At 41.9% G+C, this 253,816-nt stretch overlaps 4 protein-coding genes, 1 long non-coding RNA gene and 1 pseudogene across 12 annotated transcripts; 4 read left to right on the top strand and 2 right to left on the bottom strand.

Moving 5' to 3' along the window:
- The first annotated feature begins 26,838 nt into the window (after window positions 1–26,838).
- c8h1orf210 (chromosome 8 C1orf210 homolog) lies at window positions 26,839–40,312 on the top strand. The gene is made up of 4 exons (XM_070553968.1): window positions 26,839–26,984; window positions 36,610–37,013; window positions 37,153–37,347; window positions 37,669–40,312. Exons 2-4 carry the CDS (start codon window positions 36,971–36,973, stop codon window positions 37,869–37,871), a joined length of 441 nt encoding a protein of 146 aa, XP_070410069.1. The 5' UTR covers window positions 26,839–26,984; window positions 36,610–36,970; the 3' UTR covers window positions 37,872–40,312.
- An 833-nt stretch (window positions 40,313–41,145) lies between these two features.
- Window positions 41,146–155,798, top strand: ap1m3 (adaptor related protein complex 1 subunit mu 3). Of its 4 annotated transcripts, none has more exons than XR_011521343.1 (12): window positions 41,146–41,966; window positions 63,895–64,051; window positions 64,602–64,669; window positions 66,510–66,640; window positions 82,650–82,797; window positions 84,130–84,256; window positions 91,866–92,008; window positions 94,588–94,659; window positions 94,906–95,064; window positions 97,960–98,008; window positions 98,093–98,218; window positions 99,346–99,421. XR_011521343.1 is itself a non-coding variant. In XM_054752093.2 (12 exons), exons 1-12 carry the CDS (start codon window positions 41,925–41,927, stop codon window positions 155,750–155,752), a joined length of 1,257 nt encoding a protein of 418 aa, XP_054608068.1. In that variant the 5' UTR covers window positions 41,149–41,924; the 3' UTR covers window positions 155,753–155,798. The 4 variants fall into 4 exon arrangements, 2 of the variants coding, with proteins under 2 accessions (XP_054608068.1, XP_015826499.1); XR_011521344.1 differs by having other exon boundaries at window positions 41,147–41,966; window positions 97,960–98,000; XM_054752093.2 differs by lacking the exon at window positions 97,960–98,008 and adding an exon at window positions 155,745–155,798 and having other exon boundaries at window positions 41,149–41,966.
- On the bottom strand, window positions 108,177–134,411 carry LOC107392935 (transmembrane protein 125). 5 transcript variants are annotated; one of them, XM_015971010.3, is made up of 5 exons: window positions 134,170–134,411; window positions 123,843–124,778; window positions 120,794–120,908; window positions 120,388–120,683; window positions 108,177–114,076 (listed from the first exon to the last, which is right to left on the bottom strand). In XM_015971010.3, exon 5 carries the CDS (start codon window positions 113,747–113,749, stop codon window positions 113,051–113,053), a length of 699 nt encoding a protein of 232 aa, XP_015826496.1. In that variant the 5' UTR covers window positions 113,750–114,076; window positions 120,388–120,683; window positions 120,794–120,908; window positions 123,843–124,778; window positions 134,170–134,411; the 3' UTR covers window positions 108,177–113,050. The 5 variants fall into 5 exon arrangements, with proteins under 5 accessions (XP_015826496.1, XP_054608071.1, XP_070410067.1 ...); XM_054752096.2 differs by lacking the exon at window positions 120,388–120,683; XM_070553966.1 differs by lacking the exons at window positions 120,388–120,683; window positions 120,794–120,908.
- On the top strand, window positions 121,744–123,336 carry LOC139071490 (uncharacterized; annotated as a pseudogene).
- An 11,630-nt stretch (window positions 155,799–167,428) lies between the features above and the next one.
- Window positions 167,429–174,023, top strand: ebna1bp2 (EBNA1 binding protein 2). Its single transcript, XM_015971008.3, has 9 exons — window positions 167,429–167,725; window positions 167,920–168,003; window positions 168,347–168,519; window positions 171,367–171,490; window positions 171,987–172,076; window positions 172,165–172,240; window positions 172,364–172,448; window positions 172,541–172,712; window positions 173,489–174,023. The coding sequence occupies exons 1-9, from the start codon at window positions 167,630–167,632 to the stop codon at window positions 173,534–173,536; spliced, it is 948 nt and encodes a 315-aa protein (XP_015826494.1). The 5' UTR covers window positions 167,429–167,629; the 3' UTR covers window positions 173,537–174,023.
- Window positions 174,024–202,731: 28,708 nt separating this feature from the next.
- On the bottom strand, window positions 202,732–203,371 carry LOC139071400 (uncharacterized). Its single transcript, XR_011521303.1, has 2 exons — window positions 203,125–203,371; window positions 202,732–202,989 (listed from the first exon to the last, which is right to left on the bottom strand). It is a non-coding gene; the product is annotated as an uncharacterized lncRNA (long non-coding RNA).
- Window positions 203,372–253,816: the final 50,445 nt, after the last annotated feature.

Below are 253,816 nucleotides of genomic sequence, written 5' to 3'. Positions count from 1 at the left end.
ATGATGGCAGGTGCTTTTAGCCAAGATCCATCGCCTTCTAGGTTGTAAGACGTTTAGCGTGAGCTCGAGGCTGAGGCCTTCCTTACAGCAAACAGGAGCACATGCTGCTACCGCTGATGGGTGCACCTGTCAATCAAATGGACACGCCCCTGACTATTGATAAGTTCAAGCTTGTAAATGGATGAGGTACACAAAAATGCGCCCCCACCCCAAAGTTGTAATAACTGTAAAATGGACCTATTAAACCTAAAATTCTGTTTAGAACTAGACTGTAAACATGTTTATTTCTGCTGTGAAGTTGGCTTTTTCAGCATGGGAGTCAATGGGAACGTGCTCCTTTCTAGATCCAGCCCCTAGTGGGTGAGGGGGGACTGCGTTTTTATTTTCTCTCTCTTCTGCGTGGCTTCACTTTTGGCTTGAGGAGTTTGCCCTTTGGTTAATGTGCAAAAACTATAATGGGTGAACCCAGACTAAAACTGTTATTAACAGTCTAATGTTATTATTTATTCTGGTCTATGTGGCCCCTATGACCAGGTACTGTAACTCGTGTGTAATTCAGATGAACTGGTTTGAGAGGGTTTTGTTGTCTGTGTGGTTTCTGTGAATCAGCTGAGAACAAGTCTTCATTTTCACACTAGTCTTCAGAATGCTGACTACAACATTGGCCAAAGTAAACAGTCTTTAAATTTGCAAGACATAAACAACTTTGCAAGCTTCTCTTTATTTACTGTTTTATTTTAAAGAAATTTCAATATCTTTTGGGAATAGATGACACAGTGCTCATAAAAATTAAATGCCAAAGCATGAAAATGTTGCACTCTGCAGACAGCTTGGTGGAGCCTGCATCAGAAGCCAAAAAGGAAAGACTTAAGGCCAGGTCAACACAGATGCTTCAGGTTTTGGCAACATGAAACCTGTTAAGAGCCAAAAGTACAGAAAAAAAAAGGTGTGAGTTCCTTGTGTGGGTCTGTACGTGAGCATGAAATCTGTATATATATAAATGTGTGTGTGTGTGTGTGGGGGGGGGGGGGGCAGAGGGGAGGGTGCTCCAAAAAGAAAAGAGCATTTTGGCCTTCTGCCAGCTGTAAATAAAATGTGTAATCTGTTTTTCCTACTTAACTACAGTGTGTGTGTGTGTGTGTGTGTGTGTGTGTGTGTGCGCGCGCGTGCGTGCGTGCGCGTGCGTGTGTGTAAAGGAAATGGTTCTTGCTGGGTGGACGTACAGGGTGGAGGCTCCTATATCGCAGCTCTAATAGTCTTTGTTGTTCTGTGATTATCAACTGTTTGTTATTGATATCATTTGCTTAATGGAGAGAGCAGATGAGGACATTGCCCTTTTCTGACCAGCTTCAAAAGCAAAGATTATTTTGTAAGGCAGACCACGTCAAATATGAAAATGTAGTATCTACTCCAAGCCAGACTTTCTTTAGATCATTTAAAATGGTTTTGATCAGAGTTACTCATCTTTGAGAAGATATTTAAAGGTGCAATGTGTAAGAATGACATCCTGTGGTCAAGTTTGGTTACTGCAACAAATGTTTTAGTCAAAAGTTACCTTCTCACTGTCATTCATGAACTTCATGGCTGTTGCCAGTCACGGATCAGCACCAGAAGATTTTAGATGATAAACAAAAACAAGTCATACACAGTGATTTGATAAGTAGATTGTTGTATCTGGACGACTCAATGAAGGAAGTAAAACGCCACGATTGACTCATTATTTACTTCACACATACATTTCACTGTAATATCCAGTTGTTGGTAATTGAAGAAGTAGCTTGAGAGATTTTTAGACTGATTTTCAGCTGATTGAAATAAAAAATAAACAAGTACTTTCAGACATTTGGAACTTACACTCCAGGACATGGTTGTCCAAAATATGGCCTGGGGCCAGATGTGGCCATCTGAGTGATTTTGTGCCACAACTAGTTTATCTTGAATGATTAATTTTGCCTCTCCACCGGGCTGTTGATGTAACTGTTTTATGTTCAGTTTTTACAAATATACCTAATTTCTGATCTGTTTTAAGGAGTACAAATATAAATGACCTTATGACAATGTATTAAATGCCTTGTATTAGATTCAGTCAAAGAAACCTAATTATTTTGGCTCGTGAGGACAATTAAATTGAATACTTTGGCCCTTGTCTTGAAAAGTTTGGACACCCTTGCATTAAGAATTGGATGCTGCAATTGGCTAGTCAGAAGATTATTCACCTCTACAGTTTACCATATCAGTCTATAATTGCCTTTCTATTTGTGATCACCTCTTACCATACCATTTTATTTGTTTGGCACAATTTTATACACAGCATGAGAGCTGACCAAAGTGTTTCACAGGTAACTACAGCAAATAAAAACACTAAAATACGGATATAAAAAAACAAACTCACAGATAAGATAACAATTTAAAACACAAGAAGAGATTAAAACACTAAAAGCACAGTTTAGACAATAAAACAGAGAAACTACCCCACATGTCAGATATTAAAAGCTAATCCATAAAAGTGGGTTTTCAAGTGAGACTTAAAAACTGCCAAAGGAGAGCCTGCCTTACAGTAATGGGCAGTGCATTCCACAGCTGGGGGGCAGAATGGAAACATGCTCGCTATGCCCTCGATTTATAGCACATTCGTGGAATACAGAGCAGGAGGTGATCAGCTGACTTCAACAAGCACGTGGGAACATTAGGTGTAAGAAGTTCTGACAGGTATGCTGGCGCTTCATCATGTAGTGTTTTGAAAACAAAATTCAGCAGCTTGAACTGTACACGGAATATGACAGGGAGGCAATGAAGACGTGCAAGGACCGGTGTGATGTGGCTACGTCTGTTTGTATTTGTTGGCAACCTAGCAGCTGCTTTCTGGACAAACTGTAGCTGATTTAAGACTGAGTTGGGAATGCCAGTGAGGAGCGCGTTTGCGTATCGGGAGGCAATAAATGCATGAATAACTGATTCCAAATGTCTCTGCTTCAGAATTGGCTTCAGACGAGCTAGACGGCGTAACTGGTAAAAACACAACCTCGTAACAGAATTTACCTGAGAAACCATCGAGAGTTCAGCATCTAATTTTACCCCAAGACTTGTTACACACCACATGTAGAGGTCAAAATATCAGTGGGACCTAGGTGATCAAAGATGATGGACTCAGTTTTTAGTTCATTTAATTTAAGAAAGTTAGCAGCTAACCAGTTCTTTATGTCTTTCGCACACGCCGAGACACGAGAGTCTGCATTTGTATCATTTAGTGCCACATAAATTTGGCAATCCTCAGCACAGATATGATAGCTGATACCATGCAAGCTAAAATGTTTGCCCAATGGCAGAAGGTATATTGAAAAAAGAAGTGGCCCAGGGACGGAGCCCTGTGGCACGCCCCAGGGCAGAGGACATGAGTTTGAGGTGCAGTCCCCAAGCTGGACAGTAATCGACCGATTTGACAGATAGGAGCGAAACCATTCCAGTGCAATGCCTGTCACCTCCAACCATGCCCCAAGCCGGTCCAACAAACTTCTTGTCAGAAGAGGCACTGGCTAGCTTCATAAACATGTTCAATTGTTGTTTTTTGTTCATTTTGCCAGAATGGGACATGGAAAACAAGCTTTGTGCACAAAGCACCATCAACTTGGCGCACGTTAATGTAATTGGGCACTGAAGACCATTTATATCCAAACAGAAGATCCTCTAAGTCGAGTCTATGAAATGCAATTGTCATCTATGCCTGTTTGGAATTTTAATTGTAATTATTTTATTTGTTTAATTTTGTGATATTAATGTTAATTTATGCTGTAAAATCGCTGCTGCCAGCTCTCCCTTGGAAAGACATTTAAAATCTCAATAAAGTGTGTTAACAGTTATATTCTTCACAAAGATGATCTAATGTAGGTGCACACCTACATTTTGTATTTTTTGTAAAAAATGTAAAAATCCCAAAAGCTTTCAAAATCATATTTAATTGAACTGGCGTAACTGAATGGATGATTAAACTGTGATTTTACTTTTCTCAGAAGCGGAGCGATGCATCACAAACTACCTGTGATCAGCTGATAGTATAGGAAAGCTGTCCAAAGGATCCCAAGCCATCACCAGCCACATGCTTCTGAGCATGTCTTGTTGTTTTTGTGATTTTGTTGTGGTTGTAGTGGAGGTGGTAGCAGTGTAGCTAGGGGTGTGAGACCGGCAGCAAACACGGGAGGTCTCGGAGAATTTGTGAGAAAGTTTGTATTAAATTCCCATTTCCCCCCATTGTGTGCTTAACCGGCTTGGCTCCACACGCACTGATCCTGCTGAGCCCTGGAAGCCTAAGCAAAGGGCTCACTCACTCCTTTTGTGGCCCCAGATCACCCCCCTCTCCTCTCATTTTAACCCAACTGCTGTTCCAGTCTCTTGACCCCTACCTGATCAAACTCCATGTTTTCTGATAAAAAGAAGATCATGCAGAAGGCTTGTGGTGCTATTGGCAGAAGTGTAGCTATTTGTTTGGAGTCATGATAAGATTAGTGTTTGCACCAAGCAAATGCAAGCGATGGCGAAAGAGATGACGACAGACAAAAAGTCAGATTCTGAGATAAAGCATGTGTGTAAAAATTATCAGCTGAATTAAAATGCCTCTATCACAGCGAGTCGGATTTCCCCAAAGATAAAAAGCCATGAATGCCTGTTAATTTTCTTGCTCTTGTTTTGATTACATTTTCACTATTAAGTGGTTTATCTGCCATCTGGGTTTCAAAGTGGGGTCTCTGACAGGACATGGTGAGGTGCTGACACGTCTTCAAAACAGCTCCACTTCTAAATTTTTCCACTCTTGATAAAGACTTTGTGCCTCAGAGCCCCAGTGTGTAAAAAATATTTGACTCCGTAGCGCCACACAGTTCAGAGTAGGCATTGCATCTACACTAGCCCACTTGCATCAAAAAGGCAATGTGAAAACTCCACACACCATCTTTCACCCATCTGCAAATTCTATTTACTGTTTTCGCTGCTTCTTGCAGTCAATGTCTCTCTCAAGTATTTTAGGCCGTGTCTTGTGATATGCGTAGAACGAGTCTCATCAGTCATTTGCAGCAGCTGTCTTCTAACTCCGGTGCTTCTTTCACACCTAAGGCTGGGAATATATGTGCATCTTAATGATGACTAGCCGTGTTTTAAATGGCCGCCTCGACTAACTTGCACTGATTCGTCTGCCGCGTCACTCGTCTCCCTCTCCCCCGTGGCCATACATGCTCCACCATGGTTAAAGGACTTCAATCTTTCAGACCAACAATCACATTTAATGAAAGAAGGGGGAAGCAACCCAAGGGGAAGGAGCAGAAATTCCACAAACCAACAAGGACCCCCCCCCCCCCCCCCGCACACACACACACACACATCCAACGTTTAGAGGGGGAACTTTCGTGTCAAAGCACAAACGCAAAACACAGAGCTTTAGATCTTGTATGTCCCTAAATGGTTACTATATTTCAAGATGGCACATGTCTATGGAGTGTTGACCACAGTTTATGTACATAAAAATGTAAAATTTCAAGCTATTAGGAATTGCTAGAATATAATTTGGTGAGAAATATTAATGAACATGAACGTGATGCAAAAAATTTGACATAAACAAGTAAAAACATTAAAGCTGTGGTGTGCAGTCTAAAAATTGCAAAGTAACAAACTTTTTTTTTTTATTTGACTGGCTTTTTTCTATAATGTAAAGTAGGCTAGGTCATGTTAATATTCCCCCCAAGTCTTTCCCCTGGCCTATACCACAAAAATAATCATTTTACTTGAGTCTTGAGCATTGACCATTACATTTGCATATCCACAAGAGAGAGCTGTCAATAAATGATAATGTGTCTCAGTTACACTGCGGGATGAGACACAATTAGCTTAGCACACCAACCTAGCTTGAATGCTAACTCCATCTGCCTTGAATTCATGCCAGTATACTTCAAGCTAGCTATGGAAGAGAAGTGAGGGGATTTATCTTTTGTGTATTTGAGCTCAGCGATCAGCGTAGCGTTCAACCTTACGCCACTTCAGACTATCATTTAAGCATAATAGCTGTGCATGTGCAGGGATGTGCTAGCATGCACAGTTTTAGATGTTTCCCAGCTTCAACACTGCTGATTTGATTAAAAAGAGTGATTAACAGCTCCTGCAGAAATTGATGAAGGGTGAGGAGTTGGAATGATCTAAGAAGCAAAACAACCATTTTGGTTCCTTCAAAGGTCTATTCAGTTCAGTCTATTCATATACAGTAGCACCAAATTACGACAAGAGTTGTCACAAGGCACTTCACAAAGTACACATTCCAGTTGAGTTCAGTTCATTATGCCAGCTATAGTTAAATGTTTCCTATACTGACTTGTTACTAAGTAAGCATGTAGCGACAGTGGAGAGGAAAACTCCCTTTTTTCCAGTTGGAATCAATAACAGAATTTACATAAAAAATCACAGCAGATTTTGACTGACGGACAGATGTGGATTGAATGCTTTCCAAACAACTGAAAACTAATGCAGCTGCAACCATGTATGGAGACATTCAACACTTTGGTCAAAGGAAACAAAGACAGAATTCTGTTCGGATCGACTGCAATCCAAAACTTAGTCACTCACGTTTCCTTTTCTCTGTCATATTTCCTGTCACTTTCCACTGTGTGCTTTCCCGCAGATCAAAGCTGTCCTTAAAGAAACCCTAAGAGGAAAATTCCTTCAACAGATGAACAGATAAGTAAAGAAAACAGATACATATACAGGGTCAAGGGGTGAGCAGGATGGGTAACGTTCCTGTAATACAGAAAGATTGTTTCAGAGATCTTATTCCCTTTTATTCAAACATGCTTGAAGATATATGTACACTCCAAATTCCCTCCCTTTGCAGTACACACTCACATGACCCTGTCCTTAGGCGGGGTAGAAATAAAATGAGTTACTGACAGATTTTAGGGCCTTGTGATTCAGGTTTTAGGTTTCCCTCCCATCCCTCCAGTTTCCTCCGGCTCCACCAGCATTTTCATTACAATTATAATCCAGTTACACAGACGTTAACTCCATGGTTAATGTCATGCCATAACTCAGCCTGACTTCAGCAGAGACAGTTTTAGCATTCACATCTGCTTTAAAATGTAAGCAGTGAACATAATGCTAACAATCTCAGAGGATATTAAGACATTTTAACATCAGTTGGATGTGAGTAACTATTTGCCACTCAAGAAGGAGAAACGGATTGCTGCATAACAGAGAAGATTACAAATTAACAATACAATGCAATGTCTTATTGTAAGTTTTCTAATCTTAGAATTCTACAAAACTTTCAAAAATATCAAATAAATGTGAGGTCTTCTTCTATCTCTGAGGTGTTCCACTAACCTTCATCACAATCTGTATGACAGAATGTTCCCACAAAGATCTTTTCACTAAACATAAGGCTTTGATTTCACCACATCTCAGTCCCATCCAGCCATGTTACTCCCATTTGATTGGACCCCAATAACGTCCCCATAATTATAAACTTGCAGCAACATATTTGTCTGTCCTCTAAACCTTCATTGAGCTTTCACATCCTTGTTCTTGTAGATTTTTATTCTAGTTAATTTTATCTCTTAAATAAAAGGAGTCTTATGAGAGGAAACCAGAGCACTTGAAGGAAACCTACACGTTCACGGGAAAAAAAAAAACAAAAATTTGGTACAGAAAGGTGAAAGTCAAGTTTTCAGCCTGCAATCTTCTTTTTGTCACACTGACTAAATGCAATAACAAATATCTTATAGTCTAAGTCGTTTTGGTTACTCTGAATGAAATGAATAAATTAAACAAGACCTTTAAATAAAAAACTATTTTATCTTAAAGGAACTATAAGTAAGAACTCTACAGTGAAAGAAGCCACAGCATCTTTGCTTTACTTTATTATTGGGTGAAGCAAGCTAAAGGCTAAAGTTGAGATAACAATGCTAACGCTGATTTAGAAGCAAATCATCAACTCTAAAAATATCTTACACTACTTTACCAATAATCAACCAATTGATATTACAGTGAAATGTGTGTTTGAAGTGAATAATGAGTCAGTATTGTCATTTTGTTTCCTTAAATGAGTTGTTCAGAACTATGTAGCCTTAAGAAATGAGTACATTTATATTAAATGATCAATAAGATGTGATATTCCATACAATATGAAACATCAATCTGATTGGTCTTTGAATGTTTAATCGGAATCTTTAGTTTCTTTGACTATTCAGGGACCACACACTTCATATTAATCCAGACTGAGTCAAGAATATTGTTCATAAAAATGATTTTAATTGTCTTTCCCTAAACTAAACGATTGTACATGACAAAGTATGAATGAAATGATGTTTTTAGGAAAGCCTTTCTTAAGGTTCTGAGAGAGCTTGTGGTGTCTGGGTTGTAAGATCAGTTTGGCTTTATGGTTTGATAAGCTAGAGATTTGTTTATAAAACCATCCGACGCAATTTGTGCCGGGTCTACGCACCCTGCCTGTGTGAAGGGATGCAGGGGGTCAAGAGGTCGAGAAGAGCACTGCCGATTGCGTGGACTTCTGGTACCGGAGCTTGTAGCCAGCTCCGAGTCAACCCGGCTAGTTGGGGTTATCTTCCAGGTGACGCAGGAAGCTGGAGTTGAGTTGACAAGTAATTAAAATTGTGCCCACATTTTCTAAGTTAACACACATCTCTTCGGTGGTGGACTGGTAATTGGGAGAAACAGGACATTTCCCGGTGGCCTGGCCGTTAAACTGGCCCGCTCAGTGATTGCTGGTCATGACGTGTGTAATATCTAAATGAGCAATCCATCATGCAGCTCATCAGGGTATCTGCTGTCCTGATGCTCGCTTTGTCGGGGTCTGGCAAAGCGCAGCAGAAACCCACCACCCCAGAGTGGCTACAGCACCACCGCACCTTTGGCCCCAGAGGCAAAATGGACCTAGACGGATCAGTAAAGGTGGAGCATAAAAGGAGAGATTGAAAAAGAAGAAAGCTCTGGCCACAGATGCATGTCCAGGCTGGCCTGTATGTGGTCATGTTGGGAGAACCGGTTTAACCCTCTGATGCAAGAATTATGAAATCTTCAACCATGACTTTTTAAACAATTTTTTTCATTCATCTTTAGGACTGAATGAAACAAATTTCAACAAATATTTTTTGTACCATTTTGTTAATTTACAAATACTTTATTACATGTCCATCTCAGTGGACAATGTGCATTCTGAACATGAAATAATGTGGCTTGACTTACTGAAGTCCAAATGGAGGCGCTCACATCCAGTAAAGTCTTCAACAGCTGTGCTTAATAGCAAAAATAAATAAATAACAATTTTGAGTACCTGTCCACTGTAGTGACCATTATGCATCAAAGGGTTAAGGTGGAGTGTTTGGGCCAGTTTAATTATCGCACAGCGTGCAATGCCGGGCACGTGGGGTGGGTTGGGGAGGGAGAAACGGCGGCTGTCAGGAACGGATCATGATGATCAGGTTCTTATGATATGATCATCAGACTCATCCTTTAGAGACAGAGAGCAGTGCTTTGGACCGGTACCAGCACCGCCGCCACTTCTAAATATAACCTTTCAGCACGTCAGTACTTTTTCTAGGGTACAGTGCATACCGGTGAATTTTCCAGGTATTCATTAGTCGAAATCTCAGAGATTTTTGAAAAGATATCTGTGTGTCCTCTAACATCAGTCATCCACAGTGTGGCACGATCTCCATGAAGCGCCGCATTTTGCACAAAAGGCGCATCACTGCCGCGAGGCGCGCCACGCATCACAGTCAGCTCAGGCAGAGGAGAGAAATTACAACCGTTTCCCCACACCGTACACATTCCCGCAATGACTGACAGCAGCATCAGCTGACCAGCCAGTGGTTAAACGCTCTGACCGGCAGGTAGATCCATGGAGGAGAAATGGTTTCTAAACAGAAATGTGGATCATGAGCAAACACAAGCCAAAAAAGGAGTGTGCTTCACTTGAAATTTTGTGGTCATAAACATCCAGTTGCTGCTGATCATGAGACAGATGAGATGATAATTCTGACCTGGACTGATCTGGATTAGATTTCACATCAGTCAATCTGAGACCATGGTCTTGATTCGGAAAAGGGTAGAATGCCTTCTCCGGGTCAGGGATGAGGTCCTGCCCCAAGTGGAGGAGTTTAAGTATCTGGGGGTCTTGTTCACGAGTGAGGGAAAACTGGAGTGTGAGATCGATAGGCGGATTGGTGATGCATCTGCAGTGATGCGGGCGTTGTACCGGTCTGTCGTGGTGAAGAAAGAGCTGAGTCAGAAGGCGGAGCTCTTGATTTACTGGTCGATCTACGTTCCTACCCTCACCTATGGTCATGAGCTTTGGGTAGTGACCGAAAGCACAAGATCGCGGATACAAGCGGCCCAAATGAGTTTTCTCCGAAGAGTGACTGGGCTCTCCCTTAGAGATAGGGTGAGAAGCTTGGTCATTTGGGAGGGGCTTCAGAGTAGACCCGCTGCTCCTCCACATCGAGAGGAGCCAGTTGAGGTGGCTCGGGCATCTGTTCAGGATGTCTCCTGGACGCCTCCCTGGTGAGGTTTTCCGGCACGTCCAACCAAGAGGAGACCTAAAGGTAGACCCAGGACATGCTGGAGGGACTATGTCTCTCATCTGGCCAGGGAACGCCTTGGGATTCCCCCAGAGGAGCTTGTCCAATTGGCTGGGGAGAGGGAAGACTGGACCTCTCGCCTTAGGCTACTGCCCCCGCGACCCGACTCCGGATAAGCGGATAAAAATGGATGGATGGATGGATGGATGGATAGTTAATTGATCATTTTGTGATTGTTAGAATAAATCTTCTGATGCTCCATAAACAAATTGAATCTTTCACCACAAAACCTTGCTGAAAGCTAAAATTTTTAAAAGGTCTGTTCGTGAGTGAATTTTGAGTATGTTTGTAACAAGATGGTGATTTTTCCCAACAACCAAAATATTTGAAGACATTTTGTCCTTAGATCTATTTTAATGTGTGTTTTAAATCATCTCCAGAGACACTGAGGCACACATGAACACGTTACAAAAGTGTGCTGTTCACCTCTTCCATGGTAGAAGGGAATAAAATGTAAGCTCAATAAAACAGAATTACAAACACCACCAAGGGTATTAGACTTCTATAATCTCAAATCCTCCCAAACTACTGTCTGAAGTATTTAAGACACTGTCCAAAATAGATGATAGAATAACAATCCCTATTGGAAAATGGGAGGTGGATCTATCAGTCAGCTTTGACCAGAACTTCTGGTCCCAAACTTGTTTGAAAACTTTTAAAATGATCAGACACCCCAATTTACAATTAATTCAGTACAAAATTCTACACAGAGTACACTATACAGGTCATTGGATGTTCAAGATGGGGTTTGTGTCGTCTGACACCTGTACACACTGCACAAACAACATTCCTGACAATTACATTCATGCACTGTGGTCCTGTCCACCTGTCCAGGAATTTTGGGGTAGAGTATGTGAGGATCTGTCACAGTGTCTGAAATGTCATACACAGTGTCTGAAATGTCATATCCCAACCTCCCCCTCTCTTTGTTTACTGGGAGACCTGGACGATGTCCTGATTGAAACATCTTTGGCTCACATGGTTCTGACTGCCATATGCATCGCTAAGAAAACTATCCTCTTGAATTGGAAAAATAGAGATACTTTTTGCATCAACCAGTATAGAAATCTTTTGTTAGGTCATATTCCACTTGATATAGCCTCTGCTTCCACTTCAGATCAATCTCTCTGGGCTCCTTTGATCAGTTCCATCACATAGAGATGACGGGGGACCATTGATATTGTCCTGCGGGATGATGTGGGTGATGGGGTGGAGGGTCTGAGTTTGGAGTGTCCGGACGTTCCCTGGAGGTGGGTTTACTGGGGGTGTCAGGGACTGGGGGGCTGTTGCACCCTCTGGAGGTGCTTGGGTTGCCTCGGGGGGTGGACTACTGGCGATTGTGAGTGGGGCCCCTTGGAGGTCTTGGCGGTGGCCATGGGTCACTGTCCGGCAGCTGCATTGCCCCTGGGTGGGTCTGGGTGGGGGCCTGGGGGTGGCCAGCCCCGTGTGGAGATCTGGGTGGGGCCTTGGGGGTCAGGTCCTGACATGTATGCTGCCGGGAAGAAGGCAGGAACATGCAGCAGTGCCTGGCTCGGGTTCAGGGGCCTCAGGTAGACCTTGGCTCCTCTGCTGTCCCATCACAGGGGAGGGGGAAGTCCAGGAGCGGGAGGACCCAATCTTACCTGGATGTCCTATGTCTTATATAATCTGGAAGTTGTGCAAATGCAGGGATGGGTGTAGATATTCTGCTGGGGTGGGGCTGGATTGGTGCCCTCGGACTCCGTGAGGGTATGTGATGCTTCTGCTTTGGGCCCTGGCAGGATGGGCTGGGGTATCCATGCCCTGGATGGCATTTTGACAACAGAGGTGCCTATTGGGGTCAGTTTTTCTACTACTTTTTATTAAACCTTTTCCAGTTCTTTTATGAAACCCTTTTTCCGGTTCTATTTTATCAATAGTCGTCTTCTCTAGAGGGGGAAGGAAGGAACACTTTTATGAGACTGGTGGTTAACATTGAGGACAGTGCTGTCTCTGAAAGGGTAGTAGTTTATTTTAAAGTATCCGCTGTAGGGGTTTGTTGGGGGAGGGGGGGGGGTACTAACTTCTGGGGGAGTGTGTATGAGCTTTAGTTAAAGGGAGCACTGGGTGTTTTTCTTTATATTATTGTCTTTTGTGTCGGGGTGGGAGGCTGCGGGCAGGCCTGTGGGCTTGCTGCCGATCTCTCCCGGGACTCTGCCTGCTGCTGGTTGTGGCCCCCCGGGGCGATCCTCTGCGCCTCTCGAGGGGGGCTTTTCTGGTTGCGGTCTTCCTAGGGTTCTTGTGCTCTGGGGCAGCTCCTGGATCTCTGGGACTTGGAGCTCCCGCCGTCTCCTGCACATCTTTAGGGGGCAGATCTGTGGCCCCTCACACTCTCTATTGGATGCTCCTTTAGAGAAACCTTACATAAACAAGCCAGTGTACACACACAGGTGCTCACATGGTGCTCTCATAAGTATGGACTTGGGCATGTTCAACACATGTCTTAAGGCTATGGTAGGCACTAAATGCACTGTGATTTATTATCGTGTGTTTGTTCAGTTAAGCAATGTTGATTATATATTTCTTCAGCAAGTTGACGCAGTGATAGCTTGATCTTGTTGTATTGTTGTTGTGTCCCATTTTTCTTTTTTTTTAGTTTTTTTTTCTTTCTTCTCTTTCTGCAAGTCTAGAAGCGGACTCTTGTTCGATATTACGGAATTACAGAATTAAAAAGCATTCCAAAACAATAACAATAAAGTCTTAAGTATCAGGCGTGACATTAAATGCAGATGCTTTGATGCTCCACCTGAGAGTAAATCTGTAAGGCTTGTCACCAGCATTCAGACATCAATTCTGTTTGCTTCTCAGCCAGACAGGACACGGAAAAAATAAAAGTCCCTGCTGACCCTGTGCAGGTAGATGAACTCTACCCACACTACCCACTAATGGTGTTATGGAAAGCCCAGGGAAGGAAGCCCTAATCATGACTGCATGGAGTCGGCTTGTAGGTCCACTGTACAAAAATGACAGCGATCCAGCAAATGATAACACTGGAGGATTATACAAGCCCTAGCTGACACAAACCAATGTTTAAAAGAATAATGAGCAATAATTTCTAAAAGAAGCTAAATGGCTTTGCTAATACTGTGTTGCTTTACAGCAAGAAGATCACAGGTTTGAATTTTGGCAGCAGCCTTCCTGTGTGGACTGCTTGCTCCATGCATTCATGGGTTTCTCACCAAAACATTTTACTGTCATAACATAAAACTTAGTTTATTCATTGCAAATGTCTCTAAAACTCAACAATAGATTCACATGTGTGGGTTTCATGTATTTAAGGTCCAATATGTTGTTTCCTGATTAACATCAGATAGAAGCAGTATATTAGATCTTTATCGTCTTAGTAGTTAACCTCAATCTGCTAGTGGTCAATAATGTTTCTTATCTGGCAATTCTCTTCTTTTAGGCAGGAAATAGTTTTAAATTTGATAACAAATTTCATAATACTCTTGTTTAAAAGGTATACAGTAGTGGGTTCAATATGTGCAACTTTATTTACTTTTTAAAATGTACCTTTGCTCTTATTTGTATTGCTATCATTGTTCATTTATTTGAATGTATATATTGGATTCTGTTCAGCACTTGGGGCATCAATCAATCAATCAATCAATCAATCAATCATCAATCAATCAATCAATCAATCAATCAACCACTTTTAGTATCACTTACAAACCAACCATCCAACCAACCAACTACTTTTAATATCATTACTCACCAACTTTCCCACCAACCAACCCAACCTGCTGCCTTTAGTATCACTTACAAACCAACCAACCAACCAACTACTTTTAATATCATTACTCACCAACTTTCCCACCAACCAACCCAACCTGCTGCCTTTAGTATCACTTACAAACCAACCAACCAGCCAACCAACCAACTACTTTTAATATCATTACTCACCAACTTTCCCACCAACCAACCCAACCTGCTGCCTTTAGTATCACTTACAAACCAACCAACCAACCAACCAACCAACCAACCAACTACTTTTAATATCATTACATACCAACCAACCAACTACTTTTAATATCACTTACATTTCAACTTTCCAACCAACCAACCCAACCTGCTACCTTTAGTATCACTTACATATCAATCAACCAACCAATCAACAAACCCAACCAACTAGTTTTTCAATATTATTACATACCAACCAACCAACCAAGCAACAACTACTTTTAATATCACTTACATTTCAACTTTCCAACCAACCAACCCAACCTGCTACCTACAGTATCATTTACATACCAATCAACCAACCAACCAACCAACCCACCACTTTTAATATCACTTACATACCAACCAATCAACCAACCAACCAACTACTTTTATTATCACTTACATACCAACCAATCAACTGACCAACCCAATCTGCTACTTTTACTATCACTTATATACAAACCTTCCAACCAACTATTTTTTGTTATCACTTACCAACCTGCTACTTTTAGTGTCACTTACATACCAACCAACCAATCAACAAACAAACCAACCAAACAACCAACCATTAAATGCAAGATTTAACACATTAATTACAACCACAAGTTTTAAAACATCCAGATAGAGCATTGGGATTAGAACCTTTATCAAAACCTGGATCCAGTCTAAAGGCAAATTCCTTGACTGTGTACAAACTTGGCCAATACAGGTAAATAAAGGCCAGTTTTAATATAACTTTTATATTGCTATGAAACTACACGGAGGAAAATCAGCCCTACTTGAAAGTGGGAATAAAGGAAGTTGTGGAAGGGGAGTGGTGCTGGATCTAGCCAACGTGTCTCTACAATCTTAAAGGCCTGTTACAGGAAGTTAAAAAACACCCTGAGAGTGTCAAGCAGAGAGGCAAGACTGTGATGGAATGCACTTAGAGTCACAAAGGTCCCAGAGAAAAAATAATAAACAATGATGTGGGATGATATGTTCAAATGATGGAGTGATTCTGAACATATATACTTCAGGTAAAAGTTTAACAAAGGAAAAGGATAGAGCGAGATGGATGAGCTGTTTTTTACTCATCCTCAATGTCCACAGGACTTGAGCCAGAGTCAGGAAGAGGTTCTGCTGCTGGAGGCTGATATGTGTGTGAAGGAAGTAGAGGGAACACAGGGGCAGGAATCATCCCACAGACCGGAAAAGGTCTGTGGAGGTGACGGTGGGGGTTGAAGTAGAGGGTGTCCGCTTCTGTCTGATAGCTTGTTCAAAAACACAGGCATGCATTCACATACACATAACCTCCGGTATACCCCATAGCTCTTCAGGCCAGAAGTTATTGTTCCCATCAGCTAGCTATAGGAGGAGGGACACAGAACTCCATAGCCTCTGGTGCAAAAGCATACGTGCACCTTAGGCTACTCAGGAAGATGGTGCACACACATTACCTGCAAAAGTGTTGCAATGAAAGCAATGGTGCCTTCTACATTCACAGTGTATTAGGAAATCCACCGGTGGTTGGCCTCATTAGCAGCGGGGAAATGTTTTGAGTTGACCTTGTGGTATTTTACAACAAAACATATTTTCATGTTTCTGACATGAAGATATTGAAAGCACATCTATGTTTTTAACTATCACACTCATGAATAAATAATAAATGGTAAAATAGTAAATGGCCTGTATTTGATATAGCGCCTTTTAGAGTCCTGGAATCCCTCAAGGCGCTTTACAACACAATCAGTCATTCACCCATTCACACACTGATGGGGATGAGCTACGATGTAGCCACAGCTGCCCTGGGGCGCACTGACAGAGGCGAGGCTGCCGAGCACTGGCGCCACCAGCAGGCAAGGTGGGTTAAGTGTCTTGCCCAAGGACACAACGACAGCGACAGACTGAGCGGGGCTCAAACCTGCAACCTTCCGATTACGGGGCGAGCACTTAACTACTGTGCCACCGTCGCCCAGTGCAAGCAGTTTAAAAAACGAATTTGTTTATGGGCAAATGTAAAAAAGAAAGAAATTGAATTAAATGCAACAAAAAATATAATAAAAGTTGCATATTTAATTCAGCTGATCTTAGCAGAGTCCCCATTTTTCTCTGGATTCAGTCTGTGCTGAGGATCATCAACAGAGTGGAAATCAACAACAGCTAGATCAATCCTGCATGGCTTAATATGAGGACAAGCTACAAGATTGTATTGCCAGTTGGGCAAAATCAGCAACAGTCTGATTTAGCTGGAGGCGGGCTGCATGAAAACTGTTGGTGCTTGAGGCGACCAGACCCTACTCAAACTCAGGTTTTATGTTTACCATTAACTCATTCACTGCCAATGATGACTAAGGTCGTCATTTGCATTTTTTTTACTGTATGGGCATCGGAACGAGCCCCCGCACTGTAAGAACAAACATCTCAGCTCTAAAACCGATCGTCATCCGCGTACGTCACATGTCACGTGATCATAAGGCAGAAAATCAATGTGTTAGGAGATCGTTTTGGGCCGCTGCTGTAAAAAAAAGTGAGGCACGAACCGGAAAAACTTCTGCCGATCACAATTCGACAATGGATTATGAAAGAACGGATAACGCTCGAAACACGCGGATTCTTCCTGATGTAAGAGGTGAGCCTCCGCTTTGTTTTGGTTGTTTTGGCGCCGACATCATCCTAGCGAACAACATTCTGTGACTCTTAAAAAAACAGTAAAAACTGTGAAAAATGCTGGCAGCAAAGGGCTTTACCGATCAGGAAATGGCTGGCAGCGAATGAGTAAAAGCTGTTGTCCTTATGAGGGTTTTATGCACAGGTCAGGGTGGCCTTTTATTGTGGGCAGTCTAAGGTACACCTGTACATTATTCATGCTGTCTAATCCGACACTTGATTTGCCACACTTGTGAGGTCAGATGGATTATCTTGGTGAAGGAAAAGTGCTCACTAACACAAAAGTAGACAGATTTCAGAACAAAATTTGAGTGGGTGTTTTGTGTATGTAGACACATTTTCATGTGTTTCAGTTCAGCTCATGAAAAGTGGGAGCAAAAACAAAAGTGTTCCATTTATATTTTTGTAGTGCAGTTTTAACCTGAAAAGGAAGCAAAAACACAGTTTTGGGCTGAATTATTTGATTTTAAATTAATTAAAATGTCTAAATAATTACTGCACATACAGCACTATTAAACACTTATACAGTTCATCAACAAAAAAGGGGATTTAGGTGTGACTTGCTCTTTAAATGTGTTAAAAGCAGTCTTTGGACACTAATGCATCAAACTGAATGTAAACTGTATGCATACTTTGCAGTTTGCGTTTAAAATAGATTTATTTAGCTGAGGGAAATAAATACATAAAAAATGAAAATGAGTGCACATCCACAGATCAATGTTAAACTCTAAAAAGGTGGAACTGTTTTTTTTTTTATTTTAGCAGCAGTGGCTCTTAAATCTTACTTCAGAGGATTCATACTGCAAAAGTACTCTTGGCTTTTTTGATTAACTTTTTGTTTATGCTGGATTTTGTTTCTGTGCAAAAAAAAAAAACACATTTGTGAGCCAGCACTGAACACTGAGCCAGACTCCAGCAGGTACAAATCTCATGCAAGAATATATTTAAAGTGATTTTCAAATGCTATCATTAAAAAATGTGCATCTAAATATAATTCTTGGTTGAATTGTTGGTACTCTCATTAGGGATGTGTCGGTCGCAGTAAGGACTGGACTCCGCCAGAGCCGCCCTTTGTCACCGGTTCTGTTCATAACCTTTATGGACAGAATTTCTAGGCGCAGCCGTGATGTGGAATGTGTCGAGTTTGGAGGCAGGAGAATCTCGTCTCTGCTTTTTGTGGATGATGTGGTCCTCCTAGCTTCATCCAACTCTGACATTCAGCTCTTGCTGGGTAGGTTCGCGGCCGAGTGTGAAGCGGCTGGGATGAGGATCAGCACCTCCAAATCTGAGACCATGGTTCTCGACCGGGAAATGGTGGCTAACCCTAACAACTGCTCTTCCAGATCGAAAGGAGTTAGTTGAGGCGGTTTGGGCATCTGGTCAGGATGCCTCCTGGACGCCTCCCTGGGTAGATGTTTCGGCCATGTCCTGCCGGCAGGAGGCCCCCGGGTCGACCCAAGACACGTTGGAGAGGTTACATCTCCAATCTGGTCCGGGAACGCCTTGGGGTCCTGCCGGAGGAGCTGGTGGAGGTGGCCAGGGAGAGGACGGTCTGGAGCTCCCTAGTTGGGATGCTGCCTCCGTGACCTGGACCCCAATAAGCGGAGGAAGATGAAGATTTTACATATAGTTTTGCATTATTTTGGTTATAAATGTACTCTACGCAACAGAACATCTGAGGAGCCACTTGGGAGCCGAAAGAGCCGGCTTTCCAAAAGGAGCCAGAATTCCCATCACTAACTCCTATAATGTAACACTCTATGAGAATTAGATGTCTTATGCAGCGAAAATGTCAACAGCATTCGTAGTTTAAATGCTGTACTTGTCCCTGCGCTCTCTCACTTTTCACTTTAATAGACTTACACCATCCATCTGTCATGTTGTGGGTAATGTACTTCACCCAGGACATGAAGAATCACACAAGAGGTAAGTAAAAAATACAAATGTTTTATTTTAAGGTGAACAGAAAAAAGAACTAGAACTAAGGGCGCTGCTTCTGTGAACAGGAACAGGATGGTACCGGAACCTATGAGGATAAAAACAGAAGGTAAGCGAGGCCAGAACCAGAGAACCAGGAGAACATGAGTCCGTAACTAAAAGTTCTTACGGTCCAAAACCAGGGTTAGAGCGGAGACGAACTGGAAGAGGTTGGAACTGGTGAGATGGTTCTGAGCGTGGGCAGGCAGGCAGGTGTGGAGAAAGGAGGCCAGAGGATCCTTGAGTGACGAGACGTGTGACAACTCCAGACAAGGTAGGTGGTGCAGAACAAGATACTAGAACAGGAGACACAAAACTTCATTAGATCAGGATCACAGGAACAAAGGCGGATTCAAGGCTAGATGCTACCCATGTGAGAGTATCAACTGGCACTGGGGGTTCTTCTTCTTCTTCTTGTCCGTTTAAATGGCGGGTGGCAACCATCATGAGGTGCATTACCGCCACCTACTGTGCAGGAGTGTGAGTTAGAGCGAGGAGAGAAAAAAAACTAAATTCTATGAAATACCTTAATTTTCCTAAGAAACTCTATCACCAGTTTATAAATGGATTTATTGCCATTCAACAACGTTCTCAAATCCCAAACACCATATCCTTTAGTTTTCAACCTATCTACAAATTCACCCCTAATTACTGTATAGTTACTACAAAAACACAAAACATGTTCTACCGTTTCCTGTTCTTTCCCACAATCACAAAAACCTGTTAGATGTTTACCCAACATATGCAAAGTGCCGTTTAATCCCGAATGTCCTAATGGCACTGGGGTTGAGTCACGCCACTCCTTAAATCCACTGCACCTCCAATTAGTGGAATTCCCAACAGCTGAGATGACTGCCGCGTCCTCCTGCAAACACAGAGCTGACACACCTCACCAGTAGATGGCAAACCGTGACATCATCAAAGCTCATAAATGTACACACAGCACCCATATTGACAGAAAAACACAGAATGTTAGAAATTTCTGCAGATTTTTAAAAAACAAAAAACTGAAATATCACACGGTCCTAAGTAGTCAGACCCTTTGCTCAGTATTTAGTAGAAGCACCCTTTTGAGCTAATACAGCCATGAGTCTTTTTGGTAAAGATGCAATACGTTTCTTACACCTGGGTTTGGGGATCCTCTTTCTTGAAGATCCTCTCCAGTTCTGCCAGGTTGGATGGTGAATGTTGATGGACAGCCATTTTTAGGTCTCTCCAGAGATTCTCAATCGTGTTTAAATCAGGTCTCTGGCTGGGCCATTCAAGAACAGTCAGAGTTGCAATGAAGCACTTTGTTATTTTAGCCGTGTGCTTAGGGTCATTCTCATGTTGGAAGGTACACCCAGTCTGAGGTCCTGAGCACTCAAGAGAAGGTTCGTGTTGAGGATATCCCTGTACTTGGCCGCATTCATTGTTCCCTCAATTGCAACCATTTGTCCTGTCGACGTAGCTAAAAAAGACCCCCACAGCATGATGCTGCCACTGCCATGCTTCACTGTGGGGACTGTACTGGACAAGAGATGAACAGTGCCTGTTTTTCTCCACTCATAACGCGTAGAATTAAGGTCAAGAAGTTCTATCTTGGTCTCATCGGACCAGAGAATCATACTTCTCACCATTTCAGGGTCCTTTGGGTGTCTATTAGCAAACTCCATGCGGGCTTTCATGTGTCTTGCACTGAGAAGAGGCTTCCAACGAGCCACTCTGCCATTAAGCCCTGACTGGTGGAGGGCTGCAGTGATGGTTGACTTTCTACAACTTTCTCTCATCTCCTGACTGCATCTCTGGAGCTCAGCCACAGTGATCTTTGGGTTCTTCCTTACATCTCTCACCAAGGCTCTTCTCCCCGAGTAGCTCAGTTTGGCCGGACGGCCTGCTCTAGGAAGGGTTCTGGTCGTCCCAAACGTCTTCCATTTAACAGTTACGAAGGCTGCTGTACTCTTAGGAACCTTAAAGGGACTTTATGGAGTTTTGAATTTTTATGCTTGCGATTGCCCCCTCAGGCCAAAAGCGTAACGGCAGCTTCAATAGTAGGCTCGTGCACAAGGCGCGCATGCTGTACGTGCACACTCCTTAATGAAAATAACAGCTGAGACAGTCCCGTATGTGTGTGTGTGTGTGTGTGTGTGTGTGTGTGTGTGTGTGTGTGTGTGCGTGCGTGCGTGTGTGTGTGTGTGTGTGTGTGTGTGTGTGTGTGTGTGTGTGTGTGTGTGTGTGCGTGTGTGTGTGTGTGTGTGTGTGTGTGTGTGTCCCGGAGGACAGAGGACAGGAGAACATGCAGCTAATTAATTAAATAATTTGGTTCTGTACCTTTCTCTTCAGCACAGCCGACAAAGGTTTAAGATGGGTCAGTCCTCCTGCATGTTCAGATCATTCCCTTCCCTTGCTTGAAAAATTGTTCCAAAATGAAAGTTGAACCCACATCTTTTTTATCTGTGAATTCAATGCCGTTCGGCGAGTCTCAAACAAAAATTTGGGCATCTTACTGTAAAATAAATATACCATTAATGTAAAAAAGAAACTCTAAATAAACTATGTTCACATCCAGAATCGAACCCGAGTTTTCTGCACAAGAGTCCAACGTCTTACTAGGTAAGCTATAGCACCAGTGACATCTTTTGTATCTGTAACATTTATATGCTTGATGACAGCTGAAACAACTTTCAAAGAACGGTTCGGAGCGAAAATGGCTATTTTGTTGCTAATTTGCAGGAAATATCTAGAAGAAAGTTCTACAGAAAGTAGCTAAGGTTCCTCAGAAATGTAACTAGGTTCATCACTAGGCGTTAGGAACAGCGACAAAGTCGCTGAGTTGGCACTACCTCTCTCTCTGCTGCTAAAGCTACGGATAGCAAATGCTACGGGCGATGCCTGAGCGTGAACACGCATGAAGCAGCCTGCTCGATCCGAGCAGCTTTCTTTTTCTGTGATTTTACAGAAAAACAGGCAATCAGAGTAAAAATGCCAGGGCTCATTCTACAGGACCAGGGCATTGCAGGAGAATGTAGGAAGAAGAAATTTATTATTTCTATACATGTTTTGGCTGTCAAACTTCTATAATGCCCCTTTAAGTGCAGCAGAGATTTTTTGTGACCTTGGCCAGATCTGTGCCTCGCCACAATTCTGTCTCTGAGCTCTTGTAACATTTCAGCTTGTCTTTTTTAATAACTGTGCAGAAATTTCTAAAATTCTGTTTTTTCTGTCAATATAGAGTCATGCCTGTACATTAATGAGAAAACAAACAAATTTAATTGATTTTATAATATAAAATAGTATAATATTGATCTCAATATCACAATGTAACCATAGAAACATTACATGTTGGTGTGTGTGTGTGTGTGTGTGTGTGTGTGTGTGTGTGTGTGTGTGTGTGTGTGTGTGTGTGTGTGTGTGTGTGTGTGTGTGTGTGTGTGTGTGTGTGTGTGTGTGTGTGTGTGTGTGTGTGTGTGTGTGTGTGTGTCTGCTCTGTCTTCTCGATCCCCAGTGAGTCATGGTGGATGGCTGCTTATGTTGAACCAGGATCGTCTGGAGGTTTCTTCTTGTTAAAAGAGAGTTTTCCTCTCCACTGTCGCTACATGCTTGCTTAGTATGAGGATTGCTGTAAAGACTCTGACACTAGTCAGTGACTTGATGCAACCTGCTGGGTTCCTCACGTAGGAAACTTTTTTCTGATTGGCTTAATGAACTGACATGGATTGGAATGTTTACGGTGTAAAGTGCCGTGAGACAACTCTTGTTGTGATTTGGCGCTATATAAATAAACTTGAATTGAATAAACTTGAATTGAATATAACAAAGATGAAAAAAAATTGATGAGAGCCTGAATACTTTCTGTACCCACTGTAAGGCGGAAACTAATTTATCCATTTTCTTCTGTGCATGTGCATCATTACAGCTGTAAGAGGAGGCAGGAGATCACTCAAACCAATACAGACTCAGTACTTTGGATGGGATAACCAGAGGGATGCATTACTTTACACATCTGAGCCTTTAAATCTTGTAGATCTTATGTGAAACTTCACCTTGGTGCCGGAATCGGGTCATTAAGGCTGCACAGAGGAAGATATAGGGAAGCAAATGTACAAAACTAATAACAAACATCCCCTTGAATATGTAAATTTGGCCCCCGGTGTCACATTAGGTGTGAGCACAACACAAGAACAAGATGTGAGCAAAAATACAGATGTTTTATTCATACTTTTAAAGATTTAAAGCAGATGTGTGGAAAATCTTTTGCATGTTATTCTGTTTCCTGACAGAGTTCACATATGGATTCACAAGCTCTGAAATATGTGAGCAATGTGAGGTCATCACCTTGTGAAACAGGGGTATTCAATTCCGGTCATCGAGGTCCAGTATCCAGCACGTTTTAGAGGTTTCTCTGATTCAACACACTTGATTCGCCTGTGCAGCAGCTCATCAGGCTCTGCAGAAGCCTGTTAATCACCTGCTGATTGAAATCAGGTGTGTTGAAACAGAGTTAAAACTAAAACATGCTGGACACCAGACCTCCAGGCCCGGAATTGAATACGCCTGTAAAACGAACACTTTGGTTTCCCTTTCTGCAACCGGCCTCCTGAGTGTTTTAGATTGTCTCCTCTGGATGCCTGATGGGCGGTCACAGGCTTGTTTGTCACTTAGCTTTTCCTCCTAAAGTGCAACTGCCCATTGTTACAAACACAACAGCACGCGCTGTTATTTCCTGTCTCTTAAAAAGGACCTTGCATGGTTTTCCCATCTTCTCCACAGAAAGAGCCATGACCTCAGCACTTCTCTTGTAGGAGAAACAGTAAACACCTCATGGATTCTGAAGTGGGAAATAAAACCTGTTTGACCCCAAAAAGTCTAATAAGCGCTATTTTAGCTGCTCAACCCTTTTAATGCTGATGTAGATAAACTAAAAACATCAGCAAATTGTCTGAACAAGCTTTAATAAAAGACACTTTAGCAATAATGCTGCATTAGAAAGTATTATCAAAATGAAAAGTTAAAGAACATTTACTTCATATATATAATTTGAACTTGCATAATTTAAATAATGGAACTTTCAGTTTAGTTCACATTATTTTCAAATATTTAAAGCTGCTATAATATTTTTATTTAGCTTTAAACAGGTTCTAGTTTTATTTTTAAAATTGGAAACTGTTCTTTGAGCCTTAAGAAATTTTGTTGGGGCTCAAAATGGTCCAGGAGTCCAGATAAATAGCCAATGAAAGGACAGGTTTGCCCTGCCCTCTTGGCCAGGACATGAGTATTAAATGAGCTATGTGGTGATTGGCCGGTTCACCTCAATGACTCTCTGATGCTACTTGAAGCTAGAAATGGTAAAAGGCCTGTATTTATTATAGCACATTCCAGAGTCCTCGAACCCCCCCAAAGCGCTTTCCAACACAATTAGTCATTCTTCCATTCATACACACATTCACACACTGGTGGTGATGAGCTACACTGTCGCCACAGCTGCCTTGGCGTGCACTATCAAAGGCGAGGCAACCGAGCACTGGTGCAACTCTTGCCCATGGACCCAACAGCAGCATTCCCTGCTAGGAGCCAGGATCTATCCTACAATCCTCCCATTACTGGACAACCCACTCTACCTCCTGAGCTCCTGCTGCCCTAACTCTGAAACTGTATAATGTAGATCTCTGGGATTGGGATCCTGTGGAACCCAACACAAAAGTTGCAGGAGCGGGTGATATTGAGGTTGTAGTGGGCGAGAGCTAGCCTAGAAATATAGACAGACTGTAGCAGTAGCAGGTCAGTCCAGCCATGCTCTATCGTGGCCTCAGAAGGTCTGCCATTGGCTCTGGCAGTTTTGTGTCCTGCCAATCATATTGCTCTATGTCTGTTAGGTGTACTTAGCCCCAAACAGCGATGGACCGCGTTTGTCGAACAGATGCCTCTGTCAATGCGCCCCAGTGCAGCTGTGGCTACATCAGGGGTGTCAAATATGCGGCCCGCGGGCCGGATCCGGCCCGCAAGCGGGTTGAATCCAGCCCGCGAGATGGTTGTGTAAACTTTATTTTCATACTTTACAATGTAGAGTGAAAATAAACTTATCTTTGTGAGCAAGTTTTCTCTGTAATGAGTATAAATAAAACAAAGCTGCGCTCAAGGCCCACACAAGAACTTGAATCACATCCTGAAGTTGGCCGCCACTCAGGATGTGACTTCTGATGTTGATGTGCTGGTGAAAGCTAAAAGATGTAAAGTAAAATGAGTCAAATATACTTTAAGTGCTGCATGAAACTGATCTAGCCATGTGATCTGTAAGCTCTTTGAATCACTAAGGAATGTTTTTTTATTTATTGATTTTTAATGTTTTTCAAATTTTCAAGTACACTTCAGGTGTTGTACTTGTACTATTTTGGATACACTGTCCTCAGGCTCCAGCCTTGTTTTATATTGATTGTATTAAAACAAAGAAAACAATCTGAAGTTGTTTTTAATTTACCGGTCCGGCCCACTTGGGACTAGATTTCCCTCAATGTGGCCCCTGAGCTAAAATGAGTTTGACACCCCTGGGCTGCATCGTAGCTCATCACCATCAGTGTGTGAACGTGTGTGTGAATGGATGAATGATACACTGTAGTGTAAAGCGCTTTGGAGTCCTTACTCTGAGAGGCGCTATACAAGTGCGGGTCATGCTAAAGAGCCAACCTGTTGGACAATGATTGGACATTGCAGAATCCACAGGCCTGTGATGTAGAGTTTGACTCTGAATCATTTGCCTGACACTCATCCGCTTGGTGAATAAATGAACCACTGTTCCCTGACGATCTAAAACTTCATGGTTCCACAAGCTTCCTACAAAACAAACAAATAAGTAAATACAGTTTAAAAAAATATTTCTTCATTAATCAGCTCTGCACAGCTACTGATGTTACAATAGATCTAAAATAATTAGTGACTTAACAGATAAGGCACATCTCATGCTGATTACAAGCAGCTGCTACCAGCCTTTCAGCTGCGGAAACCCCCTCCTGTGTCTTTCAGATGATGCTGACTTATCACTTTTTACATTCTCACCCCTGTTATTTGCTCCAGGACATGCAGCTGAAGCATCCTGGAACATAAAGATGGAGAGGGGTAAGAAGGATCTGGGAGGGAGTGAAATGTAAAGACACTGAGAGACCAGGAAGTGACCCCATTGTTTTCAGGGTCACCTGGCTTTTCCTTTCAGAGCCTCAGAGGTTTATTGGATCTCACATAAACAAATCTGCCCGTCACCAACCACTGTGTCTTGTCTGATTTCCTGCCTCGCGCTACACTGAGAAAGCTAAGTTTATACTTTAGATGGACAAAGTAAGGTGTGGCACCTGGAGGGTTACTGAACGACAAACTCACACATACCCGCCAGAAGAGAGAAATAATAAAGATGTCAAATATTAAGTGTTTTATGAATTGTTCATTTAAATTGGTAACTGTGTGTGCAGAACATTTGCAAACACAATTCAGACAGGCAGGCTACGGTGTTACTATTTATAGTTTTGAAGTCATATTTTACCTCTTCCTGGTTTGGCACAGCTGAGTGACACTGACTCTGACCAGGTCTGCTCCATGATTGGATAGAGAGGGGCAACGGGAGGAAGGAGGGTGCACACCTTGGTCACAAAGGTTACTCATTAACCTGTTGTTCAGCTGCAGAGCACTCAACCTTTGCACAAAGTTCCTCCATGTCACGAGTAAAACCAACAGGAATGGTTTAGGCTGAACACAGAAAGAAGGTGCATTCTGAGGCTGCAGGGATTTTCAGCATCAGGTGACCAGGTAAGACTTCAAAGGAGCATCGGGTCTTCTAAAACAGAGATAGCTGACAGTGTTGCCTGCAAATTAGAAAATAATTTCTCAAAGGAAGAATAGAAACTGCATCAGAAAACAAAATGTACACATTATGGCTCCACTTTGTTTTATTGGTGGGTTAAGCTAAAAAGTACTTTAGAGAAGAGTGTGAGGAAGTTCTGACTTTTATCGTAATATAAATTTGACTTTATCCATGGTTCTTTTTGTCCTAGAATGCAAATTGAAGTAAGTATTTAGAAGTGGGTTGGGATAAATGTTTCTGTTGCTGCCTGGTTTGCTGTTCTCAAACTTCCTCTTTGTGCTGAAACAAATCAACATACACTCTGTGTCCTAACAGAAACATATTTACACACAGTGTTGAAGGAGTTCAAGTTCCCTCATGAAAAGACACCCTGAGCACACACTACAATTAACTGACACATAGCAAAACAGACTTGGCTTATTTTTAACAAATGAATCAATTAAAGACACACAGTATTATCTCCTTCGGTTTTTGTTTTCATTTGCTTGATTTATATTATCTGTAGAATAAATGGCTTCGAGCAGCTGAACAGGAAAGTTATATTAGGTAGCATACGGAGTCAGTGTTAGATAGGTTGGAGATTATGGCAGAAAAGCTGCCAACTGCGGCTCAAAAATGAAAGATAACGTGATGTTTTAATTATTGTTTAATCAAATCCATTGTGTCCGACATTCTCCTGCGTTGCCAGCCGTGACTTTCACCGTTTTTCCAAAATGTAGATTGTGTTTTCCAGAATCAACTACCCGATCTTTAAAGGTGCAATATGTATAAAAGAAGTAAGAATGACATCTGTTGTTAAATTTGGTTACTAGAGGTAATTTTTCTAAGCAAAAGATTAAGCTCTCTCCCGTTCCCTGACTTTCATGACTGTTGCCATTTACAGATCAGCACCAGAAGTTTCTATTCTAGAAAACGAGTCATACACAGTAAGTTGATAAATGCATATCTGTTGCTAGGACCCTTGGGTGTTTTAGGATAGGGAACACTTACTACACTTATGGTAGTATGCCTCCGGAATTACAGGAAGTGTGGTTGTTATAGGGCAGCAGTAGCTCAGTTGATAAAGCAGGTTGCCTCATGATCGGAGGGTCATGGGTTCGATTCCAGCTCCCACCAGAGGCATTCTGCTGTTGTGTCCTTGGGCAAGACACTTCACCCTACTTGCCTGTGTTGGTGGCGGTCAGAGGGGCCGACGGCGCCAAATGGCAGCCCCGCCTCTGTCAGACCGCTCCAGGGCGGCTGTGGCTACGTAGTAGCTTACCATCACTGGCAGTGTGTGAATGTATGAGTTCACGCAAGCGTGGTTGAGAGTCCTAATAAAGCACTATATAAGTTTGATGATTATTATTTTTTTTGTTATTAGTTTGTTGTCTTGCTCTTTGCTTGCTGTTATAGTTCGACTCATAGAAGGAAGTAACATGCTACGATTGACTCATTATTCACTTCACATACACAATTCACTATAATATTGAGTTGTTGGTAATTGAAAAATGAGTTTTAGATATTTTTAGAGCCAACAATTTTTTTCTAATTCACTGTTAGCATTGTTAGTCCAGCGTTAGCCTCTAGCCTGCTTCAACCTTGAGTGAAACAAAAAGATGCCGTAGCGTCTTAAGGGTACAAGAAAAAACTTCTGGGTCGCTCCCGTTACTGGCTTCGGTTCATTAAACAACTCTGGAGGCTTTTCAATCAATTTCCCTCTGGGATTAATAAAGTATTTTTGAATAGAATTGAATTGAATTGAATTTTACTGGCTGGTGATGAGTTACAAATGCCTGAGCTGCTGCATTAACTTGGCACAAACTTGACAACTTCACAGGCTCACAGATTGTAAATTGTGACCATGTTTTATTTTATTTTGCTTTTTTAAAAAGAAAAACTCACAACCTCCAGCTCGCTGATAAAGAAACCTGCTTCAATGAATTCTTACATATTGCTCCTTTAAATAGTGTTGTCATGAATCACTCAATTTTTAACCATGCTGGTAATAATTGGGGCTTTAAAATTAGATACCACTAATGCGTAATGAATAAAAATAACAATATACACCCAAATTGAACTCAACAGTAAAAATGTATCTGTTCTCGCAATTCTCATTTTTTAGAAGTCTCTATTTAAAGTGGGACGTGTTTGAGTATTATTATCAGTCATATTTTGTACACTTGCCATAAAATATTTATTTAATATCCATGAAAATTTTGCACTAACCTTATGTTTTTTTAAGTACAGTTTTCATAACAAGATGGCTTTATTGTTGTCAAATCCTGATCATTGCCTAGAGTTTGTATGCCAAACATCGCTAACTAATGTGTCCAGGTTCATGCTGGTCCAAGGTTTTAATTTTTAATTTAAAACCTTGTTAATTTTAATTTACTTTATTTATTCAAAGGATAAAAGATTATGTTAAAGCTACAATGCAGGTGAGGTGTGTTTTTAATTGTTTTTAAATTTTTTGTGTTTACAGCTTTCCTGTAGCTTTTCTACACTGACATTACTTCAGCGCTGAAAATAAAAAAAAACATTTGAAACCGCCCCGTCTATGACCTTGCATTAAACAGGAAAAGATTTTATTTTTCTGAGGGCGTAGCTGTGATACTAAAAAAATGACACGATTTGAGTAAAATATATGCTTTATGTCGCTGCTCAATTAAATCTTTAGCCTGTTATCCATGATAAACAACAGCACAACCTGGCTCCTCCACATAGTTCAAAGCAAACCGAACTCCAGAACTTGGCAGAGGGATAAAAGAATGACATCACATGCTGCACTGTGATTTGTCTGCTTTGAAATCAATTAAAGAATTACTTATTATCTGAAAGGTATAAAATCTTTGTGCAAAAAAGATGTGTGGTGTGTCTTAAAATGATACACACTGTTAGCACTGATAGTGATGTCATGCACAAGTGACACATATTACGATCTCCCTCTGCAGCACAATCAGTTTTAAATAATAAAGCTGCTTGATTATTTAGTTGAAAGTTATTGTGCTGAATGCACAGATTATAGTTTGGATGTTTAATTCAGTTTAATAATGGATAAAACATTTTTCACCCTCCGGCCATCATTAGTGTCCAAAATCAGACGTTCAACTTAAAATTTGGGTCACTGGAACAAGATAAACGGCATTCTTACTTTAATAATGAGACTCAGTTGGAAATGAATGTAGAAGAAGATGTTGAGATTTACTCATTCAGTTTTACACGAAATAACAGTGAAGCATATACACACATATTTCTGTCCCCATTAGCTCCTCGCCCTGCTCGGCTTGGTGTGTGTGTGTTTTGTTCTGCTTTGCTTATGTGAAGACAGAACAGGAAGAGATAAAGGCAGCCCTGTCTGTGTGTTTACTGTTAACAGTGCAGGAGAGAATAGCAGGACAAGATGAAGGGGAAGGGGCCTAATGGCCAGCGTTGAACAGCCAGACCCTCTGTGAAGTGAAAAATCTCCTCAGCGGCAAGAATGACAGGAAGACATTTAGATGTCTTAAACTTGCCTGAGAATGCAACAAGAACATTTCAGGAATTAGAGAGAAATGAAGGAATCCAAGACTGAGAAGCCAACAGAGTGTTTACCAGCAACATGTGGGTAAAGTCCTTTTAATGAAGCTGAAGGACATTGGTTTTGTAGACCTTGGTTTCAGTTCAACTCCTCTCGGGGATATATTCACACATGAAAGTTGAAAGTTGAGATCAAATTTTTAATCTTGGGAGTAACTTTGTTTTTCATCCTTTAGGACATGCAGACCACTCTGGGAAACGTGTTTTTCTTTTGGGTTGTTCGTTTTCTTTTATGTTGATGCTGAAAAACTCACAGATAGCTGTAGATATGAAGGTGCTACTCACACTTGCACAGTAGGAAATTCATTTGGATTTTCAAAGATGATTCAAAGCTTTATTGTCAAATGCACAATAAAAGGACTACAAGGACTGTGAACTTGTTATGCTCACGATTGCCCCCTCAGGCCAAACGCGTAACTGCAGCTTCAATATTGAGCTCATGCATGAGGCGCATGCTGTACGTGCACACTCCTGAACGAAAACAACTGCTGAGTCAGTCCCGTACTTGATATGTGGTCCCCCCCTCAAGATCTGTTTCTTTTGCACCCAGCTGTGAGTTTGAACCATCCACTTGCAAAAAATGTGTGTCCTAACCCTTACCCCAACCATTACCCTAATCGTAACCCTGAAACAAACATAAAAATTGTTGTCGTCGTCTTCCTCCGCTTTTCTGGGTTCGGGTTGTGGGGGCAGCATCCCAACTAGGGAGCTCCAGACCGTCCTCTCCCCAGCCACCTCCACCAGCTCCTCCGGCAGGACCCCAAGGTGTTCCCAGACCAGATTGGAGATGTAACCTCTCCAACGTGTCCTGGGTCAACCCAGGATGAGAATCAGCACCTCCAAATCTGAGACCATGGTTCTCGACCGAAAAAGGGTGGCTTGCCAACTCCGGGTCGGGAGAGAGGTCCCACCTCAAGTGGAGGAGTTTAAGTATCTCGGGGTCTTGTTCACGAGTGAGGGTAGGAGGGATCGGGAGATCGACAGGCAGATTGGTTCGGCGTCTGCAGTGCTGCGGACGCTGAGCCGATCTGTTGTGGTGAAGAGGGAGCTGAGCCAGAAAGCCAGGCTCTCGATTTACCAGTCGATCTACGTCCCAATCCTCACCTATGGTCATGAGCTTTGGGTAATGACCGAAAGAACGAGATCGCGGATACAAGCGGCCGAAATGAGTTTCCTCCATAGGGTGGCCGGGCTCAGCCTTAGAGATAGGGTGAGGAGCTCGGACATTCGGGAGGGACTCGGAGTAGAACCGCTGCTCCTCCGGATCGAAAGGAGCCAGTTGAGGTGGTTTGGGCATCTGGTCAGGATGCCTCCTGGACGCCTCCCCGGGGAGGTGTTTCGGGCATGTCCTGCCAGCAGGAGGCCCCCGGGTCATAAAAATAGTGCTGCATTTAAAATTTTAAAAAATTATATTCATGCAAAACGTAATTTTTTTTTGTGCCTGGGCGGTTATGGTTAGGGTAAGGGTTAGGGTTTTTTCTTGTGACTGGGTCGTTTCCACATGCAGCTGAGTGCAAAAGAAACCGATCTCGGGGGGGGGGGGGGGGGGACACACATATTGACGTAATACCAGAACAATTTACAGGTTTAGACTGTTCTACACAATTGAAAAGAATTGGACAAACATTGTAGTCTGATGTCGATGCATTAGATAATCAGGTAAAAAAAAATGCCCTACTATGATATATGGAAAGCCCCCAGCTCGTTTTGAAAGCATCAACCCTTTTCCCCCAATTACTATTTTATTAGTAAAAATTATTATTCTGTATGATTAATATGGTCCAGATTGCTTTGATGTGTAAAATAAATTCTAAAAGTATAAAGTGACATAACTTAGACCTCCTGCTCTTCTCTTTCTCACATTTGTGCATTAACAGAATTTTCTTGAACAGCTGCTTTTCCCCCTCTCCACTTCTCCGTTGTGTTTTCTCTCCATCGTGATAATAACGGCGCACACTGGTGCAACAAGCAACTGGGAGTGGGTGTGCCATGATATAACCATCCGTGTGTCACTGAAGGAAATTCAGATGAGCCACAGAGCTATGTGTGTTAATGGGCCGGTGGTTCAAACTCCTGCTGACTTTATTGCAGAAAGGGCCAAAGTAGCTGTCGACTGCAGGTTGGCGCCAGCGCCATCTCTAGTGGAGGCTTTAATCAGCAGCAGGCGTAAATCAGCGGTCTCCAGCTCTACAGCTGTGCCTTTCTCGCCGTCCCGACCGAGAAAGGTTTACGATTGGCCAGTCCTCGTGCACATGCACAGATTATCATCCTCTTTCCTTGCTCCCGGAAAACTGGTTCAGAGCGCAAATGGTTTTTGTTGATGATTTGCAGGAAATATCTATAAGAAAGTTCTACAGAAAGTAACAAATGGTCTTCAGAAATGTCGCTAGATTTGTCGCTAGGCAACTTTTTGAAAAAAAAGTCATTGAGGGGGTCAAAAAGATGTTAGGAACGAGTTGGCAGCACTGCCTCTCGCTCTGCTGCTAAACTACAGATGGCAAATGCTATGGGCTATGCCTGAGCGTGAACGTGCATGACGACATCACACATAATGCTGCCTAGAGAGGCTCTTATGTGCAACAGTCAATTCAAAAATACTTTATTAATCCCAGAGGGAAATTGATCAAAGTGGTGAGGTGGTGCTCACTCCTCACCCCTGCCACATGGACCCAAGGGATAAACCATCAACCCTGCTCAATGGTCAACTTTCCTCGTGGGGTCACACCCATTAGCACAGTGGGAGGGTTAAACAAGTGCCTGCACACAAACACTGGTGTTCTCATAAATATGGAATCATGTGTTTTGACACATTGCCTTGGGATATGGTTGGCACCAAATACACCATGAATTAAACATTAACGTGTGCTTTTCAGTAAACATTCATACTGTTATAATAAAGAAGACCAGAGGCTAATGTATAGATAACAATGCCATCGGTGAACTAAAAGCAAATAGTCGGCTCTAAAGATATCTCAAGCTACTTTTTTCAATCACCAGCAACTCGGTATTGTAGTGAAATGTATTTATCTACTCACTATGCATGGCGTGTCATCTAGAATCTTCTGGCGCCGGTCTATAAATAGTAAGTGTTGCTCAAAGTTGACTGGCTCGATTCGATACATGACTGCAGTGCCAATTCTTACTTCAGGCACCATTAACAGTTAAACAGTGCAATATTAATATGCGTTTGAGAGTTACTGGTGGTGCTCCTCTCCCATACCACACAGTGATGCAGCTGTAGAGGCTGCTAAGGATTCTGGGTAAAAAAAAATTCTCAGCCTCCTCAGGAAACACAACCACAGTTTAGCCTTTTTCATCAAATCACCTACAGTGATCCAGTGTCCAGGTGAGGTCATCAATGTGGACCTCTACTCAAAACTTGAGCGAAAGACCAAATGTTTGCATTACTTTAAAAATGCTGTCCAATCACCTTCACTAAAACTTTGCTGGGGGGGGGGCGGGCTCCCAACTAGCTCCCATGTTATTCAAACCCTGTTAAGAATTAGAATTACCACTATTACTGACGTTTTTGAAAAATCTAACTAAGTTATTCAACATTTTATTTGAAACATTATCTGCAGATATTATTATTATTATGTCCCATTTTTTTTTTAGTTTGGGGGAATTAATTTGTAACCTTGTTTGCATAATAAATTAGAAATATTATATAGTTACAAACAAATAATTAAAAAACTCAAAAGATGTTTTAAGAAACTTTAATACTTATTTGAAACAAGTGTTGTGTTAAGCATTAAATGATTTTTGTTTGTGTGTGTGTTTGTGTGTGTGTGTGTGGGGGGGGGGGGGGGGGCACATACATTCATAAACATGAACCAATAAATATTGGCTTTAGCCACTTCTGGAACTCATTCCAACTAGAAAAGATTGAAAGATCTACATCACACTGAAAATTAGCGTTCATGGACTCATTTACACTTTGGGATGTTGTTGATTTAGCGTCAAGGAGAGAGTAGAGTGCATATTTGCTAGTAGAAGGTAACCGTTAGCATTAGCAACTCCACAACATGGCAGAACTCCTTTAGACTTGTGTTATTTGAAGTAAATCATCAACGTTGCAAAGCAAAGTGAGCGGTAGAGTTGTGTTGCTGTTAGCCAACCAGACGCAAGATGTCTGACACCAAAACCTGCCGTGTTCTGCTCCCCTCTCCACCAACTTACTTCTATTTCCTAAAAAAGGAGCACAAGAGCTTTTTTTACCTCTGAGACCAACTCACAAGGCTTTCATTTGTACTACAGACCACAGCAAATAAATATTTACTCAATTTATAAAAAGATTTATTCAAAATGTTGAAACAAGAAAATAAAATGGAAACTCTGGACAGGATCAATGGGGTTGAACCTTGATCTACTGGATTATTATGAGGAAATATCAGGATTAAGAGAATACAAATATAATTTGTATCAAAGTAAGTTAAATATTAAAGTGGATCATGAACAGAGTAATCCTGTCTGGCTGGACTTAGGCGCTTCATGTGTGTTACAGAGAGCTTCCCTGTTTGAGTGATGCAAATATGGAGCGAATATGGAAATAATTGCACAAAAAGGCCCTGTCTTTAGAAACACAAGCTACTGTAGACAGCAGGTTTTTATTTGCATTCAGAACAAGCCAACATCTTAACGCCAGCTCAAACTAAGCAGATGAAAGGAGTTGTCTAAGTTCACGTTGAGGTTGCCAAATCTGCACAAATCATAGTAATATTTTCTTCAGATGTGAAGCTACGCGTTATCTAACCTACAAAGTTATCTTGGCTGTGTCAGAGAGAAGAATGTGTGTTTTCAGCCGAACCTCTGACTGTCCCCATTTCCAGGCATTGTGCTGAACAAAAGGCAGATGTAAGAAACATTTCCAAATGCTTCAGTGTTTCTGCTGTTTTGGGGCCTTTCCCATCCACACTGCTTCAATTAGGCATTATGCAGAAACACTTTTATATTTGTTGTTGCAAAACAAATAACGCCTGCAGGCTTCCTTTTATTGCCCTTTGAGAATCACACAGTCTGTGATGAAGCGACACACGCAGTGGGATTCTTTCACATACAAACACATTGGCTATTAATATTTGCAGTGTTTTGTTACAGATGCTCCTAAGAAAAGGGATTTAAACAGACATGTGGGACTGCATGTTCGCGACACACTTTTCTCACACGTCCTCGATAACTTTTAGTCCAAGAGCTTCTTTCGCATGTCGGTCTTCATAATGGGAATGATTTAGGTCATTTGATTGTTCCGGAGTTGTTGTGAAATATGCGTTTGATGGCAGAAGAAATCCAAAGGAAAATCCAGAAATGACGCTGAGGGCAGGATCACCTCCATAAAATTTTGATAAGGTTGGCCAGATGGGGCCAAAAATTTTTTTGGGTTGCACACGTAATTGGTCCTTGTGGTAACTATGGGAGACTTTAGCCTGTGGTGATGCTCTGCATTGCTCTTTTATTCCATTATAGACTTATATATATATATATATATATATATATATATATATATATATATATATATATATATATATATATATATATATAACAGTATGTATCCAAAACACTTGACTCAAATTTTACAAACACAAACATTTTAAAATTTGTTTTGTTATTTTTTTGCTTTGTTTAATTTACCTGTTGCTGTGTTCACACAAAAAATATGGAAATAAATACGTTTTTTTTTAATGGTGAGAAGCAGAAACATGTATTTTTTTTATTCTGGTTATTTCTTTATTGATTAATTGTATAATTTTTATTGAGTTTAAAATTTGTCTTGAATAAATAAGATACATTTATCACATGAGTGAAAATTTATATCATTTAATAACACCGGCTTTTTGTGAGGGGGCCAGGAAATTTCTAGGGGTGGCCATGGCCATCCCTGGACACCCCTTGGGGGTGCCATTGGCTGAGGGGGGTTGGGTACCTGGGAGCTTTTTAAATGCTTCTTTTATTGTGATTTTGAGCTAAATAGAGAAAAAAAAATCAAAAGTTAATATTATCCTTCAATTCCTACAGGATCTTAAGTGAGTGCTTCAAAAGACTCAGAATTCAACTTAGGTCACCCTGCCACTCAACACCGCCCCCTAGTGGAGCTCCAAGAGGTTGAGCTCCCTTCAGGTCAACAGGAATCTGCCTCCCTCACCTGGGGAGATGCCCTCCCTGCAGCATCTCCTGCATGTCCTACTCAACTTTAAACGGCTGACAGTAAACTAAAACCAACTAAGCTGGTGAAACGAATGAAAAGCATCAAGGATCTCCTGGATCTTGTAGAAACAAAGTGATTTTTTGGGACGGACTTCCCCAACAGATGGGTTCTTGCTAAATTTAATGGTGCTAATAAAACTCAGCTCTCACCCAGAGAGACAGCAGTAAATAAATGGCAGTAAATGCAACAACCACAGCACCTGCAACAACAAACGGTGAGAATCAGACAAGTATATTTTTAATAATAAAACGTTGTAATTAAATCTATAATTAAACAGTTTTAATTCCAATCTAGTTTACAAATCAAGGCAACACTTAAACAGGGTGTGCTTTTCCTGTGATGCTTTCTGACAGACACGTTGGCAATCCATAATGAGAACTATCCCAGCCACAGCTGGGAGTTGTTGGTAGCGGTTCTGGTCTCAGCCATCGCCATCTCTCTTCTCATCGCCCTTCTGGCTAAAGGCCATGTGATCCGGCGCTACCTGGCTAGCTACAGGCACACACGGCTGCGAGAGATAGACCCCATTAGCCGGTGTGACTCAACAGGTTTGTTCTTCTATCAACAAATTTCTTGTATTTTTCTAAAATCATGCATAATTCACAATGTTTGCATTAAATGTATTTGCAGTCGTGTCAAAACTTAATTATAAAGGGCCATACAACAAAATAAACATGTAAATATTAGAATTATATTATTTCAAAGAAACACAAAAGGACTATAAATGTTTGTCTGTTTGTCCTAAAACAACAAGCACGAGAAGAAAATGACACTTTCGACCTTTGCCTGAGCAATCCAATCCATTTCCTAATGAAGCCTTATCCCAGATTAACCATACCTATTCCCATTTGTTTTTTGCCTGATTCCAGGCCTGGAAGTGGAGTTTAACATACGTGAAGCACGTGGAGTGAACCCTCACAGCCTTCCTCCAGTGAGCGAGGAAGATGATGACGGCTTCATCGAGGACAACTACATCCCAGCCAGTGAGAGGGCCCGAGCTGAGAGAGCAGCTCAGGACATGCACACAGACACAGACGACGAGATGGATGTGATTGAATTCAGCATCACTTAGCATCAACATCTCCTCACACACACCAGTTCCACTCCATTTTCATTATTTTCTTTTTTCAACTCGCGTTCTGATTAAAAACGTGCTGACCAGAAATTCATAATTGCACATAAAAAGGAAAAAGGGACTATATTAAAACAGAAATTGTGTTTGCGTGGGCTAAAGACCTTAATGACCTCCAAAATGATCAGTTTTGACTTATTATTAAGCACAGGGGCACTTCTACAAAAGTAATTCATCATGCCAGAGAAAACTGAGGGTTTGTTTGACATATTTGGAAAAACATCCGTCCATAAAATGCTCTGATTATTTTTCCTTATTCCTTTAAAGAGAAATGATAAGATTATTTTATTTTGAATGTTTGGAATCAGAAGCCTTTATTTCCTAACAATCAAATGACTTTTTGCATAATTTTGTTAACCATTTAACTCAGGGATGTCCAATCATTAAAATATTGTCCTTGCGAGACATAAAAATTAGATTTATGTATGTTTTTTACACAATGCAAAAAGTATTTCATGGTGACTTAATTTTATTAGTACCCCTCAAAGTTGCTCCAAGGTAATCATATTGGCACAAATCTGATACATAAAAATGTCAGGAAGTATAAGTCTACATGAACAGCCCGGAGAGACAAAAGTGATCTGGCGGGCCACACAAAATTACTCTGAGGGCCATAAAAGACCCCCTGGCCACACTTTGGACATGCTTGATTTAACTTAGAGATGTTTTACATTCTACCTGCTTCAAATACACCTAAAACAGTCAGTGGGAACTCTGACACAAGTCAGGTTTATTCCCCTGAGAGCAGTCCTAATCATAATATCCACCCCACCATCCTTAAAGGTCAACTTTACCCATATTTTTAATACATTTGCAGTAGTCTCTAGTAGAAATGAATGTCTTTTAAGTTGTTCTCTGGGAAAAAAAGCTCCGGTGCGCCCGTTTGAGGACGCAAAAGTCCGCCGGAGGAGAGAGTGGCAGAACACGGCTGGATTGTGAGTGTTATTTCCTAATATTTGGACAGCAATGTGACTCTATACTGACTCTGTTTACTTCGCAACCTTGATATTTTGTCTCCACAAACAACACAAGCATGAAGGAGTCCTGCAGTGTTGTGGAGATGCTAATGCTAACTGTTAGCTTCTGCTATTTGAGGGGTTCTCTGCTGTTTCCTGGATGCTAAACCAACAACAGCCTTCCCCGTCACAAGTCAAGATGTGTGAGTCCATGAACGTTAAGTGACAGTGTGAGGTAGATCCGTCAGGTTTTTTTTTAATCCTAGAGGTTAATGCAGAAGCTAAAGCAGGAGATAGGTGTAGGAGACTATTTTCATGTTCAGCCTGCGTGTTAAACTCAGAGTGACCGATTATAATCAGGAAGGATAATTTTGAAAAATCAGTGAAGTTGACCTGTTAACATGAATCCAAAATCCTTGTGTTAGCCTTGATTTTATGGTTTATCCCAGATTAACCATACCTATGTGCCAGTAGTCGTCGATAAAACCTTCCTCTGAAGCATCTTATAGCAAACAGCTGCTGCAGTTTAAGATGCTTATTAATTAAAATATGAATGTGAGTGTGTGAATGTGTGTGTGAATGGGTGAATGACTGATTGTGTTGCAAAGCTTCTTGAGGGGTTCCAGGAATCTAGAAGGCGCTATGTCAAATACAGGCCATTTACCAAAGTAAGCTGCAAACTTTTCAAAGGCTTTAAGAACCAAGACAAAGTTGTTAATTAATGGTGTTAGAAATAAATTACCTCTCAAACAACATCAGGATGTGGCTAAGTAAGTCCATTTCTGTTCATATCACACAGCAGCAAAGTTTACAGTAGCAGTAATATAAATCCCAGCTGCCTGTTTAGATTTTAAATTCCAATTTGCATAACCACATGTACTAGTTTAGCTTTCCTCTAATGCTAATGCAACGCCACACAGAAACATCTGCATAATTATTCAGGATATTAGTTATTTATGATAAAACTGCAGCACTGAATTTGCCAATTTACACTGATTCACTGTATCAGGTGCAAGTAATGAGATTTCAAGGTGGCTTCCATGCTAATTTTCTGTTATGAATAAGATTTAAACTGACCTGTCAGAAATGATTTCAGGGAAAATTGATTAAATGAGAAATTGTGAGGCATCTGGAGACCAATTTCTTTATTAATCAATCTGCTCTTGTCATCATTTTATTTGGTACATTTAAAAATAACTTGGTAAATAACTAAAAATCTTTTATTTTATACAACTGCAGCACTTTAACCAAAACATATAAACGACATTGACAACAATAAATGTTTATTTATAATTTAAAAATGACATTTTAAAAATGTTATGACTGTTACTGAATCAGAAGGTTTCTATGATTTTTTTTATAATTATGATCCTGTATATGAAATGATGTGACAGCTTTCAAAATAAAAAAGACTCTATCAGACTACTTTGTATAACCACTTGTCATCTGGGACTGGGAGGATTTAATTTGAACTATAACATGTAATAAGTTCCTCAAAAATGTGATGGTGAAAGTCTTTGAACAAAAAATTTAGATAGGCCTATTTGAACCACATGTCAATATGAAGTGACGTCACGTTTTGAGCTTCTGTGGGTCAATTTCCACATGATTAGAGATGTAATTTCTGGCTCTTTCCCGCCATTCAAAAATCACACCAGTTATATCTCCGGCTAAACTTCGTAACAGTGTCATAAAAACGGTAATGGTGTCTGACAGCGTGTCATGGGTTGAACCCTGGAGCGTTTCTGATCTTGCAGAGCACAAAGCTAATGAACGCAGTTTGACAGGTCTTCCTCCGGAAACACGCGCGTTAAGTTGGCATCAAAACCGGAACCGAAGCTTACTTCATTTCAAAACAAAAGTGTAACTAAGGCCATTGTGTCACACTTTCAAAAATGGAAATCGAAATGTATATCAACATATTTAATAACGTAGCTACCGAAAAAAAAATAAAATGCTAAAAGATAAAACAATAACATGCTCTTCCCCATTGCAGTGTTCAAATTAAATCAGAATTAATGTATAAGTGGCATGCATTTCATGAATGAAGTGAATGTTACTTATCTGCTTATACACACACACACACACACACACACACACACACACACACACACACACACACACACACACACACACACACACACACACATATATATATATATATATATATATATATATATATTCAAATTTAGGGATGTGTCCATAAAAAAATGGAAATTTCTAATAAAATATTGGCCCAGACAGGCAAAATGTTTCTTGATGTCACAAATGAAATAAGAGGTTACCTTCATCACACTACTTAGTAACAAATATAAATCCTAACAAGACAGTAAAATATATAAAAGCATGTTAAAACAATCATTTGTTTCATTTTTTGACTGAACAAGCCCAGTTTCAAATGAATTTTTAAACTTTTAAAGAATCAGTCTTTTGGTCCAAATGCAAATAAACTGTACCAGGTATATTTTGACCATTGGGAGTTATAGTTATCTAAATTTAGCTTCACTTTTGCAGCCAATTGATAAAATAATGTGATGTTTTCAAGACATCACCATTTACAACCTTTCTAATCTCTATTCAAAACTGAGTGACTAATGAATTGAGTGAATTACAGTTAAATGTTTGACAGAAACCAGTTTAGTATCTGAACAACACTAGTTTTCTCTAAATGTTTCACAAAAGAGAAACAAGAAATAAAAAGCGTCATGTAAAATATCAGCAAAAGAAATAATCATAGTTTTGCTGTGTATTTCACAACACTGGTGTTGTGCTTTGAATTTCATCCCTCCTGAAAGTTAGTGAGGGAATTCGATCACTCGACAACCGGAAGTGGTGTTTCCGTGATCACAGAGAGCTTGATGCTCCGGAAAAAGCAGCGAGTTACAGCGAAGCGACCGAAGCGAGTGGGAGCGGAGAGGAGACTAGAGCCGAGGAGGAGGATGAGAGCGACCCTTCACACTTGAATGGCCCATATCTCACCGTGTTCTCGGATATTTGCTAACCCGCATCTTGTTTTCGAGGGTTTTACTCCACCAGGATGTCGGCATCAGCGATATTTATCCTCGACCTGAAGGGAAAGGTAAGTTTATGACGACTTGTTGAGAGGAAGTTGACATTTTTGGACGAGACACCTGCCACACACGAAACTGTTTCAACTTACCAAAATAAATCTATATCATATTTGACTTTTTTGTGTTCAGTCACGTAACTACGTACATTTCCTCTTATGGTTGTATCTAAAAAGAAACTAGTCTCAAATGTTTAGCTAAATTAGCAACATTGAAACTGACTGGAGGAGAGACTCGACTTGTTAAACTCGTTTATGCTGAGTTCACACAGGAGGCTTGTTCTTGTGCAGCGATGCAGTCTTTATTCTACGTGTAGTAATTCGGTTTCAAACCACATTTTGTGGCGTAATTAAAGTCACCCAATAAACAAGTAAATAAATATTTGTCGGACAAATAAGAGATGTGTTTAAAAAGAAACAGTTTTGGTAATTCACAACTTTATGATTAATTAGGTCAGTAATTGAGCCGACAGTACTGGAAAAAAAACCCTACTGTTTCTCTTTATGTCGTGCATTAAATTAAAGTTCATAGAAAGGCACAGATTCTGGTTTTGGTGGCCGATACCAGTTTTCGTCTTTTGTACAGCTCTGCTGATGCTGCAGTACTGTGTTTCCCTTACATAGGCGTAGCCACGGCTCAAATGTCAGCGCCACGCCTACAAGATCCCAAGTTAATTATATATATATATATATATATATATATATATATATATATATATATATATATATTGCGCAGTTTCCCGAAGAAGCAGCGGGAACTACTCTGTTGTTGCTTGTCATCACAGCCGGCAGGCAGCAAGGAGGAGGAGGCAGGGCAAGGTGGTTACAGCATACATTACTGAGTTCAAATTAGAAAGGTAGCAGTGGATATAATGCTTTTTGGTTTTCATGTTTCAATAACATTAAGATAGATGAGTGTTGACGATCTTGGCAGGGTTTCCCCCAGTGCTCATTAGCCTGGCAGCCCGCCAGGTTTTCCTCTCCCCGCCAGGCTAAGCGCCACTTATTTATGTGAAATTGATTGTTTTGCATGTCTGACTTTAACCGCACCCAATACTGTATTACGGTGTGAGCGCAACAGCGACAACTTAAGATCGATGTGTGAACAGTGTGGGAGGTCGGATGTTTTCGATCTGAACCCTTAAAACCTCCAGCAGGCGACGCTGCACTATTGACGTGTAACCCCTCCTTTCCACCGGAGCCGTCAGCAGCAAGTTACTGCAGCAGCACGTCTTGCTTGCCTATGCTGCTGCTTGGCCCTTCCCACAAGACACGAAGCAGCAGGGGAGCAGCTGTCACCGACAGAGTACGAAGTCACGTGACATTAGCAAAATCACGCGTGACGTCGTCAGTAAACACAACAACAAGCAGGAGAAATTGGATTGGGTACTTCTCCACTTAAGTATTCAACCTTTCATTGTCCATTATGGAAAAACAAAGGAGACTGCTAACTAGGTGATAACTTTTTTTAAAAGTAAAGCAACCGGAAGGCAGTACGTTTCTTTATTCTGAAAATCTCGGGAAGCTTAGCTCCATTTCCGCGTCCGATTTCCTGTCTTTCCTTCCCCAAAAATGTCGAACATGACCCGTTTCAGTGGTGTAGTGCGTAGAAAATAGAACCGGTGCGTAAGGGCCGCAACATGCTGCTCCTGACACGTGGTCGACTCGAGCTGCTGATGGCTGCTGACGGCTGCTGACGGCTCCAGTGGAAAAGATTCTGTTGACCACAGCGGTTCCTATCAGCAGCTATGACGTGCTGCTGCAGTAACATGCTGCTGACGGCTCCGGTGGAAAGGAGGGATAAGCGCGTGGCGCTAACAACGTAGCGATGAGACATGTCTTGGAGAAAGCGTAAAAACACATTGGCCACTTCTTCTGAAGCGAAAAAATAAAACTTCTTCTTAAGTAGAGCACGACTTCGCCTTGTTCACCCTCTGCCGAGCCGGACTGAGCTCAATAACATTGACCCATTTCTAGTTCTATTTCGTCTAGTCTTAGCCCTTAAGCTAGCTGCTATTAGAAGGGTGATCTCAGCATCAGCCGATCATGAAGAGCTTAAATGTACACCCACCAATGGTGGGCACCCCTTTGGGTATATAAGTGGAGCGACTCCACTGTTCGCCTCTGCTATCTCTTCAAGCCAAGCTTAAGAGCTATCTTTAAAGAGCAATTATCCAAGAGCATTGTCCTACTCAGCGGCCATGTCCAATGACGTCAGGACCTGCCCGGCCTGCCAAATGGGCTGCATCTCCAGCGGCGACCTGCACGCCAAATGTGGGGTCTGTCTCGGGGCTCATCACACTGGCCTGGCCTTGACCCCCCAGGCCCCGTTTTGTGCCGCTCTGCCCATGGCTGAAAAGATCTGCCGGGTTGAGTACTTCACCCCCGCCGCCAACGAGGAATTTCCGGTGGCTGACACGTACTCGCTGGACAAGGCCTTGCAGTTCTTCATTGTCAGCCAGGAGCCGGCTGGCTCTAACCTACTGGACGATGACATTGACCGTGAGGAGTACGACGAGGCTGGTTGCCATAGCCCTTCTTCCCTCCTGGACAACATGGAGGTCGACGAGCCTCCCTCAGCAGGTTCCTCTGCTCCAGTGCCTTCTCGATCCTCCCTGCCAGCAGAGTACTGCTCCAGAAGTTACCTGCCATCATCTCTGTGGCTGCGGTCCGCAAGGGGCTAGGGTTGTCACGATAATAAAATTTCAAACTCGATTCGATACTGGAAAAATACTCGATACTCGATTTCGATACAATTTAAAAACACCAATTTATTGAACAAGTTTATTCAAAAAATAACATTCCTCAATTTATATTGCAAAAATTAAATGTTAAGAATTAAGTGTATAAAGTGCACAAACCTTTCAAGTATCAGCCTTTTTTAAAACGTGCATACAAAAACTGGCGAAAGTTAACACTTTAAATCATGAATTGTCTCACTATATATACACTATTTGCAGAGTGATGTTTTGCTGCTTAAACTCTGTTTAAGGTGCATTTTGCCATAAGATGTAATGCCATATGTTTTGTTCTGTACTTTTGAACAACTCTGTTGGTCAATAAAGGGAGAAAACGAATTTCTCCACAGTAGGACAAAGGTACATCTAATCTTAATAAAAACAGATTGGCGCACGACAGTGACGTCATTAATAGCACCGGTTAGATTAGACACGGCTAGTCTATTTACGCCTAGAAATCCCAGACCTGCTCCAAACGAACAGGGGAATCATGTTAATGATTCCTAACGAAACCTTTCGACATTGAGATGTTTTGGTGCAGATAATGTCTTATTTTGAGGCTGCACCATAGGTGCCCGTCCGCACCCGTTATATGGATATACACTGACGGCGATTCGCCAATGGATCTTAATACCCCGGGGAATCCAAGTAGCACCAAAGTTGTCAGCGTGAGTAAACAAACGTACTGCATGCTAGAAATGAAGTCCGGGTTGCAATAAACGGGAGTTTTCCTTTAAGCATATAAGCGTGAATATACAACTACGTGTCGGACTTGGTATGCTCTTTAAGTTGGGCTGTGAAGCGCCTCCCAAATTCGCCGTTGCCATTGTTAACAAAACTTGGATCGGAGACAACTCGCATGAGAAATTGCAATGTAGCCATGCGGCGTCTTCTTCTTCTGTTTGTCTGGGACACGGAGGCTGCTTTACGGCATCTGGCTGTCGTGCGTGTCGGTGTACTTGAAGAAGGTTGTGTATATGTGAGACTCCATAATATCAATACCACAGGGATGGAATATCTAATTTAGATACCACTTTTAGTATCGATTTATATCTAGGTATTGATTTTTTTGACAACACTACAAGGGGCTAGCCGTACCAGAACTGGCTCCACCTGAAGCAGATGATTTGGCGGGAATCTTTGGAGCTACACAAACATGCTGTCCAGACCCCATCTGGCCGTGCTTCCCTGCTGCCTTGAGCTGCTGGTCCGCCGCCTTCTCCGAGCCTGCTAAGCTCAAAGTGCCAATTTCCACATATGCACCCATAACCAAAGTCGAGGGCTTCTCCGACCAGGGCTGTCCAACCGTTCCTCCACTGGAGCCGGACCTGGCCTCGCTGTTTGGCGCCAAGAACCACCTCGCTGGCCAGCGAGCAGTTCCCACTTCTAAGTATCACCATCTGCTGGCGCGGCTCACCAATCGCGCACACCAGTGCGCCTTCCAGACCGGCGCTGCAGGAAATAACATCGCCCTTCATGCCTTTGGCGTCTCCAAAATGGTAGAAGAGCTCGACACTCCTGACAAGTCGAAAAACCATCATTACCAAAACAGCTGATGCCATTCTCAGTCTGTGTGCTGCTGTACTCACCGGTTCTGCTTGCATTGCTGCCTGGCAAACCCTTTTCCAGCGGGCCTTGTGGCTTAAGGCCCTGCCCTTCATTCCTGAACACCTGCACAGAGAATTGCTGGAAGGCCCCATCACCTCTGACACTCTGTTTGGTCCCCATCTTAGGAACGCCATCGAGAGGGCTCAGAAGATAGCTGAACTGTCAGCCACAGTGCGAGACCTGGTCCACCCCCAGTCCGCCTCTCACTCCGGCTGTTCCTCCAGAGGATGGGATGAATCTGGACGAACGGTGCGGAAACTTCAGATGCCCAGCTGCACCGCTCGCCCCATGGAGCCGGCCTCCCGCTTTGGTTCCACCTCAGCAGGACCAGAGAGTTGGTAACCAACAGTTTCGAAAGAGCCAGCAGGCGCCGTCTTGGCCATCTCAGTCACAAGAACCTCGCCGAAAGCAACCACAAAAATGACTCGTTGGGGGCAATGTGTGTGTTTCTGACTGTAATGTTAACTCTGTGAATGATGTTGGTTTTGAAATAAAACCCAAAAAACGTCACATTGAGAGCAAAATCCTACAGTACTCTGCAGTCCTCTGCAGAATCTTCTGCCGAATCCTCACACATGTTCCCCACACCAAGCGCTGCGACACACCTGCATGTTCACACAGTCAATCATATTACACGCCCACAACCAGCTGTAAGGGTGCGCTCCATTTGCGCACCGGCCCTAGCTTCCAGCCAGGCCCAACACATCCCGCTCCCCCCACAACGTAGGGTGGGATGGGATGTCATGGTGCTATAGCGACCACTCGCGGCATCACAGTGCGCGGCTCCATCTGCTGGCACTTTGTCGTCCCCGTGCATGGGCCCGGCTCCCACTCGTCCTTTATCTTTGGACACCACACTCTGCGGTGCGGATCAGCCTCTTCCAGCTGTTTCACACTTTCTCTTTCGAGCACAGCCCTTCATGGGTCGCTCCCAGTTCTCCTCTGGTGCGAGCGACAGCGGTAAGGGCGTGAACCCAGTCCTCAGATGTCGTTCACGTGAGCTCGAACACGCGTCCGCTGTTGGAACGTGCGCAAGAATGATGCTGCCTTTGTCACATGAGCAAATGGGTATCGGACACCATTCGTTACGGTCACATACTCCATTTTTAGTCTGCTCCTCCTCCCTTCAACGGGATCGTGGAGATGACATTCACGTCACAGGAACAATCTCAGGCCCTAGAGCTGGAGCTACTCCCGCTACTTCGTAGTACCGAAAAGTCGGGAGGAATGAGACCAATTCTCGAACTTCCCCTGCTCAACTGCTCCATAGCAGTGATGCATTTCCGCATGTTAACAATGAGGCAAGTCCTAGAATACGTGCGCTCCGAGGACTGTTTCACGTCTATAGACCTGCAAGACACATACTTCCACATCCCAGTAATTCCCAAACACTGGAAGTTCCTGCGCTTTTCATTCAAGGGAGTTCAATACCAGTTCAGTCGTCACCCTTTCGGGTACTCGCAGGTCCCACGCACCTTCTTCAAAACAGTGGAGTCACTCCACTTATATACCCACAGGGGTGCCCACCATTGGTGGGCGTACATTTAAGCACTTCATGATTGGCTGATGCGGAGATCACCCTTCCAATAGCAGCTAGCTTAAGGGCTGCGACTAGACTCATAGAATCTGGGGTTACAATACGTAACCAACGTTTGCATAGCCACTGGGTCGTTGGAGGTGCCCCGTGACTGCCTGATGGAAAATCAGCAGGTTTCATCAGACTCGTTAAGTTTCTTGTTTTTGCTGAGGACCCCATGTATTTTACCGCTCCCTCCCACAGTTTTCCCCTATTAAAATTTAAAATGATTCTGTATATTCAGTGTATCAAGAGAAAAGATTTCTGCCTCTGCCACCTGCAGCAGTAAATGTAGGGAAGACCGACTTGTCTTCCAATATAAAAAAAAAGAGGTGCATTCATCTGTGTATCGCCTTTTATCCGCATTAGTGATATTTTCAGCACCAGAACAATGAAGCAAAGAAACAGATTCCTGAGTTTATGTTAATAATTTTATTTATTAGGTTCATCTGATCTGTTCTATTTTTCTCTGAAATGAGATCAAATCAGTGCTTCTATTGGTTGTCTCCTCTCTGCACTAGAAATATGTACTTTATTATAATGTTCACTGTAATGCATCTTGATGTTCTTAAGAAATAAATTAAATAACAAATATTGGTCAATAATGCCAAATATGTAAATTTGTGTGTCAGTCATTTTTATACTGGCTTAAAAATACTTCATTAAGTCTACTAAGCAGGGGTATAGAACGTGTTTAAAAGGGCCAGCCCAGTAATGATCTTGGACCAAAATAAAGGGGGCAGAAAGTCAAATAAAGGGGGGCAGAAGGAGATGTTTTTCCAGACGCCAAGAAAAATTAAATGCCATGTAGGCTCAGTGAGAGATTTAGTCAATTTTCACTTCGTTTTTAAAAATGTTTCAGACCACCTGATATTTCAAGAAAGTTCCAGTTTGTCCAACAATTAAGATTCCTGAAGTCACTAGAAGGACAATGAAAAGAACTGCTGAATAACCTGATCTGCTTGACAACCAAACCCATCAGGGAGAGGGATCCATCAATCATGGTCTGGATGCCTGATTGTTCAGATTAAAGGTTTTATTTTTCTCTCTCTCACCAGCTATTTATCTCTGCCCTGGGGCAAGTTAGTAGTGCTGCTCCTTCAATCCCCACCCTGCCTCTGGCTACATTCTGATCAGACAAGGTTCTCTTGTTATGGTAAAGACGAATACGATTGTACAGTATAGCTGCAGTATTAAATGAAGGTGCACAACCAAGTTAGCATATTGAAAGTGGCACCATACATGCCTACAGCCAAGAGACGAGGACTCATTCAAGTGGTGCACATAAAAATGGACTACTTCAGCATTCAGAGACATGCTTGGGAACTCCAGGGTTCTGCAGAAGCTGGTTCCTGCACGTGTCCTTATCACTCCTCCATCAGGTCTGCCCCTTTCTGTCTTGACTCCTGCCCGCATATGGCTGGCTGCTAGAATGGACTGTACTCACTAAACCTAAATGTCAAGGTAATGATATCTGCATTGTATGCTCCCAGTTTCATAATAGTTTTTGTATTAACCCTTTAGGTGCCATAGTTCTTTCAGTAAAATATGAATTTTTTATATCACTATTTAAAGAGCTTGCAGCTTAAATCTGGTTAGAGATAGAGGAATATTGTAAATTATAAAAAACTTTAGTATGAGCCAAATTTTGTGATAGGAACAAATTCACTCACATTATTTGCATATTATGACATCATCAGGTGACAGCCAAATTGGATTGCATCACATTTGCAGATTTTTGTAACATTTTTTATGTTTTTGTCTTATTTTCTTAGTGTTGTTATTGTTTATGATACATATATACATATTCCTATGTAGACATATGTAACTATGTATGTATATATATAATATTTATTACTTTATTGCCATTTTGTTATGTTTCCTGCGTATCAATCAAGAACACTGTTTTTGGTGCTTCAGTGTCATGAACACATTTCACTCATCCCTTCTATGGTTTATTTTGTTTATTATATATATATATATATATATATATATATAAAATCCTCAATCTCAGGCTTTTCCACAAGCCCCATGCAGAACTGAATGGCAATGAACACTTTCATTTCTGGGACAGTTACATCGTACCAGTCATTATATCTGGAGCTAGATTTCAGTTCCTCCCTCTCTAAATACTGGTGAGCATATCGGTTAGTTTCAGTTGTGATGAGGGTCCAGAATTCCTCATCTAAAAAAACTGACAGAAAATCAATGTGTTCTGAATTTGACAGATCCCTATCTCCACAGTATCCAACTGGCTCATCAAAATGCCTGATCCACTTTGAAAACTGTTCCTCTTCTCCCAAACTAACCCAGCCATCATCATTATTATTGTCACTGAGGCTGTGTTGGGCCACCCCCTGCTAGCAGTGATTTTTTCCCCCCCCGTGGTTCCTCCCCCTCCTGCTGCAATTCCCGCAGTTGAATCACCCCCCACCCCCGGGGCTGAATCGATCACCGAATTGATCACCAGCGGAGTTTTCACCGGCCCATCACAGCAATGGCTGAGTAGTCAAACTGGCATTTGTAGGGTTAAAATCCTCAAAATAGTGGAAGTTTTTATATGTTTAAGCAGGACTGAAGTCATATTTATGTATACATTTTTATAGCCGTTTTTACCAGAAGATGTCTTTTTCTTCTAAAGACTCAAGTTTGTAGTAAATTCAAGTGAAGCCTGAGGGTTAAAGGCCATCTTTCATTTTAAACACATGTTGAAGTGCTTATTTAGTAATATGCTTAAACTTTATATTTTCACTGAATAAAGAAAGATATTTGAAAATAAAATGAGTTATTAATGATCCAACTCTGCTTACCTAGCTAATCTGGTTTAAAACAGCGCCTCTAGCTGGAAACCGGAAGTGATGCACACGGAGGAAAACATTTCCGACTCTACTAAGCAATGGATTCACAGCCGCAGGACGAGGCGTCAGAATTTGAACACGAATTTACAGTTATTTATAATACTGAAGGTGCACAGCCATACAGTTTTGAGCCAGCAGCAAGAGGGAATGAGAACAGGCAAAACAGAGGTAATTTAAATGTTGAAAGAAGAGCTATAGAAATGTGGGAACTTCAAAATGCACACAGACTTGGAAATGCTAACTGGTAAGAGCATGTTTTATTTTTTAAAGATATTTAGATAGAAAATGTCCTCTGACAGATTACATCAAATACCTAGCCACATAACAAAGAAATACTAAACTCAAATTAAAAATGGTTAATTTATACAAAGTTTGGGTCAAAGTTCTTCGTAGCCCTAGCACCCCTTTGTTAAATTAGCTTTTTTCATTAGTTGATATTACATTAACCTAGCCTGGTAAGCCATCCGTGTGAAAATATCCTTGTGATTCAGCAAAAAAGATTCTAGGCTGATGACATTATTCATAAATCCTCCGCAAACCTTTTCGTATACCGTATTTTCCACACCATAAGGCGCTATTAAAAACTGATCTTCCCCTGAACCGGCAGTGCGCCTTTTTAATACGTCGTCTTCCTCCACTTATCCGGGTCCGGGTCCGGGTCACGGAGGCAGCATCCCAACTAGGGAGCTCCAGACCGTCCTCTTCCCAGCCACCTCCACCAGCTCCTCCGGCAGGACCCCATGACGGTCCCGGACCAGATTGGAAATGTAACCTCTCCAGCGTGTCCTGGGTCGACCCGGGGGCCTTCTGCCAGCAGGACATGCCCGAAACACCTCCCCAGGGAGGCGTCCAGGAGGCATCCTGACCAGATGCCCAAACCACCTCAAATGACTCCTTTCGATCCGGAGGAGCAGCGATTCTACTCCGAGTCAAAGTCAAAGTCATTTATTGTCATTTCTACCACATGTGCAGGACATACAGAGAAACGTCCCGAATGTCCGAGCTCCTCACCCTATCTCTAAGGCTGAGCCCAGCCACCCTATGGAGGAAACTTGTTTCGGCCGCTTGTATCCACGATCTTGTTCTTTTGGTCATTACCCAAAGCTCTTGACCATAGGTGAGGGTTGGGACGTAGATCGACCGGTAAATCGAGAGCCTGGCTTTCTGGCTCAGCTCCCTCTTCACCACGACAGATCAGCTCAGCGTCCGCATCACTGCAGATGCCGAACCAATCCGCCTGTCGATCTCCCGATCCCTCCTACCCTCACTCGTGAACAAGACCCCAAGATACTTAAACTCCTCCACTTGAGGTAGGACCTCTCTCCCGACCCGGAGTTGGCAAGCCACCCTTTTCCGGTCGAGAACCATGGTCTCAGATTTGGAGGTGCTGATCCTCATCCCAGCTGCTTCACACTCGGCCGCGAACCTACCTAGCAAGAGCTGAAGGTCAGAGCTGGATGAAGCTAGGAGGACCAGCCGCAAAAAGCAGAGACGAGATTCTCCTGCCACCAACTCGACACACTCCACACCACGGCTGCACCTAGAAATTCTGTCCATAAAGGTAATGAACAGAACCGCTGACAAAGGGCAGCCCTGGCGGAGTCGAACCCTCACTGGGAACAGGCCCGACTTACTACCCACTATGCGGACCAAACTCACGTTCCTCTGGTAAAGGGACTGAATGGCCCTTAACAGAAAGCCACCCACCCCATACTCCTGGAGCATCCTCCACAGGGTGCCCTTGGGGACACGGTCATAAGCCTTCTCCAAATCCACAAAACACATGTGGATTGGTTGGGCAAACTCCCATGCCCCCTCCATCACCCTTGCAAGGGTATAGAGCTGGTCCACAGTTCCACGGCCAGGACGAAAACCACATTGCTCCTCCTCAATCTGAGATTCAACTATCGATCAGACCCTCCTCTCCAGTACCTTGGAGTAGACATTTCCAGGGAGGCTGAGGAGTGTGATCCCCCAATAGTTGGAACACACCCTCAGGTCACCCTTCTTAAAGATGGGGACTACCACCCCGGTCTGCTACTCCACAGGAACTGCCCCCGTCGGCCACGCAAGGTTGCAGAGACGTGTCAACCATGACAGCCCTACAAGAGCCATAGCCTTGAGATACCCAGGACGAATCTCATCCGCCCCCGGTGCTCCGCCGCTGTGTAGTTGTTTGACTACCTCAGCAACTTCTGTCCCCGAGATTGGACAGTCCATCCCCAGGTCTCCCGGCTCTGGTTCCTCCTCGGAATGCGCGTAGGTGGGATTGAGGAGCTCCTCAAAGTATTCCTTCCACCATCCGACTATAGCCCCAGTTGACATCAGCAGCTCCCCATCCCCACTGTAAACAGTGTGAGCGAGTTGCTGCCTCCCTCTCCTGAGGCGCCGGACAGTTTGCCAGAACCTCTTTGGAGCGATCGATAGTCTTTCTCCATGGCCTCACCAAACTCCTCCCATGCCTGAGATTTTGCCTCGGCAACTGCCACTGCTGCACCCCGCTTGGCTATCCGGTACCTGTCTGCTGCCTCCAAAGACCCACTGACCAGCCACACCCTGTAAGCATCCTTCTTCAGCCCGACGGCTCCCCGAACCTCTGGTGTCCACCAGCAGGTACGGGGGTTGCTACCACGACTGGCACCAGCCACCTTGCGACCACAGCTTGCAACAGCCGCCTCAACAATAGGAGTGGAACAAGGCCCACTCTGAGTCAATGTCCCCCACTGCTCTCAGGACACGGTCAAAGCTCTGCCAGAGGTGGGAGTTGAAGTCCGTCTTTATAGGTTCTTCTGCCAGGCGTTCCCAGCAGACCCTCACTATGTTTTTGGGTCTGCCAGGTCTACGCGGCATCTTCCCCTGCCATCTGATCCAACTCACCACCAGGTGGTGATCAGTTGACAGCTCCGCTCCTCTCCACTCAGGTGTCCAAAACATATGGCCGCAGGTCAGATGATATGACTACAAAGTCTATCATCGACCTGCGACCTAGGCTGCCCTGGTACCAAGTGTACCGATGGGCATCCTTATGTTCGAACATGGTGTTCGTTATGGCCAAAGTGCGGCTTGCACAGAAGTCCAATAATGAAACACCACTTGAGTTCAGATCAGGCGGGCCGTTCCTCCCAATCACACCTCTCCAAGTCATGCTGCCATTGCCCATGTGAGGATTGAAGTCCCCCAGCAGGACAATGGAGTCCCCTGGTGGAGCACTATCTAGCACTCGTCCCAGGAACTCCAAAAAGGGTGTGTACTCTGAACTGATATTTGGCCCATAAGCACAAATAACAGTCAGGACCCGTTCCCCGGGGTAAACCCCAACACACAGGCAGAGTCTTGGGGCTAACAAAAAGCCAACCCCAGCCCTCCGCCTCTCACCCAAAGCAACTCCAGCAAAGGAGAGTGTCCAACCCCTCTCAAGGACTTGGGTTCCAGAGCCAATGCTATGTGTCGAGGTGAGTCCGACTATATCTATTCGGTACCGCTCAACCTCTGCCACAAGCTCCCTCCTTTCCCGCCAGCGAGGTGACGTTCCATGTCCCAAAAACCAGTTTCCTTGTCCGGGGATCGGACCGCCAAGGCTCCCGCCTCGGTCTGCCACTGCACCAGACCCTTCATGTTCCTCCTGTGGGTGGTGGGTCCACAGTTGGATGAGCCCATGTATCCGGTTTGGGCTGGGCCCGGCCGGACCCCATGGGCGAAAGCAAGGACGTAATTTTCACTTTAGAAGTGGGTGGGACACGGGGGGGGGTGTGTATCCTTACAGTATGTTCTAATGGGAAACCGGCTTCAACGGTTGTTTTCCGCTTGGTCCTAGTGCTCAGCCAGTGTCAATTTAATATAGTGTAATATTATTTTTGGATGGTAAAAAGTGCAGGGGTCAAAACTTGACTTTGGAAAAAGTGGGGGGGGGACATGTCCCCCCTGCCCCCCCCCAAAATTACGTCCATGGGCGAAAGCCCGGCCACCAGGCGCTCGCTCACGGGCCCCAACCCCAGGCCTGGCTCCAGGGTGGGACCCTGGTAACCCTCCGGGCCGGGTACTCTGACTCCTTGATAGTTAATCCATGAAAGATCCTCTGAACCGTTCTTTGTCTCACCCTTCACCTAAGACCAGTTTGTCGTGGGAGACCCTACCAGGGGCACAAAGTGCCCCAGATAACATAGCTCCTCGGATCATTAGGGCACTCAAATTCCTCCACCACGATAAGGTGGCGGTTCAAGGAGGAGCCTTTTAATACGAATGCGCCTTTTATACATGTATTAAGGACATAAGTGAAGCCAGCCACTCCTGTGTCCGCAGGAAAAGAAAGAGCCGGCCCGTAGCACCGCCCACCCTTACCAAATAAAGGGTGACGCTGAGAAGCTAGAGTTGTTCCGCTCCTATTGCACTAAGAAGATGGCAGACAAAAACATCCGGCCCCAGCACATCACCAACGTGGACAAGGTCCTGCTTACCTTCGACATCCCTGTTTATCGGACCGTGGAGAAAATGAGCTGAAAATGGCTCGTGCTGCGTTGGCCACTGCCTCAGGTCGGGTCTCTCTCTCTCTCTCTCTCTCTCTCTCTCTCTCTCTCTCTCTCTCTCTCTCTCTCTCTCTCTCTCTCTCTCTCTCTCTCTCTCTCTCTCTCTCTCTCTCTCTCTCTCTCTCTCTCTCTCTCTCTCTCTCTCTCTCTCTCTCTCTCTCTCTCTCTCTCTCTCAATTCATGCAGTTAAATATTAATGTTCTGATTTTGTTGAAAAACTTGTTTTGTAATAGTTCCTTTACTGTTGTGATCAAAAACATTTAATCTCAATTCTGAGGCTGCTCTGTAAATAGTTTTCAAATAAACAATACACATAGCAACTTCTGATCAGTCCATATCAATTTCAGACTTAAAATAATGGATTGACTAAACTGGGGCGACGGTGGCACAGGAGTTAAGTGCTCGTCTCGCAATCGGAAGGTCGCAGGTTCGAGACCCGCTCAGTCTGTCGCTGTCGTTGTGTCCTTGGGCAAGACACTTAACCCACATTGCCTGCTGGTGGTGGTCGGAGGGACCGGTGGCGCCAGTGCTCGGCAGCCTCGCCTCTGTCACTGCGCCCCAGGGCAGCTGTGGTTACATTGTAGCTCATCACCACCAGTGTGTGAATGTGTGTGTGAATGGGTGAATGACTGATTGTGTTGTAAAGCGCCTTGGGGGGTTCCAGGACTCTAGAAGGCGCTATATCAAATACAGGCCATTTACCATTTACACCCACTTCCGGGTTAGGCCATGCCCACTCCAAGTACAGATACAGATAATTTAGATGGTTGAACAGATACAGATAGTGGTGTACTCACTCATCCCTACTATTTACAATATTTGTGGCATCTGTTCATGCTTTAATTAGCCATCCTCTCATGTACAACTTTGTTCCCTCACATCCTAAAGTCAGATTAATATTGGAATGACTAAGTGTGATTTGTTTTCCAAAGTGTTGATGGGTGATGCAATCCGACATCAGTGTCTCTGAGACTATCTCTGGCCCTGTTTGCCTTTGGGTCAGATGCTCCAGTGGGTGTTTTCTGGTTCCTATCTGCCTTTGTGAGAATGGATCTGAGCAGTGAGAATGGATCTTATTGATTACACACACACAAACACTCTCCGCCATTATTATGTGCAACCCCGGTGACAAATTACCTTTTAAGTAAAAATAATATTTTTAAGGACACCATTATTTGCTAAATCACATGCTAGAAGCTGTTAGTTGTCAGAGTATTAACCACCATAGTGGTTTTGATGGTAAATGCATTTTATTGGTGTTTATTTGCCTCCTCAGAGATTTTGTACTGGTTTAGACAATTTGTGTCAATTAGAGATCGACCAATATGGGTTTTTATTTAGCAGATACCAATATGTAGAGGTCATGGTCAGCTCCTGGCTGGTGTGTGCTGCTGATTTTTTGCCTTTTTCATGTGGGATATCTAGATTTTTTCCACCTTATTTTCTTGCTCAAATGTCACCAATAACAACCGTCAAAATTTCTGAACCTGAATCAGTTTTTGAACTATTAATTTAACCTTCTCTTAACTCTTAATTTTGTGCACTGCATAAAATCAAACATTTATGTCACAGTTTTTAGCTTATAGCGCTGGTGCTACAAAAGTAGGTTTTGTAGCACAGAACAGAATGATAAATGACCCACACTTGTACAGCACCTTTCAGAGTTAGAGGACTCCAAAGTGCTTTACACTACACTGTATCATTCATCCATTCACACACATTCACACACTGATGGTGATGAGCTACAATGTAGCCACAGCTGCCCTGGGCACACTGACAGAGGTGGGGCTTCCGAACACAGGCGCCACCGGTCCCTCCAACCGCCACTAGCAGGCATTGGAGGGTTAGGTATCTTGCCCAAGGACAACAGCAGAATTCTCTGCCGGGATCCGGGATTGAACCTGCAACCTTCTGATTACTGCACAACGTGCTCAACCTCCTGAGCTACTGCTGCCCTAAAAACTTGTAGCACCAGCATAAAAATTCTGTTACAATGTCTTAAAACCAAAGTAGTTCTTTTAATTAGGGAAACACTGACAACCACATTAGGGCTGCACAATATATCACAAATATATCGTTATCGCGATGTCAGCACGCGCAATATGTATATCGCAAAGAACAGATAAATATTGCAATGTATGGTGAGCTCAATTGTTTGCTACACATAATGCATTCTGTCAATCAAATGGAAGCATGTGTTTTTTTAACAAATCAAATAGAGCTCTTCACCCATTTGGCCAATTGGGTGGGTTCTCATAGGTTAGATGCCCGCCCGGACACTTAATTTTGATGGTTGGCTTTTCCCGGGATCCACTGATTGCTGTTTTTTGTTCATTTTCTTTTTCCCTTTCCTCACATCTTTAGCTTTTCTAATTTATTTGATATTTTTAATTTTTCAGTCATTTATTTGTTTGTTTTTGATTTTTTTGTTCACGAGTTAAGTTTTTAATTATCGCAAGTAATATCGTCATCGCAATATTAGTCACTTTTATCGCAGGTTTTTCTAACATCGTGCAGCCCTATTGTGCATATAATGAAAACACAATAACAAGAAAAAGCTTCAGATGTATTTGTCAGTTTAATTTCAAAAAGGACATTTTCATTCATTCAAACTGGTGTAAATTTGTTCAGTACATAAGGACTGCCTCAACAGCATAGACCTTTAAGAGTAGACCCTGCACCAATCGCTACTGTACATGGCAGCTGCATTTATAAAGTCTATGTTTAACGCTATGATTTCAGCCTCAGCTTTAGCTCTGTGGAGCCATGGAACTCTCGATCTGCGAGACGGCGCCTTTCATAAACCCGTTCACAAACGCCAGAATGAGCATGCTCACTTTAACATTCATCAAGCAAAATACGAGTGAGGTCAGTTCACGTTCACAAAAAAAGAATCAAGTTCACGAACAGTTGCTCAATGAGCTCATTTAGGCACAACACTGCCATGTTGTACTTATAAAGTTTTCCCTTCTCAGATGTACCTTGGTTTGGTTCAGGTTGTGTTTTTGCTTCTTTTTAGACAAAGCACTCATGATTTCCAGCTAACCAGCTATTAACCGTTAAGGGGCATCAACAACCGAATAAAGAATTTTTGGAAAATGCATCCCTAGAAGCTCCTAAAATAAAATGAGGGCTGTAGGTATCATTTGAAATATGTTATATTAGGTTAATAGACCTCCACCAGTCCTCATTAGGAATGTCACATAATTTTACCAGATAATGTTGTGACTTGCCTTGGAAATGACACGCTCAATGGATTTTAATGAGACCTCCATTTTGCTTTGGGACATGCATCATGCTTACTGTCTGTCTGAGGTGTTCTGTTTGATGTCTTCTGCCTCAGTTGAGTAATCAAATTCAGGGTTTTCTGTTTTTTGTGACACATTTGAGTGTACTTGACATGACAGTCGGATGTTTTGACTCTTCACTTATCCTGAAGTTTAAACAGCTGTGTTTATTACTGCAGCGGACGCAGTTGTAGTTGTCCTCTTTGATAAGGCAGGAAGTATACATTTTTCTGTATTGAAGAATCAACTGTAAAATTGGCCAAATAAAACACATCACCAGCTGGCTGTGTGACAAATGACAGCTGTGTGTATATTCATCGGTGTGGGGAACTAATGAAAAAGTCAAAGTAGAACTTATCAAATGTCATTAAAAAGTTTATTGGTTCAGTTTTAGTAGACAATCGAAGCCGAATCATGTATTTGGACCATTCTAAAAGGAAACCCGAGGAGGTAAAAAGGATGGGCAACATGGCAAAAATATCACTACATTTAATTTTTTGTACAGTTTTAACCATTTTTTAAAGCAAATTTACTGAACAATAGAACCAGACAATTTCATGTGTTCAAACAAAATCATATAAAAAGCTGCAACTAATAGCTAGCTATGCTAAAATGAGCTAGTAACACTAACATATTGCTACAGATGCCAATGTTAATAGACTGAGGCAAAAAAATAAATAAAATAAAAACATCATCACTGTTTAGGCGAGATGTCCAAATATCAGGAACTAAGATTTCAAATCTGATGTGGCATTCTGCTAATTCCTGAAACAAGCCCAAATGAGCTCCTTTCTCCTGAGTATGACTTTGAAAACCTAGTGGAGACCACTGCAAATGTATAGACTCTGTAAACTCTGGGCAGAGTGAGGTGAGTTTTCATGGATCCCAGCATAAGTAAAAAAAGCGCTCTGTGGTGCGGCAACAGTCAAACACAGCTGCACTTACCAACATTTGTCTTTTATTAGCATGGCCGTCAGAAAACTGAGCAACTAACCTGAAAAACAATTAAAGTTATCATTTGGGATGCACCAAAATGAAAATTCTTGGCTGAAACCGAAAATGAGGAAACCAAGGCCGAAAACTGAAACACTGAAAGAAGTTATGTCATTAATTAGAACCATAGCATTAGGACTGTAAAGTTAACCGTTTAAGTGCTGCAGTTGCAATATTGCATTTACAGGTTGACTATGGAACACGGACAATCTGGCGAACTCTGGTGTTCAGGGGTGGAATTGCAACAATAGGACTAATTTGCCATCCGCTGGGATGTTGGTTCACTGCTGACACGTTCCAGCACCATGTTCAGAGACACGTGGTACAGGATAAGGACTATGTTTTACTAATTAGTTTATTTTACAACATTATTTACCATTAGAACATCTTCTGGGATCAGAATCAGCTGCCTGACTTGTCAAGTCTGCCATTTAACACAGTCCCAACCTTGCCATGCTGCGCGGACTTTTTAGCACAATGGGGCCCTCTAGTGGCTCGTAGATGTAAACATAAACACAGTGTCATGCCTGACAGAATAAAAGTTTGATTATTTATCTTTTGAAATCTAGCTTTAAAATGAAAAACTTTACAGTGATTCTGCACACCTCTGAATGCCCCGTGGAGTTATTATTATTTTATTTATTTAGCTTTTCATTAAAATGTTCCATATTGTAACATTAACAAGCTACAGCCGCAATTATACTCCCTCAAAGTTATTACTTTACACCAGAAGCTACGCACAGATGCTTTTTTCACCATGTTCAGGACATGGTGGCTGTAGAAAGGATGGTATTAACACCGCTAATAGTCACGTAGAAGGAATGTAAAAGAATAAATAGAAGATATGGGCATATGCGGTGAGTCACATAATTGATATGAATATTCCAGTGATCGTAATAAAACAGCATTACTAAAAGGGGAAAAACTTAACTTTTGAGATCAGTACATATGTACTGTTTTTATAAATCAAAGAACAAGTTGTCACATACGGGGTGAAACCAACATGGGGTTCAACGGGGCTACCGCGATGGCCTGTTTCTGGAAAACAACCATTCCTTCCTGCTGAACTCCCCTTCAAAATAAAACTAACACATAACATTACTCTCGTATCAGCACTTCTTCAAACCGTTACCATAATAATAAAACCAAAAAATGCCGCAACACACCACATTTTTCTTTTTTTTTTTGTTTTTTCCTTTACCATTTAAATGTTGCTGCTAACTGTTTCAGTTTCTTTTTGACTGAATTGTTGCTACTTTGAGCATCATTTTGGTTAGATTCTTGTTCATCATTGACATGATCATCCTGAGAGTTTTAACTGAAAACAACTAGAGGTTTCTGGTTATCTTGAAGAGGTTTTGCCGCTCTTCCAAGAGGCTTCTTCAGTTCTAAACCATGAGTTGTCAGTAGAAGTTGTGGTCAGAAACAAACACACTGATTGTGCTGCTCGTCATTTGTTTTAATACAGGCCATTTAGGGTGATGTTATTGTCCCTTTTTTTCCCAGATCATGTATTCTGTAACACTCATTTTAACAACATAGAAAATCTATGGCCAATCCATGTGACTGGTATCAGTGATGAGTGGTTGAGATGTTTCCATTTAAACCCTTTATAGTAGAATAACTAACAAGTGGTGTCTGAATCTTCTGTTTAAATTGTTTAAAGAAATCGCTTTTGAAGGTTTTTCTGTTACAATTTGGTTTTTGGACTTTAAAGCACATCTGTGGACACATATTTTCTCCCCAGGGGCTGCTGCTGTAGCTGACTTTGAGACACCAGTTTCCATAAATCTCATTCTCCCTATCCGGTGACATTTGAACCATTCTCTCTGTGGTTTCCATCTTCCCTCGCGACACCTGAGCAGTGACCTGTCCAAATCCTCAGATTACTTAACTTTGCTGGAATGTTCTTTTTATGTCTTTATTTCCTCTTTTCTTTGTTGCATCTGCCCATTTGTGACCCCTGTGCACCAGACTGCTCTATTAAAAAAGACTGGAATTGTGTGTGTGTGTGTGTGTGAATGCGTGCGTGTGTGCGTGCACATGCATGTGTCATTTATATTCCTCAAGCTTAGAAACTCCTCTTTTCTGGAGTCTAGCAAGACCTCTGACTCACCTTGCTTTGTGAATGACACTACGTGTTTCTAACACAATTACAAATTTAGTGTTTTCTTGCAGCCAAATAAAATCTGAACAAAATAAAATAAAATAAAACCGTATAGATTGGTCAGTTGAACAGGGACATATTTGACCTCTTTTTAACAAGATGTGTCATCTAAGTACTGTATTGACCCAAATATAGGACGACCCCCTTTCCAAGACTAATTTTCAGGAAAAGACAAAAAAAAAAAAACATCACTTTTTAAATAGACAATGTTTTTTTTTAATTGAGAACAAATACTGAGAAAAAATACAATTTTTATACAAACTATCAGAACTTTGCTGACATGTGAAATCAAAAGTCAAATAAAGCTTTTATTCAGACGCCCTCTGCCTCGCTGTACCCACTTACTCTCATGCTGCTGCGGTGGCGCAGTACTTACCTAGTGGAGCAAATTCCAAAAAGAGACCTTGTCCATAGTTTGGCAGTTTTCTGGCTTTTAAAGTGAGGATGCTGAAGAAATGGCAATGTTTTGCAAATGCTGTCAAGCAAATGTGCTAGCAACTTGCTTCACCACCTTAGCCGAAAACAGGTCTTGGAGTACCAAGAAATGTTCTGTTTTATTTTGACTGCAGTCATTATCATTCGTTTTTTTTACTTAATGCCGCCTATTGGAAACCATATTTTGAAGGGGTTATGGACTTATCTGTGTCTGTACATGGGAAAAAACAACACGATACAGTACAGTCCATATGAGAGTGAAATGGTCTATAGGGAGTACGGCTGGACAATAATTCAATAGTTCAATATATCTATCGATATGGTGCGATGGATAAAAAAATGGTTCGATAAAACTTTGATTATAATAAAAAAAGGAAGCTTTTTAAAATCAATCAGGTAGCAGCTAGAGGCTGACTGATATGTTTATTTTTTAAGGCTAATGCCGATTTTTAAAGAATTTTGTTGCCTATGGCCGATATCTCAAGCCGATTATTAAGGCATGTATGTATATATGTGTGTGTGTGTATATATATATTATATATATATACATACACACACACACACATTTTATCTATATACTTTTTTCTATATTGTCCAGCCCTAATAGGGAGCCTAAGTCACGCCCATCTACTTTTGGACCATGGGTTCCCAGAAGATCGAAAAAGGGAATGCAAGTCAATGGGGCTATAAAAGCAATTTTCTAATCCCGTTTGTTATGTGCCTTGGATTTCACATATGATGTCTGTAAATTTTAAAGACACATTCTGATGACTAAAAAGTGCTTATTTTTGAAGGAGACCACTGAGTCCTCTGGTTTCAGGCTAGTAAGGGGAGAGTTCCAGAGTCTGGGGGCCACAACAGCAAATTATCTTTGGTCTTTAGCCTGGTGCTGCACAACCAGTAGGCTTTGGTCACTGGACCTCAGGGACCTGCTGGTGGTGTAGGGACTGAGAAGATCACCAATGTATGATGGTGCTTGTACATGTAAGGCCCTATAGACCAGAACCAGGATCTCCAAAGGAACTTTGAAGTTGACTGGCAGCCAGTGAAGCTGGAGGAGAAGCGGGGTGATGTGGGTGGTTGGCCCTCCTTTGTGGACCAATCACAGTGCTCTATTAGTTTGAAACCTCTATAGAAAGCTGTGATTGGCCAGCCAGAATGCTTCTTGGGGCCGCAGACGTTCAAATGGAGCGTTCTAGACCAAACTTTGCAAAACAAGAATTTGGTCTAGTTCACTAGGCTATCATTTATCTTCAACTACATTTACGTTGATTTTAGGCATTTTCCCTGTGTTTAGCTATGTTTAGACCATCTGGGGGAAGAGACGGTCCTGTTTTTTAAGAATTGAAATGAGAATATTAATATTAAATAATAACTCTTAGTTATTCTGAGCCTGAACTTTTACCCTGACAGCTTGCTCGGTGTGGGTTCATAGATCTGTCCTTGATAATCTCATGAACTAAGCCAAAGTCGGCTCCGATTCTTCTTTCTTGTTGTCATTCATCATTCATTATGAGATATCCATCAGTCCATTAAAGCTACAAAGAAAAGGTTCAAGCTCAAAACACAGTTTGCACATTTCTTTGGGAGAAGCGCTTGGGGGGGGGGGGGGGGGGTATGCTGTGGTTCCTGAAGCATCTTTTAAAAGTAGAGTGCAGGTTTGGTATCTCAGCCGAAGCTCTAAATCTTTAATGACTGAACGGTTCCTCTTTTAATATTCCCTCTCCACCTTCTTTCTTTGTGTGATTCGTTCAGGTTTTAATATGTCGTAACTACATGGGGAACATGGACATGAATGAGATCGACCACTTCATGCCCATCTTGATGAAGAGAGAGGAGGATGCAGAAATGACGCCGCTGGTCAGCCGTGGCTCAACGCACTTCCTGTGGATCAAACACAGCAACCTTTACTGTATCCTATCAGATGTTCTCAACCAGTTCATTATTTTAAAAATAGGATCTTTTGAATCTCCACGATGGCTCCTCTATAGTGTCATTTCCCAGTGTGATTAACAGTCCTACTTTCTAACAGCAATCCCTTCCCGCCAGTCTTTTGTGAATTTCTGATGTAAATTTAATTTCCATCTTCCTAAAACACATCTATAGGTGGCTCTTTGCTTCAGGTCTGTGCATCAACCAGCTTCTGACTTTTTCATGCAACATGAATCACAGTGAGTGAAGTGCTATGTACTGTAAAGTATATCTCCCCCCTTTTTGCTATTGCGAGATTGTGCAGTCAGACTTCTCAGCACATCATTAATTCAGCATCGTATTGCAGTTGTGAGTAACTGCTGTTCCCAGTACAGCCGAGCTGCCTTTTCTCTCCCTGTGGCCATGTTCCTAATTGCTTTTGAACCTGATGCATTTGGGTAAGTTTAGTTCTTGCGTGAACTTTATGTGTTCCCTGTTAATGTATAGGCTGGGTGTGTGTGCTGCTTATTTCTTAACAATTCTGACTTCAGTGGTGGCAATGACCAGGAAGAACGCCAATGCAGCACTTGTTTACTCCTTCCTTTATAAAATAGTACAGGTGAGTCTGATGTGTGAGATCCTATTTCAGCTCTTAAAGTGTAATTTTACATAGTTTCATTCATTCAAAGGGCTGAAGTGAGAGAAAGAAATGAACACATTCCACTGCCTTGTTGAACAATTTAAGGACGCAATTGAATTGTTATTTTTCTGGCAGATATTGGGATTTTCTTTAAATCACGCTTCAGCACATTTTTCACAATGTACAGTAACATATACAAACATGGCAGAAAATTAAATTGCACCATCAAAACATTAAAAGCTATTACTATAGTAACACATAATAACTAATAACTAGAATCAGAAGGGTTTTATTGACATATGCGCGAGAATCACAACATTAGGAAATTGCTGCGGTAGTTGGTGCAAGAAACAAATAAATAAGCAAAAGTTAGAATTAAAAAAATGAACACAATGAAATGATAATATAGGGAGACAATAATTAGAGAAGCAGCTGCTATATACAAGTCAGTGTAGGTACTGGTCAAAGCAGAACACTAGGGTCATGTGACTGGAGCAAGCAGCTAGAGTGGGCAGTTCTACGATTGACGTTCATGAGTTCAACCGCAGAGGGGAGGAAGCTGTTTTTGTGGCGGAAAGTTCTGGTCCGAATGGATTGGAGCCTCCTGCCAGAAAGGAGCGAGTCGAAGTGACTGTGTCCAGGGTGAGATGGGTCTGCTGTGATCCGACCTACAAAGGTAAGTGGTCTGCAGGTGTGTGTGCTTTGCCAAAGTTATTAATGCGCACCAGATGAAAAGCTGTAACGCGTGTTTGCGTACCTGAGATTTTGTAGGTGATAGACATTTTTTATAGATGTCTCTAGGGCTGTGGTGCGGTTTGGGTGTGCAACTTTGTAAAGGTGAGGTGCATCCGGTTGATTTGAAAATAAAACAAGCCACGTGAACATTTTTATCTTTTGTTCAAAACAGTGGTATCAGTGTTCATATGTGTTGTTGTACACTTGGTGAAGAAGCAAGCACCACTAAGCAATTACTTTGGTGTTCCTCCACCTCTAAAAAAACATCAGACGTTGTTTGAACTGCAAAAGAAACTCGCGTTTTCAGAAAAGTGGCTGCGGGAGGTTAGCTGGCTTCAGAAAATGCTGGGAAAATTCCACTTTGGTGGAATTAGCGCTTTCAACGTAGGTACTGAAAACTTCAGTCAGGGAGCAACAGGAGTCAAAACAGAGTGGAGAGCAGCAAACTGTGTCTAAAAGACAACCACAGCCATAAATAATGGCCATAATACAGGGGTACCCTATCCTGGTCCTGGAAGGCCACCATCCATCAGGTTTTAATCATTTCTCTGCTCCAGCACACCTGTTTCAATGGTCAAATCTTCTTTTCAGCTGGTAATCAAGCTCTGCAGAAATCTTTTAATAAAAACCTCTTAATATCAACTAAAACATGTTGGATAGTGATCATCCATGATCAGGATTGGGCCTCCTGCCATGGTAGAATCATAAAAATAAAAAAATAACCTGCGAAACGACCAAATGTGTATGATCATTACAGCCAGCAAAACACTCTGTCACCCCAGACATCAGGTTCCCACAACTTAAACCCTCCTGCCAGCATTTGTAGCTACTGCCCTAACACTTTAAAAACCTGGGTAAAACCCTGCATGTGTAAAATAGTTGATTTAGAAGATCCCTGGTCAGTCAAGAGCACTGCAAAAAAATAATAAAAAAAATAATAATAAAAACACAGCTTTGGCGATCATATGTCAGAAATCTCAGTTTCCATCAGAAAACAATAATCATTCTGCCTTGCTGTTCAGAGTCCTCATTAGAAATACTTGAGTAATATATTCAGTATGTATTTATCCATTTCTGTCTGTAGGTATTTAAAGAGTACTTTAAGGAGCTTGAGGAAGAGAGTATCCGTGACAACTTTGTGACCGTGTATGAGCTGATGGACGAAGTCATGGACTTCGGGTTCCCCCAGACTACTGAGAGCAAGATCCTACAAGAGTAAGGAAACGAACACACAACCCATGAAGTCCTGAGTCTAAAATGGATTGCTGTCTTGAGTGTGAGGAGACATGCACATACATGCATGATTTAGGTACGAGTGACTGCTTAGATGCAAAAGTGTTATCTGGTTAACGATGATGCTGTGTTAGCGGATATTCTCAGTTTCCTACCTCCAAGAACTTTGTGCTAAATCAGTCCAGTGATTTTCTTCCGTCTGTTGCTCCTGCAACTTTACATGATTAACTGTGAGGCCTGTATGTTTCAGGAGTGTTGATTCCACTAATATGAATCTGCTATGTGCAGCTCTAATAATGTCATGCTCTGTGAGTCACCTATAATCACATTATAAGATGACTAAATTGACTTTTGTATTCACTGAGCATGAATGTGAACATTGGAGCTGCTGCCATCATTAGGCAACTTTTTTTTTCCCCTCTACAACTTAAGCATGCATCCAAAGCAGGATAGTAAGCTAGGAGATTGTTTTCTTCACAGTAAGGTGACATTGTGTGATCTTTCAAGGCTTATTGTGACATAGTTTGTAATATTATGGAATAAATATTACAAACCATAATTAACCTTAATATAATATTAAGACCTCTTATGATGAATGATATAAATGGAAACCGTGTTCCCTTGCCCGGACGTGGGTCACCGGGCCCCCCCCCTCTGGAGCTAGGCCTGGAGGTGGGGCACGTTGGCGAGCGCCTGGTGGCCGGGCTTTCACCAATGGAGCCCGGCCGGCACAGCCCGAAGAGGATACGTGGGTCCCCCTTCCCATGGGCTCACCACTCGTGGGAGGGGCCAAAGGGGTTGGGTGCAGTGTGCGACGGGTGGTAGTCGAGGGCGGGGACCTTGGCGGTCTGATCCTCGGCTACAGAAGTGGGCTCTTGGCACATGGAATGTCACCTCTCTGGTGGGGAAGGAGCCTGAGTTGGTGTGTGAGGTTGAGCGGTTCCGACTACATATAGTCGGACTCACCTCAACGCATGGCTTTGGCTCTGGACCCAGTTTCCTTGAGAGGGGTTGGACTTTCTACCACTCTGGAGTTGCTCCCACTGAGAGGCGCCGAGCAGGGGTGGGCATACTAGTTGCCCCCATCTTGGTGCCTGTACGTTGGGGTTTACCCTACTGGACTGGCAGGCTGGGGTGGTGGTCCCCTTATTTAAAGAGGGGGACCGCAGGGTGTGTTCCAACTACAGGGGGATCACACTCCTGAGTCTTCCTGGTAAGGTCTATTCAGGGATTCTGGAGAGGAGGGTCCGTCGGATTGTTGAACCTCAGATTCAGGAGGAGCAATTTGGTTTTCGTCATGGCCGTGGAACACTGGACCAGCTCTATACCCTTAGGGGGATCCTGGAGGGTTCATGGGAATTTGCCCAACCAGTCTACATGTGTTTTGTGGATTTGGAGAAGGCATTTGACGGCGTCCCTCGGGGGGCCCTGTGGGGGGTATTCCGGGAGTATGGGGTACCAGGCCCTCTGATACGGGCTGTTAGGTCCCTCCCTGTATGACCGGTGTCAGAGCTTGGTCTGCATTGCCGGCAGTAAGTCGGGCTCGTTCCCAGTGAGAGTTGGACTCCGCCAAGGCTGCCCTTTGTCACCGATTCTGTTCATAACCTTTATGGACAGGATTTCTTGGCGCAGCAAAGGTGTGGAGGGCATCCGTGTTGGTGGCCTGAGGATCAGGTCTCTGCTTTTTGCAGATGATGTGGTCCTGTTGGCTTCATCAGAACGTGATCTTCAGCTTTCGCTGGAGTGGTTCGCAGCCGAGTGTGAAGCAGCTGGGATGAGAATCAGCTGCTCTAAATCTGAGACCATGGTCTTGATTCGGAAAAGGGTAGATTGCCTTCTCCGTGTCAGGGATGAGGTCCTGCCCCAAGTGGAGGAATTTAAGTATCTCGGGGTCTTGTTCACAAGTGAGGGAAAACTGGAGCATGAGATCGAAAGGTGGATTGGTGCTGCATCTGCAGTGATGCGGGCATTGTACCGGTCTGTTGTGGTGAAGAGAGAACTGAGTCAGAAGGCAAAGCTCTCGATTTACCGGTCGATCTACGTTCCTACCCTCACCTATGGTCATGAGATGGTCATGAGCTTTGGGTAGTGACCGAAAGAAAGAGATCGCGGATACAAGCGGCCGAAATGAGTTTTCTCCGAAGAGTGGCTGGGCTCTCCCTTAGAGATAGGGTGAGAATCTCGGTCATTTGGGAGGGGCTTGGAGTAGATTCGCTGCTCCTCCACATCGAGAGGAGCCAGTTGAGGTGGCTCAGGCATCTGGTCAGGATGCCCCCTGGTGAGGTTTTCCGGGCACGTCCAACTAGGGCTGGGGTAAACAATTATTTTTAAAACGATTATTCTGACTATTATTTTATCAAGTAGTCTACTATTCTAATGACTATTTAGATGATTAATCTAGTGATAATTTTTTTATTGCACAATTAATAAAAACAAGAAAATCTAAAATATATTCGTCCAAAAAATTGATAAATTGTTACTGTAAGAGAATAAACACTACAGACCTTCCATTTTGTATAACACTGCTTTTATTGTGTTGCGGTTGGTTATGTTCTGGTGACATGTAGAACTAGGGAGTGCAGGCTGCTGTCTGAGAGGTGGTTGGAGCCGGAGTGTCTCCATGCTGCTTTGTTTTGGTCACTTATGTGCATGAGGCAAGTGATGTTACGACTCTTCCTGGGGTGTTTGGCCCGTGTGCAAAAAGGAAGGGACAATAACACGGGATTTAAAAGTTAAAATGATGATCAGGTTTATTTACAACTACAAAAAAAAAACATAAATCTTTCCATCCACGGTTGGGAATAATAAAACTAATTCTGCCTGTGGGGAATTAAAACAAAAGTACAAATAACTAGGGATGTCCCACTGGGCCAAGATTACTGGGTTCTGGACCAAAATAAGGATCTCCAAAGGTCCAAACTTTAAACTGGGTGGTTAAACCAAACTCAAGTGATATTTTAAACTAAACCGAAAACCCACAACACTCTAAATGTAATAAAAGGGAAATCTATGCCACAAAACAAGATGAACTCTAAACCAAAACGTAACAGCTTATCCAAACGCAAGAAGCTGTTAGCGAAAATGCTAACAGTAGCTTTGCCAACGTTAAGTTCAAGTTACCAAGTTTAAATAAACCAAAAATACCCAGCAAACTGACCAGCACGGAGTAGAGACTGCTACCACCAAAACAGCTCTCCTAATGTCTGACAGAAGCTCCTTTATGAAGGGAGAAATGCTCCCGGTGATTTTCTACATCTGCGGTAGAGACGAAGCAGCGCATTTGACCCCGGAAATTGTTGTCCGTTGCCGGGAGATGAAGGCGGGCAAAACAAGAAAGGAATCTAGTAGCGGATGGACATTGTTCCGGGTCTTCGGTATTTGGCGGAGATGTTAGTGAAAGCGGAGAAGAGGGCGAACTAGAGGAAAAACAGGCAGATTCCTCCTCTATTTACAAACTTCTGGGGATGCAACAAGTGGGCGTGGTGCGTCGAATACCGGATCTGACGTCGACAAATTTTTAGAATCGAGCCATCGACGCTTCGCTACAGCTCTATGTTCAACGGGGAGGAGGTCTAAAGGTAGACCCAGGACACGGTGGAGGGACTATGTCTCTCACCTGGCCAGGGAACGCCTTGGGATTCCCCCGGAGGAGCTGGCCCAAGTGGCTGGGGAGAGGGAAGTCTGGGCCTCTCGCCTTAGGCTACTGCCCCCGCGCCTTGACTCCGGATAAGCGGATGGAAATGGATGGATGGATGGATAAATTCCCTCCCTGCTGCATCTTAAAGTACATTTTTTAGATGAGCGAAAAACAACAACTCACGCCAACTTTGTTAATTTACAATTCAGTGTATCACTGATATCAGTCAGTAAAATGCTTTAAGTGGTTACTTAACCCCCACGTATCTAGACAAATGTCAGAATTGTTTTCCCTGGACTTTAAACACCAGGCTGATGAGTGAACGGGGTTAACATTTCAAACCTCTTAAAAGCAATAATCAGTACACTCCAGTCTAATATTTATTCTAGCAGCATTTGCTAAGTGATGCCTGAATTATCCATCAGGGAAATTCTCAATCAACAGTCTTGGACAGCATCATGTAAGTAAGTGGCAGAGAGAGACTAAGATTAGGCTTGAAGGGCATATTTTTATATAGTAATTTCATTCAAGATATTGCAGCTGGGGAGTAAAGTTGGAAAGACTGTTGGAAGGTTTGTGTTTTAGATGAACACAGAACTGTTTAGGGTTGAACCCTCATCTCGTTTGTCTCGGCTTCCCTCTAGTCCACCATAAAATGGTCTCACTGTATTTGTGGTTCTCTTTGCTTTTCATTATCAGCTTAACAAACGTAGGGTTTGTTCATTTGTCTCTTGAGTTTAAATGGTTTAGTGTGCAAAAACTTCATTCATGTCTCATTTCTTTATATTTAGTTAGAAAATAATGCAGTCTTTGTAATTGGCAATTAACAAAACATTGCATGGTTTCCAAATGTCTTCCTGTTAAACGCCATCATTAGATGAAAAGAGGAGGAGGGCATTTTTTTCAAGAACGCAAGCGGTTCCAAGCGCTAATGTGTCATATCGGCAGGTGAGTGGCTGAGCCAGGTGGAGGTGCGGCTGCCTCACCTTGAGACCAGTGCAGTGCAGCCACGTAGTAATTTGCTGACAACGCCACGTTTGTCAGCTTAGCCATCAGCCGCAGCTGGTTCTGCATAAATGTGGAGCAGAGTTTTAACCTGAAGATGGAGATATAATTATGGTTTTGGGCTGAAATATTACATTTAAAGTAAGTTACACTAAACGACCACACTAATGATTACACGTGTGTACAGTACCATTAGACACTCGTCTATACAGGTTATTGGCTAATTGGCTGCTTTGGTGGATAGGATCATATTGCACTTTCGCTATTGTGTTTTTCTCTATTGGTGTAGTTAGCGTGTGTTTACAGCCTTTTCAATTGTTGCTTATTGGTAGTGTCCTGGATGTTTCTGGCCCTGCTAAGACAACGGTAACTGCAAATGGCAGACAAGGCATTTGGTTTGTGTCTTTACACAAAGACTTTTACTATGAAAAGTACAGATAAAAAGACACTTTGACCAATAAAGTAGTGTTAGGGATGTTTGATGTTCGTCTTAAAATGTAATATCAGAAAATATCGGTGTAGTTTTTTTTTACACTTTTAGTGACCCAACCTTTACATACCATATACATCAAACTCTTCAGCTTCATCTCTTTCTCAAAATGTTTAAAATATAACAGATCTCAGGTTTATTCTACAGTACACAACTTGTGAATAATTAGGAATTAGCCTTGTATAGAGAATCTGCTGTCCTTGGAGCACGTAGCTGATGGGGTTATGGTCTGGACTCTGTGGCCATTTTTGCCTAAACGTAAGATGTAAACACAACGGGAGTAGAGGAAACGGAAACTACGTCAATGATGGGTCTAAGGTGTAAGCGCTCACTCTGTCATGTTTTGCACTTACAATATAACAAAGATTGTTAGTAATGTAGGGAGGTAAATGTAGTGCTTTAAGAGCTTAATATGTTACCTTTACTTATGACCTGCTTGGTCTTTGAATGTTTAATCAGAGGATTCTAGGATTCTTTGCTTTTTCAGTGATCAAACACACTTTGTGCTACTTCAAGAAGAGAGTCAGGTTTATACAAAGTAAGAATTTATTTTCCAAACAATTAAAAACATGACAAGTTAACCAAGGCTACTGTGATGGATGAATCTAAGTGGATGGGATGTGATGTCTGATGACTATGCGTGAGTGTGAGGTTATCAGAAGACTTCAGTTCTGCGTGAAAAGAATTTGGCTTGCATTTAACTATGAAGTTCTTATCAAAAACACATCAGACGCGATCTGTCATGTCTACGTACCCCAAGTGGAGACTCTCTTTTGGATCCGAGATGTCAGGGGGTCGAGTGGCCCCAAAGTACCGAAGTCCATGGATTAACTGCAGTACGACCAGGTCAGTCCAGAGTCATCTCCAGGTCACAACAGTTGGAACTAGTTTGCATCTCGAATGGATTCTTAAGGAATCTTGCTGTGTCAGCTTTGTTCTGCAGGAGCTGTTTAGCTGTGTCAGCTGTAGGCAGCGTTTAGCTTGTGGAAAGCTTTGGGTTAAAGAGGGTTCGCTTTCGTGATGACCTGTCTGAAGCTTTCTCTATAACTGAGTGCTGAACCTCACAGGATGTTGGAAGCTGGAAGTTGAAGTGCTGAATCACTGTAAGTGATTCTGTTTTAATATTCTCTTATTATGATTACTTGACAAATCAGAATTGGCCATGTGAGAAGAGTTTTACCAACAACCTCAGAAATCTTTCAGATACAGGATGCTCTGATTTGTGGTGGTAAGAACATATCTATGTGTCATAAGTTTAACTTAACTTTAATTTATCACTCTAATGAACCTTGTCATATCCAACATTCATTTAATCATATATATATATATATATATATATATATATATATATATATATACATATGTCATTTCAAACTTTGGTAATTCAAGCACAGATTAATCAACCGTATTAATTTAAGCACAGATTAATCAAAACATTTCATTTATATTATAATTATTATAATTGCCAATAAACAAATGTTTATTTAATGATTATTCAACTCATGATTTGTAGGAGTTCATCTTTTGCCCTGTGAAGCAAGCGGATAGATAGGGCCACTGCTTGGCAGAGAAGACCTTGAGGAAGGAACATGATGCAGACAATACGTTATCATGTGTTCAGAGCTGCAGAGAGGCTCTGAACTCCAGCTGATGGAATGCTGGATCCGGCAGATTAAAGGCAACACATGTAGACTCGTCTCCATATGGCCAGATACTGAAGAGGTCAAACTGTACATGAAAACTGACCATTTGTGGACGTTACAGTAACACCGGTCTCACTTTGATTTATTTTCAAAACATAACACATTTTTACCTTTTCATCAATTATTAATTTGTACTGTTTATTAACTTATTAATCTAACTTTTTTCCCCATCATGAACTTTCATATGTGATGTTCGTGGCCTAAATTAGGGGGGACTCCGCATATCTGTTTATATTAGTATTGGGGGGAATAAGTTGGACGATATCGGTTAAAAAAAAGCCAATATCGAGCATCCCTAATTTTAATGGCTGTCTATTTTGAAAAGTAGTGGCAGCTGGTTACAAACCTGGTCTGGAGTGAAATTTTCTCCCTTTTTAAAAAGTATCATATTCACTGAGCAACCATGTAATTCTTGTTCTTTTTGAAAGTCACTCTGGCTTGCAAATGCATGCTGAATGTAAAAGATTTCATTAGCTGCAGAAAGGAAACAGACGTGAAAATGATCGTGTGTGTGTGTGTGTGTGTGTGTGTGTGTGTGTGTGTGTGTGTGTGTGTGTGTGTGTTTCTGAATAGTACTGATAATTACCAGTCTCCTTTTGGTATTTAAACACAATGACACCATCAGCTGGTGAGTTAAGACTCTCACTATGAAAAGCCTGCCTCTTCTCCTCTCCAAGGAGACACACAGTCAACATCTCTCTGCTGTGCTCATGAGCACAATCACACACACACACACACACACACACACACACACACACACACACACACACACACACACACACATCCCAACAGACTGCAGACGCACACATTCTGTGTCTCTGAGGCTTATTTCAGTTCTCTAACCTTTCCATGAACAAACTACTATGCTTACCTGGTGTGTGTGTGTGTGTGTGTGCGTGCGTGCGTGCGTGTGTGGTTACAAGATGTGCAGATTTCACATGCATAAAAAGTTTTGGGTTTGTAAAACTCTACATGTGGGACTCATATTAGTTTTAGCAGCAAATCACATCATCATAGGTCACTTTCATTTGTAAGGTTATGAACGTACAATTATACCAAAGCAAAACCAGACTTGTGTGTGTTTCTGCTAATGTTATGCTAATCTGTCAGTGTGGTGCCAAACTTGCTTCCAAACCCCTTCATTAGCATTTCTGAGCAGAATCAGGGCAAAACAGAGAAAGCAGCAAAGCAACAAAACAAGCCAACCCGCCGCCTTTCATCTCCCAGACTCTCCCACATGTCAGCAGGCAGTCGAGACCCTGTAGGTGGGAAGAAGTGGGACAGAAAACAAGGAAAAATCTCTTGTTCTAATCTGTCAGTCAATCTCAAACTCATTTGTTTTGCTCTTTGTTTTGTTCTCAACGTTGAATGAGTTGTACGTTTGATGTGAAAACAAGACTTTTCAGTCAATGTTTGTGTCGTCTGCTTCATCGGCAGGATCTTACTGCCTTCCTGGGTCATGACTCTCAGCGCATGTTCATACATTTGAGTCAGTTTGGAGCTCCTGCAGCTGATTTTCATTATGACTATGGTTCCAATGGCAACAGAGAGCCATCACGCAAATTCGCTTTTCATTTTGGCTTCACGGGTCTTTTCATTTGGGTGCAGCTCATTGTTTAGTGGCCCGGCAGCAACTTAATTGTTTTGTTTTGCTCTCACTGTTCAGAGAGTTATTGTTCGGGCAGCCGACCAGATGTTTCCTACAGAAGTACATGGAAATCAAAACAAAGCTATAAATTAACACAGTTTATAGACAAAATAAAGTTGATATAGTTGAATTGTTTATTGAGGTGTATTTTTTCATTTAATGTTTAATTTTTTTTTGTCCAAAGGAAAATAGAAAAAAGATCTAAATAAAATCTGAAAACATCTAAATTCTATACAAAGCCCATTAATGAAAAGGATCAGATGGAGGAATACAGCTACTTTTTACAGAATAATAAATATCATCAGAAAACATTTTTAACTAATAAAATGTAGTCATCTGCAAAGATAACAGACAGAACTTTATCCACACATCACACTTACAACTTCTACCATTCCAACTTTCAGCAACAATGATGAATAAACAAGCTCAACAGTTGTTGGTGGTGGTCCCCGGCTACGATGGGGATCGTGCGTTCTCCGTTCTGGCTCAACGCTCTGGAACGAGTTACCATCGAGTGTTAGTCAGGTGCCATCGCTTCTGGTTTTTAAGTTCCGCTTGAAGACTCATTTTTATGTGATGGCGTTAGCCTTGATCTTTTATTGTTTTTCATCTCGTTTAACAAGTTTTTTTTAAATAGTTTCCTATTTTTTTCAACTTTCAATGTTTTTATGATTGTTTTCATTTTTCATCTTTCTTTTAATAATCCACAACACTAGATTTGTCGCGTGCGTTGTGATTGTGTTCAGCATCTTGGTCTGCTGATGAGCTCGTGGAAGGTGCTTTATAAATAAATCAATACAAGTGATCTAACAACTTATTTACTCCCAGCATCATTCGAGAAGTGCGATACTGTGTTTTGCATAGCTTTAATCCTGGCAGTGGACAGACTCAACATCATATATGACCTCAGACAGTGAACGGAATAAATGAGAGTGAATTTCTAACCCTTGAGCCACCATCGCCACATGTGAAAGTGGCCTAGGTCAGATCTGATAATGTTGTATTTGTACCGTTACACTCATAAAACAAATCAAACATGGGTTGCATGTAGGCAAAAACTTGAATATGATGGGTTTTTTTTATTGCTGTGGGAATGTAGCATTAAAGTCACTATGTCACCATGATCTGAGTCACCCAGGGCACGGGAATCCTATAGGCTCAAAAAGGCAACTGGACTTCTACACTGTCAAGCATGTTTTCACCCAGATTCAAGAACATAAACACCGTGGACCATCAGCATTAGTTTCAGCCCCAGTATGTAAGCACGCAGCAAGCACCCACCCATGAGGTGGTTTCATTAGTACCACCTCCCCACCAGGACTGTCTTTAAAGTAAAATTCTAGCTTGGTAATTTGGTTCTTGTACTGGTTCCTGCAGTGTGAACATTTGGGGTTAACGAAAACTGCCCTGGTTCCTGGAAAATGTTTTTCCTCAGAGGCGTATATATATCTTTTTTTAAACCTGAAGATCTTTCTCAGTTCAAACGGGAAATGTAACAAGTGTTGGAACTGTAGGGAGAACTTTATTAATGGAAGCTAGTTTGGAAATCCAGCTCCTGATCCTCTCTCCTGAGGGTCTTCACAGCCTTTGTTGTCCTAGTCGTCATGCAAGTTTTTTTGGTCACACTCCTCTGGGTGTGTATCCCGCCTGGGGATCAGATTCAGAGCTGTATTGTAAATTTTAGAGTTGAAACTTCAGACCCCTTCCCCTCTCAGTGTTGGTTTTTCCTTCTTTTTTCCTCTGGTTTCTCTCTTTTCTTCCTCTTCTAAACCACTAATCTGCTGTCTGAAATGGGAACATCCTGTCCACAAACGAGTGTCCCTTGTCTAAAATCTGCATCACACTGCGTGCTCCCATAGAATTTTATCCTTTTTATTGTGAGAATATTTAGTGTTTAGAAACTGGCCCCTTTTACATGCGTTTATCTCTCTACCATCTGTGAAGTATGTTCAGTTTTCATCATAAGTTGCCATGGTGATTCACTTCAGAGATAAGCCAACCAGCTCTGACACTGAAAACTCAAGAGTTGAACCAAAAGATACCTCCCTAAGCCACTAAATCCTGCTTTATAGTGCAGGCCCCAGGTGAGTGAGTGAGTGAGTGAGTGAGTGAGTGAGTGAGTGAGTGAGTGAGTGAGTGAGTGAGAGAGAGAGATGCAGCGAGCGCCGTTTGAATCACTTTTCTCTCTTTTTTTTGCACATCAGTCAGCGTTTGAAATTAATGGAGTTTATTTCAATCAGATCAAAAGCATCTGCATCAAGTCCTACTGTGAATGTAAGCCAAGTCTCTTCTGTAAGGTTAGGTAAAGGGCAGCTGCACCGGTTCAGAAGGACTGAAGTACCACGTGTCTTAGTGCAATCTGCCCTGCTTGATGCACACGTTGCTAATTAGCTAAGTAAAAACACACGGGTTATGTTTGTGTTTACGTGATACGTAAACACTGACCTGAAATGAATCTTCGAATGATTTGAATGGTTTGATTCATTAAATTCCTCAAATCATTTTTTACTGATTGGAAGCTTCGTTAAATGTGCGCACTAAGTCTGAACACATGTTACTGGCGCACTATGTGGTAACCTAGGTGCTGGAAGAAAACAAAGAAATCTGCAAAGACACAACCCATTGTCAAAGGCAGAAACAGTCCAAAGTTTGGGATCAAGACTTAAAACTACAAGCAGAATTGCTAATGCTAAGCTAGCATGTAGCAAGCTCAATGCTCACGATTAATCAGAGAAAATGTGATGGTTGTGAGCAGTGATGGGAATAACTCCGATTAAACTAACGGCGTTCATTTTTAGGTGACGGAATAATGTAATTAATTACTTTTCCCATTGTTGCAACGCCGTTACCGTTACCGTTACTGGGGACGGAAGGTCGTGCGTTACTGTGTGCTTGTCGAACGTTGAGCAACAGCGTGAGGCTTTCTGACCGCCACACTTCCGCTGCAGCCAGGGAGAGAGAGGTGTCGGTAACGCACTTACAAACACGATGATGATTGGCCGGGTGGGTGGAGACCCTCAGTGTTCTCACTGTCACCGCATGCTGTAGACACAACAGAGCAGTGATGGGAATAACGCCGTTTAAAATAACCGCGTTACTAAAAAAAAAAAAGTCCAGTAACGAGCAATCTAATTACCGTCTTCTTTTATCAAAACGTTATTTCTGTTACTGATAAGAAAACAAACGTGTGTTAAGCAGCGCGGTGTGTTTAAGCTGTCATCAGCTGATCAGGAGCTAAAGTGGCAGATGTTTTCATCCAAGCGCATCACGGCCCGTGAAGAACGAGGAAGACGTGATGAATAGTCTACGTCCTTCTTAGCGTGACAGCGGGACATCCCGAAGGTCCGCTCACCTGTTCAACGCTCAGACGTCCTGATCTTCTACCTTCCTAGATCATCCAGCTGTAACCTGTTTCTGATCGTGTCTTTAGTCCCGCTGTAACGCTGATGCTTCAGTCTCAAACGTCGTGGAGCTCAGGTGTTATTAGAACTACCTGTGTGTGTTTACCACCCAGCTTCAGCTCTTCTGTGTTTGGGTCTGACCCAAGTTAGTACATTTAAGTCCTCCATCAGATTTGTGCCTCTAGTGTCATTTTAAAGGATTTTTATTTATTTATTTAACCATTACTAGATTAGCAGCAACAGAAATGCTTCTAAAACACATAATTATGTGAAGCTGGAAAAATGAAAATACTGTGCAAAATTACATTTATTTCTGTAATTTAACTAGACTGAGAGACTATTTAAAGGCTCAGGAACCTTTACAGGTGTTTAGATTAGCAATTTTAAATTTGATCTGATTAGGGTCTTGTTAAATATATCACAGTGACCTTTTAATAGTCTAGATAAGTATAATGTTCCTGTTAGTAGTTCCTCCTGTTAAGTGCTTATTTATTTAAATTATTCAGGTTTATAAAAAAACATTTGGACATACATTTTATTATGTTCCAGTCATTAGTCATTTATATTTCACTATTGTAGTAATTTATATTAAATTAAGTAAGTTTAAGAGGGGAACCCATTTTTCTTGCATTCTTTAATGAAAAAAGTAAGTAGTTATTTTTCTTGGTAATTAGTTACTTTTATAATCTCGAAACTTGGTTAGCAACTGAGTTACTTTTTGACAAAGTAATTAGTAACTATAACTAATTACTTTTTTAAAGTAACTTTCCCAACACTGGTTGTGAGTGACTAAACTCTACAAGCGTAAGAAAAATCCCCACCATTCATCCTGTTTATTTGTGGATGCCTGCAGCAGTGTGGGGCAGAGCCGTAGCAGCTACCTGGAGTCTGGGTTGTTGCTACGAGTCTGCTTCACAAACTGTAGCAGGCTGTATGGCAAGCCCAGAGGTTTTCCTGGCTCAAATTGAGGCAGAGGTGGTACCATCCTGACCATGAGCCAGCACATGCATACTCTGTGCATTCAAATGCCTCACTTTTTTAAAGGCAAAATATTATAAAAGGCTCAATAATTTGCATTAGATTGGTGTTTAGTTCCCCCTTTCCCATCTGATATTTATAATTAAAAATATTTTAAATATTTGACGTACATTTCAGTAACATTTTAGGTTTGTATTAATTCATTCACTGCCAGCCGTTTCCTGATCACTAACGGCCTTCGCTGCCAGCGTTTCTCATCGTTTTTACTGTTTTTTTAAGAGTCACAGAACGTTGCGTGCTAGCATGATGTCGATGCCAAAACAACCAAAACAAAGAGGAGACTCACCTCTTACATCAGGAAGAAGCCGTGTGTTTCGAGCGTTATCCGTTCTTTCATAATCTGTTGTCAAATTGTGATCGGCAGACGCTTTTCCGGTTCGCCCCTCACTTTTTTTACAGGAACGGCCCAAAACGATCTCCTAACGCATTGATGTGTTGCTTCCTGATCATGTGATCTGTGACGTATGCGGATGAAGATCGGCTTCAGGGCTGAGATGTTTGTTCTCTCAGCGCGGGGGCTCGTTCCGATGCTCAAACAGTAAAAAAATGCAAATGATGACTTTAGTCGTCAATGGCAGTGAATGAGTTAACAACACTCATCTTAGTCAAAATAGCACTTAAATATATCCAGTAAAATATAATGCATTTCATTAACATGCATTTGTATTGGAAATGGTAATAACATTTAATTTCTGCTGCTAACAATGTAATGGTGGCATGTCTATTTAGTTAGGGTCGGGGGAGGGGGGTTCTGTTTTGCCTTGGCCCCCAAAATGCTTTGGAACGGCCCTGGGTGTGTGACTGAGTTTTGAAGGTGATCTGAATTGTATCAAATGTATAAATATTACGTGTATAACTTGTTGTTTTATACAGGTAAAAACGTGTAGTGGAGACAAATCTACCTACATTTTACTTTTCAACAACTTTGCTTTGTTTTCTTGTTTTTATTTAACCATTTTTCTGTCCTGTCTTCTCTCATCTTCCTGCATCTCCTCTAAACTCTCCAGAAAAACTGCTGCCTGGATTTTTACTTTTTCACCTCATCTGTTACTTTTGAGCAGATCAAAGGGATCTCCTGACCACAAAGCGGAGAGCGCGTTTCGATGCTGCGTCAGTGAGGTGAAATCACCGTAGTACACGATGAGCTGAGCTTGTCAGGAACGATTAAAAGACAAAGTACCAGAGGATATAAAGACATATGAACAATCATGTGTTAATAATAATGTTTTGTTGCGCCACCTTGAGAATGTATCGTGCGCCGGACGCAGCAGGCGCACCAACGATCAGCGATCCTGCATCCTCTCCGCTCAACGGAATCCCGCTACGCTGAGAGTCCATAAATATTGTAATATAGGCAGAAACTGGATCTTTCCCTGAAAGATATCTAGCCCCCATAATTCGATCCCTGCTCCTGGATGAAAAACCGGACATTTTGATCAATGTAGGAAACCAGAGTGAAATCAGGCTGGGGCGGCACAAAAATATCTGGAGGCGGCGGCCGCCATGCAAATTTGAACGCAGGAAAAACCCCTGAAGCCATTGCAGCTTGTAACACACAAACGCTTCTATATCTGATTCAATTTAGACTAGATTAAGCTGCCAACCTGTGCATAATAAAATAGATGTGCCACTGTTTCATTACCAGTAGAAATAAAATTTTATTAGCATTTCCAGCAGCTTACCACTGAATATGTTGAGGAAATAATGACATTGTATTGATCATATATGGATATATATAGATATGTTATTTTGACTAGGATGAGTTATATTAATGCAAACCTAAAATGTTAATGAAATGAAAGTCAAATTTAGTTCAATAAAACATTAACTAGAAATATCAGCTGGGAAAGAGGAAACTAGACAACACCAGTTTAATGCATATTGTTTTATCGTTTAGCTGTTTTAATTTCAGATTTTTAGCAGCAAACCAGTCTTGTTTCACTTGAAACTTCGTCAAATAGAATACTCGATTAATCGACGGGGATTCGAAAGAATAGTCGAATACTAAAATATTCTATAGCTGCAGCCCTAATAACAAGTTTTTATGCATTTTACAGTCTTCGTACACAAAAAAAGGATGTAACGCTGCTGTGTATTAGCTTGTAGAATATTAAGGATAAATTAATAACAGAACCTTTAAAGTAAGGCAGTGAGAGGTGAGCAACGGCGGCAGGCAGGTGTACAGTGACAACAGATCAGGTCACGTGATGTTTATCTTAAGTTGAGCTGCTTTATTTATTTAATTATTTATTTATTTATTTTAAATCTCATGACACCTCATTTTTTCCTCCGGGGAATTAACTCGGGTAGCACGGATTGCAGCTGTTGGAAAAAAAAAAACAATTGAATCCAAAACAGACGAGGAACATTTTTGACACGAACAAGTCAGCTTCTCTGTCCTCTTGGAAACAGCGTTCTCTCTTTCACAAATGAGGTTAAACAGACAGGGATTGTTAACATGCATCGGTGATTGCCACCTGATTTTGTTTTTGAACAGAAAGATGCAAAGTTGCACATTAATTAAAGTTCTTTCTTGTGCTATTTTCTCCTTAATAAACAGATTAAAGCCATAACGTTAATCAGCTCTTTAGTATTTCTTCATGCATCACTGCTTCTGAGAGAACTTTTTCATTTGCCGAAGCTGTGCTTTATAGTCACACAAACGCACCTGCTGCATTATTGTCAGGGACCACAATAGCTATGTAAATCTCTGTTTTCCAATTATGCCCATGAACGGTTTTCCTGCTTAATAAAAACAAAGCTGCTTTAAGTCTTTTACTCCAGGGTAACTCGTTTACTTCAGAACAAGAGGTGGGAAAGTAGAACATGTTGTTGTTAACAATAACTGAGTTCACACTGGCCCTAAATGTAATATTCTACTTTATTGTTGCAGCTGTTTGTGTTATAAAGTTTGGATATCTGGTCTCTGAGCTTCTGAATGTGCGCCTCGGTCATTATTCTCTGCTGTGCTTCTGGTTTTTCAGGTGTTGCTCAGCAGGATTACAGAGTGACATTGAACATAGCTGGAGCTTTTTAATACCTTCTCCCCTTCTTATTCGTCTCTTTCAGGTACATCACCCAGCAGGGCCATAAACTAGAGGTGGGGGCACCTCGACCGCCCGCCACCGTTACCAACGCCGTGTCTTGGCGGTCAGAAGGCATCAAGTACAGGAAGAATGAAGTTTTTATGGATGTTATAGAGTCTGTAAATCTTCTGGTGAGGACAGTGACGAGAACAAACGATAGAAATATGTGTTATATAGCTAAGAGGGTGTATGTAAATGAAAATAATCTGTTAATCCCTGACTTATTTTCACTCATCTGCACATTTTCCCATCTTTCTTTGAAATAACTTCTGAGGAAACGTCTTTTACCACCCATTCTATTTTATGTTTTCATTGTTTCATAAGGAGTGACTTGGTCTGAGTGGCTTTACGTGTGTGTGAATGGATGAATGGAGTCCTCTGACTCTAATGGGCCATTCCCATCTGTACCGGGTCGGCCCGGGTTGGGTAACCCCATGAAATCTGCTTCAGCTGGCTACTTAAATTACTGGTGACACCACTGGGATTTGAACAATAGTCAGCACATGGAAAAACTGAGGTGGGAGGCAGGCACCTTTACCACTGGACTACCATAGCCAACATAGCCAATGGTCAGCCAAAGACATTGTCGCAGGCACGTTTTGTCGAAGTGGGTGTGGGCGGAGCTTCACAGAAACAAAGCGTTTTATTTCCAGATATAAATTTCGACTGAAAATATTTCATATTTAAGATAAATGGTTTCTCAATGGTGCCAGTGGTAATATTTCATCATGTACTATGCTTACCTTTGCTCTCAAAGGTTTAAAATAGCATGATATGGAGCCTTTAAGGTGGAATTACTGTCACACTAAAATAGATTTGTCTCATAAAACCACCAAATAGTTCCCGAGCGCAGCCAGTGCTGCAGCTCACGCGTCCCCACAGGGATGGGTCAAATCCGGAGGTGGAATTTCACCAGTGTGAGACTTGAACTTTGACTTTAAAAGAATAACCTAAATTACAAAATAGTAATAAAAATAGTGTTTTTGATAGCAATGATTGCCTATTTTACAATAATTACATTTCATCCGCCCTGAAGCTTAATACACACACTGAAATTGAATAATACATTGTTTGGGTTGCAGAAAACACTGAGTATAAAGGTATTTCATGGTTTCTTCATGTTCAGAAATTCCCTCCAGCACCACGTTTATTGCACAGCTGCAAGTTTTTACCCATCAAGTTGAAATTAATGACGTGAAGGTATTTAACCACTGTTGCGTAGCTATACTTTCCACTTCCTTTTATGTGACCAGGGACTTTTAAATAGGGTTCTGCTTGCTTATTGGCTAAAAGAGTCTTTTGTTGGAAATTCCAGTGAAAAACAAGAGAATGCAAAGGACAAAACGGGTAATAAAAACACTAAAAAGCAAAGTAAAGTTTATGAACTTTAAAAAAATGGCCGTGAAACACTTTTTAAACAAATTGTTTATTAAGCTGTTGTGTTTATGTCTTCTGTCCTGCAGGTTAGTGCCAATGGGAGCGTCCTGCGCAGTGAAATAGTGGGTAGCATCAAGCTCAAAGTGGTCCTGTCAGGAATGCCAGAACTACGGCTCGGCCTCAATGACAAAGTGTTATTTGAGATCACAGGCAGTAAGTAGCACTCACGTTCAGTGCACACATTCACTCATACATCTTAGAGCATTTATACCTTCACAATGAAAATGAGGAACATTACATTTCAAAGGTTTTTGGTGAGACTATATAAACTTCTGAGGCTTCTCAGAAGAGCTGAGCTGAAAGGCAGAGCTTTCCGTTAACTCCTCACTAGACCTGTGACCTGACTTTGGATCGGGGGCAGAAGCTGGATGGAAGGGTTACAGACTTAGAAATATATATTTTTTTCCTTTGTCATTTTAAAATACCATCAAACTACACGATTTAAAGGTGGGATAGGAGTTCCAGAAAAGGCTTCCAGATCTGAGGAAAGTTAATGCCCAAAGGTTCAGTTAGACTTTGTTGACTGTTGTTTGCACCTTTTTTGCCATAATTTCTGACATAACGCATCTACATAATTGTAATTTAGTATGCTAGCTGATGCTGTGTGGCATTTTTATGGTTGAAACAAGGTCGTTTTAGCTTTATTCTTTTATTAATAACTTCAAAATCACAGCAGCTCAGTGCTGCCAACAATATGGGAAAACCCACAAAGAAAAGGTCAGAACTTCAACAACCTGAATCGAACCTCCTTCTGAACACTCTCTCTGCTTGTCCAAACCCCACCACCACCACACACACACTTTGCCAAGATAACAGACTGGCGGACAGCTCTACCAGCCGACAGAGCACAGGCTGCGTTTACAAGTAACAAGTTCGTCACCTAAAGATTTCTCACCGAGAACAGAACCAGACTAAACAAAATATCTAAAACTTTTTGCAAAGAGAACATTACACTAGCTGGCCCATCTCTGTCTTCACTTCCTGTTTAGAACCTGAGATTTTTGCACATAGGGTATAGGGTTTCCCCCAGAAAATGAGTTAAGCCTTGGGGGGGGGGGGGGGGGGGGTACGCTCCATCCCGCAGCTCTCCTCTGTGAGAGCGGGGGTGGGGGTGAGGGGGGTAGCACACGTTCCGCTGCTGTTTCTCACCAGTGTCAGCTGATGGAGGGCTCTAATTTCGTTGCGCCGTTTGTGTCAGCGGACACGGTAGTGTCGGGGAGGGGGCGGGGCATGACGCTTAGCTTGGCGAGTGGCCAAGCAAAGCCTGGCGGCCCGCCAGGCTTATAAAGCGCTGGGGGAAACCCTGGTGCAGTATGTGCAATCAGGGGAGAGATGTTCAGAGGGCAGTTTGATGGATGGATCAGGATCCAATCATTAAGAACAGGGTGTTCACAATGATTGGATCAGGTTTATTATTATTATTATTATTATTTTTGTACAGGTCAGAAGTAGTTAAAATTACGTTTAAAGTTTGATTTATTGGTTGCCATGGGGATGTGAAGATAATTTCAAGCAATATGGCAAGAAATGCTCCAGAAAAACATCACCTACTGCACCTCTAGTATTGATTAACTCTACATTGATACAAAATATTATTCACAGATATTATTTTTAAAGTAATATTATTTATAATATTGTCATTTTATTAGCTACATCTGAAGCACCATTTGGAATAATCTTACGTGAAACCATGGCAACAACACTCCAATAAAATCCAAACATAACAAATCAAAACTATTCAGACACAGTTGCACAGGTTATAATTTTACAACATTTTACACATTTCCCTGAAATATCACAGCTAGATTTCGCTTCAAACACCCAGACTTTAGTGTGACTGATATAAATTGGTCTTAAGCTGTCAAATGTGCTTTGAAAATGTTAGAACTTTTGAATAAAAATGACATGCTGGGTTATTTCAAAGCTGCTCACACTCACCTTGAACTCACCCTCACACCTCATCTCTTTCTGTCTGATTCCCACGTGTAGCTATTATCTGTCCTCCACTCCTCCCTCTGTGCCAACTTTTTTTTCTTTTATTGTTTCTCACAGCTAAATCTCCTCTCTCCCATCCCTGCACCCCCCCCCCCCTTTCCATCTCCTCTTCCTCGTCCCTTTGGCCTACATTTCCTCAGCCCTTCCTGTTCCTCACTGAAGAGGAAAGACTCCATCACTGTCTAGCCTCTTTGCCTCTGAGTTAATCCTCTCCTCAGGCAACAGCCCTGCAGATGAAAGGTGAAGGTCTGTGGCTACTGTTTGCAGGACCCCCCCCCCCACACACACACACACACACACACACACACACATCCCAGCAGTGTGTAAGATTGTGGGAAATAACACATCTCCATAAACACTGATCGGGAATAGCGATCAAACGTTTTTTTCCCCACTGAATATTAATACTAGTCTCCATTTTTTCATCTTGGGTTGTGTTTGGTTGATTTGTTTAAATAAATATTTTACATTTATGATGTGTACTATTTATCTCTTGAAGTTTCAACCAAAGTATGAGAAGAAAAGTCATGTAATGCTGCCCTCTAGTGGATGAAACACAGAAATGGGGTGGGGGGAACAGTCAAGTTGCATGTAAAGCAGTGGAACGGATAATAATTCAGATCTTTTTCAATTAATAACAATAACCTCAAAGGTTAGGGCGGGCACTGTGGTGTTTAAGGTGTGAAATGGCTCCTCCCAAGTAACACTTGATTTTAGGATGACTAAAAATGTATATTTTTTCTTAGTTTTTCAGGTATTTAATTATGAATTTATTATTTCTTATTATACATTTTGTTGTTGTTGAATATTTTGTCATTTGTTTCCCATCTTTTTGATAAAATATGATCAACTGCGGGCTGCACAGTGGTTAGAGCTGTTGCCTTGCAGCAAGAAGGTCCTGGGTTCGCTTCCCGGCCTGGGATCTTTCTGCATGGAGTTAGCATGTTCTCCCTGTGCATGTGTGGGTTCTCTCCGGGTACTCCGGCTTCCTCCCACAGTCCAAAAACATGACTGTTAGGTTAACTGGTCTGTCTAAATTGTCCTTAGCTGTGTGTGCATGATTGTTTATCCTGTGTGTCTCTGTGTTGCCCTGTGATGGACTGGCTCTCTGTCCATGGTGTACCCCGCCTGATTGCCCATTGACCGCTGGAGATAGGCGCCAGCCCCCCCTGTTACAGACAGAAATGGATACATGTTCCTAAAGGGCCTTTGCCTAACAAGGACTTTCTTTTCACATATATTATCTTAACCTGACCTCATCCAGTTACTACTTAAGGAGCGGTATTTACTTCACACACAAACACACACCAAACCCAAATCAATAGAGGAGCGTTCAAGTTCCCCCACATCTTCAGCAAGAGGCGATGCATAAACCTCTGCACGTAGCCAGACTCGAGAGGACAATGAAGAAGGAAGTAGCATGCATAAATATGCACACACACTTCCACGCTGTCTGTGTGACAGGGCTCTGCTGGTCCAGGACTGCATTCAGAGCAGGTAAAGCAGGTTTTAGCTGACTGTTGAATAGGAGGATTTAGCCGAGGGCTCACAGTCACTACAACCATTTTCCACCACTCAGCACCCTCTATTAACCAAGGTGAGGGGGTGAACAGGGGACTTTGTGCTGCAGACCCCAGATGGAGACGCAAAACTGGTTGGCTTTTACAACTTCCAGCCGTGAACTCCTTCACTCAGCCTGGAGGAGAATAATATTTTCTAAAAGTTTTAGAAAGATGAGTCGATTTTAAATCTTTCACAATTTAAGAGGTGTTATTAAACAAAATTAATGGTGAGATTGTTCAGTATTAAAGGTGTGGGACACTGAAAAATCACTTTTTAAATCTTATTCCTGATTATAATCGGCCACTTTGAGTTTAGCATGCAGGCTGAACATGAAAATGTCTCCTGCACCTATCTCCTGCATTAGATTCTGATAGAAAACAGACGGTGAAAGTCTAGGATTTGAAAATCTTGACAGATCTACGTCACACTGTCACTGAACATTATGGACTCACCCATCTTGACTCACGATGGGGAAGGCTGTTGGTAGGATTAGCGTCCAGGAAACTGCAGATAACGTCTCGGCTAATAGAAGCTAACTGTTAGCATTAGCAACTCCACAACACAGCAGAACTCCTTCAGGCTTGTGTTATTTATATCAGTGTTGCAGCACAAACGGAGTCAGCCAATGGAGTTTGCCGATCAGAGGTGAGATGTACAAAAATCAGAAAATAATAGGGATGAGCCGGATAAAACATTTTTGACGAGTACTTGCATGAAATGAGTAAAACTCGTAAATATCTGTAATCATGCTGAAGGAAAATCCTCATTGGGTAACTGAATGTCTTCACGCTCTGTGATTGGCCAGTCACATAGAGCGCCCGCCCCTCCCTACACACAAAACTCTCTAGCCGGTCGGGAGCGCAGTCCGTCCGGCTCATCCACGCACACACACAGACAGTAACGGATCTCGCTGTGATTGCTTCACTGTTGCTCACGTTTCTTCAGTTTTCCCTAGGTTTTCTTCAGCTCGCCTCTTTTTCGGTTGAATAATTAAAGTTACTTTTTTCGTAACTTACCTGGTGCATTTGACAAGACAGAGCTGACGTGCTGCATCAGTCACTCACTACCTCCGCTCCGGTCGGTTTTTTTTTAACTCCATCTCTCTCCCTCTCACCCTCTCTATCTCTCTCAGACACACACACCTCAATCAACATTGTTTTGTTTAACTTTGTGTGTGGCAAAATGCCAAGAACATTAAGAAAAAAATCAGTTTAATCAAATTAAAATTAAAAAATATACATAAAGTTTTATCTGGTTCTAGCATTTCATATTTCCTAGTTCCTACTGCATGAGTTCAGATGTATTAATCCATGCACTTAAATATTAAAGTTCTGGTTTTATTGAAACACTTGTTCTGTAATAGTTCCTTTACTATTGTGATCAAAAATATTAAATCTCTATTCTGAGGCTGCTCTGTAAATAGTTTTCAAATAAACAATACACATATCAACTTCTGATCAATCCATATCAATTTCAGACTTAAAATAATATATTGATGTAAACCACGCCCACTTCCGGTTAAATCATGCCCACTTCCGGGTTATACCACGCCCATTCCGAGTACAGATACAGATAATTTAGTTGGTTGAACAGATACAGATAGCGGTGTACTCGCTCATCCCTAGAAAATAACACTCCAAATCCTGTCACCTGAATTTTTTTTATTACAGGAAATCTGTGCAAAAAGGGTAGGCAGCTTCAGCTTACACCCTTTGTTTTTTTTTTTTGCGATGTTTGTGTTATCTGTTTCCTACTTTTAAAAGAAACCCAGGTTACAAAACTTTGTGGTTCTTAAAAGATAAATGTTAGTTTCAGTTATATTAAAGTGGTGTAAAAAACTTTCTTAATGTCTTCATTTTTATAAAATTTGCAAAAATAGTTTAACTCGTAGGGCGCCATTGTTGTTTGCGCCGCAATGCACTCTGGGTAAGGACGTCATATGGTTGTACCTTGGTTGCACCGGCCGGCTTTGGGACCCTGTAGTGACTGTTCAGCGACATCAACATGTCATCTGTTCAGCCTTTTCAATTTGAACCAGAGCGAAACATTAATGATGACATCACTGACCATGTTTCACAAAACGAGCATCAAAATGAAGAGCAAGAAGGGCGGGATGAAGCGAGAGCAGGACAAAGCCGGTGGTGCGTGTGCGGCAAATGTGTCTCCATGGTAACCGAGAGGGAGAATGTTTGTTGTCAAGAGCTCACATTTTTGTCAGCAGAAGTTAACGGTGAGCTATCGTGTGATCAAACATATTCACTTATGAATGATTTAGGAGAATATTAGCAGAGCTGTCGTGTGCTCTATAGATGATTAGGATATTCAGTGAAACGACTTTAATCATTTTTGCAGATGTTATATATTTGGAGAACACTGTGTTGCTGCACTTTGTGCTTGTTTTACTGACGGGAGAGGTGAACGTTCAGCTTCATCCATGACGAGTGGCGTGTCCGATGGTTCGCTGAACGTGGCAGAAGCGGCAGCTGCAGGAGCGGGTTGTCGGCTCAGGAGGGCGTCCAGCGTCTCTCGTCTCTCCGAGGGCGTTTAGGCTCCTTGTGTGGGAAAATGGTTGGTAAAGCATTTAGTTTCCGCCTTCTCTCATACCCAACTGCTCCGGCGAGCTCTTTAAGTAGTCGTGGTCGACTAAAAGCCTCAAACGCATCAGGAGAAAAATGTCGGGAACACAGCCGCGGATCTTTGGGAAGTTGTGTCCGTCCACAGGCATCTTCCCACTGCTTTCTCCTCTTCTTGCCAGTGGGAAAGCTGTGTAAACTCACATCACTCCCCTTGTTGCCCTCTGACTGGAAATTACATCCAAAAGCAGCACAATGCGGCATTTTACTTCATTATTAATACGGTGAGTGCGTAAAGAAACACTAACGCCAATAGCTGTTCTTCCAAGAGCAACCAATATACGTCATTGCCCCCAGAGTGCATTGCATGTGGAAAAGATGGCGTCCCACATATGTCAAATAATGTACTAAATATTATAGTTTGGTACAGCAGAAAATTTGTGGCTTATTAGGGCATCCATGTCCTCATAGCCGGAGTTCCTTTTAAAAATGACCAAATAAATGACAAAACTTAATTATTTTTCAACATGTAAATGTTTTTGTTTAAACGTCTGAGTGAAATACATTCCTGCAAGCACTCCTGGGTCTTTTTCTATTGACTGCATGATGAAAATTAGGGATGTCCGATTGTTTCTGCCCACCAAATCTTATTAGCCAATATTGACATTAAAATGCATCAGTATTAGTCTTTTACCCCCTTAATGACAAAATCTACTTCTCTTCTCATTTAAAATATCAAAACACATCAGATCTGAAGTTTAGGTTTTAAGATATTTTTGTTTATTTGGCACAACTTGTGAAGAAGTAGGAATTTAGGCTCTATCATCCGGCATTGATAAGAATGCTTATGTCGAACATCGCTAAAGAAGATGCTTGATTTGATTTGGTACAGCAAAGGGATTATAGATGTGTATATTAGACATTTTGGTGATAAGCTCATAGAACCCAGGCAGAGATGGTTTGGACACGTAGAAAGGAGCAAGACCAAGAAGAGCTTTATGGATGCAGTGAAAAAGGACATGAAGCTAACTGGTGGAAGAGTAGAAGATCAGGTTAGATGCAGCCAGATGATTCGCTGTAATGACCCATAAATGGAGATGCTAAATTTTCACTGTGATTGGCGGAAAACCCCATGAAACAGTAATCTAATTGTAGTGTTTGATAGAAACGTTATCTAAAAACCTTGTATGAGTAGAGAGGGTTTGTTGTTTTGTTTTTTGCTGCTCAGGGTGATCCTACGGTACTCATTAATTTGATTCCATGGGTGTTGGTGCAGGTGTGACTGTTTGTGATGCAGCTGATTGGGCTCCAGTGGGGAGGCGATGATGACAGCGGGTATTGAGGGCAAAGCGTCTGAACGCTCGTGTGTGGAAGCAAAGTAATTGTTCAACGGGGGACAAGAGGAGGGTGAAATAGATGCGGTTGCACTATTTTTGTAGGGGGTGTGTGTGTGTGATTGTGTGTGTGTGTGTGTGTGTTTGTTAGTCATTATTACCTTGACCTTGATTTCCCCCAAGGCTGCATTAAAGCCTCTTAATCTTTGTGTGTGTGTGTGTGTGTGTGTGCGTGCGCGTGCGTGTGCGTGTGTGTGTGTGTGCGTGCGTGCGTGCGTGCGTGTGTGTGTGTGTCAGGAGAGAAGAGCAAAACGGTGGAGCTGGAGGATGTGAAGTTTCATCAGTGTGTCCGCCTGTCACGCTTCGAGAACGATCGCACCATCTCTTTCATCCCCCCCGATGGCGAGAGCGAGCTCATGTCGTACCGCCTCAACACAACCGTGAGTGGGACGCACAAACACATCCCAACTCACATGGGGCCAAGGAGACATGAATTATTCACCTCACACTGCCTCGAACACCTGCAACACAAACTCAAATGTTTCCATCTAAAAGATATTTGTCATTTTCCTTCACTTTACTCAACCCTGTGTTTAAGTTTATTCAAAAAGCTCTAAATCACAGCTAGAGGGCGCTGTATGGCTTAAAAAAACATCCAACTGACTTTTTTTGGTGTGCTGTTTTTGTTTGTTTGGAGTAACCCGTTTGCTGTTGTTTATTTCTGCTGTTATTTAACTGGTTGATCCGTACTTCACACTGAAAAGCACCCAGAGGCTCCTTCACTGGTAGTGAGACTTGTATTTAAAAGGACTGCAGCCCACTGCCCACAATACGTCTCTTTCTCAACAGTGATGGGAATAACGCTGTTTAAAATAATGGCATTACTAAAGGTGTTCTTTTTTTAGGTAACGGAATAATGTAATTAATTACCTTTCCCACTGTCGCAACGCCGTTACCGTTACTGGGGACAGAAGGTTGTGCGTTACTGTGTGCTTGTCGAACGTTGAGCAACAGCGTGAGGCTTTCTGACCGCCACACTTCCGCTGCAGCCTGGGAGAGAGAGGTGTCGGTAACGCACTTACAAACACGATGATGATTGGCCGGGTGGGCGGAGACCCTCACTGTCTCAGTCACTGCCTGCTGTAGACACAACAGAGCAGTGATGGGAATAACGCTGTTTAAAATAACCGTGTTAATAAAAAAAAATTATTTCAGTAACGAGCAAACTAATTAATTACCGTCTTCTTTTATCAAAACGTTGTTTCTGTTACTGATAAGGAAATGCGTGCGTTAAGCAGCGCGGTGTGTTGAAGCTGTCATCAGCTGATCAGGAGCTAAAGAGGTAGATGTTTTCATCCAAGAGCATCACGACCCATGAAGAACGAGGAAGACGTGATGATTAGTCTACGGCTGCAGGTGTGGATCTGCAGCCGTGCCCTTCTTAGCGTGACGGCGGGACGTCCTGAAGGTCCGCTCACCTGTTCACCGCTCAGACGTCCTGATCTTCTACCTTCCTAGATCATCCAGCTGTAAACTGTTTCTGATCATGTGTTTAGTCCTGCTGTAACACTGATGCATCAGTCTCAGACGTCATGGAGCTCAGGTGTTATTAGAACTACCTGTGTGTGTTTACCACCCAGCTTCAGCTCTTCTGTGGTTGGGTCTGACCCAAGTTAGTAAATGTAAGCCCTCCATCAGGCTTGTGCCTCTTCTAGTGTCATTTTAAATGATTTTATTTACTTATTTAACCATCACTAGATTACCAGCAACAGAAATGCTACTAAAACACACAATTATGTGAAGCTGGACAAATTAAAATATTGTGCAAATTTACATTAATTTCTGTAATTTAACTAGACTGAGAGACCATTTAAAGGCTCGAGAACCTTTACAGGTGTTTATATTTGCAATTTTAAATTGTAGCTGATTGGGGTCTTGTTAAATATCTCACAATGACCTTTTAATAGTCTAGATTAGTGTCATGTTCCTATTAGTAGTTCCTCCTGTTAAGTGCTTATTTATTTAAATTATTCAGGTTGATAAAAAACATTTTGGCATACATTTTATTATGTTCCAGTCATTAGACATTTATATTTCACAATTGTAGTAATTTATAGTAAATTAAGTTCAATTAACCCATTTTTCTTGCATTCTTTAATGAAAAAAGTAACTAAGTAGTTATTTTTCTTGGTAATTAGTTACTTTTATAATCTCGTAACTCAGTTAGCAACTGAGTTACTTTTTGACAAAGTAATTAGTAACTATAACTAATTACTTTTTAAAAGTAACTTTCCCAACACTGTTTCTCAATACTGATTCCTGTTATCTACCATAATATAATTCAATTCAAAAATACTTTATTAATCCCAGAGGGAAATTAGAGAAATATGTACTCAGCTGTCTCTTTTGTTTCAGTTATGCTCTGAGTTTAAGATATGCACTTTCATTACTAAGTATCATTAAGTCTGTGATCAGTTTCCTGCACAGGCAGGAATCACAGGTCGGACTAGACTCTCGTGCTGTATAAAACTGATGTGTCCCACTTAATATTTTAAAATTGTTTGTTGTATCTACAAAAAAAATAAACTCTTCTTTGGGGTTTTATTTTCTAATGAAAATGAAAAATCCCACACATCAATTTAAAACACATTCCTCCCAATCCTCCTGATTCGTTTGCATTAAGGCCTTGTAGTCTGTTGGAAATGGATGTCATTTGCACATTCATTTGACTACACACTCGGCTAGTTGCAGTGCATTGATGTGCAGTGCTCAATATTAAAACTGAATGTGCTGACCAGGATTTGTCATCCCCTTTTTTCTGAGCTTTTGTTGCACAGCCCGCTGGCCCTTTATACCCAAATAAAATCTTTACAGGTGTGGAGTTGTTTATTCCGATTTCACAAGCACAGCGTCTTGTTTTCTGTCTTGTTTGCTTTATTATTGAAGCAATGTTTGTGCTGTGATGCACTCTTCACACTTCTGACCTTGCCCACTCTGCTGTTCGATCTGTCCCTGACAGGTGAAGCCTCTCATATGGATCGAGAGTGTGATTGAAAGGTTCTCCCACAGCCGAGTGGAGATCAAAGTGAAGGTAACGACAAGTGATGCACAAATACCTATTGTCCCTGAGCATTTAGCTGACCTTTTTTTTAGGATACGTTCATCTCAGGTGGGTTGCTGTTCACCATCTGTTAAATGCCTTTAAGCCTGTACAACTCAAAATTACAGTCTGCACAATTATAAGGGCGTCCTTCACTGAAAAGCAGATGCGTTTGCTTTTTTCTTGATTGTAAAATCTTTGTGACATCTGAACTCTGTCCTCTGTCACCTCCTGCAGGCTCGAAGTCAGTTTAAAAGTCGCTCCACTGCCAACAATGTGTCCATCATGGTGCCGGTGCCCAGTGACGCTGACTCTCCCAAGTTCAAGACCAGCACAGGCAGCGCCAAGTGGGTGCCCGAGAAGAATGTGGTGCAGTGGAACATCAAATCCTTCCCTGTTAGTATGAATCCAAACAAGTTGACAGCTTCTCATCAGAAATCTGTTTTAATGCTGCAATAATTGTGTTTCTTAAAGACCAAGTTCACTCGTTTGTACAATACTTTTGCACTTGTCTCTTAAATAAATTAATAGGTCTGGAGCTCCTGCTTCAGTAAGTGAAAATTAGTGGGAGGAGAGGCGAGCAAAAAAACTGCTAGATCTGGAGTCTTACTATTTATTTCCTGATACTTGGACACCTCTCCTCTGATTGGCTAGCAGCAATGCGACTCTACCATTGACTCTGTTTGCTTTGCAATGTTGATGCTTTATCTCCACAAATAACACAAGCATAAGGGAGTTCTACCGTGTTGTGTTGCTGCTAATGCTAAAGTTTAGCTTTTACTGGGTGAGGCGAGGCGTTCTCAGCTGTTTCCTGGACCAACAGCCTTCCCTGTTGTGAGTCAAGATGGGAGAGTCTCTGAATGTTAAGTGACACGTGACCAGTGTAGCTGGTGGAAAAAATTCACCATTTGATGTCACGGACAACAAAAGATGTTTGGATCTAGAAAACGGTGACCGGTGTTCAGCGATCTCTCGTTTCCTACGGCAATGCGGGTTTCCGATCCCAGCAGAAGCGTCTCAATAAGGAAGATAACTGAGAGGGAAGGAGAGAGTTCTGTGATCGTGTTCACGTTCAAAACCTAGCTTATTCTTTAGATTCACTAAAGTAGCTTTAGTTGATATCTTCTCAAAGATTTCACACCTTATTCAGTTTCACCAGTAGGTGGCACTAACACAACATAGTATTTAATTAGATATTCAGTTTTTAACAATGTAATCGTACAAAAAGAGAACAAATGGACACATTTTACTGCAACAGCAAAATCAACTGTGAGTTTATGTAAATTGGGGAGGGAGAGAGAGGGAAAAGGAGATCCAGTACCTTCTAGCATGCTAGCTACGTGTTTGCTGTAGCAGGGATGCTACCAGCCAGCGCGTAAGGATATAAGAAGAAAGCTGACCAAGAGAGGCTCTGACTTTAGGAACCAGCTTGTCTGGGGCACAGATGATGATCTCAGACTTATCTTCATTCAGCTGTAGAAAGTTTCCAGCCATCCAGGTTTTGACAGTCTAAGCAGGTGTGTAACAGCTGCAGCTTAGACATCTCGTGGGGCTTAAAGGAGATGTACGGTTGGATGTCATCTGTGTAAAGATAGTAGGAGATTCCTTTGAAGGAGATCAGGATGTGCTGAAGAGGAAGCAGATAGAGGAGGAAGAGTATGGGCCCCAGCACAGAACCTTGTGGGACACCATGAGAGAGGGAGATAGTAGAGGACCTAAACTTGGAGACGGCCTCAGAGAAGGAACGCTCAGACAGATAAGAGGACATCCACTCCAGAGCAGATCCTGATAGGCCTACCCAGTCTCTCAGCTTCTCCAGTAGCAGGTGATGGTCAACGGTGTCAAAGGCTGAAGTCAGGTCCAGCAAGACCATAACAGAACAGTGCCCTGCAGAACTGTGAGTCAGAACCCACAAACTTTTTCAAGATCTTGGAGATGAACGGAAGTTTAGAGATGGGTCTGAAGCTGCTATGAAGAGCAAGAGAAAGAAAGAAGAGCAGGAGCGAGCACAGAGGCAGCAGAAGAGTCATGTTGCTGTTAGCTTACCAGAGGAGAGACATTTTCATATCCTGAATAATAATGAGGGAAACCTGAATAACCGGACATTTTCCATCCCCCACTCCTCAGACATCCTTCTACCCCCTGAAACAGGAGCATCAGAGCCTTTTTAACAGAAAGCTACTCCCAAGACAGACATTCATTCATTCATACTAGAGACCGCTGCAGATCTGTTGAAAAATAACAAGTGAACGAAATCTTTAGTGATTCGTTTGAATTTAAATGCATCCGTCAAACACAGTTTATGCTAGGCACTTGTTCTACAGCAGGTGGTGCAATTTCTGCATTGGTTTCACATTTCCTAAAGTAGAGCAGCATGATAGCGATGCACTTGTATGTTATGTTGGAAGCAGCCCTAAAGCGATAAACTGAAGTCATGTTGTGAAAAAGCTTGACCGGAGGCGTGTATAATGTTGCGGCTGACCTCTCTGCACACATCTTATCGTCTTTGTCAGGTTTCTGCCTTAACGATTGTTTAAATGAACGTCTGACTTCTAAAAGAGGCAAAAAAGTAACAGCAGATTAATTCAGTCGAGGTTCCTTTAATCTGCTCCTTACTGGTATCTCCTCTGTATTTCATTACACCATCAGCCTGTCGGGGAGGGTTAAAAATTACCTTTGTCATTTTCTTATCCGGCTCTGAAGCTTTTTCCACTTCGTTATTCACCTTTGAACTCTACAAAATTGCATATTCTCACAGGCAGCCTTGGTTAACAAGTAATTAATGATGAAAGTTGAGGAAACAAGCAAAGCAGGGACTTTTTTGCTAAAAGCGTTGCTGTTATTTGCCACCTTACTCTACAAATATCATCTTGAACCAAGAAGGCGAAGGAAGCTATTAAAATGAGCCTTAAACTATTTTCTGAGCATGAAAAAACAAATATTAAAGATCAAATGGCAATAGAATAGAATAATAAGCAGTGTCAGATCAAAATGTTTACTTTTTTTTACTTTTTCATAAATGACCAGCTGTTAATTCTTAAAATGGGTTATCTAGCTAATAATCAGCCTGTTACTGTGACAGATGGAGCTGACTGTTCAACATTCTGTCAGAGTTGGTCATTATTTGGACTGCACAGGCCACAGATGATCAATAGATTTCAGTTGAACGTTTGAGTCATAACAGACAGTAAACGATGTCCAGTCAAAAAACCAAAGTACAGTCAGATAAATTCAGTCTTCAGGTGATGTTGTAAGCAATGAGTAACCAGGTTTATCTGTTGTGTTTAGCAGATGTTAAGTTCCTGCAATGAGATTCACCGTCTCATAACAAGGTGTTATCGTGGGTACAGTTTTATATATTTTTTAAATTCATTATCATCTCACCGTGATTAACAGCTTGGTGGCCTTGTTGTTCTGTTTGTAGGGAGGGAAGGAGTACGTGATGCGGGCACACTTCGGCCTGCCCAGCGTAGAGAGCGATGAGATGGAGGCAAAGAGACCAATCACAGTTAATTTTGAGATCCCTTATTTCACTGTGTCTGGGATCCAGGTGAGGTTCACACCTGTTGCACAGATTGACTTTAGTTTATCTGTATAGAACAACCTGTTAAAGATTAAACTGACCTAAGCGCATGACTGAAAATGATCGTAATTTACTTAGTCACACTTCCAGGAAGTTTCAGTGTAAGATCTTCTATGTTTTCACTGCTTGTTCCTTTGGTTTTGTGTTTAATGTCTATTCAATCAGGACAAATGGACATGTGTGACATGTACTGTTTGAAACCACTTATGTTTTTCGTATGATCACCATCCTGTGAGTCAAGTAATTCCTGATAAACGGTTTAAAGCTTTAGTGTACCTTGAAGAAAATTATATCGCATTACAATCTGTTTTGTTTTCAGAAAAGATGGCATTACATCCATTTTGGTCAGACGTAGCAGTAGATGTACATCCAGAACAAAATTTCTAAAAAACTTCATGGAAATTAGTGAAATAATTTGCTTACAAACTACTGACGTTGATACCAACAGTTATCAGCAATATTTAAAGCAAAAATGTTGCAGAAGCCTTTGGAGTATAAGTTGTGAAGGACTCTCGGTGCCTACCACACTCAGCTTCATATCTGTGGAATAGGTTCAGTTATGTAAAGGATGGGTAGTTTACATCTTACTTATGAACCATAAAATGTGAGATTCCATAGAAATATGAAATATCAATCTGATGGATCTTTGAATATTTTAACCAGAAGATCGGAAATTTTTATTGCAGGGATTAAGCGACACTTCGTATTAACTCCAAGCTTTGGAGTCTATGATTCAGAAAAGCACTGTGCAAGTGCGGATCATTAATCACTTATCAGATTTTGTTGACACTGTTAGACACTCAAAGGTGGGGAAAAAAGCTGTTGTGTATTTTCATGGTTTGTTCAGATCATCTAATTTGATCAAATTCTATAGAGAAGAAATTAATCTTTCAGTGAAATCCATTATCATCTCATTTGGAGATGCATACATTTCTGTTTACGTCAGCTGCAAGGGAGTGTGAGTGCTGCAGAATCGCTGCGCACAAGTAACTGTTGATGTCAGTACCATTAAGATAAATGAGCTTAACAAACTGTGTGTATTAGTGTGTGAAAATCAATGGTGTAATTATATCTACCATGTTTAATTTTACTAGGTTCGCTACCTGAAGATCATAGAAAAAAGTGGATACCAGGCATTGCCGTGGGTGCGCTACATCACACAAAGTGGAGGTGAGGTGATAAGGCACTGGAATAAAACACATCTAAACACACACACACACACACACACACACACACACCCAAGGCTGGTTGCCCACTTGGAATTGGCTTCATGAATATGCATCAGTAAGATAATTAACATCATTAGCTTAGCTTATTAGAAGATCTGCTTTTTGCTCACGTTTGTTTTGCTTCTCTCCCAGAAAAAGAGCACAAAAAAAAGCTTAAAAAGTTTTAAAACAAATTGAAATAAAGTTTCCTCCCATAAAAAGTTATGAGTTATGACAAATCTGTATTTCCAGCACTGCACTGAGCTGCTTTATCAGCTTTTTGATCGAGTTTATGTTCCTTAAAAGCTGGAAGGTTTGAAATCCGAGCCATTAGCCTCTATGGTTACCCTGATGTTATACCTGGTGTTTTTCCTTAGAGATCAGAGTCTGAATGTCTTTCTGCATCAATATTTACCACAGTGTCCTGGAATGAACTCAGCCAAATAACATTCATCATATCTGGTGCCTGCTGGGTTCTTTCACCGCGAGCTGTGCCATCCAGGTTTAGAAGTGCAGGCAAAGCTGGTTAGAAACTTCCCTAACTGTCTGGGTTTTCTGCAGAACACAACAGAAATTGCAGTTAAATTTGTTTTGCTAAGCTAACACGTGGAATGCCGCTCTGACAACACACCCACACCTAGGGCACTGCAATGTTGTACGAGCCTAATGGCTCCAAAAATGCAAAAATAGAGATGATAAGGCAACTGAGACTGAATTCCTTTGTTTTTAGGACAGCCAGGAATTTTTTAAACTGCAAAAAACAACCTGACTCCATTGCATCAGTTATATTCATTACCTAGCTTTAATCAGGCACCAGTCAGGAATGCAGGGGTTAAATAATGCCACAGAGAGCTTAAGAGCTCCCAGGGTGGCACTCTGCAAATGCCAAGGCCCCTGTCTCCTATCTGCCTGCTGCAACATCAGCAAGGAGGCATAGGAGAAGGAGTGTGATGAGGAGGAGGAGGGCAAAAGTTCAGTCTGGGTAAAAGTGAGAAGGGTGATGAAATCATGGTGACTGAAGAGAAGACTGCTGCCACCGGCAACACAGGGATGGAGGACAAGATCTAATTTCACTCACCACTACTTTCTACTGATTGAATAATGCACTGATACTGTAGACTGGAGTACTGCCTTATTAATGACTGAATGCTTGTCCAGCACAGAGTCATAACATCTCTAAACCCGCAGTTTCAAAAGGCTGCAGCTGTGGGCGCAAAAACATGAACATTTTGGTTTGAATTCCACTGAATTTGTACATAAAATTAAAAATACATTTTACATTTCTGACTACTTCTACATGATGAACTAAATTATCACCATGCAAGATATCTTATTGCAGTTTAGACACTAAATGTCTTAATATTTTTGCTAATTATCATATTTTCATGTAAAATTTACTAAATTTACACTACTAGTCAAGGCCCAGATAGTTAAAGAGATAATGTGTAGTTTTTACCATTAATCCCTGGAAATATCCATCGAAATGATGTTGAAAAGGAGTTAACTGATGCCCAGTTGTTGGAAATTATTGGCGGCTTCGTAACATAACCGTAAAATTTGGGTCTAAAATACATGGAAGCGGGTCTAATCTCTGGGGGTTTTCTTTCTGTGTTATGGTGGTGGCAAAAGCCAGCGCGGGGGAGGGGGGTGGGGTGTACCGTCCAGAGCCGAGCCCAACTCCACAGCTGTCAGAGCTGCATGTTCAGGTTATTTTCCCTGTTTTATGTTCCCACACACAGCGCTGCTAGAGCCGATAATAATGGAACCGTAGGTGAGCCCGGGACAGAGAGAGAGAGAGAATGTAGTTGGGTAGGGGAGAGAGAGACTCCTCCCACATCGGAGCAGGTTCAGGCTGATTTCTAAAGCTCGGTTTATGCTTCATCAGCGCGAGTGCGGAGTCGCGCACTTTGGTTGACTTGAAAGCTCAACTTCTCTTAAAAATGGTTTGAATGTTTCTGACGGCACACGTTAGGTTCAAACAAGCTAACGTGTCAGAATGCGTGCGTGTCTCACGGAACTGACGTTTTAGTGAGGAAAAACTATCGGACGGCTTCGAAAAACGTGCAGCCAGCCTGCAGGGAAAACTGTGTGCATTTTTTTATTTAATACATTTAAAAGCCATTTCTACCTACAGATTTCCTCTGTGCATATTTGGAGTAGAACATGTTTTCATAAAGCTCCTCTAGATAAAAATCACAAGTTGCTTCACAAACACACACAAAAAAGATAATAATGGGAGAAAATATTAATAGCTTTAACAGTTTTTATTGTAAGAGTAAATATTAATGTGAATGATTTGTTGTACTAGATTAGAATCTAGACCATCTTTTCAGTGAATCTACAGGGTGACTTGGCAGGCTACTGTTGGACCTTTGTTTGCAGAAAATGGTGAATTGAACCGAAATCGCAATTTCTGCTACAAAAATTGCAATTCGATCTTTTCCTAAAATTGTTCAGCCCTACTCTGCATATACTGAGTTGTAACAAATGGTTACAAAACTTATTTATTGCCCTTGTTGTTTTATACATTTACCTCTTCACTCGTTGCCAGTGATGTAAAGGAGTCTAATGTGCTTGTCATTTTGCTGGAGGTTGAACAATCTGACAAAATACTCGAAAGTAGGGATTTTTGATCCTAGCGGCCATCCGGTCTTACTCGAACACAAAAATACTGCTTGCTTGCAATGACTTGGGTGTTTACTGCCCCCTATCGCCAAGGAAAATACACACTGTCACTTTAAACATCAGAGTGGATGGATAAATCCCTGACTCAGCCGGTATTTTTTGTTTGTTTTGTTTGCTTACATGTCTCGCTCACTGAGAAGCTGTATATGTGTATTGATCACTCAGAGTTGCATATGTTGTTAAAGGGGTGCTTTACTCTACTGTCGCTACATGTTTGCTTAGTATGGGGATCACTGCAAAGTCAGTGATGCGATGAAATCTGCTGGGTTTCCTTACATCAGATATTTTTAACTAACTGGCATGTTGAACTGAACTCAGTGGTTCAGTTGGAGTGTTTACCTTTAAATGTGCCTTGAGACAACTGTTGTTGTGATTTGGTGCTATATAAATAAACTGAATTGAATCGATTATGCATGTTGAACACGAACATTGTCTCCAGCCCCCATCTCCTGTTTCAGTTGCAGGAAGGAAAGCAATGAGAAAACAACCGTGATTGTGGGAGGCGGTTGTTGATTCAGCAGCCAGGAGAAAGCAGAGTCCATCTCTGCTAGCAGAAGCTAGCCATTAGCAACTCCAGGACCCATTTGGACTTGTGTTATCGGTTGCATTTTTTCCAAGAAAGAAGAGTGAATGAAGGCAGTGGAAGAGTCACATTGCTGTTAGCCAGTCAGAGACCAGAAGTTTACATATCAGGAAATAATGAGTAAGAGTGGTAATCCTGTGGTTTTCTGCGTCCCACTCCTCTGGCAAACTTCTACCTCCTGAAACTGGAACGCCAGAGGTATTTTTTTTCCCCACAGAAAAGACTCCCAAGACATTCAACTGCAAAAGAGACCACAGCAGAAAACTAGTGCCAATGAGACATACATTTGTCACACATGACTTGTTGTTTGAGTTAATTTGTCCTTCTCCTGGTTGCAAGTTCTTCGATGACACTATTAGCACATTGCTGCACTGTTACTGAAAAATTTGTGCAGCGATAATTATCTAGAGGCAGTTTTAGCCCTTCTGGTCTGGCTCATTAAAGATTGTGAAACAATGTGACATTTAGATTTCATTTTGGAACCATCCTTCAGGAACTTCATTTGAACATCATCACATACTGAGTGTAGTAAAGGTTAGTGAAGTGATTTATTAAAACGCACTTACAGCTTAAATTTGTGCAAATCTTGTTTAGGGATTTAATAGTTCTCCTAATGGCACTGATGAGAAGAACAAAGCTGTGTGTTAATGCTCCGACGTTACATTTCTTGGCAGATTACCAGCTCCGGACAAACTAAAGGGCACCGATGCTGCTAGACGGATGGGTGTTTTCTCCTTCGGCCCGTCTTCGTCTCTATTCCCTCCATTTGTCCAGCTCAGCGTCTGCAGCAGACAGCTGAGGACAGGTGTAGGCGAGCGGATGACATCTTCCTCCACCATGAATGGTTACTGGAAATCGTCTTGTCTGTTACAAAACTCCACCAGGAACGGCTGTTGCATCACTCGTGACGTGTGTTTTTAAGAGCTGCCGAGGGCTCCAGTAAAACATCTTTATGACAGGAGCCCCCAGCTGACACCATCTGGTTGGTGGCAACTGTCTTCCTCCGTCCAAATTCATTTCCGACACATTTTTAGAGAACATTTTGACTACAAGCTTCCATTTGAGAAATTATTTATATCAGTAGCTACCATGGGTTTTATCAAGAGGAGATGAATATGTCAGATTAACGATTTGGTAAATTAGAAATGTGCCGCACATCCCCTCCCCTTTCTGTTGAACATTATGCGTAGCTTTATGGCCGCAACCGCCGCCTTAAGTCGGCCAGCGTATTAAACTGTCAAGAGTTCCTCGTAATCTTTATCATTTCCAACTCCTTCACTGTGATGCTTTTTGTCGCTGATGCTGATTTCCATCCCGTTCAAAGACTTTTTATCCTCCAAAAACCTTCGTACAAGTTGAGTCCTAAAGTGGCTGCAGTGGCCGTTGGCTGTGTGAACACAATCCCCAGAGCGCTGAAACCAACACCAGCAACCAGGTCAATGATTAATAAGGCACAGTGTTGTCAGGGGCATCAACGGTGTAAGATAAAACCCGAGGCTCGTGGTTCTGGTCCAGAACTCAGCTTTGAGGCAGGGACTTTAAACTAATAAGGTGCTGATTTGGTTTAAGTGTTTAGATTTTTTTAGTTGTTGGTTCTCTTTAGATTGAAGCTTCACAGAAGAACAAATGAGAGTTAAAATGGTTCAAGTGTTAAGGGGGAATGGTTAAAGGATAAATGAATAATACACTTATTTTTTCTTTTGATTGCTGCAGCTTTCTGTATTTTCTTGTACCAGTTTGTGATCAACTTAGCCTTTTTTATACATTCAGCTGCCCCGAGAAAAACGTGCTTCTATACCGTGCTTTTAAAACTCTTTATAATCTTTTGTCTTGTCTTTTGAGGGGATCAGTTTTGACATGTGGGGATGTTTTTTACTTGCATTTCATTTATTTATCAATTACCATAGGAAACAAAGGGATATATTTGGAAATAAACATGTTTTGTCTCTTATTTTGAGGTTTCCTTGTTTGTTTATTTATTTATTTTTGCATGTCTGTGTTTGTTAAAGGTCTCATTCACTCGTTTTTTAAAACACATTTGCAGTGGCCTCTTCTTTGAATGGATGCCTTGGGAGTTGATTTTGTTTGCTCTTCTTTCTTGGATAAAGATGTGTTATCTCTACAAACACTAAAGCCTTGAATGTGGAATGGATGTTGTTCAGTTTTCCATGCGGCTTCTGGACAGACTCGTTCACACAGACATGGACGTAATTTGGGGGGAGGACAGGGGGGACATGCCCCCCCCACTTTTTCCAAAGTCAAGTTTTGACCCCTGCACTTTTTACCATCCAAAAACAATATTACGATATATTAAATTGACACTGGTTGAGCTCTAGGACCAAGCAGAAAGACAGTTTGTATTGAAGCCTGTTTCCCATTAGAACATACTTTAAAGATACCCCCCGGTGTGCCCCCCCCCCCCCCTTCTAAAGTGAAAATTACGCCCATGCACACAGACTGTGCTCCCTAACTCTAACATCTACAGAATTCTGCTCTCACAGGAGTACTGAATGATTAGAAATTTGACCGAATACGTTTAAAATATAAACAAAAGCTGGCAAAAAATAATGTGACTTATTTAGAAATGAAATCTACCAGATGCACCTCCCTGAAACAAGTTTCATTTACTGTCCAGCTTCATGATGATTTGCATTCAGCATCCGGGAAAACACCTTTCGGAAACTTGCTGGAGCTCCACATCTGGAAGCGCACTGCATCCAGCCAGTTGGAATGTTCTGATTGGACTAAATGATCTTTGGTCAGTGTGGAAGCTGTGCGAAAACTTCCACATCTGTTCCATTTTTGATTCGAACAAAGCTTAACCCGATCATCATCTGCCACGTTTTGGAGTTAGCTTCTACTATCCGAGACATGCTCTGATCTCTCCTGACTACAAAATCAACACAGCTTCCACGGTCACAAATAGAGTTGGGCTGGGTCATGAATGCTAATTTCACCTGTGACATAGAGACTGGCGTTTTCTGACCTTATCAATTCCCTGTCCATTTCCTGTCTGTGACTAATGCAGGGTTAGAATTAACTTGAATAATGCTTGTTTTTCGCCTCTAAATAGTCAGAATCATGACCCGCATCATCTAAAACTCATCTTAGTTGTCATGATCTATAAAGTTTGGAGACCTGGGGTTATTGACATTTGGAGCCAAATTGTAACTGATTGGAGACAACAAATAATTTAAATCAGGTGAAACTTTAGAACAAATCGTGACTTTGAGAATAGGTTGTAAAGACAACTTGTAGAAATGGCACTCATTTAATCAATTCAATGTGATTTAATCTATAAAATGTATTCCCATTCAATTTTCAGCCCAGTGATCCAAAAAAGCATTATCATAATATCAAATATAAAATTCCAAAAAGAAAAAAATACATGAAAAAAGTCAAATGCTCGAGAGTTGGTTTGAGATTTACATTCATGCGCATGGTCTTATAGGTGTTACTGACTGAATTATTGTTTTAATTTTAATCACTGAGTTTTTCATGCAGGATGAGGATAAAAACAACAGTCTCCTACACCTATCTCCTGCATTAGCTTCTGATAGAAAATTGACGGTGAAACTCTAGGATTTGAAAAGCCTGACAGATCTACGTCACACTGTCACTTGACATTCATGAACTCACCCATTTGACTCAACATGGAGGGCTGTTGTTTGTTTAGCATCTAGGAAATGGCAGAAAACGTCTCGGCTAGTAGAAGCTAACCGTTAGCATTAGCAGCTCCACCACACAGAAGAACTCCAGACTTGTCTTGTTTGTAGAGCTCAAACCTTAAAGTTGCAGAACAAACAGAGTTAGTGGTAGAGTCATGTTGCTGTTATCCAATCAGAGGAGAGGTATATATCAGGAAGTAGGAATCCAAATCCTGTTGTCAGAAGCACACGTTTAAATGAGAAGCCTACAGTGTTTGTTTTTTTCCTTCAGCACAAAATACAGGAAATAAATTTTAAAAGCTGTTGTGTCTTATACACACGTCAGCAGAATCTACTTACAAGACTTTTTAAACTTCACTAATTAGCAATAAAAAAGAACAAAATGTAGAATTATTACTTTTATAACAAACACCTGAGGCTGTTAATCTTGACCTTCAGATCCAATAAATAAGTAGTCCAAATGCATAGTTGCACCACGTCTACTGCTTTCCACATCCACTGCTATTGATTTCCTGCAAAGCCCTGAGGTATGAAATAACTGAAGTGTGGGCAGAAATAAATGCTGTAATGCAAAGAACAGGAACATGCAAGTCTAACTATGACTACAATCAAGTGATTTCCCTTGATATATAAGATTTTACAAGATCCTGTATTTTCCTTGTTAAAATTCAAATGATACATGTGACTTTTAAAAATTATTACTTTTTAAAACTTATAATAGTTTTAATAGTTATAACAGTCCTAAGGTCGCCGCTGTCAGTGAGCCCCAGGGCAGCTGTGGCTACATCGTAGCTCGTTCCCATCCATGTGTGAATGTGTGTGTGAATGGATGAATGACGCACTGTAGTGTAAAGCGCTTTGGAGTCCTCTGACTCTGAAAGGCGCAATACAAGTGTGGGTCATTTATCATTTATTTTTAAAAAATCACGTTCATGAAGTTCTTCACACTAAATCTCACATAAAGCCATGTCAGCTGTTTTACTCTTGGCAGTCCCCTAGAATGAGCCATTTCGGGGCTCTGTCACTTTAAGAAAACAAGCTATGGATGGCCACGTCCACCAGCCCTTGCTCAAGCTGTTATTGGCTGAGAAGCTCCTATATCTAAAAAGGGCTCGGAGTAGCGCTGTTGTAGCCTGGCCTGCCAGACTCGTCCTCTGTTTAATTCTGCACAGAGAAAGAGTCTGGTAACTCACAGGCAGAGAGGCACATGAGGGGCGGGACTAGCCAGCTCAAAAATAACCAGTCAGAAAAAAAAAAGACAGAAATGCCGAATGTACCACGCAACGCTGTAGTTTTTTAGCTGTAGTCAAAATGGCATCTGGCAATGTGGCTACATCATAGCTCATTCCCATCCGTGTGTGAATGTGTGTGTGAATGGATGAATGATGCACTGTAGTATATATATATATATATATATATATATATATATATATATATATATATATATATATATATGTTTTAGAAGAAAGCTTTTTAGCGCGTCTATTTGTTGTGTCTTTAAAGACGTGTTCAAGTCATTTAGAACAGAGGAAAGAGCCGTGGCGAACTCCGCTTCAGTCGCCATGTTCATGACAAACTCGGCGTGGCGGTGTGGGACGTACGCTACTCAGCACTGATTGGCTCGGTTAGGATTCTCACGGGGTGGGGTTATTTGAATAGGAGAGTTTTCAGACCCTTTCTCTGTGCAGAATTAAACAGAGGAGGAGTCTGGCAGGCCAGGCTAGCGCTGCTGCTCCTCCAGCCTGGAGATATGAGGGGGAATTATATATTTTTTTTAAATCTTTGTCTGTGATGTCACAAATGAGGACTTTTTGAAACGGCTCGTATTGAGCACGAGTCTTAAAATAAACAACAAAAAATGGATGGATGGGTTTTTCACACTTGGAGTGTTTATAGAGGCGGTAGAGACCCACATGGCAGCACAAAAAGATGCAAGAGACAGGTTCTGCATAAAATGTCACGTTGAAATTCAGCATTAGATGCTTTGACTCTAATAATTCTGCTCTCAGTGAGAAAGCAAATACATATTTTCTTCAAATTCTTCATATTAGATTATCCCATATTAATCACCTTGTGGAAGCCTCTTTGGCATCACTTCCAATCCTGGTGAGCAGATTAGCGCACCTGGCATTGGCAGCTCGTTCTCTCTTCCTGGCAGAGCCACTTGAGTTGCATCGGAGGGAAGAGATGAGCCTCTCAAAAGCAGCCAGATAAATGTTTTCCTCTGGCATTTCTCTATTAATGTGCATTCATCCTACTGTCTAGATATTTTCTTTTCTAAACACCTATCAAAATGAGACTCTTCCTCTATCGTGCACCCTAGGGATGTTCTAGGAAAACCTAGCGTTGGCTTCAACTTGCTGGATTGATTAGTATTGGCAGCGGTAAGTGTACATACTGCAAATAGTTTTTGATTAAAAAATAAAAATTCGAAATCTAAAGATTTTGGAGCCATTGTATCTCACCAGCATCATCTTTTGTAACTAAGTCAAATGTAATGTTAAATATCGTTTCCTTTCTTGGTTTCTTGCTCCTCTATGGCGTAGTGAACGCCAGAACCTTCATAAATATTTTTAAGCCTTACTCCTGTTCCATCATGCATGTCTACTGGGAATTCCTATATGACTTTTTTTTTTCTTTTATTGGTTCTGCAATGAACTATGAAATACCAGATCCTGAGTGTCCTAAACTCCAGCTAAGCAAATAATTTTACCGGGGGTGTGGGGCTTCAGTCAGATTCCAAACACACATCACGGGTGTTCAGAGCAAAGAGATAAGATGATAACTGCACCAATATGCACACACAATAATAAATGCAGTCACGTTTGGCCAGACACCATACACGGTGAGCGAGCCTGGGTGCAAACCCGATGGGAGCCCCCAAGTGTTACGACCTGGCTCACTGGGTCATAACAAAAGTAGAGACACAGCAAAAAGTCAATAAAATGTGATTTATTGAGCCTAAAGTAACCCAAATTTACCTGTAGCAAAACAATGTTATAAAAAAGAGGCACAGACTGAACATAAACATGGCAGCATACCTGTAGGGAGAGCAGATGTTAGATTGACTCCAGGTTTTAAATAGACACTCCAGGTCCTCAGGTGTTCTACATTACTAATCAGCCAGGTGTGTGAGGTAGAATTCCCTGATCAGCCACAAACTCATGGGGTCATAACACACTTCTCTCTCCTTCATTATGACCTGCCTCTGTTCTTTGCTCACCTTTTTTCTGGCCACTGTGGATACAGTGTACTGTTGCTCATCTTTGACTTTAGAGTAAAAATGCATCATATGCAAAGTTCTTTTGTGTGTCTCAGGAGGAAAAAAAGAAATGTGGTGCTGGCACATACCAGCCGCTACTGATCATTGCCTTGTGCATTGTGCTTCAGTTTGTTGTCCTTCACACCAACAATGGTTGACTGTGTGACTCCTTTTGTCTCAAAGCAACAAAATGTGTTTGTGCACGATAAGGGGTGTGGCACAAATGTCTTTTCTTTTTTTTTGTCAGATGATGGGAGATAAGAGACAAACCCTGAAATATTTCACAAACCTTAAAAAATGAACACAGCTTAAAAAAGCTTTGTTACTTAAAAACTGAAAACACATACAATTAATGTAACAGAACAGTTTAGTGCAAAAACCATTAAATGGACACTGTGCACTCTAGCTAGCTTGCTCAATTTAGAATTGGGATTTTTAATGAATAAATATAATTTACCACTGAAAATCCCTTAAAAATTAAGTGGCTGGATGCTTTCAGAAATGTGGTGCTTCTAACTTAAAATGTCTAATGAGAAATGAGAGCATGAATAAATGAGCTGTAGGTTTGTGCAGGACATCATTAAACTATTTCATGAAGTAATGTACTTTCTTAGGGTTCGGCCTCCTACTTAAGCCTAATTTATACTTCTCTGTCAGCTCCACGAGGGAGACATGCACGGAAGGAGACGTTTTGCTCTCTGACTTCTCAGGAGTGTTGCAAAGCAAATTCCCCGCCAGGACAACAGAGGGTGTGGCGCAGTTCAGTGGTATCCTGTCAAGTATCCGGTCCACGTTAGTGTGTTTATATTGTGTGTGTGTGTGTGTGTGTGGTTTTTTTTTTTTTTTTGTATTTGAGACTTTTTAACACGGACAAATTAGTCCCTCATTCTCCTAAACCTCTTCATGCGCTAGCCACCTCTAAACCTACATTTTCCGTCCTTTCTGTCAACGAATAAAACGCTTCCTGCTCATCTTTTCACTCCTCCAGTCATGGGATAATAAAACATTCATGTTTTTAGAGTTTTTCCGCGAGTTATTCTTCAAGCTGCTCCGCGTCTGCTGATAGATATCCTCGGCTCTCACAAGCTTGTGTTCTCGGTCTCGATGGACGGATGTTTAGAAAAGAGAGCTCGGCTACGTCCGTCCTTGCGAGGGCTCTTCAGCAGGCTCGCAAGGATGGATAATGGTGTTGCGTGTGTCCATCCCGACACAGACGAAGAAGTGCATATTAGGCTTTAGTCTGTTTCCTGCTAATCCCAATTCTTTATCACAACTGTCCAAAAATCTGTAGGTAGGCTGTAGTGTATTTGTTTTGGTTGTGTTGTTAGTGGCATTTCTCATGAACCCCAGGATAGATTCCATTGAAATTTCAGACAATAGTCACACAATCTACAATTAATTTAAATTCAAGATGGCCACCGTGGCAAATCTTATAGCTACGTATAACTTAGCCAGTGCTAAAGATATGTAGCTAAAAATTCAGCTCTGATAAATGGCCAAACACAACACTGACACACTCGGCTAGGATCTGGATGCTGATTGGCCAGTTTACCCCATTGGCTCTATGACACTGCCTAAAACCAGAAACTCTGAGCACAGTATCCAGAAACCTCAGTAAACTATCCACGGATCTGATCTGGCATTCTTTGAAAGTTTGGATATTCCCAGTTCATCCTGAAATGTTATATGTGAGCTCCATTGTTCTTCTGTGTTGTTTTCCTGTCATCCAACAAGGACGTTTGCAGTGGCTCAGGCTAGCCTTAGCTGCAGCTAAGGCTAGCATTAGCAGTGACTCAGGCTAGTGTTAGCAGTAGCGCAGGCTAGTGTTAGCAGAAGCTCAGGCTAGGGTTAGCAGATGCTCAGGCTAGGGTTAGTAGCTTGGGCTAGCATTGCAGTAGATCAGGCTAGCACTGATCTGCAGTTAGCATGACCGTGACCAATGTTTTTATATCGCAAACGTTGAAGCGGATTGGGACATACAAATGTAATTAGTGTGTCTAAACTTTTGATGTATTAAATCAGCTTTTCTCAAATTGACCCGTTTTGACTACAACACAGGAAAACAGGTCGGAGATGACAGAATTTCTGGTACATTTGATACAAGCTGAGTATATTCAAAAACAAGGCAAATGCTGTTTTAAATTCTAAAACAAGTAAGATTGCTGAAAGGCAGAAGGTAATACCATACCAGTAATATTAGACGTTCAGTTTGGATCAAATAGTTACTGGTTTATTTTATTTATTTATTTATTTTGTGGCCCGGTGGCAATATGGTGTGTAGCAGACACTTTATTCCAAAGTTAACGCTCAACGTTCAAGTAATAGATGTGAGCAATGCTGCTTTTGATAATATCAACAATGAACTGAAATGGGAGAAATAAGAGATTTTGTTCTTCACTTCCAGACCCAGGGTGATCTTCATTTTTACTATTATTCCACAAAGAAATTGGCTGCAATGCCACAAAAACAATGATGAACACAGATTTAAGGAAAACATTTGCTTTTCAGGTCAGGTAATTTATGCACACAAAACAAATGATGCCTACATACATGCTGTGCCGTTAAAACAGGCCAAATGTCCAACAATCAGGTTGACTTCTGTTCTACGTGTTAACAGTCACTCGTGCCAATCAGGACTTTAAATTTCTCTCAACAAAGTTGTATTTTGTTTTTTGTTTGTTTGTTTAGCATGAACTTAATTTAAAATGAAACTGTGACAACGGAGATTAACTGGTTTAAAAATATCCAAATCAATATATTCATGTGAGTGTGTGCAAACAAACAGAACTAAAAAGAACAGTTTACAATCATTGATCAGATGTGTGGTCCAAGGTCACTTTTAGAGAACAGATCACTGATAACTAACAACCTTCGTTATGCAAAATGTGCTGCCTGCATATAAAAAGAACCATTAAATACCCTCAAGTTACCCTTAAGTTTATTGACAGTTGTTAGGTTAATAAAACATAGTTAATAACTGATCACTCAGTTTTATTTTGTTAATTAGCAAAGTGCTGAACTAGATCTGAGATCAAATCTGTGTTTATCCTTTCTGAATATCCTGAATGACCTTAAATATCATTTCATTTTTAATATTAAAAATTAGATAAATCTGTGCTTTTAAGTTGATGCTCAGCCTGTATCCCACCACAATTTTTAGGTTTTGAGAGAATCCGAACATAAATTAACATAAATAAAATACCTATTTTAACACTTTTATCTTTACTTCGTCAGTTTTCTTCCCAATTTAAATTTCTTGTGTCTACAGCCAAAACAAACCATGAAGTAAATGCATTTCATGCACAATTTAACCCAGTGAGCCATGTGAAATATGATTGGTTATCATTTTTCACACTTGGGTATAAACTTCACTCAGTCAGGGACCAAAGTCACTCATATGAGGTGTGCCAAGCTGGAGGCGGTCTCCCTGCGACCGTGGCGGTCGATGTGTCCCGACACGGTGAAGATGTTCAGGACTCGATCTACGAGCCTTCGTCCGTGCCTCGTCCTCTGAAGTAGCACAACCACAACGAAGTATATCCCAACACCCACAACGGCTGTCCCCCCTCCTGCCAGTAGAACCACCCCGGAGATGTACATGTCATTGAGAGCTTGGCCGGGCTTTGGCATGTGGTTAGCCAGGGCCAATCGAAGGAGCACCCCTCCACAAATCAGCAGTGACAGCCCTGTGATTAAAACCACTAAAATGTCAGACAGCCCCCCGCTCTTTAGCATGTCTATCTGCCGCCGGCTTCGAATGCAATTCATGTCTTGCACAGCTGAGCTGAGCAGCTGTTTGAGCAGGACCCCCAGAGCCAGCAGACACAGAGCCGTCCCAGCGCCCAGCCGCCATTCGCTCGATAGGCTGGTGGTGGTGGAGAGAAGTCCAACGCCGCCGAGTCCACAGCCCAGGATTAGGAGCACTGCAATACAATAGCAGAGCAAAGATTTTCCAGGATCTCTGAACCACCACAGCTCCACCTGCTCCTCCAGGATGCTGTGCTGGATCTGGGCTGGGTTCGCTGGACCATTAAGGCTCAGATCAGGGCCTCTGGCTCCATTCAGCGGGGGAAAGTCGTCCAACTCTGGCATCCTGCTCCCAGTCCCAGCCTGCAGCTCTTATCCAACTTCTTTATTGTGAGCAAAAGATGTTTGTAGATTTCCTCAATATCCTCACTGAAGAAATCTCAATAGTGGCCGGAGTTGGAGGAAACCATTTTACCAAATAATTTAAAAGACTTGACTAAGCCCAGAATGCTTCGGTTTCCTTTATCCTGGTGTCTCTAAAAGGTTCCCCCGATCCAGCTTGGGTCCACACTGATGGGACACAAATTGTCCTTCACTGCATCACTATTCCAAGGGAAGAGTCCACGCGGCAGCAGGATTTTTATTTTGGCTCCACACTGTGACAGCAGACACCTGGAAGATAAGACGTATATTCAGAAGGGTAGGTGCTTTTTTCACATGGATGCCCCCTCTGCTACTGATTCTGAGATCTACGGTTGGCAAACTGCAGTGACTGACTGCTGCGTTTATCCCGTTCCTATAGACAATAAGTCACAGCACAGAAATAGACTCCTCCATTTCCCCTCAACACAACCACACAGAGTCAGAAGGTGGCTTCACTTTTCCCACAAACATCTAAATGGGCACAAAAAGTTAGTTTTCGACATTTAAGTCTTTCTGAATAAACGGTGCAGGGTTGAGGTGTCTGTTGTACGATTAAACTAGTGCAAACAGAGTATCAGAGTAACTTCCTGTCTGATTTGAATGAAAAACTTGATAGAATAAACTGAATAGTCTTTATTAAAACTTGCAAAAATTCATATAACTGGAATATTTTTGCCATTTTGAAGCATGTTTTTGTGTAAAAGCTGCAATATGGCTCACCGAGGTCACCTAAAAAATAAGTTTTGCAATTTTGGCCAATTTTCATTTATACAAAACTAAAGTTACTATTTTTGCTACTATGAATTAAAGATTATGGACGGTGACTTCATGGTCCAGGTAATAATCAAGGCTTGTATAGTTGACCTTGAGGTTTAGCCAAACAAAGCCTAAGTCCCGCCCCTTGTCCTATCTCACCTTCTCCAGTCGTCTGCCTTGGCTACGAAACCTTTGCCAAAAAGTCATTTTCTCACCATATTTCAGCAGAATTAACAATTTCCTGTCAGACGGACCCCAGATGTACGGGAAGTGTTCCATTTCACTGCTGCTGATGACATTTATGCTTGTATAAAACAAAACAGCAGGAGAATAACTGTAATGCCAAATTAAACATGAGGTTAAGGCTTATTTACTAATGCTCACACGAACCTCTTTGGAAGTTTGGACATTGAAGCCGTTTTAAGATCACAGCAAAACACTTCAGACTAAATACTGATTAACAGTTCTCAGTCAGATCAGGTTCAGAGTCACGCACACACATCGATGGAGTCCTTTTCTATTCGGACTTCTCCGTTGCCTGGGGAGGGTTACAAAGCAGTTCCCCACCAGGACAACAGAAGGCGTAGCGCTTTCCTGGTGGTTTCCTGCCATCAGTGCAGTCACGTATCTGGTCTACGATGTGTATTTATGTTGTGTTTAGATTGCGTTTTTGTATTTCGGAGACTTTTTAACACAAACAAATTTCTCCCTCATTGTCTTCCACATCTTCATCCAAACCCATGTTTCCCATAATTTTCATTCACAAATAAAAAGTTTGCTGCATATCTTTGTACTCCTTCAGTCACGGATGTATAAATGCATTAACAAATTTAAAGGAAGAGGTGTCCTGACCTAGCCTGGCCTGCTGGGAACTCTCCTATTGAAATAACCCCACTTCCTGAGAATTGTATCCGGGCCATTCATCGCTGAGCAGCGTACGTCACACACTGCGACGCTCAGTTTCTCGTAAACAACGAAGATGACGCCTGAAGCGGAGTTTGCTGTGACTCTTTTCTCTGTTCTAAATAACTTGAACACGTCTTTAACAAGAAGAGCTGCTAAAAGCCTTTTTTCTAAAGGAAGAAGCTTGCGCCGTCGCCAGATGCTGTTTTTGACTACAGCTAAAAAAAAAAAAACTACAGCATTGCGTGGTACAGTCGGCATTTCCACCTTTGTTCTGACTGGTTAATTTTGAGTTGGCTAGTCCTGCTCCTCATGTGCCTCTCTGACACTAGACTATTTCTCTGTGTAGAATTAAACAGAGGATGAGTCTGACAGGCCAGGCTACCATTAGTCACGTATCTAGTGCAAGACAGTGTATTTACTATTGTTTACTATTTTCTGGTAGCTCAGGCTAATCTTGACCAATAACAAGCTTGTAGTTTCCATCACTTTAACAGATAGTTACGCTTTTGGGCATTTCGGCCTATGTGGGCCTGCAACAGAGCCCTTGCGTTGATGCATAATGTTGTTGTGTGTCTCCATGCAGACAGAGATGGCAGGCTTAAAGCTACAATGGCAATTTTGGAAAACAAATTAACTTAAAACGTTTTTTCATGCCTCTTAACAACAGTCTAACATAATATAGCTACAAATGTATTCTGGAGATAAAAGAAAAAAACGCAATCGTCTAAAAACTTCCACCAATAACAACTTTTGGACTGAAAGCAACTTTTGGACCATCCAGTTGTCAGTCTTGCCGAACTGCAGCACTTCCCTGGGTCCTACTTTCATTACACACTCACGCATTTAGCAACTGAACACTGCTGTGTGAGAGGTTCTTCGCTCAGTAATATCAGAGGAGAAACAGTCGGCTGCTACCACTTCAGCTTTAGGACAAACTACTAGAGTCTCAAAAGGAAAAACACCATTTGGAGTCACTAACCTAGAAAATGGCGTAGTCTGGTAATGTGGGTTTCTGAATTCAGCAGAAGCACCTCAGAGAAGATACCCGAGTGGAGGTGTGAGTGTTTCGTGAATGTGTTTGCATTTAAAACCTAGCTTGTTCTGTAGATTTGCTAAAGCGAATTTAACCTGTAGTTTATCAGTCCTGTATGGACATAAACTATTTCTCCAAACAGAGGCTGCTCAGGAAGCTGCTTACAGCAGGCAGAGACATGTCAAAATTCTCTTTTGATTGAGACAATTTAGCCACCATTAGTAGTGATAATGTTCATTTTCTACCGAGGTGTGTTCTCCGTTTGTTAGCTGTTTAGCTAGCTGAGCAAGGATACACGGGAGATGTCTTGTAGCCTAGCCTTGGTCAAAAATTACCCAGAATACACCGCGGTATTTCCAAAAGGACGGCGGATCAAAAGCTGGCAGCTACTTCCAGGGCAAATTTCAAGTTCAAAAGTAAGTCAACTAATTTAAAATGTTTTTTTTTTTATATCCAAAGAAGTTATCTATTGTTGGTTAGTTAGCTTAGTAGTTGCAGCTTCGGTGGCTAGCGGGTAGTAACTCATATATTTAATTTAACAAATATATACACAATTTTAAAAATAAAAGGCTTGTTATATATTTATATTGAAACTTATACCTATTAAATATAACGTTATCTCCGTGTCACGTGATGTTAAGTGACCGCCGTGGAAGTCGCGGTCACGTGATGCAAGTCTGTTCTATTTAACCGTTTTCTTTGACCAAGGAAGGACAGTGTCCTCGTAAGCAAGATGCCTGGCGTCTTAACATTGAGAAACACCCTTAGACTCACTCCCATGTAGTTTAGACCAAATTTTTATGATTATATGTTAAGAAGCCGCCACTATTTTTTAGCAACTGGGCATCACTTAATTAATTTTCAACAACATTCTGATGGAAATTTCCAGACAAAACGATAAAACTACACATTGTCACTTTAACAAAGAGTCAAGATGCTCTTTTAAATTTAAATTTCTTTAACTTTCAATAAAAATCCATCTAATTAAAGATGTTCCTATTCTTTTTTTGAACATTCAGACTTGTTGAGAGTGTTTAAAAAAACCTTGTGCTGACTCTGGCAACCTCCTCTATCGCTCATTATCACTATAGTAATGAGCTGCCACAACAGCACCAGCTTGTTAAGTGAAGCATCAGCTTTCGATAAAATTAGCAATTTCACTTTAAAGTCGCACACAAAATCCAGGAGCGGACGCACAAATATCTTTGCACACAAACACACACATGCACACACGCATCATAGTTAATAGTGTGCATTAGTAACACTGTTGCCTTAAAGTCACAATCATGATGTGTTCAGTCCTGCTGCTGCTGTGAGTCGTTTCCTCGACTCAGCACAGTCTGTCTGTAATTCTTAACCTTATCACTCCTGTTTACCACAATCATGTTAACATATACAACACACACACACACACACACACACACACACACACACACACACACACACACAAACACATGAAGGTTACGGCAGCCAACAGCTTGTCTTGAAAAACCTGTCAGCAAGTCTATTTCTATCAAAGTTAGCAGCAGGGGTCTGTGCACCCCAACTGACCGGAGTTACGACTCACCGGTCCTTGGTTCTGCTAACACACAAACGCTGCTCCGGCCAACAGATATGATGGCCTGAGTCAACAAATAAATGACCTCCGCGTTATTATTCAGTCTCTGGAAGCCATATCTTATTTTTGGGGGTTTACTATGAGCAAAATTGACACAACACGAGACTATGTGAGTATGCAGGTTTGTAGAGTGGTGGGCAGCCTGACGTGAGGAGATATAAGGTGGACAACCTAGGTGTGAAATGAAGAGTGAGGTAATCACAGCAGAGCAGGAGGGGTGTTCACTGGCAACAAACTGTCTTGGAGGCTCTTCATATCCTGTGTCTGATGAATAATGGTGGACAGTGTGCTGGTTTGAGTTTTCAGGAGTTGTAAATGAGTTGTAAAGATGAAAATGCAAGCGGAATGAGCTTTTTCTTCTCACTTATATGTCACAGGAAGAGAGCGGTGAAGATAAATTTGTTTGTGGCGTGCATGCACTTGTGTACGTTTGAGAGTCACTAATTAATCCCGGCTGGTCGCAGCTCAGTGATAGGACTTCAGAAATAGCTCAGTAATTGAGGTGTGTGTGTTTTTTCCCTCAGAGCTGGAGAGGCTGAGCCTCATAAGGTGACAACAACAATCTTTTATACTTCAACACGATTCATTAAATATTCTTTGTTTCATTTTAAAGTCTTGAAAAACACAAAGCAGGGAGACCACCGGGGGATCGCCCCGGAGGCGACGACACGCAGACGAAATCGATCCCTTAACGGCGCAGCTGTATCGCAGCCTGAGCACCAGAGACAGAACTGCTGGGCCGCGTCTGCCTCACTGCTTTTATCACTTATATGACCTGAAAACTTGCCGTATCATCCGTGCCATATTGGCCTCATAAATATCAATGGAACAGCACTGACTCACTCTTCACTGGCCTCATTCTAGGAAACAGAAAACAGGTGGAGAGATCCATGAGAGTTGGCTCGTCTCAGAATCACTGCAGGCCTCAAAGTTTCTAACTCTGACTAAGAATCAGGGGAAAAGGTAAAGCTGTGAGCGGCTGGAGATCCAGTCTGGTGGAGATCCTGCTGCCTGTGGGGCCATAAACACAGAAGAGCTGTGAGTCTAAAGGTAACACCAGATTAGAGTCTTAAAATAATAACGGGTTCCACTTTATGGCTCCACACGCGGTTCTAGTGTTTTGTTATGGCCTTAGATATTTTGGTTGTCTACCAGCAAATGGAGCAGGGCTCACCAGCCTTGAGCAGCTGAGGGCTGCTTCACCATTACTGGACCATATGAAGAGCTACAAGGGTCATACAGAACGTTTGGTCATTCTGACCTTTGAACTAGAATAGGTTTGAGTTTAACTTGACTTCATGTAAAATAAACATATTTTAGGGCTTTTTAACCGTATAATTTAAAAATCTTTATCAATGCAACTGAGATCAGAAAACTCTAGTTTGGGTGTGTCAGTTCAGAAGTCGCAGAAGCCAATCATCTGTCTCAATTTAGTCCCGTCTTCTGCATCTTCTACCCTCAAACTACTAACTCCATGTCGTCTTTCACCTTTTTAGTCTTCCTCTCAGCCTGACGGCTTCAACATCAGCGTCCTTCTACCTCATTGTCTGTCCACTATCCTCTGGAAATGTCCCAGACCGCCTCACTCTGGCCTCTGAATTTATCTCTAAAACATCCAACATGAGCTGTCCCTCTGATGGACTCATTCCTGATCCAAACCATACTCATCACTCCCAAACAGAACCTCAACATCTTGAGCTCTACAACCTCCAGTTCTGTTGTTGTCGTAACAGAGTGACCATTTAAAGAGCAAGTCACCCCCTACCAGAGTCTTACTCCACTTCCTGTTTGAAAAATGCAACAAATGCTGTTGCCTGGCAGACCGAGAGGGTGGGGCCGCTAACAAATACACGCACACACTCACACACATGCGCACACACACATACACACACACACAATGACATTGGGACATCATAATGTACCACCTAACGTCATAGTGTACTCTTAGCCAATAGCGATGCAGTGCAGTTTTTACCTGAAGAGGGCGTAACACTGACAGTTTTAGGCAGAATATTTAAATCTTAACAAAGGTGCACTAAAGTGCCAAATTACTGACTACGTGTGTCAACAGCACAGTTAGACACTCATTTATAGTTTATCAGTGAAAAAAAGTTGATTTGGGGGTGACTTGCTCTTTAACATGGAAACACTGAAGAATCATATTATTCTGCGCATCTTAAAGCTGAAAAAGCACATATACAGAACAAGCTAGGTTTGAAATGCAAACACAGGTCATGCAGCACTCACCCCTCCTGTCAAGCATCTTCCCTGGGCTGCGTCCGCCGGAACCAGAAACCCACATTGCCAGAGGAAACGAAAGAGCACTAAACACCAGTCGCTATTTTCTAGGTCCAAACGTCTTGTTTTCTGGACCGTGACTTTAAATGGTGCTGTTCTTTTTGGGAGTCTGGTAGTTTATCTTGAAGTTGAAGTGGTAGCAGCCAGCTGTTTCTCCTCTGATATTATTGAGGGGAGAACCGCTCACACAAGTGGTGTTCTGCTGCAATCAGGTCAAAAATCTGCATAATCATCTTGAAGCAGGCCTAAGATGATAAGGTGAAACCATACAGATTTGACTGTGTTGAAGGTGTGGTTCACTGGAAAAACATAGACAGATCTGTGTCACACTGACACTCAACATTCATGGACTCACCCGTCTTTGCTCGCAACGGGGAAGGTTGTTGTTGGTTTAGCCTCCAGGAAACAGCAGACAATGTCTCAGCTCGTAGAAGCTAACCATTAGCTTTAGCGACTCCCCCAGGCTTGTGCTATGTGTGGAGATGAAACATCAATGGTGCAAAGCAAACACAAGTCAGTCCTTTCCTCTTTTTCCCCTCTCACTGAGAACTGTGTGTCCCAAGCTTCTCACATGCAGCTGCCTTTCTACATGCCCACTCCACCCCATTCCGACTAAGCTCCTCCAAGCTATTGCTCCTACAGTAGTCGCAGCAGTCAAACATGTGATCAACGCTTCACTGGCATCCGGTACATTTCCCACCTCTCTCAAGCATGCTCAGGTTAAACCGCTGCTAAAAAAAAACCCATCTCTTCCTCCAAATCATGTGGAGAACTACCGACCTATCTCTCTCCTCCCTTTTCTGTCCAAAATCATAGAAAGGGTGGCTTTCAAGCAGATCACAGAATACACCTCACAAAACTGTCTGCTTGACCCTTACCAGTCTGGGTTCAAAAAGGGCCACTCCACTGAAACTGCTCTGTATTGACAGAATCCTTAAAAGAAGCTAGAGCGACTGCCAAATCCTCAGCGCTTATCCTGCTCGACTTATCGGCTGCATTTGACACCGTCAACCATGGCTTCCTTTTGTCCACACTTTCTCAGAGAAAGCACACGCCTGGTTTGAATCGTACCTCACAGGACGATCATTCACTGTATCTTGGCTTGGACAATCCTCTAGCGTGCACCATCTTGCCACAGGCGTCCCCCAGGGCTCTGTACTAGGACCTCTTCTCTTTGCCATAGACACCACCTCACTGGTTGAGATCATTCGATCACATGGCTTCTCCTACCACTGCTATGCAGACGACACCCAGCTCTATCTGTAATTTCCAACGGACGACCACACTGTCTCTGCATGAATATCAAACTGTCTCTCTGACATATCAAAATGGATGAAATCCCACCATCTCCAACCAACTTCTCTAAAACTAAACTACTTGTCATCCCAGCAAAACCATCCATACAGCACAAAATCTCAGTCCAAAATGACTTCCTATCACTGGCTTCTTCAAAGGCAGTTCGAAATCTGGGTGTTGTGAGTGATGAACACCTAACCTTTAAAGATCATGTTGCCTCTGTTGCTCGTTCATGCTACTTTGCGCTGTATAACATACAAAAGGTCAGACCATACTTAATACAACATGCCACCCAGCTCCTGGTGCAATCTACTGTCATCTCCCACCTCGATTACTGCAATGCCCTTCTAACTGGTCTTCCAGGCTGTACTGTGAGACCTCTTCAAATGGTCCAGAACGCAGCAGCGCCTCTGGTCTTCAATCAGCCAAAAATAGCACACGTCACCCCTCTGTTCATTGAGCAACACTGGCTACCGCTAGCAGCACGCATCCAATTCAAATTGCTAACACAAGCATACAAAGTCCGAGATGATACGGCTCCCATCTACCTGAATCCTCTTGCAAAGGCTTACGTCTCGGCCCGGCCGCTCCGGTCATCACAGGATCGTCGGCTAGTAGTGCCTACACCACGCTCAGGACAATCCAGACTCTTCTCATGCATCGTACCACAAATATGGAATGACCTACCAAGCACTACAAGAACAGGGGCTTCCTTTTCAATTTTCAAGAAACTCCTGAAGACCCTGCTCTTCAGAGAGCATCTTCTAAACTAGCACCCTCCCTGCACCCGTCCCCCCTCTCTACCGTCCACTCCTTGTTCCCTCCTCTCATGATTCATCATGCTGCCTCACTGCCACCTGTGACTGACTGGAAATTGTTTTTGTTGTAGTTGTTGTTGTAGCCTCAAGGGCAACGTGCCGATTATAACTTGTAAGTCGCTTTGGACAAAAGCATCTGCTAAATACAAACATAAACATAAACAAGTCAGTGGTACTCGCATTGCTGTTAGCCAATCAGAGGCGAAATCTCAGGAAATAAGACTCCAAATCCCATCATCTGAAGCTACTTTTTCCTCCATCTGACTTGTACTTCCTGAAACAGAAGCATCTAAAGCCCCCCTTCCTCTTTGAGTACGACTTACAAGGCATTCATTCCTACTACAGGACACTGCAAATATATTGATTAAACAGTGATCCACACCTTTAAAAACAACCATAAGGAAAGCTAAAGTTATTAGTTGCTTTTATAAACATTTCCTCTGGGCAGTATTTGTCATAACGCATTCTCAAAATTATAAAGTATCTGATTGTGGAAAAAAATAAGTTGGCTAACAGTTTTACTGACACCCCCAGTCTCTGCTGTGACCTATGGATTTGACAGCTGCGCATTCATCACAACCCGCTGATAGCATCAGCATATTTCACTATCCGAAGCACCTTCCCGAAGCAGTGGAAAGCTGCACTAGTGATTATCGTGACAGCCTATTTGAAGCCCCAAAATCTGAAGACATTCCTAAATGTCGTTCTCCAAAATGACAGGAATAATAATCAGTGTGTTGCAGATGCTCAGCCCTTTGGTGTAATTGCAACGACAGAAGACTGACTATCACAAATGGTCCTAATGTTCTGTTATGCTAATTCTCTAAGAGCCGTGATGAAAAATCTCCAAAGATACAGTAATCGTAAACCTTGGACGCTGAGTATCCCTTTTGCTGTGTTTGCCTGCTCTAAGTTTGCAGCCTGCAAGGTCACGAGAGCAGCTGTGCTTCAGAGCAAAAAACTGTATATTGCACTTCAATTGCTCGGGAGGCTTTGGGATGCCGGTATTCCCCGCTCTGTTATGCTGGCCAGCTGGATTCATTTCACCGGCTATTAGTGCCTCATTTTATAGTTGATGTGTGATTCTGCTGAAATTGGTTATTAAGTATTGTATGCTAAATGGAGTTCTGATCAGCAGACAGGGCTGGAAAACAGTTTTAGCGTAAAAACAAATGCCTTTTGTAAATAAAAAAAATGATGTTTTGTTGTGAAATCTGAACTTGTAACACCCTGGTGTGAAGTGAATGTTCAATCAGAACAGGTGTTGATGTGATGAGGATCACAGCTTACGGCGGATAAAGAAACTCCCAAGATGGTGCATCCTAAAGGACGTCCTTCCTCTGGTTTCCTCGTGTGTGAAGAGCTCAAAAACATAAACATCCATCTCATGTAATGTGTTTCTTTCTGCAGGTGATTGCACCTTTTGTTCTTTCATCTGGATCTCAGGTGCTGGTCATACTCATTTTTGGTATTTTACTTGGGAAGAGTTTTTTTATCTTTAAATTTGTGTAAATGTTGAAAAACAATACGATATCCCCCCCCCCCCCCCCCAAAAAAAATCAAAGCGTGTCAATATGAAGTCCTTCCGCTCGGCTCGCTGAACTTGCTGCTCGGTGCATTTTCACTTAACAGCCTAGGGTACAGCTGAAGGGGAGTCCACGAGAGTTTCTGCGATGTGTTGCCATGGCGACAAAGTTATGCTCTCCTCCCTTCCTGTCTCTCCCCTCACACTCGTACACACCCGCCCCCCTCGCCCTAGTCAGGCGTTGATTCTTTCGGCGTCCCCACGGGCGAGGAGAGGGGTCAGGGTTGGCTCCATCTGTCTATGTGATGGGCACTGGTGCCAAGCGCCACAGGGGCTGGAGGGAGAGGAGAGCAGGCTTGTGTGGAGTGGGAGGTTAACGCTTGTTTCTGAGCTGTCATGTGGGACTCTGAATGAGGCTGAGAGGGAGGGATAGGTACTGTGTGAGCAGAAGGAGGGGGGCTGGCGATGGCGATAGGGTTTCACTGCTGTTCTTGGTGTAGCTCTTGTTGATGTCCAAAGGAAGGGGAAAAGTGCTGAATGGGTCTTTATGCAGACAAGCTGGATCTTTCTTTCTCCTCCAGTCACAATAGACAGCTAAAGCACACAGGCAGCCGCGGTCTGTCCGGAAACAGAGCCGAAACAATGGCCGAGTCACTGCCACAGCTCTCCCTCTCTCTCTGTCTGGAATTACAAAGGAAAACCTACAAGAAACAGAAGAGAAGGAACACTTTTTCATCAGCTGCTCTTTATGTACCATAACTTCACCTCTGGTTCACTTTAACTACTTTTTACTTCCAGAAGATGGTCCCCGAAATAAAGTACATATGTTTGGTTAAACATCAAACTCATTATGTTTCAGAAACCCTTAATTTTCATCCCTGAAATGCTCTAATTATGTTGAGCTTCTTACAGAAAATTATGATTCATAGGAAATAATGGATGCTCTGATGAGCCTCTCGTCACTGGACCGTTTTTTTTCCCCAGACAGTGATTCTTTATGTCCGCAAATGCATTGGTTTCAAGACAGTGCTGGTTGCTCCACAACATTTGCACTTAGTCGATAAAAAGCATGTTTGGGTCGTTTTTTGCACTAAATCCCTCTCACTCAAAGCAGTTTCAGCTGTTTTATTCTTGACAGTTTTGGTACATTCCAGAATGACTAATTTCAGGGCTCTGTCACTTTGAGAAAACCAACTGGAGGTGGCCACGCCCACCCATCCCCTGCTCAGGCTGCTATAAGCTGAGAAGCTCTGATGTCTGGGAGGGGCTTGGAGAAGAGCGGCTGCTTCTCTAGCAGCAGCTCTCTCTCTCTCTAGCACGTGAGAGGTGGTTCTACACTAATTTACCCTTTTGTGATGTCACAATGAGGGACATTTTAAAACGGTTTGTTATAGGCATATATGGTGGTGCAGTGGTTAGCACTGTTGCCTCGCAGCACAAAGGTCGCAGGTTCGAAACTCGGCTCGGCTGCGGCCTTTCTGTGTGGAGTTACGTGTTCTCCCCATGTATGTGTGGGTTTCCCCCGGGTACTCCGGTTTCCCCCGCAGATCACAACATGTCCTATAGGTTATAAATTGTAAGTTGCTTTGGATAAAAGTTTCTGCTAAATAAATAAACATAAACATATATTTTCTAAAATAAAACCCTGACAGAAAATTGATGGATGTACTTTTTTTCACATTTAGAGTGTTTATAAGGGCAGTAGAGAGAGACCCACATGGTAACACAAAAGAATGGAAAAGGCAAGTTTTGCATAATATGTCACTTTTGAGCAGAATTTGCTAAGCAGTATCTTACATTATAGCCTTTCTTTACCCTAAGATGCCTCTTTGGTAAATGGTAAATGGCCTGTATTTGCATAGCGCCTTCTTGGGGTACTACAACCCCACAAGGCACTTCACAACACAATCAGTAATTCACCCCTTCACACACACATTCACACGCTGGTGGGGATGAGCTACGATGTAGCTACAGTTGTCCTGGGGCGAGCTGACAGAGGCGAGGCTGCCGTACGCAGGTGCCACCGGTCCCTCTGACCACCACCAGCAGGCAAGGCGGGCCAAGTGTCTTGCCCAAGGACACAACAGCAGCATTTTCTGGTCGGAGCCGGGATCAAACCTGCAACCTTCCGATTACTGGACAACCCACTCTGCCTCCTGAACTGCTGCTGTCCCACTGTCTTGTTAATGGTTGCGCAACAATCCATTAACAGAATAAAAACGGCATCATGTTATCATTGACTGGAAACTTTAACCCTGCGGCCAAAAAAAAAAAGTTTTACAATTATCACAGTGAGGTAGATCCAGGTGCTGTTTAAGCAAGCTGCAGAAGATAAAGTGGCAGCATGAAGTTGGTATAAAAACCACCAAAGAAGAAGCAATTAAATTTTGAAGTTGCAATGTTAGCAGACCATGAAACCGTGAAAGGGAACCTGATTAAAACACAGTTTCACCATCGAATTTATAACCAAGCCATGAACAGATGAATTAATCTGTAAAACCCACCTCAACAAATACTCAAAGTTGCTAGAAACTTCAAGGAACAACAACCAGTCAGACTAATGACCCGAGATTTAACAAGGAGCTGTGTACGCTGTCCTCCAATGCTGAGAGGGAAAATCAACCAAACAGTGGCGCTTGAGCTGAGAAAGTAAGAATCATTCTGATGTGTAAAACAGAGACCTTGCACGCTCTCATCTGAAACGTCAACGGCTCGAGCTGCCCTCTGAAGCAAGACTAAAGCTCATGAAAGAGGATTTGCATTGTGAAGCAGGTCAATAGCTGTGCACCGGTGCACTGAAGAGTGCCATAGGTGTTTATTCATTTAGCTCCAGCCTCTGCTAATGATTACTAGCCTCTGTTAATGACAGTTACTGGTAAAAGTGCTCAGCTGGTTTTGTTGGTATGGCCTTGGCTCCTGCTGTTTGACGACATCATACTAAGGCTCAGGATAACTTGTAGAGCATGATGCCCATCACAAAGAGGATTTAGAGGTATTTTAGCTCAGCAATGCCTGAAAAAGAGCATCTCCTGCTTAATGGGCTCGACACATGGGAGGCGACATCGCCTCTCCTCCATTCATTTTCAATGAGACATGCACGACAAAGCGATAATCGCAGGTCTCCCTCCTACTAAGCGAAATGCGAAAAACGTGCGTGTGAAATTTTGCGCTCGTGCACATGTCGTGCACAGGCGACCCAGCGACGCGATCCCAGAAAGTTGAAATATTTTCAACTTTTCATCGCTGTCGCTCGGACGAGGACCAATCAGGTTTCATTCACTGACCAATGAGTGGACAGGATGCTCCGTACATCTCCGAGCAAACATGGACTCTGTTTCTCCTTCTGTAACTGTGTTCATCTTATGGGCTCGACACACGGGAGGCGACAAAAGACTGCAATCAGCTAAATTTGCCGCTGTCGTTTTTATTACCTGACACACGGCATGCGATCCGCGGCGGCGGCCAGCGGCAAAGCCGTCTACGCGTTCTGTTCTATGGCGAAATCTAAACTTCCGTTGTTTTGCTTGGCTGTGTCAGTTTGGAGGGAATTAAGGTTATTTAAGCGGTTCAGAGTTAATAAAGCGGTAGATATGATGTTTCACAAGGTGCTGCTAGAGTTATGTGAAATATTACTTCTGATTTTACTATATAAAACATAATAATAATCAACTTCTCCTCCATGTTTGCTCGGAGATGTACGGAGCATCCTGTCCGCTCATTGGTCAGTGAATGAAACCTCCGTTGATTGGTCCTCGTCCGAGCGACAGCGATGAAAAGTTGAAAGTATTTCAACTTTCTGGGATCGCGTCGTCGGGTCGCCTGTGCACGACACGTGCACGAGCGCAAAATTTCACACGCACGTTTTTCGAGTTTCGCTTAGTAGGAGGGAGACCCACGATTATCGCTTTGTCGCGCATGTCTCATTGAAAATGAATGGAGGAGAGGCGATGTCGCCTCCCGTGTGTCGAGCCCATTTATGTGAGGTCCACACCGTGTGATTAACTGAAGCATGTCCTGATAGACAGAGAGTAGCCCTATCATGGTTTGTAATATGGGATGGCAACTCAACCTGACACAGCCAATCAAAACAACGGAAGATTACATTTCGCCATGGAACAGAACGCGTTGACGGCGGTTGCCTCCCGTGTGTCAGGTAATAAAAGCGACAGTGATGAATTTCGCTGATCACGGTCGTTTGTCGCCCCCCGTGTGTCGAGCCCATTACTTTACCACTTGCTGAGCAGACATTGTGTTTATCAGACCTCAGAGGCCACTAATGATGGAGGTGTTTTGCTCTGATAATGGAAAAAAAAGGTTTTTATGTAATGAAGCCAATTGTTTGATTTTCATAAACAATCATTTCTATTCAACATCATAGAAATCAGAAGATGCCAAATATCAATGAATCAAAGATACTAAAAATTAAGGCTGCTTAATAAGGGAAGGTCAGGATCATAATTATTTCATTGGATTGCTCTTTGAGTTTAAAAACACAGCATTTATTTCTCCTCTTGCAGAAATACAGCAAACTGCTGTCTGGCTTTTCAAAATAAGGGCATCAAGAGATGTCTGGAACACTAGATAGTTTATTATGACCTGTGCTCACTTAATCATTTAGCCATTTCCTATAATTGTTTATTTAGAATAAATACTTTCAAAATGTTTTACTTTGATCACCCAAAAGCTTTGTCTGATTATGTTAAACATGAAAAATCTAGAAATCACATTTTTACGCTGTTAAGGGATCACATTTTGACTCATACTTTAATGCGTTTGCAGTGGTCTCTAGTCGGAATGAATGCCTTGTAATTTTTCTGGGGAAAATAATTTTCAGACGCTCCTGTTTGAGGATGCAGAAGTCAGCTAGAGGAGAGGGTGGCAGAACGGCAGGATTTGGAGTCTTACTTCCTGATATTTGGACATCTCATCTCTGACTCTGCTCTGCACATTGATGTTTTATCTCCACAAAAAACCCAAACCTGAAGGAGTTGTGCCATGTGGTGGAGTTGCTTATGCTAGAGGTTAGCATTAGCCAAGACGTTCTCTACTGGTTTCTGGATGCTAAACCAGGGCTGCCAACTTTAAAGATCAGATGTAAAGTTGGAGTCGGCGCACAGTTTTAAAATGTTTTTTTGTCAGGAGTGTCGACACTTGGAAATAGAACCGAACGGACGCTGCTCCACCAAGTGAGTGAGTCTCAATTAAAATAAGGAGATGAGCTCTTTTTTTTTTTTTTTTTTTGTATTTTTGGACACAAAAATGCCAAAAATGTGATTGTGGCTGAACTGCAAAAAAAAAAAAAAATTTAAATACTTGATAAAAAGTTTCAACATCTATTGAAAAGATTGTTTCAATGCTTCATGCAAGACCATCACCAAGGTTCTAAGCACCCCACATACAGAGTATTTTAGAGCTATTTATCTCATTTTATTTAACTAATACCTTAATGCAAGTGTTTATTTTAGCTTCTTGGTATCACACATTAGTGCAACAGTAGACTTTTGTTATAAGGTTAAGTATGTCATTACATCCTCCAGTCCTGAGCTCGTTCCTCATTTTGTGGTGTCACATCAAGCCAGCTGACCCAACAAAGACCTTTCCTCCTGACACCTTATCCACATACAAACACACACGCCTATCTCAATCTGTTCTCCCTCCAACACCTATTTATCTCCACCTTTCCACTACTGTGCTCATCTGCTTCAGTCTTACTCTATGTGGCCACTTCTTATCTCTCCTTTCTGCTGCCTTCTGGTACTTTGGTGCAGTGGAGATAGAGTGCACAGGGTAGGTGAGATTACTCGTCCTTGCCACAGATCTTCATCTGTAAGAGGCTGTCTGACTCAAACGTCCTTGTGGCATAAATTATGCAATCACATACATCTGTTTTCAGGTGACAACATAAAAATGCCATCTACACCGCCTCGCTAATCTCCTGGACAAACAGATGTTAACAATAAAGATCCTGGCAGTGGAAAAATGAACTAAAATGTGCAAAAAGTTTATTTTTGGTGTGTGTGTGTGTGTGTGGGGGGGGGGGGTACTGGATGCAGCTCTTGTTTCACCCTCTGAGTACATCCATTCATTTGCCATATTGTCGTTGAGCGTGAGGCAGCGTGCATCGAGGACAAGTCTCCAGCCAATCACAGGACCAATACAGACACAAACAGCCACACACAGACAAGTTTGGACTCTGCAGGTCACAACACATGTGACTAAAGCCACTCGGTTTTAGCCACATGTGCGACTTTTCCACTCGTAGCGCTCAGCTTCAGCTCAATCTGTACGACATCCTCGCAGAGCAAATCTCACAAGTCATGTGCTCACACCGTACGACCCAGTTTTCGGATGTGACGGGACTGCTCACACCGTACGGACCTAAAAATATGCTAAAAATAGCAGTTTTTACACAATACACTGGACTTTTTTTGTGTTGTTATTAATGTCTGTTGTCCTTCGGGAGTGCTGCAGGAGGACACACAGGGATCTATGAGGGTTGGACGAGGAAGACGAAAGAAAGAAAGAAAGAAAGTAATGTTTTATCAGTTTAATTTGACATAAACACGGCAAACACGCCTTCTTGACAATCCCTGTCATTATGTGCATAATAAAGTGTAGAAATAAAAAGAACGACGTGTGTTAGTAGGGAAATAGCTGGCGAGCCGCGTTGACGCATGATTGCGCATGCGCCGTGAGCGGTTCTGGTATTTTTTGGGTCAAAGCCGCTTGCAGCGCAGCTTCAACAGTACGATACCCTCACGACGAGCAAAATATCCAACACACCAGAAATCCATGCAAGCTCACGATTGCTAATCAGTAGCTGGTCACGTGGTGTTAATTGCCTCTCGTTACCCCCGTATACTACACAATACTCAGAGCAAAACTCGCTCCGATCTTGTAGAATCTCGCACGAGGGGAAAATCGGCTCAAAAGTGTGAAAAAGTCGCCCAGCGAAGAGACTAAAGTACTCATCATAAACCGACAGGCTTTACATAGAGAGGCCGGCACAAAGAGATTTAAAGCAGATATGACGTGATGGCGCTATAGCTAGTTTTCTTAACGGAGCCAGCTAGTGGGAGACAAACACTTGGAGAAAAGACTCTAATTTTAATAAAACACAATTTTGCTAGAAATTAAACCTTGGCTGAGTCACGAGAGGCATTTGTCGTAATTAGTCCATTTGTTTTCTCAATTTGTCCTCATTGTGTTTGCACTCCGGTCAAGCTTCGTGCCCTTTCTGGCTCATGGAAACTAAAGAGAAGGCTTTCAGAGGGGTTCCAGCACCCACGATGACTGTGTAAAAGTTTTTAGAGGAAATTAGTTTTGCAAACTTCAAAAGAAAACAGAATAAAAGTATGTTTTGACCCAAAAGCCTATTGACAGGTGAATTATGGAAGCTGAGAATCAAACCAAAAGCCTCCTGGTCTGCAGGTGATTGCTCAGCGTGTGAAACTAGAGACCTCTTCTAAGAGGCTAGGGGAAAAGTGGATGATGTGCACATAATGACACCCAGTATGCCTTAAAGAGGCCAGATCATGCTTTTTAAACCGTTGAGAACAAAGGTAGGCCCAGTATATGACAGAGGTGTGACCAAGTCACTGTTTTGCAAGTCACAAGTAAGTCACGTCTTTCCAGTCAAGTCTCAAGTCAAGTCCAAGTCAAAGACAACCAAGTCCAAGTTGAGTCCAAAGTCAATGATGTGGAAGTCCAAGTCCTTAACTTTCAAGTCATATTCAAGTCATCTGTCCAACTTCAATTTAATTACAATGATAATAAATAAATTCCAGAAATAAAGCTTCTTAAAGCTTCATTTATTTGCTCAAACCAGCAGAAAGTGCAACTGAAACAGATTATAAACAAAGTGCTGCTGCAGTTAGCAGAACAAGATCACACCCAGAGCCAAGAATGATTCATGATTTTTGTCCATGTCGTGCCACTTTTGTGCTAAAATATCAAATATGCGCAAGTCATTATCAAGTCAACAGATGCAAGTCGATTCAAGTTGCAAGTCATTGGCGTTCAAGTCTGAGTCAAGTCGTAAGTCTTTATAAATTTGATCAAGTCAAGTCATTAAAATAATGACTCGAGTCTGACTCGAGTCCAAGTCATGTGACTCAAGTCCACACCTCTGGTATATGATACAATATTACCAACGGCACTACTGAGATGTCAGTCATCTTAAATACGAGCTGTTTTTGTCAGACTAAATTTATACCCGTAAATGGAATGATTAATTTGAGTAAAGCTCCGCCCACGCCCGCTCTGACAAAACACGCCTACAACAGCATCTTAGGTATGTCTGCTGTTGTACTGGTCTCAGTAGTCCAGTGGTTAAAGTGCTGGTGCTTCATCCTGTTTTGCCGTGAGCTGGCGCAGTTCGACTCCTGGTGTCGGCAGTCATTTTTTAGCCAGCTGAAGCAGATTTCATGTTTTTATATTTTAGTTTTATTGATAATTTTCTGCAAAATATTTTGTGTCTCTAAAGATCTTTGAATTTGATTCACATTTAGCCTGCATGTTAAACTCAAAGTGAACAATCATACTTTAACATTAACAAGTAATAGTGGTTTTTCAGTGAACTTGCTCTTTAAGAAAATCCCAATTAGGGATACAATGTTATTTTCCACCCTTATATCCCACCTGAAGATGATATTTTGTTGTTTGCAGAATAGATTTGTCAACAGGGCATTTAACGATTTGAGTAAGTGACCCTGCTGAACCTGCAGATACAAACTGACTCATATATAATGTGCACAGGTAAGAATAAAGCCACTTGTTCCTTCACTATACAAAGGATTAAACCAGGAATCAGCATATAAGACTAGTTTAACTTATTATTATTATTATTTTAGACAGAAAAGCTGATAACATCTTCATATGCATTGAGTGGAACTGATTATGTAATTGATGAATGTGTAATAAGGACAGAAGCGGACACGGTCAATAGCGTGGCTTCCACACCACATCCCAGGCCGAGCGCACATGCTCACTACAAATAAAACTATTTCTCTGAAGGATGTTTAAGATTCTGAACTCCTCTTTACCTCTGCTGTGCTGACCATCTCTCACGCAGAACACCACCACAAACTCAATTACTGCTTCATTTTGTTTTTCTCCCCCTCTTTCATCCTGCACCCCATCTTGACTTCAGGCTCTTTCTTAATGAGGTCTATCACATGTTGTTTTCAGCCTGACTTGTTTTTGAGTGTTCCACTTCATCTTTAAAAGATCCTGAGAGTGTTTTAGAGTGACAGGACATGTCCTGGTTCATCTGTCCTGTCAGAATTCATCTGTGGTCCACATTATAAGCAGATAAATGAGCGACAGCACATTGGGTCATGCCCATGCACGGTTTATTGATCTTTTCCAATTGCAATATTGAATAGAGCTTCAACAACACTTCCTTTGTGTGTGTTTTATGGATTTTCCACAATGCAGCGAATCTGGAATGACAGTAGCCTTGTGAACTGATGATCTACTGTATTTCTGTTATGGCCGGTAACTGCAGGCCTTCCTGCGGTGCAAAGGTTATTTGGGTGTGATGCATGCAGCATGTTTTACTTCCTTGTTTTTACAGAAAGAAAACAAAAGATCCATTTGAATGAAAACGTTCAGGACACACTGATGTGTTCTGCTACTGTTGGAAAACGTGGCACCAAACTGAAAGCCCTTTAAAGTCTCACTTTGTTCTCAATGTGCTAAATCTGAGCCAAAATCATCTGAATTTTGATTTTTTTATTATGGGAACTTGATATTAATCCAAATGCATGGTTAGATTGTCATAATGGGTGAACAATGTTTGTGGAGGCTGTTTCTCTTTGCTGGATGAAGATCAAAGATGAGGTCCTGTGGGTTCTTTTTCAAGTTAAAGACATAAAGATAAAAGTAACACACTGACTCAAACGACAACACGCTTATTTTGTGTGAATTATACAAAGTTCAGTTAAAGCTCAATTAGACAATCAAGTGACTTCATTATTTATTTTTGTTTTATAAAAGTGATTTGATAGTTTTAAATAATCTAAATGAAACGTTGCTTGATCTGAGATAAAGAGTGAAAAGTTGCGTTATTGTTTATAAGACGGGTCTTACCTAAAGTCTGGATGTTCCGGGCGGCTCCGGTTGTCTCAGCCTCCAGCCGTGGTCGCGTCTCCTGATCGGCGCACTTCCGCTGCCTTTGGACCTGATGTTCCGGAGGCGCTGCTGGATGTGTCCGGCTGCAGCGTCCTGCTCTCTCCGCAGCCTCGCGGCGTCTCCGGTATGGCTGCTTGCACACCACCGAGCGGACCGACGCACGGACTTCCCCGTTTAATGCAGGTGTGGCCGCGGCGGCGGTGGGGGACGCAGCTGGGAGGAGACAGAGATGGAGAGGCGGCGACTGCGAGCCGACCTTCGCACCCTCCGCATCAACATGGGCTCGTGCTGCCCTCTGAGTGCATCAAGAACTTGAGAGAGAGTCGGTGTTTTACACGCACATCCTGTAGAGCTGCCATCCTAGGTCTATGTTTATTTGTTTAGTTGTTTTTTTTGGGGTTTAAAACGAATCTTCACAACTTCTGCGGATCCAGACAACAGGATGCCCAGATGGTCCTCTCTCCAGTTCTCTGACGGTGTTACAGTGTAGCGATGTAATTCCTCCAGCATGTCCTGGATCAGCCCCTGAAGGACATGCCTGAAACAGCTCCTACAGGATGTGCTCATCGGGCATCATCCCTGAAACCACCTCAGCTGTCTCCTCTGGACATGGAAAAAACTCCAACTCTGAACAGTTTAAGCTCCTCTGCCTTTCTAATCCAGCTCAGAGCTGATGACCAATACGTGAGAAAATGAACTGAAAGTTTACCTTTGTGGCTTCATTAACTAAAAGTTCTCCACTGACCTGCTTGTTGATCCACCCTCTCTTTCTGGTCCTGTAACTTGAGCTCCTCCACTTAGGACCTACGTCCTCTATCCTGGAGCTGGTTAGAATTACACTTTAAACTCAAGTCCTCTAGAGGAGCTTGGGGATTTTGTATCTTTGCTCTCCTTAACTGCGCTCTTCTGGGCAGGGATCTTTAAATACCAAAGTTAGTTTTTTACTTGTTACTCTGACTTTAACATGCAGGCTAAGCACGACAATAGTCTTCTACCCCTAACACACACACACACACACACACACACACACACACACACACACACACACACACACACACACACACACACACACACACACACAGAGGGTACCGGTAAGCTAATGTGGGCGCGCTGACACACAACACAACTTCTCCTTCTGCACTTCTTCTGTGGGACGACAATTTTGATAGTTTTACTTAAAAAAAACAACAAATAAAACATTTAACTCTCATCCAAACGTTTACATCCGCACACACCACAAACAAGAAAGCCGAAAATGTCCGTTATGCAGAACAGCAGCGACAACAATATGTCATCGATGCTCCGGTCTTGGGTCTTTCATAATGATCAAAACCATTTATAACGCTGATTTTGTCCACACACCGGTCTCCAACGTCTGTATTTAACGTGTCCCTGTATATTCCGCATCCCTTTTGGGATTTTATAATGTTGTTTAACACTTTCTTTCACCCAAATCCGCTTCTTCTCTGCGACAGTGCTGTTTGTTTCACAGCTTGTTTACACTCGTCGAGCTTCCAAGTCCGCGCACATCCCAGAATGCCATGCCTAATCACATGCGATCACAGACCCTATATCAGGAAATTAGACTCCAAAACCTTCGTCTTCGTCTTCGTCTTCCTCCGCTTATCCGGGTCCGGGTCGCGGGGGCAGCATCCCAATTAGGGAGCTCCAGGCCGTCCTCTCCCCGGCCTTGTCCACCAGCTCCTCCGGCAGGACCCCAAGGCGTTCCCGCACCAGATTGGAGATGTAACCTCTCCAACGTGTCCTGGGTCGACCCGGGGGCCTTCTGCCGGCAGGACATGCCCGAAACACCTCCCCGGGGAGGCTTCCAGGAGGCATCCTGACCAGATGCCCAAACCACCTCAACTGGCTCCTTTCGATCCGGAGGAGCAGCGGTTCTACTCCGAGTCCCTCCCGAATGTCCGAGCTCCTCACCCTATCTCTAAGGCTGAGCCCGGCCACCCTACGGAGGAAACTCATTTCGGCCGCTTGTATCCGCGATCTCATTCTTTCGGTCATTACCCAAAGCTCATGACCATAGGTGAGGATTGGGACGTAGATCGACCGGTAAATCCGGTACCGGTCGACTCCAAAACCATCCACCTGAATCTCAGTTCTGCTCTGGCTGACTTCTAGTTCCTGAAACAGGAGCGCCAGAGCTTTTTGTCCCCACGGAGATAATCTCACAAGGCGTTCATTTATGCTAGAAACCACTGTGAATGTGTTGAAGAAGTGAGTGAACTTGGGTTTTAAGATGGTGGAGCATCTACCAGTTTGGGGGTCAGAGCCCTGAGTGATTAAGACCTCGACCTTAAACATCTTCTGTTTTTCAGCTCTCCATGTGTCTTGAGCTTCTCGTATTCATTCTTGATGTTATCATTTCATGGGATGTCTATTCTATCACAACCCTAACTGTCTGTAGTCTGTAGTTAGCCATTTGTCAGCCATGATGTTCTGGTAGTCCCAAAGTGTCTTAGCCCTGTCATTCTTCACCACCCATTGGAGGAGCCTCAAGATCTCCAGTTTTGTACAAGCGTTCCTCTACATGTAAAATGTCTTCCAGCCATGCAGTTATGGCGTTCTGTGAAAACTTCTCTACCCTGCATCTTATATCCCGTTATTATGTGTCAGACTGTTTCAGGGGCATTTCTTCTACATGTGTCATTGATTTTTAGCTGTTATTTTTGGGAATTTTGTTGTATTTCCTTTTTATCTTTTATCTGTGTTCGACATGTTTATATAACGCCTGTTTAATTAACCAACATTTTTAGTGTACAGCGCCTTGTTTGGTTGTAATGCCTTGTGAATGCGCTTTATAAATAAAATTGGATTGGATTGGATACATCTGGGGCCTTGTCAGTAGTAAATGCCTTAATGTTTTCTGTCAAGGCTTTTTGTTTCTAACTTGGTTTTCCAGTTGCCTTTGTGATCACACCATTTGGATTTGTGAATCCAACAAAACTAACTGGGGTTACATATAATTAGAAAAAGCCCACAACGTTTTTACATTCATGAAGTTTTTGAGCCGTCCACAAGCACGTTAACCAATACTGTAAGTTATCGACCCATAATATATTATAGGTGTTTGACAAATAAAGAAGAGAAAACTACTGGAAAAAGGGAAAGCACCTTTACTTGCATAAAAAGGCATCCATGGCCATGAACTGTACTCAGCAAAGCCAGTAAATATGAGGCATTAACTTGTCCCCTTGTCATCAGCAGAGTCTTAAGAGGCCGGATCATATTCAGCATTTCAGCAGGTTTCCTTCTCGCAACACAAGCTCCCAGCACTTCTTCAAGTTCGATATACTTTCATCCTCATCAGGGCCACTATCCAAAATTAGATCAAGTACCTCATTCATGGTTAGTCTCTTATTGTGGCGCTATCACAGATTGTCACGTGCAGACAGTGAAATATTATTTATAGACCAAAGCTACCAGAGCTGATTAGTGTACTTGTGCTGAACACATACAATAATATGTATGAAATGCGGGAGTGTAGCAGAAACTCTTTGTCTTCCCATTTGTTCATCACGTTACTTCAGATAACTGATATCTCCAGCTTTTGTTGGAGAAAGCCTTTACAGTCTGATGGTTGTGCCAATAAATAACCTTGTGGTGATTTAACACATTGATTATGGCGTCTCTGACACAAAGGCAGCTGATTCTTTGTAGCAGGGTCAAATATTTCACATCCATTTGATGGCTTTGTAGCTCATGATGTGCCATAATTAGAGGAATGCAGGGAAGACATGTTACGCCTCAGATAATAGCGATATCTATACAGTAGGATTAGCGGCGTGCTCAATGAAAAGACAAATACATAAACAGGCATTCGAAGCATTGCAATGTTCTGCTTTGGGTGGAACTCTGAGTTTATTCAGTGGCATCATGGGTTCCAGGAATCTGGGGAGGACTGCAGGTGAGTGCAGGGTTGTAGAAAGGAATTAGTGAGTAATGAGGGATGAAAAGTTTTCACCAAGCCTAAACACGCTAAAATAGGTCTTTCATTCATATTTTAATACATGTACAGTGGTCTCTAGTAGGAATGAGTTGTTGTTGAAAGAACGTACCAGCCATTAAACGCTGGTGAAATGACCCTCTGCAACTATGTCACATGATGGCGCGGGACAACCATGGTGGACAGCTACAGTGAATTACAGAAGTATTGAACTAAGGGGAAAAGAGGGAAGTAAGGTTGTTGTTGTTTTTTGGCCAGTTTAGCCTGGCTTCTACTGGTTCTAGCTAGAGATGGACACTACATCGGCATCAACATCGGTATCGGCTGATGTTAGTCATTTTTTAACATATCAGTATCGGTTCAATAAATAAAACTGGGCCGATATTAACAACCGACATTTTTTCCATCTTGTCTCCATTTGTTTGCCTGTTTCAGAGGGTGAGGGGGGTGATGTGTATTTTTCATTCTATACAAAATCTGCTGGTTTTAGAAGCATTAATGTCGGTATATTGGTATCTGCAAATATCGGTTATTGGCCATAACAGTGATCTTAATCAGCCCAAAAATTTCACATCGGTGCATCACTAGTTCTTGCCCAGGCGCCTCATTTATCAAGCTTGCTTACACACAAAACGGGGTCAGAAAACTGCGTAAGCAACTTTCCACGCAAACTTTGGGATTTATGAAAGAAAACTTAGTGGAAAAATGTGCGCAACTTTAAGTTGACTAACGACCTGGCTTACGCACATTTTGGACATGGAGAGCACCTGCAGTGCTGCTGCTGAGAAGGATACAATTATGAAATCCTGCAGCTTTATCACTTGTACTGCTTCGTTTTCACACAGAACAAGAACCCCCCACACACACAAACGTGCGTGCAAACACACACACACACACACACACACACACACACACACACACACACACACACACACAGCCTGAAGCGCAGAATAAAGCTTGATTTATGCTTGACGCATTAACTTTCCGCTTGGTGATGCGGCTCGCAGCTGGAACGCGTTTCACAACTCGCAGCATTTATAATAATAATAATGCAATGAACTTATATAGCGCTTTTCTAGACACCCAAAGACGCTTTCACACACTCTCACATTCACACACTGCTAGTGATGGTAAGCTACTTGTAGCCACAGTCGCCCTGGGGAGGTCTGACAGAGGCCAGGCTGCCATTTGGCGCCGTCGGCCCCTCTGACCACCACTAACACAGGCAAGTTGGGTGAAGTGTCTTGCCCAAGGACAAAGCAGCAGGATACCCCTGGCGGGAGCTGGAATCAGCTTGTCTCTGCGGTGAGACAATATTCTCCCAAACTGTATGGGGCAGCATGGAGCTCTACAGCATGCATCCAACACTACACCATAGTAAAAGTTGAAATTACTGTTTACAACATGGCATTCCAGCATTTTTTAACAGCATCCTCATCTTTTCTCTCCAATAATTATTAACAACATGTTGATCACGGTGATCTCTGAGAGCTGAATCATACAAATGTCTGTATTTACGAACCTCTGCCATTCTAGTTCTTGCCGGTCCGCCATGTTTTTCCACATCAGACCGTCCGCGTGGTTAGAAAATTTTCTAGGTGCGCGGTGCGGAAATTTTGGGCCGTGCGGAGGCGCGGCGGAGGGGCGTGGTTGTTAAAATGACGCAATTTTGCCGCGCGGAGCCGTGCGGACCTCGCGGACGCATCAAGCATAAACCAACCTTAAGGAATGCAGAATATCAGCAGGGGAACAGATTGAGACAGAATGTCATGCATCTGAGTGTCTTATCACTGCGACCCGATTGATGATGTGCCCTGCCTACTTGGACAAGGGAGATCTCTGTTTGGGCGACTGGTTAGCGCATGTGACTTGCACCTAGGAGTCTGGGGAATCCTGATTGGACCATTTTTTTTAATATCCGCCACAGATCCCTCTGAAGAATTCACAACATTGACGGCTTAAGCAACGCTGTGCCACTTCGTGGATTTTCTCTTTTTTGTTTTGCCAAAGCACTTCCTTTCATTTCTCCACCTCACCCACAAGTACCTCAACTTCTGCTTGTGAAATTGCACTTCCTTGATCTGCCTTGATCTACGGTCGCCATCGTCACTGGCGGAGTGCTGCAACAGCCGGCTTATGTATATGCATGAGATCCACAAGACACTTTGCATTGACTATTTATGGCAGTAAGTGGGCGTGGTGAGGGCGGGATGTGACTAAAAAACAGCTGAGAAACTTTCTAGATAGTTTCCGATTTATGAAGCGGAGATTGCGTGCAGCTGTGCATACTCCATGTTTGACAGATCACAAACTTACTTGGCGTAAGTACTTTTTTTTTTTTTTGCTGAGCTTAAGTACGTTTTTAGTAAGGATTCTACGCAATGTTTGATGAAGGAGACCCCAGTTCAGTTGTGGGAAGATTTTGCACATCTGAGTGGGGCTCATAGAGACACAAAAGTTTAGTGTTAGCTAGCTTCTGAGCGTTAGCTTACGTTCTCCCTGCTGCTGTTCACCAATGTAAACAAGTTGCCAACTTGCTCAGTGGCCTAGTGGTAGAGTGTCCGCCCTGCGACTGGGAGATCAGGGTTCGATTCCTGGTCGGGTCATACCAAAGACTTTGAAAAAATGGGACCCAATGCCTCCCTGCTTGACACTCAGCATTAAGGGTTGGATTGGGGGGTTAAACCACCAAATGGTTCCCGAGCGCGGCTGTGTCTGCAGCTCACCGCTCCCCCAGGGGATGGGTCATATGCGGAGAACAAATTTCGCACACACATCAGTGTGTGTGACAACTAATGGGACTTTAACTTTGCCAGAATTCCCCCTGCTGGACTCCGCCTTTCCTGGGATCCACCGATTTCCCTTGTTCCTATTCTTTTTCTTTCCCTTTCATTACATTTTAATCAAAAAAAATTGTATCTTATTTTAATTGTGTTTTTTAATAATTTAAATAAATCCTTTTTATATTTTCAGTTTTTTGTTCTTGTGAAGCGCGTTGTGATTTGTATCTTGATAGGCACTACACAAAAGATTGCTTTATTTTCTTAATTCTTTCTATTTATAACATTACGTCAGTGGCGGTTCTACATGGAATTACTCCCCGGGCGAGGCCCCCTTTGAGCCCCCCCCCCCCCCCCCAACCTCCCCCACCACCACACACACCACCACCACCACCCCACCTGCACACACACACGCATGTTTTCTACAAACAGGCATGTTTTATTAGAACGACTATTGAACATTCATTTTTCTAAGTTGCACATATTTACATTAATTACTATGAAGTTGTCAGAATGTAAGGCAATATACATTATATACTGTATCAAAATATATAGAATCAAATATACAAAAACAAACAATAACTAAATATTAAGAATATATGAACATAATATATTATAAATATTCTAAATAGCAAAAATATTTCACACATAACAAACTAAAGATAATCACTGCATTGCACTTAGAACAGAAAACACAAACTAAAATTAAAACCTAACCTTGATGCAACGTCATCAATAATGTCGTCATATGAAATCTGCTCCCCTACTGAGTGATTGATACTAATCAGAGCCAGGTTAGTGAGCCGCCCCTGAAACATAGGTGACCTCAGGTATGACTTGATCAAGTTTTGAAAAGCTCCTCTCAGCTTGAGCCACAGTGACTGGCAGAGCAGTCCAAAAGTTGGGGTAGATCTCCAATAGATCTCATGATCCATAATATTTTAGAATTGCCTCTGAAATTGTAATTTAAACTGACATAAAAAAAACTGTAGACTACCAAAAATGCCAACTTTTACAGAACAAATCACGTAAAAATAATCAGTGCAGCCATCTGCAATAAATAAACAGGATAGTTAGTGGTGACTGGGGTGTTTTCTTCTGCTTGTAGTTGTTTTATTTATTATCATGTGAACATGATCAACATGTGTTTGTTGTTGTTCAGACAGGCCACAGGCTGCAGCGAGCATTTAACAAATCCTAGTTTGAATCAGTAAAAACGATTTAAGGATATTTTTTCGAACCATTTGAGTATTCGTTTCAATATTTTAGCCCTATTAGCTCTGTTAGCAATTAGTTGACCGAATTTAACAGTTAAAATCCCAGTTAACTGGTTAAAAACTTGAAAACATGCATCATGCATCATACCTTTATCTTTCTGCTCTTTTTTTCTTTATTTTTCCTGAATCGGGCACCTGGTGGTTTTAGCCTTTTTATGTTCATCTCTTCTGTTTGGCTCTTGACTCAGTAAGTTTCCTTTAGTCAGGACTAAACTATTTGACCTTGATGGGGGGGTGACCACAAAATCGTTTTGTTTTTCCTTTTTTCATTCGGTCATTTCACACAATTCAGAAAAACCTGAAAGAATGATAGGCCTGTGTTTATGATATTATGAATGAAATGTGCGTTAAATGGAAGAACATCAAGATGTGATTGACTTTAGCCATGTTAATACAGGTGATTCAGCCCCTACCCGCTTATTTCATTTCATTTCTCATTTGGGAAAGACGCAGAGGTGAATTCCCCCGCCGCGCCCCTCCCCTTCCTGTTCTTCACACACACACGGAGCACGTGAACGTTCTCAGTCAGCAGGAGCGCCTGCAGCTGCAGGGGGCGCCAACTTGCTGTTTCCAATCCAGACACTGTCATATGACAGATAATAGAAAACCTCGGTGCCGCGCAGATTTCTTTTTTTTATTTTTTACTCAGCGCTTGTGCGCCCCTTTTGTGTCATGAAAAAATGCCGCCCCGGGCAACTGCCCTGTCTGCCCGTGCCTAAAACCGCTACTGCATTACGTGATAAACAGCAGAGGTGTGGACTCGAGTCACATGACTTGGACTCGAGTCAGATTCGAGTCATTATTTTAATGACTTCTGACTTGACTTGATAAAATCTATAAAGACATGCCTTGACTCAGACTTGAACGCTAATGACTTGCGACTTGAATCGACTTGCATCTGTTGACTTGATGATGACTTGGGCATATTTGATATTTTAGCACAAAAGTGGCACGACATGGACAAAAATCATGAGTCATTCTTCATTCTGGGTGTGATCTTGTTCTGCTAAATGCAGCAGCACTTTGTTTATAATCAGTTTCAGTTGCACTTTCTGCTGGTTTGAGCAAATAAATGAAGCATTAAGAAATTTTATTTCTGGAATTTATTCATTATCATTGTCGTAAAATTGAAGTTGGACAGATGACTTGATTATGACTTAATAATTCAAAGTTAAGGACTTGGACTTGACTTGGACTTCCAGATCATTGACCTTGGACTCGACTTGGACTTGGTTGTCTTTGACTTGGACTTGACTCGAGACTTGACTGGAAAGACTTGTGACTTACTTGTGACTTGCAAAGCAGTGACTTGGTCACACCTGTGATAAACAGTATTTCACCTAGTACTAGAGCTCTATAAAAACAATTCTGATCCCTACCAGTTTTTGTTGCTGGCGGGGTCGCCGGGTTCTGCAGCTACTGTTTCACCAAGGGGAGATAGATATCTCATAACGACAATGCTCATCATGCTAAATAAATAACGTAATTTCCACACACGTAATCCTACATTGGAACATTATTAGTATCTAGCAATTCACTATCGTGGACAGGAACACACGTCGTTTGTACTCAAATATAGGATTATCAAAACTAAGTAAGTAATAGAAATACATCCCATTAATTATTCCAGGTCCATCACAGTTAGTCCGTCTCCTTCATGAAATATATCAACCTTAGTCTTGCCCGGTACAACGAGTTTGCTGCAAATCCAAAAATACTGCTGCTAGCCCATTTGATTGATCGCTGCGATTCATACCCGTCTTCTGCATCAAAGTTATACGGGTGTGGTTAATGCTCTGACAGTCCAAACACATTAGGACCAGTCTGATTATTAACCACGGCTTTCAAGCATGTTGGATTTTTGCAGGTTCCATGATGGCCCCACAGAAGTTTGCCCTCCTAGATTTTTGCCTATATAAAATGAAACAGGCCCTGCATGGGGTAGCAGATATGATTCATACATTGGCCCGTTAAAAACTATGTGGGAAAATCCCCGTGGGGCCACCATGGAAACCACGGACAAACCCTGTTGGCATCCGTACTGTTTGTCCATACATGTCTAAATGGTAAAATGGTAAATGGCCTGTATTTGATGTAGCACCTTCTAGAGTCCTGGAACCCCCCAAGGTGCTTTACAACACAATCAGTCATTCACCCATTCACACACACATTCACACCCTGGTAGGGTTGAGCTACGATGTAGCCACATCTGCCCTGGGGCCCTTGCCCAAGGACACAACAACAGCGATAGACTGAGCGGGGCTCGAACTTGCAACCTTCCTATTACAAGGTGAGCACTTAACTCCTGTGCCACCGTCACACATATGGGGCCCACCTATGCATGCTGGCTAGGTGTGGGACCAAAACTGGTATATCCACATTTTAATGTTTTTCTGTGGTTTCTCGTCGTCGTCATCGTCTTCCTCCACTTATCCGGGTCCGGGTCGCGAAGGCAGCATCCCATCTAGGGAGCTCTAGACCGTCCTCTCCCCGGCCACCTCCACCAGCTCCTCCGGCAGGACCCCAAGGGGTTCCCGAACCAGATTGGAGATGTAACCCCTCCAACGTGTCCTGGGTCGACCCGGGGGGCTCCTGTCGGCAGGACATGCCCGAAACACCTCCCCAGGGAGGCGTCCAGGAGGCATCCTGACCAGATGCCCAAACCACCTCAACTGACTCCTTTCGATCCAGAGGAGCAGCGGTTCTACTCCGAGTCCCTCCCGAATGTCCGAGCTCCTCACCCTATCTCTAAGGCTGAGCCCGGCCACCCTACGGAGGAAACTCATTTCGGCCGCTTGTATCCGCGATCTCGTTCTTTCGGTCATTACCCAAAGCTCATGACCATAGGTGAGGATTGGGACATAGATCGACCGGTAAATCGAGAGCCTGGCTTTCTGGCTCAGCTCCCTCTTCACCACAACAGATCGGCTCAGCGTCCACATCACTGCAGACGCCGAACCAATACGCCTGTCGATCTCCCGATCCCTCCTACCCTCACTCATGAACAAGACCCCGAGATACTTAAACCCCTAGGGTTTCTCATATTTGGAAAATCATTGAAAAATGTCAAATCCTTGCTGTGTGAACCAGGCTAACGTTACCATATTAACTTCATGTGCACAAACACCTTTGTATGAAATGTACTGATAAGACAGTATGATAGTTATTATATTTTTAGGGGGGGGGGGGGTAGGATTGTTTTGGGGGGTTGAAGCTCACCCATAATAGGCCTAATGACGTCCTTAAAGGCGAGTTTTACAGGTAAGAATTTACAGGTGAGAAGATTCATCTTTAGAGGCAAGTTTCAATGACTGTGATCACACCAAGAACAACCTGTTCAGGCAGGAACAGTTGTCACAGACTTCTCCACTTGGGAGTTGTACACCAGAAGAGCTTGGGAGCAAACAGGCAGGAAAAAGTTACTCTTGTTCATAGTTTAAATTACAGTAGACAGCTTAACACCAGAAAACTGGCTGACGGTCATCAACAGTGACTAAACGGTTCGGCAATGGAGAATTGAAAACATCCGGAAGATCTACTGCAGGCTTGATGAGATAATGAAGTGCAGGTGTGGGCAATCAGCAGAAAGCAGCAGAATCACCAACGGGCGAGGCAGCAGGACTCCCCTGCAAAGCAAAGAGAGACAGGAGGGAAGGAGTGGGCAAAAAGAAGAGGAACAGTTGGCTCCTGAGCTCAAAACTTCAACAGATGTGTTGCAAAACCACGCAACAGTATGATGTGTTTTCAAAGCAATAAACTTTATTCATTGACCCATAGTTAGCAAAAATGTAATTTCATTTACAAGGGTCTTTCAAGCAATCAGTGGTACCATTGTTGATTTAAACACTCAATCTGGTCATTGGAAATCTTCTTGTTCATGAAAGACTGACCTTTTTAACACAGGGTAATTTAATAAAGTGCGTTTCTTTTTGTTGAACACTGTTTTTTGTTATAGGACAAGCCTGGAGTTTTCTGGTGTTCTATGTTCTTTCAGCTTTAAACAAATTCCATTTAGTTGTCAATATTTCTAAGGAATGAAACCTTCACAATGCATTTCTTCTGTGAGTAGAGTCCATGCACGTGAAATGTTGCAGGGAGGAAGAAGCACCCAAGACAAACAGCAGAATGGGACTTGCAGCATTACCCTTTCCGCTGATGACTCAGTGACTGTGTGCTAAAAAGTTGACAGACGGTCTTCGTGACTTTTTTCCTCCAGTTGATCCTTTTGGCAGGTAAACTTTCATCAGTGTCTGAAGCTCCACCTGGAAAAAATCTCCGTAACAGAGCTGTGACAGTCTGTCAGTGTGATGACGCCGCTAAAAGACAGCATCGCATTTCCTCCTGGAATGTGAGAAGTCATTAAAATGTAGACGTGGAAAAACTGCCTTTAAACATACAATCAGGATCACAGCTTATTTTAAAATTTCAGACTTTTTAAAATGTATTATCAAAGAACAGGGAATGACTGTGCTGCAGACCTAACGTTATATTAATGTTCTCTGGAAACAGGTTTGCAGTAAACAAGTTTAAATTCCGATTTCCCCACAAAAATGTCGTCTTCTCTATCAAACAGACCTTTAGGACCAAGTTAGATGGTCAGAGTGACCTCTCTTACCCTTTATCAGTAAGTCGCCCAAAGTAAAAGTACAAACATGCAGATCTGGACCACTTATCCTTGATCTATAAGGACCAATATCTCATTTCCATTTTAATTGAAGATACCCAATTTGGCAAGATGACACAAACCATCATCAATGAAGAAGGTAGAGTTGCTTTTTTCTCTGTATTCTAAACAAGTGCTTTTTTTATTCTGCTAATTGTTCATTAAATGAAGAAACCCCATGCAAATTAAAAATTATTCAATTTTTTTTTACTGTTTTGTGTTTAAAAACATGAAGAAAAAAACTTCCCAACATCATATTTTTAATGCACAATATAAGTAGCTGAATTTCTATGAAAGAAATTTAAAAAAATGTTGCTTCTCATTGTGGAAATGTATTAAAAACTAAGCTAAACTAGGTATTTTCATGTAAGCTGCAGACTCACTAATATTACTGAGCCAGCTGCCTGCTTTGACTACAGTGACATCTGCAGTCAGACTGGAGGTGTGAGTGCAGGATGTGATCATTCTCAGCATTTCTATGAAGCATGAATATTTCAGAATTTACTCAAAACCCAAAAGAGCTCTGCTGAGCTTTTTAATAAAAAGTAAAATTGAACAAAAGTCATGATTATGTGATGTTCAATTTGAGTGCATTTGTATTTTTCTGTAAGCACTTTTATATCCAGTTGGATTGACGAATATTTTAAAACGAGATCCTAGACAGATTAGGATTAGTGTTTATATCTGGTAGGGAGAAATATTTAAGAATAAACTTTATTTAGGAAAACAATTTTTTACCATTTTTGCACAAACATTATGTAGGCTTTCAGTCTCATAGTCAAAATAAATAAATGCTTTCTTTTGTTCGTAAACTCAGTTTGAGGAGCAACTAAACATGATCAAAAATCAGCTTTTCCCTTTTTTCAGAGCATGTTAGCGTTTAAATACCTCAGACCTAATATTTTCTTTAGTTTTTTATGAGTATTATTAGGGATGTAAGAAAACATCAATACACTAAAATACTGAGATATTTTATGTTATGCGACTGAATTGATATTTACAAGCAATGTGTCGATTTTTTAAATTTAGAATTTACACACAAACATTTACTGTATTTCTTTTGTGTGGTGCATTTCAGACTCCCAGCCATTTTTACTGCCTTCATTCTGATGGAACAACAAGATTTTGATCTCTGTGTACTTAAATTGTGCAAATATCGTCCGTCTTTTAGCATCACAATACGTGGCATCGTCTCGCTTGTATTGTGATAAATATCCTATCACCAGATTCTTGCTAATGTGGTTCAGGGCACTGTGTACGGTCGTTTGTGCATTTCCCCCAAAATTAACACGACATACTGTTCTCTCCTACTGACACCATGTCTGTTTTGGTTACTCCACAAACCCAGACCTCCATCTCTACTGTGCCCCTAGTGGAATCCTCCAGTACTACATGCACTTCTGCCTGCACCAACGCAATGTTAAAAAGCAAGTATATTTTTAGCCCAGCAATCACTGAAGTGCTGGGTTTATGTTACGTTGCACCACTAGGGGGTGGTTTTTCCCTTTTTTATTTTAGCCTCACGTTGAGTGAGCTTGTGTGCTGTTGCTACTAGCCCACTGACTTCTGATGTCACGATGTAGATCAGTGCAGCCTATATACATTTTTTCTTCATGTATAAAAGAGCAAAGGAAGATTACTTCCCAGGACAGCTCGTTTTGCAAGGATATAGTGAGTTTTCCACCAATAAATGAAAATGTGATAGGCCTATCTGCCTTCTGGGTGTTTGTGCTGACTCTTAACTCGAGCTTGGAAGCTAATTACCCACAGCTAGCTCTCAAACTGTGTACTGCATCATCTCAACACTCCTAAATAATATAAAGTTTAAATGAGTTTTGTTCCCATCTTTTATCCTCTGGAAGTAAAAAAAAAAACCCAACAACAATCACATTGCTCTTGGAAAGAGGGGAGAAAAATCAGCTATTGTAACTTCAAAGGTGTGCACTTGGACTAAACTTTTATTTACTTTCATATCCTGGAATAACCTGATAAAAGTCTTAGAGTTAAAAATTAGCAGAAGGTGCAAATCCAAATAAAACCCATCTAAAATGTGAGCTGTGATGTTCAGATGGATTCTAATTAGTTAGAGCTGCAAAACCAATCTGACAGCAGAGCAGCTGCTTCTCTCCGAGCAAATCTTTATTCATGAGTCGGCTGAGGGTTTGTAACACACTTCCCCTTCACGTTCACAAAAATATAGTCAAATTGGTTAATTTATCCAATTAGATATTTCAATTCAGAGACCAACAATTGATCTTTTCACATTAAAAATCTGTGACACAATCAAAGCCATTCTTGTCAGAGAATCTATGTGAACTTGAGGCTGTCCGCTGGACTGAGGGATGAATCTCTGCACAAAGTCAGATGTGCAACAGTGAATCTAACTTTCTACAAAGCCTGTGATGAATGAGGAATGTTTGGAAACAGAATTAATGAGTTTTATTGAGTAAAGAGTCCATACAGTGCTGCTGCATTGCTAGAAGAGGTTTAATAAATTGACTTTTTAAGGCCAGAATATTTTTTTAACCTTGTAAGGCTTTTTCTCCCTTTCTCATTTTTCTTCTTTCCCCTCAATTCAGCTATCCTTTCAGCTTGTGATTAATTTGAGAATGTATTTACCCACCTGTGTTATTTAGTCAAAAGTTTGGGTTGCAAAGCTGAAAAATGAAGACGAAGTGAAGAATTCTAATCAGCTGACATGAATTCTATAGAAAAAAAAACACCAAAGTGTACAAAAACATTTGGGTTTGCATGCTAATTTGGTTTGATAATTCATGACCACACTGTGCAGTGACACGTTAGAACAGGGAGCATTTGATAACTTTAAAGAGACAATGTGTAGTTTTTACCATTCATTTCTGGAAATTTCCGTTGTTGAAAAAGAATTAAATGATGCAGAGTTGTTGAAAAATATTGGCGACTTTATATGACCATAAAAATCAGGTCTAAAACACATGGGAGCAGGTCTAAGTCTCTGGACGACGCCATATTAGATGCCATGTTTCCTTCTACGGGAGCCCATGAGGACAAAATACATTTACAAACGGTTACAAAACTTTCTCCATTCTTAAATGTTGTTTTACACTTTTACCTCTTCACTTGGTGCCAGTGATGATATGGAGTCTGTTGTGCTTGTTATTTGCTGAAGTTTGCACTCCACAGGGCTTTTTGACCCTAATGGGCATCCGTTGGTAAGGTTTTACTCCAACACAAAAATGCTGCTTACTTGCAATGATTTAGGAATTTACTTTCCCCTATCACTAGGAAAAATACACACTGTCACTTTAAAGTACTATTGATCTATAAATATTCAAAACAAAAGATGCTTAATTTGTACTGATAATAAATAAAGCGCTTTAAACATGTAGGGATACCACTTCCTGGCAGAAAAATGCAAATAAAGTGCTACAGAATAACAACAAAAAAATAGAAAATGTATTCACATTAAAATCAGTTGTATCTTTGGTGCCTGAACAGTTTTATTCATGTCCAACTTGTCTTATAAACAACATTGTTAAAAAAAGACATTTCTAACCACGCCTACAAAGAAAAAGAAGCTTTTATTCAATGGAAACAGTCTTTTATTTTTAGCTTTTCACAAAACTCAATAGAAGTCATTGAACACTCAGAAACTGCATGTGCAATGTCACCCCAAAAGATTACAGAAAAGTCCGTTTTTGTCTAAAGAAAGACAACATTCTGATCTTTGAAGGGGTCTTTTCTAAAATCAGAAAAACATCTAAAAGTCAGAGGCCTAAAAAGTTTCAGAACAAACCCTAAAGAACAGGCTGGAGTTTGTGAAACAAAGCATCTAGAGCAGAAAGCTGTTGGTGGCACAAAAGTGATGGGGAAACCTGAATTTCAGAGTGGTAATCAGAAAGATAAAGGGAGGCATAAGATAAATGAGTGGACAATGAGTCAGTGAGGACAACAATTATTTAAAAGGAGGGCCAGACTGATGGGAGAAGATGCTGGATGGAAGAGGCAGTGAGGACAGAGATAAAGAGGTGCTGGAAAGATGAAAAGGAGGAAATAAATGGAACAACGGGACATGTGACAGGAAAATGTAATTAGCAACTCTTCCAATTCACAATATCTGAAATCTATTCTCTAAAAATATCACACACACACGCACACACACACACACACACACACACACACAATCTTGCACATTTAGATGCTTAAAAACAGAAAGCAAGAAAAACACAAATTAGAAACCAACCATCATTGAGTCCATCATGGTCAGCTGCATCACTCCTCTCTCTCCCATTCAATATAACTGATAAAACTCTTTCTTGAGAGTTTCAGATTACTCTATAAACTGGTTAAAATCCACAGTTCTACCAATTAATTTCTCTTTTGTCAATTTGCTAAATACACAATTGGAGTCAGGGAATATCACATACATGGGAATTAATGTCTCTCCCAAGTTGGCAGATCTAACCAAACTAAACTACATCCCACTTTTAAAGAAAGTGGAAGATGATCTTGCAAGATGGAAATCCTTGCCAATGGGGAGGGTTGCTACAATTAAAATGATGGTCTTACCCAGAATAAATTACTTATTCTCGATGATCCCAAACAAGCCACCAGCTGACTGGTTTCGATCTCTGGACTCCTCAATTACTAAATTCCTTTGGCAGGATAAACCTCCACGAATTAGCTTAAAAACACTTCAGAAGACCAAAGACAGAGGAGGACTGGATCTACCCAGCTTTTATTATTATTTCTTAGCCAACAGGCTGCAATATATACCAAGATGGTTGCAAGATAACCCACTAGATGAGTCTTGGTTAGATATAGAACAGACACTTTGCAAAACGATAGAGCTTTCAGACTTACCATTTATTAGCTCAAGCATAAGAAAACATGAAGGCTTCAAAAGTGTTAGTATCAGCACCTCTCTGACAGCATGGTGGGAGTATCTTAAAATGACAGAGTCTTCACTAATATCATGCAGACGCACACCTATCTGGAACAATCCTGATATTTTGCAAAATAATAAAATGATTAACCTTCCGGACTGGAAAAGTAAAGGAATCCTATACCTGGAACACATATATGAAGGATTGGACTTCATCCCATTAACAGAATAGTCTCCCAATTTGGAATAGATAAGAATAGCTCTTTAGAATATCACCAAATTAAATCTGTAGTTAAACAAAAATTTAAGCTCAATAAAATAGAATTACAAACACCACCAAGGGTATTAGACTTCTATAATCTCAAACCCCCAAACTACTGTCTAAAGTATATGAGACACTGTCCAAAATAGACTATAGAATAGTAATCCCTATTGAAAAATGGGAGGTGGATCTATCAGTTAGCTTTTACCAGAATTTCTGGTCCCAAACTTTGTAAAACTTTTAAAATGATCAGACACTCCAATTTACAGTTAATTCAGAACAAAATTCTACACAGAGTACACTATACAGGTCATTGGATGTTCAAGATGGGGTTTGTGTCGTCTGACACCTGTACACACTGCACAAACAATGTTCCTGACAATTACATTCACACACTGTGGTCCTGTCCACCTGTCCAGGGATTTTGGGGTAGAGTATGTGAGGATCTGTCAAAGTCTCTGAAATGTCATATCCCAACACCCCCCACCCCCCACCCCCCCACCCCCACCCCCGTTTACTGGGAAACCTGGACGATGTCCCGATTGAAACATCTTTGGTTCACGTGGTTCTTACTGCCATATGCATCGCTAAGAAAACTATCCTCATGAATTGGAAAAATAGAGATACTCGTTGCATTAACCAGTATAGAAATCTTTTGTTAGATCATATTGCACTTGATACAGCCTCTGCTTCCACTTCAAGTCAATCTCTTTGGGCTCATTTGATCAGTTCTATAACATAGCGATGATGGGGGATCATTGAGTACGTTTACATGCAGCCAATATCCAGATTATGATCGGGTTAAGGTCGGGATTCGGGTTTCTGAGTTGATCAGAATAACACGTTTACAAGCATAAATAAAAAGAGTTACTTCTAACTTGCATTACCCGATTTAACTGCGGACGTTGGGGTAGCGTCAGGACGTATGGACTACGTCCAGACGCAATATGCGTCATTTCCGGTTCTTCTTGTTCTGGTATCCGTGAAAACAACAACATGTATCCCAGTTTGGAAGAGATAGTGACCGATGCTGTTGCTTTGGGCCTTGGCAAGATGGGCTGGGGTCTCCATGCATTGGGTGGCATTTTGGCAATGGAGGTGCCTATTGGGGCCAGTGGGGGAGCTGGCTCCCTGGAGGGCTTAGGCCAACCAGCCATTCCTCCCCATCCCCACACATGTTTCTCCTCCTGCTCCCTCACATCAGCACACAAACATGCACATAGGACTTTGGGGGGTGGACAAGTGAGGGGGTGCGGGTATGGACCACCAAGGGTATTAGACTTCTATAATCTCAAACCCCCAAACTACTGTCTAAAGTATATGAGACACTGTCCAAAATAGACTATAGAATAGTAATCCCTATTGAAAAATGGGAGGTGGATCTATCAGTTAGCTTTTACCAGAATTTCTGGTCCCAAACTTGGTAAAACTTTTAAAATGATCAGACACTCCAATTTACAGTTAATTCAGTACAAAATTCTACACAGAGTACACTATACAGGTCATTGGATGTTCAAGATGGGGTTTGTGTCGTCTGACACCTGTACACACTGCACAAACAATGTTCCTGACAATTACATTCACACACTGTGGTCCTGTCCACCTGTCCGGGGATTTTGGGGTAGAGTATGTGAGGATCTGTCAAAGTCTCTGAAATGTCATATCCCAACACCCCCCACCCCCCACCCCCCCACCCCCACCCCCACCCCCGTTTACTGGGAAACCTGGACGATGTCCCGATTGAAACATCTTTGGTTCACGTGGTTCTTACTGCCATATGCATCGCTAAGAAAACTATCCTCATGAATTGGAAAAATAGAGATACTCGTTGCATTAACCAGTATAGAAATCTTTTGTTAGATCATATTGCACTTGATACAGCCTCTGCTTCCACTTCAAGTCAATCTCTTTGGGCTCATTTGATCAGTTCTATAACATAGCGATGATGGGGGATCATTGAGTACGTTTACATGCAGCCAATATCCAGGTTATGATCGGGTTAAGGTCGGGATTCGGGTTTCTGAGTTGATCAGAATAACACGTTTACAAGCATAAATAAAAAGAGTTACTTCTAACTTGCATTACCCGATTTAACTGCGGACGTTGGGGTAGCGTCAGGACGTATGGACTACGTCCAGACGCAATATGCGTCATTTCCGGTTCTTCTTGTTCTGGTATCCGTGAAAACAACAACATGTATCCCAGTTTGGAAGAGATAGTGACCGATGCTGTTGCTTTGGGCCTTGGCAAGATGGGCTGGGGTCTCCATGCATTGGGTGGCATTTTGGCAATGGAGGTGCCTATTGGGGCCAGTGGGGGAGCTGGCTCCCTGGAGGGCTTAGGCCAACCAGCCATTCCTCCCCATCCCCACACATGTTTCTCCTCCTGCTCCCTCACATCAGCACACAAACATGCACATAGGACTTTGGGGGGTGGACAAGTGAGGGGGTGCGGGTATGGACCCCATTTCCGCATTCCTGTGGCAGCCTGCCCCCCAATTTTATTTGCACATTAAACACTTCCACCAATGACATTCCACGCAAACACACACTTAGGGCCTTGGGAGTGAGCACATACAATGGCATTTGGCAAGGGCACCTTTAAACTCACATTTCTCATCTTTTTTCAGCCACAAATAAAATGCTTGCCGTATATCTTTGTACTCCTTGAGACACGGGTGAATAAACATTCATATTTAAAGACTTTTTCTGGGTTAGGGTTCTTCAATCTGTTCCTTGTCCGCCGTTAAATATCTTTACTTTTTGAGGGAGCAAAGGTGGTGCTGGTCAGCGTCCTGACCGATCACAAGCTTGCGGACTCCCTCACTTTCAACTGATAGTAAAAAATTTGGGTGTGTCTCTGTCACCCTCGGTGAGTCCATCGAAGAGCTCTTGCACCGACGCATAATGGCGTTGCGTGTCTCCATACCGGCGCAGATGGAGAAGTATCAATTAGGCTTACATTGCATTGTATCTTTCCTAGTTTGTCATTGGTAAAAAATAAATAAATAAATAAATAAACTGTTAGATCGATTGCTTTATGGTTTACCTGCAATTTCCTCATTTTTTCAAGGTGCATTGAAAGCACCATCAGTATCTTTTAGCGTTTATTATTATTATTTGCAGCTACAGTTAGAAAAACCAACCATCCTCACACATATTAACTGATATACGTGCTTCCTGTCCTAACTTATAAAATGAACTTCCTGAAAACCACAAACTGCAGACTGTTGGTGCAGACAATTTATTTTGTACACATGGAGTCTGTGACACGATCTCTGGTCTCTGCAGCAGCAGCACATTCTTCAAAGCATTTTAACTAATCTGCCCACCAGAAGCTTTGAGCGAGAATTTTATTTTTATTGTTGTAACATTTGTGCAGAACTAATAACAGCAGATAGAATGATATTTTGCCCTTAACAGTGGTTTATCAGAGAAGTCCAACAAACAGCTGAAACACACCCACATCCCCAGTATTCACTTTCACTTTTCTCTAAAGGAACTGTAACATTAGGCTACAAAAGCTTTTACAGTAGCCCCATATGCATCATTACAATATTCAGAAATGTTTTCAGATGTTTACGGTGTTTTATAACAATTTCTAATAATTATATATCATTAACTGTAATTATTTTCTGATTCTGTTGGTTTATTTGAGCAGGGAAACTGTTTAAACCTACATTTACATATTTCACAATGTATTATTTTATTTTTGGACACTTTGGAGTTCCATAGAGTGACTGCAAGCGCCTGCAGAGAATGATTAAGACTGCTTCAAGGATCGCCAGGACTCCACAACCTTCTCTACAGAGCATGTACCACCACACCAGAGCCACCTCCATCATCTAACCCCACTTACCCCAGAAAGGACTGTTCACACACTATTATCTGGCCGGAGGTACAGAAATGTGAAATGCACAACTAGACTGAAGAACTTGTTACTTCCCACAACCATACTCCTGAGATCAAAGCCCCCCTCACGGATTTGAACATTGAAAATACTCTGACTGTTAACTGATTTACATTTTTTTAACCTGCTGTTAGGAATATTTGCACAATCTCTATACTCTGCATTTAACTGTTGCACATACCTGCTCATGTAGCAGATTATGTGCACACATTTGTACATAGATAATATTTGTACATGTAGTTTAAAACAGTTTAAATTATTTTACAATTTTCATTTGATTTCTTTAACATGCATTTGACAATAAAACATTAAATGTCTCTAGTGTGTGGCATTGTGTGTTAAAATGGTGCTAGGACGTGAATTCAGATAAGTCCCACAAATTAAGAGAATCTTTTATAGCTTGCTGTTGGAGAGTCAGCCGAGCACAGAAAGCCCAAGTACGGCCAGATGGACAAACTGGCTGGCTGGCTGGAATAAACAGGCTGCACGCGTCTTTTTGATTGGCTCTAATTATGATCTACTGCCGTACCTTCCGGAGAACTGCGTGCGTGTTGTGTGTTGTGCATGAGAGCGAGCAGAGCCTCCTCTGAGGTTTAAGGAGTTGGGAGAGTAAAACATGGTTTGTGTCAGTTCAGAGAGGCTTTAATGTGGAAAACAGGGATTTGGGATGACTCTGCAAAATCTCCCAGAATTTGTTGCAGTTTCTAGTTTCACAGCAGCTTTTTGTGGTTTAGATCTAGAGCTCATCTAGAATTTGACATGTTTGATCTAGAGCTCATTAACTCCAAACAAAGACAGACTTCTTGTTTTTTCATAAACTGGGAAAGATCCTAAACTTGATGGTGAATGTGTTAATCCTGTGCTGTTTAAAAACCCAGATTGCTCTAATCCACCGCTGAATGAATAACATTTTTGCCTGTGAGCCTACATCTGTGTGTTCATTTAACTCATGAACCACCAATGAAGCTCAGAAAAAATGAACGTCGTATAAACTCCTACTGGTTAACATTTAGAATCAACAACTTTCAAGATGGCCGCCACAACTAATGACTCCTAGCTAACACAAAACCTAATTTAGCCAGTTTAGCAGATATTGAGCTGCAATGGGATGTTGTAGAAGCTGAGCGTTACTCATAACACACTCTGACAGTGTAAATTTGGTAAGAAATTTTAATTTAGTTTTTGTTTTTTGATTACAATTCTCAAGTTTAGCCAAGATTTAGCCATCCAAAGTAAATAAAAAAAATTGTGAAAGAGCAAGTCACCCACAAATCAACTTGTTTTCACTAATAAACTATGTACGTAAGTGTCTAATCATGCTGTAGACACGTGTAGTCAATAATTTGTGACTTTAGTGCATCTTAGTTAAAATTGTAGTTTTCTCCATAAAACTGTCAGTGTTGCGCCATCTTCAGGTAAAAACTCTGCACTGCATTTGAATTTAAATCTTCCATCATTATTGGCTAAGAGGTTACACAATGATGTTAGCTGGTACAGTATGATGTCACAATATGTGTATTTTTAGTGGCTTCGCCCTGTCACTCTGCCAGGCAACAGTATTTGTTGCATTTGTCAAACATGAAATGGGAGTGAAGCCTGGGGCACACCGGAGGCGGTTGCACCACGCAGCGTCACCCCCTTGCCGTTTAAATAGAAGCCATTATAGTTAATGAGAGTGGGGCACATGGGGAGCACAGTGTTGATAACTTAAGTACTGTTAATCTTAAACTAAAATTAATAGCATACCATTTTAAATGAATTTGAGTCTCACAAAACATGATGGAAAGTCTGATCACGTATAAACAGTAGAGTCACTTCCTGCTTCCTGTTCTCAAATCCTGCGTGATGTTGTGACTATCGCGCAACTTTCCAAGAAGCGCTCAATGGTGCAGTGCAGCGGATCCTGACCACTTGACTTCTCAACATGTCGGGTGCGACGCGGTGCACCTGCCTCCAGTGTGCCCCAGGCTTAAGACTCTGGTGGGGGGTGACTTGCTCTTTAAGTATTTTACAGTGCATCATCAGCTGCACTCATATGTTTACTCTAGTATAAAGAAGTTGTTTTTAAAATATATTTTAAAATTGTCCTCACACAATGACTTCAACTTCAATATTTTTACATCAAACATACCAATTTTTTTGTTTTATTTCCTGAATTAATTGATGCATTTTCTTATTTTATCACCCCTCCTCTTCTTTCAACCTCTTTTCCGTCTTTTCTTTTTCCATATTTTTCTGGTTGTGTATTTTTTCTTCGCAATCATCTTTCAGCAAAAGCTGCTCTGCATGCAGACTTCTCCTCTCGCCTCTCCTTCTCATCCAGCCTCTAATCAGATCAATTCACTATTCCATTCAGAGGAATATAATAAGGTGATTATGCATTGGCCCCATGCTGCTTCTAGACACACACACACACACACACACACACACACACACACACACAGGCACAGGCAAGCATGTGCACACTTACACACACACACACAGTGCCCCTGTAGCACTGATGGAAGCTGACGTTGCATCTCTCCTAAAAATTCTGTGAATGTCCTCTGTTAGAGAAAGCTGGCAACTCGGCGCTCCCAGATTAATTTGTCTCTTCACTTCTAATCAGCGTCAGGATAGAGGAACAACCTGGAGGAGGAGGAATGAGGAAGAGGTAGAGGAGGACAGGGATACTAATGCAAACAAGATTTTTTTTTATTTCTGGCTGTATGATTAGAATTTACCCAAAACCTCTAAAGTCAGATTTCAAAAACTTGACAAGAAGATAATAATACTCGTGAAAATATGCGGTTATTTAGTCGATATTTCACACTGATGTTTTTCACAAGAATGAGCTTCAAATTAAAACAATGCTCCTAGTTTGAAAAGACTACTGTATTTTTTATAGTTCTATCCTCATTTATGGCACAGGGGTGCAAAATAATCTAATAGGGAGATGTTTTAAAGGGGGCGTATTGTGCAGAACTCACCTTTTGCATCTATTTGTGTTGCCATGCTGGTCCCCACTGCCTCTCTGAACTATCCAAACATAAAATAAAAAGTTTCTATACGTGTTCTGTCACTCAGTGCATTTACATGCACACTGATTGACATCTAAAAGAATCCAGATTAATTTGGGAGTAATGAGGTGGGAGTCGATTCCAGTTTAAATGCACATTCGAAAACCACGCTCTCAAATAAGGTTTGTTCCACGACATTCCAGTAGGTGGTGACATGTGCCATTTCATGTCGGCATTCTTCCAGTTAGCTTATAGCAACAAAAATAGTAAACAAACACTGGCTGACGGAATGGACAACAACGCTGCAGAGCAGCTTATTTGGTATGTACTGTTTGATGGTGTTACACATGTGAATTTATTGTATGATATTATCAGAAGGCCGCTCGTCACCTCCATAATGCGACCGTCCCACTGGTTCAGTTTAGCTGACCCGCTTATATGCAGAATGTATTTGGACTGCTGCAGCTCGACCAGGACCAGTTCACTTTCATCAAGAATAACGCATTTACATGCATAAAAAACATGAGTCGTTTTTGGAAAAAAATGTAGTTTTCTGTTGCACGCACACACAAATCACTGACTTTTTGGTTTTGAGAATGATGAGCCTAAAACAATTTGTTCCAAAAAGTTCCTGTTTGTGATGTCAAAAACGGGGGAAATAGCATAGAACGACTTTTCAAGAGAGACCTGCTGCCAGTGGACCTGCGGCTCGACTCTTGACACCCTCCCAGATAACGGAGCTTCTCAGCCTACAGCAGTCTGAGTGGGCAGATGGGTGGGCGTGGCCAGCTCCAGCCCAGTTTTTTAAAGTGACAGCGCCCTAAAACGGTATATTTGGGAAGGTATCAAAAATGTCAAGAATAAAACTGCTGAAATAACTCAGTGTGAGATGAATTTAGAACAAAGAACTTCATAAACATGTTTTTTATCAACCATAGTACTTTCCCAACTTCAGAAAAAGGGACATAATATTCCCTCGTTAAAAACACTTTGGTATGCAAACTGGGGCTTCCTACATCTTGAAATATGGCAGACAGTTCTGTGTAAAAAGACATGATTTCGCCTCCAACTTTTTTTTATTATTAAACAAGAACGCTCCTTAAGTCTACAGAAAGTTAGATAAACTTGTGTTTTGTTGATTAAACAACAATTAATTCATCCATCCTTGATGACAGATACTGACCTCTTGTAAAACTGTTTAAAATCATCATGACAATGTATAGATGTAACTCTTATGATAGTTAAGTACCTGATTTTTTAAATCAGTTTTACGTATAAATGAGGAGAAAGATAAAATGATCGAGTTTCGTTATCAGCTCCATTTTAAACTATCGTATGTGTCTTTATTCACTGGGACACTGTAGTTCAAATATGCAATGTTTACTTAATTTAGACAGCAGGGAATAGAAAGGTGTGAGGGGGCTGAGTTAAGACAGTTGAAAGAAATGCTGATGTCCAGAGTGTCTCAGACGCCTAACCGTGGGGAGCAATAGCACACTAATTAGTTTGAGAGTCGAGCACTCCCATGAAAGCAAACCAAGCAGTCCAGTCAACTTTCTCACCCCATTTTAGACAAATAACATCTAATATGGGTCAACAGAATTGGCTGGTTATGCAAGAAGTGTTTAAAATAAAAGATCAGAGTCAGGTTGATTTTAAAAATATTAAATAAACAAATACAACTAAAAAAATGACAATGTGTTAAATGATCAAATAAAAGCTGTTTTTTTGTAGAAGGTCACTTTTCTTATTTGACTTGAAGATTTCTCTTTACACACAGCTTTGGATGACTTTGTACACACAATGAAAAAACGCAGAGAACCTCACACGTAAAGCTAATCCACACAGCTCAAGCTAAACCAAATGCACCAAAAAAGTCACAAACATCAATTATTTTTGTCTAAATTTACCAAATTCACTCATATATATATAATAATATTTTCAGCCTGACATAGAGGCCCAACAACACGGCAGAAAAACGTGTTTTTGGTGAGAAATAAAAGCTCCTTAGAAAAAGAATGCTGCTTGAGCTGACCTCCATCGCAGCATCCCTCAGACAACGTTTTATCTTTGAGACGTTTTCACATGAGAGGACAATCGATTCCTCCAGAAGAGAGGAAACTGGAAAACCGCTGAAAAGAAAGGGAGTGAAAAAATAAAAGCATCCTGTTTACAGCTCTGTGGGGCTGCTTGTGAATTCAATAGAAATGATTTTCTATAAAAAGTCACAAGCTTTGCTGGGAGCTGTACAAAGGAACAGAAAGCGATAACTGCTCATAAACCCATTCACTTGTGACAATTTTTCTTTGTTACACGAGTAATAATAGATTTTATAACAATGTGTTTTAGTTCAGTGAAATAGAATAAAACTCAGTGTTTTCTGTCTGGCGTGAGAAAAGTGAAACAATGTCCGACTGGGACGTAGCTGTAGCTCCCACCTGTGCCTGCCACCCTGCCCCCTGAGATTCTTCATGGCCAAGTATAAAGCGCTCGGTCAGGACATAATATTGTGGACTCAGATAAAGCAGAAGTAGCTCTTCTGGCGATTATTATACAAGTCACACTTAGTATTTACCGTATTCAGTTCGAATAAATAAATTCATAGTCGAAGCTCAGGATCATGAGGTTGTTGCCCTGGTAGTCATTCTTACAAAACATGCAGTCTTGTCACTGATTCCACTGAATCGGTGTAAATTTTCATAATAAATGGATTTCATATTGATTGTGCAAAAGGCAAATTATGATCACTACTACCTATTTCAGTCTGAGGCAGTCATTTTGACTGTCTGAGACGTTCCCGTGGATTTCCCCTTGGCAAGATAGAAAGAAAACACCAAGAAAAAGTCCAGAATCTCCAGCATCCGATCAGTCTTTCTCATTGTAATTTGTTGTTTTTGTGTTTTATATCTAAAATGTAAAGGAAGAGAGAAAGAGGCATAAAAGGAAATATGACTGTTGAAATGGCATTAATCACAGATAAAAGACAGTTATGATTCTGAAACTGTCTATTTGAGTGTTTATTTGTGGTTGAACAATTATTTAGCTAATTGGATAAAATGTCTGAAATTATGAACTTACAATGTGAATTTTACCCTCTAGAATGCATTTTCAGCAAAGTCATTACTGCAAAAGCATGAGATCAAAACTAAAAGGGAAAAACCTGCTTCACGCTTTTCACGAAGCATCATTATCTCTCTCTCTCTAACAGCAGGAAACAAGGACATAAACATTTCACATGTCCTTTGTGGGTTTCTCATCTGCTCATCTATAGTTCACTCATTTTAGTCAGCGCTCTCTAGATATTCATAAATTCTAACAATAATGCTGTTCACAAAGGCTCGTTTGGTAAAGACTCTGTTAATCTACAGCACATCAGATAAAAGTCTGAATCACTTTGAAGTGACTAAATCATGTCAAGGTTAAAGCATGCAGTCATCACTCATGTTCACACTCCAGCTCTAATCGCAAAACTCACCAGAGACTTGTTGGGGTTCTCAGACCTTGAACGCACATGTTGATGCTTCAGTCATTTATATGGTAATTTAATTTCATTTAAAGCTTTAGATGTAAAAAAAAAGTCAATGATAATTTTCTTTGTGAATATGTGGACAATTTGATCAGTTACACAAAAAATTACACAATTGCCTGCTGGTGGTGGTCAGAGGAACTACCACGGCCAGGTTCTGCTTCAGCTACCAAGCCCAGGTGCTGCTCCAGCTACCAGATCAGGCTCTGTTCCAGCTACAGGCTCTGCTTCAGCTCTGCATCAGCTACCAGGCCCAGGTTCTGCTCCATCTACCAGAGCAGGCTATACTGGGCCTCCAGGCCCAGCAGCCAGGCTCCACCATCAGCCTCCAGTCACAGCAGACTCCAGGCCCAACAGCCTCCAGGCCCAGCAGCCATGTTCCACCATCACCTCAATACCAGCCACCTGATCCAACCATCAGGCTCAGCCTGGGGCTCCAGGCTCCAGATTCACCGGCAACCAGGACTGAGAGAGAGGTAAGCCTAATACAATGGCCCCTCCTAGAAAAACAGAGAAACTCGAGGAAGATATGGAGGAAATTAAAAAATCATTGAATTTTATGTCAGCCAAGCTGTCTAAGCTAACAGTACAACAGGATCAACTATTATCATTAATGGACGAGGTCAAGACGCTGAAATTCAAGCTTGCAGAAAGGGACAAGAAGATCATGGTATTGGAACAGAGGGTGGATGAACTGGAGCAGTATACCAGAAGGGTGATAACTGGTTTGGAAACAAGACATAGGACTTATGCCAGAGTTACTGGAGATGGAAATACTACTGAGGATGCTCCGCAGGAAGAACTCCTGTCACTAGAACAACAAGTGTTGAGCTTCTTGTACAGTAAGAACATTAATATCCAAAGTGAAGCAATATCAATCTGTCATACCCTTCCAAGAAAGGCAGTCACATTAAAACCAGTCATCATAGTGCGATTTACCAATAGGAAGTACAGAAATGAGTTGTTGAGGCAAGCAAAAAAACTGAAAGGTACAAATGTGTACATAAATGAACACCTGACGAAAAAGAATGAAACAATAGCCAAAGAAGCAAGGGTGCTGAGAAAACAGAAAAAAAATCACAGCCACGTGGACAAGAAATGGTGTTGTATGGATTAGAGAGCAAGAAGGTCTAAATACAAAAATGATCAAAGAGTTGAAAGATCTGGAGATGTTGCAGGGTAAAAGATGATTTATTGTGTAGCACTGACTAAATAATGGATAGTGAAAACAGTTTAACTATGGATATGGAAGTACAAATGAATTCATAAAGAATAAATTGATTCCCAGAGAAAATATATGAACTTGACAGTAAAACAGATGAAAGTTTATTTGAGTTAAATATAAATAGTAATTATTATGCAGAAGATCAGCTAAATAGTGGGTTAATGAACAATGATTCATTATCAATCATACACATAAACAGTAGAAGTTTAGTTTCCAAGACGTCAACAATAAAGGAATATTTAGGTAAATTTAAAAGTCAATTCAAAGTCATTGCTATTACTGAGACTTGGCTTTATGATGAAAGGATGACTGAAGTACAAATAGAAGGGTATGAACTTCATTTTGTAAATAGAATAAATAAAAGGGGTGGTGGCGTTGCCCTGTACATTAACAATGATTTAAAATGTAAATTAGATAAGAAAATGACTATGATGGAAGATAATGTTATGGAAATTGTAACAGTGGAAATTATCAATGACACATCAAAAAATATAATAATCAGTTGTGTATATTGAGCACCGGGCTCTTGCATCAGGTCATTTACAGATAAAATAAATGAGTTTGTGGATCATATTAAAAACTAAACATTGTTCATGTGTGGGGACTTTAACATTACCTTAGAACATCCTGTTGGACTGAGAACATCAATTGATTTTTTTGATATGATATATAGTTTAGGTTTGGTTCCTTTGATAAACAAAGCTACCAGGATCACAACCCAAAGTGCAACAATAATTGATAATATATTCACTAATAGAAAGGAGGACATTGTTAAAACTGGGATATTGATGACAGATATTAGTGATCATTTACCCATTTTTGTAGTGTCTAAATATCACAATAACAATAAAAATATCATAAAACATAATTTTATTAATTATAAAAGAATAAATCAGTTAAAGCCCTGGAGGACCTAAATAAAGATCTTAAAATGCAGAACTGGGCGGAAGTCTGTGTCAGTGATGTGAACAATGCATATACATCCTTCATGAAAATACTGCTGAAATCGTTTAACAGTATTGTAAATTAATTAAAATAACAGGTAAAAGGGACAACCAACCATGGATGACTAATGGAATTAAAAATGCATGTGCAAAGAAAATAGTATGTATATGAGATTCTTAAAGTTACAAACAAAGGAAGCCGAAGATAGATATAAAAAATATAAAAATAAATTAGTAACAATAATTAGAAAACAGAAGAAAGAGTACTATGGTGAGCTAGTGAATAAGAACAAAGACAACATCAAGACTACATGGGGAATAATAAATAATGTGATTAACAGAGATAATACAAATGCAAGACTTCCAAACTACTTTGTAAAGGACAATAAAGACATTTATAAAGTTAATGAAATTTCTAATGAATTCAGTGATTTTTTTTATAAATGTAGGAAGGAGTCTGGTGGAAAGCAAACCAATAATTCACGATACAATGAATACAATACCTAAAAAATGTCAATAGTATTTTGCTTGACAAATAGATCAACAAGAAATAAGAAACATTGTAAAAAACTGGGGAAGCAAAAGATTAACTGATTGTGATGATCTGGACATGGTGACTGTAAAAGCTATAATTGAATCTGTTATTGAACCCATGGACGTAATTTTGGGGGGGGACAGGGGGGGCATGTCCCCCCCACTTTTTCCAAAGTCAAGTTTTGACCCCTGCACTTTTTACCGTCCAAAAACAATATTACACTATATTAAATTGACACTGGTTGAGCTCTAGGACCAAGCAGAAAACAACCATTTGTGTTGAAGCCCGTTTCCCATTAGAGCATCCTGTAAAGATACCCCCCCCCCTCCCCCCGTCCCCTCCACTTCTAAAGTGAAAATTACGTCCATGATTGAACCATTCACTTACATCTGTAATCTGTCACTATCTACAGGAGTCTTCCCTGATTTAATGAAGATTGCCAAGGTGGTTCCATTATTTAAGAGCGGTGATAAACAGAGTTTCACTAATTACAGGCTAGTGTCACTGCTTCCACAGTTTTCCAAAATATTAGAAAAAGTGTTTGCATTAAGGTTGGACAAATTCATTGACGAAAATGTAATTTTAAATCATGAACAGTATGGCTTTAGGACCAAACATTCAACAGCAATGGCAGTTATTGATTTAGTAGATAAAATTTAATCAGCAATTGACAATAAAAACTATTTCATTTGTGTTTTTATTGACTTAAAGAAGGCATTTGATGTCATTGATTATTCAAGGTTACTTCTGAAATTACACCGGTATGGAATAAGAGGGGTGGCTCATCAATGGGTTAATAGTTATTTACGCAATAGAAAATAGTTTGTTCAAAGAAATAATGCTAAATCTGAATTAAAAGATATTTATTATGGTGTGCCACAAGGGTCAGTCCTCGGACCTAAACTGTTCATATTGTTTATTAATGACCTGGTAAATGTAACTAATTTACTTGGCACAGTTTTATTTGCAGATGATACCACATTGTTTTATTCAGGATTAAATATACATGAAGTAACTCAAGTAATAAACAGTGAACTGATTAAAGTTAAAAAAAATGGTTTGATATAAATAGAATGTCACTGAACCTGAACAAAACAAACTATATACTGTTTAATAATAGAAGAAGCTGTGATGTATCTTTAATGATAGATGGAATGGAAATTCAAAGAGTAAAAGAAACCAAATTTCTTGGAGTCATGTTTGATGAGAGTCTCACGTGGAAATCACATGTAGGTTATATAAAGGGGAAAATCGCCAAAGCCATGGGTGTATTACATAGAGTCAAGTTTCTACTAAATTGGTCAGGGTTATTAACATTGTATCACTCACTGATTGAACCATATTTATTTTATTGTTTAGAAATTTGGGGAGTCACTTGCAAAACTTTTACACAACCGTTGTTCATTTTGCAAAAAAGAGCATTGAGAATCATTAATAACTAACTATAGAGATCACACTAATCAATTATTCATTAGATACAAAATACTGAAATTTCCTGACTTGGTAGAGTGGAAAATATTGCAAATAATGTACAGAGCGAATATGAGTAATCTACCAACTAATGCCACATTTCAGAAAATGTTTCATGAGAGAGTAAGTGGGTACATGTTAAAAGGAACTGATGTCTTTAAGAAACCTAGATTCAGAACCAAAGCGAAGGAATGTAACATTTCTGTAAATGGTGTAAGATTGTGGAATGCCATTAACAGGGAATTTAAAGAATCAACTTCACTTGCTATATTTAAAGATGTATAAAATCTAATGTATTTAGCAATTATGAAAAGTTGAACTGTAATGTCAAAGATTAGACATGAAAATATTAGAAAGTGACTGATGTTATATTGTGTTTGTTTGACGGATAATTTTATTTTGTAAAAAGGGGCAGAAATTATAAGACTCTCTTCTATCTGCTCCTTTTTGTTCAAATTTTTTTTCAATATGTTAATGTATGTTGCATTTGTTTGTGTTTATTGTATACATTTTGAATGAAATAAAAGATTAAAAAATAAATAAATACCAGGCACACCAGTGAGAGCAACGAGATCCAATCTCCAGCCAGAAAAGTTTGTTCTAGTTTATCAAAATTAACAAATATAGAATTCTAACGTCAGTTGGAGTTTACTACTGGTAAAAAAATAATAATAAATAACTAAGAAATTATTACATGATATTTATCATCATTAAAATAATGTGTATTATTAGTTGCCGTTATAAAATGTTAGTATTAAAATATTAGTAAAGTAACAATAACAGTTGATGTGTCTCGCCTGCTTTTAAAATTATTTTCAATTAATTTTGTCATGTCGGAACTTCATTTATCTTCATTCTTTGTCTTCTGTCGGACAATTTTCGCGAAAGAGCAAACCCATACGTCACTTCCTCCTCCTGTGAATCGCTCCACACGTGAGCGACTGTTTGTTAACTCGTGTCGTTGTTGCTGTTTTGTGCAGCTTATAAGACAAATTCGGATTTTATGATCATCCCTGGCAGGAGTATGGATTCGGCAGAGGAGGACCCGCAGCTGGGTGAGGAGTCAGAGGAGGAACACATCGAATTATCGGATGGAGAAGTAAGTTTTATGCTAACTTTGACTTAAGCCAGCTGCACTAAAGCACCTGTTTTGAGTTTAGCTAACTGGTCAGGCTCTGTGTTGAAACCATCGACACATATACGGTTGAAACGGGAACAAGAAACAACGATGATGGGAATGACATAATTAAGTCAAGAGTTATTTAAAAATATTTCTGTGGTCTTTGTGTTTAGCTTCAAGAAGCCCTCTCTAAAGGGTTGCTCAAACCTGGGATGAACGTCCTGGTGGATAAAAGCAAGACGTTCGTCAATAATGTGGTGAGTAATTAAGGTCAGAGTAGTCATTATGCTGTTTTTATTATGAAAAAAAAACATACTTGTACTTTTTACTTTGTATATAATAGATAAATCCTGCATTTTGACAAAGAACAGAATAGAAACTCGCTCCCTTTATTGTCTGGGTGGGAAAATGTCACAACTGGAGCAGACAGGATTGTAAAACAGTAAGATTAAAGAGTAAACAATAAGAAAACATACAACGGTATTGCTTAAAATATTAAAAATACGTAGGAATCCAAAGATGTGTTGTAAACAATCTAAATATTTATTTGTTTTCTTTTCTCTCCGTGGCAGTTTGCCTAACACATTTGTTTTCCTTCAGGAGGGATTGAAACTCTGTCTTGCGGAGCTGCATAAAGATCTAGCCTGGGTGGAAAGGTTAGACATGACCAACCCACCTGCTGATGAAGTTCTCACCAACGCTGAAGGGAACGTTTCTGCTGTGTCCAACGGAGAACTCAACGCTGATGATGATTTCCAAAGAGAAATGTTCTTGTAAGTTACAGCTGAGGTGCAGTGAACGTCAGCTGGTGGTCTACAGGCCAGGCCACATCCAGCCCACCAGACTTTTCCACTTGCCCCCCAACTCTTTGGCCCCTAACTTCCTACAATTGGGAGACTTTAAAGTTTAGCAGCAAGTTTTATTTCCCAAATATCAGTAATTGTTTACGTTATTCAAACACGACTGAAACCACAGTAAAACAGTGTTGATGGAAAACAAAACCATTTCAAATATTAATAATTTAAGACACAATAATACTTGAACTTTATTTTAGAAGAGCTTCTGGCCCTCAAGGTGTCTGCTGACCTTGTCCATACGTAGCCATTAAAGACGAATATCTGCCCTCTGAAAAAATAACGTCCACACCGCCTCGTTTGTAGAATTAGTCATGTGTCTACTTCCTAAATGATGAGCGCACCAACGCGGGGTCTTGTTCTATGAGCTAGGTAGTGTTGCTGGACCCACCACTACACGTGACCGCATAAGTGCATTGTTAGGCACATTGATAGGCGTGCCAGACTTGTAGGCGGCAGTCTTCCTGCTCAACTTCAACATAACATGAAACATGGCGCCTATCTCGTTTGTGCAGACCGATAAGGAGGTAGAATGGCTCTTAAATGTAGTTTTATAACTAGTTCAACTACTAGTTAAATGTAGTTTGATAATGCGAGCTCGGCTCTGAGGGCATCCATGTTGTAATGTAAACACAGGTCGCACATGGGCAGTCAGCATTTTTGTCACAGTGATGTGAAACCTAAAACTCCGGTTATTTCTGTCCACACAGAAACCGAGAAAATGCAAATCTTCATTTCAGCTGGAGCTTTTAAAAAGTTTAGTTTTTGATGCATAAATTGGTTTTTCTTGTGGATGACAGGCCAAATTGTAGAAAAATATCTTCGCTTTGGGAGGTGTCCGATAGCGATGGGTACCGAATTCGGTACTTTTTAAGGTACCGACCGAATTCCACAGTACCACCTGAGCACCGATTCACGTCATTTCAAACTGTGCCTCGTTTCGGTACCCGTCCTTCATAACGAGAACTTGCCTAGACAGCTGCGCATGCGCAAGAGTGTTATGTCGTCGGTTGCTGCGAGCCAGTTGTAAACAGAGCAGCATGGTAGAAAGAGCGCACGCTAAAGCTTGGGTCCACTTCACTAAATGTGATGGGTAACAGGGTGATGATGAAACCAGCGACAACGATCTGAGTGAGACATCCTCATCTTAATCTGCTCCAGTAGTTAAATAAAATGTTTAAGATAACGTTAGCTTGATATGTTAGCTTCCGTTTCGCTAATGGTGTGTTCGCTTTCTCCTCGGAACTCCGAATTTCCGACTAGAAGAACATGAACGCGCTCTAAAGTTTGGCTTCACTTTACTAAATGCGACGGGTGAAGATGAAACCAGCGACAACGATCTAAGTGTGAGGCATCATCGTTTTAATCTGCTCCAGCAGCTAAATAAACTGTTTAAGATAACGTTAGCTTGATATGTTAGCTTCCATTGTCACCATTGTTATCAGCTAATGGTGCGTTCGCTTTCTCCTCGTAAATTCTAACTTCCCGGTAGGAAAAATCAAATGAAAAAGGACGGCAAAAGGAATGAAGATGCACAGTAAATTTAGTTCACAGTAAAGATGTTTGCTTCAGTTTAATTATCAGCTTATAAAACTACAAGGACGATGTTAAAATACAAACAGTTGTATGTTATTTATTGTGATATATATCAAATATTGTTATATATTGAGAAAAATATATATTTAATTATAAAAGAGAATTAAAATATTAAACACTCAAAAGTATCGAAAATTGGTACCGTTAAGTACCGGTATCGATTCCTAGGTACCGGGAATTAGTACCGAATCGATTCAAATGTCAAAGGTACCCATCCCAAGTGTCCGGCTACGTGTGGACAGGGCCTTAGTTGAGGACTGGTCTAAAGCTTCATATTTAGAAGTACTCCGAAATTGATTCTGTAGTTTACGGTAACCAGTATAGAGATTTAAGAACAGGAGTGATGTGCTCAGGTCTCTTGGTTCTTGTTAAGACTCTAGCTGCAGCGTTCTGAATAAGCTGCAGTTGCTTCCCAGCTTTTTTTGTCAAGACCAGCCAAAAGAGCATTGCAATAGTCCAGCCTACTGGAGATGAACGTATGAATGAGTTTCTCTAGGTCTTGTCTGGACATGAAACCCCTGAGTTGTGCTACTTGGTGAAGATGATAAAACACCGATCTAGTTATAGCCTTAATGTGACCAGTGAAGCTCAGGTCTGAATCAAATATTTAGTTTATCTACAGTAATAGAACTCTGATGAAGACGTAATCTGTCGAAACGTCAGTTCTTTTTGTTTTGCACCTATGAAAGTACGAAGGACCAGTTTGCTCCAGCCATACTTTATTCTCTACATTTAGTTTTTCTACTTTACCGTGAACAGTAGAGAAGTGGTTCCACCTAGTAGACACTTAATAGGCACGTAATATTAGTAAAAAAAAAGATGTAAAAATCTCTTCACCTGCCAACAGCTCTGCGTCACCTTCTTCACGGGCTGAACTTCATTTCCACTTTGCTCATAACTGGATACAGATTAAAGAAAATGTGTTATGAAACTGTTGAGGCCACCAAACGATGCTAATTGTGTAAACAGTGTAAGTTGGTTTTGGGATGCGAGTTCATGACCGAGTACACAAAACTCCTTCATTGTCGACGAATGATCCGGCTTTACAGAAAGGCCGAGTTGTACAAAATGTAAACATAATTTTTTTGTCCGGTTCAAAAATACTGCACAGTTAAATGGTGATTAAACTAAAAGTTTATATGATGTCTGTGATTCTGTGTTCACACACAGCTACCGTCAGGCTCAAGCTACAGTCCTGAACGCGCTGCCTCTCCTAAACCAACACGACATCGCCACCAAGAGGCCCGATGACTACTTTGCAGAGATGGCCAAATCAGATCAGCACATGCAAAAGGTGAGTGAGTGCTGCATGATTACATCATGTGTTCAGTGATTTAATGCTAGATTTAACTCACTCATCTGAACAGGTTTTTTTTGTTTTACTCATTCGCTGCCAGCGTTTCTCACCGTTTTAACGGTTTTTTTAAGAGTCACAGAACGTTGCGCGCTAGGATGATGTCAACGCCAAAACAAAGCGGAGACTCACCTCTTACATCAGGATGCGTTTCGAGCGTTATCCGTTCTTTCATAACCAGTTGTCGAATTGTGATCGGCAGAAGCTTTTTGGGTTCGCGCCTTACTTATTTTACAGCAGCGGCCCAAAACAATCTCCTAACACATGGATTTTCTGCTTCCTGATCACGTGACATGTGCGGATGAAGATCGGCTTTAGAGCATAGATGTCTGTTCTCACGGTGCGGGGACTAGTTCCGACGCCCACACAGGGAAAAAAATGCAGATGACGACTTTAGTCTGATAGTTATAAAACATGTTTTTCTTCCTTCACCTAGATCAGGAAAAAGCTGATCTCAAAGCAGCTGATTCTGGAAAAGTCGGAAAAGGCGAAGAAACTCCGCGAGCAAAGGAAGTTTGCCAAAAAGGTTGGTTTTATACACTTTTCTCTTCGTCTGTAGATTCAGATTTAGTTAAATTTAAAAATGAATTAACCCTAATTTGATTTTTCTCCAGGTCCAAGTTGAGGTGATTCAAAAGAGGCAGAAGGAGAAGAAGGCGATGATGTCTTCTGTAAAGAAATACCAGAAAGGTGGATTTTCACTTCTCTACTCTAGATTTAGTTTCTCTAATGCTCAAAAGTAAAAAAAAAAAAAAAAAACATAGTTTTAGCTTTTTCATTTAGGAAATATTTTAAAGTGTTTTCCCTTTCCAGGAATTACTGACAAGCTGGATTTCTTGGATGGCGATAAGAAAACAGCTAAAGATTCTTCCGGAGCATCAAAAAAAGTACAAAGAGGGTGAGTTTATTTCCTATCCCACACGTGCGTTAGTCATCAAACTTAGGTTTTCTGGCTCTGTTACTAAACTGTGACTTTAATTCATTTCTCAGTCCCAGTGCCAAGAGGAAGTTCAAGGACCAAAAGTTTGGCTTTGGGGGCAAAAAGAGTGGAAAGAAGTGGAACACCAAGGAGAGTTTCAACGATGTTTCAGACTTCCGTGCCAAAGTGGCTCATGGCCGGGGCGAAAAGGGGGGGAGGAAAGGAAAAGGAGGAAAACAAAATGTGAGTCACACATATATGAAAACACTGACTGATTTACGTTTGTCGCCCTAAAGCCGGGCGTACTCTGTGCGACTTTTTCACTTTTGTGAGCCGATTTTCCACTCGTGCGAGAATCCACGAGATCGGGGTGAGTTTTGCGCTGAGCGTCGTGTAGTGTACAGGGGGTTACGAGAGGCGATTAACACCACGTGACCAGCTACCGATCAGCAATCGTGAGCTCGCACGGACTTCTGGCGTGTTTGATATTTTGCTCGTCCCTCGTGTGGGTTGAAGCGGCGCAGTGAGCGGCTGCGACCCAGAAGTATCAGAACTGCTCACGGCGCATGCGCAATCATGCATCAACACCGCTCGCCCGCTATTTCCCTAATAACACACGTTTTTCGTTTTTATTTCAACATGTTTTTTTACTCACAATGACAAGAAGGCGTGTTTGTCGTGTTCATGTCAAATTAAACTGATCACAAAACACAGATTTACTTTATTTCGATTTCCTCGTCCAACCCCCATAAATCCCTGTGTGTCCTCCTGCAGCACTCCCGAAGGACAACAGGCAAAACAAGACAAAAAAGTCTAACGTGTTGAGTAAAAACTGCTATTTTTAGCATATTTTTAGGTCCGACGTGTTGCTGCCAGAACTGGGTTGTACAGTGTGAGCGCATGACTCGTGAGATCTGCTCTGCGAGGAAGTCGTACAGTTTGAGCTGAAGCGGAGTGCTACGAGTGAAAAAGTCGAACAGTGTCCGCCCAGCTTAACGTTTAAAATTTTGTTTGTTTAGAAACGCCCAGGCAAATCTGTTCGCCGGAAGATGAAGGGACGCTCATGAAGGTGGACGGAACCTGGATCACAACCCCTGTGATGCCACCAGAGACTTGTAAAAGACTAAGCCTTCCATTATTTTTTTAATATCACTAAGTCTGGATCGATATGGAGGGATTCTTAAACTCCAAGCTGCATGGAGGAAGATGAGATGAGGAGGACATCGGTGCAGTGCATAAGAAGTTTGTTATCTGTATTAATGACCCCAACATGTTAGTAAAGGGTGGTTTCTTTAGTAATTACACCAGAGCCTGCTGCCTAACAGACACTGCTTGTTTTGTTTTTGTTCAACTTCTCCTCGGCTTATTGTTTCTCCCCCATGTGACGTGACATTTTGTTATTGAGCTGCTGTCAGTTTTGCTCTTTCTCATTCATCAACATGATGATGCATCATTGGTGAGTGTGGCCTGTGGAAAGTCATGGCTTAGTTTGCAAAGAACAGGTCCACTTTGTGTTACTGTTGTATGTTTGTAAAAAACCCAACATAATTTCAATCACTTTTCTTTTGTATTTTTTCCACAAATGGGAAAGATATGTGTTGCTGTGACATCCGTGCGACGTCTGCGGAAATCCTTTCCCTTTTTTTGAACTTCAATGACCGGAGCTGAAAAAGATAAATGCTCTATGAGCTGCAGCCAGTGAGGCCCCACATCAACATTTTTAGTTATGATGGAAACTCACGGTCGACTGCCGTTGCCTCCGGGGGTTTCCTGGACGTGAGGTTGTCAGCGAGGACATGAACTAAAAGAAAACCAATGACATCATATTTTTAGCACATAAAACATTTAAAGAGCAAGTTGCCCCCTACCATAGTATTACTCCACTCCCACTTAGTGATGTGTCGGTCGCGAACGAACCGGCTCTAAGAGCCGGCTCTTTGAAGTGAAAGACGGGCGCCGGCTCGTCATTGGGAGCCGTCCCCTCCCCTCTTGCTTTGGTGAAAGCTACAGGCGATTGGTCAACATGTGTAACTGCGTGTCCAGACTGTCCACACACAGTGCACATGAGGGTGGAGGGAGACGAGAGGGAATGAGGAGGAAAAAGGCGAGCGAGAGAGAGTGCGACAAAGACGGTGAGAAAATGAGCGCCAGCAGTCGGAAAGTGGAGATTTCCTAGTGTTCAGTTATTAAATCCATAGAAATGATAAATATTTGAAATATAGCATTTTTTTTTACATTATTAAATCATTTTACATATAGTTTTTCATTATTTTGGTTATAAATGTACGCAACAGAAAATCTAAGGAGCCACTTGAGAGCCGAGAGAGCCGGCTCTTTTTGGTGAGCTGAGCCAAAAGAACCGGCTCTCTAAAAAAGAGCCGGAATTCCCATCACTACTCCCACTTGCTGTTTGAAAAATGCAACAAATGCTGTTGCCTAGCAGACCGAGAGGGCGGAGCCACTAACGAATACACGCACACAGGCTAACAACGACATTGTGACATCATATAATAATGCATTGAACTTATATAGCGCTTTTCAAGACACCCAAAGACGCTTTCACTCACATTCACACACTGCTAGTGATGGTAAGCTACTTGTAGCCACGGCCGCCCTGGGCAGGTCTGACAGAGGCGAGGCTGCCATTTGGTGCCGTCGGCCCCTCTGACCACTAACACAAGCAAGTTGGGTGATGTGTCTTGCCCAAGGACACAACAGCAGGATACCCCTGGCGGGAGCTGGAGTCAATCCCATAACCCTCCGATCATGAGGCAACCCGCTCTACCACCTGAGCTACTGCTGCCCCGATATGGTACCAGCTAACGTTCTAGGGTACCTCTTAGCCAATAGCGATGGCAGATTTAAATTCAAATGCAGTGCAGAGTTTTACCTGACAATGGCACAACACCGACAGTTTTAGGCCAAAAATTACAATTTTAACTAATGTGCTAAACTATTGACTACACGTGTCTGCAGCACAATTAGACACACATTTATGTAGTTTATCAAAAAAAAGTTGATTTGGGGGTGACTTGCTCTTTAAGATTTGAGGGGGGAGGTTGGTATGTCACAAAGTAAAATAAAAATCCCAGTTCATTACTGAGCACAACACAAGCAGTCTGTCTAAACATTTAGGTTTAAAATAATTTAATCAATAATATAATCAATCTTTTTAGCAAGCTATCCTCAACGCTAACGCCAAAAACCTAACTACAAGTCTTGGCTACAAGTCAAGTCAAAGATCAACAGACAAATTTAAATTATTCAATAAATAAATTTGACCTGAGCGGACCGGGCCGGTGTGGGTTCATGACGATCTCCTCGGAGATCTTCAGAAATACTCTTTCTACTGTGATTCTCTCCATCATTACAGCGTTTTGACGATCGTAGTCCTCCACTCCCGACATGTCTGCTAAGCGGGAATGCAGCGGATGTGTGACTGTTGTAAAATCCGTTTGAGTCAGATTTACCTGGGTGTTGCCTAGCAACGGTAAACGACTCCGAAGTTGCAGTTACGGGATTCGAACACACGAGGGAGGCACGCGCTCAGACGATCCAATCCAACTTTATTATAAATCACTTCTAAACAACCAGCACGTAAACAAAATAGCCCTGTGTCTAAATAAAAACAAGGGAGGGTCATCAGTATATTCAACAGAAAGTCTGTAAAGTGAGAATCATGTCGGTAATGTACTTTTTAGTGTTGCTTTTAAACACAGCAGCTTACTAAATGAAGTGTTTGTCAACTACTTTCATATTAGCATACATTCTTCTTCTTATAATAATAATAATAATAATAACAACAATAATCATAATAAAGAATATGCGCAAATATTATCCGGACACATGAACTTATTTTTTTAAATGTCAAATGAAAGCAAAATGCTGTTTAATTATGGGTAAAACTTGTTTTTGGTCAAAACTAATCAACTTCATTGAGGTTTAATGTTTTAATGTATTTTCTCTTTAGGTATGTGATTTTAAAAATCACAGTTGACTTTAGATGTGTGATTAAAAAAGTAAAACCTTTTATTAATTTATATAAAAATGACACAAATATGACTATTTATTGATTGTTGAATTTGTAAAAAAAAAACTGATAATTGGAAGAAAATTAAGGGAGAGTTGGTTCTGAGATGAGTAAATATAGAAAATTATACAGAAACTTTTCCAGCACACAACCTTTTGCACTTAGATCTTGAATACAGGTGAAACTCAAAAACTCGGAATGTTAAGCAAAAGTTCATTTATGTCAGTAATTAAACAAAAAAAAATGAAACTAATATGCAAAGCTTGATATTTCACACCTTCTTTTGTTATAATTGTGATTATTTTGGATTACAGCTGAAATTCAACATTCAAAATCTCAGAAAATTAGAATATTGTGAAAAGGTTTAATATTCTAGACACAAAATGTCACGCTACAATCAGCTAATGAATCCTAAACACCCGCAGAAGGTTCCTGAGCCGTCAGATGGTCTCTCAGTCTAAGCTGAAATACTGAAAAAAAGCTGACTTTTGCACCATTGTCTAATTTTTTGTTTCATCTGTAGTTTGCTCATAATTATACTTTTCAACACCAACCATGCGCTCAGCCTGAACAGTTTAACATTGGTTAGCAGAGACCACTCTTCCTATTTGAAAGCATTTCCCTCAAACTGCTAACTTTCTTTAGCAAACACACCAGTCCGGCAGTAGTCAGGTCACAGAGTGCTACATATGTCCAGTCAGTGTAAACTCAATAGAATAGAATAGAAAATGTCTTTATTGTTTCAGAGAGTGCAGACTTGGGTGTAGCAGCAGCAAAGTATGAAGAAGGATAAAAAAGTGTGAGAAATATACACACACATCATTTAGACAATGTAATTTACCACTTTTGAATCCACCTTGACATGAACAATAGCTGACTATTTACATATTTACTATTTACAGTTTTTTTCTATTGCTAAAACGCGTTTTTCAAAACTGTACGTTTCTTTCAAAACTGCACACACAAAACCCCAAACATAACACACAAATTCCTAAACCGTGGCTTCCCTTTGCAACAAAACCCTGCCACCACATATCGTAACATGTTCCCAAAATGGAACACATGTTTTCATTTGGTAAACACAGCCACATTTTCACATGACACACACATACCATTCATTGCTTAAACACAAGTAGCCTTTGGGTGAACACTACCAAGCATGGAAAGAACACTGAAGAGCAAAACTGAAAACACAATTTAGGTAATTAAACCAGTTCTGCAATAGCTTCATGCATGGGGTGGGACACATGATCTGTCTGCAATGTTTTGTTTTTTTTCCATTGGAGTCTTTCTGTCTCCAGCAAGGCCACTCTGAGTGCAGAGTGAGTTTTATGAAACACGTTTTCAGAGGATGCCTGATGGCAGTTCGGTCACCTGGTACTGACTCTTCATGGATGTGGAACTGCACAATTCAAAGAACTCAGATTTTCAATTAATCACAATGAAGCTTAAAGTACTGAGACATGTGGAGTATTTGTGAATGCAATGCATTTATCTACTGTATTTAAAATTTCCCATCTCACCCTCTGGGCTCATCCTTCCAAGCTCGGGTCCTCTACCAGAGACCTGGGAGCTTGAGGGTTCTGCAGTATCTTAGCTGTTCCTAGAACTGCACTTTTCTGGACTGAGATGTCTGAGGTTTATCCTGGGATCTGCTTTAGCCACTCCTCCAGTTTGGGGATTACTGCCCCGAGTGCCCCGATGACCACGGACTCATCAATGACTTCACACTCCAGGCTTTCTCAAGTTCTTCTGTTCCCCTCTTTTCTTCTCAGAAACAAACACTTGTCACATTTCCCCTTTTCTGTCGTTGATGTGAATCTTGGGCACGTGCGCGCGTATGTGTGCTTCCACTCACTAAACAGACAGCTTAATAAAGGTCGAGATGCTCAGCTCTCAGTTCCTGTCTCATAACCTGATTCATGCTTTATTGGCCCAGTGCGAAAGATAAAATGGAAACAAGTAATAACTCAAACAGTGGAGAGGCTCGGCGGAGGATTTCATTGGGAGTTGGTGACACGTCCCCTGTGGTGTTTGTGTACGTGTGTGAGAAATGAGGATGGGAGGGCTCGTGGTGTCAAACTTTTTTCCCTGGCTTCTGCCACACTGTCCAACCATGTTATTATTGTCAGAGCATCTTCTGAGATCCTCGGGCAGAGAACGGTCAAAGGCCGGTTTGTGAGTTTGTTCTACTCTACTTGCCAGAGGAGGAACTACAGATGATGTGTGACATGATGGAGTATGAAGCTTTGAGTAAACTCTTCTCTGACAAGTGAAGGTAAAGAGGAAGCGTTTCAAGCCATTTGTGTCTTTACAAATTGGATCTAATCTCAGTTTTCCTTGGGGTATTTAGGAAGGGAATATGTTTGGCTTTATTACGGCTCAAAGAGATAATGTGATTGAATGAAAACAGGGAGATGCGTTATGAGGGCACTGATCTGTAAAACTCCCAGGGTGTGATTAAAAAGCGCGTGTGTGTTTTTTTTATCATGTCCCTTTATCAACTTGCAATCAGCACAAGGATTATTTTTATTTAAAATCTGGTCTCTAATATTTTTATTTATTCATTTTTACAGTTGCAGGACTTATTATTATCAAAGCCCATGTGCCAACAGAGATGTCCAAACGTTTCTGGTTCTGACCATTACAGTCATAGAACCCTAAATCCAGCTGGTTAGAGTCATTAAAGAGCAAATCACCCCCTACCAGATTATTACTCCACTCCATCTTCCTGTTTGAAAAATGAAACAAATGCTGTTGCCTAGCAGACCGAGAGGGCAGAGACGCTAACAAATACACACGCACAGGCTAACAGCAACATTGTGACATCATATGGTACCAGCTAACATTCTAGGGTACCTCTTAGCCAATAGCGATGGCAGATTTAAATTGAAAAGCTGTGCAGAGTTTTTACCTGACAACGGCACAACACTGACAGTTTTAGGCAGAAAATTCAAATTTGAACTGAAATGCACTAAAATGCAAAACTATTGAATACACGTGTCAGCAGCACGATTAGACACACATTTATATAGTTTATCAGAAAAAAAAGTTGATTTAGGGGTGACTTGCTCTTTAACAAGTCAATTCCATCCATCCATCCATTTTCATCCGCTTATCCAGAGTCGCGTCGCGGGGGCAGTAGCCTAAAGCGAGAGGTCCAGACTTCCGTCCCCCCAGCCACTTGGGCTAGCTCCTCCGGAGGAATCCCAAGGCGCCAGGTGAGAGACATAGTCCCTCCAACGTGTCCTGGGTCTACCTTTAGGTCTCCTCCCGGTTGGATATGGCCTGAAAACCTCACCAGGGAGGCGTCCAGGAGGCATCCTGACCAGATGCCCAAGCCACCTTAACTGGTTCCTCTTGATGTGGAGGAGCAGCGGGTCTACTCCGAGCCCCTCTCGAATGAACAAGCTTCTCATCCTATCTCTAAGGGAGAGCCCAGCCACTCTTCAGAGAAAACTCATTTCGGCCGCTTGTATCCGCAATCTCGTTCATTCGGTCACTACCCAAAGCTCATGACCAAAGGTGAGGGTAGGAACGTAGATCGAACGGTAAATCGAGAGCTTCGCCTTCTGACTCAGCTCTCTCTTCACCATGACAAACCGGTACAACGCCCGCATCACTGCAGATGCAGCACCAATCCACCTATCGATCTCACGCTCCAGTTTTCCCTCACTCGTGAACAAGACACCGAGATACTTAAACTCCTCCACTTGGGACAGGACCTCATCCCTGACCCGGAGAAGGCATTCTACCCTTTTCCGAAACAAGACCATGGTCTCAGATTTAGAGGAGCTGCTTCACACTCGGCTGCGAACCGCTCCAGCGAAAGCTGAAGATCACGTTCTGATGAAGCCAACAGGAACACATCATCTGCAAAAATCAGAGACATGATCCTCAGGCCACCAAAACGGATGCCCTCCACACCTTGGCTGTGCCTAGAAATCCTGTCCATAAAGGTTATGAACAGAATCGATGACAATGGGCAGCCTTGGCTGAGTCCAACTCTCACTGGGAACGACCCCAACTTACTGCTGGCAATGCAGACCAAGCTCTGACACCGGTCATACAGGGACCTAACAGCCCGTATCAGAGGGCCTGGTACCCCATACTCCCGGAGTACCCCCCACAGGATCCCCCAAGGGAAGCGGTCAAACACCTTCTCCAAATCCACAAAACACATGTAGACTGGTTGGGTAAATTCCCACGCACCCTCCAGGATCCCCCTAAGGGTATAGAGCTGGTCCAGTGTTCCACGGCCAGGACGAAAACCACATTGCTCCTCCTGAATCTGAGGTTCAATAATCCGACGGACCCTCCTCTCCAGAACCCCTGAATAGACCTTACCAGGAAGGTTCAGGAGTGTGAGCCCCCTTTAGTTGGAACACACCCTGCGGTCCCCCTTTTTAAATAAGGGAACCACCACCCCAGTCTGCCAGTCCAGTGGGACTGCCCCCGATGTCCACGCAATATTGCACTTAAAGTTCATATTTAAGGAACAATTTATGTATTCAAACCCTTGACCTAGTTTAAAAAAATCTCTTATTTTCATTTATTGACATTAAAATAAAAATACAGAACTAAATTGCTAAAAGCCAAAATGAAAAAGGGGACAGAAAGAAGAAAACTTATGTTATCTGCCCCTTTTAACTAAAATAATGTCACGATTCAAAGATGGTAGGACCCAAAATGCAGGAACCCAAGATGACACGAAGCATAAGTTGAATAAATAAAAATCTTTTATTTTAAGGTGAACCAAAAACAAAAGTAAATCCAAAGGCGGGGAGCCAAAATCCAGGTAACAATCTGGAAATCCAAAAGCTCTAATAATCCAAGCGAGACGAGACTGACAGAATTACAAACAATGAACCGACACCAAACAGAGACAAGACAGGGCTTAAATACACAGGGAGAACAATTAAGGAAACAGGAAGCAGGTGTGTGGAGTGAGGGCTGGAGGGAAGGCAGGTGACACAAATTATCTAAATGGGGAAACAGAAACAGTGAAGGGCAGAATAAACCTAAAACACAAAACTAAACCACAATTATCTAAATGGGGGAAACAGAACCAGTGGAGGGCAGAATAAACCTAAACATAAAACTAAACCTAAGACTGAGGGAAGGATTCACACACACACCTACACATACTGACACACACAATCTCATACACACATACACTGAACTGGGGAATGGCCACACACACACTGAGCTGGGGACAAAGAGGCTGGAGATACAGAACGTAAAGGAAGACCTGGAGGGCTGGGGATGAACGAATGACACAGGACCTGGGAGGAATTGACTTAAAAGGGCTACAAACATAAGACACATAATTGAGATGCAGACAAAGGACACATGAGGGCGCTATGAGACACAGAAGGGAATCTAGAGAGGATGGAGAAACATCAGGAGACACATGAAGGAAGGGGCAGACGCAGACCATGACAAATAACATTAATACAAATGAAACAATCATAAGATTCTTAAGAAAATATGAACAATATTGTTTCTGAACTAGTTGGCTGACACAACCTCAACCCATGAATTGAAAAAAAGAGAGAAAACAAGTTACACAGAAAGAAGCATAAAGTTATATACATATATACTTATATGCATACATAGACTTGTTCCCTTTTCCCCCCTTTTTTTTCTTTCACCCCCATCCCCCTCCCCTCACGCATTTATGTAACTGATCTATGTAAGTTAATCATTTCATTTTTTATTTCTTTTTTGAAAGTAAACATTGTTTTTGCATTCTTGATTTCAGTATTTAATTTATTCCACATTTTAACTCCATATATGGACACACAATGTTCCTTTAGGAGTATCCGATGTTAGGTATATTAAATAATTTGTGTCCTTTTAAATCATATTTGCTATGTCTTTTTGTAAATCTTTTGATTAAACCTGCAGGTGCGTACCCTTTGTTTGCATTATACATAAATTTTAAAATAATGTTGTCCACCAGATCATAGAATTTTAGTGTTTTTAATTTAATAAATAATGGGTTGGATGGATCTCTGTAGTTGCTCCTTGGGATTATTCTTATTGCTTTTTTCTGTAAGATGTAAATGGAATTTGTGTAAATTTTATATGTTTTACCCCAGATTTCATTTCAGTTGTTCAGGTATGGTATGATCAGTGAGTTATATAACAAATACAGGGAATTATTATCAAGTAACCATTTTGCTCTATGTAACAGTGCAATAGTTTTAGATATTTTAGTTTTGACACTGTTTACATGCAGTTTCCAAGACATTTTTTCATCAATGATGACTCCCAGATACATGACTTCTTTAACTCTTTTAATATTAATCTCATCTATATTGAATAAAATTTCATCATTTGAATATGTATTGCTAAATATCATAAAACATGATTTATCTCTGTTTAATGATAGTTTGTTCCCATCAAACCATAGTTAAATTTTTTTCATCTCAGTTTGTATCACTTCTATCATCTGCTCAACATTATCTCTTGAATAATAAAAAGTTGTATCATCTGCAAATAAGGTGGATTTTAATATAGAAATACATAGAATACCTCAAAAATGTAATTTATATAAATGATAAATAGTTTAGGGCCCAATACCGACCCTTGTGGTACACCACAAGCAATGTTATTTATATCTGATTTTGTGTAGTTTATTTGAACATGTTGCTGCCTATCAGTTAGATAACTTATTATCCATATTAGGGCCATCCCTGTGATGCCATATTTACTAAGTTTTTTAATAAGAATTTTATGATCCACTGTATCAAATGCTTTTTTTAAATCAATGAAGATACTTATGAGATGGGGTTTTTTGTCAATGGCTTCCGATATCTCTTCTGTTAATTCCATTAATGCCATGGATGTTGAATGATTTGTTCTAAAACCATTGGCAGATGATCACTGATATCAGTCATCACTATTCCACTTCTCTCTATCCCCTCTGAAGCATTAGTAAATATATTATCTATAATTGTTGAGCAATGCACGTCGATTCTTGTTGGTTTGGTTATCAGTGGAAACAGACCCAGTAGATACATTGAATTTATGAAGTCGTTTGCTGTCTTTGAATTGTTTACATTTTCCAGATCAACATTAAAGTCCCCACAGAGAAATATATCCTTGTTACAGATTCCACTCAACACTTCAGTAATTGTATTTGTACATGATTCTACACAAGATCCAGGTGCTCTGCAGATTCAACTTATTCTTTTCAGAGATTATTTCAATAGTGATCATTTCCATTACATCTTGGATGGCTGTTGACATGTTATGACTTTACTTTTTAAATTGGGACATACATACAGTGCAACATCACCACCTCTTTTATTATTCCGATTCATAAAGTACATTTCATACTCCTCTATTTGCACCTCCTCCTCATCTCATTTTAACCATGTTTCTGTTATAGCAATGATTTGATAACGTTTTTTATTTTGTGTTAAATAATCCAATATTTTAAAGTAATTGCAATACAAACTTCTATTGAAGTGGATGATCGAGAGTGTACCTTCTGTCAAAACGGAATCACTTAGTTCTTGTTCACTAAAATATTCACATTTATTATTCATATGTATGTACAAATTATTTTCTAGTTCCTTTCCAGGGTCATATATCTTGTAGTCTAGTTCCTCAAATGTATTTGTTGTTATGTCCACATGCTTGTGTTGTGGTTTACTTGAAATTTCATTTATGTGATGCTATATGAGATTTTACTTTATTCTACATCCCTCTTCCAACTTTCACTGTTCATTAGATGTTTCCAGTTCTCCCAGCTCCTTTATTATCTTAGCCTGTGACCCTTCTTGTTCTCTGATCCATACGCTCCCGTTCCTTGTCCATGTAGCTACAATTTGTTTCTGCTTCTGTTAAAGGAGCAACATGTACAGTGAAATAATGACAAACAATTTAAAATCTCAGTCATGCTGGAAGGAAGGTTACAATGAAACAGATTTCCTTTTCAGCTGGATGGGCGGTTGTCATTAATTCTCCTTTCAAAAAATGCTAAAGAGGGACGTAGGGTGTGTCCGAATCCACGGGAAGGATGCTTATGAGTATGAATCCTCGCCGGTCTAGCAAGGCCGGGTCCTTGCTAGACCGCTAAGACCGGAACCCAGTGGCTCTGAATTCGGACAGTCTAGCCTTCACCTCTACGGTGGCCCATAGGTCCCGTCACAGCCGTGGCGGCAGCTACACGCAAAGGAAAAATGCTAAAGCTAGTGAAAATTGAGCAGGAATATTAAGGAGCTACAGCAGCTTCACGTCTATCAGCAGCGTTTGCTCACAACCGTTTTCAGGTAAAGTAACTTTGTTTATTCTAGAAGCTTTCAGGACTTACATGTTAACTTTAGATGGTTTCATGTATGTTTTAAGCTACAGAGTGAACTTGTTAAACATACACAACACATTACTACAGAGTATTATCATGTAGGTAATTAATATAAACCAAATGCATTATAAATGTTGAATGCAGTAGGATGTTTTCTAATTTTATTTGGACCGCAGAATTTCTTATTTAGCATCAAATGAGGATAAAACTTTTAAAAAACAGGCTTTTTAATAAAATAGCATTGAAGTGTTTTCAGTGAGCATTTGTTTATTCAACTTAAGCCTAATAATGATTAGATCTGTCTTAAAAATGTAAATTCTCTGTAGTTTTCCCTGCTGCTTTTCTTTAAACTGAACAGAACCAGTGTACTGCAGGTTATATGTTTGTTTTACATTTTTCTATAAAAAAACAAACTCTTATTTAATCTATTACAGGTCAGCATGCACTGTGCTGCACATCTGCCTCTGTGCTGGTGAAGTTGTGGGTCTGGAGGATGAGCCTGAGGAAGATGTGTGTGGAGGAGGTCAGTGGTGCTCTGTCCTGGAGGAAGTACCAGAAAACTACTACTATTGTTCACAGGCAAGTCATTTATGTAGGAACCTCTATTAAAAACAACACTGTGGTTTTATTTGCTGAAGAGTCACAATTGTTATACCAGTGGATCCATAAACCATCTCCTCTCATATTTCTGAATATATCTTAGAGATTTAACAGCTCCATGCTTTCGTTCTTTTTCAAACACAGAAACAGTTTTGTTTACCTGTTTGTAGCTACGGTTTCGCCGACAGCTGCCGGCTTCTTCAGGCTGACGCTGATGGTGGCGCGTCACTTCCTTCTCCGTTTATCTGCGGGCAGCAGAGGACGTTGTCGCCCTCTGCTGCCCGCTCTCCCCTCTCCGACGATGCAGTCCCATGCGTGGTCCAGCGTGTAAACTCCGTCGTTCCTGTTCATGGTCCCACATCCACGTCTCCTTATCTCTATTGCTTCCTTGATCCATCTTTTGTATTTTTGTTGTTCAGTGGTTATGATCCGTGTGCTGTCCCAGTCCATTATATGGTTTTCTCTTAAGCAATGATCTGTTACGGCTGACTTTTTTATTGTACTTTCTGCTTCTTCTTTTGCTGCTCTTGTGTGTTTACGATTTGCCTCTTTCTCGCACTCCTTTCTGTGTTCTATTGTCCGTGTATTGACTTGGCGTCCGGTTTCTCCTATGTATGTTTTATTGCATATTTTGCATGGGATTTCGTAGATGACTCCACATTTTTGTCCAGCTGATATTTTGTCTTTTGGGTGTACTAATCTGTTTCTAACTGTTGTGTATGGCTTTGTTGGTGTGTTTATGTTGTGTTTTTCTAAGATGTTCAAAGAGAAATACGGACAACAAGGAACGAAGGACTTCCGCCGTTTGGAACGATTACACCAGAAACGCGCACGTCTAAGAAACCACCTTCGCTTCTGTTTAAGATGCCGGGACGAAAACATCACACCCACAAGCCTACAGCTGAAAACATCGATCCGGACCCAGACAGCACAAAATATAATAGAAAGAGCACAGAGAGCACTGCTCAAGGAGAGGATAAGGAACGTCATAACCAAACAGAGGCGTGTGGAGGACGAACTGGAAAGAGGACACCTGGACTTGAAAAGGAATTACAAACTTGATAAACAAATGGAGGAACTAATTAAAGGACACATGATGGAAAAACAGGAACAAGAGTTCATAAAAGTGAAAGCAAGACACATAAAGAAGTTAAACAGACTCATAAACAAGAAAAAGAGGGGAGAAATACAAGGCAACTCCACACCAAACTCATGGGTATGTAACATTTCACAATACAAACTAACAGAAGCAGAAGAGAGCATATTAAAGAAAGGTTTAAACTTTGCAGTCACACCAAAAGAAATACCATATGATGAATTTATTGTAGCAACAGAACTAGCATGTCAACAGATCACAGATGAGGGAAAGAAAGCAGAACTCAGAAATAACGTAGCTGGGATATTAAAAAACAGCCAAATTCAACACAGCAATATTACAAAAGAAGAACAATCAGCCATGACAGCTTTATCCAAAAATGAACAGATAATTATTCTACCGGCAGATAAAGGAAGAACCACAGTAGTTATGGACAGAGAAAAATATAAACAACAGATGAAACAGATGCTAGAAGACAAAAATACATATGAAATACTTAAAAAAGCCAACAGAAAACATTAAGAAAAACATGAAAAAATTACTGAAGCCACTGCACGAAAAAGGCAAAATAACAGAAAAAATGTACAAACACTGGATTCCCACAGCAAACATAACACCAAGAATATATGGAACACCAAAAATACATAAACAAAACACCCCACTTAGACCAATAGTTGACAGCATAGGTACACCAACATACAACATGGCAAAAGATATCAGCAGAATCATCAGCCCGTTATTAGGAAATACAGACCAACACTGCAAAAATAGTATAGAATTGGCAAAAGAACTAAAGGAAATTACAATAGAAGACAACGACATACTCATCTCACATGACGTCACATCTCTGTTCACAAAAACACCAACCCAAAAAACCATAGACATAGTAGTTAACAGAATCAGACAAGACAAAACTTTACATAAAAGGACAAACCTCACAGCAGATGACATAGCACAACTGATAGGACTGGTAGCTAACTCCACTTACTTCACATACGACAACACTATATACAAACAACTGGAAGGCTTCGCCATGGGTAACCCGTTATCAGCCACCCTGTGCGAGTTTTTCATGGAAGACCTGGAACAAAAAGCCATAGCCACCGCCCCCCCAAACTGCAAAATAAAACTATGGAAACGCTACGTAGACGACATACTGGAAATCATACCAAAAGGTCAAACAGAAACACTAACACAACACTTAAACAATATTGACGACACGGGCAACATAAAATTCACTTATGAGTTAGAAACAGAAGGCAGCATAGCATTTATGGACATGAAAATCACCAGACAGACCGACGGGACCCTAAACATAAACACATACAGGAAACCAACACACACAGACCAATATTTATTATGGACATCAGAACACCCCACCATACACAAAATGTCAGTAATCAGAACATTATATCACCGAGCAAACATAATAACAGAAGAGAGAGACCGTAAACAAGAGGACAAACACATACAACACGCTTTAAAGACCTGCGCATACCCGACATGGGCAATAAACAAAGGAAAACAACAAACAAAAACAGAAAGCAAAGAACAACCCAAAAAAAGAACCAGAAACCCAGAAAGACAAGAACCAAAACCAGTGATAACCCTACCATACATCAGAGGCATAACTGAAAAAATAAGAGCAACAATGAAAAAACACAACATAAACACACCAACAAAGCCATACACAACAGTTAGAAACAGATTAGTACACCCAAAAGACAAAATATCAGCTGGACAAAAATGTGGAGTCATCTACGAAATCCCATGCAAAATATGCAATAAAACATACATAGGAGAAACCGGACGCCAACTCAATACACGGACAATAGAACACAGAAAGGAGTGCGAGAAAGAGGCAAATCGTAAACACACAAGAGCAGCAAAAGAAGAAGCAGAAAGTACAATAAAGAAGTCAGCCGTAACAGATCATTGCTTAAGAGAAAACCATATAATGGACTGGGACAGCACACGGATCATAACCACCGAACAACAAAAATACAAAAGATGGATCAAGGAAGCAATCGAGATAAGGAGACGTGGATGTGGGACCATGAACAGGGACGACGGAGTTTACACGCTGGACCACGCATGGGACTGCATCGTCGGAGAGGGGAGAGCGGGCAGTAGAGGGCGACAACGTCCTCTGCTGCCCGCAAATAAACGGAGAAGGAAGTGACGCGCCACCATCAGCGTCAGCCTGAAGAAGCCGGCAGCTGTCGGCGAAACCGTAGCTACAAACAGGTAAACAAAACTGTTTCTGTGTTTAAAAAAGAACGAAAGCATGGATTTACAAAGACACAGCAAGAACACACCTAAGAGATTTAACAGCTGTCGTCTGAGCCAGCCCAGCAGTCCCTGTAGATGGACGATGAAGTGGACAGTGAGAGGAAGCGTCCCAAAGCTCTCTGCAGACCGTCCTGTATGATGTTCCTCTGACCAGAAACGTCCAGCCACGGGTCTGCTCCAGCCCTCCATCCACGTCTGGATCCTCCTGCAGCAGATCCAGCTGCACTGTTAAAGACTTCCTGCTCACTCAGTTTAAATAAATGATCCAGGAAGAGTCACTCAGGTTAATCCTGCTTTAACCGTACAAAACTGTTCCATACTGGTTTTGATCTGTAAATAATTGTAACGTATTATAAATAATCTTGTCTCCTTGCCGTCTTTTCATTTTCTGTTCATGTAACATGTTCAAAAACATCTGTAATAATAAAACTGGTGATAAAATCAATGATCAGCATTATCAGTTAGTATTTGTTTTCATAATTGTGTTCAAATATCAAACAGCTAATTAACATTAACATGATGACAGTAGAAGGGTTCTCTCCCAGGATGACAACCAGGTAAAGCCTCTCCTGACCCTGGACACCTGCAGTCCTACAGAGACAATCAGACCACAGGTGACAAAAAGACAATAAACACATTTTTACATTCATCCAAATGAGAAGATAAAAATTATATTCTCCACACAAACGTTTTACTTCATTAAAACGTGTCAGCTGTGTAAATCCCCGAATGTAAAACTACTTTTCACAGAAGAACTTCTGTGGTTGTGTGTAAACAGCTTCACTCTTCACCTCTAAGCTTAATAAAAACGCTTCTTTGCTCCGTTGTCCTTCAAACAAATGACAAGTTTAATTCGACACACACACACACACACACACACACACACACACACACACACACACACACACACACACACACACACACACACACCAAAAGGAATAACTGGGACCCGTGAAACAAACTCGTTTTTGCTGATTTCTGCCTAAAATGTAATTAAAAAAAAAACAAATATACAAATGAAAAATGTCTATAAACAGAACCGCTTTCAGCTTAGTTTTCTACCGCTATTTTTTTTAACAAAGCCTGCTGGGATCAAGCTAGTTTATGGTGGGTTTTTCCTATTACACATTCAAGCTAGTTTTCGGTGGGGCATGTTTTAGCCTTAAATTACATGAAAAAAACAATTTGCGGTATTAGATCTTATATAAAAAACAAACCAAAAATGCCCAAACACATATTCTATTTTTTTGACCGCTATTTTTTTTTTAAAACTTACATTTTAAGCTGTACTGCTCTCCCACTCCGTCCGCCATTGTTGTGAGTGTAGAGTCCAGCAACCGGCGCGCAAAGCATGCTGGGATACCCTTGCTCCTGTGAGGATCCATCAGACCCATCCTCGAAATGTGGGTGGAGCGAGGACACATTTGAGGACGCTAGAATGAGTATTCTTGGAATTCAGACAGTTCTCGTCGCTGTGCTGTGACGTCATGGACCTCAGAATGCGCTCTTACAAGCATCCTTCCTCTGGATTCGGACACACCCGTAGTCTATGTTTACAATCTGTGAGCTGGGGACATTACTGGGTCTGTGTCAAGCTAGTGCTGCTGTAATTACAGGATTGTGGACAGAATGTTAGCCAGTAAACAGGAGGAACACAGAAGTTCCGCGCTTGTTCAGCTCATCGTTTCGGTGGTCCGGGATTGCTCCACACGCTCCGGACCTGCATTAAAGTCCGGCCTCCTGGTTTGATGCCATCTCCGGCTTTCTCCACTCAGTTCATGGAAGATTTAAACATGAAACGGGAGACTGGCTTAAATGCGAGACAGAGCCTGGTCATGCTACTCTCAGGCCAGCGCATGTCGGCACGGAGCGCACGCGGGGTGTGGGGTGGTGGGGGTGGGGGGTGCGTTCAAGAGCTGGGGTTGCTAAGCTGTTACTTGGCCCAATGTTGGGGTTGCTTTAGCAACCCCTAGCTACCGCCTGGCGCCGCCCATATCCCACATTGAGTAGCCTCTGTCCCGCATTTGGCAAGTTGGGATCTGGTCACCCTTCCTTAGACTGTAAGTGTCTCTGTCAAATAAAGCTGGTAAAAATAAATCAGTAACACTCACTTTTGCTTAGAAACAGCAACTTTGATTTAATAATTAGCTAAAATTACTATTATAGCTGAAGTACATGCTATGTACTAGCGTGTTTTGCAGATTTGCAATTGCAGCATTAAGACCTGCAGCGTGAACATATTCTTTGTAGCCATGCCTTGCATAGGCAACCTGGTGAATCCCATCTTTTGCTCCTGAAGATCAAGTGATTCGTAAGAAGAGATCATCTTTATTACACAGAACGAAAATCACACTGATCCAAGGTGAGAGCTTCCTCTCTCTGGATCCAGGGTTTACCCCACAGATCACTAAAATCCTTCTAATCTTGTAGCATACACCGGCACCAGCGCCTGACCTTTCCTAACAAGACTCCGTTTTAATTATCAAGTGCCCTTTATTGCCTCCTAATGAAAACACCATGTCATGTATAATTCAACCGTTCTTCTCCTCCACTTCTTTCACATGAAACAAATTAGAGGTGAACACAATTTTCCTGTCGCATGACATCTAATTGTCTTAACGATGACCAGTAAAACTCAGCTGTCATTTTGTGATAAAAAGACAAAGTGGCTGAGTTTTAACCCTGATAAACTCAGACATGTCCATGCTAACGCTTGATGACCTTTGCACTGGTAACATTTTCTAAGTCTGTAAATTCATTTTCCGTTGCACAAATGGAGTCTTAATTGAAAATTAAAAAACAACGCATAACAAGTAGAAGCCCAGAATTGAAAAATTGCAGAAATAAATGATTTCCATCATTCTGCCTGTTTAGTATGATAAAGGATGTTTTGTGAACGCTAGTAAAGACATTGAAAGTTCAGCTCTCTGCTGACATTAAGGATTTTAGAGAATGTGCGACTAAAAGCTCAGCACGGATCTGTGGTGCAGATCGTGAGAAAGTGTTTTTGTGGTTTGGCTCTGGACCCCCGCGTCGGCTCTGTCTGTGGCTGCCAGTCAACCAGAACCCTAATCTAAACCCGATCCGCCCCACCACTTTGTCTGCTCACGGTCTGTGATAATAATTTATCTCAGCTTTTAATCACATTTCTTCCCTTTTCTGACCCCCATCACTGGAACTTATTTGCTGTTTTCTTATCTGATTATGGATTTCTAGCTGCCTCTGTTTAAAATAAATCCTAAAGTAATCAGAATGCCTTCGCAGAGGACAATCTCTGCGGTGTGCATCTGCGTTGCTAAGGAACCAACAGGTGACTGAAGATTATAGGTTTTATTTTGTGTATAAACACACACTCTTCTCTCTGGTGTGTTTCGGATAGTCATGTAGGCGGAGCTCACTGGAGACACCGTGGCTGTGGGAAAGCCGCCTTCCCATCAGAAGGCAGCTCTGTGTCACCAGTCGCGCTTGTCTGTAATCTTTCTGTTTAGTCTCAGAAAAAGAAACTTTCTCAGGTGGAGGCAGATCCAGCTGGCTGCTGTAGCCCCTTCTGCTGACGGTGTCGCCATCGGCAGAAGAACAGCAGGAAAAAGAAGCTCATCATAGACACAATAGTACTTTATCAAGTATAAAACCGTGTGTTTGATATCTTGCATTACATTTATTTTCTCTGCTTTATCAAAGTTGCACATCTTAATTTCATGTTTCAACTCAACTCTTTCTCTGCAGGTTCTTCCAAATAAATGCTGGAGAAGGTTCTCGGTCATCCCAGGCAAGGTGATCCCAAAGGTTCAGAAAAATGGAAACTGTACCTTCAGGAAGTCATTTGGCTTTTCATCCACTGAGTTTGACTATTTATTCAAGATCTCTGTTACAGTTTTTTTCGATTGCTAAAACGCGTTTTTCAAAACTGTACGTTTCTTTCAAAACTGCACACACAAAACCCCAAACATAACACACAAATTCTTAAACCGTGGCTTCCCTTTGCAACAAAACCCTGCCATCACATATCGTAACATGTTCCCAAAATGGAACACGTGTTTTCATTTGGTAAACACAGCCACATTTTCACATGACACACACATACCATTCATTGCTTAAACACAAGTAGCCTTTGGGTGAACACTACCAAGCATGGAAAGAACACTGAAGAGCAAAACTGAAAACACAACTGTCTAAAGGGAACACAATGAATTGCACACTGAATGTATGACAGTGCCCACTTTTCTCTGAGACAAACATTAGACATCACACACATTTTGAGACCGACCATTTTATTTTTATAGTTAACCCCCCCCCTTCCCCCCCACACACACAAATTTTGGGACAAAATATTTTATTTTGACCCCCCCCCCCCCCCCCCCCCGCCCCATTCAAGCATAATCATGGGGCATCATGCCTCAGGTCTCTGTCTGGCCAGAGGGACTCATCAACATCCTCCTGGTCCAAACAGCGCTGGAAGTACCGCCTCGAGTGCCTCGTGAAGCCCTGACAGGCCTCAAAGGCCACATCTCTACAATCCTCCTCCATGGCTTGAAGCAGTGGGACCTGGCTCTGTGGATTCCTTTCGTACACCTTCCACCTCCAGGCTGAGAAAAACTCCTCAATGGGATTGAGGAAGGGGGAATAAGGTGGAAGGTATAAAATGAAAAACCGTGGGTGGTCCTGAAACCACTCATACACCTGGGTAGCCTTGTGGAAACTTATTTTTATGCTGCAGTCCCTGATTGCAAATTGCTCGCCACACCCGAAAGTTTAGAGATTTGAATATTTGTGTGTTGTTGATTGAAGCTTTGAGAATTTATGTGAGAAGTGTGTGTAAACCTGAAAATTGTGTGCTGTGTTTTGACAGCAAGGTAATGTGAAATTGACATCAGAGTGTAAAGGAAGAAAATCAGAAATCTAATATGATAAGGAAATCTTAAGTAGTGATAAATTGAGTCAAGCGATTGGGAACAGAAGTAGAGGTTGTGAAAATTGTGCCTCATTTTTGCTTTTTGAGTTTTAGCAAATGAAAAAAACTGTAATTTGAGCTACAAATCTCTCCCTCTGATCCTTCTTCTTGAGGGTCATTAGTGAGCGTGCTGGTCCTCATCTACAGTAACATGTTTTGGTCACATTTCTGAAGGTGTGGGTTGCTGTCTGTCAGGGGTGGTTCTAGGAGGGGTCTAGAGTGGGCTAGGGTTAGCGTTGTTGATAGTTGGCTTTTTCGACAGCTGTGTTATATCTGTGCACCATGCAGCGGCGGCTTACAGCAGCGCTTTGTAGTAATGTAGTCCCGAGTCTAAATGGACCCCTGGAAATCCTCCTCGTTACTTCTTACTTTCCATCTGCAGTCGGCAGGATTATTGAGCTCACCGGGAATAATTGGTATCATTACTGAGTAACTTTAATTACTTTTACACACAAAATGCTAGTTCCTGCTATTCATGTCCATTGTTGACACTAAAGTAGACAGACTGCTGCCAGACCAGGAGAATTACCGCGCTGGTTACAAAATGCTTTTTTCTCACTTATCTAATTCTGGGGAATACGGAAATAAACAAAATTTCACTAAGGGGTGGAATATCCCTTTAACCATGTTAATGGGTCAATGCAAGACAACCAATTCAATAATTGTCTTTGTTTTTTTAACATCTATGTATATATATTGTGTTTTTCTCAGTTAAGTCTCAGTAAGGCGTAACTGTATAAACAAAGGGTACGAATGAATGCATGAACTCAAGTTTATTTGATGTATCAAAACCTGCTCAGGTTGCAGAATACGGATCTCCTTCTGCTTTATGGAAAACCTTTGTTCAGCAGATAGTCCAAAAGGAGGTAGAGCGGGTTGTCCAGTAATCAGAAGGTTGCAGGTTCGATCCAGACTTCGACCAGAGATTGCTGCTGTTGTATCCTTGGGCAAGACACTCCACCCACCTTGCCTGCTGGTGGTGGACACAGGGAATGATGGTGCCAGTGTTCAGCAGCCTCATCTCTGTCAATGCACCCCAGGGTAGTTGTAGCTACATTGTAGCTCTTCCCCAGTAGTGTGTGAATGTGTGTGTGAATGGGTGAATGACTGTGTTGTGAAGTGCCTTAGGGCAGGGATTCCCAAAGTGTGGTGCGCGCACCCCCCGGGGTGCGCGAGCTGCCGCTAGGGGGTGCGCGAGGTGCAAAGTGTAATGGCTGCAGAGCTCAGAGAAGTCTATCAGATGTCACCATTAGCGTAGCCAGAAACTCATTTGTGGGTGGGCCAAAGAAAAAGCAAGTGGGCCCAATAAATGTAATTGAAAACAAGTATATTTTTGCGCGCGTGTCCTCCACATGTGCCCTAGCTTCATAATAACAATGCGCCGAGCTTCAGCACTCTGGCCTGCGCACGCCGATATGTTCCGTATTTGATCATTTTTAACGGTGTTGGAGGAATCTGAAGGTGGCGAGTCATTCTGGCAGATTGTGATTAACACCTGTCTCATGCAGGTGTTCTGACATTGTAAACCTCACACACAGAACATTGTGGATGTAACAAAATAACAAGAAATGATTCCCATTCAGGCTATTGACAGCACGCTGAAGATCTGAAGTTCAGAGTGCGTCTGTCAGAGATCAGACGCGTTCCAGCGGAACCACGGCTCACGGGTACACAAGTGAGCACATCTGGGCTGGGCAGAAGTTATTTTACAACATTGGTTTAAATAGCGCCATTAACGAGACGCGGTGACTGGAGCGGCTCATGGAGCTGTGCCGCGCGCACACACACACACACACACACACACACACACACACACACACACACACACACACACACACACACACACACACACACACACAGAGATTCAATAAGCGCGCACGCTGCAAACTCCGGCGCGCCGTCAGACTGAAGGCAAAAATGAGAGCTGCCTCCTCCGTGATAAAAACTTTTAAGAGATTTTATAACAACATTTTTCTTTCAAGGTCAAATTAAGATATTAGCTTCTATTTTGGGATGACGTATTAAAGTCGGGTCCGCTACAGCCAGTGACTCCTCATGAACCTGACCCACTACTCCTTACTGCAGCATTTGTTAGTCCGTGTGGCAGCGGATCGCAGATTCAGCCACACCATAAAACAGCAATAAGTCGGTCTGAGGCAAAAGTGAACCTCATGGCATTTCCATCTTTTCCCGTACAGACATTTGATTACGCACAAGTCACAAGTAGGTGATCAGCTCAGGTTTACGCAGAGCAGAAGGAAGGAGAGCGCTCTGGCCGCACAGGTTAAACGTTCCTACTTTAAGAAAACCATTAAATTGCATTGTTTATGTGCTACCTGGGCACTCTAAATATTTATTCAAAATGAAATCAAAGGAAATTGTAATGGTATCGAATGTTTATTAATTACTATTTAAAAAATGAAAGTGATGGGGAAAAAGGTCGATCATATTTTTTAACCCTGTCTGTGTAGCTTGACATCTGATATATATATATATATATATATATATAGCCATGCCCTGATGTGGGGGCGGGGTGAGTCGACATGGTCGGGACATAGAAGGGGGTGCGCGGCTAAATAAGTTTGGGAACCGCTGCCTTAGGGGGTTGTAGTACCCTAAGAAGGAGCTGTACTAATACAGGCCATTTACTATAATAATAATAATAATAATAATAATAATAATAATAATATTGTTGTTCTTTGCAGCAGTAACAATCTTAGCTCATGCCATTTTGAAAATTGTTATGGCGGGCGGCAGTCTTTTGACCCACGACATGCAGAATCACCACACAGGAACCGGTAAGTAAGTAAAACAACTTTATTATATACTGAGGAGCAATGATAGGAACGGGAACAGACGACGGGCAGGCTGGCAGCAAGTTTTCAGGATGGAACTCTGAGGAGGGAGACAGAGTGAGTATATGGAGGGAATGACAGAGAAGGATATTGGGAGTGGAGCTTACTGATTGCAGTGGGTGGTGAGATCTTCCGGAGGGATTGGTCAGGTCCAGGTGAGCAGGAAAGCTCCAGAAGGTGATGGGACTGTTGGTCCAGAGAGGAGGTAGGAGCAGCGGTTTGGTGAAGGCAGGTGAGTGGCTGAGAGTGAGCGGCCAGGGGAGGAGACAGCGTGATCTGGTGTGCAGGAGTCCAAGTTGGTTATGGAGGTGGTGGAGTGTGGAGAGAAACCTGGAGCAGAGCAGGGAAGGATAATCAGGGTTTCCTCTGGCGACAGAAATCAAGCAGAACTTCATAGGCACTGGTAAGCGAATCGGAACTAGAAAAATCACAGGATCAAAACAGGTTAAAGCTAGAGCTACCCAAGACAGAGTAATCATCCGGCGACGTGAAGTGTCACACTGCTCCTTAAATCCCCTGGGCCGTAAGGACTGGATTGGCTGCAGCTGGAGACTCTCAGACGCGCCCACCTTAAAACAATGCTCAGAAAAGATAGGTTAAATGCAGGAGGCTCACCACGGACCGTGACAAAAATGTTCTTATTCAGGTGTTTTTCAACTGATCTCTTACACAAGTTGTCATTTATGTTAGTCTATTTTATGTATTTCTGCTTATTTTGTCTATGCTAAAGAAGATGAGATGTGCTGTCTAAGTTACCATGACAACGAGCCTCTGATAGAAGCAAAGCATCCTCTTGATACAACAAAATCCCTGCCTCAAACCTTGAATCACCTTGTTAAGCCTCAAATCCGTCCACCTGCCCTGAGACACCCCTAGGTTTGCAAGCGCTCATTTGTACATGAAGAGCTATGCGGGACTAAATGGAGATAGATGATTGGAGGAGAGATTGTTTATGGTCTCTGACTCACACATCCTCAATTTACTGGTGCACTGTAAACCCTAAAGTTCTAAATGATCAAATATATTGAGTAGATAAAACTCATAATTTAAAAAACTGTTTTTAGAACTCAAATGTGTTGAGCTTGTTCAACATTTTTCTTGTTTTAAGTACATAGAACTCAAACGTTTTAATTAATCTGAACTATTTATTTTTTTAAGTAAACATAACTTAATTTAATGAGTAATATTAACCAAAGAAAGATCGCTTTATTATGTTATGTTTCTATATTATTCCATTCATCTTTACGTCAACCCTAAAGTGTGTCTGATAACACATGTGTTTTCATTTTCTGCCTCAGCTTCGCACTTATCTTCATGTTTTATTCCTTTGGTCTTTAGGTGAGGACAAGGATGTTGAGGTTTGAGGATACAAATAGTTACAAACACACACGTGTGCACGAACACATGCACACACTCATAGGGATTCATCACGGTGCCTGCAAATGTGAGCAGGTGTGTTTTTTGGGAAAACAGAATGGGGAACTCGTTGGGAGTGTTTGGAGAAATATTCTCAGTCACAGATATCACGGAAAGACATGAATCGCTCTTTCTGTCAAACCTTTATTTGCCCTCTAAACGGTAGCATACTCTAACCAAAACCATCAGTAAATCAGGGCTACTTGTATCAAAAAATCATGAAATCATGAGGTGTTTTACTCATTTTGACAAGAAAAACCTGTTTTAGGATCAATGAGAAGCTCGTAAATGTAGAAAATGTTACTAATTTTAAGCAGGACATCCTCACAATGTCTAATTTGCACGACTACAGAACGCTATAATGGGTGTGGATGTTTTTATTATCACCTTTGCAAATTAGAAGAGCAAATCAATTAAGATATCTAGCTTAAAATGTGACTAAACCACCTCTCGTTGACCTTGTTCCAGTGTTGGCAAACCCTCTTCCTGAAGGGCACACCTGATTCATAACTTCCCTGATTCAGCAGGTCATAAAGCTTTGCAGAAGCCCTTCGGATTAAAACCACGTGTTTTAAAGCAGAGAAAACTCTAAATAAGAAGAACGGTGATCCTCGATGACCAGGATTGGACACCACTGCCCTATTCTGTGCTTAAGTCAGAAATGTTATTCATGAATTGACACAAAACACAAGAAAAGTGAGCTCAAACTACTTGAACGACACGCTCAGTGAAAGGATGCAGCAGTAATTGGTTGGAAGAAGGAAGAAAAAACATAAATTTGGTGCTTTTTAAAAGTCACAATGTGATGCTGCGAACCATTTGATTCTCATACTGAAGAAAATTTTAAACCGGTGCATTAAAAAGTGAGTTTTGCATTTCAGTTTTTTCACTTACTTGGTGGAAAAGTAAAAGAATGACACTTTTTTCAGGGAAGTTTGCTTTCAGGAGACTACAGAGAAGTCTGGAGTTTATAGTAACACTTTACAACAAGGGTCCCATTATTACTGTAACTTAGTGCATTATCAAGCATTAATAAACTATTAAATAAAATATTAACAACTGCTTAACCATATCATGTAATGCATTACTAAGCAGATATACCCCCCCCCCCCCCCAAAAAAAAAAGACCCTAAATAGTTTAAATAATGGTAACATAAATCAAGGGACCATTTGTTTACTAATGCTTAATAATGCACTAAGTAACATTAATAAAGTGACCCTTATCGTAAAGCGTTACCAAGTTTATTCATGTTTAATCTCATGTACAAACAACTGGGACGTCTTGTTTAGCTCATTTGCTGCCTAATGGTCGGCAATAGATCAGGAGGCTGTCCAGTAATTGGGGCATGTGTGAATGAATGAATGAATGAATGAATGAATGAATGAATGAACGAATGAACGAACGAATGAATGATACACTGTAGGTAAATTATCATGCATCTATAAATGTTTTCTTTCCACCTACCATGGCAGTCATAGCCTAGCTGGTGTTGTCCAACCTTTGAATTTGTCCATTTCTCCACACTTTCGATGTCAGTCTCCACGTTTCAGTTCAGTCATCTGTTTCCATCTTCCAGACACGTTCCCTCTCTTGTCAGACTCCTGCTGATGTTTTAACCTCTCAATGTCGACTTTTTCTTTCACCTTTCCTGTCTAAGAAAACCTCAGAGACTCTGAATTCCTTTGGTGGTAATTCAACAAATATATGAGACAACCAGTCACGACAGAGAAGGACAAAAACTAACATCTTTCTCCACGAACGTGCGCTGGAAAGTAGCAGCATTGTCACATTATTGTTATAGTTTCTATTGGATTCTGTGGGATCTGAAATTGTGTTGCTTTGTGCTTTTTAATTATATCAAATGTCATTCAAATAATTCAGATTTTATTTGAACATAATGAGGCCGATGAGACTAATTTTAACACTGTTTGGCTGTGATGTTTTAAACTGGAGAAATAAAGTAAGGAGGATGCGATCGGCTTAACAATGTATTCAGTGGGTGTTTTAGTCCGTAATTAGAAAAAAGTTGCAGGTCAATCCAACCTTTTAATTTGTTTCAAAATGTTCCCAGTAAATTAATTTCCATCAGGAGAAAAGACTCATCCTGGGACAACAATTTCAAGGTTTTGTGATGTTTCTGCTGCTAGCCCATAAAGCCTGGAGCAATTTTCGTTAAAGATAATATCACATATTATTTTTAATATCACACCATCTGTGAAATAGCACAACTGATCCTGAGAGTTAATAATCTTTTTTTTTCTGTATCCCAAACAATTTATAAGAGACAAATTTAGAGAACACCAGCCTGGGAACATGAGACATAAATCCCTGTACATTTGTTCAGGCAGTCTTCCCAGTAATGACTGGTTTTATGCCCAGAGCTTAAGTTCTTGCTATTCAGTGACTTTTGGATTTCAGCATTAAAATAAGATTTGTGCATACCAGAATGTGTCTTTGCCAATCCAAGGGAAACACGTGGGTGGACGGACAAAGTAAAATAAAAATCAATGGGAATTTTTTTTTAGATCAGCTTCAGTGATCCAGAGGGTTGCCAATTCTTGGCTTTAAGCTACAGCTGGGCGGGTTGGTTTGGGTTTTGGATGTTGACTGATGGATCCCCCTCATTTTGTAATTCATTGAAGGGTGTAGAGCAAGAGGCAATCAGCCAACCTAGCGCATTGGTACGTAAGGCTTTTACATGTCAGCCAAGTACATTGGTGCGTTAGTGCTTTAAAAGCAAAAGTCAGGATCTTAAACTGAACCCTAAACAGGACAGGGAGCCAATGCAGGTGTTCCAGAATAGGGGTAACATGACTCTGCCAGTTTGTATTGGTCAAAAACATCGCTGCAGCATTTTGAATGAACTGGAGTCTCTTTATGGCGTAGTCTAATCGAGAAATAATGAATGCATGAACCACATATTCTAGATGGCACTGTTTTAATGCAGATTTCAGACCAGTTAGATGTTACAATTGGAAAAAACATGCCCTCACCACTGCATTTTTCTGTGCCACAATCGTAAGTCCAGTATCCAGCTTGACTACACGATTTTCTTCTCAGCAAAAACCTGAGTGAGAGTATGGGACAACTTTACGCACTGGCCTGTTTGGCTGTGACTATCCCGGTGTCCACTGCCTCTGCTGAGCGCTCATTCTCAGCATTAAAGCGCGTAAAAACGTACGCCAGAAACACGACCGGACAGACACGACTTTCAGCATTAGCCTCCATGTCCATAGAAAAGGCTCTACTCATGGACCTGAAGCGCACAGATAAACTGTATGACAGAGCCATTGAGGTTTTCCTGAGGAGAGAAAGAAGGATGGATTTTATTTTCAAATGAGCAGGAGAGGAGGAGATCCATGCTGGACATTTATGTTGGTGAGTAGAAACATTTTATTAGTATTTTTTTATGTTTTGTCATTTTATTTCGTTAATAATCAAGAAATGGTAACGAAATAAAATGGCTAAATGAAATTATTCTGTTTATGCAATTAATATTGTGTACAACGTGGTGTGCGCAGCTGCGCCCACATTGTTTCGCGGTGCCATTTTCTCCTAAACAAATGCAAATGTGTTTGCTTTACTTATTTTATTGTCTCATCTCTTAAACCTGTCTTTCATTTTTGAGATTTGACAGTATCTGTGGTCTTAGCTTCCTACCCTCATTTGGGAATGCGAGTTTGATTTCAAAGGCTCCGGAAATTACATGTCTTGACCAGCCACTGGTGTGTGTGCGTGTGTGTGTGGGAGAGAGAGAGAGTGAAAGAGAGAGGTTTCTCCAGCTGTGATGTCATATTGATGGTATTTTAAGGTGTATTAATTTAGATTGGATTGAATAGGAAATCACTGAAGGCGCAGGGGTGGAATGCACCGCCCGCCACTGCACATATGGGATGTGCACAGAAGCAGCTGGTCAGCCAACACTTTCTCACACCCGAAGCATCGAAAAATGATGCTGGGTGACCAAGCATTTGTTTCCGATGTGCTGTACCAGAACGTCGGTTTCTGCCTGCCGCGGTAAAATGTAGATTCCACCGAATTCTGGCCTTTACCCTCTTGATATTTGGCCTTTCCCTTACCCCCATCCTCACCTTAACCCTCTTGCGCTTTCAAAACTTTGTTCCTAGTTATAACGTCCCTCTCCAACACGGTTAACGGGTGGTTTAGAATGAGCAACAGGGATAAGGTCAGGATGAGGGTGAGGGGAGGTTAAATAGCAAGAGGTTGAAGGTTAAATGTCTGTGAAATATGCGTTTTACTGCAGGCTCTGGTACCACGCGTTGGATATCACTGTGACAGAAACAAACGCTTGGTCACCCAGCGTCATTTCTCGATGCTCTGGGTGTGAGAACCTGTTGCAGATCAGCAGACCTCAACGCATGTGCAGAAAGTGAGGAGACGGGATACATAAGGTGGAGCAAGGGCATTCAGATTAGGGCTGGGCGATGTGGCCTCAAATCTGTATTGCAATATAATCTGAAGCATGTGCAATTACGATATATACTGCGATATATTTTTTCCTTTGTTTACATATGTCAAAATGACATGCTTTAAAAAATCCTCACATGGAAAATATATTGCAGCAGAATAAAGACGTCCAAAAAGTATAGAATGCTCCTGCTCCTCCTGCTACATGCTTGCAGTGTCATGTTCCTGGGAAGGTGTTTAACCCACGACATGAAGAACCATCACAGGACAAAGGCAGAAAGTTCAAACAATGATTTATTAACCCTAACTAAAAGTGTCCTGGAGATATCCAAGTGTGAAGTAGTCGGCAAGAGTCCAAAAGCCAGCAGGGAGGGCAAACGGTGTGACGGGGTACGTCCAGGAGAGGGAGCCAGATGATGGCGGCAGAGGGCAAGTGAAGCTGGAGGAGAGGTGAACCTTGAGTGTGTAATCCAGACGGGTTATGGTGACTTCCAGGTAGGTACATCCATCTGTGGTTCAGCGATTCCAAGTATCCTGAAGATGAAACAGACTTGAGTCCAAACACCAAAAAATCCAAGCATAAAAAACCAGATAAATCCAAAAACTGTGACAGCACAAATGTCTGAGCAGAGACCAAGTAAAACCTAGTACTGAGTGGCAAGATTCTACCGTGAGTAGTTAATCATCCAGCGATGTGAAGTGGTTCCCTCTCCTCTTAAATAGAGCTCTGCTGCGGTTGATTAGAGGATCTGCAGCTGCCGCTGATCGGTAATGCCCCACAGCTGGTGAGTGCCCTCTCCTGGAATGACAGTCTTACAAAGATGTTGTGGAGAAGAGGGAGTACTCACCCCGTCACACAACAATGCCCCCCCCCTCAACGGACGCCACCTGGCGTCCTAGCAACCGACTCCTCGTAGTCCCGAATGAGGGAATGGTCCACGATGAAGGAGCGCGGGACCAAGGAGCGTTCCTCTGGGCCGTACCCCTCCCAGTCGACCAGGTACTGGACCCCACGACCACGGGGTCGGGAGTCGAGGATCCGCCGGACTGAGTAGACCAGTCCCCCCTTGTAGAGCCGGGCCGACGGCGGAGGCGCAGGAGCAGGGCAAAGAGGACTGGATCCAACGGGTTTAACCAAGGAAATGTGAAATACAGGGTGTACCTTCATATTCCTGGGGAGGTCCAGCCGAACCGTGGTGGGAGTAGACGTGTCCAGGACCCTGAAGGGGCCGATGAACCTAGGAGTGAGCTTCCTAGAGGAGGCCTTTAGCGGGATGTCCCGGGAAGACAGCCAAACATCCTGACCAGGAGAGTACAGCGGGGCGGGGCGCCGGTGTCGGTCTGCCAGCTGCTTGTTCCTGGCGGCAGTGTGCTCCAAAGCCGCCCGGATAGAGGCCCATGCCCGTCTGGCCCCCCTGAGAAACTGCGGGATGGAGACTGAAGCCGAGGACTGCTGTGGAAACAGTGAGGGTTGGTAACCCAGAGACGCCTCAAATGGTGACTGACCGGTGGAGGTGGATACATGGCAGTTGTGAGCATACTCGATCCATGCTAAATGTGTGCTCCAGGTGTTGGGCTGGGAGGAGCAGACACAACGCAGCATGGCACCCAGCTCTTGGTTTAACCGCTCACACTGCCCATTAGTCTGAGGATGGTGGCCGGAGGTGAGGGCGACCTTGGCGCCCAGAGCTTCTGCGAACTCCTTCCAGACCCGAGCCACGAATTGGGGACCCCGGTCAGACAGAATCTCCGTGGGAATACCATGCAGCCTAAAAACATGCTTCACAAGGAGTTTGGCAGTAACAGTGGAGGAGGGAAGGCCTTTAAGAGGCACCAAATGACATGCTTTAGAAAACCTGTCGACCACTGACATGATACATGTGAAGCCCTGAGATTCTGGAAGACCTACAACAAAATCAAGCGCTATATGCGACCAGGGACGTGACGGATTAGGAAGGGGACAGAGGAGCCCAGCTGGGGCTCGGTGGTCTCCCTTTTGCTGAGCGCACACATGACAAGCTGAAATATAGTTCTTAATGTCTATATACATGGAGGGCCACCAGAAGGTCCGTCGTATCAGAGCTATAGTGCGTCCCACACCTGGATGAATGGAAAACCTTCCTGTGTGTGCCCAATGTATAACCTGCCCCCTAAGCGCCTGAGGAACGAATAGCCTCCCTGGGGGTCCCCCCTGGTCCGGGCTCGGTTTTGAGTGCCTCCAAAACCTTGTCCCGGATCTCCCAGGTGATCCCACCTACCACACATGACGAAGGAAGGATGGGTTCGGGCTCGGGTTCTTGGTCTGGTGCATACAGTCTGGATAAGGCATCGGGTTTAGTGTTCTTTGATCCAGGGCGATAAGAAATCTGAAAATTAAAGCGTGAGAAAAACAACGACCACCTGTATTGGCAGGGGTTAAGACGTTTGGCTTCTTTCAGATAGATTAAGTTCTTGTGGTCTGTCCATATTAGGAACAGCTGTTCCGCTCCTTCCAGCCAATGCCTCCATTCCTCGATGGCGAGTTTCACCGCGAGCAGCTCCCGGTCTCCCACGTCGTAACGGCTTTCCGTCGGGGACAGCCGCCTGGAGAAAAAGGCACACGGGTGCAGTTTATTGTCCTCGGGCGCTACCTGTGAGAGGACCGCCCCCACCCCGGTCTCAGATGCATCCACCTCTAGCACGAACTGCCTCTGGGGATCGGGTCTGTGGAGGACTGGAGCGGCAGTGAAGCGCCTCTTAAGTTCCTGGAAAGCAGCCTCGGCTTCTGGGGACCAGACAAATGGGCGTTTCACAGACGTTAAGTTAGTTAGCGGTGCGGCTACCTGGCTGTATCCCTTAATGAAGCGCCGGTAAAAGTTCGCAAATCCCAGGAAGCGCTGCAGCTGTTTCCTGGATGAGGGGGTGGGCCACTCCGTGACCCCGCGGACCTTCTCCGGATCCGCTCTGAGCCTCCCGTGTTCCACGATGAACCAGAGGAACTTGACCTGTGGGACATGAAACAAACACTTCTCTGCTTTGACATATAAGCGATTCTCCAACAACCGCTGGAGAACCGCTCTAACATGTTCCACATGCTGTGCAGAGTCCTCTGAAAAAATCAAAATGTCATCTAAATAAACTGTTACAAACTTATTCAGGAAATCGCCCAACACAGAGTTCACAAGCGCCTGGAATACAGCAGGGGCGTTAGTCAACCCAAAAGGCATAACCAAATACTCATAATGTCCAATAGGAGTGTTAAAAGCCGTCTTCCACTCATCCCCTTGCCTGATGCGCACCAGGTGGTACGCGTTCCTAAGATCCAGACGGCTAACCACCCGTGCATTCTGCACAGGTTCGAAGGTCGAGCTGAGTAGAGGCAATGGGTATTTATTCTTTACAGTGATCTGGTTTAGTCCTCTATAGTCTATGCAAGGTCTGAGGGTACCTTCCTTCTTTGGGACGAAGAAAAACCCCGCGCCCAGGGGAGAGGAAGAGGGTCGAATGAGTCCAGCGGCCAGGGATTCCTGTATGTAGGTCTCCATGCTCTCCTGCTCAGGTCTGGAGAGGTGGTACAGACGACTGCTGGGAAGAGGAGCCCCAGGCAGCAGCTCTATGCTACAGTCAAAAGGCCTGTGTGGAGGAAGAGAAGTAGCTCTGTCCTTACTAAATACCTGTGCGAGGTCGTGATACTCCTGGGGTACATTAGACAGGTCAATCTTCTCGGCTGATGGCGGTCTAAAAGCGCTGATGTTAGGAGGGGCTGCTCCGAGGCAGGACTGGGAGCATCTCGGGCTCCACCCCTCCACTCTTCCCGTCTCCCAGTTCACCTGGGGATTGTGGCGGAGGAGCCAAGGGTGACCGAGCACTACTGCAGTCTGTAGGGAGGGAAAAACAAAAAACTCTATTTCCTCCACATGATTTCCCGACACCCTGAGTTTTACTGGGACAGTCCGATGCGTGATGGTGGTTAAGCTGCGTCCATCCAGAGCCGCCACCGCGAGTGGAGTGGAGAGCCGGGTCGTGGGAATTCCCCACTGACGTACTCGTTCTGTGTCAATCAAAGATTGTTCACAACCTGAATCCAACAAAGCATCAACCGGAAACTGTTTAGCATTAGCATACAACATACAAGGTAACACACTGCGGGACCCCTTAGAGTTCTGACTGCCCACCAGTAGTCCCGACATTACCGGTGGGCACGCCCTTTTACCAGAACCGGGCAGGCTTTGGCAAAATGCCCAGACCCCCCACAGTACATGCAAAGACCTGACCTCATGCGATGTTCACGTTCCTCCTTGCTGAGTTTGGTCTTTCCTAATTGCATGGGTTCCTCCGGGGGAAGACTCTCCGAGGAATGACTTACTGACCCAGTTGCCGGTGTGGGTGTGGGCACGTGAAGCTCCCGGTGCCTCTTGTCGAGGGAGATGGCCAGCTTGATCAGCCCCTCCAGGAACTGAGGTTCCGGGCACATGGCGAGCTGGTTCCTGATGCGGCTGTTTAGAGCCTCCGTAAAGGCGGCGATGAGGGCCTCCTCGTTCCAGGCGGATCGAGCCGCCAGGGTACGAAAATCCAGGGTCATCTCTGCCACCGTCCTCTGCCCCTGTGACAGCGTCCACAGCCTCCTGCTTATGTCCATAGGGGATATGTCAGAGCCAAAAGTCAACTTAAATTCGACCAGGAAAACGTCCAAGGGGCCTGCCAAAAAGGCAGGGTTGTGGCTCTTAGCTTCTGCCCACCTTAATGCTTTTCCTCGTAGCAGTCCAACAATATAAGAAATGCGACTTACATCAGTGTGGAAGGCTCCAGGAGACCGTGCAAACGCCAACTGATACTGGAGGAGAAAACTGTGGCACTCCTCGAACTCTCCACTGTACGTCTGAGCAGGAGGCGCAGGGGCGGTGTGGTAATAGGCGGGTTCCGCGGCCGCAGCCCCTTCAGTATTGAGCTCAGGAACGGCGAGGTTTCCTTGGGAGGTGGTGGCTCTCTCCTGAGAGGGGTCCTGAGCCTGGAGCTGGGTCAAGCCCTGTTGAAGTTGACGGATCATGGCCTCCAGCTGTTGAGATCATTGGTTAACAATCTGGAGGTGTTCCAATAAGACCGGCAGGGCCTGTTCCTGCTGAGTTAACCTAGAACTGAAATCGGTGAGTGATGATTCCGTGGGGTTAGCGTTTTGGCTGGATGATTCTGTCATGTTCCTGGGAAGGTGTTTAACCCACGACATGAAGAACCATCACAGGACAAAGGCAGAAAGATCAAACAATGATTTATTAACCCTAACTAAAAGTGTCCTGGAGATATCCAAGTGTGAAGTAGTCGGCAAGAGTCCAAAAGCCAGCAGGGAGGGCAAACGGTGTGACGGGGTACGTCCAGGAGAGGGAGCCAGATGATGGCGGCAGAGGGCAAGTGAAGCTGGAGGAGAGGTGAACCTTGAGTGTGTAATCCAGGCGGGTTATGGTGACTTCCAGGTAGGTACATCCATCTGTGGTTCAGCAATTCCAAGTATCCTGAAGATGAAACAGACTTGAGTCCAAACACCAAAAAATCCAAGCACAAAGAACCAGATAAATCCAAAAACTGTGACAGCACAAATGTCTGAGCAGAGACCAAGTAAAACCTAGTACTGAGTGGCAAGATTCTACCGTGAGTAGTTAATCATCCAGCGATGTGAAGTGGTTCCCTCTCCTCTTAAATAGAGCTCTGCTGCGGTTGATTAGAGGATCTGCAGCTGCCGCTGATCGGTAATGCCCCACAGCTGGTGAGTGCCCTCTCCTGGAATGACAGTCTTACAAAGATGTTGTGGAGAAGAGGGAGTACTCACCCCATCACACAACATGCAGTCGCTGCCATTCTGTTATTCCAATGTTGGCGCGGGCGCACATCTTAGTGACATCATGTGTTATCGCGATATTCAACTCAACTCAACTTTATTTGTAAATCGCGCCTTACAGGCAAAAAGATGCCACCAAGGCGCTACACTGATAAAGTAAAAAACATAAAACATTAAGTCCAGAAAATAAAAACATTGTATCACAAGATAAGATAAAAAAATACAGTGAGTACACAGATTGCTATAAGTAAAACAATAAAACTAGTTAGAAAAATTAAAAGACAGATCATAAAAGTGGGTTTTTAGCCTTGCCTTAAAAACCGCAACAGAGGTGGAGGCCCTTATGCTGAGAGGAAGCTCGTTCCAAAGCTTAGGACCCACCACAGCAAAGGCCCTATCACCACGTGTCTTGGGGCCGAGAGAAGCATGAGGTTCTCCGAGCGGAGTGACCGTGCAGGGGTGTACGGTTGAAGCAGTGACGCCAAGTAAGGAGGGGCCAAACCATTTAACGTTTTAAAAACCAATAAGAGTATTTTAAAACGAATCCTTACATCAATGGGCAGCCAATGAAGCGCAGCCAGGACAGGAGTAATGTGGTCTTACTTGCGCCTGCCCTCTAAAAATATGGCAGCAGCATTCTGCACCATTTGCAACCTGGCTATTGAGCCCTTGCTCACACCAAATAAAACAGAGCTGCAGTAGTCCAATCCCACCGTAATAAAAGCATAGAGTACCATCTCAAGATCATGACGTGACTAAAATGGTTTGATCTTTGCCAACTGACAAAGGTGGAAAAAGGAGGAGGAGATCACTCCATTGATGTGGGTATCAAAACTAAGGGCGCTATCCAGTTTAACATCAAGATTAGTCACAGATGTAGTCAGCTGGCCATTAAAATGCCCACAGTCAGTTAGGGAAGAGTCACAATGAATGCTTGGAGCAAACAATATAGCCTCTGTTTTGTGATCATTTAGGCTCAGAAAATTTTCACTCATCACTGGCGCCATCTTGAGCTCCTGCATCTATCGTGGTAGAGCCAAAAACGTATCATTACCCAATTTTATATCATTTCTACCTTATATAGTTTATATTGCCCACCCCTAATTCAGCGCCTTAAATACAAAAGTTATAAGTTTGAACCTCACATGGAAGGGAACCGGAAGCCAATGGAGATTCTCCAAGACTGGAGTAATACGCTGCGATGGACTGGCTCTCTGTCCAGGGTGTACCCCGCCTGATTGCCCATTGACCACTGGAGATAGGCACCAGCCCCCCGCGCAACCCTACGTGGACAAGCAGGTTCAGAAAGTGGATGGATGGATGGATGGATGGATGGATGGATGGATAGAATAATACGACTTCGTCGGCTTGTGTTTGTCAGGAACCTAACAACAGCATTTTGAGCCACCTGCAGATGGCTCAAGGCAGAGACCGGAGCACCAGTGAGAAGCCCATTTGCATATAAGCCGGGAGGTAATAAAAGCATGGATTAGGTGTGCTTCCGCTATCAGAATTTCAGGGTAATTTACTGGAACTTCCCAGCATCCATGTGTCTTGACCTCATTGGGCTGGCTGAATGGGCTCATTTCCAGGCCCGTTTTCAGGAACCAATGGAGTACCAGAACAGGTGTAGGTACTCGGAAAGGCCCGGTTAAGTCGCTGAGCCTAAACTTAGCTTAACTACAAGTGATTTGTTGTAAATTAGTAGGAAATTAAATCAGCAGATGTCCAAAACAACCAGTTTGTAAAAAAGGAAGAGTTGTGTGTGAAGCAGAATGGAAGCTTAAGCAAATAAGCACTGGTCGCACTGCTTTAAAATTGCTGTTTCTAAACCCCCAACATCAGAAAACAAAGTGGAAATCTCTCAACAATTCCCCACATTCACAGGGCTTTGTTGTCTCACAAAGCACCATAAAAACTGTTGCTTCTTCTGGTCATTGAATGCCACATTTTACATCACACAACTCTGTCCCCATCTTCCAAATGGATTAAATTGCTGTAGCTACTTCAACAGACTTTTAATGTTACTGTGGGCGCTTTTTGGTGTTCCAGTGACATCTCTCACTGCCAAAGTAGTCGCGATTTGCTGACGTCTGTACAAAGTCGTGAGAGGGCTGAATTTGTATCGAGCTGCTGAGGGGACCAAGCCATCGTATCTCCCTGTCACTTTCCCCTACCAGAATTCACCCTGAAGTTCTGTCAATGGAAACACAACTATTATTTTAATGCAGGCTGAGTTAGCGTTCAAGCTAGGTTAGCATGCTAAGCTGCTAAGCGCACCAGTGCATGCTGGGAACTGGGTCCCATTCTTGTTGATGACAGCTCCCTCTTGTGGACACTCGTATCCATTGGTCAACGCTCAAAGCTCCAGTAAATGATTCATTTTGCTGTAGAGGCCAGAGGAGGGACTTAGGGGAAATATAAATTATGAAAGATTACCTACTTTATATCACAGCACAGGGTCAGATAGTCATAGTTAAACATTTTTAAGTTAATTTCTGACATGCGTGCCCCAACTTTAAAGTTCACAAACATTCTGGTGGATCTTTTCCTTCTAAAAAGTGTCTAAAAGTATTTTGAATAGAACTCCAAATAACAGCTGATGCCACCCATCATTTTGTTGATATTCCTGCAGCTTTTCTAACTTTCGGATAAGCAGCTCTGTTTACAGCCTCACAGGTTTGCATCATTAACCCTGTGTAGCTGTGGGGCTGATAACACAAACCCAAGTGTCCATGGCTCACATCTCCTGAATGGGGAGACTGTTGGGAGAGAGCAGCGAGGTTATCAGTCATGTCGAATTCCTGGCCAAAGTGGTCACTTTGTTTGGTGAAAATATCTGGCTTCGACACGGCCTGGGAGTCACTCACTCAACCGGGGTGAAAGGAGCTCAAGGCAGCGGAACGAGACCTCGGAAGATAACATCACGTCAGAGGAGGGAATCTTAAGGCTCTGAAGTAACTCAATCCTATGTGTCTTTTTCTTTGTGTGCCCAGTTAGCATACATCTGCCTCTACTTCTAGTTGTTTAATTTTGATTTTATTACAAGAAGTAATGAAATTTTCTTCTGACTGATGGGAGATACTGAAAGTGAAGAAGGCCACTTAATCACTTCACAATGACAAAGTGAAGGAACTAAACCTTGACATGTAGGGGTGATAAATACATCAAACCACCAATTAGGAAACTTGATCCAACCTGTGATTTATGTGTGACACTTGGCAGGTTGAAGAAGTTGATCGAGTGTGAAAATAGCTTTGATCACAAATAATGATCATACTCTAAATGCTAATAATAGTAGGAAAAGTTCCACCAAGTGTTTCTGAGATGTATCAGAGAGGAGACGTCCTACAAAATAAAAGCTTCAGTGGGTCATTCATTTTAACGCAAATCCTTGATGACTAATTAAATTATTTTAAAAGTCATGTTGTTTTGTTCTGAAGGTTTGATCATTCAGACATAAATCGTTCCAGTTTCCTCCGTTCCCACCTGCTGCTGTCTAAGTGTCAAATCTGTCAACAACCGCCACTTTACTCCGAGCAACTAAAGAGGATTCACAAGCCGCTGTGGTTCGGTGTTTGCTCACAGCCAGCTGAAGCTTGACACTCAAGACGTTCACTCAGGCCTAGTCCACACGTAGCCGGGGTTTTTTGAAAACGAATATCCGCCCCTCCAAAAACTTGCATCCACACCACCGCGTTTTAAAAACAAACTCTGTCCATACGTATCCGGATAAATACGTTGTTAAGGACATGCCAGACCTGTAGGCGGCAGTACTTCCCCCGGTCTTAACCTCGTCCTTCGTCTGTGGTCTTCCGCAAGGAGCAGTAATTCCGCTTGCAAAAACAAACAAGCAGAAAGCGCTTGGACAATTGATGGATCGGGTAGTGACAGAGCGCAGCTCTGAAGGCTTCCGTGATGCCGGCTAGTGTAAACACAGGTCGCACACGTGATGTTAGCATTTTTTGTCGCGGAAAGTGACGTTGCGGACCTTACAACTCCGGTTTTGTCCGTCCACACGCAGACACCCAAAACGGAGAAAACGCAGATCTTCACTTTGGCCGGAGTTTTTAAAAAGATCCGTTTTCATGTGAAAAAACTCAGTTTTCGTGTGGATGACAGGCCAAAACGTAGAAAAATATCTACGTTTTGGCAGATCCCCGGCTACGTGTGGACAGGGCCTCAGTTGTAACATTTGTGTGAACACAGAACTGTCTCAGTTAAAGTTCTCACTGGTTTATCTTTGACATTTTTCTGACTCTGATTTACTAAATTTACAGCTGCTGATTTGGTTCATTAGTGTTTCAAATAAATTTCAGTCTAGATACTGAAAATAAAAAAATTCTCTTTTAAGAAAAGTTGTTAAAAGTTTTGCTCCTTTAGAGTATGCTGCAGACGTTTATTAGAAAAAAGTTTGCACAACATATTTTTAAAGACTTTGTTCCTAGCAAAGAAAAAACTTTGAAATTAAAATTTGTGCCGCAAAGATGAACATTTGTGAGAAGAATGTGAAATGTGTTAAGCTAATGAAATAAAACATGTGTGAATGTGTCATGATCCTGCCATGCCCTGACCTCCATGCACCATCATTCATCTCATCAGCCTTCATGCATCACACCTGGTCCCCTCATCAAGCTCATGCAACACACCTGCCTCACCAGCTATATATTCCTCAGTCAACCACCATTTTTCTTTTAGCTGAAATGGAGAGCAACAAGACCAACTGTGGGAATCTCAGTTAAAGACGTTTTAGGGCTTTTTGTGATTACTACAGCTTGCTGTTCTTGCAATCAAGCCATCACAGCTATTGAAAATAATACAAGAAGTGGATTATTAATTAGTGATATCAGTGACCACCTGCCAATCTTTGAGTTTCTGAGGATAACTATCAGAGAAATCAGCAATAGGAAAATTTAATCGATAAAAGGTTGAAGTCACAGGAAGCGATGAGAGCTCTGAGGGATGATCTGGGGGCACAAAACTGGAACATCGTTATTAGAGAAACTGAAGCTGATAAGGCGTTTGATACATTTTTAACAATATTTAATACAATATATAAACAGAACTGTCCAATTATTCTGTTGAAATGTAAAGCAAAAACAAATAAATCAACCATGGATGAGTAAAGGAGTGCAGAACGCTTGTAAAAAGAGAAATAAATTGTACAAAGATTTCTTGAAGCAAAGAACTGAAAAGACAGAATCTAAAGATAAAAAATATAAAAATAAGTTAATAATTATCATTAGAAGTAGGAAGGAACACTATAGCAAAATGATAGTTATATATAAAAATAATATAAAAAGAATATGGGACACACTAAACAATATTATAAAAAAAATCTGTCAAGACAGCATAATTACCCAGATAATTTTTTGATAATAATAGTAAGATAGAAAATATGAGGGATATAGCCAATGGATTTAATTTTTTTTTGTGTTAATATTGGGCCAAAACTGGCAAAACAAATACCTGATGCTTTGTCAGTGGACAACAGTAATAATAATTTGATTGCGCAAAATTCCTGTTCTATGTTCCTCACAGCTGTGGAAGAAATGGAAATCATAGATCTAGTAAATAAATGTGAAAGTAAAACATCAACTGATTATAACAATATCGATAGCAAAACAATGAAATGTTATTGGGGGTATTGTAAAACCACTTACTTATATCTGTAATTTATCACTTCAAACGGGAACATTTCCAAACCAGATGAAAATAGCTAAAGTGGTGCCACTGTTCAAGACTGGAGATAAACACAGCTTCACTAATTACAGGCCTGTTTCATTACTATCACAATTTTCCAAAATACTAGAAAAATTGTTTATTAAAAGATTGGATTCATTTTTAGATAAATGTATGATATTATCAGAAAGTCAGTATGGCTTTAGATCTAACAGATCAACATCATTAGCATTAATGGCTACTGGTGAGGAAATTACAAATGCAATAGATTGTAAAAATTTTGCTGTGGGATTTTTTTTGGATCTTCAGAAGGCCTTTGACACAATTGATCATAACATTTGAATTAATAAATTGGAACATATGGGATCAGGGGGATTCTTTTGAAGAGGTTAAAAAGTTATTTGAGTCACAGGAAGCAATTTGTGAAGTTGGGACAGTTTTCGTCAACATACTTGGACATTGCTTGTGGTGTACCACAGGGTTCAGTATTGGGTCCAAAGTTATTTATTCTATATATTAATGATATATGTAAGGTTTCAGAAATATTAAAGTTTGTAATGTTTGCTGATGACACAAATATTTTTTGTTCAGGGGAAAAATTAAATGAGCTAATGGAAATACTTTCTGCAGAAATGTTTAAAGTAAAAAAATGGTTTGATAAAAATAAATTAGCATAAAATTTAAGTAAAACAAAATACATGTTATTTGGGAATAACAAAGTAAACACGCAAATCGTGATGAATATTGATGGTGTAACTATTGAAAGGGTGAATTACTATAAATTTCTGGGTGCTGTAATGAATGATAAAATAAGTTGGAAACAACATATAAAACATATTCACAATAAAACTGTAAGAAGTATTTCCATATTAAACAAAGTTTAACATTTCCTGGATCGCAATGTACTTCACATGTTATACTGTGCGCTGGTGCAACCATATTTAAATTATTGTGCAGAGGTCTGGGGCAACACTTATAAAACTACCTTATCACCATTAATAATATTACAGAAGAAAGCCATCAGGATTATTAATAAAACGGGCTATAGAGATCATACTAACAACCTGTTTTTGGAATCATGAGTATTAAGTTTACTGACCTTGTTCAATTTTTGACATTACAAATAATATATAAAGCTAATGACAAACTACTTCCTGGTAATATACAAAAGTATTTCTCATATAGAGATAAACGATACCATTTGAGAGAGGAATGGAATTTAAAATACCCGTCTGTGCGAACAACAGTAAAAGTCAGTGCATCTCTGTTTGTGGGATAAAATTATGGAATGGATTACATAGTGATTTAAAGCAATGTCCAAGTATGACCCAGTATGACCCAGTTTAGAAAGTGGTACAAAAATATGGTCTTCATGAGGTACAGGGAGGAAGAGGGATTTTGACTCAACAAGACCCAATGATTGGTGTGGGGGTGTTAATATAATTGTATATATAAGTGTATAAAAGAAAATGGGGTGTGTTTGTAAGTATGTGTAATAGGGAATGGTAATCGCTGTGTGTGGTGGGTAAATGGAAAAGGTATGCAGAACTATTTTGTATGTAATGGTGTAAAGGGGACATTTGACTATAGATGATTACAGAGAATTTATAATGCAAACGACATTGTTCCTTTTGATTTTTTACCAAATTGGGAAAGGGGCAGAAAATTGGGTAATGATAAAAATGTTAAAAATATGTTTAAATATGTTCAAATAAAAATATTTCATCATCATGTCATCATCACCAGCACTCAGCCAGATTATTGAATGCTACTGGTAGTAAGTCTTCCAGCCTTTTTCATCCTGCCTGATCATAGCCTCCTGACCTCGTTTCCATGCCCGACCCTCGCCTGTTCACCAACTCTGTCTCCAGCCTCGCCCTCTACGGGTAACTCCACGCCTTAGCTTTTTGCTAATAAAGACTTTTAAAGTCCTTTACTGTGTCTTGGTGTCCTCAGGGGTCCTCAAGTTCTGTCAGAGCCTGTTTGAATCGTCATTACCTGATACTCTCTGAAACACAGCTGACCAGACATTTTTTGACTGACATGAGCTCATTTGCTGCCAGCCATTTCCTGATCGGTAAAGCCTTTCGCTACCAGCGTTTCTCACAGTTTTTACTGTTTTCTTAAGAGTCACGGAACATTGCGCGCTAGGATGATGTCGATGCCAAAACAACCAAAACGAGCAGAGACTCACATCTTACATCAGGAATAATCCATATGGGTTGATCGTTATCCGTTCTTTCATAATCTGTTGTTGAATTGTGATCGGCAGAAGCTTTTCTGGTTCGCGCCTCACTTTTCTTACAGCAGCAGCCCAAAACAATCTCCTAACACATGGATCTTCTGTTTCCTGATCACGTGACGTGTGACGTATGCGGATGAAGATTGGCTTTAGAGCTGAGATGTTTTTTCTCACCGTGCGGGGGCTCGTTCCGATGCTCAAACAGTAAAAACATGCATGCACAGATCTGTGTGTGCAAACGAAAACGCTGCAGGCAGATGGTTCTTCAGGTCCTGCACATATTGTTCACTCGTGTAAGCCGGGTCGGGCTCGGACTAAACTGGCTGGTACAGCAGGTGAAGTGGCAGGGTCATTTGTCTACCCGTCATCATTTCAAACGGGGAGACACCAGTAGACTCATGAGGGGTGGCCTGTATGGCCAAGAGGACCAACGGATGCTTCACATCCCAGTCTCGGTGATTAGAGGACACGTACTTCCTCAACATGCCGACAACCGTCCGGTTCATTCTTTCAACCTGGCCAGAAGACTGGGGGCGATGGCTAATGTGGAAATTGGCCTTCACACACCCAACAGATTCCAAAGATGTTCTATCACTTCAGAGGTGAAGTGAGTACCCCTGTCCGAGTCATCCCGAGTGGGAAGACCGAACCGGGCGAAGATGTGATTCATCAAGAGAATAGCTGTTGTTTGTGCCATGTCATTAGGTGCTGGTAGACATTCAACCCACTTGGTGAATTCACAGGTCACGGTCAAGATGTATTTATTACCCCTGCTGGACCTGGTCAGAGGCCCCACCCAATCGAATTGCAAGTCCGACCACGGTGTGGATGGTTCCTTTCTCTGTAGGGGAGCTCTGTGTGCGGGGTTGGATGGCTGAACCTGACAACAAACCAAACGACGCTGGACGTGATCTGAGACGTCGCAACGCATCCCCAGCCAATAAGAAACCTCGCTCAGGGCACAGAACATGGCCTTGACACCTCTGTGTCCAGCGGAGGGAGAGTCATGAGCTTGCGTGATCATGCCCCCCCCCTCCCCCCCTTAGTGACTGTGGCGCCACGAGGAAAGGACAAATGAAACCGAGATGCGCATAGTCCGAGTCAGTGCAAATCACCAGCTCACGGACACCACGGTCCACAGCAAGTTGTAGTACTATCAAGATCCCAGCCCCTTCTGTAAACTGTGAGGTCTTAGGACCCAACCAGTAACATTGGGAGTCCTTCTGGTCAGCGTTCAAACACCCATGCCTGAACTAGGCGCAGCACCGTGTCGAAAAGAACTGTCATCGACGTACACGGTCGGCAAGTCCACACAGAGAGACTGATCGAAGTAGTGGTGGTTGGGGTTTAGAAGAGTCTGAGGAGGGCTAGCTGGCGGGACTGACGTGACAGCGTCGTCCGAGCAGTGTTGGCATGCAGCCAAATCCATGCCAAGAAGGCTACGGTGGTTCTGGGCGTAGTATACTTTGATGTTGAAACTTTGAAAAGCCAGCAGCCATGACGCGATTCGCGCATTGGCCACCACACCATCTCTGATGCGCTGACTGTTAAGGAAGATCATTGGCTGGTGCTGAGTCTCAATGATGATTTTCTGTCCACCGGTGTGGCTAGAAAAGTGTTTCACCACCCACATGGTGGAAAGCAAAGCTTTTTCACAGCCAGAGTACTTTAACTCAGGACTGGACAAGAGCTTACTAGCATAGGCTACGACACGCCTGTCACAGTCATATACTTGATAGAGACCGGCACTAAAACAGTGAGATGAAAAACTGACCTCAAGGTGGAACTCCTTGCCACAATCGGGGAGCGCTAAGCACGGAGCTGAGCATAACGCGGCCTTCAGGTCATGGCCTGTTGCTGCTGCTCAGTCCACTCGAAAGGCACATCCTTCGTCAGTAGGTTAGTCAGAGGTCTCGCTATCTCAGCGTGGTGTTCTACGAACTGGCGCGAGAAGTTGCACACCCCTAGAAAGCTCTGAAGTTCAGAGACATTTGTAGGAGGTGTGATGGTGGCCACACCTTGAATTCTGCTAAGTTGAGGCTGCACTCCCTGTGGTCCCACAAGGAGGCCAACAAACTGAACCTGTGAGAAACACCCACTAAGTTACTAAATGGGGAAGGAACATAAAACTAAAGGGGGAAAACTAATCTAAATACTCTAAACATACAACACTTAAAGATTGGAGAACTAGTAAACCTGAAACTAGAGACAAGAACCAAAAGGGGAGATCTAACACTGGGGAACTTAATAATGGAGATGGTTAAAACTAAATGTGAAGTGAAGTGACTCGTGGGAAACATGGGGAAAACCTAGAAGGGGCTGGGGACCACAGGGACACAGAACATGACATTAAGAGGTTGAGGCCTCATAAATTGTCATAGATTACATCAGCCTTTATTCTCTTCTGTTTCTCCTTTTCATGTCATCATTGTTTCTGTCGTTTTCCACCGTCCAACATCTGGTTGTCTCGAAAAGTTCCAAACACAAAACTCCATGGTGCACAAATATGCCCCCCCCCCCCCCCCCGAGTATGAATTACAAGGTATTCATTCATTCCTACTGAAGACCTCTGCAAATGTATTGATTACACAAGTGAACCAAACCTTTAACATTTGTTATTTTTCCATTTTTAAATTTGTTTTGTTTTTCTCGGATAGTTTAAATCACCCAGGCGTTGCTGTTTCCTTCTCCAAAGACACAAGGACCACTAGATTGATCAATAAAGCCTTTGGCTACTTTTGCAGGTTGACCATTGAACTGTTCTCGTTTTCACACGCCCTTTAAGATCGATGCGTGTTCTAGAAACAAATCCTGACTTTACAAACTGCAAATGGATTCATGCGTGTATTTATTTCTGTTGTTTTTGTGCTGTATCATCCACAGCCGTGTGTAGAGAGGGTGAGGGTTTTTGTGTGTTTAAGGGGGTGGAAACGTGAAGCATGTTGGTTAAATTCCCCCTCTGCTCCCTCACAGCAGTTGAACTGCTGACTGGCATTTTCCAGCCGAGAGACGGCGAATAGGTACAATATATAGCTTCCCACACTCACACACACATGCACACAGCCACTTTCAGTATACACACACCTGGAGAGCTTACATGGATTTACATGGAGAGCTGGTACGCAGCCAAAAGCTGCCGCCAACAACCCATCATCACAGTTTTCAGCTGGCAGTCTCTCAACAGTCCATCCTTTTACAGCTCTCCTGTTAAAATCTGCCAGTGTGTGTGTGTGTGTGTGTGTGTGTGTGTGTGTGTGTGTGTGTGTGTGTGTGTACATGCAGGTGTTAATGTGTGTGTCTCCAGTGTGGTAATGTGTCAGAAAATAAAGTGCTGGCAAAGTGAGCTGCATGCTCAGAAAACATGACAACAGTAAAGGCTGTTTATATGAAGAGTGCTTTGCTCCATTATGTCTTCTTACAGGCGCCATCTTTAGCTGATTACAATCAATCACACACCAGCAGCTGCTGGTCGTGTATAACCACATTACACACACTCATACGGTGATTCTTGGAATCTAGTGACATATATTAGTTTGGGTTTATGCTGAGGCCAGAAAAAGACACTTGATTCCCAAAATCCCTTATGGTTTATCATGTAATCCAGGGGTTTAGGAACTTTTGAGGTCCAAAATCGTCAGGTTGATAGTCCTCATGCATGGGCCACAATTTTTTTTAAATATTTTCTCCTCAAAATAGGTCAAAAATATGCATATTAGTAATAATCATAACGTGAAAATATATGTTAACACCCTACTAGAGAGACAAAATGTAACATTCTGGAAATGGATTTAGAGAGCACACGAAATCACTCTTAGGTTGCACTTTGGACATGCCTGATCAGAGTCAACAACTCCAACAGTACAGCAATGGTGTCAAGGGTCCCAAGTTCGTAAACACAAATAATAGAAATGCACCGATACCGATACTGGTATCTGGCCGGTAAAGTTAACCAATACCAGGAACCGATACCAATGCTGTTGTCTGAAAGTGGCTTCACTGTAACTTGTCATTTCTGTTCACCTAATATTTTAGTTTTGTGATCATTTCAATTTTTAAATTTTTTTAAATTTACCCCACAGTCTTTTCCTGTTGAACCCTGTATTACAATTCATTGCATTTTTGGTGTGGTAGAAGTACTGGTATCGATAATCTGTATCGCTGAGTACTCAGATTCAAGTATCAGTATCGTATTGGTTTGGAAAAAAGTGGTATCGGTGCATCCCTATCAAATAAGTTTCAGCCCTCTGAAACTTTGCTAATTGTAATGAAAAAATAAAATGGGAGATAAAGCCTTACAATTAAAATTTTATTGGTCAAAATTTTATGGGCATAACGGAGTGGTAGTCAAACTGTCAAAATGACAATCTAGAGTAAAACCCCCGAGAATGCGGTGAAGGAACTGGATGCTGGAAGGGTTAGGGTTAGTTAGGGTCGGCATTTGGGTTACAGTGTGACTGTAGAAAGGGAGACAATTAAAACTACTGAAAAAACCAAACCAACAAGGAACTATGAAAATCAACAAGAAATGTGAGACTAACTCAAAAATAATGTAGAAGAAATGTCCAAATTAAAAAAAAATGTACATAAAAACAAAACATCATACTGTACCAATCTCAAAGGGTTATTAAAGTTCCAATCTGCCTTGTTAGAAATGAGTCTTTTTGATTTTGTTCAATTCATTCATCAAATCACACCAGACATTGATAATCACACCAGAAATAAAAAAGAATGGTTCAATAACATTCACATACAACACTTATAGTGGACAGCAGTAGCTCAGGAGGTAGAGAGGGTTCTCCAGTTATTGGAAGGTTGCAGGTTTGATCCCAGCTCCCACCAGCGAATGCTGCTGTTGTGTCCTTGAGCAAGACACTTAACATGCCGTGCCTGCTGATGGTGATCGGAGGGACCAGTGACGCCAGTGTTCAGCAGACCCACCTCTGTCAGTGCACCCCAGCAGCTGTGGCTACATCATAGCTCATCATCAGCAACGTGTGAAAGTTTGTGTGAATGGATGGATGACTGATTGTGTTGTAAAGCACCTTGGGGGTTATATAACCCTAAAATGGCACTAAACAGACCATTTACATTAACATTTTGGTGCCTACATTTTATTTAAAACAAACCAAAGTTCCCCGAAAGAAAAAACTTCTAACTTAAAAAAATATTTTTTGTATCCAAATATATGATAATGATAAATGATAAATTCAACATCATTCTTGGAGTCAGAGGACTCCAAAGCTCTTTCCTCTACAGTGAATCATTCATTCCTTCACACACATACATTCACACACTGGTGGTGATGAGCTACACTGTAGCCACAGCTGCCCTGGGGCACACTGACAGAGGCGAGGCTGACGAGCACAGGAGCCACCGGTTCCTCTGACCACCACCAGTAAGCAGAGAGGGTTGTGTCCTGCCCAAAGGCACAACAGCAGCATTCTCTGGTGGGGTTGATCCCACAACCCTCAGATTACTGGACAACTTGTTCTCCCTTCAGGGCCACTGATGATGTTTCAGTGAAAACTTTAAATTTAATTTGTATTGTTATTTTTGCTTTCTTTTTGCTTTACATGTGTATTAAAACCCTAACGACAACAAACACAAAAACGATAAATAAATAAATAAAAAGTTGCAAGTCACACTCTGGGGGAAAAAAAAGCTCCAGTGCACCTTTTTCAGGAACTAGAAGTGAGCCACACACGAGTTGAGCTTCAGACAGCAGGATTTGAAGTCTTATTTCTTGATTTTTGGACATCTCTTCTCTGACCGCCTAATAGAAATGCAACTCTACCACTGACTCTGTTTGCTCTGCAACATTAATGTTTTATCTCCATAAATAACACAAGCCTGAAGGAGTTCTGCTGTGTGGTGGTAAGGCTAATGGTTAGCTTCTACTAGCCGAGGCGTTCTCTGCTGTTTCTTGGACGCTAAACCAACAACAGCCTTCCCCGTCACAAGTCAAGATGGGTGAGTCCATGATTGTTAAGTGACAGTGTGACAAAGATCTTTCAGGCTTTCCAACCCTAGAATTTCACCACCTATTGTCCATCAGAAGCTAGGCAACGCAGCTTAATTTGTGTAGCACATTTCATACACAGAAGCAACTCGATGTGCTTTCCAGGAGCAAGAACAGCAAGGACATTGAACATTAAAATCAACGTGAAAACATAAAACAGCAGCTTTTAAAATCAAATTCAAATACGCAAACAATTAGATGTAAGAATAAGATGAAAAGGCTGAGTTAAAAGCTCAGGCCGGAAATAAGGATAGAAGGCTTTTGTCATGTCCAGCCAACATGACAAACTCAGAGCGACCGATTACAATCAGATATAATAATTAAAACATTTTTCTGTTAAGTTTCTTGCTGAATCCCAAAAAGTGTAAAGAAAATCACATTTGAGATGAATAATTCAGCTGCTGTTTCAGCCCCTAGGTCACCCGGGAACAAGCGTAGATCCATTCTTTTCTCCTCCTCTTCACTCTTTCCTGGGATCACCAGTCATCTTGCTGTCCGTCTGTCCTCACCAGCCAAACACTGAGATTCAGTTACACAGACAGTGATGGCTGCAGAGTCCTTCTCTGTTCAGGCATGTCAGGCGTCAGCCTTCGGAGACAACAAGGACACCCTGAGCGAGACGCGAGAGGACTGCAGAGACAAATGGTGTGACTTGTAAAAAGAAAGAAAAGCACTACTGGTTTCTGGATGATGTGAGGATAATAAAGGATGAATGAGAGACTGTTCAGCAATAAATGAATGATAAAATGCAATTGCCAAAGGCCACAGAGGTTGTCACTTTATGGAGAAAAAGCCTCTGAAACTTTGATTATCATCCATGTGCTGCATATGTTTGCATATTTAGTTTCAACATTTGTTTAATAAGCGCTAACCATCGAATGTGTGTCATTTTTCATTCATCTGCATTTCAGAACATCAGATTCTGAACAAAATTAAAATTTGTGATATTAAAGGTGTAATATGTAAAAAGGAAGTAAGAACAACATCTGTGGTCAACTCTGGGTACTGAAGTCCATTTTTGTAAACGAAAAGCTACTTTCTCCCTGCTTTTGCATGAGTTTCATGGCTGTTGCCAGTTACGGATCAGCATCACAAGATTCTAGATGACAAAGACGAATCAAACAAAGTAAATTGACAAGTAGGTAAACACATCATATTGTACAAAAATACTTAAATAATATAGTGATATATTTGGTGGACTCTTGGGTGTTTTATGGTAGGGAGAACTTACTACACTTATTGTGGTACTAGGAAATGCAGTTTGCCGTCTTGCTGTTAGTTTGCTGTTATAGTTCTGAAGAACTCATTAAAGCCGTGATTGACTCATAATTCACTTCACTCATACATTTTACTGTAATATCGAGTTGTTTATAATTTAAAAAGTAGTTTGAGATATTTTTAGACTATTCTTTTCTATTTTTTCTTATGCATCGTTAGCATCATTAACAAGATTAGCCTATTGCCCGCTTCACCAACATTAAAGAATTCACTGTAGAATACTTACATTTTTCACCTTTAAAGTCAGATTTTTTTTTCTAAAAACAAACTAGGTTAAATCTAAAGCCTGGAGTACACTGGAGGCGGTCATCCCCGCGCAGCGTCGCACCCACGCCGCACTGTCGTTTTAAATAGAAGCCATTATAGTTAATGAGAGTGGGCACACAGGGAGCGCTGCGCCGCATTCCAGAAGCACCACGCCAAGGCGCTGAAGATGGGCGTCAGTTCTATCTCAAGTGCCGCGGCTGTTTACAGCATTGTGGAGAACTTTACAACATACATTACGACATGAAATGGCTTAAAGGCACAAACCCAGCCACAGTTTTGATAACTGTAAAGTACTATTGATCTTAACATATTTTAACCCTTTGATGCATTATGGTCACTACAGTGGGCAGGTACTCAAAACTGTTATTTGTTTTTGCTGTTAAGCATAGCTGTTGAAGACTTTATTGCATTTGAGCCCCTCCATTTGGACTGCAGTAAGTCAAGCCAACATATTTCATGTTCAGAATGCACGCTGTCCACTGAGGTGGACATGTAGTAAATGATTTGTAAATTATTAAATGTTACAAAAAATATTTGATGAAATTTGTTTCATTCACACCTAAAGATGAATGAAAAAAATTGTAAAAAAAAAAAATCATGGTTGAAGATTTCATAATTCATGCATCAAAGGGTTAATAAATAGCGTACTTACCCATTTTTAAATTAGAGTATCACAAAACATGACGGCAAGTCTGATCACGTATTGGCAATAGAGTCACTTCCCACTTCCTGTTCTCAAGTCTTGCGTGATGTTGTGACCATTGCGTGACGTTCCAAGAAGCGCTCAGCGGCGCGGCACGTGTGACCACTTGACTTCTCAAAATCAAGGGCGCAACACTGTGCGGTGCATCCGCCTCCGATGTGCCCCAGGCTTAAGTTTCGGTTCTTTATGTTCTAGAAAATCTGTGCTGTATTTATTATTCCATCCATCCATCCATCCATCCATCTTCATCCGCTTATCCGGAGTTGAGTCGTGGGGGCAGTAGCCTAAGTCCAGATGCCCAGACTTACCATTGCCCAGCCACTTGAGCCAGCTCCTCTGGGGAATCCCAAGGCGTTCCCTGGCCAGATGAGAGACATAGTCCCTCCAATGTGTCCTGGGTCTACCTTTAGGCCTCCTCCCGGTTGGATGTGCCCGGAAAACCTCAACAGGGAGGCGTTAAGGAGGCATCCTGACCAGATGCCCGAGCTATCTCAGCTGGCCTACTCTCGATGTGGAGGAGCAGAGAGTCTACTCTGAGCCCCTCCTGGATGACCAAGCTTCTCACCCTATCTCTAAGAGAGAGCCCAGCCACTCTTCGGAGAAAACTCATTTCGACTGCTTGTATCCGCGATCTCGTTCTTTCGGTCACTACCCAAAGCTCATGACCATAGGTGAGGGTAGGAACGTAGATCGACCGGCAAATCGAGAGCTTCGCCTTCTGACTCAGCTCTCTCTTCACCACGACAGACCGGTACAACGCCCACATCACTGCAGACGCAGCACCAATCCGCCTATCGATCTCACGCTCCAGCTATCCCTCACTCGTGAACAAGACTCCAAGATACTTAAACTCCTGCACTTGGGGCAGTACCTCATCCCTGACCCGGAGAAGGCATTCTACCTTTTTCTGAATCAAGACCATGCTCTCAGTTTTAGAGGAGCTGATTCTCATCCCAGCAACTTCACACTCGGCTACAAACTGCTACAGTGAAACCTGAAGATCACGTTCTGATGAAGCCAACAGGACCACATCATCTGCAAAAAGCAGAGACCTGTTCCTCAGGTCACCAAAACGGATGCCCTCCACACCTTGGCTGCACCTAGAAATCCTGCCCATAAAGGTAATGAACAGAATCTGTGACACAGGGCAGCCTTGGCGGAGTCCAACTCTCACTGGGAACAAGCCCGACTTACTGCCGGCAATGCGGACCAAGCTCTGACACCAGTCATGCAGGGACCTAACAGCCCGTATCAGAGGGCCTGGTACCCCATACTCCCAGAGTACCCCCCACAGGGCCCACCGAGGGACACGTTCAAACACCTTCTCCAAATCCACAAAACACATGTAGACTGGTTGGGCACATTCCCACGCACCCTCCAGGATCCCCGTGAGGGTATAGAGCTGGTCCAGTGTTCCACGGCCAGGACGAAAACCACATCGCTCCTCCTGAATCTGAGGTTCAACAATCCGACGGACCCTCCTCTCCAGAACCCTTGAATAGACCTTACCAGGAAGGCTCAGGAGTGTGATCCCCCTGTAGTTGGAACACACCCTGCGGTCCCCCTTTTTAAATAAGGGGACCACCACCCCGGTCTGCCAGTCCAGTGGGACTGTCCCTGATGTCCACGCAATATTGCAGAGCTGTGTCAGCCAACACAGCCCCATAACATCCAGAGCCTTAAGGAACTCCAGGCGGATGTCATCTACCCCTGGAGCCTTGCCACAGAGGAGCTTTTTAACCACCTCAGTGACCTCAGCACCAGAGATTTGAGAGGCCAACTCAAAGTCCTCAGACTCTGCTTCCTCAATGGAAGATGTGTCTGTGGGATTGAGGAGGTCTTCCAAGTATTCTCCCCACCGATCCACACCGTCCCCAAAATAGATAGTGTTGGTAGGACATTGCTTTGCCCCCCTGAGGCGCCGGATGGTGGACCAGAATCTCCTCGAAGCCGTATGGAAGTCTTGCTCTATGGTCTCACCAAACTCCTCCCATGCCCGCGTTTTTGCTTCGGCGACCACCCGAGCCGCTTTCCGCTTGGACTGCCGGTATCCGTCAGCTGCCTCTGGAGTCCCACAGGCCAAAAAGACCTGATAGGACTCTTTCTTCAGGTTGACAGCATCCCTAACTGCCGGTTTCCACCAGCGGCTTCGAGGGTTGCAACCACGACAGGCATCGATGATCCTGCGACCACAGCTCCGGTCGGCCTCCTCAACAATGGAGGCACGGAACAGGGTCCATTCAGACTCAATGTCCCCCGCCTCCTCCGGAACATTTTGGAAGTTCCGGGGTGGGGCATCATTAGCAACATTAGTGAATAATTTTGCGTATTTATCATCATCTATAACTACTAAACTAGTCGCTTTTGTAAGTTCTTTAGTTAAACACAGGAAAGTTTTTTTTACCTTGCTAACTTTTTTGATCACTCCTAGAATCTTCTTCAAAGTTAGCCGCTAATGTTGCTAGCTCTGAAGAAGATTGCAGGAGCGATCAAAACTGTTAGCAAGGTAAAAAATAACATTTCCTGGGTTTAACTGAAGAACTTACAAAAGTGTTTAGAAGAAAAACACAGATTGAATATAAAAAGATACAAAGCTAATGACTGCTTGAACAGATTTTAAATCCTGATACAGCAGTTTGGTTTTTAACCGATTTAACTGAACTTCTTTGAAAAACAAATAAAATCAACCCTCTTCGTTGGATAGTGGAAGTATCTAATTTAAAAGTCTTTTCTAAAATTAAATGTTTTCAGCTAATAATGACAGACAGATTGTCACATCATTGGAAAACGATGAAAAATCTTCTCTATCTCTGACTGCACTTGCAGGAATAGTTCACGTAAGTTCTGTAATCTTCCAACTCTTCTGGCTTTAAATGTTTGGATTTTCTAGTTATATTTGGATCACTAGAAGCCCTAAAAGGAATCAAACATGGTTAAAATCTGCCTTTTAAAGCCGTGAAACTGAAATTTCCTTGTTCAGAGCAAGAGGTGTACTGAGGTTTATGTGGAGTGTCCCAGTATAAACCAAAACCTGTTGTTTAAATAAAGTTGAATTGATTTTATATTGGACAAGAAGAAAACATGAAAAAGCAAGACAAATACCCATAAAAAGCCCTGCCCATAATTTCAAATGACTTTTACACCATCATTATTTCCATTTTTGGTGTCATTTCATGAATGTGTTTATTTCAGGTTACTTAAAGAGCCCTATGAATATTTCCTCCGCTATTGAAATAAAGAAAAAACAACCTTCCCAGGTGACATAAAGTAGAAAAACAATATATATATTTATTATAATATAAGTTTGACTTATTTAAGCAGCCTCTGAGTAGAGCTGGTGTCCTCATTCTCAGTGCTTAATTCCCGTTTCAGTGACCTGGTTTGTCCCACGTGGATTTTCATCCTCTCTGTGCTGACTGATGTGATGCTTTCAAAAATGACAGATGCCAGGAGCTCAGACCCAGATCCACATCTCTCTCTCTCTCACTTTCTTACCCTTCCACTCACAAACACACATATTTAAATGCATGAACTCACACATGGTGACATTATTCTGACTTTTCTCACCCAAACATGCATTCAGTACACGTACTGATGAATTGGCCAGCTCTCTGAAGTGATTAGTTATACTGGTTGTGTTTAGACTAAATATGAGGAGGGGGTGAGAAACTATGACGTACTGCCGTTAGAGCCGGTTCATTAATTACAGTCATTACAGCCTCCGTCGCAAAGGCCCTCATTTAAGCACAGATTTACACACGGCCCTTGTGTAACCGCTGCCGCAAAGTTAAAGACTGGCTCGTAACTAAATCAGTGTACACCTGTTGACACAGCTGGGGTCAGTGTGTGTGTGTGTGTGTGTGTGTGTGTGTGTGTGTGTGTGTGTGTGTGTGTGTGTGTGTGTGAGAGAGAGAGAGAAAAACTTCACCCTGACTGATGCAGAAGTAAATTTGTGTTTGTGCATGACTGTAAGTGTTCTTGGGGCACTGTGCATTCACTGCACATTTGCTTTGCAGGAGCCTGCAGAAGAAACCTGACAAACAACCCGAGCTTCATTCATCACAGCTGAGTAATGGATGGTCCTGCATTCCTCTGACATCTGTCGTTCTTCATTACCCTCAGAAATTCTCCTTTTCTCCTCACGGCCATGCCTTAATTCTTCCTTTCCTTATATAAATTTGTAATATGAATTATTTTCTAGACTTTTTAGAGTATTTTTTGAAAAATCACATTGTCTTCTCTCAGCTTTCAAAACACCCAAAACCTCCACGTACAACTCAGATTACAGCAACACACACGTTCTGTTGAAAACCAGGTATAGACCAGATTATCTAATCTTGTTTGTATTCATATTATTTTGCACCAGACCAAAATGAGAACAGTTTCCCATCTCTCACACACACACACACACACACACACACACACACACACACACACACACACACACACACACACACACACACACACACACACACGATGCAGATTGGCTGTATCTGGGAAAAAGCAGATGTTTGTCTGAGATTAGGGATAAAGGGAAGGAGTACAGGAAACCGAGCAGGAATCAGGTCTGACACGCAGTCTGACAATCAGCAGTCCTGCTGTCTCCGTTCCATTTTTTTTGTCTTCGATGAAGGTTTTTTAATTTTTTTACATTAACAGTGTTTTACCTTTTTTTCATACGAAAGTTTGACTTCTCTCACAATCACATATGAAATAGTCATTGCTCTAGTTTTTACTCGTCCGACCGTCCGTCCGTCCGTCTGTCTGTCTGTCCATCCGTCCAACTTTTGAGAATATTCCAGACATTTTCTCCTTTTCAAAGTTTTAAAGAAATTAATATAATTACTATAACATTATTTTAAATCACTTATCTACACATACAGTGGGGCAAAAGCATATTTAGTCAACCTCCAACTGCGCAGGTTCTTCACATACAGTTTTTCTCCACTGGTTTGGCTCAATTCTTGAAACAGAAATTACATTCTCAAACCTCTGAGATCATTTGGCGAAACACTCTTACAGTTTAGCACAACACTATAGCTCACATGCAAAAGCTCATATCTCTTCCAAAACTGTTCACTCAGGCTTCAATCTAAATCCCTTTCTCGTTTTAACAGTCAGTGTCTCCAAAATGGCAAAGCTCCTTCTCGATAGCTTTGGCTCATTTCTCGACACAGATCGGACATTCTCATCATTCTTGGTGCTTTTGTCAAAATTAACCTGAATGGTTGATCACAACAACATGGTTTACCTGCAAAAGCTCACATCTCTCCTAAAACAGTTCACTCATGTGTCAAAACTACATTTCTTCCTAATCTGACTAGTCAGTGCCCCCAAAATGCATCATCCCTTTGGCATTGTGTGAGTACTGCCATACAAAATGTTCAGATGTTTTGTCACTATGGCAGAGGACCAACAATATACAACCGAAAAGAGTAGCCTCCAAGGTTTGACATCACAGATTGCACTCATACTACCAAGGACATTATAACCATTTTTTATTCACAAGCAAAGAAAGTTTCATACAATGGGTAAAAGAAAATGGTACATTGCAGTAATACAGTAAATTGTATGAACACAAAATCAAAAAACAAGGACGTATTCAGTGTACTCATTCTCCCGCTCTTGTCCACTGTCTTCACCCTCCTGATTATTTACACGCTGTTGTCCGCCTGGCCATAGATTCTTGTCCACATTGTAATGGTGTGAAAATTAATTTAAGATACTTAAATTAATAGCAAAAGTTTATTTATTAAACAGAAGATTCAGTAAGATTCTTTTCATTCGATAAACTGAAAATGCAACCCTTTTCTGTGTTTCGTTTCAATAATGAGGCAAGTTTGAAAATGAAGAAGTTTTATTACCAATAATTTTTAAACTGAAAATTTGAAATGACAATTATAAAAATGACAATTCATGGATGGCAATTTTAATGACAATCTTTAACAGCTTTGATATTAAACTTGTTTGAAAGCAGACCTGTGACTGAATGGAGCTAAAATTGGGAATGATGAGTTTTTGGATGCGTGAATGAAATTTTCAGAAGGTTTCTTTCTGAGAGCTTGGAAGCGTTCTGGATGAAATGATGTTTTGCAGATAACGGAGTTATTCTGAGAGAAAACAGCATCAAACATCATCTATCGTGTTCTACCTCACTCAAACAGCTGACCCTCTTTGCGGATCCGGACATCAGGAGGATGGTTTCATCCAAGGTGACACTCGGGGCTGGTAGAGTAGACGCAAGTGTCCGATGGTCCGGTCCAGAGATGTCCTGGGTACACGGCTGTATGAAGCGCTTGGCAGATGCACGTTATCGTCTTAACTTAGCTTCAGAAATGAAATGACTCTGGGAGAGTCTTTCGTTATTTCGTTAGTTTTGTTTGTTCTTTAGCCATTCTTGTGGGCGTGACAGAACATCAGGCAGAGGTCAGGGCGGCCGTCCCTGGCTCCTCAGGATGACGTCTTGTTCAGAACTGGACGTGAAATCTGTGATGGTTAGTTTTACCAAAGCTCCCAGAACCCCTCCCACTCTCTCCGGTAGAAAGCTTGCTCATGCGTCAAAAAACATGTGATGCAGTTATTGTTTATCTGAACTCTGTGTTGGCTGAATAGGGTGAAGGTCTTCTTTGCTGAACACATCTTCATAAACATTATAATTAATCATTATTATACCCAAAGCATAATAATCCATTTCATGTAATTAAAATACCTTTATATCTGAACCAAGTGATCATGTTGTAATGATTTATATTAAACAGTAAAAACATTCATACCGTAAATCCTTTAATACAGGCCGGCAAGGGCGTCAGTTTGTTTCCAGAATTGCTGGGGACAATAACCATACACTTGAGTGGGGTTTAAAAATTGCTGGGGACAATAAAGTAGGCTAGCACAGGGGTCGGCGGCTCTGGAGCCGCATGCGGCTCTTCCATCCATCTGATGCGGCTCTGTGTTTGTAAAATAATGAATGGATATTTAAATAAAATGCTTTATATTTTACTGCATTAATTTTACACCTGTATGCCAATTCTAAATGTAAAGATTGTCTGCGTAAACCTGAACAGGTCCAACCCGGTCTTACTGTGAGTCCGGGTTGACGCGTCACGCTTGTGCGTAATCATAGGCGCTTTATTAGCTGAAGACGATGTGAGATTCTGGGATTCTCCTCAGACGGCTCCTGGATGTGTCGCCACATTGGAGACGGGAACAAGCACTATTCAGCCAAAGTTTCATCATCAGGGAACATTTTCTAAGTGACAAGTCTCTCTGAGAGACCGGGTTTGGAAAACACTCGCTTCAGTGGGAGGAACCTTCCCACATGCGCTCTGGGTGGCTCTGGGGTTAATCAAGTTTAATTGTTTCTCTTTGCAACAATCTTCACAAGAAGGCAAAACAGTTAAACGGCAGGTTACATATATTTCCATTTGACTGTTTATTTTGACAGATGAACTCAAGGATGTTGCTTGGTTTGAAAGAATTACCCCCACGCACACTGATGCACATGGATGAGCTGACATTTTAATCGTTAACGCACATCGCGGAGGTAAAAGATTCCCATCAGAACATCAGAGCTTTATACTGGACACTGTGTTCAGCGCGGCTCGGAGCGCCCACGGTGGACAGTGAGCTGAAGATCTGAGGGGTTCGCAGCGCAGCGCAGCGCAGAACCATGGTGCATGCAATGATTTCCTCCCACTGAAGCGGTCTGGAAACCCGGTCTCTCTGAGGGATGTGTCACTTGGAAAAATGTTCTTTTTATGAAATTATGAAACTTTGGCTGAACAGCGCTTGTTCCCGTCTCTAATATGGAGACGCATGATGCGTAGAGACATTTGATCACGCACAAAGTTCGTGTGGAGCAGAAGCGGTCGGGCCACGGCAGGTGAAATGTTCCTAGCCTACATGAAGTGAAACTGTTTAATTGTAACATTAATACGTTACTGGACACGCTGGTCTGGTTGGTTAGACCAGTGTTTGAAGTGGAAAACACACACACACACACACACACACACACCAATTAAAATATATGCTGATAGCATGGACTAGAAGACAGGTGATGGTTTACGTATTTAAATGATGATCAGGCTGCTGTAAAATGTAATCTCCATCCACATCCAGACAGAATCATCCTCTATTCTGTCTCTATTTGCTCTGCTCTTGTCTGGGCTGATCAGCTGATGGTGCGCCTAACTAGCGGCTGATGCACATTTTACGCATTTGGAGAGGTGGGCTGGATGCTGTGCTTTTACTGGAAGATGGTTAACGCACGGGTGTAGACTACATATTAATGACAAATGAATGAAAATTAAATTGTGAGTTTTTACTTCATATTTTATAAATAAAAATGACGGGGGAAAACATTTATGACGTCTTTTTAAACTAAATTTTCTAGCGCGACCTGCCTGCTTCACTTAAGTCACTGCTTATTAAGGTCCGTCCAGAATTACTGTGGGAAACGGGTAATAATGGCTCTTTGATGGGAACAGGTTGCCGACCCCTGGATAAGATCTGAGCTGGTAAAACAAAAATCCTCATCAGCAGGCGTTTTTGAAAGTGGGGGGGACACAGCTGCCAATCACAAATTTTGCCGGGGACATGTCCCCAGCGTCCCCGGTTAAAATGACGCCTATGGAGGCCGGTATTCAATTAAAGGCCGGGTCTCCAATTTTGGCCGGTGTCAGAGTCTCTTATTGTGGCCGGGTGGAATGTGGTAACAAGCAAGTACGAGCGTCCCAGCGGCAGGGTTATAGTCCACAAATCAACCAGCAGGAGGCAGTAGGGGTTCACGCAGACCTTAATTAGGCGTTTTCTTCAACGCTTTGTAACGCTACAGACACGATCCTCTATCACGCTCCTACCACACAGAGTCACGGTGTCAGTTAACCATGCTAATTCAACCCGCTCCACAGAACACACATCACCTTCCCTGTGGCTTACATAACACTCACACAACACGCAAATCAGCACATAGGAACTAGCAGAACGATAGGAAACACATATAACACAATACCCAGAATGCACCTGGCTTACAACCCCAGCCAGGTCATTACACTATCAAGTTCAAAGAGAACGTGCTGATTATGCTGCAGAACACTCTGGAGAGCAGCAGTAGGGGTGTATGAACTAGTCAACTTCACTATAGTGACTTTTTGTGCCTGTGACTAGTCGCTGTCACGTGATAATGACCGGCAAGATGCAGCCCTCGGAAAAGACAGCAGCCTGCTATCAGCAGGTGACAAGCTCCTGCGCTCGGGGGGTGGGGGTGGGGGGGCAACGCGCTGTGCCAGACCGTAGGTACTGACACGCGATCGTTCTTGTCGGTTCATTTCCTTTAATGTTTTCTGTCTTTTATTTGCGCCTGATGTGTATCGCTCCTGTGGAGCGGGGCGCATCACCTTGTCCTCCGACGCACAGATCACTGATGCGGCCGGCAAGCAGGGAGCACTCCGCTGTTTTCGCGGTCGGTAGATCTGCCTCCTGACCACGGCCACAGTAACAATCAGGTGTCGCCACCTCAAAAACGAATTTAACACGCGATCGTTCATGTCAGTTCATTTCCTTTAATGTTTTCTGTCTTTTATTTGCGCCTGATGCATTTCGCTGCATGCTGTGGAGCGGGGCGCTGCGCGCATCACCTTGTCCTCCGACGCACTGATCACTGATACGGCCGCCAAACAGCGAGCGCTCCGCTGTTTTTGCGGTCGGTAGATCTTTTAGAACTGCAGTTCAAAGGTAACTCATGAGGTGAATATATATGAACCCAGGTAGCAGTTTTTCTTTAGGATTGAGAGGAGATGCAGGAAGATAATAAACAGACAGGACAGAAAAATAGTCAAATAAAAACAAGTTAGTTTTTGTACCTGGTGTTGCAACAAACAGACACCATTGAAGGTCATCAGAAGTGAGGAACAGAAAATGAAATAATTATTTTAATGTTTAGAGCAGCAGGAACTCCGAGAGGCTGCAGGCGCATCAGTGAGTTTGCGGCCGCTGCGCAGGGGGAGGGGGGAGAGGGCTGAAGCAGGGGGAGGGGGGAGATGGCTGAAGCAGAAACTACCGTTGTTAAAAGAAATGTGTTTAACTTTGAAAATGTGGGCGCAATTTTAATTGTCAAAAACTCCAGCGAACCATTAGTTCATTTTGCTCAAATATAAATAGAGGCCTGCCTCTAATACTGGCCCTCCTTCCAATAAAGGCCTGGAGCTTGATGAGCTTGAGTCAAATACAGGCCCGGGCCTGTATTAGAGGATTTACGGTAAGTTTATTAATTGGTATTTAATTATTATCATCGTGGCTTGAAGTGTCCTTCTTGGGACAGAACAGCAGATACTGGTGTTATGATCTTGAGCAGACATCGTGGCTCCTTGGGTTTAATCTGTGGATTCAAAGTACTGTCTGACCCAGCTTGACCCAGCTGGGCAAATGTGACCTTTGGCACAAATCAGAGAACCTTCATGCCGTTACAACATCACAGCGGATACTTTCTCTTGCATTGCAACGAGAGAAGAAACGGCGTGCATGCCGCAACTATCTCCTGCATTGATCTCTTGTAATGTCGTCACACGCTGCTTCCATAGCACGGAGCAGGGATGGCTGATCCTGAGCACGATGCTCATACACTCTTCACCTCCAAGCAGAGAAAAACTCCTCTATCGGATTGAGGAAAGGAGAGTAAGGTGGTAGGAACTCCATGACCATCCTTGGATGTGTTGCAAACCAGCCCCTACTGAGTGAGCTATGGTGGAAATTGACATTGTCCCACACAATTACATAAATGGGTAGGTGAGGCCGTGTCAGGGTCTGTGTCTGCGTCTCCCTCATGTGTCTCCTTGTGTTCTCCATCCCTCTCTAGGACCCCCTTATGTGTCTCCTTGTGTTCCTCATGTGTCCCCTTGTCTGCAACCCCCACCAGGTTCTCCCCCAGGTATCCCCCCCAGGTCCTGTGCTCCCATTGGTCTCCCCTAGTCACCCCTCTGTAGTTTTTCTATAGGTTCAGCTTTTCATTTAATTAGTCTCTTTTAGTGTGTTTCTTTCCCCACCGGATTTTCAGTTGTCCTTCCTCCTTAGATCATTAGTTATTTATCTTCTAGTCTTTAGGTTTTGTTTTTATTCTTAGATCATGTTATTTTCCCATCCTCAGCTCACTTTCCTCTTCCTAATTAGTTATTTGATTTCACTAGGTTCTCTCTCCCCACGCACCTGCAGCTCATCTCCCACTCATCCTGCCCCAGTGTATTTAACCCTGTCTGCGTCTCAGTGTGGTGTTGGTTCATTGTTTCGTGTCAGCGTTGTTTTGTCCTCACCCCCTCTTAGGTCGCTAGGAATTTTGGCTTCGGCCCTACTAGGTTTTTGGCTTTGTGCCCCATTTGGTTTTTTTTTGACTCATCATCTTAATAAAGATGTCCAATTTTACATTCTCTCCTGCTCCGAGTCGTTCTGGGTATCTGCATTTTGGGTCCTACTCCTCCTCCTCCAACCCTCAGCATGACAGGCCCTAAGAGACCTCTCATTTTCAGGGATAAAATGGGTATAAAGTCAATCCAAGAAGATGTGTGTTGTATGGGCCAAGACTGGGGATGTGAGTGGTCACACCATTGTCAAAAATGGCAGCACACGATCATGGAAAACACCTGTGTGTGACACTCCCCGTTCGTTAGTCTAGTTTCACCTGCCTGTCAATGACTGTCATCAATGTATCAAATACTCAAAGAAAATCATATATGGTATTCATGGTATTATGTTCTTGACCAATTCTGACAACTGAACAGACAGTTGTGCATGCGAGTTACTTATACAATGAAATCATGCTGACATGTTTTGGAGAGAATGATCATTAGACTGAGAATCAACTAATCAGTTTAGATCTACAAGATCTATTCATTTGGAAAATGTGCTAAATGTGGGCTAACTGTATGACTGTATGCTACATGTACTTAATCATTTGCAAAGATGCACTGAGACAATTGAGACATGTACTAAGGCTTTTGCCATCTGATAAAATGAATGAGAAATGCCATTCTGTTGTGAACATTTGCCAGGAGGTTTGTCCATGTTATTTTGAGAATGTAATTTCTGTTTCAAGAAATGAGCCAGACCAATGGAGAAAAACTGTAAAAAGATGAGAGGACTATAATTTTCATCATAGGTGTACATCAGCTATGAGAGACAAAATGAGAAAACAAGTCCAGAAAATCACGTCTGATTTTTAAAGAATTTATTTGCAAATATTGGCAGAAAATAGGTTTTTGGTCTCCTACAAACAAGCAATATTTCTGGTTCTCACAGACCTGCAACTTCTTCTGCAAGAGGCTCTTCTGGCCTCCACTCGTAAACCTGTAGGGGACTTAAGGGTGGAGTCTGAAAAACGGGGGTTAGACTATTGAATTGTGTTTATACAAAATGTACCTTTTAATATAAATGCTGAGATCCTAAATAGTTAAATGTTTGTGTGTAATGCTAATAAATAAAGAATGTATATTTTTTTAAAAGAAAAAAATACAATAAGTGCAAACAACGCACACATAGCAGTTAATTTACGTGGTTTGATATTTTTCCGTCAGAAACAAGAGAAAAGTTGTTGCTTGTAAAAATGTAACTGATCCACTCATAAAGTATTACTCACTCTTTCTCTAAAAGCCACATTTTTCAGCTTCGCTTTGGTATTTTCTCACTTTTTCAACTGAGTGAGTTCATTCACTCACCGTTCGGTCTCACTTGGGTTTCAGCGACTGAATATTGGGTGGTGATTTAGTGCTTGGAAACATACCTGCTCCAAGTGGAAATTCACAGGGACGTTTCCCTCCTTCTATGATGATTGATATATGATAGTCAGCCAGCCTCCGAGCCTTTACAGCCCCCTCAGTAATAACTGGTTACATAGTGAGGAAAGACACACAACTAAATCCTTCTACCTCTCTGTCTCTCCATCATTTGCTCCTTTCTTTCCTTTTGCCTCCCACAATGTCCCCACTGTCTGTGAATTTGCAGTGAAACTGTGATGAATGCAGCTCTTACTCAACTTCATAACTTTTTTGTTGGACTCATCAGTTTGATGGATTGTTAGAAAATAAAGGTGAGCACACAGAACAATTTCAAACCAATTAGGACACCTTGAATTTACATCAGTTTCAATTTGTCACTGAACCCATTTTCAAACTGATTAAAGCAGTTCAGGAAAGAAACTCCAGTTTTTGTTACGTCTGCTGCAGCACCAACTCGGGTTTTCTAAAGACACCCACTAAAATTATATTTCCCACTACATAAAGCCTGGGTGGAGAAGAGACATTTATCATGAAAAAGATCCAACATTTTATTCTAAGATACTAAAGCTTCATATGTTTTCTAAAGCCTGGTTCACATGGAAATCGGGTAGATTTATGGCTAGCCCCGCCCCTTCCAACAATTTTAGAGTTGCTCATTGCAATAATGACTCTAGAGACAATCTCATCAGAATATCCTACCTTTTGTGGTGTGTTAGGAGTGCTCTGGTCCACTCAGAATGACGACCGGGAAATGTTCATCAGTGACCACTATTTATATTTAGTGTGCTTTTCATCAAATTGCTGCACACCACACATTGTAGGACCAAAACTGGTATATCTGTGATGGGATGATGATGAAGTGTGTGGTCTCTCATATTTTGAAAATTGGATGAAAATTCAAAGATCCTTCCATGTGAACCGGACTTTTACTTCCTTGTCTGAGTCGGGTCACAGGGAGCTGGGGTCTAACTCACTGGACGACCGGCGAGTGAGTTCCATCACACGATCAGAAACACAAACAAGACACACAACCATTCACAGACAACTAAAGATAATTTACACAAGGCAACCAACCTAAACATGCACGTTCACGTTGTCCTGTGGGAGGAAACCAGAGCACCTGAAGAAATCCAACGTGTGCATGGGGAGAACAAACAAACCATGCAGAAGGTCTGTATTTCTCGGTTGTTACTATCTGAAATGTTGCTTTTAGTGTCAATTTATTTGTTGATTTGATCAGTTTTCTTCATACAAGAGAAAAATATTAGTTTAGCTTTTTTCAGTAGCAGAAATTGGTTTGTTTTATTTTGTTCCAAACTCATAAATGATGAATAGTACATTTCTTCTGCTATTAAAATCACACGTTGTCAACTGGGCAAATATCGCATCCCCCCCCCCCTTTTTTTTTATCCATTGTGATCTAAGTAGTAGTTTGTGTTTTATCAATTTTCTCATAAAAACTTTAAAACATGCTTGTCTGTGACTGACTTTAATGTGCAGCTGATGCTGCTGCAGCACAATTAGTCCCGGTTTTCATTCAACCATTTTTAAATTCCAGTCTTGAAATTCCAGCCTTTGTTCGACATGAGAAGCCAACATGCGCCGGCGCAGATATCGCTGCAGCAAGTGTGCTTGATTAGATCTGAACTTGTTCTGCTTGCTGTCAACAAGCACGGATGTCATCATTGGTGCCGATCCAGCTCATGCAGAGCTCTAACAGAATGCTGCACAAGCAGCTGATATCAAAGCTTCAGAAAGAGAGTGGATCACAAATAAATTGAACAACACTGATCTTGTGACATGGCTTGTGGTAACTTCAATATTTTAGAGTTCATAGTTATGTCAAAGCAATATATTGACTGTTACATTTATAAACATTTATACTGTTGGAGAAGGAGAATCTCCAAGCCAGGAAGGGGGTGTGCGGACCAGGCATGGCATGAGCGTGTGTGAAGGAAATGAAAGGCACATGGTGGCAACCCTGTTTTTATTTGGTTTAGTTAGCTTTTCTTGTGGTTGTAGCTGTTACTTTATGCATACAATTTCAGACATACTTTAAATCAGGCCTACACTTGGTATTTTAATAAATCTGCTGTGGTCTCTAGTATGAAAGAATGCCTTGTGAGTTGTGTTCTGCAAGAAAGAGGGATAGATCTGGCGCTCCTGTTTCAGGAATGAAAAGTTAGTCAGAGGAGGGGGTGTAAAATGGCACGATTTAGAGTCTTACTCATAATTATTCAAGATATGTGAACATCTCGCCTTTGATTGGCTAAAAGAAATGTAACTTTACTGCTGCCTCTGTTTTCTTTGCAATGTTGACACAACACATCCCTGAAGGAGTTCTGCTGTGTGGTGGAGGCACTAATGCCAATGGTTAGCTTCTATTAGCTGAAATGCACGTTGTTCTCTTTTGGACGCTAAATCACCAACAGCCTTCTTCGTCTCAAAGCCGAATGGTATGTGTCTATGAATTTTGGTGTGACATAGATGTTTGCGTCTTTTTCTGAGCGTTTCCCCGTCTATTCCTTTCTGTGGCAAATGCAGGAAATAGGGGTAGAAGACTATTTTCATGTTCCATGGGCTGCATGGTGGCGCAGCTGTTAGCACTGTTTGCCTTGCAGCACGAAGGTTGCAGGTTCGAAACTCGGCTGCGGCCTTTCTGCGTGGAGTTGTTTGTTCTCCCCATGCAGGCGTGGGTTTCCTCCGGGGACTCCGGTTTCCCCCACAGATCACAACATGCCCTGCCCTATAGGTTATTAGTTGTAAGTTGCTTTGGATAAAAGCATCTGCCAAATAAATAAACAAAAACATAAACATGTTCAGCAGGCACGTGAAACTCAGTGATCGATCATATTTCCAAAAGAACTCTGTTGGTCGTTCATGCCGCTTTGCGCTGTATAACATACGAAAGATCAGACCATACCTAACACAACATGCCACCCAGCTCCTGGTGCAATCTACTCTCATCTCCCGCCTCGATCACTGCAATGCCCTTCTAACTGGTCTTCCAGCCTGTACTGTGAGACCTCTTCAAATGGTCCAGAACGCAGCGGCACGTCTGGTCTTTAATCAGCCAATAAGAGCACACGTCACCCCTCTGCTCATTGAGCTCCACTAGCTACCGCTAGCAGCATGCATCAAATTCAAATGGCTAACACTAGCAAACAAAGTCCGAGATGGTACGGCTCCCATCTACCTGAATCCTCTTGCAAAGGCTTACGTCTCGGCCTGGCCGCTCCGGTCATCACAGGATCGTCGGCTAGCAGTGCCTACACCACGCTCAGGACAATCCAGACTCTTCTCATGCATCGTTCCACAAATGTGGAATGACCTACCAAGCACTACCAGAACAGGGGCTTCCTTTTCAATTTTCAAGAAACTCCTGAAGACCCTGCTCTTCAGAGAGCATCTTCTTAACTAGCACCCCTGCTGCACCCGTCCCCCCCTCTCTACTGTCCACTCCTTGTTCCCTCCTCTCCATGATTGATGTCAAGTTGTTGTTATTGTTGTTGTTAGCCTCAAGGGCAACATGCCGATTATCACTTGTAAGTCCCTTTGGACAAAAGCGTCTGCTAAACACATAAAAATAAACATAATACATGTTTCAGTGACCATCAACTTTGGTTCATTACGGCAAAAGACCCCAACAACTACACCGTGATAGTTTTTAAAGACAGTTTTTCTTTAAAGACATCAAAACAGCAGCTGGAATAGGACATTTGTAAACTCTGTTCCTTTCCAAACCACAGATGTTTTATCAGATTTTATCAGATTTTATTTTTTTGTCATTGAGATTATAAACTGAATCTGATTTTGATTTATTCTTTATTTACCCATGAAGGCCCCGTTGAGATTAAAAACCTCATTTTCAAGGGAGCCCTGGCCAAGAGGCAGCAAAAGTGAAAGAGCAAATTGCAGGTAAATGATTTTTTTCTAATTCGAGACCTCAAAGACTGGGACGTTACTCGAGGTGAATCGTAAGCTGGACAGCGTTCTAGCTGCGACACCGGTTTTAGTGCGCAAAATGGATGTCATCTCGGAGAGAGTCACCGGACGGTATGGACAGGTTTAAAAACCCAAACTGGCTTCACTGAAGGACTGGAAATGATCAGTTTAAAGACTGAAGGCAGAGAGGAAAATTATCTCAGCCTGACCCAAACAAATTCTTGTTATCTGAATCTGACACACTAGCAGCCTTGAGCGGCTACAAACCCCCCACGAAGGAGTGCAGAGAGATGCTGTGAAAACCCGACCCCCCCCCACCGCCTTTGGATTGATGGACTTCAGCCTGGCGAGGTCATCAACCTGCAGGAGTCAATGTACTCTGCGCTTCTCCCAAGATCTCCATCCCACCTGTGACTACAGTGGCTGAGCGCTGTAGATGGCTGCTCTCGCTGGGAGAAACATGTCTTGCCCATGTATGTCTGATCTCTGAATTGTGTGTACTGAAACTCTAATTTCCCTCTGGGATTAATAAAGTATTGATTGATTGATTGATTGATTTTGATAAACTATAGTTTGTGAAGGCTGAACACTGTCTCACAAAAATGACTGTAAAAGCCAAAATAATATATGTATGAGTAAAAAAATGTTTAAAACGAGTTTCTATTATGTTTCTCTAAACAGTGGTTCATGGGAGTCTCTAACCTGCATTTTGCTTTTTAAAGTTACAAAATTTTTCAGAGGACACTCAAAAATTCAGAGGACAACCCGTCACATTCAACGCATTGAGTTCTGTCCTTCAAGTAGTCTGTGAACCATTAGATTGCATGTTCAGACAATCCCAAACAAAGAAGCTCATGTTTTAAAACAGCTTAATCCGTTATCACATTTAAACACTTTTATGTTTGCAGGATCAATATTTAAATATTAAATTAGAGGTTTACCAGGGTCACAAGTTCCACCATATCTGCACAAAACACGACGCATTATGGCGGAAAATGGAGGACCTAACACGTGGATGCATTAAACGAGAGGTGAAGTCTTAACTGACACTTAAGTAACTTAAGATTTGCATGGCAGCAAAAGACTTTAAACAAATTTGGTAAGCATTGAAACCCAGGTGTGGCGGACAGGTGAATCTGGGCGCTGAAGGAAATTATGAAAAGAATGACCAAAAGTTATGATGGGAAAAACGCAACAACAGTGAAAATTCTAATCGTAAACACAACAAATCAAACGATAAACAAAAATATAAAACTGAGCTAAAATGGCTCTAATCAAAAGAAAACCCAAACCATGACTACAATGACACTGAAAAGACCAAATCACCTTAACACACAATGTTTAAAACATTCTTCATCCTGAATGTTTTAATTAAAAAAGAAAAAAAATTGCTGCTTAAAGTAAATATATTTTTATTCCAGCTGGGTGTTTTGTGTTATTTTGTGAAAAATCAACTAATCGTTTGTGAAAGACAGGACTTTCGGCTGCATGAAAGAATTTGAGGAAGAAGCTGTTCCTCTGACGTTTTTCCACCATACTTGAATGTTTCTTTGCCCTGGAGGACTCGGACTCCCTCTCCTCAAATACAGCGAGCAGATCTAAACACCCCAAACTGATGTGCACTCATACCCGTTTCAACCCCTTTTGTACCGCTGAGCTTCATTGTCCTCCCTGTGGCTGTTTCTGCTGCTTCCCTCTAGCTAATGTTTTGTCATCTGAAGCAGTGATATTAGGTGAATTAGCCCATGGTGTAGATTGCTCTGTGGTGGTGATTCATCACCTGTTTGGCAGAGGTGACTGCATGAACGTTCCTGGTATGACACGGAGAGCGAGCATCTGATAGAGGGGGTTAATTGAGGGCGATTACTGTGATTAATAGCTTTGTTTGAAGTGAAAACACAAGACAGACGAGTTTGTGTTACAGAGCAACGTTTTTGAGGGAAAAAAGATCCATCAGTGACTTGAGTGCAGAGTGGCTGATGAAGGTACCAATCAGGTCTTTGTTTTGTCTGAAAATGGGTTGAATGGCAGGGTGAAAAAACAACTGGGCGCATGTTTATGTGAGGATTTGGTAATGAAGGAAGTAGAAACATGGAAATTTTGTGATCATTGTAGGCAGAGGTAGAAAGAGTACAAATGCTCTGACAAAGTTGTACTTAAGTACAAGTAAAAAGTTCTAGCCTGAAATTTTACTCAAGAGGGGAAGTAGCTTAAATAAAATGTACTCAAGCCTCTTTCGAGTAGTGAAAAAACACAATGGGGTATAAATCTGGTTCAGGTTGATTTATTTATAAAGTGCCTTCATATGGCGCTGAACACGACAAATTAACACAGTTTGACATAAGAAACCACAACAAATATCTAAATAAAAACATACAAAAAGTTTAAAAGCATTTAAGAAATTAATCAAAAACCTATAGTTAAAATGTAGGTGGGACCAGCAGACAAGCAGCAACTGCCCCTTACCGCTGATCAATGTGAGTAAAAGACATGGAAAATGTGTCTTCAGCTGGCTCTAACAGGCGCTGAGTGACGGAGCCTGCTTCACAGTTGCAGGCAGCTCGTCCCAGAGCTTTGGCCCCAATTCCAAAAAAGGCACGACTCCGTCTTGATCTGAGTCTGTGCTTGGGCACCGCCAACAATCCCTGCTCCGAAAACCAAAGGGACCCCGATGGGATGTAAGGGTGAATCAGATCAGCCAATCCATTCAAACATTATAAAAAAAAAATTTAAAAAAATCAACAAGACTGTAAAGGAAATCCTAAAAGACACTGGGAGCCAGCATAGGGACGCTAAGATGGGCGAGATGATCTAAAAGTACTTTGTTTTTATTTTAAAAAACAACATTACAGATTAAAGTGCAATGGGAAATGAATTCAAGATACAAATAAAGTGTATGTATAACTAGGGCTCACCACACACACACACACACACACACACACACACACACACACACACACACACACACACACACACACACACACACACAGCTCTGCCAACAGAGTGCAGATCACAGGGAACAGGTAAAAACTTTATAATTGTTCAACAAAAAATAAATTAAAAATAAATAAAAACATTCTTGTTGGGCTAAATTTCAAATATTTCCTGTCTTAGTCCATGATAACTATTAAAATGAACAGTTGAAAAATTACTAGAATCCCAAAACAATTATTAATTTCCCTCCTCCTCTCTACAAAGAAAGTCCACTTTCAAATAAACATACAACACTGTGTTTTTTTCAATAGCACATTTTAAAACAGCACGACAGCTGACCAATCTGCTGAACAAGGATAGAATATTCATCAATGATAAAAACAGCATCAGAAAGTCAAACGGTGAGATACAGTGTTAAAATCAGGGTTCAACAGCAAGAGAAAGACAATGGGCTCTAAGAGTAGACTTGAAGTGATCGGCCAGAGGCAAAATTCCTTTTAATGGTATGTGTGAAACAGTATTAAAACCTCAGCTAAAAGCTTTTGGGATTTTCACAGCAGAATTTTTAAGAAAATCCAGTGTTTTTAAAAGCTGCTCTCAAAACAGAAGATAGCTTCTGGTCTGAGCCCAAACCAGCTGATGATGTCATACTCCACAAACACCAGTGTAAACAGTAGAGGATCTCCGGTGATTGCGTTAGCATTACAGCACATGTAGCTTCTGAAACCTCAAACTTTTTTATTTGGGATAAGTTGACGAGAATGGATGATTCGTTGTCTTTTTATTTCTGAATTTTTACAAGCAACTAAATCTCAAATGTGACTGACTTAGTCAAAACACACATTATTTATCATTTAAAATGAAGTTGATGCTACTCACACACCAGGATGGAACAAGATACCTCGTAACAGCGACGCTCATCATACTAAATAAATGAGGTCATTTCAACACACATTGTTGTGAGTTTACCACATGTCCTGAAGGGGCGGCCGTACCGGGGATACAGTGGGAGGCGGAGTAGCAAAAAGGAAGTGTTGTTGGTGTGGCTGAATAATAAAGAAAAGTAACTGGACAACTAACACGACGTGCTGCTGGAGTTTCATGACATGGTGTCAGAAGTAAGGACTTCACGCTAACCCAGGAGGCTACATGGCGAAGTTTGGTCCCCCGGAGCAGTTTGATTTTGCCAAACCGGCGGAGTGGCCGGTGTGGCGGCAGCGGTTTTCCTGTTTCCGAGTGGCGTCGAAGCTGGACAAGAAAAGAGGAGAAGTGCAGGTCAGTTTGCTCCTGTATGCGATGGGGAGAGATACGGAGCCCATTTAAAGCTCATTTGTGTTCCCGGCTGCCACGGAGGCCAACCCACACTCCGAGCTTGACTTTAAGATGGTAGTGGAGAAGTTCGATGAACATTTTATACCCAGGCGGAATGTTATCCATGACCGCGCCTGTTTCCACAAGAGGACCCAAAAGGCGGGAGAGATGGTGGAGGCATTCATCCGGAGTCTGTATGAGCTCGCACAGCACTGCGAGTTCGGCAACAGTAAGGATGAACAGATTCGGGACCGCATCGTGATTGGAATATTGGACAAAGAGGTCTCACAGAAATTACAGCTTGAAGCGGACCTAACGCTGGAGAGGGCGATTCAGCTCGCACGGCAAAGCGAGCAAGTGAAACAACAATGCGCAGAACGTGTAGAAACTGGAGTGAATGAGGTGAGACGGAGACAATACGACAACACAGGACACCGATACGACAGGTCACGACAGCCACGGGGACAAAAACGCAGCGATCCTAAACCAAACTGCCATAGATGCAATAGGATGCACGAGAAGAAAGAGAGCTGTCCGGCCCATAATAAAAGATGCAGGAAGTGTAACAAAATGGGTCACTTCAAAGCAGTGTGTAAAACTAGGATGTTAAAACAAGTGAGGACTGAGGCCTAGTCCACACGTAGCCGGGGTTTTTTTAAAAACGAATATCCGCCCCTCCAAAAACTTGCATCCACACCACCGCGTTTTAAAAACAAACTCTGTCCACACGTACCCGGATAAATACGTTGTAAAGGACATGCCAGACCTGTAGGCGGCAGTACTTCCCCCGTTCTTAACCTCGTCCTTCGTCTGTGGTCTTCCGCAAGGAGAAGTAATTCCTCTTGCAAAAACAAACAAGCAGAAAGCGCTTGGACAATTGATGGATCGGGTAGTGACAGAGCGCAGCTCTGAGGGCTTCGATGCCGGCTAGTGTAAACACAGGTCGCACACGTGATGTCAGCATTTTTTTTGTCGCGGAAAGTGACGTTGCGGACCTTAAAACTCCGGTTTTGTTCATCCACACGCAGACACCCAAAACGGAGAAAACGCAGATCTTCACTTTGGCCGGAGTTTTTAAAAAGATCCATTTTCGTGTGAAAAAACTCCGTTTTCGTGTGGATGACAGGCCAAAACGTAGAAAAATATCTACGTTTTGGCAGATCCCCGGCTACGTGTGGACAGGGCCTGAGGCTGAAGTAGATGACGAGGATTCATTTTTCATAGGAGGACTCATTCTCGGAGCTGTAACAGAGCAAACCATAATAGAGGAAACAGATTCAGACACAGTTTGGGATATTGAACTGATAGTAAATGGGGATCCTGTTGTCTTTAAGATCAACACAGGAGCTGACACAACAGTTATGACAGAAAAGACATTCAGTAGGTTACAGCAGAGACCCAGACTGATCCTACCCTAAGGGACTGTATACAGCCCAGGGGGGAAAGTTAAGTGTGTTGGGAAATTTCTTGCCACTACCACACATAAGAAACAAAAATACAAATATTGGATCACAGTAATATCTGGGCAATACGCCAGCAACTCACTGGATAAGTGGGTAGCTAAACGTATGGGGCTAGTTGTGAGGATTAATAACATCAGCAACTGTAGTAGTAGGCTTTCGAGCCTATACAGCTTGGAGTAAGACAACATGCATGAAGAGGATGATGTGGACAAAATACTCATTTGCCTAATAATTCTGCACTCCCTGTACAATCATTATATCAATACCATTAGAGATTACCCAATATCTTCACTATCTATTGTAGATGGATGGATTTTTAAGTTACCACAGGGTTTTTCTTCTTTTACATTATGTTATGACATTAGACATCTTGAGGGCCAAGACGACCACTCGAACCATGAGTCAAGCCCATTTATAACCTTGAAACTTTCCTGACAAACGAGTCTCCTAAACAAATTTCCCTGTTTATGACTGAAGTTACCTACACCTTCATTTAGAGTCCATGACCTGATGACCTGACAGATGTTCCTTGATGGTCACATTGTTTTGAGAATCACCTGATTACATATGCATCTAGTGGTTCTTACATTTATCAGTCTTTCATTTTGTTTATTTTGTTTATTTCTTGCTGTTTTCTAAAAATAAATACTTTAGTTGTTATCCCTCTGCTTGATCCTTAAAATAAATTATAGCTCTTCCTCAGAGCATTTTATACAGTGTACGTTTTTACAACTTACAAATTACAACTTACTTCTAACGTCTTTTCCTTTCCTGAAAAATTGTCCTCCTTTCAAACACCTTTAGGGTTGTGTGTATCTAAGAACGCCATCAGTTGTTTTATTTTTGATTGGTCACTGTCTCCATGTGACAAATGAGTTTTCTTTTCCCTAGATAATTCTGTTGTTCAATTTCTCTTACGGAAATTACACTTTAATTTAGCAGTATTTATCTCCTTTTGACAAATTTTACGCATTATTTGAGTAGCATTATTGAGTGCTATTGCACATTGTTGATGTACTCTGACGTGACTTTACCTTACTGAATCTATGTGGAATTGAAATATTATTTTTGTAATTAGGACTGGGTTCGTTGTTGGTTAATTCCAGTGTTAGAGGTGAAGAGGTTAAATTAAGAAGTCAGTAGAGGTGAAAGTTTCTGGCATAATGAGAGCAAACAGAGTCTATGGCTGTGTTCGAGATGAGCCAGTTCTGCGCAGATTAGACCAGCGGTGATCGGCGAGCAGTGCATGCCGGTTAGATTTGTGTCCGACTTGACGCCGACTTGCTCTGACGTCATGCATACGTAGGCAACGATAACCTCGTGAGATCAAGGCGGCCGCAGATTTTGGAGCTAGGCGCTGCAGTTGCTCTCCACCGGCTGCAAAACCTAGGGGATGACGGGAAACGCCTGGCTCTCACCTGATCTAAGATCTGATTGGTTCATAGTTAGATCCAAACATCCGGTGGTAGAACATGAAATGTTAGTTGGTCACATGTATTCTGTAAGTCATGTTACGTTGATGATGACAACAATAGGCCATAAAGAAAAATGTGTTTTGTGTTATTTTGTCACGTTTCCTATGAACACACTAGCTACAGCTGATAACCTTTACTTATTATTACAGTCATGTCTTCATATGCAATATATGATATCCACAAGCACGAGAGGATGTGTTTCAGCTGCTAACAGGCACCAGAATAAAAATAAATAATTAAACAAGTATGAACTCTAACGCGATATCTTCAGCCATCGTCACCCGCGAGCTGCACATGCAGGAAATTGTGTCCGACCTAAACACCGGCTTTCAGCCACTCCCCCTGCTGCTTCCGTCTGCTCTTGTCTGTTTTCCAGGTGAGGCGCAGCTCAACTTGAACACGGCCTATGATATTTTTATTTTTTGATATGAGCTTGGGGATGCTGACATGCTCACCCTTTTTCCCAGATGGGTTGATTCTTTTGATTTTATTGGATTACAATTTTTGCTACAGCTCTTTTACTATAATTTCTCCAGTTACTCCTAGGTTATGTAAATTACTTTTTGCGTTTATTTTCAATTTTCTTTACACATATTATGGTTTTGTTAGTTGTTTAGTTTGTTTTGGGTTGTTTTGTTGTTTTATGCACACTGTATTGCACGACTCTGCCCCTTGCTGACGTGAACTAGTAATTGCAAGTTCCTTGAGATGGGAGTGTTTGTCACATGTATGTGAGGTCCGATTTTAACATCGGGTTGGCGCAATGCTTGCCAGTCTCAGACCTTTTTGTTTATGTTTATTTCTGGTGAGCCATGAGTTGCCTCATGCCTCAAGAGGAGGGAGGGCTGATAACGATTTCCTCACATTATTACACTGCCTGGATGGAAATACCTTAAATATTAGATGATTGTTGCTGAAACCAATTCAAACTCAACAGTGATCTTTCAGATTTTTCTTGTGCTTTTTCGCCACAGGTCGTGAAACCAGGAAATTGGGTTCTGATGAAGGTGCTGAAGCGAAACAGATGAGGCAGCCAGAGGTCCATTTGAAGTACTCCTCATCACTCCTACTGCAGTGAAGATTGCTGAGAGGCCATCTTGGATTCATCTATCCCACTGCAGCTCATCAACGACAACTAACCGCTCTAGCGTGGCAACGAAGTCCGGCTACAAAGGGGTGGACCACCAGTAGGGTGCCATCTCTCAAACCCGGTGAAGATAAGATCAAGAGAAAGATAAGATAAAGATCTGCTTCGAGCTTGCTGGGTTCACAACATTGTTGATGTTGGTGGTCGCACTCATGGCCCTGCACTTGGGCCGCCTCTCAGCACCTGATGGAACAACTGAGACAGCAGCATTTGAGGAGGTACTAAAACTGGAACTGAACGACTGATTGGGGCTCCTCCCTGACCGCGCACCTACATGACAATGTAACCTGCATCCACCTTGGCTGAAGACCCCTGGACGCAACTACAACAGGACACAGCGAAGAAGAGACACTGGGAAAGGATAACTACTTCAAGCACCTGCACCCAAATCTCCGGACTGGTTTCACGGCCAAGGACCTGTGGGACCTTTTCGGGGACAAGATCAGCTCCCTGACAATTGGACAACTGCCTTGGCACGCCATGGAAGAACCCTGGTGTCTTCCTATTGAGAAGTTGAACCTTGCGCTTCATGTTCCGACCTACGTTATTACGCTCCGTACCTGGACTTCAAGGTACTCATCAACGTAAGACTGAAACCATCCTGATCAACGGAAGAGGACCCTGACTTCCAAACCCTATTCTCCAACCGGGACTCTCAGTCCACGGACAAGCCCTTTGATGAAGAACACCCGGTTTGCCTCAGCTCTGCCGTAGTTAGAGCTGCACAATCAATATTTCACCTTCATTTGTCCTCATTCATAGAGAGATTTGTCAGCAACTCGGAGTTTCATTCTAAATTCACCTGATGTTTCCATACACGGAACTGATGTTTTCTGTGTATTATATGGTTTTGCTGACCCTTCCCAATCTCCTTACAGGAACTGCCATAAGTCGTAGAATTGTGCATCACAGTAAATTTATTTCAATATGTATGAAATAGTTTTCTTAAGGTTATAATTGTGTTGATTTAGCTGATTCCATTTTCTTTCTCTGCGAATGGCTGTAAGATATTATTGTCAGTTGTGATTGACTTATTGTGTTTATTATTTCATTTGTTCTTCTTATTTTGCTGATTTTTGTATTGAACTTTGTATGGAATGATTCTTTAGACAAGTTAACAGGATTGAGATTACGATCCACAGTAGACAAATGATTGCAGCACCTCATGCTGTGTTTGCCTTGTGTTGATTCTGACCCTTTTATATCTGACCATAGTGTTCATTACTTTACTTGTTATTTTTCTTGTTTTGATGCTTATCATGTTTTGTCTAAAGTCGTGATTGATGTAGCTTTCATGGATGATGGTGGCTAGTTATGTCAGTGGATACAATTCCTTATTACTTTACCTATTTTGTTTTCCTTATTTTGTTTTGTTTTGTTTTGTTTGGTAATCCTTTTCGGATAAACAGGAGGGAATGTTATGGAAAAATTTACGTTTATTAATTATTGATCTTTGACTCAATCAACTGAATGTAAATGTATTGCTCTATGCCTCTTTGATCATGCTCACTCATTCGGACACACCCACACAAGCCACTCACACACACCGACACAATCTCTCTCTCTCCCTCTCACTCCCTCTCTATAAATAAACTCTGTGACCGGATGTTCGGTGCATTATGCTTCGTGCATCTTGCCACAGTTATAACTGGTTGACTTGTCTGATCATTGTCTCCTTCTCTCTCCAACTGCAGGAAATGGGTTATTGATAAACATATTGATGAAATCTATGACAGATATACATTATGTTCAGTTTTAAATTTCTCTCAGAAATTCTCGGCCGGCTTGGGGGTGGGAGGCTGGACCTGTGTGCTTGCCGTTGTTTTCTCCCGGGTCTCTGCCGGCTGTTGGCTGTGACCCCCCGGGGGAATCCTCTATGCCTCTCGAAAGGGGTCTGGGACTTCTCTGGTTACACTCACCCTGGGGTCCCTGCACTCTGGGGCAGGTTCTGGATCTCTGGAGCTTGGTGCTCTCTCCGTCTTCTATGCATCTTTGGGGCAGATCAGTGGCCCCTCACACTCTCTATTGGACGCTAGAGAAATCTTACATATACAAGCACGTATACGCACACAGGTGCTCAAATGGTGCTCTCATAAGTATGGACTTGGGCATTTTCAACACACGTCTTACAGCTGTGACTGGCACTAAATGCACTGTGGTGCATTATGGTGTGTTAGTTCAGATTGTCGTGTCCATTTTTTATTTGTTTTTCTCTTTCTGCAGGTCTAGAAGCAGATCCCTAAGCAGTGAGCCAAGAAGAGCCTGAAGACATCAAGACCCTGTGCATGGGTTAGATTGGTCCTCAAAAGGCAACAACTATATATTTCCAAAGGTTGAATTATAATGCCAAAAACAAAAACTCATTAAGTTAATAAAATCTGAGTTTTCCTGGTCTCTCTCACGTTCTTCCTTGGCACACAAGGCTGCTGCATTCTGAATGAGCAGCAAATGATTTATTACCAGACATACATCTCTCTGATTATTTGACTTTGGTTTATTGGTGTGGAAAGATTCCATTTTGCTTCCATTTTATTGATTTAACTGAAATGCAAACCAAGATTTTAAGATTCATGGCTGTGGCTCCGGACCCACCTGTTAATCATGTTGGCATTACTTAGTCCTAAATACGCGAGCCACAAGTCAGCGCTGAGCATCCAGACCGCGTAGCATCTAAATGTTTACTTCAGAGGCAGGTTTGTGGTTTACTTAGTGGATTATGTTGAGGTGTTCTGTCAAAAGCAGGATGAATGACAAAACGAATACCATTTAATAACCAACACTGAGTAAACTGAGCAGTACAACAGACTAAGTGACACTTATTCCACCACAAGTCAAAACACTAGCCTAAAAAAGATGTTTTGTCCCATAAATTGCTTCAACATATGCTCCACTGAAATTTGAGATCCCAAATACCAGCTTTATACCAACTTTATTAATATTTGACTAATTTATGTGTCATTCAGTTATTTAACCTGCATGATCGGTTGGTTTGTATGTGAGGACAATCTCACTTGACAAAGAGGAAAAGTAAAACGTTTGAGCTGATCTTGGATGGCTGTGTAGAGCTGCAGGGTTCCTGCTATCGCAGCTTCTTAACCTCGAATGCTCACCTCTCCCGGCAGCTCACTGCCTGTGGCAGCTGTTTTTCTCAAAGGTCTGTGAACTTCATGTTGAAATGGAGTTTATATGACATTAAACTAAACTATCATCTCCTTATAGGCCTCTAGGATAATAAATCACTTGTAAAAAAGTGCCACAATTTTAGCATACATAGGGTGGAGGGGTCAGAACATGAATAACATCAGGAAGGATCGGAGTACAAGTAGAGTAGAATGTGGTCTCTAGGATTGTTTAAATTTGGGTTTGTAGAATACTTTTATAGAATAAAATCTGATCCAAGCTGGATAAATATTTATTTAATAGTGTTGGCAGTCTGACCTGTTTCTGTACCGATGTTATTGTTGCCATCCTGGGGCTGTAGTTTAACTGGTCTACTATGAGCTGCTTTTAGCTCATAAAGCTGAAGGCTGGAAAGGTTATGCTGGAGGTGTGTGGAGATTCTAACAGATTACGAACATCGCCTGAGACAAAAAAAAAGAAGCGCTGACATTTATATTCTGTGTTGTTTATTAAAGATCTAATCCTATTTGCAGATAAACACAATGCTTCAGATTCCTTTGGTTTTTTCTTTTTCTCTACGTGCTCAAGGGTCTGATGCGTTTAACTGAGGTCAAGAAAACCACAAATATAGAAACAAGGACACTACATGCTAATGAGGAGATTGTGGTATTAAAGGTCAAATTTAAGTTTTTCCACAAGCCGCTCCTAAAGGTACCTGTCCTCCACAGTCTCCGAGAACTGTCAGATGATCTGAGCTCCAGAAGCTACTGGATATTTCCATCGCTCAAGTTTATCATCTCAGCTGGTTCTGTTAAGAAAAGCTAAACTTACTGCTCGTTAAGGCTGGGCAGATCGATCTAAAATATCGATAGAATCAATCTAACGTTGGTATTGAGTATTTATTAGATATGTGCGTGATGACATCGATTCAGTTTCTTCTAGCCTGGCAAGCCATGACTCCGCCAAAGAAGATGCAAAACACATCCTTTTCCTAAATAAACTTTAGTACTTCTATCTGACCTTGACTCAAACGAAAGCCAAAGTCATAATAGTCCAAACTTGATGCCAAAGTCATTTCAAACGAGCGGCTGACCGCCGACTAGTCACGTTTGTTTGTTATTTTTCCAATAACATCCCGCCTGCTTAGTGTTGTGATTGGCCCATGAATTCTGGAGCGCTATGATTGGACCACTACAGACTGGCAG

Source organism: Nothobranchius furzeri, chromosome 8 (genome assembly GCF_043380555.1).
Source record: "Nothobranchius furzeri strain GRZ-AD chromosome 8, NfurGRZ-RIMD1, whole genome shotgun sequence".
Classification (NCBI taxonomy): domain Eukaryota; kingdom Metazoa; phylum Chordata; class Actinopteri; order Cyprinodontiformes; family Nothobranchiidae; genus Nothobranchius; species Nothobranchius furzeri.
This window is presented reverse-complemented; position numbering and strand designations above follow the sequence as displayed.

Bases quoted from the DNA above. Each gene is read 5' to 3' on its own strand.
- ap1m3 (XM_015971013.3), top strand. From the start codon at position 41,925: ATGTCGGCATCAGCGATATTTATCCTCGACCTGAAGGGAAAG. The intron at 95,065-98,092 runs GTTAGTATGAAT...TTCTGTTTGTAG, and splicing joins GGAACATCAAATCCTTCCCT to GGAGGGAAGGAGTACGTGAT. The intron at 99,422-103,401 runs GTGAGGTGATAA...ATTTCTTGGCAG, and splicing joins CTACATCACACAAAGTGGAG to ATTACCAGCTCCGGACAAAC.
- ebna1bp2 (XM_015971008.3), top strand. From the start codon at position 167,630: ATGATCATCCCTGGCAGGAGTATGGATTCGGCAGAGGAGGACCCGCAG. The intron at 172,077-172,164 runs GTTGGTTTTATA...ATTTTTCTCCAG, and splicing joins AAAGGAAGTTTGCCAAAAAG to GTCCAAGTTGAGGTGATTCA. The intron at 172,449-172,540 runs GTGAGTTTATTT...TTCATTTCTCAG, and splicing joins TCAAAAAAAGTACAAAGAGG to TCCCAGTGCCAAGAGGAAGT.
- c8h1orf210 (XM_070553968.1), top strand. From the start codon at position 36,971: ATGGCAGTAAATGCAACAACCACAGCACCTGCAACAACAAACG. The intron at 37,014-37,152 runs GTGAGAATCAGA...GCTTTCTGACAG, and splicing joins AGCACCTGCAACAACAAACG to ACACGTTGGCAATCCATAAT. The intron at 37,348-37,668 runs GTTTGTTCTTCT...GCCTGATTCCAG, and splicing joins TAGCCGGTGTGACTCAACAG to GCCTGGAAGTGGAGTTTAAC.
- LOC107392935 (XM_015971010.3), bottom strand. From the start codon at position 113,749: ATGCCAGAGTTGGACGACTTTCCCCCGCTGAATGGAGCCAGAGGCCCT.